Source organism: Phycodurus eques, chromosome 5, assembly GCF_024500275.1.
Source record: "Phycodurus eques isolate BA_2022a chromosome 5, UOR_Pequ_1.1, whole genome shotgun sequence".
NCBI classification, from domain to species: Eukaryota; Metazoa; Chordata; class Actinopteri; order Syngnathiformes; family Syngnathidae; genus Phycodurus; species Phycodurus eques.
The window spans coordinates 26,968,060-27,242,405 of NC_084529.1; the positions used below are offsets into that span (position 1 = coordinate 26,968,060).

Sequence of the window (274,346 nt, forward strand, 5' to 3'; positions counted from 1 at the left end):
ATTTACCATTGCAATGAATGTATTTACCATAAATCATTCCATTATAAAACCTTTATCAACTGAACAGGTCATGTGTTAGGTAAGGTTGAAATTGTTCACTGACCTATGGATGTAAACTGTCCGATATGGATGGATGGATGATTCATGGATGGATGGATGTAATGTGGGATGGCTGCATGGATGGATGAACGAATGAATCGATGATTGGCTTTCTGGATGGAGAACTGGTTCAATGATGGATGAATGCTTGTTGGATGAATGGATGGTTGGTAGCTGGATGGATGGATGAATGGATGGAGAGCATGTGGGCTGAAGGCATGAATGAATGGTTGGATGAATGAACAAATGAGTGGATGGTTGATGGATCGGCTGGCTAAATGGATGGATGATGGAATGACTGTTGGACGGAAAAATGGTTGTGTGGATAAATGAATGGATGGATGGATTGGTCCATGGATTATTACAATTTGTAGATGGATGGCTGAATGAATGTTTTGGTGTTGGATGCATGGTTTGATACATGGATGACGATGGATTAATAACTTGGCTGTGTCAATAAATGAATGAATAGGTCTGGTCTTGGTCAATTATCCAGCTTTGTAAACAGAAGCGGCCACATTAGAGATGAGTGCCGTAGTAAAAACAGGACTCATGACAATTTACACTCAGTGGGGTCTCCACCATCTGACATAACAAGCAACTTATCATGTGCCACATTCACTCTATTCACGTTAACGTTTTATGACCTGGCCTTATCGGAGGTCTGCTGGTGTCCCCTGTGCCTTACCTTTCTCTTCCTAATCTTGATCCACTCAATGCCCTTGCGCAGTGGTTCTTAAACCTTTTACACCAACTACCACCTAAGAAAAACACTTACTGTAGCTCTCCAATGACCAACATCAAAACACACTCGCTTTGTATGTGTTCATCTAACACGACACAGGTTTTATTCCGAAAGAGTATATTTCATATTATTGTAAGCCACTGTAACATTATGCATAGATTGAACATTCCCAGTGAGCTAAAATATACAACTATACACAAAAGATAAATTAAATATGTAATTAACAAATGTTTAAAAATTAATAGTTCTTACAGATTAATACAAATGTGTGAAATAACAAGCAAACAAAAAAGTTAAATACACCTGAACGTTTTTTCGCGTACCACTAGAAGAAGCCCATAATGCCACACGTTGGAAATCAGTCCTAACAAGTCAAGTGTGGAAAAAAGACCGCTCTTCTTTTTGCCCATCCAGGCATGATCAATGGCTTGATGACAAGGTGAGTCTCATGTCATGAGAGTCGACTTGGACAAAATACTCTTAATTAGAAGCAGCATAAAATAATAAAAATGGAAGTAATAAGTATAGAGGTCAATAAAACAAAGGAAGAAATGGACGATTAAATAAACATAAAAGAATAAAATTGGCACACATGCAATAGTTAAAATGTGATGGAGCTTAAGTGTCTCCTTCATTTTTTATTTATTTATTTAAATGACCAATTGTTTAATCTTTATATTTTTAAAATAATGATACATCTATATTAGCTGGGACTGGCTCCAGCATACCCGTGACCTTAGTGAGGTTAAGCGGTGTTGAAAATCGATGGATTGCTGGTTATATATATATCCATCCATCCATTTTCTGAGCCGCTTCTCCTCACTAGGGTCGCGGGCGTGCTGGAGCCTATCCCAGCTATCATCGTATATATATTATATGTATATATATTCAGGAAACCACATAAGCACAACTAGTGCTTATGGATTTAATGTAGTGTAGTCTAGTTTACCATCCAAGCGTCGAGCATGACTAAATTGTATGATAACGTCAGTAAAATCAATCGGGAGCCTTGTGACGGCGAGTCCATGCCTGCCGCACATGAGACCGCGTCAAATGTTGCCCCGCTAAAGCTTCGCCCCGAGTCAGCGCGTGTCATTGTGACAGGAAGTTAGCGTGACCTCAAGGGACGTCCAACTATAGTGGAATGACCTGCAGTCCTCACCCACGTTAACTCGGCTGGCTAACCGCACGAAATAGTCCTCATGTAGCATTACCGTTGGCAAAAGTGCTAAAAAGTGAATAGCATTATTTATTATTATTATTATTTATTTATTTATTTAACGGATATAACTTACAGTCTTCTAATCCACCTATGTTGGACTTTTATGCCTTTTGTCCCTTAATGGCCTTCGTACTTCCAAGTTGAGACGCCACGTCACATAGCACCTGAGGTCTGTAGGCCTACACAGTGGGTACGGAAACTATTCACACCACCTTAAATGTTTCACTCTTTGTTATAGTGCAGCCATTTGCTAAAATCATTTAAGTACATTCTTTTCTTCAATGTACACACAGCACTCCATATTGACAGAGAAAAACAGAATTGTTGAAATGTTTGCTGATTTGTTCAAAACGAAAAACTGAAATATCACACAGCCATAAGTATTCAGACCTTTTGCTCAGTATTTAGTAGAAGCACCCTTTTGAGCTAATACAGCCATGAGTCTTTTTGGGAATGATGCAACAAGTTTTTCACACCTGGTTTTGGGGATCCTCTGCCATTCCTAGCAGATCCTCTCCAGTTCTGTCACATTGAATAGTGAATGTTGGTGGACAGCCATTTTCAGGTCTCTCCAGACATTCTCAATTGGGTTTAAGTCAGGGCTCTGGCTGGGCCATTCAAGAACAGTCACAGAGTTGTTCTGAAACCACTCCTTCTGTATTTTAGCTGGGTGCTCTGTGTTGTACGGAGAGTACCCACTGTATAGGCCGACAGACCTCAGGTGCTAAAATAACATTTCACCTTTAATCTGTTTTGGGTTTCAAATTTTGAAATCCAATTTTAAAACAGTATTATGTTAGCATTTTGGCTAACAAACTAACTATAGCATAGCATAATTTAACAAATAAAACAATACGTGTTTGCATTGGAGCAAACTTATCATATGTTTTCCTTTGTCTATATGTGCCCTGACACTGACTGGCGATCAGTCCATTGTTTGTCTGTATGCCCGGCCCCTGACATTTGCGAACGACCAGCCAATTGTTTGTCGATTCAACTCGTCTCTCAAGGCACCACTGTACAGGTAAGGTGTAATATTTGTCAGTTCTTATCGTTAGCTAATTCAGCCTTTTTCGTTATGTTGTTTTATTTTGTTCATGCTGACCTGTTATTAGTTCAAGCCTGATTGTCCTGTCAGATTTTAGCTTGCAGCAAAGCTGCAGCCAGTGATTTGTTTTTCCAACCCAGTTTAAATAAAGTTTAAAATTAATTGATAAATGAGGGAAACTATTTTGCAGAGGTGGGACCAAGTCAGGACGACTGGTTAGAGCGTCTGCCACACAGTTATGAGGACCCGGGTTCAATCCCCGGCCCCGCCTGTGTGGAGTTTGCATGTTCTCCCCGTGCCTGCGTGGGTTTTCTCCGGGCACTCCGGTTTCCTCCCACATCCCCAAAACATGCGTGGTAGGTTAATTGACAACTCTAAATTGCCCGTAGGTGTAAATGTGAGTGCGAATGGTTTGTTTGTTTGTATGTGCCCTGCGATTGGCTGGCAACCAGTTCAGGGTGTACCCCGCCTCCTGCCCGATGATAGCTGGGATAGGCTCCCGCGTGCCCGCGACCCTAGTGAGGAGAAGCGGCTCAGAAAATGGATGGACGGGACCAAGTCATTGCTTTGCAAGTCACAAGTAAGTCAAGTCAGCTCAAGTCTTTGCCTCAAATCCCGAGTCATTTCCCGAGTCCAGACATGCAAGTCCCGAGCCAAGTCGCAAGTCCTACACTTGGAGTTTCAAGTCATTTTACCAACAAATTTAAAATATATTTTAATATACAGTATGTAATTATACTTATTTTTGCAATAATTAACGTCCTTATTGTTACGTTTAATGTCGTTGTCTTTTCCGTGTATGTTAACGGTGGTTCTTGGGATGAATACCTTAATTAGCTGTCACAATTTTTGTTGATTAATGTTGCGCTGTTTTTTTTGTTTTTATTTAAATGAAACCATTAATTTAAGGTAGTGCGTGATCGAATGATTTGTTGGTCAAATCCTCTACCACGGTGTTAACTATTAAAAGATGATAAGAATTAACTAGACCAGCAATAATGGTGTGGGGAAAGTTCACCCGAATATATGATCCTTTGGACCTTCAGCATTATGTTATCACTTATCATGTTTCCTGTAGTAAACCAAAACGTTGCACATATAGCAACAGAAAGAGACAGCTAGTGTTGGTTTCTCAGTGCTTTAGTAGCAAGTATTTACAAGTCAAGTCACCAGTCATTGCTTTTCAAGTCCAAATCAAGTTGCCAAGTCTTTTAACATATTGTCGAGTCTAAAGTCATCAAATTCATGACTCGAGTCTGACTTGAGTCCATGTCATGTGACTCAGTCCACACCTCTGCTCGTTTGTGTTCAGAGGCCGAGGGACTTAAAACAATCATTTATTTATTTTTATTTATTTTGTGTTTAAGTAAATGTACTTAAGTAAAGGAGTTAAACAAGGAGGCTACTACTGTACTTCTTCCTGGGAATAATGAGGAGTACTTACCATTGTCAATAATAGCCGTCAGGTGGCGCTGTAACATAAACCAGGAGGCAGTAGTCTTGTTATCAGTGAACGCATGCGTCAATCCTCGCTCAATGAGGAGAAGGGTAGATTAGATAGATAGATAGATAGATTAGATAGATAGATAGATAGATAGATAGATAGATAGATAGATAGATAGATAGATAGATAGATAGATAGATCTGTTAAACGTTACAGGCAAATTCTAAATCACATTGACACTTAATTGTCATAAAAAGAAGTTAGTCACTTTAATAGTTAAAAAAAAAAAGTTAAAATCATGTGTACCCATTTACAAATAATGTAAATAATCTGTTCCATGGTCATGCCTTTATTTAGTGTTTAGGCAATGCTTAGTCCTTCTTAACTGTCATACAAGTGTGAAATTCTCCTCTTTTTCTCTGAATGGAAAAAGGCAGTTGATCCCCCTTCCTCTCTCCCTTCTTCCTTTTACATCCTCATGAATGAGCCCAGAAAGCATGACATCATCGTTTTTACCCCCCACCACCACCACCACACATCCATGCTGCAGCGACATCATCCTGCAGGATTACAGTTTAATCTGAGGAAGATGAAGATGAGGGATGAAGCGCAAGGAGGGCGGAGGGACTCATTCATCATTTTAAGGCCCTCATTCAGTCATACATTCATTCATAGTCTCAGTCGCTATGTTACATAAGGAGGAAGGAGGAGGGAGGAGGGAAGGGGGGAGGTCAAGTGAATGATGTGCTGGAGGGGGGGGGGGGGGGGGGGGGTCGGAGGCAAATGTGACCTCCTACGGAGGATTCCTTCATCTTGAGGATGAGGATGGTGGTGATGGTGCACTGCACTTTAGCATTTAGCACAGGCGCAGGACTAGGATACGTTTTTCTGCTGTACCGCCAGCCAGCAGTAACTATATTCGATACTCATTACATGTAACGAGATTGTGGAAATTAATTGCAAGATGTATGTCACTGTGGCGACACGGTGGACGACTGGTTATCACATCTGCCTAACAGTTCTGAGGACCCGAGTTCAAGTCAAAGAAAATGTGTAATTAAATTACAGTTGCATTTGGACATTTGCATGATTGCAATTTTAGTTAAATTCGAATAATAGCTGTAAAAAATCTGATAATTTTTTTTCACATCACTTCCTTCTTCTAAAGCCGATGCTTGTGATTGGCTCTCTCTGGTCGTGTGCCATTCTGCTGTAGTCTCAAACATAACATATGTTTCCAAATATGACATTGAAGCGCCACCTTTTGGTGCGATCTGTTAGTTAGTCTTAGATTTTTAACAAGTTATACTCGTAATTACACTTGAACACAAAAGAACAGTGACTTTTGAAAAGCTTTATCTTTTTAATTTGGGATTTTTTTTATGGAACATTCACTCATCTGGGTTGTCATATGAAGCGCTATTATTGAAATGAAACTAAATTTAACTATAATTAAATTTATTACTTAAATTATATTGGGAAATGTGATGACTAAAGAGTTCTCGATAAATTAAATGCAATTATTTTGAAGAATTTGGCCATAGCGACATGGAAAGAAATCAAACTAAAGTTAAGTTATACTAATTCAAACATGTAGAATATTTTGACCAATACAGATGTGGCAATAAATGAAATGAAATTAAATATGGAATGTCACCAATGCAGAAGTGGTTGTGTGTGTGTGTGTGTGTGTGTGTGTGTACATGCGTGTATGTGTCACTTACTGCCAGTCGCTTGCAAAGCGATGACACAAGACATGCGGTGGGGATACGAGGGGAGTTTATAAATGGACCGCAAGGCATGAATCATAAAGTGATGATTAAACCCTTGCATAAGCTTGTCTGAAGACCTCTGTTCAAAAGAAAAACACACTTTTGTGCCTCTTTCTCATTCAGGGTATTCATTTGTTACCTCGGTCGGGGGATCAGAAACTTCTCAGCCAAAACATCAAAAATACGAGTCAAAGGAAGCCTATGCATTGAATCAATTCATGATACAGTACTGAACATCTGTTATAATTTATTTTCTTCTATTCAGATGTAGTCTACATAAATGGCTGGCTGGCTGGATGATGGACAGATGGATGGATGGAAGATGCATGGTGGGAGTTGAATGAATTCCTGGAAGGTAAGATGGATGAACAATTTGATGGAGAGATCCATGGTGGGTGGATGGATGGATGGATGGATGGATGATCGAGTGAATTTTGGATGGATAACAAATAGATGCCCCTCCTGGAAGCCGTCACCTTATCGTGGTGGAGGGGTAAGTGTGTCCCAATGATCCTAGGAGCTAAGTTGTCTGGGGCTTCACGGCCCTGGTCGGGTCACCCATGGCAAACAGGTCCTAGGTGAGGGACCAGACAAAGCACGGCTGAACGACCCCTATGATGAAAAATATGAATGGATCTAGGTTTCCCTTGCCCGGACGCGGGTCACCGGGGTCGGGTGCAGTGCGAGCTGGGCGGTGACCGAAGGCAGGGACCTTGGCAATCCGATCCCCGGCTACAGAAGCTGGCTCATGGTATGTGGAATGTCACCTGTCTGGCAGAGAAGGAGCTCGAGCTGGTGTGTGAGGTCGAGACGTTCCGACTAGATATAGTCGGAGTCGCCTCCACACACAGCTTGGGCTCTGGTAACAGTCCTCTCGAGAGGGGTTGGAGATAGGGGGGAGGTGGGGGGGGGGGGGGGGTTGGCTGTTAGGCAGTAGTGCCTGGCAGCCCTACCCCCACCCCCTCGGCTCACTGACCTCTCCAGATTTTAATGCACCACACCACTCGGGGGGGCACTGATACACTGGGTAGGAACAACGACTGCCAGTCGGGGACCTGTGGGGCGGTGGGTGTGGTGGGGTGGTTGGCTGGGGAGGTGGCATTGGGTCCCTGTGGCCCCCACCGTTGTCGGGGCGCCTCGGTGGGGCAGGCGGACCGCCCTGGGTCCCTCGGTGTGGGACATGTCCCGTCCGCCGAGCTGCTCTCGGGTGGACCCCTGGGCCTGATCCCGCCCCTCGATTGATTGGTCCACCATCTGGCGTCTCAGAAGGGAGAAGCAGTGCACCATCAACACTGTGTATAGTAGGGATGGGGTATCTCCTGACCTCGACTCGGGACGTTGTCAGCCGGTGTGGAGAATACTTCGAAGACCTCCTCCATTCCAACGACACGCCTTCCCATGAGGAAGCAGAGTCTGGGATTTCTGAGGCAGTCTCTCCTATCTCTGGGGTTGAGGTCACCGAGGTGGTTAAAAAGCTCCTCCGTGGCAAGGCCCCGGGGTGGATGAGATTCGCCCAGAGTTCCTAAAGGCTCTGGACGTTGTGGGGCTGTCCTGGTTGACACGCTTCTGCAACATCGCATGGACATCAGGGACAGTGCCTCTGGATTGGCAGACTGGGGTGATGGTCCCTGTGATGGTGATGAAGGGGGACCGGAGGGTGTGTTCCAACTACAGGGGGATCACACTCCTCAGCCTCCCTGGTAAGTTCCATTCAGGGGTGCTGGAGAGGAGGGTGAGTTGGGAAGTCGAAACTCGGCTTCAGGAGGAGCACTGTGGTTTTTGTCCTGGCCGTGGAACAGTGGACCAGCTCTACACCCTCGGCAGGATCCTCGAGGGTGCACAGGAGTTTGCCCAACCAGTCTACATGTGTTTTTTGGACTTGGAGAAGGCATTCGACCGTATCCTTCGGGGGGTCCTGATACGGACTGTTCGGTCCCTGTACGACTGGAGTCAGAGTTTGGTCCGCATATCCAGCAGTAAGTCGGACTTGTTTCCGGTGAAGGTTGGAATCCGCCAAGGCTGCCGTTTGTCACCGGTTCTGTTCATAACTTTTATGGACAGAATTTCAAGGCGCAACCGAGGCGTAGAGGGGGTCCGGTTTGGTGGCCTCAGTATTGCATCTCTGCTTTTTGCAGATGATGTGGTTCTTTTGGCTTCATCAGGCCGTGATCTCCAACTCTCAATGGAGCAGTTCGCAGCTGAGTGTAAAGCGGCTGGAATGAGAATCAGCACCTCCAAATCTGAGACCATGGTCCTCAGTCAGAAAAGGGTGGCGGGGATGAGATCATGCCCCAAGTGGAGGAGTTCAAATATCTTGGGGTCTTGTTCACGAGTGAGGGAAGAATGGAAAAGTAGATCGACAGGCGGATCGGTGCAGCGTCTGCAGTGATGCAGACTTTGTATCGGCCCGTTGTGGTGAAGAAGGAGCTAAGCCGAACGGCAACGCTCTCTATTTACCAGTTGATCTACGTTCCGACCCTCACCTATGGTCACGAGCTGTAGGTTGCGACGGAAAGAACAAGATCCCGGATACAAGCGGCCGAAATGAGTTTCCTACGCAGGGTGTCCGGCTCTCCCTTGGAGATAGGGTGAGAAGCTCGGTCATCCGGGAGCATCTCAGCGTAGAGCCGCTGCTCCTCCACATCGAGTGGAGCCAGATGAGGTGGCTGGGGCATCTGATGCGGCCTCCCTGGTGAGGTGTTACGGGCACGTCCCACCGGGAGGAGACTCCGAGGACAACTCAGGACACGCTGGAGAGACTACGTCTTTCGGTTGGCCTGGGAACGCCTCGGGATCCCCCCCGGAAGCGCTCGATGAAGTGACTGGAGAGAGGGAAGTCTGGGCGTCCCTGCTAAAGCTACTGCCCACATGACCCGACCTCGGGAAATCGGTAGAAAATGGATGGATAGATGGATAAGTGACAAGGTTATTGGGTGGATGGTGGATGGAAAGCAAGCCTCATTTATTGTCACATCTCAACGTTGATTTGAGAATCACGTATTCTTTATTTTTTTTTTACAGAACAGCAAACCCCAGCAAAATATCGCACTTCACTCTTCGTGGTCCCCCTATTTTGTGTTTGTTCATTATTGCGCAATAAAAATGATTTATGACTTAATACTTGGAAAAATATGGCTATTCTAAAAAAAAAAGATACTTTTTCATGAACAAAAAAAGTTCTCATTTTTTTTCTTGAAAAAAAACATCATTTCCGTGAAAAATTTACTTTATTCTTTTATAAGTGTCGTACCTTTTTGTGAAAAATGTATTTCCTTGAAAAAAGTGTTCCAAAATTTTCTTTTTTAAAAAAATACTTATTTAAACGTTTTTTTTTTTTTACTATCAAAAAAGTATTTTTCCCTTAAAAAACAGCCTTTTATTCTCAAAAATGAAAAAAAAATCATAGCAAAAATATGACGATAACTAATTTTTGCTTGAATACAAAACTGAATTTTAAATGTTTTTCAAGAAAAATACATGCTAAAATGTATTTGTTCTTAAACAAAAATATGACTTCAGAAAAAAAAAAAATCTCAAAAAAAAAAAACATTTTCTCCTAAAAAATATGACAAAAAACTTGCATGAATCCTACTTTTTTTCCCCTGGAAAAATAGTACTTTATTCAAAAACATTATATATGAAATAAAATTTCTGCTGCAAATGAATAAAAACACAATCCCCCAAAAAATACGACCTAAAGAAATTTGGCATAGGTCGAAGAAAAATATGAATACTGTATTCTTGAACAACAACAAAAAAACTTTTTCCCAAAATGTTTTTTTTCAATTCCCAAAGAAATCTGCCTTTTTTTTTACTTGACATGTACATTGTCTAAAAAGCTATTTTTGGTGTTTGTATTGGTGAGGCAGCAATCAGGAGATGTGCTACAGTCTATCTGTGCAGCTGTGTTGTCTTGGCCGAGTGGAAAAGGGTCAAAGTTGAGCTTGGCTGTAATCTGCTTGCTTATCAGGCGTGTGTGAAAAAGACCCCCGACCCCCACGGCCCACCGTCATCAATGGCGACCTTGTGTACTTCCTGCGTAGATGAGGTCAGTTCTATTTGGCAGGATGCTCAGGAATTTTTACGGCACCTAATGTCTGCCGGGAATTCCTCAAGTGGTTCCACTTGAAAGCGGGCTCTTAAAGCGGGGTCACGGGTCAGAGGTAGAGTCAATAAAGCCTGACCGCGGTGAACAATGGCAGCTTTCAAAACACTTTACACTTTTTTCTTTTGTTCACTTTGTTAGGGACAGGAAGTCAGACATGTTATTCTTTAATTGTCACTGAGGCCAAAATAACAGCGCAAGGGTGGGGGTTTGGGGGCTAACCCTTCAAATAAAATACTGTATATATACTGTAACCCACAACAAGCAGACACTCACTCACTCACTCACTCACTCACATGCCCCTCTCCCAGCTTTTTGGGAACATGTTGCAGGCATCAAATTCAGTAGTATTTCCAAAAATAAAAACAAAGCTGATCCGTTTAAACATTAAATATCTTGTTTGTGTGTGTGAATATAGGATTTGCAAATTGTTTTACTCAATTTTCATTTACGTTGTACACAACGTCTCGACTTCATTAGAATTGGGGGCTGTGAGTCATTAACTAACCAATAACTCACCCACTCATTCACTCATGAATGAACCCACTCCTTAATCAAGCGACTCACTCACTCTTAAACTTATTATTCGCGAATTCACTTATTCACTCGCTATTTAACGCGCTCACTAAATAAGCAACCAAGTCACAATAGGGGCGTCGACTTTACAGGTTTAGCCGCAACCTCAGTGAACTTTCGACTCAACAGCGAGCGCCCCCGCTGGCCCCTCCCCCCTCAAGTTTGGTAAGAATGCCTTTTCACTTCCTTGTTTCCATGTGCTGGCCCCGCCCCCTCGCCCATTAAAAAGCAACTGTCGCGTCGAGCGTCATTATAGGATTCCGGAGCGGGGGGGAAACGGAGCCGGAAGCAAAGGAGGAAACATTTTCACCTTTCTTGGAAGCCAAGTCGTAAATGACTTCAACAGAGCAGCGCAGTAGTCACGTAAGGTGAGCCCATCTCAGTGTTGGGCAAGCTACTCGGCAAATACAATACGATAAAACAAAAACGACATTTTCAAATGTTGCAATTGTACTATTGAGGTGTAAATGAACCTCTTCATTTGAAAATATGGCGCTAATTACACTACTTACAACCACTGGATTATAACATTTGAAAAGGGAAATGTTGGAATTTGAATATATAGATTTTATGGTTTTGAAAATCTTGGGGAAAAAAAGTTTTTTGTTTAGTTTTTTTGTAACAAAAAAAATGTTTAACCTTCTGAGAATAGTTTTTTTTTGGGGGGGGGGGGCTGGGTATAACAAAATAACTTCAATCTTATTTTTAAAAAAATAGGTGGCATTTATAAAAGAAAATCTAATTAAAATCAACATTTTTGTAAAAAAATAATTTTCAAGGAATATTTTAGAATTTTCTTATCTTATGAGAAGAACGTTAAGAGTTTTATGTAAAAAAATAGGATTTTTAAAAATGAAATTATTTTATTATTATTATCATAATATATTTATTATAAACTAAGGAAAGTCCTTAAATCGAAGTCCGATCTCTTCAAGAAATGTTGTTTTCTTTTTTCTGTATAAAAAATAGCATTCTTTTCCAAGAAAAAGTGATGTTTCATAAAAAGTCATGAAAGTTTTATTGTTGGGGTAAAGAAAAAATTAGCTTTTTGTCTTTTTTTTGAAAAGATGGAGTCTCACAAGAAAAAAGTCATACTTATTTCAAGAAAGAAAATATGGTTTTTTTTCTTCGAGGAAAAAAAAAAAATCCCAGTGACATCAATAATGCAGTTCAGGAAACGCATATAAAATAAAATCTAATGAAAATAAAATCTTGAATAAGATATTGAGTTGTACCCACTTCCATTCTATGAAGTATGGAAAAATTATAAAACAGCAGTTAATGAAACCAGGCAAAATTATTAGTAAGAAATAAACAAGTGAAAAATAAATATATTAATAAAATATTTTATTCTGCAATCACACAAAATAAAAATGCATAAAACTCAAATAAAATTAAATCTAATGACTATGAATGGATAAAATATAGAAATTTACCCAGGATGCAATCACAAAAACACATGAAGAAAATCTACATTTAAAACTGTAAGTATAAATATAACAAACTAAGTAACAAAATATTGTGGTCAGAAAAGAATAAAAAGGAATTAGAAAAAACAGAATTTTTGAAAAAAATATCTGATTTAAGTAGTATTTATCAGTCACCAATCACAAAAAATATATGTCGAATAAAATGTATATATTAATAATAATAATAATAATAAAATATAGATTACACCTCAGTGGTAATCCCAAAAATATAAAATAAAATGAAGTAAAATAAATAATAACTTAAAATAATATGTTTTATTTATAAAAATATAACAATAACAATATACGGGTAACAATGTAGCACCCAGAATATAGCCAGGATGCAATGCCACAGAAATAAAATAAAGTAAAATAAAGAAAGTAAAAAAAATATATATAGTTTTCATTCATTTGTTAATCACACAAAAAAATAATTCAAATAAAACATTCATTAACGTCAAATTTATTTAATTAAAAAAATCTAAATACGGCTATATATCCAACATGCAGCCACACATTTATTAAATTAAATTTAAGGAAAATCAAATAAAAAACAAAAAACTGTAAATTAAGTCATGTTTATTTAATGTATTTTATCCAGTTCAGGGTTGCGGAGCGCTGGAGCCTGCCCCAGCTGACTTTGGGCAAAATGCGGAGTACACACTAAACTGCTCGTCAGTCAGTCGCAGGTCACATATAGACACGGGCAACCATTCACACTCACACACCCTGTAAAAAATTCTCATAAGAACCAAATGAATAAACATGTTGCAGCGTGATGTTGGAGGAGCATGAGGCAGTAGATATACTGTACATAAGCATCCCTTCACTCACTTTATTCTACACGTTTACACGATCGTTATTGCAAAGCGAGGAAGCAAACGCGCTCGCTTACCTCCATGAGGAAGTTGCTCCCTTCCATCTCCAGCTCCATAAGGTCGCCTCGATTTCGGGGAAATATCCTCGGCTTGCTGATACACATACTTCTTTCCGCTGGTGTACTTTGCTCTTTAGAAGGTTGTTATTGTACGTTTTCCTCAGTGCATATTGGTAAATGTCTCACTGGCTTATTATGCAATAGTGAAGAAAAGGAGGTGATAACATATTCTCACTCAGTGACGGTCATAACATTACATAAACTTCCTTGTCTAATGTATGTACACTAAAACGTACAGTGAACCTTGAGTTACAAGTTAGTCATTTAGTATGTTGGCTACGTTTTGGCTTTAGCATTGGCGCTCACGGTTCTGACTTACAATTGAGTTTTTTTATCAAAACATCCATTCACCCATCTGTTCATCCATCTATCATCAATTCATTCATCTTCCGTAATTGAATCCCATTCATTTATCTGTGAGCATCCAGTGATCTTTTTATTCATCCGTCCATCCATCAATCAGCCGTGATTATCCAGCTGTCTTTTAATCCATCCATCCATTTATATATCCATCACCATTTATCCATCTGGTTGCTCATCCGTTCATTTTTTTGTCTATCAAGTCACCCGTTCACCCATACATAAACTCATACAACCATCCATACAACTCGTAATCCACCCATTTATCCGTCCATCTATTCAACCAATGATGCCGAAACCCATCCATCAATTCACCATGCGCCATGTTGGTGGGGGTCTCAGATTTGACTCAGTTTTTAGGTTGAGAGAAATTGGTGCGCGGTCACTGATGATGATTGGATGTATTTTGTAGGTAATGCCGAATTGTTTCAAAGAAAAAATATATATATTCTTGAGGAAGAGCGGTGAACCGACAAGAAATTTTTTTTATTTTCTTCTTGTAAGTTTTTTTTTTTTAGCCACCGTATGTCAACAAGTCCAAAGTCGTCCATATACCGTTCTAATATATTGGAACATTGTGGCTCACATTCATCTGTTCATCTATCCAACTAACCACGCCACCATCTATCCATCCACCATCTGCTCATCCCCATCCACCTACCTATTCCCCCATCCATCTGTTAAACCATTCATCCATCTACCTATTCATTCCAACCATTTATAAACCCATGCAACCATTCGTCCATCAACCAATCAACACTGTGAAATGTGTGTTTTGTGCAAAACCAATGAGTGACAATCACAGTAAATGAAATGATAGACGCGAAAGTGTAAAGTGACTGATTGCGTACACTCAATGAATCATTGAGCTGAGAGTAAGTTTCATCTGTGTCCTTTGCTCCATGTTTTTTTTCTCATTTTGAACTTGTTTTTGAATTTTTTTTTTTCTCCAAGGCTGTCGTCTTTGTGTGTCTATTTATATACAGTACTCTGTGGGCTGCATGAAAACAGCACACATGATTCAGGGCCTTCACACTTAACCTTTTTCAATGGACACATCTCTCTCTCCGTCCGTCCATCCATCCATCCATCCATCCATCCATGTATTCATGTATTCATGTAGTGTTGTGTGAGAGAGCCCTGTTGTGTTTCGGCGTGGGCGAGTGAGTTCGGATGACTCAAAGGCTGAAGAGGAGCCAAAGATAGTTTTTTTGTTTTTTTTTCTTTTTCGGCCGGAAAGCTTTCATAAGTCTGCATCGTGACTCGCCGGAGAGCCGACAGTTTACGGGTAGACCGCCAGCGCTGAATGGGAAAAATGGCCTTAATCGCAACACATCCCAACACAAACATCTAATATCCATGATGAAAGTGCTCGACCAATCATCCCCCAGCATATGTGCGACAGTGTACCTACGCTTTATCGGGTTCTTTAAGGCAGGGGTGTCAAACTCATTTTTGTCACGGGCCACAACGTAGTTATGACTTCCCTCGGAGGGCCGCTACAACTGTGAACCCATATCAATGAAAGATTACCTCATATACTGTAATTACATACAGTATACACAACACATTGATGAATAACAAGTTTTGAAATCAGAAGCCTATAAAAACATGTTTTATTTTCAAAGTGGGATTGGTAACAAAAAAATGCTTGCAAATATCTCAATGGTATTACACCAGAACACAATGAGCAATTTTGATTTGCTTTCGCGGGCCACATAAGATAATGTGGCGGGCCGGAGCTGGCCCCCGGGCCACCTGTTTGACACCTGTGCTATAAGGCATTATTTGTCAGTGTTTTTTTTACAGTCCGCAGTGGTGCTTTAAGATACAAGCGACTCCAGTGATTCGAGCCGTCGGCAGATTGTTTGCTTTGACTTAAGAGCGCAAACTTGGGATATGAGCGCTGTGTGGCAGCAGTGAAGTCAACTCACCTCACAATAAGCAGCAGTTGGGCAAATAGTGAACAATTCTTCTTCTTCCTCTTCTTCAAAAAAGGCTTCAAGCTGCTTATTGCCACTTCCAGTTGAGGTTTACTCTCTTGCTAAACAGAAAACGGAGAATTACACATGGTGTATTTCAAACTAGCATCTAGCTGAAGTCGGCTTAGCTTAATGCTAACACACGATGCAAAACGCTACTGACATGCTAACGGTTAGCATCGATGGTCACAGTTTTAGAAGCAATGGCAATTTGAACACAAACGGTGGAGCAACACATGTAGACAGATAATATAACAATTCTCACAGTCATATATTCTTTATCCTGTACAAAAAATGACTAATATTACAGCATCTTACCGAGTCACTTACAGTAGTAGTGGTAGTAGTAGTAGAAGAAGAAAAAGCACAATTTTTCATTTGTGCCTGCATGATTGTATAGTATTATACTGCCTCCTGGTGGACAAAGCAGGAACAACAAAAGGAGCAGCACAATGAATGGAATTGCAGCATTAAATCATGGTGCATAATTCTTTACTACTCTATTTAATGATGTATTTGGGTGTTTATTTGATTATGGGCCTTTTTGTGTCCTTGATGTAAAATTTAAAGAAACAATATATTTAAATAGATTTCTTTCAATAATGAGCAGTGGGCGTGCCTAATTATTAGTGTTGTCTAAAATTTCATGTTAATATTAGTATGTTTTGACATTTTTTGAGCGGTTTTATGGTGGTATTTTACAGTTTTCACCCTGTCCCGAGCACAGGGTTTGGATATATGAAGCTCTATATTTCTACTAAAAAAATGCTAAAATGGTGTAACTTTTACCATTAATTCCTTAAAATAGAATGAATGATTTGAACTGTGAGGCAAATGTGCTAACCGTTCAATCACCGTGCCGCCACAGTTGTTTTTTTTATAAAGTACAATATTATGAAGTGCTGTTTTTCCTTATTAAAACTAAAAAAAAATGTTTCTGTGTTGTGTTTTGAGTTCGAGCGTGGTGAAGGAACAAATTAAACGTGTATCTCAAGGCACCACTGTGGTAGAAATAGATCTACTTTCACACAAAGATGCCACGTGATTCGCAGATTTTTCGGGAACCATGCGGTTGACGATGGTTTGGGAGTCAAATGAAGCCACTATGTACACACTCTTGAATTCTTCTGCAAGAAGATTCGCCTTTGATCACCTTGCAGAAAAAAAATTCCTTACCGTTTAGCTTCCAACGTTTTCTGCAAAGACGATCTTACAGAAAAGGTCGGGAAGCATGCGGTCGGTTGACGACGGCTTGGGAGCCGAGCGAGCCCACTATGTACACACTCCTGTCCTCCCACTGCACACATTCCTTCCCCGAATTTCAAAGGTTTCAAAAGGTGGCGTGCAACTTTCACGACCTTTAACCAGCATGAAGCAGGAAAGAAATGAAGCAGAATGCAGGAACAATTGCCTGTTTGCTCCCACGCTCCCCTGACGAGTGTGAAAAAAGCTGAGAAAGACACAGTAAAATGCTGCTATGCTGCTGTTAGCGCAAAATGCTAACGTCACTCTGCTAGTGAGAGATTGTTACAGATAGTCAACAATTAATCAGAAAATAACTTTCAAGGCACTCATTGCCACTCCCAGTTAAAGTTTACTGTCGAATGAAACCTAAAACAAAGAGAGGGGCCACATTACCTTGAATAACCGCTCGCTGAATGCTAACAACCAATACAAAATGCTATATACGGGCTAAAAAAAAAAAATAACATCAATGGTCCTGTAGTTAGAATTCTCGACAATGGATATTTGAACACAAAATATGCAGCAACACATGTAGAGAGACAATTTACTAATACGCAGGCATATATTCTTTATCCTCTGTAAACAAAAACGACTCGTGCCGTTTACTGAGTCGCTTAGCTGTGAAACTCTTCCTGGTTTGTGTTGGTATGACTGTATTATACTGTTCCTGGAGCATTTTACGCGGTTACAAAAAAAAAAAAAACAAGCAAAAAACTTCGGAAGTCAAGGCACCACTGTTTTGTACAGTATTGTACTATTGTCTAGATTTAGTTCCAAGGTAGGATATCATGGCTAAAGGAAGACCCCGCTAAGAGGCCAGAAAGTTTATCCTGGAACTAGGAACTGTTGGCAGAGCATTAATTCCAGCAACGACAAGTACCAAGGACTAAATGTTCCTTGATTTTAAAATGAAAATTCATCTTTAATAAAGGTGGGATACACACACACACACACACACACACACACACACACACACAGTGTTTGCTGTTGTTTCGTGAGCCATCTGTTGCTTCCGATGAGATTTTGGGTCACAGCCTGTTCCCTGAGTGGGATTAATAATCTGTGTGTGTGTGTGTGTGTGAGAGAGAGAAGAGAGAGAAAGCAGCAGCAATGAGTTTACAAGGCTTGCGAGTGGAGATGATGCTAGCGTGGCTGGCATGCGACAGGGGGAATGTGCATTTCCATGAGCGTGTGTGGGCGTGCAGGTGTGTGTGTGTGTGTGGTTTTGGAACGTGTAACCGGATCTGCGAGGGCAACAGGAAATTGTTGGAGTGGATGAGGAGGGGGTGACTGTGACATGAGACAGGTGGGGGGGAGATAGAAGCCAGTTGTCAATGCAGGGCGTGATGGCCGACAGCATAAAACAAACGACATTTCAAATAAAATGATCATACGAATATAAAAGGTGAATTTAAAATGGATACATTTAAAGGATAAGCATACAGAAAATATAGTACAAAAACCAACCCCAAAAAATATGAAAATAAACAAGGATACAAAATAATTACTAAATTAAGAATATACCTAATAAAAATGTAAAAAAAAAATTACAATGTATGTAATAACAACATACAAATAAAATAAATACATACAAATAGATATAAGTAACTTAAAATATGTATATAGAAATGAATAAATACAAATATTAAATGCACGAAATACAAACAAAATGTAAAAAAAAATATATAGAATAACTTCATTTGAAATACTTCAATATATAACACAAATCTGAAATAAGAAAACATTTGTTTGAATTTGCATCAATAAAGTAATAGATTCATATTTATTAACATTTTTCCCTTCAGTTGAGCAAGCTCCTTTGGAATAAGCATGTCCAGTGCATCCGAAAACTATTCACAGCACTTCACTTTTTCCAGATTTTATTATGTTAGTCTTCTTGCAAAATGGATTTTAATCTTTTTTTATTTTTTTTCGTCATTCATAATTTAGAAAATCTTCAAAAGTCAAGCCGTGTGAAAACTGTCTAAATTTAGTCCTCGGGTTCCCTCTGCACCGAATCATTACAGCCATCCATTATTAACAAAACAGGCTAACATACAGACTTTCAATTTTCAGGCAACAGAAATGCCGCACGGCTCCGACAGGGTGAGGGGAAAAGGACTTTTACAACGCTTCTCAGACAGTTCAAGCATTTAAGAGACTTACCAACCAATACCAAAAAAAGTAAATAGATTTCGAAAAAATGTAAGGTTTTTTTCTTTTTTTAAATCCGCGAATAGGTGGATCCGCGGGCTGCCGAACCGCAAGTATGCGGAACAAGCTTTCCACCTGATAGCGACGATATCTGTCTTTTAGCTCTCTCACTGTAAGTTCCTGGAACTTCTGGAGGACCAGTATGTCTTTGGACCATTGGAACTATCGTCAAAATGTAGTCCCGGGTAATTTATGTGGGCCAAAAAACAAACAGTATTTTGGAGAGGTCCAGGAAGCTTTGGGGCATGGTCTGTGGCTCTGAACTTTTTTTTATTGAAGCCTTAAATGTACTCAGGTCCTCTAGAAGTTGCAGGAACTTCTACTGTCTGCTCGTGCCTTTTGTACATGGAACTAATAGTAGGGTCTTTATATAAATTACCCAAGGACTAAATGCAGACAATATTTCAGAGGTCCAAACACACAATGGTCCTTCAAAAGTTACTAGTTCTGGTGAAAATGTCCTGCCCTCCGAGAAAGGTCTTCTTTTTTTACATGACCCTGGAACTAAATTAGGACAATAGTCCTTGGTGCTCGTAGTGCTGGTACCAAAGGGTTCCAATCAGAGTTTGTTCAGCACGGCAGATGCTGCCCCAAAGGTTCGTGTTTCTAAAAACATAGAGAGCTGGAATGAAATTAAAAGTCAAAAATGAATTTCAATTAGATAATTCACAAATGTTTTAAGTACATTAAAAGTCTTTTAAAAAAAATACAAAATAATGATAAGTTATAATAATAATACACAATAAAGATAACATATACCTATATTTAACAAAAAGTAAAAATAATTTTACATTGAAACAAAAATAACATAAAATAAGTAAATTAAAAACTCCATAAAATAAATGTTAATATAATAATAATAATAATACATTTTAAATACATACAAATAAAAATAACTAAATTAAAAGTCAAAAGTACATTTAAAACAAAAACAAATAACATGTTAAGAACAAAAATAAGAAAATAAGTAAATGAAAAACTCCATAAAATAAATACATTTATAATAATAATACATTTTAAATACATAATATATATTGCAATAAATACATTAAAAGTCTATAGTACATTTAAAACTACAATAATGTTAAGTACATTAAAATGTCATAAAACTACAAAAATAAAATATATACAATAAAAAAAAAACATTTAGAGTGCAAAGACTATGTAAGAACTAAATAAAAAATAAATACAAACAAAAACAAATGAGAAATTAAGTACATTAAAAAGCCCGTTAGAATTACAAATATAAAGTGATAAATATATACACTAAAAATAAACATATACTGTACAATATAAAAAATATATGATACATTATTAAATAAAATAGAAACTAAATTTAGTTTAAAAAAAAAACACCCAAGCAAAAACACGTTAAGTACATTAAAAAGTCCATAACATTATAAAATATGTAAAATATAAATAAAATACATTTAAAATGCAATATATATATATATATATATATATATATATATATATAGTAAAAAATAAAACATAACATAAAAATGAACATAAATTTAGAGTGCAAAAACTATGTAAGAACTAAATAAAAAATAAATACAAACAGAAACAAGTGACAAAAAAGTTAATTAAAAAGTACATTAGAACTGTAAACTGTAAATTGATAAATATATACAATAAATAAATATATACTGCACACAAAGTATAATAAATATATAATACGTTATTAAATAAAAAAGACAAAATATAAAACTAAATTTAAAGTTTAAAAAAATGCAAACACTCAATATGTTAAGTACATTAAAAAGTCCATAACATTATAAAATATGTAAAATACAAATAAAATAAATTTAAAATTAAATATATATATATATATGTATATATATATATAGTGAGAGAGAGAGAGAGAGAGAGAGAAAGTAAAAAAAAATTTATTATGTTAAAAAGTCCATAAAAATACAAATATAAAACAAATATACCGTATACAATAAAATAGATATACCGCATAAAACACCTAAATATATAACTACTATTATGAATTTAAAAAAATTTAAGGCCAATACAAAAACTAGATTAAAACAAAAAATGAAGTCTAGAAGTGAATGAAAAATATAAAATAATAAAACATAAATAACATAAAGTAGGCAAAACAATCACTGCCCGAGTACAGTTCAGTTGTTTTTAACTTGTGTGCAATACGATTGCATTTAGTCTTGAAAAACTGTTTCTTAACATTTATGTATAACTGTGGCAAAGAAATCATGACAGGGAAAAGCTGAAAGTCACTTCTTTGTTTAGGTTAAATTTGTATTCACCTTTTATGTTGATTTTTATTTAACATTTATATGTGAAACATTTTAAGTGAATAATTATTTCAGTGCTTTTTAAAAAATTGCCTATATTTAAATGAATTGTTTGTGTTTTAACTGTGCATAATGTTACAGTAACTTACAATAATATTAAATATACTTTTAAGAATAAAACTTCTGTGCATTTTTTAAATGAAAACCTAGGTCTACTATGTTACATTATTTTTAATGCTGGTTATGATGTTGGTACTTGGAGAAGGCCAAGTTTTTTTATTCATTTTTTAATTAATTTGTTTTTTGTTTTTTTTAGGTGGCAGTCGGTGTAAAAGATTTGAGAACCACTGGAGCGGCGGGGGCCAAGGCTTTGAATGGACGTTTGGAGCATTCCAGCGCGCCGACCTAAAATTAGCGGCGCTCGTTTCCTGCGCCCTTTAAATCGCCGACGCCCGACACCGGGCCAAGGCTGCAGACAGGACGAGGCAGAGCGGGGGTCCGTGCCTGCCAGGCGTTCCCCGCGTGCTCACCCCTACCTGTCAATCAAGCAGACTCATTTAGCCGCTGGATACCGCCAACACGGACTGGACACTAATCACAAAAAGTTCAGGATATTGGGCCCTGGGTGAAACCTAAAATGCACTACAGCTAAGAATCACTGCCTAGTACCGTTTAGTTACATTTAACTTTCAAGGTTCAACCCGTTAGCATTCAATCTTTAAGATTTGTTTTCTTTTTTCTTTTTAAACATTTATTGAAAAAACTCAATATTTAGGCACATTTTTTTCTTTCTATATTTAAGCGTAGTATGACTCAAACTGTTCAAATGTTTGACAACCACTGCACTGCTATATTGCAGTTTAACATTTGCGGTTTTTCTTTTTAAATAGTAATAATAATGATAATAATGTCATACTGTTAAGGTAAATATGCAGTAGTATGAAGACACACAATGACAACCTGTTGAGTGTCCACAAGGCGTGGCCGTGGATACACACAAACACACACACACACGCACACAAAACAGTCAATCATTAACTGTCTAACACACACAATGAATCATAAATACACATCCACACAATGATTCATTCTTACTTTCCATTAGTGTTATTTTTTTTCCCCGTGTGGTGCATAATAATTTTCCAAAGGGGCCCAGCATGAGAACAAAGTGAAAAAAAACAGCATTCACACACACGTCGGAAACATTCCTAAACATCGTGGACTTTATTCAGAACTGACAACTTTCCTCACAGAAACAACGATGTGCCAGCAAATGACTTTATTGACATGTGTTCAGTCCAGTCATAAGCATTCACACTTTACCACCGTTTATCGTCAGACCCAACCGCAAAAGGTGCAAATACATGATAGACTGTACTTTTAAAAACAGTTTTAGCCCTCCCACACACCCTTAAAACTTACAAAAATATTTTTAAACACATTTTAAACATATTTGAACACACGCAAGTATAAAATGTATCAATATACTCTACACATAGTACGACTGTGGCTCTCCTTTCCACATGCGAGGGCATTCCAGCAAGTAGCTACAATGTGAAAACAATGGCTAATAAAAAAACAACAAAAAACACAAACTATCTGAATAGAAAACTCCAAGGCTTCATCTTGCCGTCACTCCGCTAACGTTGCCAAATCATAAGACGTCAATGTGTGAAAATAGTAACTTTGCTCATCACTTATTTGTTCATGAAGCGATGAGTAACTCACCTTCAACTCCTGTTCTTCACTTGGTCAACCCTACGAGGACCCTCTGTAGCTGTCCACAAAAGATGCCTGACCAAAACAAAAACAATGACACTGTGTGCATCTGTATAAAGGGACAGCATTGTTAACCCCAAAAGAAATTGGAATTTACAACAGCCATGAAAGTTAAATAATAATTTTAGATTTGATCAATAATAAGGGCTGTGTCTCAAAATTGTAATAAATTACAAATTATTAGAGCGTCGGCCTCACAGTTCTGAGGACCGGGGTTCAATCCCCGGCCCCGCCTGTGTGGAGTTTACATGTTCTCCCCGTGCCTGCGTGGGTTTTCTCCGGGCACTCCGGTTTCCTCCCACATCCCAAAAATATGCCTGGTAGGTTAATTGACAACTCTAAATTGCCCATAGGTGTGACTGTGAGTGCGAATGGTTGTTTGTTTGTATATGCCCTGCGATTGGCTGGCAACCAGTTCAGGGTGTACCCCGCCTCCTGCCCGATGATAGCTGGGATAGGCTCCAGCACGCCCGCGACTCTAGTGAGGAGAAACGGCTCAGAAAATGGATGGATGGATGGAAAATAAAAAATTATAAAATAATCTTTGAAAAACATTTTGGATTTTGTGCCATCAAGTTGTAATATTTTCAAAATATTGTAAATCAACAAACAAAAATATATTTGATATAATTGAGAATTAAATTATTTGTAAGTAAAAATAAACAAACTAATCTTTGAAATGTTTATGCCAGTCTTTGTGTTTGCTCGCATGCGAACACACTTACGTGCCGCGCCATATCTCTCACACACACACACGCTTTGATATCTCATGGGAAGTTCCCCCCAAAAAAAAAAAAAAAAAAAAAAAAAAAAAAAAAAAACTTGCACCTGGCCCAAAACCTTGAAGAACAGGTCTGGACTGTTTATGGAAGAAAGACATCAATGACACGCAGCACAGCATATTTTGTAGGCAAAATATCAATTTATTAATAAGTTATCTTTACATTCATAGGAGGGAGGAGGAGGAAGGAAGGGAGGCGTCCACAGTCTTTTTCCTCTCATCATCATCATATTTTTCCCCCTGAAGTAGAAAACAAAAACAAAACACCTGCACCCCAGAAAGTCACATGAGGAGGCTAGATAAATAAGGCAACCTCAGCCGGACTGATTTGTTAGGGGAGGGCTTGCAAACAAGGCCTGTTGTTGGCTCAGAGCAGTGATTCACAAACAACTGGGCTGTGGGTAATCATCATTATCATCATACATTTATGATTCACTCAGTTGGTCCTGGTAAGATCCGTGTGTGTGTGTGTGTGTGTGTGTGTCTTCAATTCCTGCAAGCTCTTTGCTCTTCTAAACAAACCCAGAAGTCACACTGTAGATGTGGGAGTAAATTGAGATGTAATTATTTCAGTATATGTACTTTTTTTTGGTTGACAGTTTTCCAATATGTGGTTGGGAAAGCACTGCAATAGATTACACGTAGATGGAAAAGCCTCCTTTTTGATTGACTGATTGATTATTTTTTTTGGCAAAATCAACAACTATATACACAAGAGCGTCCATTTTGTGTCTTCACAGAAGATGATCACAGAAGTCAGTTTGAGTCCACGACTGAAAACGGTGGTCCCGTTCAAACACTTTATCGTAGGGACCGCGGCCCACGGCCCACTTTGTCGCGACCGCCGCCCCCGTTGGACAGAAAACCCTTTCCAGGACTTTTTGGGCCCTCAAATGTGCGATTTTATGGGGGTTCTACTGCCACCCCGCCCTCACGTGGACTCCAGGGGGTCCAGCTGGAAGACGTTGTGGTTGGTAGGGGTGGTGAAGTAGAGAGCCTGGCTAATGGGCGGCATCATGACAGCGGCGGCGGTGGGCCGGTTGTCGCACGGGCTCTTGAGGCCCAGCGTGCGCTCAAAGTCCAGCAGCTGGCCCATGAAGTTGAAGTTGGGCGAGATGTTGGACTTCTTGGTTTTGACGATGTCGTAGGCGTCGTTCATGGACAGCTGCAGTTTCTGCATCAGGTAGGCCACCGTCACCGTCACCGAGCGGCTGATGCCGGCCAGGCAGTGCACCAGCACGCCGCGGTGTTGACCTCGAGCCTCGTCTGGAAGAGAACAGGAAATAGGGCGGAACGTTAACATGTTGAATTGCTATCCATCTATATGCTCGCAAACTTTTTTTTTCTCTAACTTTTTAGCAAACAAAACATAAGGCATCAAACTGTTTGTGCATCATGATTTAATGCTTCAATTCAATTAATTGTGCTGCTCCTTCTTGTGTGCCAGCCTTGGCCACCTTAGTACACCCTGAACCGGTCGCCAGCCAATTGCAGGGCACATAGAAACAAACAACCATTCGCACTCATATTCACACCTACGGGCAATTTAGAGTCTTCAATCAACCCACCACACATGTTTTTGGGATGTGGAGGGAAACCGGAGTGCCCGGAGAAAATCCACGCAGGCACGGGGAGAACATGCAAACTCCACCCAGGCGGGGCCGGGATTTGAACCCCAGTCCCCAGAACTGTGAGGCAGATGTGCTAACCAGTCGTACACCGTGCCGGCACCAAACATCCAATCACATTAATTCACAGGCAATGTGGGTTAAGCGTCTTGCCCAGGGACATGATGATGACATGCGCTCGAGCGGGGATACGAACTGGCGACCCTCCGATTGCCCACGAATATATGTATTATGTGAGTATGAAACAGCTTGAAGTCTCTTTTTGGAAGAATAGTTCACTACCTGCCAAACTGCTGGTTGTTGTGAAGTGAGTTGAGTTGCATTCACTGCCCCCATACGGCATTCGTGGCTCAAAGTTTTGCCCTCAATCATGTGTCGAAACCTTGTAAGTCAGTCACTCGTATCTCAAGGCACCACTGTACACCAATTTTTCTCAAAATAATACTGTAGATACGTCGGGATGTGGAGAAGCTTCTTTGGAAGTATTGTGATGGGCACGCAAAAATTTCAGAGAAATAAGTAATTATGTACAGTTAAGTGGAGAGGTATTCCAGAAATCTGTTTCATTGGATATACATCTGTCAGTCACTACAATAAACTATTTTAATTTTTAAGACAATGAAATAAACTTTTATTTGATATGCATTAGCTTTGATGTCATCAGGCAGGATGGTGAACAGCCAATCAAAATCTATTTTATTCAGTATGAATGCATTTTGACATCAGTTCCTACAATGGACAGCTATAAAAAAAAAAAAAACAGTTTTCTTTGATAAGCATTTGTCACGATGTCAACAGTCACTCCAATGGATAGTTTTTAAAAAAAAAATATATATATATATATATATATGTATATATATATATATATATATATATATATTTCGGAACATTGTGTCTTTGACGCACTGCTCTCTTATCAGCGCTGAGAGGAGGAGTTGAGATTATCGGCAGCTCCACAGCACTCCCGCGTTACAGTACCGCGACGCGCTCGGCTCGAAGAGCAGCAGCACTAAAAGGTCCAGGCTGAAACCCGAGAGCAAAAAGCCGGACGGTAATTCGAGCGCAACAGGAAGGAAGCGCCATTGAAAGTAATCTAGGACATGTCGTGTGTGTGTGTGTGTGTCCATTACATGAACAAAAGGAGCCATTTACAGGCCCTGTTGACATCCTGTGGCCCTTGACAGCGCCCTCATGACTCTGGCTGCCTCGAGCAGCCCAAATGCCATCATTGTCACGGAAAGGAAGGCGCTAAGAGGCTACGCTAACACAAAACAAACAGGAATGCCAACATACTTCTTCTCTCGAACGTCAGCGGTTTTATCACATGATCGCTAAAAAAGCTAAAGTACACATTGGGCTCAATTCATATGCTGACACATTCGAGACTTTCAGAAATACTTTTTGGGAAGATAGGCCTTTTTGTGAAATATTATGTTTGGGTATTTTGGGATACAATATGAAGATTTTCCTGTTGTTATAAGTTTTGTCCTTTCATCTACATTAAGTCTTTTGGAGGTTCACTTTTTTTTTTTCTCCCATGTCCAAAATCCAAAGACATTTTGTGTTTTTTTTTTTTTTTTTTTTTTGGACAAACATTTGGAGATACGAGCTTTTCATTCAGTGACCATGGAGTTCTCGCTGTCACAGTTGTGGTTTTTTTGGAGATATGTGCTTTATACAATTTTCTTGCATCCAAAAAAGAAGAAATGTCATGCTTGGTCTTTTTCTGAAGATTTCTCCTTGCATCCACGCATAAACATTCGGACAGACATGCTTTTAATTTTTTGTGCATCTAAATCGCAAAGAAAAGATCACTTTTTGAAATTGTGAGTTACACACTTTAATCGGACTGTGACGTATTTATGTACAAGTTCTGTCCTTTTATTCACACAAAAATGTTGAGGCACATGCTTTGTTGCATCGAAAATGCAAAACAATTTCACATTTGTTCTTTTTCGGACAGAAATTTGGAAATACATCTTTTTCATTGGCCACCGAGTAAGGGTTTTTCTTGTTTGTCCGTTCATTTACACCAAAAATGTATTTGTAAAATGTTTTGTTTGTTTGCATCAAAAACCAGAAGGAACATCATTTACGTTTTTCGTGATACAAATTTTTTCTTTTTATTTATTTTTTTAAACCCCAAATGTCCTAAAATGGTCTTTTGTGTAGGTCTGTTGCGCCACCTGCTGTTTTGGCACGCGCTTAACAGCCCGCGAATGCCGACAGATGCGATTGTCAACAATTTGTAGTTCAGCGACAAACTTACCGATGAAGTTTATGGCCTCGGGGAAGAACTGCGACAGGTTCTGGCTCCAGTGGTCTGAGATGGGGATCTGCTTATACTTGAATTCGCCAGCGTTCTCAAAAAGGTTGGGCAGGTTTGGCGTGACGTTGAGGATGTACTTGATTCCGTACTCCTCCAGCACGTCCAGGTTGGTGGAGTCCTTGGCGCAGCCCAGGTACAAATGGGGGAGGATCTCCACAGGGAAGGACGACTGCAGGTTGGACAGTGGACTGCCATCTGAGTCGGTGGCGCTGCTCGGGTCCACGTCTGACTCGATGTCTGACGAGTCCGAGCTGATGCGCAGACCGCCCAGGCCCAGGACCTGCGTGGAGGGAGGGCTGCTGTCGGAGGAGCCGTCCAGGTTGGTATCGCACAGGTTGGGGAACTCTGCCTGGAATTTGTTGAAGCCGCCTATAAACAGAACACTTGTTAATACATGTCCCGTACAGCGCTTCAAAGGGTTCGTATACAGCCCGGGGGCCCTAGGTTTGCCCATTTGCTGGTGTAAAACCAACCCCTTAACCGCATCCACATTTACCATTAAGTTATGCTGGTTTAAAATAAGATGACCTCGACAGTTGCTGCTGGCTTGTCTAATAATAAAACCTTTCCTTGGAATTTTTATTTTGCCAACACGTTTCAACCATAAAGATATGAAAAATATATATATATATATATTTTGCTTATTTTCAGGGGGGAAGATGTCAAACTTACTAGCCTTTTCTCAAATTATTCCACCAAACTTGCTTGTTTGTTTTCTTAACAAATGAAGTGTATATCTATATATACATACATACATACACACACACACATTTTTAAAAATCCAACTTGCTTGCCTGTGTGATATTTTAAGCATAAAAAAATATTCTATGAAACTAAACTAAACAAATATATAGAAATAACTAAATATTAAATTAATATACCTCTTTTAAAATAAAAATATATCTACTTTTTTAAATATTGTTGGGTCTGGCTTTGAGAGTTTTATGAGTATCACAAGTTGGTCAGCTAATATATTATCACATCATACGGCATTAAAAGTGTGATTTCAACCAATAAAATGTTTCTTAAAATATTTTAAAATACAAAATAAAAAACAGACAATCTAGAAAAGTAACATAAAACATGTAATATTTGTAATGATAAAAATTGGGAAATACACAAAATTCTATAAATGTAAAATAAAACGTTTGTCTGATTCTGGCTGTTTTATGTGGGTAAAAAGGCTTTAGACTTCTTAGTAAATTGTTTCCCCCAAACAAAACTCTAAAAATATTATGAAAAAAAAAAAAAATGTTGGACCTGGGTGTTTATGTGTGTGTATAAAAAAAAAAAAAAAAAAAGACAAAAAGATTGAGACTTTTGTGTGTGTGAGTCATTCATGGGTAACTAGCCAGAGCAAAGTACCAACAACAGCTGACGAACTGCGGTCGTCCCGTGGGAACGATTCACTCACCTTCCAGGTAGAAGGCCTTGTAGCCTTCGTCCTTCATGCGGCGCAGCAGCAGCCCGAGCACGGAGCCGCCGTCCACGTTCTCGTTCCACTCGCGGCTGTACTCGTCGTAGAGCACGATGGTGGCGCTCTTGCACCGCCGCGCGAACCGCTCCCGGTCGGGTCCGTCGGCGAGCAGCGCCCGCACGGGTAGGTTGCCCTTGCGGAGGCGGCGCAGCATGAGGCCGGGCAGTGCCACGCTGATGGCTCCCTGGACGTGCGACGACTCGTACGGCTCCTGGCCGCGGCAGTCCATAAGCAGCAGCAGGCAGTCGCGGCGCGGCGCGTCCAGCTGCTCGCGGAGCCACGCCGACGTCTTGCTCACCGCCATGACCACCGAGTCGAGCGGCTGCAGCTTCTGCGAGGGGACCACGGGCTTGAACTTGTCCAGCATTTAGACGGGTCTCGGGAGGAAAGCGCAATTATATCAATGGGCGGCTGGGCTCCGTGTATCTCGGGAGGTTCTGAATGAATCCCACGGCTGCTTCCTGCTCATTCGCTCCGCTTCTTTCTCAACGAGCTCACGTCAGATAAAGTCCGAGGAGCTTGAATTTCCAACAAGCGTCCCGGAACTTGCATGAGTCTTCGTCCTCCTTCTCGCGCACTGAAGCCCTGAGAGCGCCGCCGAGCTCCTGAATGGCGGCGGAGGAGGAAGGGGGCGTGGCATCGCATCGGCATTCCAATCGCCAGCCAATCACAAAAGGGCCGAGTGGCGGTCGCCCTAGCAACGGTGGCCGGAAGGCGCGAATACCCCCCCTCCCTTTTCTCTCTATGTTGCCCCCCTCTGTGTTGATGAATTGTTAATGAGTTTTGTCATTCACAAAAAAAAAAAAAAAAAAAAAAAGAGGGAGAGGAATTTCCGCTCCGGATCAAGTGAGTGCAAACACGACGAAGAACTGCGGAAGGAAGGAAAGAGGGAGGGAGGACAAGGGGAGGAAGGGGGGAGTCAGCTTTCACATGCTGCTACAACACGATCCTATCACTCAAAAGTGTGTTGTTACAACACAAGTAAAAGGCAACACATGCAGCAGTCAAATGGATAAATACATGAATGAAACTACAGAACAAACTTATAAATTTTAATGATTAATAAATGATTGAAAGACATATTAAAATATTGAGAACCACCCCACCCCAGAAAAACGAAATGTTTTTGAGTATTTTGACCATTTTTCATTCAAGTATCCATTCTCTGTACCTATGTACTCTATTTATTTATTTTTTAGAATAAAAGCAAAATGTCCACTCAAACGTACATTGAAAGAGCAAATTCGCCGATAGTTACATTTTCCCAGAGCTGTATTCCAACAGGGATGTTTGATATGTAGGAGATTTGATACATACAATTTCAGTTAACACAATGACATAATTGTGAACAAAGACCTTTCTTTCTGAGGATAAGCGGTGTAAAAAAAGGGATGGATGGATGGATGGACCTTTCTTTGTGACGCACATGATGATTCGCAGATACGTCAAACCACCGCAGTGTAGCGCCAAGTACTGGCGAGGAGGAGTTACTCAATGTCAGATTTCACGAGAACCAGATACTTTGAAATAAGGCCGGTATCGGCCCGATACTAAGACTAATACTGGTATCGGTCCTCGTTTAATAGATACGTTGTCACTGTTCAACCAATGGACAGTTAGATTTTTGGGGGAGAGGTTCATCATACTTTTGCATAAAAAAACAGAAGAAGTCTCATGTTTAGGTATTTTGGCGGCGGGGGATGAAAATATATACATTCATAGATTTTCCTACTATTCTACAAGTTTTGTCCTTTCATCCTCTCCCAAATATTTCGAGGTATGCAATTTTTTCCCCCAGACAGTAATTTGGAGATACAGTATGTGCTTTTCATTGACCAGTGACCATGATGGCCCAACTTCAGTGGAATTGGGGTTTGTATATTTGATGACATCAGAGTGGCACTTCCTGTTGGAAAGTGGCCGCCATGGCCTTCAAATGTACCCGCAGAGGTCCTGGTCTAGTTCTGGTGTAACAAGCATGCCCCCACTGAGGGGGTCCAACACGGGGCCAGGAACAAAGCATGTGTGTGTGTGTTAGCATATGAACTGAAGTGTGAAGCGGTTCCAGCTTCAACGCGGGGCCCTTGTGAACCCCCCTGGACACCCCACCCCCCTCGTTCTCCATGCAGTGAATGGAGTCAAGCTGTTTGGATTCGCCTTTAATTCCATTGTGCTCTTTCACTGCTACTCCGTGCTGTCTGATACACTTTGACCTGCACTTTTTTTTTTAGGAATATTAGGAGTATTTTGGATCATATTTTTTACAAGCCTTGCACACAGATGTTGACTTTGGTTCAGAACCGGATCAGACCACTTCTGAAGACTTTCAGTTGATGGTTTCAAAAATGACATACATCGAATACTGTGGCAGCTTGACTTTTGAGTTTAAGTCATTCCAGAACTCAATTTACTCCATCCATTGTTGGAAGTGTGCGTCTAATCCTTACCCTTATTGAACACCACAACTTCCGCTGCGTGTTCGTTGCTTTTCCAATGAAAGATAACCAAAGAATGAACTCACAGTCATTGCAATTTGGTCTGTATTTATGTCCCAGAGCTCAGCATGATAACAAGACACACACACACACACGGAATTCCGGGGCCTTTTTTCCCTGCCCGAAAGTTTTCCCCTGTCACTAATAGACAGGGTGAAAGCGCGCCTCTGCCTCTCGGACCTTACATTTATAGTTCATGCTTAGACACTTCTAGATGTTGCTGCTGTGCCCACGCCCCATCTGGCTGTTGGTGATGAGCGCGGCCCAAGAGTGGGTGACGCAGGTACTCTTGCTTGTGTTGTCAAGAGCCTGACTTGTTTTCAGTTCGTCAGCTGTCATCAGGGTCCACTTCTTGCAACATCTCAGACCTCCTGCGACTTCTGCCCTTCTGTGACAAACAAGATAAAAATACACTTGTCAGCATATTGCCAAAGCATATTGCCAAAACGTCTATGTTTATGGCCAAAATCATATGAGAGTACTTCCCCTTCTTGCACACAATGTTAGCTGTTATGGTTATTTGGTTAACTAGAATACTGTATAATTATTTCTTTAGCTAGAACATTTTCCTAATTCCTACACCATCCATCCATTTTCCATACCGCTTATCCTCACTCGGGTCGCGGGCGTGCTGGAGCCTATCCCAGCTATCATCGGGCAGGAGGCGGGGTACACCCTGAACTGGTCGGCAGCCAATCGCAGGGCACATATAAACAAACAACCATTCGCACTCACATTCACACTTACGGGCAATTTAGAGTCTTCATTCAACCTACCACGCATGTTTTTGGGATGTGGGAGGAAACCGGAGTACCTGGAGAAAACCCATGCAGGCACGGGGAGAACATGCAAACTCCACACAGGCGGGGCCGGGATTTGAACCCCGGTCCTCAGAACTGTTAGGCAGACGTGCCGCCCTCAATTGACTCATATATAAAAAAAAATTTAATTGTGTAATTACAAAAGAAAAAGTGTAATTACTGTACATACTATTGTGTTCATGTGTTGATGTGCTTTTACGGGGCGTGGCTTAATGAGTGACGTCAGGAGCTGGAGTCGGGTTGGCCGGTTAGTCTGGGTGTGAGCGTCTGGGTTTGAGTTGTGGCCTACAGAAGCTCCCTGTAAGTGTTCTCGTTTTGTATTTGTGCGTTTGACTGTTCCATTAAAAAAAACTCCTTGTCCACATGAGTGGGCATTACAGTATAGTACCTTTATTGTTGCATTTTTTGCACAGAGCCAAAAAAAGAAAATAAAATTTAAAAAATCATGCTTGTAAATTCATGCTTGTAAATTTGGCAAAAAAAAAAAACCAAAAAAAAATTTGGCAAATGGTAAGTCAAGTTACCACTAAAAAAGTTTGAGGTTGCTTGATAAGAATTGATGACAAAAAACATATAAGTGAACCCTGAACTTTTGCTGATATCTGAGACTTTCTAACGTTTGTTTACTTTTTACATTTTTGTTTAGTTTTTGTTTATATTTTAGCCTTAGTTAATCCTTGTTAATTTGTGTTCACAATTTAGTCTTTGTTCACAAATTAACGTTTGTTTATATCTTACTCTTTGTGAACTTTTGTTTACAACTTAGTCGTCATTCGTAAAAGCACAGTGTGTCATTGTACGTTTCCAAATGAATTTAGCCTCTAGGGTCAATGGGGACTTCCGAGGTAATAAAAGTAGGACAGAAATCAACAACATTCATGTGACTGGTTCAAACTCACATCACAAAGACACACGCGCGCACACACACGAACCTGATTAGCGTGTGTATGGTGTGTATCTTTCGTGTGAGGAGACAAAGGACTTCCCCGTCTGAGACGAGCAGGCGGTGGCAAAGAGACGCGAGGGAGGACATGATTAGCTGCCAACAGAGAAAAGAGGGCGTGGTTGAACACACACACACTCACTCTTGCCCTTCCACGCCGCGACGGTACAGATAACGCGCACTTGTACTCTGTGATAACGACTTTCAATGCAAACACGTATGGTGGGATGTAATCGGCATGTAGATAAAACGACAGTGGTAGGATTTTAATGGGAGGGCTGATCATCCTAGACGGCAGAAGTAGCTGGGATCAAACGTAAAATAAGAAGTTGCGAGAGAATTGAAAACATTTTGTCTCAGTGGTTTCTCTCACTAAAAGTGTCATCCTGCTACTTGAAAAATAGTTTTGTTGAAGGGGATCGCTGCATCCCTGATCTAAGGGATGTTTTGTCTTGAGGGGGATTTGACAGAGCTGCTTCGTTGAAAAGAAAGATGGCTGCTAGGGCGGGGGCGAGAGGGGGATAAGGCCCGCCATTCATGGGTGTACACCTGCCAGAGTTGTTAACATGCGCGTGGCGCCAGGGGAGAGGGCTGAAGAGAGTACACGCCACTCGCCATGGCAACCGTCTGGATGGATGCGATGGGATCAAAGCAACATGGATGGCTCTGTATTTCCAAGCACGAGGATGCAGACTGTACCAGTTTGCATAAGCGGTGCTCATTTCCATGGAAGTTATTTTTTTGCCTGACTTATTGTGGTATGTGCTTCTAGAAACACAAGTGGACTTTCTCACGGGCGGGAGCGTCGCAGGCGGCACGACAGCCCGATGATATTTCCTTTTGCTCAGAGGCGTTTGAAAGCAGCTGTTTTAATAGTGTGAAATTTGTCCCTGCTCTTGCTTGTGGCAAAGGTGATTTCATCCTCAGTCATTTCCAACCACTCGAGATCAACAAGTGTGCCACAGGAAATTCTGCAATCACACCACATGGTTGGGAAATCAGGATTTATTGACTACAAATAATGTATCGTAGCTGATCTATCTTTGCCAGTGACATATAGTGAGAGGCAGAACAATTAATGCTCTTGCACATGATGGCAGAAGGGACAACTGTCCTGACCTGTGTATCCACCTTATACAACAGAGTAATAGCTGTTAACTCAAGAGGCCCAGCTGTCACACCAAGTGTGAATAAAAAAAAAAAAAGACTAGATCGTCATAATTTCAGTATACTGTACTGCGTGGCCAGCAGAATCAACATTTAAAATCTGAGTGACCCAAATTAGCATTGAACATATCAACAACATCCTTCTGAATATTCATAATAACATTTTGAATAGTTGGAATTTTCACTCAAGATCTCTGCATCAGAATTGTGACTAGTCGTAATGACAAAGACATCTAATTCATTTTTGCTGAGTCAAAACTGAATTACAGATATCTGCAATGTCACTTTTGCCATTCATGTGTAATGGGAGTTTCTCATTACAGATATCGACTATTCAGCCGCCACTAGCCACGCGTCAATTACAGATATCTGCATTTGAACTGTAGATATCGCTAACTCCTTTTTGCGATACTGTAGCTACAATTAGATTCCAACTCGTCATCATTCCAGTCACAGATATCTACCACTTCATTTTGCCTGGTGAAATTTTGATGTAATATATATACGGAGAGAACATATATGGATATCTTGAACTGGGGTGAATTGAAGATGAAATTATGACCAGTCAGAATCAAACCGTAGCTATCTCAAACTGGAGTTAGAGATATTTACAATTCTGTTGCAGAGATACGCAATTCACAAAGCAGATATCTCCAAATCAATTGTGGATATCTGTAATGGCAACGCCCATACACATGAATGGCACGGTTGACATCATTTGTCCGAGGTCAAATGTCGTTGCAGGTATCTGAAATGCTAATTGGGGAAAGGAAGAATGTCGTTACGAATATCTCAAATGTTGTTTTTGATTAGGCGAAACTTAATTACAGATATCTGCAACACATATGCAGGCTCGCTCTTAAATGTTAAGGCTTCCCATACTGTAGATTCCTTTTGTGGTGGTGTAGAGTGACATTTTTCTAATATAACATCCACTACCCATAAAAAGATATTGTGCTTTCTGGTGAAATTTTAGGATGAACCAAATAAATCCACTTGGACCTTACCGTTGAACTTGATGTCCGACCGTTCAATGTTTGAGTACTTACGATCACCTGTAAAGGTTGTAGTGCATTTTAGGTTCATCTTGAAATTTTACCCGAAAGTCGAATATCCCGACCTTTTTTTTTGACTAGTGCATGCGCCTCAGCTCAATAAAGGTTGGGAAACTAAGTAGTACTGTTGTTCCCTCCTGGTTGGGTCGTTTGCATAAGCAGGAAACGAGGGTGTCTCCTCCTCTGCTCATGTCGTGATAAACCTCTCCTCTTGTTTTATCAGGACGTGCCTTCTCCCGTCTGAACATTGCAGATAGCTCCACCGGCACTTTGGACTTTGTTTAACCTCCGAGTTCCTTTAAAGCTGACAGCAAGGAAAGCATCGAGACAAGACTTGACGTCTTGACAGGACAGGTAGAGCCAGATGGGTGGCATGCTAACCTTCCTGACGCTTCTTGTGGGATATTTGCAAGCTCCAAATCATCCCCGGACCTCACTTATTCAATTCTAGTCCTTGGTACTTTATTGTCCCGACGTGCTTGTGTGAGGGATACACATTGCCGTCCCTTTGTGTCCATATTTATTTAAACAGCTGCTTTGAAACGTATCTTTATAACCCAATTCTGGGCGTTTGCCGCAATAAATGTCCACCTAGAGAGTGGCTGCTGCAGGAACAGGGGTAGTAGCTTTGAAAGCCGACATTTTTCTGCATCGCTGTTCTTTAAAAAAAAAAAAGACTGACACTCCAATTTCCCGAAAGTGGTATCAGAGCCATAACAGTTCGCTTCAGCTATTGTCGCTGTCAAACAAATATTTTACACCAGGCGCCGGCGCTGAAGTCTCACATTTAATTATCTGATTGTGGGATACAGAGGCGACATGTCAAAACGCACACGGTTGTGGCGAACACCCCTTTGTTGGGTTTCGTGTAAGAAGGCATAGACGAATAACTGTTACGGCTCTCGTTTTGCGCCATCTCTGTGTGAAAGAGGTTTTAAATTGTTTTTTGTTTTTTTTATGATTCTTATTAAGGAGGAAGTGAAGCTGAAATAAAAGAAAGAGTGCAATAGTGTGTTGAGTGTAAGGCTGATACATATGTATATACATGTCTATATATGCTATACATATATAGACATACTGTGTATGTGTGTGGACTGACTGTTTCTCTCCATTCGTTCAAGCTAACAAGGCCATCCCTGAGCAGGGCGAAAAATTCAACCAGCGGTTGAACTTTAAAGTGTTGAGTTTATTGTGCAGTTTGTGTGAAGTATTGTGGTATTAAGCGAAACTGTCTTCCATCCTGAGGTGTGTGTTTTTTGAGTGTGTGCGTGTGTGTACCCTTTCTCATGACCCGTTTTTTTTTTTTTTTTTTTTTTTTAAAGGAAAAAGAACAATGAAAGACAAACATTTTGATAAGACTCATCAGGGCATCTTTTGTCTTATAAGTTGTGTTTAGATGCTGCAAACAGACTAGTCACGATTAGAAGAAATATCGAGACTTATGGTCGACAATGTAAATATTGCCATCTGGGAAAGGCATTACCTTCTTATAGGATCACATGTCATTGCACTACAATAAGCAGTTCTGTACAGTATGGTACACCAGAGCAAGCGTAGGATTAGGAAAGACGGGAGTCGCCGCTGACAAGTGTGCAACAACACAAGTGTTATCATGACAAGTACACACGCCTCGACGCATTGGAGGCAGAAAGTGCGATGTTTACTTTAAGGCGAGTTGGCGGGGCTGAGAGCGGGACTGAGGGCGGGGCTGAGGGTGGGGCTGGAGGCGTCCGAGCGGCTGTAGTCGCTGAGGGAGCCGGGACGCACGGCGTGGCCGGCCCCGCCGCCGACCCCGCCGCCGTGGGGCCTCTTGAGCATGCCGGGCTGGAAATCCGAGTGGCGCCGGGCGTGCTTCATCAGGTGGTCGCTTCGCATGAAGCGTTTGTCGCAAAGTGGGCAGCCGAACTTCTTTTCTCCCGTGTGGGTGCGGTAGTGGCGGGCCAGCTCGTCGGAGCGGGCGAACTTCTTACTGCAGTCGGGCCAGGTACAAGGGAACGGACGCTCTCCTGGAGGAACCAGAAATAAGACATGATTAGTAGGTGATATTAGTAGGGATAGTGGCTAGCATGTCTGCCTCACACTTATGAGGTTCTGGTTACCGGTCAAGGATGTACCCTGGGTAGGCTCCAGCTCACCCACAACCCAAATGAGGAAAAATGCTATGGAAAATGCTGTATATACTTTAAATAGAGTGGAGTGCAACAAGTGCAAATTTAAATAACCCAAAAAATCTTTTGTCACCTTCCAATTTCTAAAACAAAAATGTCTGTGAGTGAGCCGTTTCTTACTTCCTAATAACTCATAACCGCCCCCACACAGAATTACCCCACCCATAAGACAGAGCCAGCTAGTTAAAATGTGCTCTTTTCAGTCAGACAAGAAATGGTGTGTAAAGTGTACAGATATGTTCTTCAAACATCTGAGAACTATTTTAAATTATGAAAAGAAATGTGTCTCCCAATGATCCTAGGAGCTAAGTTGTCTGGGGCTTTATGCCCCTGACAGGGTCACCCATGGCAAACAGGTCCTCGGTGAGGGACCAGACAAAGCACGGCTCAAAGACCCCTTATGATGACGACAAAAAAATGGAGTCAGGTTTCCCTTGCCCGGACGCGGGTCACCGGGGCCCCCCTCTGGAGGTGGGGCTCGAAGGCGAGCGCCTGGTGGCCGGGCCTGCACCCATGGGGCCCGGCCGGGCACGGCCCGAAAGGGTAACGTGGATCCCACTTCCCATGGGCTCACCACCTGTGGGAGGGGCCAGAGGGCTCGGGTGGAGTGCGAGTTGGGCGGTGGCCGAAGGCGAGGACCTTGGCGATCCGATCCCTGGCTACAGAAGCTCGAGCTGGTGTGTGAGGTTGAGAAGTTCAGACCAGATATAGTCGGGCTCGCCTCCACACACGGCTTGGGCTCTGTTAAAAGTCCTCTTGAGAGGGGTTGGACTCTGTGGGGGTGTACATATTGCCACCCCGGCTCGGCGCCTGTACATCGGGGTTCACCACGGTGGACGAGAGGGTAGCCTCCCTCCGCCTTCGGGTGGGGGGACGGGTCCTGACTGTTGTTTGAGCCTATGCACCAAACGGCAGTTCAGAGTACCCAACCTTTTTGTAGTCCTGAGTGGTGTTCTGTTATTGGACTTCTGTGCCCACCATGGACTGTCCATAACGAACACCATGTTCAAGCATAAGGGTGTCCACACGTGCACTTGACACCAGGACACCCTAGGTCGCAGTTCGATGATCAACTTTGTGGTCATTTCATCTGACTTGCGGCCGCATGTCTTGGACACTCAGGTGAAGAGACGGGCGGAGCTGTCAACTGATCACCACCTGGTGGTGAATTGGCTCCGATGGTGGGGGAAGATGCCGTTCCGACCTGGCAGGCCCAAACGTATTGTGAAGGTCTGCTGGGAACGTCTGGCAGAATCCCCTGTATGAAGGAGTTTCAACTCCCACCTCCGGCAGATCTTCACCCACGTCTCGGGGAAGGCGGGGGACATTGAGTCCGAGTGGACCATGTTCCACGCTTCCTTTGCTGATGCGGCCGACCGGAGCTGTGGCCGTAAATTGGTCGGTACCTGTCGTGGCGGCAATCCCCGAACCCGTTGGTGGACACCAACGGTGAGGGATGCCGTCAAGCTGAAGAAGGAGTCCTATCGGGCCTTTTTGGCCTGTGGGACTGCTGAAGCCATGGAACAGTGGACCAGCTCTAGATCCTCGGCAGGGTCCTAGAGGGTGCATGGGACTTCGCCCCACCAGTCTACATATGTTTTGTGGACTTTGAGAAAGAGTTCGACCGTGTCCCTCAGGGAGTCCTGTGGCGGGTGCTTCGGGAGTATGGGGTGCCGAACCCCCTGATATGGGCTGTTCGGTCCGTGTATCACCAGTGTCAGAGTTTGGTCCGCATTGCCGGCAGTAAGTCGGACTCGAGAGTTGGACTGTGCCAAGGCTGCCCTTTGTCACCGATTCTGTTCAACTTTTATGAATGTTTATTGGATGAAGTTGAAGATGGAGTCTAAAAATAGACGCGCACATGCAAGAATGGATAAGTAAAAGTAGCGAATGGCATGTCGATCATTGTAATGGATTAAAAGTATCAATCCTTCTTCACATAAATACTCAAGTAAAAGTACAGTGCCTTTAAAGTACAAAGTTCAGTTTATCGAAAATGTTACTTGAATGAATGTAACGGAGTTAATGTAGCGCGTTACTACCCACCTCTGCTTGTAAGTAGTCAATTTGACACACCACATAGAAGAGTGCTGTTAACAACCCTGCCAAATTTGACAAAATTGTAAATTTGCCAAATATACAAAATGAGGCTTGAAAATCTAAATTGTAAAAATCTATCCTATGTCTCCACTTTCAAACTTGTGGGAATGTTCACGAAATGTGCTGAAGCCACATCCTGCTCAAATGTCGACAGTCAATCAAATAACACTAAAATGTCCTAACAAGTGAATCTTACTGCATCTAGGAATTTTCTTATGCCTACACATGCCTACAAATTTGAGCTATAAGACACCGAGCCACTTGAGAGTCAACCTTGTTCCTCTCAGTCTACAGGAGAATGGTATTTTTCCCTTTCCCTTTTTAAGTTGGCAATATTTATTAGTCTAGCACAACCTAACATTAGCCACTTAAAAAGCTGGACTATTAATAAACATAGCAATATCCACTGATCCAATGGCACTCAAGTTCTTATATAGTGGGGGAGGGGGGATTCATGTCAGTCACCCAACTACGTCACTGGACAGCCGTTTTAGCCACACACACCCAAAAAAATAAATATCAGGAACACAGAAATGGTTAAAAAAATAAAAAAAATAAAAAAATAAATTTAATGCTATATCTCCACAATTGAGTACTACATTGGTTCTCAGTCTTTACACGTTTTTTAAGCAATTATCTTCCAACACGTATGATGTATTTAAAAGAAATATATGATTTTACTTTACGTGGTCTTTAAACTAATTTAAATGTTTCTTTAACCAATTTATTACAAATGCATCCTCAGAGGGCTACAATAACGTAAGCATTTTTCCGTACATTGATTGGTCAGAGCAAGCCGAGTTCGCCTAGCAAAACACGTGCAGTGACACTAATACATTTGATAGTTTATTGATTTCACCAGCATCTCTGGCGTGTATAATAATGTATTTTATTTGAATATTTTGTTTTTGTCACATTATTAGGTAAATATTGATTCTAAATTGCTTTGGATGTCATATGTACTACAGTTACGTGCTGTTATATTGGGATTTTGTATGGTTTTGATGTTTTTTTTTTTTTTATAATTGTAACATGATAGTGGTGGGATCATGAGGAGGATTAAGTCGTGTAAAGCCCAGGTAGCAGATGCACGGTCCGCCACTGACCTGTGCAGTTAATAAAGGTCTTATGATGACCACTGATTATGAACAGATTACTTCTAATGGGAGTTTCCACTGTTTTCAAGGGTTCAATATTTGAATCTAAGGCACTTTCGAGGAATATCTGAAATCTAAAAAGCTGTGGCGTGAGTTCAAAACTGTCATTATCTTGATGCTGTTAAATTCTCCAGATGCATTCCCAATGGGCGCCCCGCCCATTTTCCAGCATGTAACTATCTGTGGGTCGACGCACAGGAAAGTTATACCCTCCCCCCTTCATTGGGCAATAAAAAGTGGGCTTTGACACAAATCTACTCGGGGCCAGATGGTACCATATATCTTGTGGTTTCGTTCCATTCTAATGTGGAAACATTGTGTATGGAGCCCTTGCCATGTTTTTTGCTTGACAATAAAGAGTCATGTTCCTCTCAGTACTACAGAGTGCATTTTTTTTACATGACCTTTATTACCCAACTATGATGCGCGTGATGAAAAAGAAGTAAAGACACTTGGATGTTCAAAGGTGCCGTGACAAACGAGAGAGAGAGCGGGCCTGCCAAATGCTTTCTTTGTTCTGCGCTTTCCCTTAAGGCCACAATGGAAACAGTTTCTGCTCATCATCAAACACTCCTCGTTAGCTACATGATGGCAACGTGTCACAAGAAACAAGAAGTTGGTACGGGAGTAGGCTCGTATGCGATCGCCCCACCGCCCTCGCTCCCACAACACTGCACAGTAACAAAACGTGCAGACAGGCAGAGCAAGTCTAGACAGCCCGGTCTGTGTTCCTGCCTCTGACGCCTCACCTCAGCTGTAGGCAAACCCACTCAGTCCTTCCCACTTCTGCTCCCACGGGCTCAAATAGGTCTATGTTAATTTTACGACCATATTTCCAGATGTTTATGACAGCCAATGCAAAGTGCTGGCGCTTCTATTCTGGACATAATTTAAAGATGTAAATAATCTGAGCCTGCAGAAACGTACTGTAAAATCGGGAGTGGTACTTCTATGGCCCTAATCTCATTGATGAACATCACGATGGTCTGATTTCATACCTTATTAGAAAGAAGAACAACCGGCACGGCCAACTGGCACTACATATAAAAAAGAAAATTAATTTTCTTTTTTTTTTTTCTTTTTTTTTTATATAAACGTGTTAGTGGCTAAAAAGTGGAGCTAAGCTCTGCAGGATGCTTAAGGCTCTGTAACCATGTAACAGATCCAACAGTATTAATATTTAACCAGACACCAGAGAGCCAGGCTGAGATGTCCCCAAATCCTATACAATGATGAAGCAGCCACGGTGAAAGCATCAGGTATCCAACGGCAACCCGCTGTGACGCTTCAAATTATTTAGAGCTTCGTCACTACTGGGGATTGATGGGCACGTTGCCCCTTCTTCACCTCACACCATGTAGCTTCTGGATGAGTTTAACACCAGACTTGACCTCTAAAAAGAATGTGATGCCCCAATTCATCATTGTTTCTGCTCAATGGGGGATTTTCACGAGAGGAACTTCCAGGAATACTAGACAGATTAGGGGAACAGCTACTTTGATCCGTAGTGGAAATAAGGCAACGGTCGGATGCAAACACAGCCATAAGCCAGTACCTTGTCTGTAAGGAATGAGACCAGACTTCTTCACTCGTTCCTTTCCTCACACGCCATGTATGGACAAACACGTATTTTTTAGGGTGGTTTTGGGTATAATCCGTCGATAAGAAAGCTTGCACTTTAAAAATAAAAATAAAACACTTTTTGACATATTTGTTCAAAGTATCAGTATAAACCGACAGTAGTACGTTAGTAAAATATTTTCCCTCTCCGGCCCCATGTTGTACCTCTAATTTTATTTTTAAGAAACCACCGCTCCCAAGGAAGAACAACCAATTGCAGAGAGAAGGTGTGACTGCTGAGGTGTCAATCATTTGCCATGCACTTGCTGGCAACCCCTCAGCCTCGTGCAGACATGCTTCCTGAGCTTTGGTGAAACTATGATCGAATATACACCTCCGGTTAGCAACAAAAGTTAAAAAGAAGAAATTGGACAGATCCAGAGACAAACTAAGGGTGAACATAGAAGTTGCCTTTCAGAGGTGGAAGAGCCACAGGCGACTTGAGAGGGTTCAGAACGAACACGGAATTAGCAACATGGCTGCTTGACAGGTAAGTTTATCATCTCTTTTTTTATTTTTAATTGGTTGTCCATTCTAAAAAATAAAACTTGTGGGGATTGGTCAAGTGAGGCTACATTCCAACTGCAAAACCCCTTTAACCATGAACACAATTTCTACATTTTATTTTTGTTGTTGTCAAAGTACTATTTTATTTGTGTTTAGTTTTTCATTCACATATATATTTGTAAGTGTGGTCAACAGCAGTTAAGGAATTAGTTATACTTATTCCAGATAAAGTTTGGAAGTGCATGCTTTTCACTGAACAAAAAAGTTATGTTGCATTTTTCCACTCCTTCCAACTTCTTCTGATCTACGCATGTCTTGGTTGGTTGTTCGCCATTGTGTCACCTGTTGCTTGGATGCATTTTCACGTGGTCTAATGCAATTGGGGTAGACAGTGATCTTTGCGGTCCTTTTTTAGTCAAAATGGGTCTTTAGTAACATCCATACACATGGATTAGTGGTAGACAAAGAGGCCAGCTTCCCTTACCGACACACACCACACACACACACACACACACACACACGGATTGGTTGTCCCATCCCTGGCTGCTTGCCACAACCAGGGTGTGGTTGGGCTTTCTCAGAATGTGTCAGATCGAGAGGGTGGGGAGGTGATGGGGCGGGGTCAGCGTTGAGGGAAGATTTTCCCAACGAACACAGTGACCTAGTTACCCGTAAAGAGAGTCATGTGACGCCAACTGTACCTCTACGAAGAACTGCAGTGGGGAGGACACTAGCGCGCCAAGCGATGTGATTATGTCACAGGTACTGGTGTTATATAAGTGTTCCCTCTGAGGCCACTGGGTCAGTAAATAAACAGCTTATCTCTTACCCTCCCCCACATCTTTAGTTCATTCACGCCCAAGATACGGGGCTCATCGGTTTCTGCCGAAAGGGTTAAACCGGAGTCATAAAGGGTGGGCTCGAGATCTAATCACTTCTTTGACGTGAGCAACAGTGCGACAACTCGACACGGTCACCTGCTCCAACAAAACGCTCCGGCATATCAAATAGAAGCAGATAACATTCCTGGTGTGTCGTCAAGCATGAGCACCGCTGAAAGCAACATGTGACGCCACCATAGGAGAGCAAACGCATATTGGCGGGTGAGAAAGGGGAAAAAATGTATAAGATCATCGTGAAAATATCTCTTTATAAAAAAATCTCAGACAAAAACACAAGGTGCAGGCTAAACCTGTGTGGACCTTGTTTTCATCCTTCAGATGAAAACATCTGAAGGACAGGGAAGCTGCACTGGTTAGTTCAATACCCATTAGAGTAGCAGTCACTTCGCCACAACGCTTTAGTGGTCAGCCAGCATGGCAACAAATGAGAGACTAGGTCCAGTGGTCGGGCTTGGCACACTCCTAAAATATGGTTGCATGTTTACAGCAGACTACGACCTCTAAACAACCCGGAGTGCGCTTCTCTGCCAGCAGACAACCACCTATGGGACGCTCTTCTGGATAGTATTAAAACGACTAGCTCAGACTGGCATGACCCCTAGCTGCTCCATCTTCATGCCTTACTGAGATGATCCAATTTTCAGCGCTACTCATAAATGTTTTGTTACTGGTCATTAATCACACAGTGCCGGTGGCTGTATGCTTCAACGGAAAAAGCAGTAACTTTGACGTTACCAAAGTTACTGATTTTGCACCCTCCACTTTTATAGCTCGGGGCCGTATGACCAGTTTCCACAAAGCAGTCTAATCTGGTGCGGTGAGGTACGCATTTTTCAGTATTTCCATTATAAATGCTTCCAGACTATCCGACCCATACCGTAGCACTCTTAAGCAGCCTTTCACGGTGGTAGCTGTCACGACTAGCACGGTACGGTTTACTCGTGTAGGGTGGAACTAGACATAGACACTGCCGTACAGTGATGCTGTAGCTTCTGTGTTACAACAGAACACAAAGAGTAGATCGAATACACTAGAAGGAAAAGACTGTAAGCAGCATTTGCGCCATCATGTGTCAATCTGCTTGTTTTTAATTCAGTGGAAAGTTCTGTGCTGTCTCATTGGCAGTAAATCACACTTTTTACAAAGAAGGTGCCACCGTCACCATTTCGCCAACACATCCTGCAATGGAAAGGCACGGCAGACCACGGTTTAACAATCACCGGTTTAACAAGTACCACAGCAAACCAAACCTAAGTGTACCGATTAGAGCAGTGATTCTCAAAGTGTGGTACACGTACCACTTCTGGTATACAAAAGAATCACTAAATTAAATGTTCAAACCATGTTACAGTGGCTTAAGCTAGTTTTTTAAAATCCAGTATAGACTCACAGTACATTTAAGTACAGTTCAGTTGTGTTTAACTTTTAAGTACAATGCATTTGCATTCAATCTTCTAAAACTGCTTGTTTTCAAACAATTATTTCGGTAATATTTTCATTAAAATGTTAGCAATAGGTGAAAATCTGTGATGCAGAGAGGAATGTATAGTTTTACTCCTCACACACGCTTTAAAAACATTGAATCTTATTCAAACATACTTTTTAAACACACTGTAAGCGTATTTGAACACACTGAATGAAATTGCAAGCACAAAATGTTTCGAAAATACCGTACATATTGTTGTGTTTGTGCCTTGAAGAGGTGGGACCTGGTGGGGTGGGGTGGCGTGTGTGCGAGTCTGCTTGTGAGTGTCTAGGCGTGAGCTGTGGCTGACAGCAGCTCCTCCATGAGTGTGCTTATTGTGTTTATGAGTTATATAGTTTTCCTGGCGTTAAATAAATAGATGAAATGTGCTTCGGTGGCTGTGACTCTACTTTGCCATGCGATGGCATTACGCTATGTAAGTATCCTGCAAAAATCCACAATTAACCGCAATATAGCAGGGGGAACACTGGATATCAGTACCTTGAGATACAAAAATGTACTGTCTACTATATCCCACAACCCTTATCCTTTGTTGTCTTGTACCCCTATATGTAACAGCGTGTTAAACACCAGCGACAAAAGGCGGTGTAAGGTGCGTGTGATGGAAACTTGGCTCAAGCTTCTCAGGAGAGGACTCTAAAAACATGAAGATCTACAGTATATCTTTTGTCATTATTGAGAGGGACCATTAACTAGGCTGCCAGCCCATATGGGCCTTATCGCTGTCAGGTTGTGAACAATAGCGACAGCCTGGCTCCCAGCAGGAGGAGCGCTCCTGTAATGTCATTCCTACGGGCTGTGCGTACTAACCGTAACGCTCTTCCCTCAAGCCACATTGCATGGGGATATTGACATTCGGTCTGGAGACATGTAGCGAGGTTGAGTTTGACCGTCCGATTCCTGCATACACTTATCCATGCATGACTTCATCCCTTTAACTCTTAAGGGAGCATCAGGGATGGCTCGCCTGCATTGACCAGCTCATCAAATTGGCCTCAATTAGTTTGAGTGGGCACTCTCTCTCAGCCCTGAGTGCATGCTGAAACAACCTGGAGTCTCCTTATCTTTTCAATCCTGGTTAACTAAGGACATGCAAACAGTCACAACCATTATTATGTGTTTACAGTGCGTCCGCAGAGGCAGGTGCAGGCAGGGATGCCCCATTAACCGTTAACGATGGGCCCGCAGGACAAAGCGCACCTCGATCATTTCGCTGATGGAGCTGATGAGTGGACATTAGAGCTCATATGAGACATACAACCTTGGAGGAGCCCAGAAGAAAACAACAGTCCCGCCGAACCCTGAGAGGCCTCAGCACTGCTCGATAAGACGAGATACAGACAGGAGATACTGCTCGCATTCCGCCTGATGGCATTTAAGTGGAAGAAGTTTGTCAAACGCCATTTTAACAAACAGTGTAGATGTAGTTGTTTATTACATGACAACGCAAACCTTTGAAAACAGATCCCAGAGTACAAGTTTTTGAAAATGAAACCATTATTGTTTAAAAAGGAGGACATGCGTTTTAACGCTTCTCCAGCAAAGTGTAGCTTTACTGCACCACTGGGTATATAATAAATGATTTTGGATAAAACCTGGGAACTGGGCAAGCACCTACACGGCACCAACTCCTAGGCTGGCATCCATTTTACAGCATTGTTTCTGAACTTCCGTGTGAACAGCATGCGCCGGTTGCCGGTTTCAAGGTCTACCGCAGTTTTAAAAAGTCACGGTTTCAAAACCACTAAAACTTTCCACCAGCGTTATGAGCTGATTTTTGGGGGAGTCGTCGCTGTCTCGAAACGAACATTTGCAACTAGCTACGAGAGTTAGCGTAGCGACAATAGGCGAAATAAATACCATTGACCTGCTACTGAAGCAGATAACTAGCTAACAAGCATGGCTAACATCAGTTAGTTTCTGACCTTACTTACAACAACAAAATATAATATAGCAGAAAAGTAGCTCCTCATTTTCTGGTAAATAAGTACTTTTACCAATGTACCACAGTTCGATTGTATTTTGAAAAAATCTATTGTTTATTTTTACGTTTACTAATGTACCTGTGCAGTGTGTTCAATGGAAAAAAGTTATTTACCCAAACATTTCAAAATGACCCCCTCCTGGAAGCCGTCACCTTATCGTGGTGGAGGGGTTTACGTGTCCCAATGACCCTAGGAGCTAAGTTGTCTGGCGCTTCACGCCCCCGGTAAGGGGGCCCCCGCGACCCGACCGTCGGAGAAGCGGAAGAAAATGGATGGATGGATGGATAGATGGATTTCAAAATTATACATTTTAGAGCTGTAATTGCAATACCGTGAATGCTCAGTATTTTTGCTCAGAGTTATCACACCGTCAGAATCTGATGCTGGGTCATGCCTCGTGAACAGACATTTTTGTTCGACAAGACTGCCACCTATCCCTCCGTTTTCTATACAGTAAATCCTAACTCATGGTGCCGGAGGGGCCAAGTTCTGCCACAAATAGCGAAAACCCTCATACAACATTACCCTTAAAAATAAGTCTTACATGTTTTTTTGAATATGGACCGGAAGTGCACCTGTAAATGCACAAGCGGCGAAGACTCACATCCACTCACAACCCAGGTTAAACTTAATTCCTCTTCAACATAAAAATATATTTGTCTCTCAGTTGAGATGTACGTTTTCTACATACATGACACCAGTTACTATTTTCAGATTAGCCAGGGTTTTGGCGCCGTCATTTTAGAGCATTATAAAAAGAATGTAAATACACTGAAAAATGTTTTACTAAATTTGAACACATTTGTTTATTTCAAGGAAAAGGGGGGAAATTATATTAGTTTATTACATTTTAATAATGTGCAACTGGAAATTCAGTACTTTTCTTTACAGTGTATATAATATTCGTGAAATTCACTGTATCCCCTATCCAGATTGGTGTAACGGCAGATGAATTAATGCAAAAGATGCAGGACAAGTGTGAATGGGGCATTTAGTGGAAATTTGTTCCCACTGTAGCTGCACGAAAGTCAGATATGTGAACCATTATCCTACCAATGGCCACAATGTTGTCATCTCGACATAAAAAATATCCAACCATTCATCAATTTTCTATAGCTGATACCTCTCCCAAAGCCCAGAGGAAAGGTACACCCTGCACTGGTCACCAGTCAATTGTTACAAAACACTAAGGACTTCAACATTTTACCAGGTCGAATTCCTGTCCATCATACACAGCTCCATTGAATTCTCCTCACCTTGCGCAGACGGCCACACCCCAGTGTGACAGACAAACGCACATGCTGTAGTTTACCACAACAAGGGGACGCGCCTTACATACCATAGTGAGGATACGCGCAGCCCTGCAAGAGAATCATATAGATCCTAAGGTTTCTTCTTTAAGCAGATGAAACTCACAGATGGGACCCCGTGATTGCCTAACAGGGGTGCCCCCTGCCTCAGAGGTCTCATCGCTTCAAACAGTAATCAGATTAGCTACAGATGCAACTGAATAAATGACCTACATCAATGGAGGGAATTGACAGTGAATATATACTGTACCAGAACTCACCCTACCCCCACCCTGCTGCACTATACACTCCATCATTTGCAACAGCGCTGTCGTTCGCGTGCAAGAAGTGGTTTGTTGGTTTTTGAACAGTGTGCAGTGTTCCACAGGTCTGAATCCCTTTCTTCCTGCCACTGGTAATGGACACCACCTCGCAGGTCCTCACTGCCACAATACAACACACTCCAGCACCTATTTTCTTTTGCAGCCCAAAGGCTATAGGGAGGGGCCGCTGGGTGGGAAGAACAGACTGGCTTTTATTGGAATAATCCAGTGCTACAGTACCTAAAGAATACATGAGCCTGTGGCCAATTGAAAGCGGTATAGCCATTGACGTGAATGACAGGGGCCTTTCTGTGTTAGGAGTGGCCATGATGCGTGCTTGGCCGCTTAATCACAGTTAAATCCCATTTATGCTCCAACATTAGCAGACAAATATCCAGTTAGCTCTAAAGTGTGCATACTGTATGTAGGTTAGAATACGAATGTCACATGTGGCACACGCCTTGTGTATCCTTTACAGTGCAGTAATACAGCACCACATGATTAGAGCAGGCACGACAGTGGCTTCCACCTTGGTGTTATTTACATCCTGGGGATCAAGTGGATTAACAAATACCTTGTTTCCAATGGACACATAACATCGAGCTCCTTCTAGCAAACATCATATTCAATGTACAGTGTTTGAGTAGAAGGAATTATCACAAGTCTCAATGGAGCGTCTGGTTATTTTGAATCAGTGTAATTAACATCAAGTTTTGAAAAAAAAAAAAAAAGTCAGCAAAGTTTCGTTCCATTTTCTTACCCAGACATGCCGGGTTGTTCCTGGGAATGATATTGAACCTATAAATTCGTGTGCACTTTATACCTATTTTGAGGCCACAAATGAGTATATTGGGTCTATAAATGAGAATTTCTTTTTTTTATCATTTTTTTTATACTGTACCTACCAACCCTAATTTCAATTAAGTTGGGACATCGTGTAAAACGTCAATAAAAACAGAATAAAATGAATTACAAATCCTTTTCAACCTATATTCAATTGAATACATGACAAAGACAATATAGCTAATGTTCAAACTAATAAACTTCATTGTTTTTTTTTTCAAATATTCTCTCATTTTGAATTTGATGCCTGCAACACGTTCCAGAAAAGCTGGGACGGGGCAAATTTACCACATTGTTACATCAGCTTTCCCTTCAACAACACTCAATGAATTTTGGGAACTGAGGACACTAATTATAGAAACATCGTAGGTTGAATACTTTCCCATTTTTTCTTGATGTACAACTTCAGTTGCTCAACTGTCCGGGATCGCCATTATCATATTTTGCGCTTCATAACATTTTCATTGGGAGATAGAGCTGGACTGCTGGAAGGTCAGTCAAGTACTCATACTCTTTTACTTCAAAGCCACGCTGGTAACACGTGCAGAACGTGGCTCGGCATTGTCTTAATGAAATAAGCAGGGACATCTCTGAAAAAAAAAAGCTTGGATGGCAGCATATGTTGCTTCAAAACCTGTATGTACTTTTCAGCATTAATGGTGCCTTCACAGAAGTTACCCATGTCATGGGCACTAACACAGACCCTTAACATCACAGATGCTGTTCCTTTAACTTTGCGCTGATAACAATCCAGATGGTCCTTTTCCTCTTTGCCCCAGAGAACACAGCATCCATCCATCCATCCATTCATTTTCTGTACCACTTAGCCTCACTCGGGTCGCGGGCGTGCTGGAGCCTATCCCAGCTAACTTCGGGCGAGAGGCGGTGTACACCCTGAACTGGTCACCTGCCAATCGCAGGGCACATATAAACAAACAACCATTTGCACTCACATTCACACCTATGGGCAATTTAGAGTCTTCAATCAACCTACAACGCATGTTTTTGGGATGTGGGAGGGAACCGGGGTATCCGGAGAAAACCCACGCAGGCACAGGGAGAAGATGCAAACTCCACACAGGCGGGGCCGGGATTTGAACCCTGGTCCTCAGAACTGTGAGGCAGATGTGCTAACCAGCATCCGTGATTTCACGAAACAATGTGAAATGTGAACTCGTCAGACTACAGCACACTTTTCCACTTTGTGTCAGTCCAGCTCAGACGAGCACGGGCCCAGAGAAGCCGGCGGGGTTTCTGGGTGTTGTTGATACTCTATATGGCTTTCACTTTGCATGGTAGCGTTTTAACTTGCATTTGTAGATTTAGCGAAAAACTCTGTCAACTGAAATGGTTTTATGAAGTGTTCCTGAGACCACATGGCAATATCCTTTACACAATGATGCTGTTTTTTGTAAGCAGCCCCGCCTGAGGGAATCAAAGGTCTCGGGAATTCAATGTTGGTTTTCGACCTTGCCGCTCACATGCAGAGATTTCTCCAGATTCCTTTGATGGTATTATATTATAATATTATGAAATCCCTAAATTCCTTGCAATTGTACATTGAGAAACGTTCTTGAACTGTTTCCACTATTTGTTCACTCAGATGTTCACAAAGAGGTGAACCACGCCCCATCCTTGCTCGTGAACAGCTGAGCCTTTTGGGGATGCTTCTTTTATACCCAATCATGACACTCACCTGTTTCCAAATAATCTGTTCACCTGTGGGATGTTCCAAACAGGTGTTTTTGTGAGCATTCCTCAACTTTCCTAGTTGTAGTTCCTTTTTCTCCCCCTGTCGCAGCTTTTTTGGAACATGTTGCATGCATCACATTCAAAATGAGAGAATACTTGCAATAACAAAAAAAAACAATACCTTTCATCAGTTTGAACATGAACTATCTTGTATTTAAAGTGTATTCAATTTAATATAGGCTGAAAAGGATTTAATTGTATTCTGTTTTTATTTACGTTTTACAGCTATCATCGGGCAGGAGGCGGGCCACACCCTGAACTGGTCGCCAAGCCGATCGCAGGGCAAGTACAAACAAACAACCATTCGCACTCAAATTCACACCTACGGGCAATTTAGAGTCGTCAATTAACCTACCGTGCATGTTTTTGGGATGTGGGAGGAAACCGGAGTACCCGGAGAAAACCCACACAGGCACGAGAGAACATGCAAACTCCACACAGGTGGTGATTGAACCCCGGTCCTCAGAACTGTGAGGCAGACGCTCTAACCAGTCACCCGGTCAGATTTTGATAAATGAAAACAAATAAAAAATAAAATAATAATAAAGTATTCCTCCTTCCTTAAGCTATGCAGCTAGCATTCCAGAAAGCCTCATGTTTGCAGGAAACAGGAAACTGCTTAGTTTCTCCCAACAACATTGAGCAAAAATATCAGTCAGCTGGGAGGAGGTAGTGGAAATCCTGCCGTGTGGCAGGTAGAAACAGTGACCTCTTGTACCCGTGTAAAATTATGACTTAGGACGAGACCCAGACTCTGGCAAGTGCAGGAAAACCCCATCTCCACCCCGCTACCTCATCCTGGCCAAATCGGAACACTGTGCACTCTTTGTCGCAGCACAAGCCAAATGCTGAACCTCTGGAAGAGCTGCAGTACATATAATCTCTTTCTGCCACTCCTTTTTCCTGTGTGGAAATTGTGATAATTGAAAAAAAAGGGCCAGCACTAATCACAGTTTCACACATATACAGAAATAGAGGGCAAGCATGAATAAGTGCTTCTAAATGGCAGTGGATCTATGCTGCCAGGTGCCGACACTTATTTTTTTAGTGCGGACAAAAAAAAATAAAAGGCTATACAAGAGCCTGACTGTATCAGAGGTACCCCCGGCAAACCACAAAAGAGGGCCAGACAAAACCTCAAACCGGCTGTAAAATATGCCATTGGGCACTTTGTCTTTAAGAATTATTGACCGTGTTCCTCCTCAGTGATGCCAACCATTTTTGAAGAGCTCCTATATACTCACAAGATGGCCTTTTGTGAGGCCCACTTAGCAGGGGGGCACATCAGGCCCAGCCTGTTGTTTTACAAGAACATGACTTGTAATGAGCCTGTCAGGGTTCATGTCTCCTTTGGAATATCGCAAACTGCATAACATAATCGGAGCACAGTAATGAGGCATGCAAGGGAGTACACCGTGTACCCACTAACCACCAGATGACACCACAAGAGGCTTTCCCAAAAGCTCTTCATCATTAAGAATAGTTTATGCCTCAAGAGTCGCACAGGATGGTACGATCACAACAAAGATTGAAAGGTGAGATTGTTTTATAATCTTAATATAAACCTGAGATTATATTTCACTTCTGCTTTGTACAATTCAGGATGTGTTGCAGGGGAGCCCTGCCTCTGAAAACAGGAGGTCAGATCAATGCCGTCTGGTAACCTTGGACCCCCCCCAACATTTGCTGCCTTCAAACGAAATGCACTTGGATGAGTGATTCAATCATCATTGTGTATATCCTGCACACGCCATTGGAGGAAACATAAAACTTAGAAGTACAGTCAGCATAATTTTTTATTTATTTTTTTAAAACAGCACCCTAAGATGTAGTTTATGAACACCATCGGCAAAATTTTATAATATACTAATAATAATTTGTCCAGAACTTGAAAATATATACATTCAAGCCAAATGTAATTATACCCTGGCCAAATTTTGAGTTGAAGTGTTTCTTTTCATTTGTTGAATGGTATGGTTTTGCTGGAAATGACTGTTAATTTTCACTGTTTTTTACTCTTTGAATTTTATTGATATCCCTAACACGTTCGGGGTTGCCAGCAGCTTTTGCACCATCCTAAAAGTTCCTGGTCATTTTTAGGATAATTTTTTGGTTTCCCGTCAAATTTAAATTTACGTCTGTATTGAGGAAGGATATGACTATTTAAAACAAGCATTTTTCCTTTCACTTTATGTATCTTAACATGACGCCCTGGAGTCATTTCCAGCTACAGGGTATGCATTCAAAAAATTTAAATTCCTTTAAACATGGTGCAAATAGTGGTCAAACAATCCTACTATTAACTGCCACCAATCGCAGACATTCTTATCACTTATCTACACCTTTATTACAACCTACATGAACACACGCCCCAGCCATCACAACCCTTCGTGACAGTGAGTTAAGTAGTTTTTGTCTGATCCAGAAAACTAACAAACAGCCATAAAACCGACCAAGAATTAACCCAGAATGTAATTTGAGTCGCTGGGAAATGCCCAAATGCAGCTAAATGCTTTACATTGAGAAGAAGTCTCCTTTTAAGACACATGACCTTTTTAAAAAGTGTAACAAAAATATAATTATATATTTGTATTTATATTTTATTGCTACTTTGATCATTTTGAAAGAGTAATGATAGATTTTCAGCTCAGGTCAAATTCTAGATCGGGTTTGAGCTCCTCTTACATTGCCGACTCGCATAAACAAAGACCGCAATGACGGAATGACGCGTTACACAAGTAGGAACGTCTGGTACTTGGCTCTCTTTGTTGGGAGGCTATAAAAGTGTCCCCCCCACTCTGCAATTACAGGCTGGAACTGACTCCACTGCTGATCCGTGCGCTCTTTCCTCGACTAGTAGGGGCTGGATGGAAGCACAGCCAGAATCTGGCTGTGTGAAAATCACTGCAAGGTTGGCTGAGGAAGCTCTGCTGAACTCAGATGACCCATATTCTGGGCCCGTCCAATGGAATGAGCGGAAAGCCTCGTTATTCTCACAGATTATGAGACACGCGTCAACTGCAAATTGCGGGAGTGCCTCCTTTGCTTTAAGGAATAAATAGCCAAAGGATAGGGGCTGCAATATCAGTGTGGTCAAACAGTCTGTGGGGAAGGTAACATGTTTGACACTACTATAGCCTTTTTCCAACAAAGATCCTGCAAAATTGCAGCATCAGAGCCATAACATTTGTCAACCTTTCCCTTGTACACAGAATCCAGCCATGCGTGTTGTTGCCGCAACAGTGTGTGCTTTCACACAGCGACGGCATCCCGCAATCAGATTGTTGGATGCATGAAATCTGGTGTGATATGTAAAATGTTTGTCAGACAGCCACACTTTCTTTCAACACAACAAGGCGAGAAATGTGAGTCTCGCTTTTTTCCACATTTCGATGTTCTGTATGAATGGCACCAACACTAAATTGGGGTGGGGGTGGGGCAAAGCCGACCTGACATTTTTTTTTAACTCCAGCGGTAGTATCAGATCAGAAGTTTGACACCTGAGACTTACTACAGGGGGTGCTCTATTTTTGATGACATACATTATGATGTATTATACAGTCCTACAGATACAAACGAAGAAGAGTCACCTCTACTCCCAGTGACTCAATAAGCTGCAATAATATTCGTTGTTTTTGCAGAGGATAAAGAATATATTAAGCAAAGCAAAGCAAATTTATTTATATAGCGCATTTCATACACAAGGTAATGTGCGTTACATGATTAAAAGCATTTAAACAGAAAGAAAAAAACAGCTTATAAACATTTAAAACAAAGAGAGGGGGGAAATCAAAATACAATTAAAACAGTGCAAGAAATCGCATTTAAAAGTGAAAATGCTCTAAAAAGCATGGAGGGAAAAGAAGAGTTTTTAACCTGCACTTAAAAACATGCACACTTGGGGCAGACGTCACTTCTGTTACTATGAGTATTGGGATATTGTCAGTCTACATGTGTTGCTTCACTGTTTGTGTGCATATAGCCATTGTCTCAAGGCAACACCGCAACTGTCGATGCTAATTGTTAGGTGCTTATCTATGGCGTTTTCCATGATGTGTTAGCATTAGGCTAGCGTGCTCAATTTTTTTTCAAATATTTTTATTGAATTTCTACATTTATGGGATTGGTTCAGAAAGACAGGAACATACAGAAGTGGTCATGTTTCAGGTGGTAAATTTTGTCGCGGTTGAAAAACTAGCTCCACCAAAACAAAGGAGCATCAAAAGGCGAGTAGCCTATCCCCACTCAAACAACAATCACATACATTTACAACACAAATTACAAATTGAACAAGACAAGGCGATCAAATGGCTGAAAGTATTTACAAAAGGGAAAAATTGTTGGGGGAAGAAATGAGGCAAGGTTGTTTTGTTGTTTGAAATACACAACTTGTAAATCTTTTTGTTTCATGTTTAGTTTGACAATCAATTTCCTCTTTTTTTTGAAGAACTGTTCACTATCCGCCGAAAAACTCCTTAATGTGGCGTGAGTTGAGTTTGCTGGCACCATACAGCACTTGTATCTCGAGTTTATCTCAAGTTTGCGCTCGCGAGCCAAAGCAGAAAATCGGCCGAACGACGGCTCGTTTCAAGAAAAACTCGTAGGTCGGATCGCTCGTATCTCAATGCAGCACATACCACGTACGGTTGTGTTGAAAGCAATTGTCACTGCCCGTCGAATGTTTTATATGTCACATCAGTCCATGTCGCGTTTGTTGGGTTCTGAATGTTGAATATTATGTCAAGGCTCTATTGGTACAATTTGGCAGGATCTCTGTGAAAAATAGGCTTTATACTCGTAAGCTATTGGGTCAACTACATTACTAGCATGGAATACTAGTTTATAGGACATCTGCCTTGCAGTTCTAAGTTTGAATCTCTGTTCTGCCCTTCTTGTGTGGAGTTTGTATGTTTTCCCCGAGCCTGTGTTGGTTTTCTCCCGGCACTCTGGCTTCCTCCCACATTCCAAAAGCATGCACGTTACGTTAATTGAAGACTCTTAATTGCCCAGTGGGGTGTATGATAGGTGAGTGTGACTGGCGACCAGTCCAGGCTGTCAGCTAGGATAGGCTCCAGCTCACCCGTGACCCTAATGAAGACAATAACAATAGAAAATGCATGGATGGATGGATGGATGGACCCCCATGTCAGTGTCATACAGAACACAAAAAGGTGGATAAATGCTGGCTTTTACAGAGCAGACAATAGAGCCAAATAAGCAATGGCCAATTTGACAGTACAGAGGCATTCCATTCCTATAGGAAATAACTGGGTCATTACATACGTCTTTAGAATCGTTTATCGCATCCAAGCAGCATAAGTGAGCACCCATTATGTGCTTGCCAACAATGAGTAGGAGCATAATCTGATCACAAAGCAAGGCGGAGTTGTAAACCTGTTTCATCTTGGAAGTCGGTGATAAAATGAGGCTTTCCTTTCAACACTTTTTTGTTAGACCGGAGCGTATGTGGTGTTTACGTCGCGCGTGTGTGTCCTATAGGTGCCGTGTGCGTGTGCGTGTGTGCGTGTGTGTGTGTGTGTGTGTGTGTGTGTGTGTGTGTGTGCGCGCGTGTGTGTGCGTGCAAAGGGGAGGGAAGGGGTTGGAGTAGCTGCAGAAGGGAGGAGAGGCTCCTCGGTCTGGTCTGGGCTCAGCTAGTAGAGTCTGTTGCTGGCCAGATCAGCTGGCAGCCTGTCTAGCGGGGGTGTGGCACATCACAACAAAGGGCTTTGGGCAGACAGCTCTTATCAACCCCCTCAATTTGACTCAAATCTGCATCCTTGACCACCCCTCCTCCGTGTGGCTTATCCAGAGGAATGGCCAAGCAAACTTTGGAGCTCCTTTGAGAAGGTCATAGGGATGCATTGCACTTGCTGAACTTTTGGCATGCTCCTGCAATCATGTAGTCTCGCACTGCAATGGAGGTTTTTGCAATGAATGAGCGCATAACAGAACAAGAAGACGAAAACAAGGGCCGGAAGTGTGCATTGTGTGTGCACTGGGGCTTTGCGAGGGGAGGGCCGCGAGTGGCGGAGAGCTGCGAGACGCGAGTGGGAGTGGCGCTATTTACGGCTCCCACCCTCCTCCGCGCAAACGCAAAAGGAAAGTTCACCTAACAATGCGAGCAATTTGAAACACCCATAATGTCAACCACCTTCAATGTTCCTTTCAAGCACGCTTGGACACAACTAAAAAGAGCACATGTGCAACTGACCTGTGTGCGTCCTTAAGTGCGCCTTGAGGTGCGACGATTTGCCGTAAACTTTTTCGCAACCCGAATAGTGGCATTTGTGCTTTTTCTGCGGGGACTCCGGCTCGTTGCGACCTCTCGATCTTTTGCCCCTTTGTTTGAGCGACGGATCCGAGATGGTGATGGTAGGTGTGGCACAGTTCGCATCCTCCGTCAGGCCGGCCTGGCTCTCCTCCCTGCTCTTCGCCTGCTCGCCGAGCACGCCGCCGGGAGTCTGCTGGTTAAAATCCGCCAGGATCCTGGCCACCACGTACAGAGAGGAGTTGTCCTTCACCACAGGTTCTTTGGCGTCCTCCGGGTTCCTCGTGGGGGAAGGCGACCGGTTCTCCGGCTTCATCTCCCGGTTGTTGCCCCTCGGAGCGTGGACGACCGCGCGGCTGGACATAGAGACAAGGCACTCCGCTGCAAAGTGATCCATGATGTCTTTCAAAGAGCCCCCCCACTATGACATCAAAAAAAGAGAAAAAAGAAAAAATGGCGTGGGTGCGTGGGGGGGGGGGGAGAAAAGAACTTGTTCCGTGGTTCCCTTTGTGTGGCGGGTAGAAGGAGGTGGTTCTCATCAGAGAGACTTTCTGCTCTTCGTGCCGGGCTTTCCGAGTCTCGTCAGTAACAACATCCTGCTTGAGGATTGACGCGAACAAAAGTCCCCTGAGTAAAGGAGAGTCGAAACAATAAGAACAAGTCTACGTTCAGTGCAGCAACTCTTTAAAGTTGGAAGTGTGAACGACTCCCATGGTTGCTTCGGACGCTGTCGAGCATAGTGTCTCGGTCTCGGAGCGCCTGTCCCTGCAGCCTGTATCCATGCTGGGGGCGTGTCCTGCACCGGCACCGCGCTCAGCTCTCATTGGGTGCAACGTGGCCCCAAAAGACTCGCACGCGCATGCACACAAGCGCGCTCACGTCCGCCGACGCGCCTCGCTTTAAAAGTCTCGCCACAGGTTGCCATTGTTGCCTGCGGTCGCACAAAAGTCATGTTTTGTATCACCCGGGAGGTTTTCTTGCTCGCCAAATTGAGATAACAAAATGCAAATCGGACGAGATCGGCTCCAGCCTGTCCGCGACCCTAATGAGGACAAACACGATAGGAAACGAATGGATGGAAAATGAAATTGGAGAAAATCCTGCACATCCATCCCATCCTATTTTAGTAATCCCCAGACAACACACAAACATGCCACCCTAATATCTGTGAGAGGGACAGAGATGATGGCACGCTGGGATCACGAAACCACAAACCACTCACACACACCACGACAAGACGCTACCAGTCGAGCCAGTACGCATAATGTGAACTGGTCAATCTGTATTCCTCTGACATAAGGTGAATCTCGGGTCAAAATGTGGTCATGGAAGCACAACCGCTTTAACACCCACCCTCCCCATTTCCTGTATCCTTGTCGGGGTCGCGGGGAGCTGGAGCCCATCCCGGCTGACGTTGGTTGCAGGTCAATCCCACGGTGCAAATAAAGAAAGACAACCATTCAACTGTCACTGAGTGGGATTTTAACACATGCCGAGGGTTGGTGACTCACAGCATATCATAACCATTCAAATATGCCCACGGTACTGTATAATAGTACTGAAGGTTGCATCAAAGCAGTCTGACTAGATATTTATTAGATTCCACCATCTAACTTCCTTCTCTCCCTTCTGGTGCTGATTCAACTGTTAAGAGTTTGCCGTTTTTAGCCTCACGTCACAAATACCCTTGAGCCTGACAAAAGCTGTGACCCTCGTTCACGTCTACGACCGCAATTCTCCAACGCGGCCATACGTCATGGCATTATTATGGCAACATTATGTAAGTGCATAGTTGTGATAAATAGTCACAGAGAACGTTGTCCAGCTTCAACAAAACAGCAGCGCTAGTAATACAGAGCTAGCATTAGCAGCGTAAACAAGCCAATGTTAGCCACGGCTGCTACGTTGCAGCATGACTTACTCGTAATAGAGTATTACTGTAACAAAATGTATGGGTTTTGAAGTTTTATTTTTGGGGAATGTACATTCAATAAAAAAAATCAAAAAGAAGGGATACAGCAGAAATGTTGCTCATTCTGCGTCGCTTCTGAATACTCAGCTGCCTGACGTCCCTTCGATATGCTTCTGTTTGCTTGTCTTACCCAGTTGTTAGCGAACAGGGGATGAGAATGTTTTTTAAATTCTCCAGTGTGGGATATTTCAACATAGTCAGCAATGCTCCTGAAGCTCAAGCTAACAGATGTACCGGTGACTGGAGTGTTCCCGTGAGTGCATGGAAAATGACTGCCACATCGTCGGTCTGTGGTTTCTTTAAAAAAAAAAAAAAAAAAACACACACACACACACAAAAAAACCCTGCTAACTCCCAATTTAACTTTTTCCTCATATAAGTGAATGAATCTGTCCTTTTTGTCTAATAAACTGGAAGAATGAACAGTAGTATATCGAGTAAAGAATATCACAAGGGACATTTTGCACACATGTCAAGCGTAAATACAAATGCAGCCAAGAGGTTCCTTTAGCTTACCCTACATGAGAAAAAATACCTCTCCTTTCCAGCAGGTGGCAGTAGTTAAAAAGAGATACAGGAAGTCCAAAAACTGCCACTCCAGCGTGGCTCCCCACCCAAAATTGTTTTCTTCATTCCATGGGCTGTTTCGGATTCATTTTAAAAAATTTTTTGCTAGGGAACTTTCCATTCCTTTTCTTTCTTATCAGAGCGAGATGACCCTGAAGTACTTGGAGGAAGGGTTGTTCGAATTCTAAAGTTCTTGACCGGATGACGTTTTCCACAAAGGTTAAGTCAGGAAAGGTGGTATAAAGGTTAGGAGATTTGACTTTTTCGAAGAGGCCCCATGTGTAGTGGCAAAATATTGGTACATTACAATCAGACAATGACATTTATAACCGTTTATGTGTACCGTCTTGATTTAATTGCATTGCTAAATTCTATGGTTTCCATTGCTGATTTGGTGAAGTTCAGCAGCCTTTACACTAATTTGACAGAGGCTCTTGTATGCATCTATGTTATGTGGTATAGTAACAGGTGTCATATAATTTAAAATAATTAAATTAAAAACGTCCACCAAAAAGTTAAATACACAACTTTTGAACAGGTTATTCAGGAGTTGACGTCAGTACAAACCACAGTGAAATATTGTGCCCAATGTAACATTAATAGTATGCACCTTTTTTGGAAGATGGTTTCTTCTTCTTCGTTGCAGTGGACCTCCACAATCCTTTCTCTGAGAAACTCTTGGGTCTCTGCCAGTTGACATGCAGCCAGACAGCACAGGCAAAGTCTTCTTCAGATCATCCTCAGGGAGCACACAAGTGGCACACTGTGAGGGAAGTGAGTCAACAAACAGAGCTGTGAGATCTTTGTCATTATGTGACCTTTTTAATTTTAAAGTGTCCATTTTGTAGGCTTGAATCCATGCAAAGGTTGGTTTTGGTCAGGATTGTCCTCAAGCATTACATATCAGCGGTCCACCAGATGTGGAAATAGGGTGCCACGAGACAGGAAAGCAAATCAGTCATGCTAATGAATGACCGTCATGTACCATGTGCACCCACATCCCACCACTTATCAAACATGTTTTCACTCCAGGATGTCTCAAACAAGGGACCTTAGAAAACGTACAAAATGTTAATTCATGTTTATTTGGCCAGCGAGGATGAACAAAAAAGTAGAGAGTTGGGAAAAAGAGCAGAAATAAACCACCGAGTCAGTATTAGACCTGCTTCTCTGCTGCAGCGGATGCGCTCCTGTGAGAATGAATGCACACTTTCAGCACGGTGCACAAAAGCACCGCACTAGAATGTTCCCAGTGTTCAGCCGTAGCAAGGCGACGTGCCATTCAGAAGGCCATCTGGCTATATTATTTTACATATTCTTTGGCTGCAAAAAAACATGGCACTCTTGTCTACTACTTCTTCTTGAGGTGAGGGTCTATTTCCTCTTTCTCAGGGTGTTGCGTGAGCTGTGTCGAAATTTGTGAGTGTTAATCAACTCCCAAGTGCACAGCTACTAAAAGGGTAAGGAAATCCGCTGCAGCTTATACAAGCGCAGAGAATAAGTGTTTTTTTTATTTTATTATTTCAAATGCTGAAGTGGATGATTTATTGTTTTTTATTTTTATTTTTTTTTAAACTGCGGCAATGTGATTGCAACAGGGACCTTTTGTACTCTCAGATAGCCCAGTGTCTGGCATTGACATCCAGTTCTTCGGCAGATTGGCCATTTTGCATTGTTTGAAATAGGAGAGACTTCAAAAAGCACAGGACAACCTGACCACTTCGACAGTCTAGCCAGCTGTCACGCCAAGGTCAGGGTGTCAAGTGAAGAAGAAAGAAAAGACGCATGATAATTCACAAGGACATTCAGTTAGTTTTGGTATTGTGCAGTTCTGTTGCAGTGGTGGTTCAAGGGGGAGTGGGGGGGTCAGGGGGGGCAGTGCCCCCCAGCACTGAGCTTGGCCCACCCTATGCCACCCCTTCCAAAAATCGCCTAACACTTCCCTGCCTCCCCGGCGACAAAGTGAAATTGACTCAATAATTTTCGGACAGCAACCCCCTGTTGACGGATGGAGTCCGGCCCCCCTGAAAGTACCCTTGGACCCAGTATGGCCATCCCGCTAGAAATGGGCTAGAACCGCCACTGTAACTCTGCCAGGTGACTGGTACTGTAACCTCCGTCTTATATCCAATGATTGATCTCTAGGTCTGTACACAAAATTCTGAAAAACACTGGGAATATACAGGTAGAATCACATTGTGACAGTTGAATGGACTTAATATCTGTTGCCTGTTTGCTGGCTTGGAGCCTGTGAAGGATGACAAATAAAATCCATTTCCCCAGTTCATCAGGCACATACCACAAACAAACACAACTTTTACAGCCAGGCCAGGGGTCACCAAACAAATACATTGGAACTTCTGAAAAGTCAGGTCAATACACACAGTAAAAAGTGGTTATTTCCACTCAAACATCGACCCACACACCAAAAACCTGAACAAACACTGTCAACATGCCAAAGATGTAGGCAGAATGTGCTGCACCTCTGACGTAAAAGGCAAAGACCACCAATATTTTCGCTGTCTTTCTAAAACCTCCTCAATTCTTAAAAACAAATAACGTGGGAGGAAAAGGTATGTGAAACCTTTGGAATTTCTTATATTTTTGCATAAAATGGACATAAAAGGTAGTCTGATCATCGAAATCACAATAACAAACACGTAGTCTGCTTAAATTAAAACCACAGAAACAATTATACAGCGGCTGAAATAAGTATTTATCTTTACTTCCAAAGTTACCACTGACCTGAAAATGTCACCAGATGTTGGAAACAACCCAAGTAATCCATACATACAAAGAAATTAGAACAAATAAGGTCAGAAATTAAGTGTAAAAATGGGAAATGACACAGGGAAAAAGTATTGAACACATGAGGAAAGGGATGTGCAAAAAGGCATGGCAAGCCAAGACAACACCTAAGATCTATCAATAATCAAACAGCAATCCAGCCCCTTGTCAGTGCAAATGAATGTAAGCTGGTTCAGTCCTAATTGATGACCTACATAAAGGTCTCATTGTCAAATTTGCCTCGATCAGGAGCTCCTCGCAAGATTTCTGAGAGAAGGAATGCAAAAAATAATCAGAAGAGTTGTCGAAGAGCCTCGGACCACCTGTGGAGAGCTTCAAAAAGACCTGGAATGAGCAGCCACTGTTGTCACAAGGAAAACGGTGAGTAATATACTCCGCCGCCATGGCCTGTATGCACGCCCACCACACAATACCCCATTGCTAAAAATAATTTAAAAAAAAAAAGCATGTCAAAACTTTGTGTGAAGTTTGCTGAACAACATTTGGACATGCCAGTTAAATACTGGGAGAATATAGTCTGCTCAGATGAGAGCAAAATGTAACTGTTTGGATGCCATTTGCACACTGCGTTTGGAGGAGAAACGGCACGGCACATCACCCTAAAAACACCATACCAACAGTGAAGTTCCGAGGTGGGAACATGATGGTGTGGGGCTGAATTTCAGAAAATGGTACTGGTACATTTCACATTATTGAAGGAAGGATGAATGGGCAAATGTACCAAGACATTCTTGATAAAAATCTGCTGCCATCTACGAGGATGATGAAAATGAAACGAGGGTGGACATTTCAGCAGGATAATGATCCAAAACATACTGCCAAGGAAACTCTTAATTTGTTTCAAAGTCAAAAAAAAAAAAAAATCAAGCTGCTAGAATGGTCTTGCCAATCACCTGATTTGAATCCAATTGGAAATCTATGGAAAGAACTGAAACTCAAGGTCCATAAAAGAAGCCCACGGATTTGAAGACTGCTTGTGTGGAGGAATGGGCCAAAATCACACCACAGCAATGCATGCGACTAGTTTCTCCATACAGGAGGCGTCTAGAAGCTGTCATTGCAATCAAAGGCTTTTGTACAAAGTATTAAATAAATATCAGTTGTCGTGTTCAATACTTCTCCCCTGTCATTTCACATTATTACACACAATTTACCAAGACAATTTGTACTACTTTCTTTGTATGTATGGATGACTTGGTTTATTCCCAACATCTGGTGAAATCTTCATGTCAATAGCATCTTGGGAAATATATTTAATGAGAAAAATGGTGCCGGGTTAAATACTTATTTCAGCCGCTGTATAATTTCACATTTATATTAAAAATAACTAACATTCACAGCACGGTTTTAGCGGGGATTAAGTGAACCCTTGGATTTATTAACTGGTTGATCCTCCTTTGGCAGCAATAACGTCAACCAAACGTTTCCTGTCGTTGCAGATCAGATGTGTATAACCGGTGGTGTTGGGTATTCAAGGATTGACGACATGCACCAGGATTGCTTTCTGGGGTTGTACTTTATTTTGTGCCGCAGTACCTGATGAACTCAGCACAAAACAAAGTCCCTCCCTCAAATGTGGTCAAATAACATGCCCCTCACCCATGGACATCAACAGCCATTACACACACACACAAACATAAAGAGAGCGCACTTCAAATGACTTTTCCAAACATATCCCGAGTCTTGATTTAAAGGACCCGTATTTTGGCTATTTAGAACCGTATTTTGACTCTCTAACGTGGACTTAGTACAAAAGTGTCAATTTCATTTAAAAAAAACACATTGGTTTTATCGTAGGAGTGTCCAGAAAAGGCCCCTCTGACAACTACTTCTGTTTGACCCAGTTTTGTTTCCACTTTGTCCATATTTGTTCTCTGATTGGTTGCCTCCATGTAGAAGACCCACTTGTGAGAGCACGTTTTTGTTGACTCGAGAGCCGAAAGGGAAGGCGGAGATCTTCGCTCATGACATAGATAAGAAATTCGAATGACCTGATTTCAGGCCTGTTGGCAGAAAAAACTCAGGAATGCGTGGAAGATTTTAATTCATATTTCACATGTTTACTGAGGCAACATTATGTCCCAAATACTAGAAAAAAGTTGGTTTGGCAAAATATGGCACCTTTAAACAATGTACTGCTAGTTTCCTACAGTTTTAGCTAGGCTTCTTCCAACCCCTTCCATAAAACACCCAACTACACACTGCAAACAGTGCACAGTTGCCATCCATCCATTTTCTGAGCCGCTTCTCCTCACTAGGGTCGCGGGCGTGCTGGAGCCTATCCCAGCTGTCATTGGCCAGGAGGCGGGGTACACCCTGAACTGGTTGCCAGCCAATCGCAGGGCACATACAAACAAACAACCATTCGCACTCACAGTCATACCTACAAGCAATTTTAGAGTCTCCAATTAATGCATGTTTTTGGGATGTGGGAGGAAACCGGAGTGCCCGGAGAAAACCCACGCAAGCATGGGGAGAACATGCAAACTCCACACAAGCGGGGCCGGGGATTGAACCCGGGTCCTCAGAACTGTGAGGCTGACGCTCTAACCAGTCGTCCACAGTGCCGCCAGTGCACAGTTAGCTTATTTTAAAAAAGATTTTATGAATAGGAAACTATTCATAAACTAACTCTTTTTGCAGATCACTTAATCGTTTACTGACGCTCTGTTTGCTTTACATTTAATCTGAATTTACACTTATTACTCTCACAAATATCAGAATTAATATGCAGGTAACCAGGTGGAAACCCAAAACACCCAAAAAAAACAAGCACTAACAAAGTTACTGACTGAATGAAAGTATAAACTTGGTAATTATTTGTCCCATTGTCTCTCTTTTGTTGTTTTTCAGCAAAGCTTACTCATCCTGAGTGACACACCAACAACAGGTCCTATGACTAATAATGACAAAGCAGGCTGCTATTTCACCTGTAGAAAAGAAAAGAGGATTCGTCAGATGGTAAGGTTAAACAGAACATACAGTATGTAAGTTACAGCACAACAGATTTTAATATTTTACTGGGCCACAGGTGACCTATTGATGGTGCGAGACAAACTCTGGATGGAGGTGGGGAGGTTTTTGAGTGCAGCGATCATGTGAGGTTCAATGAGCAAGTCACGTGGAGCTGAGACAAGTTGAAACTACATGTTATTGCCACAAAGTCTGGTCTGTGCGCCGTCTAGCAAGATGTACTGGTTACAAAAACACCGTAAATATTGAGCACTTATCAGCAACTCTGCTCGCATAACACGACTGGCAAACAAATATGATTGACTGAGACAACACTGAAAGTCATGCTACCAGTACAGACAAGGTAAAGTGCATGTTGTCGAGAAACATCCTTTGCTTTTCAGTCATGATTAACAATTATTTTTCGTTATGAAACTATTTGGGTTCAACACTAAAGGACAAGGTGTTCTCTTTCACAGAAAAACATTGACACTTGAACAATCACATAGGGTTATTAAGAAAAAAGAAAACCAATTTAGCGTGAAGCCTGGGAACAAGTCACCTGGCTTTGTCCAAAGGCAACAAAACACTGACCACGCTAAAGCGCATGAATTAACGCATTATATTATCCTGGAACTATGTTGTCTTCTTGTGATGTTGTGAGACAACTCATCCAGACATACATACAGTTAAGTTTAATTTAATGTATTAATTTAATTATCCATTCATCCATTTTCTGTACCGCTTATCCTCATTAGGGTCGCGGGCGTGCTGGAGCCTATCCCAGCTATCTTCGGGCGAGAGGCGGGGTACACCCTGAACACGTCGCCAGCCAATCGCAGGGCACATAGAAACAAACAACCATTCGCACCCACATTCACACCTATGGGGAATTTAGAGTCTTCAATCAACCTACCATGCATGTTTTTGGGATGTGGGAGGAAACCGGAGTACCCGGAGAAAACCCACGCAGACACGGGGAGAACATGCAAACTCCACACAGGCGGGGCTGGGATGTGAACCCCAGTCCTCAGAACTGTGAGGCAGATGTGCTCACCAGTTGTCCACTGTGCCGCCAATTTAATTAATTATTATTATTTATTATCGTTACAATAAAAGATGAAAAAGTCCCAGTTTAAGTGATAACCCCCCAAAAGTCATCTATAAAGAAAATACTACAGGACACTTTGCATTAAGTACTTTAGTTGTTGTTTCTGTCTTTCCTTAGCAACATCTGGCAAGTTGGTACCAGCAAGCACATCATAGTAAGAATAAAGTCATATTTGCATCAAGCAGAAACGTTTCTTTCAGTTTGGTATGGTGTGCAATTTTTGGTATGGTTTCATTTTTATCTATTATTATTATTTTTTTGGCTCTTGAAAAGAAATGAAATTGTATCAAAATAGCCATCCATACCATACTATATTTGTCATCTTTTTTGTTGGTGTGGTGTGGTGTGTAGTGATATATAACTGGAAGACTGCTCACCATTTATTGGTCAACAGAGAATCGTCACTTCAGTGCTACAAAGAGAATGGAATACAAAAAACACACAGTTTGAGAGTGTGGTTTACAACAGTGAGATTGTATACTGTATAGGGCTAAAAATAGACTCCTGCAGTAAAGTGGAGACTGTGGCGTATAATACTGTACTGCAGCATCCAGAGTTTAGACATGACAACAAGGTGTGCTAACACTAACGTGGATTTGTTTTTGTGATTTCTAGCGACGTATCCTCAAATGTTACTGTTGAATCAGCTCGACCAGTGAGTTGCTAGTAGTGGTTTACGTCACCCTTCTGCCGTACAATCAGCTCAAACTGCTTAGCACCGTAGCAAACCAGGTACTAGAAATAGTATCTTGTCATACCTGGTTTTGCTAGTGGAAAAGAGTCAATAGTGAGTTGAGCCATAGTAGGTATCATGCAGTGGAAACGGGGAATAGAGTAACTGCACATTTGCAATTTACTCTTCACGAATGCAGACATTCACATTATTTTTCTGTGAAACGTACGCCCAGCTATTCGCTAAAAAACTCACCTTTTTGCATTTTATGTGCGCTTTCTCAAGATGGGGCCAAAGCCTTGTCTAAACATATAGTACATATTTGATGTTAAGGAAGCATGTTGAAATGATACACCTTGAGTGAGAGACAAGCTTTGTATGTGGAAATGAGCTAAGTTTAGCCTCGGTTGTTAGTGGACGTTATAGAGAGTCTTCACCGCATGTGCATGTACATGCAAACTTCCAGTGTGTTTTGCAAATATCAAATCATCTGTAAATCATTTATTTTCAAGGGTTATGTTAAAAGATGTCTCTGAAATTATATTAAACTGATGTGGGATCAGTGTTTGTGGTATGTGGTTTGTGCTAGATTTACTGTTTAAACTATTAATAGAGGCAATTCCAAACATTTAACGTTAATTACTTGTGGTTTTTCGCTATTGACAGTAGGGCTCAGTCCCTATTCTGGTATGATGTCACAGTAGGCCTACTTAATATAGACATCCCATCTACACACCCCACAGCAAAATAGAAATCTAGACCAGGGTTTACCACTCCAAACTTTATAGGCAGAATTGGCGTTCATGTGGCATAAGGGCACAAAGTGGCCTCAGAGATGTGTGGCATAGGCAAGGGGCGGAGGCTAAAAGAAGGTCACTGCATCAGTTCACACAATGGTAGAAGTCGTTGTTCTAAGAAGGAGTTCACTGTGGTCATCATCCTCCCTCTGCCGTACCTCCAGGCTGTCCATGTACAGCCACACAACAGAGGCAGCCTTTTTCAACCCTATGTTAATCCTGCCTGCCTCCCCCATCTCGATGCCGCCTCCCCGACACACCACCACAAAGAACAAAGTGCTGGCCCGCACTCATTGAGAGAATGTTGCATAAACGATAGCAAACCAGCCAGATGAGCGCTCTTTCTCTCTCGTATGCATGAAGTTATGTTCACAAACCCGAGCTGAGATCCACGTCACTCCCCTGACCCGAGGCTGACGCCGAGCCACGACTGTGTGCGGCCGTCATTGTTCCCTCTCATCGCAGCATGTTGGCTTTGTTCACGCAGCACAATACAGCTCAAAAGAGCAAAGTGAAGCGGACACATTTTTGGTTTTGCACCCACTTACTGGTCAGTGGTGACCCTATTCAGGTTGCATTGATCACTGCACTGGCCGCGGAGGGATGGGCCTCGCAGGCACTGGTGAGGGGGCCGCTATTCAGCTGGTTCCTGGGTCCGCAGGCGCTGCATTAACTCTTTGTGCTGATGCCATAGGCGTTGGGCGCATCCTTTCTGAGACCATTCAACAGGGGCACTTACATAGCTATCATCCATTTTTGAGTACCAGTGAGACTTGACAAAGCCCAGTGCCATTACATTCAGTTGGTGGAACCACTGTGCTTGACGCTATAGCCAATATTTTACAGATTAATCACTTCCTCAACATATAGTACATTCTTTGTGGTCATCACACAATTCATTCCCGTCATGGTACGGTAGAGTGTTTAATCAAACCAAATACAAGTCCAACAAAAAGCCTGCTGTCAAGTAAGAATTCCTCTTCTTCTCCGGCAAATCGCCAAATGAGCACTATCTGTTTGTGTCACAACAGTTCAAGCTTTGTTTGTCACAAATTCGTAATGAAGTCAAGTTGTTGAAAACACTGCAACTCAGTATCCCCAACTCCCTACCCAACCTCCCACTGCTGCTGGCAGAGGTCGGGTAGGGGTTCAGAGGTGGAGAGCAGCCGAACCAGCTTGGAGGACAGTGTTTGCTGTTAGTCTTGAGGGTTAAACCCTACCGGTTGGTTGCCCTCTTTAAATTGTTTTTATAAATAGCAACAAAAATAACAACAACAGCATATCAGAATCAGAATCACCTGTATTTCCCAAATATGTCAAAAACACACAAGGAATTTGTCCCCGGGAGTTGGAGCCGCTCTAGTGCGACAACAGACAGTCAATTGACAGAGAATACTTTTGAGACAGCCAAGTGCACCCCCCATAAGTGGGTGCACTTGTAAATCAAGGGACCACTGTATCTTTGTTCAGCAGTCTATGCCAGTGTTGTATAGTGACAGGAAGAACAATGGAATGCTCTTCCACTATATGGTAGAAGGTTCAATTAACCTATGCATGCACCACTTGCTAAAAACACAACAGAATAATAGCTTTGTGTTCAACTAAACAGTGGGCCTGTTTTGATATCACAGTACATTCGTGAGTAGATTGAGACAACATCATCATTATTTCAGTACACTGACACTTTTTGTGGCATTTTCCGCTAAATCTGATCGTTTTATGTAAATGTTCACGTTGCAAAAACTAATGTGGCTTCTAACGTGAACCGAATGAGTCTGTGAGGTGAAATGGGATACACGCACAAAACACGACGCCACGTTGCACGTGCACGAAACACAAGGTGCCTGTGTTTATACAAGTAAATATGGCCCCTCGTCGTGGCGCAGTTGTGGCAATTTCAAGGACTTTGTGTTTAACTGACCGGTCCCCCCCATCTATTTATCAGTTCTAAAGCATCTTCTTTTCGCTACTGACTGTTTTCGACAGGAAGCGGAGCGGCTGGAGCTGTGGTGCGGCCGACACAACCTGGAGCTGAACACGCTCAAGACTGCAGAGATGATCGTGGACTTCAGGAGGCATCCTTCGCCACAGCTGCCCCTCACGTTGTCCAGCTGCCTTGTGCCAACCGTCGAGACCTTCAAGTTCCTGGGAATTACAATCTCTCAGGACCTGAAGTGGGCGACCAACATCAACTCCGTCCTCAAAAAGGCCCAGCAGAGGATGTACTTCCTGCGGCTTCTGAGAAAGCACGGCCTGCCACCGGAGCTGCTGAGACAGTTCTACACAGCGGTCATCGAATCAGTCCTGTGTTCTTTCATCACAGTCTGGTTTGGTGCTGCTACAAAAAAGGACAAACTCCGACTGCAACAGACAATCAAAACTGCTGAAAGGATTGTCGGTACCCCCCTACCCACCATTGAGGACTTGCACGCTGCCAGAACTAAGACAAGGGCGTGCAAAATCCTCTCGGACCCTCCGCACCCCGGTCACCAGCTCTTCCGGCTCCTTCCCTCAGGTAGGCGCTACTGATCAATGCAAACTAGAAATAGTAGACATTCCAACAGCTTCTTCCCTCTTGCGATCAACTTCTTAAACACCTAACCTATAATTCCATTACAATAAGATGGCAATTTTTTGACTTGAGTTCGTTGTCACATTTCTGTGGGGCCAATTATGTATTACTCGTGCACTCATTGTAGTTGTCTCGCCATGCTGCACTATTTGCATATACTGGCCACTCATGGCAGAGTAGCATCTGCTCCATTTGCACACTGATTGAGGAGTATCTGTAACATTTGCACAACCAACATTGTCCCAGATGATCGCACTGCTCGTCACTTTAAACCGCATACTCTCCTTGAAGTCTCGGCGCCCTTTGCGCAATGGTCATTGCACCGGACTATTGCAATATTAGTCATTTGAACTGCTCTAAGTGCTCGAGGACTCTGCATCTTTTTGCACAAATGTTTTTTTCAATCTCTTTATGTCTCCAAAGTGTTCTGTAAATTGACTGTCTGTTGTACTAGAGCGGCTCCAACTACCGGAGACAAATTCCTTGTGTGTTTTGGACATACTTGGCAAATAAAGATGATTCTGATTCTGATTCTGATGAGTACGACCTTGAGCGTCCAGACTGCACGCATATTGGATACATATCCACTTATATATCCACATAAGAAAGAAGCCTGGATGGCTCGCATAGATTTAAAAAAAAAAAAAAAAGAATTGTACTGTTCACATTGACATGAAGAAAAGAATCTGATATATGTCACATAAAATTAAAAAAAATGGAATTGACCTGCAGTGTGAACATAACCAAAGTTTATCCAGTGGGGCGAGGGAATCAGGAATAAATAAATAAATAAATAAATAAATAAATATGCTCACCAAGGAACGACCTCGGGTTCTCCTTTGAGAACCAAACCAAAATTGTTATGTGCGCCCCTGTACATATTCCTGCAGCTGATTTCCTAGCTGATGAGACTGCTTACTAAGCAGTTATAGCCTAATTACAAACGTAGCCCGAAAGTCATTCCATTAGAAAAGGCTCCATGTTCACTAAATGGAGCATCATGTGTGTTTACACAGCCTTTGGGTCGCAGGGTGCTCCCAAAGTCAACCGGTTCACGTGTGGGCGTGCCTTCCCGCAGCCCTCGCGCAAACCAGCCGCTGGAGGCGGAAGTAGTTGCGGGACAAAGTAAACATTGGAAGCAGTGGCGTCTTCCTTTAAAAGACAAAAAAAAAAAAAAAAAAACGTCGGCATACGTCGCGTCGTAGTCGGGGGCGGGGGGCGTTAACTCGGATTTTATCCTCGAATGACCCCACAGTGCTGAGGCGAGAACATCCAGTTCGTGAGTTATTAATAGCTCGCTCTGCGTCACCCAACTGCCGCGCAGCTAGACACGCAACGGAGCATCGAACTGTGCCAGCCGCACATCCTCCACACACACAAACACGCTTATAAAACAGCTAGTCGACGTCCTCCAGCTGTCAAGAGTGTCTTTACACCTGACGTGATTACCACCTGTAAGTGTTCCACACACACGCACAGTGCTATTATTCGGGGGACTGCAACGCAAAGCAAATGAGTCAAGCACTTTGTGTCGCCCGGCAACAACACGACTGTTTTTGGAGTATATATGCTCAGGAGGTGAATTAAAGAGCAGCTAAGCCAAACGTTACAACCTCAGGTCCCTTCTTCCATAAATGCCACAAGGACTTGGGCCAGTGTCGTTCCAGAGGAGGAGGAGGGGAGGGAGGACAGGATCATGTGAAGCTATGACTCGACAATGTTGTATGGGGGCGGGATGCTGGAAATCAGCCAGGGAAAAAAAACACACACAAAAAAAAAAAAACCTAAACATTTCCCTGCAATAGATATGGTGTAAATATTTACAAATCATCTTGCTGCTGCTGCCGTGGCTGGCCTTCCTGAGCTGGCTGCCCCACCACGCCCACCCAGGCACAAAAAGAAGGGTGGTGCCTGTGTTGCCTCGCTGATTTAATAACCCCTTCCATACTGTGGCTGCATGTGCAGCTCCACCACACCTGCAGACACAAGTCCAAAGGCCGAGGCTTCCTCCTTGGATGACGCATTGGGGTGTGCTCGGGAGCCAAAGGAAACATCCAGTGGGATCGTTGACACACGAAGTTGATGTATGAAGTGGTTCAATGGCAAACCGTTCCATGAAATTACATAAAAGTAGACTTTTTAAATTGTATCACATGGTCCTCATCAACAGATGGATCAGGTCAAATGTTATGCTACGCAAGGCCATGCTATCCAGAAGACTTCAAAATATTTTAAAACTGCTGAAGGAGTGTTAACAGATGTTTTTTTTTTTGCATAGACATCAAATATATCATGCCTTAAGCGGGTTGTCTATGAAATCAGATTTGTGCCAAAAAGCATAGAACTAAACTTTTGGATTGCGATGACAGCTTTCGCGTTTGCGCTGTCTGACTTTTTGATTGCAATGACGGCTTTCACATTTGTGCTGCCTGACTTTTTGGCCTCGTCTCATTTCTATATTTGAAATTTCCTAGGTCCTCGAAATCGTACGGAGGAGCGAGGAGATTGACGGAGGAGCGAGGCGAGAGGAGGTCGGAATGTTTGGGGGAAATGAAACAATCGTTCCTCGATGATGTCATTTCACGGAGACGTCTGCTAAAGATGATGTCACATCATTGACGTGCGTTACAAATAAAGCGTCTGCGTGGCTGAATTACTGCGATCACCACACGTCTACTTTATGCTTTATTTTTCAAGTGGGATTACATTAAAATATAATCAACACTGCTACTCTTCACAACTTTGCCGATGCAAAGACAATCGTGATTGGTCTATTCCAAGTCGGTCTCCACCCCACCCAGCGCACAGCGGGTATTTGGAGTAAATGACCTTCGTTAGTGTAAGTATTTATCATATGTAACATATTGATATTGTAACATTATGCTAGTAACATTTTAGACACACAGCCACAGTCTAACAACAGTTTAGCAGCTAATAAACATTAGCTATATCGTAACTTTGTAACGTTACCTAGCTACTTTAAAAGTAGCTATTGGTCCACTTGACCCTCAAGCTCTTGCATTTTCTCCGCGTGCCTGCGTGGGTTTTCTCCGGGTGCTCCGGTTTCCTCCCACATCCCAAAAAACATGCATGGTAGGTTGATTGAATACTCTAAACTGCCCGTAGGTGTGAATGTGAGTGCGAATGGTTGTTTGACCTGACCTGACCTGACTTACAAGGCCGTCATTTAGCCGATTTTTCGCTTTGACTTTGCAGCCTAAACTTGAGATACGAGCGCTGTATGATGGCATTGAACTCAACTCACTTCACAATAGCAGCACTTGGGCAAATAGTGAACAATTCTTCAAAAAGAGGCTTCCAGCTCTTTAATGCCACTCCCAGTTGAAGTTATCTGTCATAGTAAAACTAAAAATAAAACAAAGAGAAATACACCTTGTGTATTTAAAACAAACACAGCTTCGCCTTTAGGTCTGCTAGCTTAATGCTAACGCTAATTAGCATCTATGTTGCATTGCTTTAATCCTTTAATCAATGGACTGAAAGCAAACAAGTATTGAAATGATTTATCTTGGTATATTTGTTTTATATCACAAACCTGGCATTTGAACATGGGTGGGCAGACTTTTTATAGCCACTGTATATGCAGAACTGAAATGTGCAAAAACAGTCGCGTCATTAGACTTGTCTTAAAAAGTAGCATAAACTTCACAACTATACATGTAACCCAAGAACAAAAACACCTTAGTATTTGAAACAGTTATTTTAAATAGGTACGTTCCATTCCCATCTCCAAAATTGGTAAAACAAAACTACGAAATCCACTAAAACCACTTTTATAAGTTGACAGAGGGGCAAATCATCACTAGAGTAGTACATGTTTTAGTTGGAGTCAGCCTGAGTCTTCAAAGATTTGTCTCATTCCACGGGCCCAACTGATACATTTCTGCATTTACCAAGTCTCCAAACGCCATCTGTGTTTGGGATCATCCTGGTCTGTTGTAATTACCATTGCAAGCAAGCACCCATAGATAATGACAATGCTGCTATACTCAGCAGGATTAGACAGGTGCTTGTCGACTTGCTTTGATTTGGACTTTATGGCCTGTAAAACGGCTGACAATAAGGAGATGACGGCGTACAGACTGTATAAACGATGGACCATGCTTCTGCTCTGTTAAGGTCTTTGACATAAACCTTCATTCTTTCCCAATTGGATTATGGGGTAATCAGAAGATTGCAGAGTTTCCCACTTGCTTGATCTATGGATAATTATCTCATCTGAATTACGAGTTTAAAGTTTTTTTTTAATCAAAGCCTCGTCTAAATTGAAATGGAAAAATGGAAAACTCAAGACTGTAAAACGGGTGCACTAAGCAATACATCACATGAGAACCTAATGAGCTAATGACTTTAATTCACCTTTTATTAGATTCTGTGTGTCGTCACAGCGTGTTGATGGTGTCAAATCTCATCAATCACTTTATTGGCTCCAGAAGTCATCTGTGGTCAGTTTCTTAGTGTAACACAATTGGCTCCTTTGATAACCAAACCGAAACTGTTAGAACTGGTTTCATGAGTAACAAAAAGTGTGATTACATTAATCGGGAGCTTTTCTTTTGTCTAATTAAAGAACCCTATGTACAATTTGGGTGTGGTGATGTTGATGAGCAAGATATTTTGAGACAACTGAGCGTCATGCTATGATATTTGCAGTTGATGTTAATGTTCCCTGAGGGTGATAACCAGTGACTCATGTCAGGGCGTTATCTCAAAGGTCATGTTCATTGAATTTGAAGGCAGTCTACCTCAATTCAAAAACAGTTAAATGTTACTCCTGGGGGATCAACCATCTTATCAGTTGTTGAATTTTTATTTTTATTTTGCTTGGATGAACACATATTGCCACACATTGGGTCTTTCTCAGGACATTTTAAAAATGAATGAGCATCGGTGTTATCTACTCACATACTGGCTAAAAAAGACATGGGGATAGGGAAAATCGTCCACCTACCACAACCATATGGAACCCTTAATGCCTGACCGTAAGTGTCTTTTTGCCAACCACTGAACCAGAACTGGTTTATGCCAATGCCTTGGCTGCTCCACCGTCTTTGGTGTGTGCTTGAATGCATTAATTTGGGGCAATAATTAAGTGTCGTCCAAGTCCTGATTGTATTGTAAGCAGGTAAGGTATACGGTACAATCAAAACAAAGGCCTCTGTTGCATTCCCCTGCTGTGGGGCTTTCGATCTTTACAGCATAATGTCATGATTGAATTAGGGATTTTTTACCCCCCAAATAATTTAGTGTATCGAGTTCAAAAGGTACATCTAGTTTGGATTTTGTCAGAGAGAAGAAGCATTTAAGCCTGTGGCCTTTGCATGCCAGATTATACTGATGACCCTTTCTTAGAAGCATCACTGGATTATTTTGAGCCACCATGGCAGCTGTGCATGGCAGCTGAAGTCTGGAAAATATTGGAAAAAAATGTTTTGGGCTCATGAACAATAATCTGGCGCAAAGCAGCTCTTAGGGGTAATCAAATGAACACTGCATTTGACTATTGATTGTGCTTGTTAACGTTCCTCTCATTTTCATCACTTAAACTGTGACATGGGCTTTTTGTTTCATTGTGAAGATGAGTGGGCATACATTACAAATTATACCCGTTTCTGCACAGATTCAGGGTCAATTGACTTATTTTGGAAATTTAAAGTCTTTGTCAGATGTGGTTTGTCATGTAGGCACTGCAGGAGTGATTGGCAGCTCTTGACCCGTCATAGGAGGACTGGTTCCATTTTGTGTTTTTCAGAAAAGTTAAAGCAGAGTTACGACTACACTCACTAAAACTACAAAAGGGGGAAAACAGTCTGCGCAAATCATGGCACTAAGAAAATTGATGTGCGTCCTTGAGCACATCGTGTGCAAGCCATCCATCCATTTTTTTTATAGCCCTTGTCTCATTAGGGTCACATGCGAGCTGGGGCATAGCCCAGCTGACTTTGTACAAGAAACGAGGTACATTATGAACTGATTGCTACCCAAATGCAATCATGGCATATACAGCGGCTGAAATAAGTATTAAACAAATCACCATTTTCTTATTAAATATATTTACAAAAGCGCTATTGGGAACAACACAAGTAATCCATACATACAAAGAAAGTAGAACAAATAAAATCAGAAATTAAGTTGTGTGTAATAATGTGAAATGACACTGTGAAAAAGTATCGAACATGCCAACTGATATTTATTTAATTCTTTGTACAAGTTTTCCTGTATGGAGAAACTAGTCGCACATATTGCTGTGGTGTGATTTTGGCCCATTCCTCCACACAAGCAGTCTTCAAATCTTGAAGGTTCCGTGGGCTTTTTTTATGGACCTTGGGTTTCAGTTCTATTTTCGATTGGATTCAAGTCAGGTGATTGGCAGAGCCATTCTAGCAGCTTCCCCCCCCCCCCCCACCCCCCCTTTGAGACCAATTGAGAGTTTCCTTGGCAGTATGTTTTGGAACATTATCCTGCTGAAATGTCCACCCTCATTTCATTTTCATCATCCTCGTAGATGGCAGCAGATTTTTGTCAAGAATGTCTCGGTACATTTGCCCATTCATCCTTCCTTCAATAATGTGAAGTTTACCAGTACCTTTTGCTGGAAAAACATCCCCACACCATCATGTTCCCACCTCCGAACTTCACTGTGGGTATGGTGTTTTTAGTGTAATGTGCAGTGCCATTTCTCCTCCAAACGTGGTGTGCATTATGGCATCCAAACAGTTCAATTTTGCTCTCATCAGACCAGACTATATTGTCCCAGTATTTAACTGGCTTGTCCAAATGTTGTTCAGCAAACTTTAAACGAGCTTTGACATGCTTTTTTTTTTTTCCAGCAAAGGGCTCTTGTGTGGTGAGCGCGGCATAGTACATTAGTCACTGTTTTCCTTGTGACAACAGTACCTGCTAATTCCAGGTCTTTTTGAAGCACTCCACAGGTGGTCCTTGGCTCTTGGACAAGTCTTCTGATTATTCTTTGCACTCCTCTGTCAGAAAGCTTGCGAGGAGCACCTGATCGAGGCATATTTACAGCGGTGTGATAGGCTTTCCACTTACGTATTATGGCCTCAACCGTGCTCACTGGGATGTTCAGAAGCTTAGATATGCGTGTTGTTATGTTTTGCAACAATTAGTTTGCGATGGACTCTAAATTGCCCGTAGGTGTGACTGTGAGTGCGAATGATTGTTTGTTTGTATGTGCCCTGCGATTGGCTGGCAACCAGTTCCTGCCCGATGATAGCTGGGATAGGCTCCAGCACGCCCGCGACCTTAGTGAGGAGAAGCTGTTCAGAAAATGGATGGATGAATGGATAGTTTGCGATGGTCTTGAGACAGCTCCCTGCTCTTACCCATCATGAGATGTGTCTTGACTCACACCTTGGCAATGAGACCTTTTTGTAGGCCATCAATTAGGACTGAACCAGTTGATATTCATTTGCACTGTCATGCTGTTTGATTATTGATAGATCTTAGGTGTTGTCTTGGCTTGCCATGCCTTTTTGCACATCCCTTTCTTCAAGTGTTCAATACTTTTTCCCTGTGTCATTTCCCATTTTTCCACAAACAAATTTAAATTTAATTTCTGAGCATATTTGTTCTACTGTCTTTGTATGTATGGATTACTTGGGTTGCTCCCAACATCTGGTGAAATTTTCAGGTCAATAGCACCTAAATATACTTCCATATTTGGAATATTTAAAAAATGGTGACGTGTTAAATACTAATTTCAGCCACTGTATTGTTGTTTCCTTGTTACTATCTGGGCAACAATACTGTTTTCAGAGAAGCATCTTTTTCATTAGTTTGATGTTTGACAATCACTTTCAAATGCGCATTGCTACCTGCAACAGGAGTTGAGGGGAAGAGTGCACGCCTGAAGGTAAAAATTGAGCAGTCGAATTTCAGCTCTCATCTGGGGCAATTTGCTTCAGCAGTGCTTAACTTGGAGTGGAGTTCAAGTCCTTCTTTGATCAAATCCCCATCCCTATAAATGTCCGTCTCTGGTGTGAGAGTCCCACATCTGGTTTTTGGCGATGTTGGATGATGAGCTGTAAGTGGAAATTTGTGCAGCTGAGTGCAGGGCCCCACCAGCCCCCTTTTCCCAGTGAGACAATCTCCCTTACTATTCCCTGGGAACGGCTTATGGGCTTTCCGCTTTGACAGAACGAGACACTTCGATCACAAACACAAGTTTTACGAAACTGCAGCAGCCACTGAGTAGCACATATGTTCAATGGAACCAGTGGTGCCAATGGCTTCCTGCAGATACTGTTTTACAGCCACATCTGCACAGCATATGGATTCCCTATTAACCTTTGTGTGGGCCCCAGGTCAACGTTGGAAGTGGCCTATGTCAGCATGTGCTCCCAGAATCTCAGAAGAGCAGAATAGAGATGTGCAATGAGAAGGAAATTTATGAAATGCATTTCTCCCATGGGATAGGTGTTCTAAGAACAGTTTTGATGGGTGATGTCCAATAAAAACTCATCCCCAGGGTGCGCACCAGCCAGTTCTGAGCTTCACTGAGGAAGTCGTTAGCCATGAGTCGTACTCTCGTCGGCCACGCCTCGTTTCTGTCTACTTCCCTAAAATGCATTTGTGCTGACAGCGAGGGACCACTCCTATGAGCGTGCAGACCTCTCTTTCGACAGCACTTCACTTTTTTCCTCCCTTCACCCTGACCATGTACTGGCCATCACTGAGCTCCAGACATCAAACTGTGGCTTCTTTCGACACGCATGCGAACAGCTCTTGACCTAGATTCCTCCTAAACTTCCACTTTATTAGGGACAGCGCAGCAATAGAACATGATCCTCTACATCACTGCTTTTACTAGATGCTTATGTTCAGTGTGAGAGCATTATTTTAATTATTGTTGGCACTGTAGTTTGAGTCTATTGGATTAAGATTTCCAGCTTCTGATATTTGTCTAAATAGTCACTGCATTCACAGTGACTGCATTTAAATGGTGAGACGTTTCTTATATTTTTTGGCTGACCGTTCGCAAACATAACGGTAAGGGTCAGAATATTTGGAACATATAGAGTTTAACCTCAAAGTTCAAAGTCACAGAATTTGGAAACTGACTTAAAGTTTCGGGTAAAGTTAAAACTTAGTGGTCAAACACCACACAATATGTCTGCATATCTTGGAAAACTTGTCCTCAATGAGCATCGAACTAATTAATTCCACATGTGCATGTTTGCTTCTCTGCTCTCTTGCTTTTCTATTTTTAAGGTACTCAAAGCGCTTTATCACAATCTCCTCATTCACCTACTGATGACGCAGCATGAGGAGCGACTGTGGGTTCATTGTCTTGCTCAAGTACATCAATCGACATGGTGGCAGGGGCTCAGGATCGAACCCACACCCTCCAAGATGGGAGACAACCATTCTACCACCTGAGCAATGACGCCAAAACCAAAAAGGAAAAACATGATTATCACAGAACTGGACATAGAGCTTAATTGTGACGTAGCGTAAACCGCCTGTCCTGGCTGCAGTATGGTTAAAAATGACAGTAAGTCGATATCAACAGCAGAAGAAGAACAGAATGAACACTGCTAAGGCAGCCATTTTTAAGTCACCTCGTAGACATAAACAGCAATCTCCCTCTGCACATTCTTCACCACATCATCATAGCTGATGGTAAGTACACTATTTATTGTTAAGTGATATAAAAAGGCAACTTCATTTTACCCTTGTGACAGTTAAAGTTGTTACAAAGCGCAAAGCATGAAGTCGAGTGTCTTCAACAAACCTCTCGCCATCTCCTTAAACAACAATGCCTGCTCCACGTCTTCAAAAGTTGAGTACTTTTTACACTTTTTATGATAGCCGTGACGAAATGTTACTTAATACATTGCCTGTACAGTTACGTAAAGATATACGATGGCAACAATTTGACCCTGATTGCTTCCTATTAGGAACATTAACCTTTAAGGTTCCATACAAGGGTGTGCTGTTTCCTACATTAACTTTCAAATAAAGGCACGGTTATAATAACTGCACGGCTCCCTATGAACATAAAGTAGAGGGAACATGTCCTAACATGACCTACTCTTAACAAAGCACTATTTCTCGGCCTCAACGTCCAGCCATGTGTTTAGTCTGTCATGAAAAATGTGATGTCAGCACTCTCACGCCATCAATTGTTTGTCTTTATCCCCTTTCATACTCGTAATAGTGTTCTTTAATCTATTTAGCCCGAGCGTATACATGCTTTGTACCTGCTGTTTGCATTCGCTTGCTGCACTAAAGGAACTGAACACACCTCAGGTGTGTGTATGAGTGTGTTTCCCCAGTAACTGAAGTAAAGTGTTATTATGATGAGCAGGGTCGAAAATACGCCCGTTGTATTGTGTTGTTCTTGCAGGTCAGTGCAGATCTCCTCCCACGAGCAGTAGCATTCGTCAACAAAGCAGCATCATGCCTTCGCTTGGTGTGTTTTTGTGGTTCTATCTTTAATTAGAGTGCAGCAGGTGAAAGACGCTTCCCAGTGCTACGTGTCCTTCTAAAAGTTCACATCCAAGTTGTTCCCCTAATCAGTTCTGTGACTGTGTGATTTATTCTCATGGTTTTGGCTGTGCTGATGGACAAAACACAACATGGGCTAAATTATACACATCAAAGAGGGGAAAAAAAGGATCATGAAAACATCCCCTGTAACCTTTTGCTCAGAACAGAGGGGCTGTATGAGTGTTGAGAGCACCATCGTGTGGTAAACGTTGGGTCTATTCTTTAGCAGTGTTTCCCAACCTTAATTAATTCTAAAACACAAGAATCAATACAAGATAAAAACTGTTAAAAGCAAATCAATTATAAAAAATAAGCCTGTTTGAAGAGATGTGTTTTGAAGGCTTGTGAGGAGAGAGTCGGAGTTCCTCATGTGAGGTGAGAGAGTGCTCCAAAGGTGAGGGGCTGAGCTGCTGAATCCTCTTGACCCCATGTGGTGATCAGACAGGCGGGAGTTGGAACAAGTTGAAGAGAGGAGGATGACCGAAGAGAATGGGGGGTGGGTCTGTTGATGTGTGATTAATAATTAATAATAATACACTAGTGTGCCACAGCACCCTGGTTAGGAATCATTGCTCTGTCTTGGAAAGTAATTGGTACACTTTTTCTTTTTTTTCCTTTTTTAAATTAGAGCAACAGTTCTGACATAGTTTGCTAATGCTAATGCTAGAAATTACTGGCTTCACGCTTGCACAACACTGCATACACTTTTTGTTTGATACATCCCATTACAGATACACACCCTGATCTACCTACCTTTCTTCTATTTTATTTATTTTTTACCTCTAACACGATAAAATAATAGCGAGAGGTGCCGTGTGTAATGGTTTGCCCTTCTAAGGGGTACAAAATAGAACGATACTACGAAATGAGGCAGTGCAAACAACAACCACAATTATAACGCTTTTGCTCATGACGTTGACGAGTGAGCTGGAGCCGATCCTAGTTGATATTTGGCGACACCAGAATGGTCGCCACCCTGTCACTGGGAACATAAACTTTCAATTTATGTGAGGGACCGGGGGCCACATGTCCCCTTCACTTTTCCAGAGGGCAGTTTAAATAAAAAATAAACGGGGAGTCGGCAAGCACTATGATGACCACCCCCTGCCAATAGAAGGGCAAACCATTACACAAGGGCAAACCATTACACACGCAGCAGTGCATTGTTCCACACTGTATTGGGTGGCCCAATCACGTCGCTTAGATGCTTTAACTGCTGACCTTAGATCAGGAGTGTCAAACTCATTTTTATTGTGGGCCACATTGTTGTTCTTGAGGGCCATTAAAACAAATCAATGTTTCGCCTCATCATATTATTACATAGACACAACAAATTGATGGATAACTGATTTTGAAATCAGAATTCAAGGATAATAGTTCGTTAAGCTATTGTTCAGGTTACTGTAAAGAGGGGTTTGGTAAGCAAAAAGCGCTTGAAATTTTGGTGAAGATTTTATTAAGAATTATAGAAGTTCACCTGATTTGCTTTCACGGCCCACATAAAATGATGTGGCGGGCCGGATTTGGCCCGCGGGCCTTGAGTTTTACACTTGTATCTTAGATTATCATATTTGCCCCGCCTGCCAATCAGTGCAATAGGCAAGAATCAGATCTGGCCCGCCACACCACTTTAGTAAAGCAATTAAAGTGTCTATTTCATGTTTCTTGCTAAATGGGTTTGTTCTTTTAATGCTTTTCCCCCACTTTTAACAGATATTACAATATATATATTTTTTCCCCCCCAACAACTTACTTCTTAACATAAAGTGTACAATTGTTCTACACTTTATACTTGTGTGCCACAATTGGATTTTCCATGACTTCTGATTTCAAATTCAATACATTGTTAATAGTATGTGCAACAATTCAATTTCCACGGCAGTTGTGTATATGAAATACGTTGTAGTATACATTTTATATGGTTTTCATAGTCATAAGGTCCCTTTGAGTAAAACCATAACTATGATGTGGCCGTCGACAAAAATGAGTTTGACACCTCTGATACTCGATAGAGCCCACCTTATGCCAAACTTTGAGAACCACTGCTCAAGGCTGTTAGACATGATTGATCTCCATGTGACACTCAAGTTCACCCGTTTGATGCATTTAAAATTGTGGGAAAAAAATTGCCGGGGGGTGGGTATTGGGCACAAAAATATATTTAACCCCCCCCCCCCCCACACACACACACACACACACACACACCTTTCACATCAAATTTACGCCACTCGTCACATTGACACGAAAAAATTAAGAGTCTTAAAAGACCCAAGCATGCAAGTTTTTGGAACGTGAGAGGAAGCCGGAATACTCAGAGAAAACCCACGCAAGCACGGGGAAAGCATGCAAACTCATCGCAGGACGGCCTGAGCTGGGATTTGAACGCCAAAGCTCAGAACTGTAAGGCAGACATGTTGACCACGAGGCTGAGATGCTAACCACCAGGTCGTTTCAATTACTTACTTTTCAGATCATTCAGATGTTTTTTTTTCTTCAAAAAAAACCCCTCCCAAAAACCTGGGATACAGTATTGCAATTTAATAATGCTAGAATAATTTGTTTTGACACATTTATAAAAGGGATGTTCTTTCTCTCTGAATTCATCATCTCCTCTAAAGTGTTACATAATCTCCTCCACTTACAAATTCAAAGCCACTAACTGACGACAAAGCTCTTTAGTGTTTGCTTACGCAGAGAAATGAGGTATTATCCATTCCAAGAGGCTCTCCGTACATAACACATTGCTGTGTTGGAGTACTTTTTGTGGGCCTTTCCTTTCCTCCGTTATCACCCTATCATTGGGATACAACCACTGGAGGAATGCATGCGACACACTTCTCTTTGCAAATCAGGTAACATTTGCTCGCGTGCTGCGTTTGAAATAATGTCGTTCGTTTGTACAGTAAGTGTCTTTTGACTCAACAAAGTCCTGTACGAGCTATGTTTGCATATTACCACTGACAGCATATTCAAGTTTATTTTTATAGCCCTGAATTACACAAATAGTCTCAAAGGGCTTCACAGGTCAACAGTTGACAAAGGATGGCGACGTCCCCTGATCTAAATCCCCCAATTGAGTAAGGGAAAACACAAAACCCCATTTGGGGAGAAAGGAAATGTTGAGAAGGGACCACATATGGAGGGACCCCCCTTTCGGGATGACCAGGCTGCAATGGATGCCGAGTGGGCAACATTTATCACATAGTATGGTGCTGTCAATGTTAGCTGAAGCAGCATGAAGATTCATTTAAAAAGATGAGATGTAGCACCACAGGAAGATGCCTTTGAAAAAGTGGTTCTGCCTCAGGACCTGCAGCGGTCGGAAAACGCAGAATCCTCCACAGCAACTCCTCCAGGGAAGTGGTCCACCTCAGATCTTGTCCTGGTCGGTCGGTGCAGAATCCAAAAGCTTGCCAAACAACTTGATCACTACAGTACACAAAACAATTGAGGGACATGGAATTGGACAAAGTCAGTTATAGTAGAGAAATCTCAACAGTTACATCTGGAATCCAATAGAGGGAGCTGTTGAATAAATTATGCTGTGTAATCTATTGCATGCAAATCCTACGGAATATCACATGACTGGGCAACAAACACGAAGAAGTCGCTGCCGTTTTCATTCATGTCTCACTCACACAAGTGACTTACTGATTATGGTTATGGTGATTATGGTTTATGTTTACCACGTGGTACGTTTTGTAGGTGGGCGGAGGGAACTAATAGGTGAGTGAATAAATTCATATATCATATCGTCGAAAGTCACGATTGCTTCTTCACTTAAGCAGATTTAAGAATACTTTATCTTAAGTGTTTGATTTAGTCTTTTTTGTTTAAATTTGAAGTTTGTGGCTCTGTTGAGCATCAAAAACCAACACAAACATACATTACCAACAAAATAAGTACATTGCCATTAGAATACACCAGCGTTGAGTACACTCATAGGAGAGATGTATTTTTATTGTGCCTTCACAAAATCAATACTCACGTTTGATTGACATTATCAGAGAAGTATCAATTGAAACATATTTTTATTGTTATGGTTGTGTTGATTATGTGGTGCACAACTGCAGAGCATCACACTTGAGAGCTGTTCTGATACATGATGCCTTTTGAGTTACGTGAAAGGAGCAAAATCCAGTGGTGCATCGACTTACAAGTTTAATGTGTTCCTTGGCCACGTTCGTAACTCAAACCCCTCGTATCTCAACTCTTCTTAACCCCATTCAAATGAATAGAAATGAAATGTCCTGCCCCACATTGTGCTGCTCCTTATTAGCTCGCATTGGACACCAGGGGGCAGTATAATACAGACACACACATGAAGAAGAGTTTTTCAACTGACTTAGTAAACTGCAGTAAAATTAGTCTTTTATCACATAGGATAAAGAAATGCAGTTGTGCTCCTAAGTTTGCATATCTCAGCAGAATTTGCAGGATGTGTTCTTTGAAGAAAATGAGTGCACATTTTACATTTAGTGGGTTTCAAATGAAACTGAGGCATATCATAAAAGCACAATCATTAAACAAAACATAGCAATAAACAAAATAAGGAGATGGTGGCTGTTCATTCATATTTTCCAAAAACGGCAATATTTCATACATTCTGCCAGGGTATGTAAACTTATGAGCACAGCTGTTTGCCTGTAAGTAAGTATTGTCTGTTTACATGTGATGCTGCACTGTTTGTGTTCAAATATTTGTTGCTTAACACATTCACTGCCATTGACGGCTTTGGAAGTCAAATATCCATGTTAACTGGGAAGGCTGGCAGTGAATGAGTTAAAGGGTTATAAACAGGGATACACATAACAATTTTGATCTGGTTCCCAAATGAGTACCTGAGGTTTTTGCTCATTTTTTCATGACCCACCAACCTCACTGGATGAACTTACGTCCATTTGTAGACGTCCTATTTTGCTATTTATTTATTTTCTGTACAAATAAAGGAATACAACATGTTTTTCAGTTTTGTTCAATGACATAAAATAGTTTTCCCCCCTTTTGGGTCTGATTACATATGCTTTGTGTTTTATTATTCTTAGTCTGAGCCAGTTCACAGTGGTTAAACAGCCTGTAGCAATTGACATTCATTCAGAAACATTTTATATTATTTCATACCTTACACTCTGTAATTCTAACCTGTAATTACAGTACTTAAAATAATATCATTTTCATGTTATTTAGTTCGAATTTATGGCCGAAGGGGGAGGGGTGTGGGGGAGGCGGTGTGGGCTTCAGTCAATCGCCTGTGAATGTCGGCGTTTGGGATTTTTGGGGGGGATTTTCTTGTGCGACACGGGGTCGCAGCTGAGCTCAACTAAACTGAGAAAGGAACGAATCAATTCATGAAGTGATTCCAGTACGTTCACTCAAAAGATCTGTTAGTTTGAACGAGTTGTTTGTGAACGACAACACTAGTACTCGAGCCCCGTCTACAGCTGCGCTCTCCTCCCGCACCAAAGAAAATGCTTAGTGGTACGCAATTCCGCACTGATACAGTCGAATCGGGTGCGCTTTTAACATTTTCAGTGGGCACGCGCACCTGCACACCACTTACGTATGTGCACCCCAGTGATAAAACTGCGACGTGGATGCTATTCATTAGCCTATCTTTGGCATTTTGTAACATTGTCAAATGAACACCTCTCTTGACAGTGTCAGAGAATGAGCATTATTTTTTAATAAAACATTTTCTAACTTTTTGATGAAGCTCTTGTGTTGGAGCTCCTTAGATAGGAAAGAACAATTCAGCCCAATGTTTTCCATTGAGTGTCTTGTCCTGCACCTAAAGAAAAGCAAGGTTTATTTATATGTTGAGGCAACCTTTGGCTCTCGGCCTGCTAACTTTAGCTTCACAGCTTGCATGGTCGCACTCAGCCCTTTTTTGGGCTTGTGTTGTGCCAAAGTAGATTTACCTTCAATAACCATTTAATAAAGCTCTATCCATTAGACTCGGAGGCTTCATAAGAGCCGGCTCCATTAATCCTGATTACGGGATGCGTGGCAGACGAAAAGGGTCTATGTGTTAAACATGCCATCGAGTGATTTATATCCCCGGTTGGGATGTGTGTCTTGTCAGTCGGGGCTGAGAGGAGTGAGGGGAGAAGCGCTCGGTGATGCTGACCTTTTGCCAAGTGTGACTATCGTTTGTGCTGCCTTGCTTCCACAGTGGCTCTCTCGTGCCGATGTCGGCCTTGACGTCTGGCGGCCGCTTCGAGCATTTTCAGCATGGACTCCAAGGGCCCCAGCGGCACCTTCAAGAGGTCCTCCCTCAAACGCAGCACGTCTGGCTCTCAGAAGGTAAGAAACTTTCAATAAGTGCCATTTAAGTTTGATCTGTGTTTCATTTGTTCCTTACTTTAGCATGTAATCAAATAAGATCCATGGTGTTGTTCACTTTGACATGTTGCAACTGAATCTTGACACATGCTGTTAGACGAATCCTCTTTTTGCATCACATGCCACGTGGCTCGTAATCAGTCCAAGTCCACACTCCGTCTCAACCAATCACATTACAGGGCCGCTGATCATATGCACCATGTACTGTATTAGTATGCACTTGGCGTGTGCTGCTTCCCCCTGCAAACATACTGCTAAGTGAAGCTGAGCAGGCTTCAAGTAAGAGCTGCTCGCTACTTTATAATCTTTCATAATGGCCCAGTATGGCAAGCATGGCAGATTAAAGTCCTGTGATATGTTTCTATAAAGTCTGCTTTCATGTGATTAACACGTCTGCTAATACGTCCTTGAAAGCAACCCACGCAGTTTGCAATTTTGTATACGCAATCATGTATCTGCATCCAGTTTAGATTGGGTAGGTTGGGTTCTGGGATTATAGTCTTACTTTCTAGTCTGGGAAATAATCATCTGTAAAGAAAGAAGACATTTGGGGGGTTATGTTACCGTCCCGGTCTGAATATCACAATAAGACGAACATAAATTGGTCATTAAACCTTCAAAAGTCCACAATTTTTCATATATTCGCCAAATCTTTAGTTTAAGCAATTATGTTAATTTATGGCAGGAGAATATACAAGAAAGTTGTGAGCTAGATAATAATACTTATATATTACAGTTTGGTTTCAGACACAGAATAGGCTGTGCAGGAGTTTGTTTTAAAGAAGTATATTTTAACTCGAAAATAATATTTTATTATTATTATTTCATAATGTATCATCTATATTGCGTACCTGCAGTACACGGTTGTTTTTGTCAAGCGCTCTAGAAATGAAGTTGCGCAATGAAAATAAGTTGTTTTTAGTGTTTAGAAAATGACGAGCTGAAAGTCACACACAATTCGTATGCCGGATCTTACTTGAGCAATTTTCTAAGCTAATGCTATCCTTTGCGCCATTCGAGGATCATAGACAGCATTATATTTAACTAGGAATTTAGAACCTTGTCTTGAGAAAGGATATGAATAATTTTTGACATGGAGCTTTCAAAATGTAAAATATAATGGAATTGCCCATTTCCTAAAAATCATTACATCACGTAACATAAGTCTTACAGTACATATTTTGCTACTATTGTCCCAAAAGATTAAAATTATGTATTTCACATTTGACTGTACGTTACTATTTGTATTACCATATGACACGAAGTTTGGTACTCGTGTCATCACCTTAAAACTACAATAACGTATTTAATGTAGAGAAAACAAATGGTCCAGATCCACAAGAGGAACAAATATCACTTTCATTTCATCTGTTGACGAAACGTTCGCCACGTCTTTTATTGTCCCTATTTGCATTCTAAAGACCTGTTGAAATGTCACTTTAGACATTTATACAGGTGATATTAATATTTCCATCGTCCACATCCTTTTTATAGGAGGTTTTGTTCGGTAAAGTAATCAGCAATGTCATGGCTTTTATCTAATTAATACGACACTTCTAATGAGATTAGATTTGCTAAATATAAACTCAATAAAAAATGTTCATGTACTTATTGAGACATGAATTTCCCATACGGTATGAAGAAAGTATATCTGTCATTCTCTATTTTTAATAATTGTTTCATCTGCTAATGTATATTTAAATGGCACACCCATACTTTTCATTTAGTCATCTATGGCCCTATGGGAAAAATATTATTAAAGTGTTCTTCGTAATGTAACCAAAATATTAGAAACACATCTCAGAGGAACTGCACGAATTTGGCTTAATTGTTAAATTAATACCCAAAACTGAATATTGTCTTTGTTACAATTTTTCTTGAAACACTTTTTCAACGCGGTGATCATGACTGAACAAATGTGGTCTGTTTCATAAGATCACATGTTAGTCAGCACATAAGCTGGCCCTGCTGATCTTTTTGCTCTTTCGCAAAGAAACACAAGCTTTAAGGTTCAACTGTTGCGAAACAAATCAACTGATATCATTCATAGCCTCAAGTTGGCACTCCAATCGGTTCATTTTCTTAGAAATTGGTTCAATTTCCCATTCCATATTTTACTGTAAGAATCCTCTCATTTTACAGGATCCACAAATTGCCCATTGTATTGATGAGCTCACATGATTGCATCAGGGCCAAGTCAGCAGAGAGCTGATGCTTTAGGCCAGAGGTCAGGTTTAGGGCTAATAAATGTCGGCTGCTGCAAAACTTCGTCAATTGTGAATAAATGTCTTAAATAATCAAAAAAAAAAGTTTCTAAAGTTTAACATTTGCCTCTTTGTACCTGAACTAAACATGAGTATTGTATTGACATTACTGGGCAAAACTAAGAGGATTTATTTGCTATGGCCTCGCTCTCTTTCCTATTTTACATAATTCTATATTATTACCATCTATGTTTCATGTTGCACCATCGGACCAAGAAACATTTCTAGTTGTGAATGAAAATCGATTCTGATTCTGGTAATATATTCTTCTTCTTCTTATTATTATTATTATTATATACACTATAAATATGTCTGCCAACCATACATCCATTTTCTGTATTACTTAATCACACCTACAGGCAATTTAGAGCTGGGGTGTCAAAGTTATTTTCATCGCAGGCCCCCTTGTCGTTCCCTTAGTGGGCCTGTCAGAATGCGTAATCTCTAGGGTTGTATCGATACACCAAAAATCACAGTACGGAACGTACCTTGGATTTAAGTTCATGGTCCAGTTCACATTGGACACAGTAAGGGAACAAAATACACAAGAAACAGGAACGGAAAAAAACCAGGAACACCTTTAATGGCATTTAAAATGAAACCACAACAGCTTCAATCCTTTCTTTTTAGGGAAGTACAGTGTACATAATTTCTTCTTTTTAGGAAATGGAGGATGTAGACAACTGCAACAGCAAAAAAATAGAGAGAATTTTTAAGCTGTAAAAACACTAACAATTGCATTTGTTAATGAGGTGGGTCAATTTCAGGAGCCTGGGGAGAGTCCGGTTTAATGCTGCTGGATGTTGCGTTTGTAGCGCCTATTTTGTGTCCAACACTGATATTTACATTGCTGTGATGCCGTTTCAGATGAATTATCATTAGAGTGACGTTCTACCAAAATCATGTCATAGGCAGAAGCTGAGCTGCACTGTATTTGTTTACAGACTAGCCATGTGGTTAGAGCACGAGGCAGTTTTTTGCTACTATTGTCCCAAAAGATTAAAATCAGGCTAAACCTTTCCTTTTATGTTCCATATTAAGACAGTGTGATTGTATGGTGTTTTAACTCAAGTATTTTGATACAAATAATAACTTCCCTAGTAATCCACTTTCACAATTACAGTATGCACAGTGTTACACAGGAACCAAAGAACACATTCACTCCCATTTACCCAGTGTCCCTAAACGCACTCCCGCAGCTGCGTGGTGACTGCCTAATATAAACATAAATGGCGGGCACCATAAATCGGTTGTAAAATACGGCGTATATCCCCCGACATCTGAAGGCTAGTATATAGTGTGTTCAGCGGGGGGTTTCTCATGGAAGTCCCTTACCAAACAAGGCACTCTTGAACCAAAATGAATTGCTGTTCAAAAACCGCTCACAGACACCAGAACAAGCGCATTCTCAATAACGTTCACCAGGCAGAAATAAACTACGTTCAGTTTACATTCACCCAAAATATGAACTTTCGTTTATTGAACTCGTTCAGGCACAACATGATTGTTCGGTCAGATGAACGTGGCACCTTCAGGCATCTGGAAATTGCACCCAAGGATGAACCAGACTTATGCAAGTCCACAAGTCTCTTCCTGATAGCTTGGTTGAGTTCTTTTGACTTTCCCATGATGTTACACAAATAATCTGTGTGTTTTAGGTGTGCTTTCAAATACATGCTCAGGTTTGACTCACATTAACTCAAATGTTGACAATAAACCAAACACTAAAATCAAAATCTTCAGAGGACATGACTTTATCTTGGTTTTCCCAAAGTGTTTAAAGGCATAGTAATCTTACAGTTTGTAAAATTCTGACTTTGAAGAAAGTAATGAAAAATTGTCCACAAAATAATCTTTCTCTCACTATTTTGGCATTTAGTAAATAGACATGATTTTGTTCATCCTAATTGACCTTAATCAGGAAGGGTTTATTGTGATTTCATGTTGGACAATGAGGAAGAAAAGTGTTTCTTTTAAAACTATGAAAGGAGGAGGCCACTCTCGTATTTCTTAACAAATCACTGTCATTTCATATAAAAAAGAAATCATGAATCAACCCTAAATAAGTGTCCCTTTATTGTAAAGTGGTATGCAGTAACAGGTTTTAGATTCTGCTGATGTATTTTTCCCCGTGGTTCGTCTTGGGTACAACATTCCTTGGGGGCAAAGAGGGCGCAGCCGCTTTAAAACATGTCTTATGACTGCGTCCACAGGCGAGGCTAATCGGTGACATGTTGCTCTCATGTGATGGCTAACTGGATTTTCAAACCCAAGATGACAATTGAGTGCCTTTACACTGAGTGAAAACAGCTAGTTTCACGGTTAATGCAAATTTGTCTGCCACGAGATCGAGCTCGTATCTCGTGGGTGTGATGTTCGTGTAGCAAATGCCCCCCTTAAGTCAAGTGCAAGCCGGTGAAAGACTGCTTTTTATTCGGCCCGTGGCTCTGAAATATTCCTTAAACAGTAAAGGATTCCACATGGGTTTCCTTCCCTTCACGCCGCATCAAACTCCAACCACGCCAACGCTGAGCGGCAAAGCCAAGCAATTAGTGTCTTTTATCTTCAACCATGGTGACATCACATTCCACACTGGACCCCCAAATCCTTTACAACCAATTTCGACTTGTGCCTGTTCTCCCTCAAAATAGTCTTTAGACACATGTGGATCCATCACTTCCATCAAATATGTTGCCATGAGCAGAAAGAAAGGAAACTCCTTTTTTTTGTACTATTATACTTGTGATTCTGGGTTTCCGTGATAAGTTACACGGAATTGTCGCTGCAGTGGAACACATTTGCTGTGATCTCCTTTTTCGCTAAGCTGCGGGTCAGGAGACCTGGCCCATGTGACTGCAGCACAAAAAGGTGAGTGTAAGTGGAATATTGAAAAGAGTCCACGAGGAGAGTGACATTATTTCAAAAGATATTTGCAGTTTTCATTTTTTTTAAATTCCAAGTCCAAAAATGTTCATATTCTTTCTCAATACATGCATATCCAATTTGCGACATTGATAGTTGATTACAACGCCCTAAATTGGTGATTCGCAACCACTGTGCTGAAATTATCCAATTTCACTATCTTTGGTCCAACAAAAGAAGACATATTTGCAACAGATAACGAATACTTGTTCATCTATCTATGCCAGCGACATATCGTGACAGGCAGAGCAATTCAATGGTCTTGCACATGATGTCGGAAGGTACAATTACCTTAATAATAGTATATACTGTAGATAAGTGTATCCACCCCTTTTGCCATTCATACAACAGAAATATAGCTTTTGTATTTAACTACACAGGTCCACATTTCACACAAAGTAAATCTGTTAGTAAATTGAGACGAGCGAGAGTAATCGTTATTTCAGTATCTTTTGTGACCGTTTTTTGTGGTGGTGTGCAATAAAATGTTTCTAATGTAGATTTTGGGTCTCGGTTCAATCAGTGCTAGGAAACATGGCCCTATATTATGTTATGTTCCCATAATCCTTTTAAAAGGTGCAAAAGGTTCCAGCCTTGTGTAACATTCTTGCGTTGGGTATGAGTACTTTTGGTTTTCGCTATCATTTCCCAATTGCACAAAAAAAGTGACATTTCATCCCACCCACAATGGTCCATTATTTTATTGTTGGCTGTTTCCTAACTGCCGCATGTTTGGAATGAATGTTGTTTATTGTGCCGAGGCTTGTCGTAATTCTTGTTAATTTTCCCCGTGTGACACAATGTGATCCGCCAGTATATCCAAATCTTCAAGGTTTTTCGTTAAGCGCTCGGAGGCACCTCGAGCGAGGCAGCTGCGTGGGGTTTTCATTGCTGTGCTTAATGAGTTTAAGTACGCTGAAACAACTGCGTCACGTCGGCCAAAACCCTCTGAAAATGTGTTTGTTTTCTTCTTCTATAATTAACAGCGTCCCCCAGAGCTACACCGAAAAGTGTCTAGTTAGGGACATTTGAATTTGTCTTCTCGAGTTCCCAGACTTCTTTTTTCCCCACTCTGACTCATAGTGCTCAACCATAAAAGGAGTGCTGGTGCGACCATTTCACATAAGGTTTTAAAACCTCTCTGACTTTGTGTTTGCTAACATCCAGCTCAGCTAATGCCTTCGCCTGCTTATTTAAGTAAGTGCCACAAAGCCCTTGAGAACGTGAAATAGTCTTAATTGCCAGTTCTTATGTGACAAGCAGGGTTCTTTTTCACACACATTTAGACTCGAATTTTGTCAACACCTTGTGCATATACAAACAAATAAGCTCTATCTTTTCCTCCACCAGAACATGGTGGAAATAGAGATTAACTGCAATTAGTATTGACTGACCTTGCTCCCAGCTGGAGAGCAGTCATGTCTTAACAAGGCGGCCTTCAAAAGAATGGCTGCGTCCAATTCTCTCAATTATGCAAATTTGGGTTGAAATCAAAGTAGCTGGAAATGATGGTTGGTGGGTTTCGGGGGTGCTTGTTTTCATATGAAAAGTCTGCAAGCATCAACTTGTTGCGGCGCACGAACTTCTTCTTCTTCAGCACTGCTGCAAGGGCAACGGCAAGAAAAAGAGTTTGAACAAATTGGGAGATTAGGGGCCGCTTATCAAAGTAGATTTATTGTGCCTTGTTCAAGCGGTGGGTGAAAATACCCTGTAGGCATGGAGAAGGGGGTCATGGGACTCCCAAAAGGATTACCTTGAACTGGAGTCATGAGACTGGGCCGAACAAAGAGCCCGCTCACATGCTCATCATATTAGCTGGCCCTCATAAAGTGAACAAGTGTCATGTCCTGTGGGATTCAGTGAGACTCCAGCAGCAACAGCAGCAGCAGCAGCAGCAGCAGCAGCTCTCCAACTTTTCACCTTAGCTTCTTAGAGAGGCGACTCTGCACGCTCGGACCAAAGGTTTTTATGTAAGTGGAGCTTCTGCAATGCTTTGAAACTTACATTTTATAGCAAAACTTCTTTAATGTAAATGCGACCTCGTGGCAAAGGTAAAAAAGGGGATTTATTTGTGGATGAGCAACAGGTTTATTTATCAAATCATCCACTATGACAGACAAAAAATATTAATATGTTGTTGCAAATGATTGCAATAATTTTTTTTTTTTTTTTTAATTTGGTTCAAAATGTCAACTTGAAGGGATTGTTTTTCAGCTACTAAACATTAATGACATTGTTGGGATTTAAAAAAAAAAAAAACTGTCAGAAAATAGTTAACCGATAACTAACTAACCAACCATCTATATACTGCACATACCTACACTGTTGTGATCTATTAATATAATTATTAACATTGCAATATTCATCAATCAATCAATCAATTCATCATAGATGATGGGGGGAAAAGTAGTAAACAACTATTATTATAACAGTCTACATTCATTGCCTAAGATATTTTGCAGGGATCAAAACAGAGAACAGTGGCAGCTCTCGTGATAGAAAATCACAAGGCATCCGTAAGAATCCATTAGTTGTGTCTTTTAGTCACACTCATATGATCTTAAATCGAAAGGCCAAAAAAATAACAATATAGTGCAGGAAAAGTGTTGGAGCTGGTGAAGCAATGAAAACAATGTTACTGTTTTTCAACTGTTTTCACTGCCGCTGCCAACGCTTTCCTGGAAAGCGGAGCTCCAATTGCTCTACTTTTAATTAGTCATTCACGCTTGACAATAGCACAGAAATTTTGCGCTCAACTCAGGTTATTTTTTGCTCCAAGTTGGAAGCGCATCAGAGGAGAAGCAGTTTTTGAACGCAGCGTGTGGCCGACTGCTTTTGTGTGATGATGTTCGGTGGCTGCTTCTACTGTGACAAAAAAAAAAAAGTGACCCAAACACTTTGTCTTTTTCTTTCTTTTATCTTCTCAGGCACAGCGGGTTTGGATTGAAAGGACGTTTCTGAAAAGAGAATGCATTCACATCTTTCCCACTAAGGACACCACCAGGTAATACTGGTCTTCTAAATATGTATGGTCAGTTTGTAATTAGAAAAAGATTTTGAAACACACAATAGACCTTCACCTTCACCACGGGAAAACTGAAAACTGGACTAGCCCTGTTTGTACGCTAATCTCGGGGTGTAGACCTAACTAGCCCAGAATACGATATACCTAAACTTCGGTGTATAACTGGACAAGCCCACAATACACCCTAACTGTATGGTAAACAGTGGAGTAGCCATGAATATGCTGTACCTTAATCATGGGCTAAAAAATAGGAATATAGTAACAATAACCCTAGGTTCTAAACTAAACGAGCCCAAAATATACCCCAACCTTCCCTGTGTTAAAACCTACTCTATCCCCAAAATACCCTAAAACTAACCATGGACAAACCCAGAATAAAGAATCTCCTAATCCAACTCCACTGTCTAAACTCGACTAGTCAAGAATATACCATAAGACCAACTAACTAACCCCTTTGCATCCCATTTGCCATATGACTGAGAATGAGTCTTGTCATGCATTCTTTTTAGATGTTCTTGCGGTCAGCTGACAACACAACACGTGGCCATCCCACCCGGCGCCAACTCCCTGGAGGAGGCCCACCAGCTCGTGCAGATCGACACCCCCAGAGACAAATGGAGCGTGATCAAGCACACCAGGACCTACCCGACGGATTCTTTCGGCGTGATTGAGTTCCAGGGTGGAGGTTTCATCAACAAGGCCATGGTGAGCAGAATTGACTCCTAAGTGAAACGTACCAATGCAATGAGTGTCGTGAATCTCATTTGCCTTCCCGTCTTCTCCACTCCAGTACATCCGAGTCTCCTATGACACCAAACCTGACAACCTGCTGCATCTGATGGTGAAGGACTGGCAGCTGGAGCTGCCCACGTTACTCATCTCCGTGCACGGAGGCCTCCAAAACTTCGACCTCCAGCCCAAACTCAAGCAGGTTTTCGGCAAAGGCCTGATTAAAGCGGCCGTCACCACGGGCGCTTGGATCTTCACAGGCGGAGTCAACACAGGTGAGGACGCCGACTACGACAGCCCGGGATAATTTGTTTACTGTTCACTTAACAAATAACTATTAGTGACATTAGAAGATTAGCCCTGCACTCAACTGTTATTACATAATGGTTCTTCTGAAATGTCCTGGCTGGGTGGGGGGGGGGGGGGGGGGCCTGACCCATTGTGACAGGTTTAAACATTATAATAAAGAGCTTTTTGGAGGGTAAGCTGGGTGAGGATGTGATGATGCAAATATTACTGTGTTTCCCATCCATCCATTTCTACACCACCTTTACAGAGGTGCCCCCTGGGAAATGATCCTTTTTCATTTAATTGGTCCAAAAATTCTCATTTATTAACTACAAATAATGTATCTTTGGTCATCTCTTTATGCCAATGATGTATAGTGACAGGCAGAACAAATAAATACTCTTCCACTAAATGTCAGATGGCTATTCGTACAACAGAACAATAGCTTTGTGTTCAATTAAACGGGCCCAGATTTCACACTAAATACATTTGTGAGTAAACTGAGACAAGATCATCATTATATCACTCTGTATACTTTTTGTTACATTTTTGTTTTTTTATTTGGGGCAACAATGTGTTTATCTTAGGTGTGATCCGTCATGTGGGAGATGCCTTAAAGGACCATTCCTCCAAGTCACGGGGGAAAGTGTGCGCAATAGGAATCGCCCCGTGGGGCATCCTGCAGAACAAAGAGGACCTCATTGGGAAAGATGTGAGCATCCAAAGCCAAAATTCATGAGGAAAGGAGGCCCTTCAATGGAAAAAGAAGCTGATGAGAACTTCTCCTTCCAGGTGACCAGACCCTACCAGACGATGGCCAACCCGCTAAGCAAGCTGGCTGTGCTCAACAACAGCCACTCGCATTTCATCCTGACCGACAACGGCACCTGCGGCAAGTACGGCTCTGAGGTCAAACTACGGCGGCTGCTGGAGAAGCACATCTCGCTGCAGAAGATCAACACCCGTAAGTGACGCCAGACACATTGTGGGGAGACTACCGGGGGCTTCAACTTTCATGACGCCTTTCAGGACGAGTTTCCTATGTGACCCATGGGCTTCCCTTTGTCATCCTATGCCTGGAGCTCAGATAAGGCAGGGACAGCAAAGGGATGCTCAGCTGTCACCACAGACTTCGCTCGCTCCCTCTTCTGGCATTTTATGCGCTCTCACATCCACATCCCACTCTCAGCCATGTGGTGTACTTAAAAGTTCAAGTTGAAAAAGAAATTCAAAATAAAAATATTGACGATTTCTGGTGTGTTTTACAGGTCTGGGCCAGGGTGTCCCACTGGTGTGTTTGATAGTGGAAGGAGGTCCGAACATTATCTCCATCGCACTGGAGAGTCTGCGAGATGAGCCTCCGATTCCGGTGGTGGTGTGCGATGGCAGCGGGCGCGCCTCTGACATCATTTCTTTTGCGCACAAGTTCTCAGAAGACGGAGGGTGAGCTTTTAGACCTGAGGGCATCACACTTGTTTTCATCCAAATGTACTTATGGTTGCTTGTAGGGTACAGTTACGTATAATGGTGAAATCACATAATGTATTTACAGTAACATGCTAAAATCAGCCCATCAGTGTAGGTAAAGATATGCTCAGCAATTATATATTATTTTATATCTACTATATATATATATATATATATATATATATTGATTTAAAAAAAAAACAGTTCGGTGATAAAGAGATAAAGAAAGATTTTTTTTTTAGGATTTTGGGGTGACCAGCGGCCCTGTATCCTACTAAACTAGATCTGCCCATGTACTGAACAGCAGCAGAATCCCATCTCAAATTTCAGAACCAAAACGAGCAATCTGAACTAAGATGACCTCGACGAGGAGAGGAAAGTGGAGCAAACAATCACAATTTGCACTATTTGCTGCTGTAATTGAATTATCTTCATTCTTTGGGGAATTATGAATATACATTTGATTCTTGTATTGTTGTAAAATGTACACATTTGTATAATGTATGTAATGTATTACTATTACTATCCCTACTAGTAGTACGAGTAATAATACTAGTATTTGTACTAGTGGTAGTACTAGTAGTAGAAGAAAGGGCATCACACCCAAGCAGGCAAACCGCTCGGCCCGTGTGAATTATTAATTTTAGTATATAGTGTGGCCCGCAACAACATGGATGTTGGGCCACAAGTGGCCCCCGGGCCATAGTCTGGACTCCACTGTAATACAGTTAGGAACAACATTCCAAAGAACTGCGTTTGTCTAAACAGGGACAGCTTTGATGACAATGAAATTGAAACAGCCCAAATCTTTTATTTTTAGAATAGTGCAGCATTTTAGTTTGTCTTCTATTTAGGAAATAGAGGAAGTACAAAAGTAACAGTTTGAACAGTTTGAATTATTGTGCAATAAAAATAACATTTGTCATTGCTTTGGCTCCATCTGAAGAGTCTGGGAGAGTCTGCAAGGTTTTTGGGTTGGTTCCCAACCAGTATGTTCTGTGTGGGAACCCTAATAATTGCCCCATCAGATTACATAATTGCCCTTCCATTTGATTATTAGCATTTTTATGGCTAGTTTTCGAAAGACATCAAGAGAAATTTGTGGCAAGCTTCTGCAAGCCACATAAAATGACCTGGAGGGCCAAATCTGGCCTGCAGGCCTTGAGATTGATGTGTGATTTACACATATCCCCTGAACTGTTATTAGATCGTCACGCGTACACCTCAAAACTTGAATAAACTCCTCCAGGCTTGTCAACGACGACGTGCGAGACCAACTCCTGGTGACCATTCAGAAGACGTTCAACTACACCAAAAGCCAGTCGCAGCAAATCCTCCTCATGGTGATGGAGTGCATGAAGAAGAGAGAACTGGTAAGTAAGGGAAATAACTGTTAAAAACCAACGGAATGTCTTTACTACACCATTTGAAAGTGATTTGTGCCTCAATAAACATGTATGTCAAGCATTTGGTCTCCATGCTCATTCATCCGCTCACGTTGTTTTTTTTTTTTTTTTTTTTCAATTAACATATTGAATCAATATAATCCTCGCCACCCACTTGTCATTTCCCCTCCCCAGTGTGTTCATGTGTGGAATGTGGAATAATCTGCAGTTTTATCATCATCCTCATGCATCAAGCCAAAGGTTGCAAAGTGGCGACCCTCAGTGTCACTGCACTGTGAAGATGTGCACAAAGTGCTAAAAGAGAGTGCTTTAATCGCAAAAGTGTTTCTCCAAAGTGTCCGCTTGTTGAATCAATGAAGGCGCATCATTTGGAATAAAGCGATGTGATTAGTTTAATCCGCACACTCCATACATTTGGACGGGAAAGATCCGAGCACACGACTTTGCACTGACTCTTGCCTCATCCAGTTACAGTAAGCATACACTACACGACACAGATGGAAGATCCATCGCTATAATCCTCCATCGGGTTCCTCTCAACCCAGAGTGCTGTCACACTCTATCACCAGAGAACCTGCAACCTCTAACCCTCGTGTATTAGACCGCCTAATGCCCTCACACACCCAGATAAGCAATTTAAACGGACTTTTTTTTTTTAACCCATACAGATCATGATCACCGCAACAAGCACTTTTTTTTCCCCCCCCATAACATTTAATTGCGAACCAGACAATGTGACACAATTTAAAAGTTGAGCTTTTTATGCTCTTAGTTTAAAAGTGTCATGACCCACACGTGAATCACTGTCTAGTTCTGTAGCATAATCTCTTCATCCTAACTTCATCCCTAGTGAGCAGCTGGCAAAAAAAAATAAAAAATATATATTTAAAAAAATAGACACTATCACAAAACACTATCACTCAGCAACATTCACGTCCCCCACCCCCAGAAGAAACTATTCACCACAAGACAATGGTTGCCTTACAACATTCGCCAACATTTTCCACCTCCATACCAACCTCGAGGATGTTGCTGTCATGCCAGCCTAATCCCATTAACCCCAAATGCACGTATGATCGACAGCGTCTGTCTAATTTCACGTGACACCGTCAAGTCCGTTCCGAGGCAAATAGTCTTTTGTCTAAATTGGCTGCTTGTGCTCCAAAGGTCAAGTGCAGGGCACTAAGTGGTGACAAACAATGCTCCCATCACACGTCCGAGGCCACGTGTGCTTGTTTGCACGCGTTCCATTTAGGGTGGCAAAATTCAATAAAAATGATCCACAGTTCTTTGCAAAAGTCTCAGTCAGACACAATTAGCTTGGTTGGTTGTTGTAATGACCCTATATAACTAGAATTCAACGCTCATAAGCTCAAGATCAGACTGCTTGAACAGTTAACAAGTGAAGTGAAAAACATTTGTTGAGTGTCACATTTGAGTTTGCTCATCTGTACATTTTAGCAGACTGCTTCCTGTTTCATTGAGGATGTTAAAACGACAGAGGGTGCCATTATAATTCTGGTTCATTTCCATGAATGCCTCAGTTACTCAAAAGGTAAAAATAAATGATTGTATCTGCACCTTTATCCAGATCCTCAAGAACTTGTAGCGAGCTCTTCCTTGGACCATGCACCACACCTCCAACAAGTTTTTCAGAAATTGTTTTTGTGTGTGTTTTTTTTTTTTTTTTTTTTACATACTCTTTTCAACTGTGTCTGTCCTGTTATTTGCTCTCTTAATATGACAAAATGTTTGCAGTGAAAATGGTCATGAAAACATTAAACTTGGTTTGATAAAAGCTTAATTTAGTCAGGTAGTTCAATTCAAAAAGTGAAACTCCTAGAGATGAAAGTACACACTCAGAGGGAAATATTTCATGATTTGTTTTAATATAGTGTATATTTATATTTTTGATGATTATAGATTACAGCAAATGAAAACCCCAAATCCACCACCTCTAGAAACTAGAATATTACGTAACAGTCAAGAAACAACGGAATGATCTTTAATGTTGAAATTTGGCAGGAATTTGCCCTCTGAAAAGTACGTATTTAATGAATCTATATAATCTTTGAGTACTGCAATGTACTTTACCATATTCCAATTTATTGAGATGTACCTGTATCCATTTTATATATATTCGATGGGGCAGCGCGTTGTTTTAATGGTTTGTACAGCTGCCTCACAATCAAGACGTTCTGGGGTCACGTCTCATCTCCGACCTTCTTGTGTGGAGTTTGCATCTTCACCACGTGCTTGCAAGGGTTTTCTCTGGCTACTTCAACTTCCTCCCACATCTCCAAAATATGCATATTAGGTTAACTGAAGACTCTAAAGTGCCACTTGGTAACCCCAATTCCATTCATTTTAATGTCATCGCATCCTGCATTCCTCACAACGTCCATCATTTTTTTTTTTTCAAATTGTCTTTGTTTCTTCCTCACAAATAGATCACCGTTTTTCGAATGGGTTCTGAGGGTCAGCAAGATATAGAAATGGCCATTCTTACGGCCTTGTTAAAAGGTACTATCACAACCAAAACATCAGTGCATGGAGTTCTGCGGCAGCACGCTACACACTGCCTTGACCTTTTCTTACATCTGTACCCCTTTTTGTTTGTGTCTCATCAGGCACGAATGCTTCAGCGGCCGACCAGCTCAGTTTGGCTCTGGCCTGGAACCGAGTGGACATTGCGCGCAATCACATCTTTGTCTACGGACATAATTTACCGGTGAGTGGTGCACGGCTCACAGTATGTGTCAAGTCATCATTCCACATCAATGCATTACAATGTTAAAAGTGTCAACTACAAATGTGGGAAAATATTTTTGGTGGAGAAAGAAAAGAAATAATTCTATACAATGAAAAATAGAAAACAAAAAATGTTTTATTATTATTATGATTGTTTTATAATGACTCTAAATTGTCTGTAGGTGTGAATGTGGGCCCGTAATGTTCTCTGCACTCACTGGTAACAGTGTTCGGGATCTGTCAACAAATTACAGAACAAACAATAAAAGCGTAATTGTCAATCTTCTCCAATCTCTTGCAATCAATCCCCCATATACACTGAGGTGTAACTTATCATTTTAAATAATTGCCATCAAAACGTTAGCCATAGTTTTCACCTGAACATTGTTACATTGACAACATGACTAAGTAATTTGACTGTCTTATCCGTACACAATGGCACACTTCTGATGGCACTGACATGTTCATCGAAGCAAATATTTAGTTTTGAGAGGTCAACAAAGGATTTACATCTTTTATCATCTATCTTTTCGCATGGTCAGCCTGCCGGTGCAATCGCGAGCACGACGACCGCGCTGATCCTGTCCCAGGAGAAGCAGAAGAGTCCTGCCAGTGCCCCTCGCAACAAAACCAGAGGCAAGAAGGGGAAGGGCAAAGGAAAAGCTAAGCCTGAACCTCCAGAGGAAACAGATCCACGGAAGTTGGAGCTTATTCGTTGGGTAAAACTGAACTTTAAAAAAAATTGTAATAAAAAAAAAGAAGCACGGACCTCAGATTGTATGATTTATAAATAATAATGAACCTATATTACTATTTGTTTTTATCAGGTAAATTCTCTGGAACAGGCCATGATGGATGCTCTTGTGCTGGACAGAGTGGACTTTGTCAAGCTGCTTCTGGAGAATGGTGTCAATATTCACCACTTCCTCACCATCCCAAGACTGGAGGAGTTGTACAATACGGTGGGAACCGTAATGTTCTCTGCACTCACTGGTAACAGTGTTCGGGGATCTGAGAAGCACTGTAGCAAACATTGTCTTTGCAACAATAATAATGAGTGTGTTCACTTAACCAAATGTTTCTAATTGTGGTCGTAGTTTGCAGAGGGATACAACTACTGGCTATTTTTGACTTGCTTTTTTTCTTCTATTAGAAACTTGGGCCTGCAAACACTCTACATGCTGTAGTTAGAGATGTCAAAAAGGTAAAATAATCTTTTTGCTGGATGTTGGTTATTTCTTTTGAGTAGTTTGTGTGTGTGTGTGTGTGTGTGTGTCTGTGTGTGCGTGTGTGTGTGTAAACTGTGTTATTTCACACGATCTTATTGATTTCTTTGCAGGGAAACCTTCCCCCAGATTACCAGATCACCTTGATTGACATTGGCTTGGTGCTGGAGTACCTCATGGGCGGAGCTTACAGGAGCAAATACACCAGGAAGGCTTTCCGCAACCTCTACAATACTTTGTATGGACTTAAAAGGGTGCGCATGGGCGTAGTGAATAAAGAAATCGTCTCGTTAGTCGTTCAGAGTAATTTGTCTGTTTGATACTGATGACCGTGTGTCCCGTTTTCTCAGCCCAAAGCTCTCAAGCTTCTCGGGATGGAGGTGAGGCATCTTTCTGCGGCCAAACAACATGGATGTTGTAATAAAATGCAAACATGATGGAAGAATATCTCTTATTTTTCACGTTTGTAGGATGATGAACCTCGACCAAAAGGCAAGAAAAAGGCTAAAAAGAAAAAGGAGGAAGAGGTGGACATTGATGTGGATGACCCGGAGGTGTGTCGCTTCAAGTATCCCTTTCACGAGCTGATGCTGTGGGCCGTGCTGATGAAGCGCCAGAAGATGTCGCTCTTCCTTTGGCAGCGTGGAGAAGAGGCCATGGCTAAGGCCCTGGTGGCCTGCAAACTGTTCAAGGCCATGGCCCATGAGTGCTCTGAGAGCGAGCTAGTGGATGACATCTCCCAAGACCTGGAGAACAACTCAAAGTTAGTGTCCTGGTTTGTTTTGAATCTTATAATTCTTCACATGGGCTTCACAGGGAAGTATAGTGAACACCAACTACGTGCTTGCCACAGTGACCCCAAGTATTTAAAGTCCCCCACGCTCGCTATCTCTTCTCCCTCCACCTCTCTCATTCATGCACATACAGTATATTCTGTTTTACTTTAGCTAATCTTCATTCTTCTCATTTCCAGTGCATGCCTCCACCTTTCTAACTCTTCCTCCACCTGCTCCCTGCTTTCACTGGAGATCACAATGTCATCTGCGAACATCATGGTCCACGGGGACTCCAGTCTAACCTCATCTGTCAACCTATCCATCACTGCTGCAAACAGGAAGGGGATCAGTGCTGATCCCTGATGCAGTCCCACCTCCACCTTAAACTCCTCTGTCACACCTACAGGACACCTCACCACTCCATCTCTATCCTTAAACATCCTAACCTGCTGCACATCCTTCCCATCTCTATCCCTCTGTCTGGCCAACCTGGATAGATCTTTTTCTCCTTCTTTAGTGTCCAACCTGCCATACATGTCATCCATCATATTCCTCGTTTGGCATTTGCCACTTGTACCTCCGCCCTACGTCACATCTCCATGTATTCCTTTGTCCACTCCTCAGTCCTCCCAGTGTCCCACTTCTTCTTAGCTAATCTATTTCCTTGTATGATTTCCTGTACTTTGAGGTTACACCACCAAGTCTCCTTATCTCCTTTCCTACCAGAAGATATACCAAGTACTCTCCTGCCTGTCTCCTATCACCTTGGCTGTCGTGGTCCAGTCTTCTGGAAGCTCCTCCTGTCCACCGAGAGCCTGTCTCACCTCTTCTTGAAAAGCCGCACAACACTTGTCCTTTCTCAGCTTCCACCCCATGGTTTATGCTCTGCCTTTGTCTTCTTAATCTTCCTTCCCACCACCAAAGTTGTTTTACACACCACCATCCTATGCTGTCTAGTCACACTCTCCCTTACCACTACCTTACAGTCACTAGCCTACTTGAGATTACATCATCTGCGGAAAATGTAATCCACCTGCGTGCTTCTACCGCTTCTCTTGTAGGTCACACAATGTTCCTGCCTTTTCTGGAAGAAAGTGTTCACTACAGCCATTTCCATCCTTTTTGCAAAGTCTACCACCATCTGTGCCTCGAGGTTCCTTTCCAGGATGCCGAACTTCTTCATCACCCCTGTTTTCTTCACCAACATGTCCATTACAATGTGCATTAATCACGACTGTCTCTTTCTGGAATGCTCAGAATTACTTGGTCTAGCTCCTTCCAGAATTTCTCTTTCACCTCGAGGTCACATCCTACCTGTGTGGCAAAGTATTCACATTATACATAACACCCTCAATTTCAAGTTTCAGTCTCATCACTCGATCTAATACTCTTTTCGACTCCAAGACATTCTTAGCCAACTCTTTTTAAAATAACTCCTACTCCATTTCTCTTTCCGTCTACACCATGGCAAAATATTTGAAACCTGCTCCTAAGCTTCTAACCTTACTGCCTTTCCACCTGCCCTCCTGTACACAAAATATATCAACCTTTCTGCTAATCATCATGTCAACCAACTCCCAAGCTTTCGCTGTCATCGTCCCAACATTCAAAGTCCCCACATTCAGTTCTAGGCTCTCTGCTTTCCTCTTCTCTTTCTGCCTAAGAACCCGGTTTCTACCTCTCCCTTGTCTTCGACCAGGCAGTAGCTGAATTTTCACCGTCGCCCTGTAGGTTAATGGCGACAGAACCCTTTGCATTTATCCAGGCTTGGGACCGGCCTACAGTTTGCTCTGGGTTATGCAAACTGGGCTGCATTTAAATTATTTTTTTTAAAAAACAAGTATGGAATTTTGAAATCACAAATGCGTAGGAACCCTGACATGTCCTTCGATTGGCTGATGGCCAGTTCAGAGTTCATGCCACTTCTAGCCCAAAGTCAGCTAGCATAGGCTGCAGTTCGGCGGCCATCCTCTTGATGACAAACCCTATAGGAAATGGATAGATTGATTTCATCATTTATGATGTCGTTCTTTCGTGTAGAGAGTTTGGCCAGCTGGCCTATGAGCTGCTGGACCAGTCGTACAAGCGCGACGAGCAAGTGGCCATGAAGCTGCTGACCTATGAGCTGGTGAACTGGAGCAACTCCACCTGTCTGAAGCTGGCCGTGGCCGCCAAGCAACGAGACTTCATCGCCCACACGTGCAGCCAGATGTTGCTCACAGACATGTGGATGGGCTGCTTAAGGATCGGCAAGAACCCAGGCCTCAAGGTCCTTGTGTGCGATATCTTACCTAATAAAACATGCAGATATAAACACTAATCTCACGCCACTTTTTTTTTCTTTTTTAACAATAGGTTATTTTGGGAATCATCTTTCCTCCACTGATTCTTCTGCTGGACTTCCGTCTCGGGGATGACATGTCCTACATTGCGCCTGGAGGCAAAGAAGAGGGAAAAGACAAAGATGACGACACAAAATCCAGCAAGGTCTTGCTCAAGGCAAACCGTTATGTGTTCAAATTCTTCCTGCTGTCTGATATACTGTATTTCAGAATTAGAATCCTCTTTATCTGCCAAGTATGTCAAAAATACACGAGGAATTGTTCTCCCGTCGTTGGAGCCGCTCTAGCACGGCAATAGACAGCCATTTTGACAATAAAACTTTTGAGACTACGGAGAGTCACTTAGCCTCGAGCAATTTAATGGCAAGAGGGAAGAAGCTGTTGGAATGTCTGCTGGTTTTAGTTTACATTGATCGATAGCGCCTACCTGAGGGAAGGAGATGGAAGAGGTGGTGGTTCCAAGAGGATTTTGCATGCTCTTGTCTTAGTTCTGGCAGCGTGCAAGTCCTCGAGGGCGGGTAGGGGAGTGCCGACAATTTTTCCGGCAGTCCTAATTGTCCATTGCATTTGGAGTTTGTCCTTTTTCGTGGCAGCGCCAAACCAGACTGTGATGGATGAACACAGGATTGATTTGATGACTGCTGTGTAGAACGGCCTCAGCAGCTCCTGTGGCAGGCCTTGCTTCCTCGGAAGCCGCAGGAAGTACATCCTCCGCTGGGCCTTTTTGAGGACGGAGTTGATGTGGGTCTCCCACTTCAGGTCTGGACTGTAATTCCAAGGAACTTGAAGGTCTTGACGGTTGGCACAGGGGAGTTGGACAGCGTAAGGGGCAGCTGTGGCGAAGGATGCTTCCTGATCCTTTCAAAAAGTCTTTATCCTTATCTTTAACCGCTTAATTATCCTTAGAATGACAACCATTGAATCACCTTGTACACACAGCCGATACAAAAATGACACACTATTGAGGTTTTTGTGATATAAAAAAAAATGATCAAAAGAACACCATACCCGCAGTGATTCACTAATATCAGTCAATGATTTGGCTAGAAAGCAAAATAATGTCCGGAAAAGCCAATGAGAACAACTGAACTCTATTTGGGGTTAGTAAGAGGCACATTGAACAGTGGGGTGTGTATACTTTTGATATCTACTGTACATATACAGGACTATCCAAGTGGTAGACCACCACGTTAGTTGTTTTAGTGACCTTTTTTTACAGCAGGCATTTTGACTTCGTAAAACAGTACATAGTACAACAACATTGCACATACACACAAGAAAATATGAAATAGGGCCCTTTTGGGAGGATCTGAATAAAGGTATGAATATTGATTTTATTTTCACAGTTTGAGTAGTCAATATAGCATCAATGGAGCAGACCACCCCCAGAATCATAGTGGCACAGCCTCTGTCTTTGTTTTATTTTAATTTCTTTGAGTGCAGTACTTCCCCACAACTTCTGTGCTGTATCTTTGGTCTGAAGTGACTGTCTACACTATAACAAAAAAGGACATCATTTTAGCTTTTAGGGTATAATGGTTTGCCACTGGGGTTGTACCCTCAAGGGTGTCACTTTTACAGTCACAATTTAATTATCCTGAATCGGCTACTTTAGCTTGTATTATACCTTAAAGGACAGAAATAGCCTCTTCCTCTGAGAATGTTACCCCCTCCGCCAGTAAAATTTTCTTTTTCTGTATGTTCTAGGACCCCAACGATGCCACTTCCCGGAGGGGGGATGAAGAGGAAGGCAGTGCAAATGTACGCAAAATCCCCATCGGCAAAAGATTATTTGAATTTTATGATGCCCCATTTACCAAATTCTGGTTCAACACAGTAAGTATTCACCTGAAACATTTGTCAACGTTCTTTTAAGCTTAAATGTATCGCTTGTGTACTGTTGGCGCTTGACTTGTTGGTGGTGGGGAAAATGCAAAAAGTAACCTTGGAGTCCAAACCCAATGGCAGCAGTGGGCAAACTTTTGTACTCAAGTGCTACCTCTGATTTTTAAAATGTATGGATGGGCTAGGTCATTTATTGATGAGGGTAAAAAAATATATATCTTATAATTTTCTATGTGTGTTATTCCTCTTCCAGATATGCTATCTGGGCTACCTTATGTTATACAACTACATCATCCTGGTGAAGATGGAGCGATGGCCGTCCTTACAAGAGTGGACCGTCATTGCTTACATCCTTACCCTCGGCAGTGAAAAAGTCAGACAGGTAAACGCGATTCAGTCTTACTATCCCGGGTGACGTTTTTTTATCAATCTCTCAATTAAGAATTGAGAACTGAGAACTACAATAGAGTGAGGCAACTTGTGTTTTTGTCGTTTTGCAAGACAGTGATTTGAAGTTTTTATGGCTGCAATAAAATCTGGGGGATTTATATCTTGGTGATTTATGAGGAAATGATTGCTTCTGAATACTTGCAGTTACAAAATTTGAATCAGATTATGGGCATTTTTGCCAAATCTAATCATTTTGGATTTGGATCATTTTATATGTTCATATTGAATCATAGCGATTCCACTTTTATCCATAAACTAAGGTAATATCAACTTCAAGTTTATAGGGTGGATCCTGGTTGGTATCATCTAGGTTGCCTGAAGGAAAAGAAACAAACAAACAAAAAAAAAGGCTTAGTGGTCTAAATCCAAACATCTGTCAAATCTTATCAATATTTCATCAAAAATAAGAAATAACTTTCTTTTATCGTAACATGCAGATGCTCTGGCACCCAAGCTCTAGTACCACTTCCTTTGTGAGTCTTCTATCAATCTCTGAACCTCACTTTCTCCGATGTTTTTGCGGGAGGTGAACACTGGTTTCATGGGCGGGGCCATCTTGGAAATGGAAGCTGGCACAGTGTTTCACTGATGAAACGGGAAAAGTGCTGAGTGCAATAAAGGACTGCCCCCTGTATGTCAAAATTGGAACTAGACCTTGATTTAGACCAGTTTTCCTTATGAAATACAGGCATATTTGTCTGCTCATTTGTAGTCTGCACTTAATCTAAAAATGAGAAAAAAAATGGAATCAGCCCACTGTAGTTCTCAGTGGCTATATTTGTTTCCCATCTGGAGATCCTGATGTCAGAGCCTGGCAAGCTAAAACAGAAGATAAGCGTGTGGCTGGAGGAGTACTGGAACATCACCGACCTGGTGGCCATCTCCACCTTCCTCCTGGGCCTCATGCTCAGGCTGCAGCGTGAGCCCTACATGGGCTACGGTAGAGTCATCTACTGCATAGACATCATCTTCTGGTACATCCGCGTACTGGACATCTTCGGAGTTAACAAATACCTGGGGCCCTACGTGATGATGATCGGAAAGATGGTAGGTCTCAAGAACACAATAAAGTCGCAGCCAGTCAGTTTGCGACAGTCATCTGCATGTCTTTCAGATGATCGATATGATGTACTTTGTGGTCATCATGCTGGTGGTGCTCATGAGCTTCGGGGTGGCCCGCCAAGCCATCCTGCACCCCGACGAGGAGCCCACGTGGCGCCTGGCCAGGAACATTTTCTATATGCCCTACTGGATGATCTATGGAGAGGTTTTTGCTGACTCGATAGACCGTAAGACTAGAATTCATAGTAAGATTCTGTTTCCTGATTCTAGGCAGATGATCACATATTCACGTGTTTGCTATGATGCTTCGTTTCCCTTTATTGGAATATGGATACGCATTGGCCACAGTACAACTGCACGATCTAATGGCGATCTAGTCAAGAGAATTTGACCTTGACAGAGAGCATACCGGTAATTCCCAGTTTTGATCGACACTGTCAAAGAGCAATTCATTTGACCTTTTAGAATATTTTGAGCCTGCAAGAAAATGCTCAGTGAGGTTCTTGGATACAGATGTAATATAATTTTATTATTGTTATTATTCTTTATTAATTTTAGAATACTGTTTTGCTAACTGCCATTATAATGAGATGTGTGCTATTGTTGCTAATCCAAAAGCAGTATATAATAAGGAAAACAATGATCGTTCCATAAACATTAGAAAGTGGATGGTTGAATATTTATAAAGGCAGATATTGTATTTTGATTTTTGATTTTTTAATGCAGCTCTTGTATTGGATCTCATTAAATTGAACAGTTGTGGCCAGTGAGTACAGTGTATGCATTCATGCCTTCTGCTAACAAGTTGTTGTTTTTATGCATATTTACATCATAACAGCAACAATTGATCCAAATTGCAAATTTCCAAATTTCAATTTTGAATTCTGTGTGTCTACTCGTGACGGGCAGGACAACCAATGAATCAATTAGAAAGTCTGATTTTTGTGTGGAAGGGATTATTGATTTATTCACATCGTGAAGCAACTGAGGCAAAATGGAGTCCACAACTTGTTTGCAAGCAGCAGAGGCACTAATGATTTCCGTTAGCGACTTGCAGTCTCAAGAACAACAACATGATGCCAGCTATGGGAAGTTGAGCTACATCCATATTATGGCACAACTCCTTTGGCCAGCGTTATTCGGCACAACACAACACTGGCATTGAAATAGGAGTTTAGAACATTTAGACCTTTCAAAATAATTTACAGTAGTTCAAAAAGAAGTGTCATCAGCTCTTCTTATGCTTATTATCATAGTATCGTTCGAATGATGTGAGCGTATAATTTATAAATAATACAAGTGCAATTTATAAATAATACACGTGCATCTAAAGAAATGTGAATTTCATAGAAAAGTACATTTATTTCATTACTTCAATTCAAAAAGTGAAGCTCATACATTATATAAATTAATTAATACATGAAAATGCTTTTCAGGGGGCCAATACCCACCTAATTTCTCCATGAAGCATCATTTTTGATTGTTTCCTTTTATATTCCAATTTCTTCAGGAGGTGGATTTATGATATTCATTAGCTGGAAGCTATAATCATCAAAATTACAGCAAATATAACCATGACCTATTTCACTCTGTGTCTAGTGAATCTATATAATTTCACTTTTTGAAATGAACTAAAATATGGTTTTCTACAATAGAATAATTTTTTTTATTAGATGCACCTGTATTTTTAAAAAAACTAGATAATTAAACTAGGTGTCATCTCACAAACATGATCATCTGCCTCAAGTTTTTTTTTTTCTTCATGCCTCTTCTGTCAGGGTGAAGACAGTCAATGTTGAGATTGCATTTTAAAACATCTTTTTATTTTCTTACGCTTGTGGTGTACTGCAAAATTTGAGACCAGTCCACTCTTACTTGGACACCCTCCTGCTTGATCATGACAGAAGGATGATGTGCAAATCCTATTGATTGATTGATTATAACGCCTTCTCTGTGTGCTTTCCTCTTAAGTCTATGCAATGGAAATCAACCGTGAGTAGTCCTCCAAACAAATTCAAATCAATCCTAATAAGAACACTAGTAATAACTCTTTTGTCCTCACAGCTCCATGTGGTGAACATTTGTATGACGAAGATGGGAAGAAGTTGCCTCCGTGCATCCCTGGCGCCTGGCTCACGCCTGCTATTATGGCCTGTTACCTCCTCGTGGCAAATATTCTCCTGGTCAACCTGCTCATTGCTGTCTTCAAGTAAATGCAGACTTCTGTATTAGCAATAGTGAACCCCCATTTATTGCGGGGAATACATTCTAATCGAGACCCATACAAAAAAAAAATGGAAGCATAAAATCTATAGAAAAGAATGTACAGTAGTGATGAGTATTATTGGCTGTGAATACCCTCGATGGCAGTAAGTACTTTTTTTTTTGCTTTGTAAGGAGAGGGATGCATCTATAATGTTAAGAATAGAAGGTCCCAAGATCAGAACCCAAAATGTGAATCACGAGAGAGCTTCAGATACGTCACCAATTAATTGAAGTGAAAAAAACTGGAGCAGTACTGTAATGCCCTCGCATTTGGGCAAGGAGAGCCACAGTTCCAGATGCACTTTCAGACAATTATTGAATGGGACAGTCAAACACACGCATGCAAAATGACAACACTCGCTAGCAGCTACAGAAGTCCAAAACTCACGTCCGGACGCTCCCAAGTCGACTAACCGACAATGTGATGTCACTCACTTGACCACGCCCCTTTAAGGCATACATACAACATTACAGATTTTGTGATGGGCCTTCAAAAAATGGTGCTGATTTTTGGGGGGCTGGAATGGATTGATGACATTTCCATTAATTTCAGTGAGGAATATTAATTTGAGGTGACAAAATTGGCCGGCTGGTTAGCACATCTGCCTAATAGTTCTGTCAGTGGTACAAATCCAGGCTCTGGTCTTCCTACGTGTTCACCGGTGATGTCCAAACTTTCCTCTGAGGGTTCTTCAACTTGAATTTAACGAGCAGAAATAAAAAAGCATCAAGCAATTGTATAGTGTTTATACTGTATATTATATATATATATATATTTTTAAAGCTGCTACGTCACACTTTCTGTTGAAGTTGATCAGGCAAATTTTGAGGTAGCCCTGTATTTCACGAGAATACTGTAGCGCCGCTGCTGCGCTGTGTGATAAGTGAGCCGCGATGTAGCGGGGGGAACACAATATTATCATCCAACAAGCTGTAATCGTACTCGTGTGTACATTCCACAGCAACACCTTCTTCGAGGTCAAGTCCATCTCCAACCAGGTGTGGAAGTTTCAGCGCTATCAGCTGATCATGACGTTCCACGACCGGCCTATCCTGCCACCGCCGCTCATCATCTTCAGCCACCTCTACATCCTCTTCAGCAGGGTTTTCCGACACTGCTTCAGGAAGAAGCAAGACGGAGAACTTGACGAGAAGGACCGCGGGCTCAGTTAAGACACACATTAAATCTTGTCTGTCGCATTCTACACTGGCTCGGAATAAGGAGAGTGACCGTTGTATTAAGTTAGTGTAAGACAAAACGATTGACTTGTGTGTGTTTACCGACCATGATACAATTGTGGATTGTGAAACAGGTTGAAATGGAGAAAAATAATGAGCACCGCTTCAGTCACATTTGTTTTAGTTACTCAAAATGAACGGAAATTGCAATTTGTTAGATTAAGTTATATTGTTAAGTGTAACTAAACTAATTTCTATATTTGATTATTTGTTTAATATTCAAAATCTTGAAATGGTGAATTTTGGCTTTTTGTTAGCGTAAGATATAATCATCCAAATTATATATAAAAAAATTAATTATGAAGTATTTTACTCCCTTTAATTAATCTATTAGTTTCACTTTTTGAATTGAACAGCTAAATAAAGTTTCCCATGATACTTTAGTTTATAAAGATGCATCTGTGTATCAGAAGAACCAAATTGTTGCAATATCAGGTCGAAACAATTACAATAGCAATAATAGGAATACTGCTAATAATAGGACCACTAATAGATTTTATTCATAACAGCCTTTTAAAACGCTCAAGAATCCTTTCCAAAAGTTTCGTTTGAAAAATTACCAGGAAAAAAATGTACAGTAGCCTACTAAATCTACCTTTGGTTTGATTGTAGAACACAATTAAAAGGTGTACCATTAACAATTCAGTGGTAGCGTTCCACAAATTCTGCTGTACAAATGGGTATGAATTTAGCAATATCTGTACAGTGGTAGAACTGCATGCTGAGAGCGGTTCCTAATATTTTGCCCCGTGCATGATGCGACGCAAAGTAACCAGAATATCAGCATCCCTCAGTCTAAAAAAGTGCCATTAACATTTGCAAAGGCATTACAGTGTATTTTTCGTACGGTTCTTGTACTGGATCTCGTTTTATTGTTTAGGTGTATCAACATATGCTTTGACATGACTTCACTGATTCACTAACCTACCTCTTCTTGTTATTTGTTTTCTCAAAGAGCTAAGACTGAATCCGGAGGAGCTGAAGAATCTGTACGAGTTTGAAGAACAGTGCGTGGAGGAATATTTTCGAGAAAAGGAAGACGAGCAGCAGTCCTCGAGCGACGAACGCATCAAGGTGACCTCAGAAAGGTGAGCCCTGTTTCACAAGTACGGTGGTACCTTGACTTAGAAGTACACGTGGCTCATAATCACGCTGGTGCTCTTCAAAGAGTTGAGAACATGTCCATGCGTCTGGAGGAGGTCAACGAGAGGGAGAACACCATGAAGGCCTCCCTGCAAACGGTGGATCTCCGTTTGGCCCAACTGGAGGAGATCCACGGTCGAATGGCGCACGCTTTGGAAAAGCTGGCGGGGGTGGACAGACTGGAGCTGACCAGGACTCATTCGCGCAATTCGCCAGCGTGCGATCACTCTTCTCTGGTTCGCCAGGGCAGCATCAACAGCGCTGACGGTTACAGCCTCTACCGCTTCCACATGGACATGGAGGAGTTTGCAACAAAGCAGAGGGACGCAGAGGAACCGGTGAAAAGTGGCCTGGAAAGACAGAAAAGTCAAGCTTCCAGCACATGCGCTCTGAACGTGAAGGAGAGCGCTCAAAACTTAGAAGTCGGCAGCCTGAGCAGAACGAGGCCCAGCTCTTGTGTGGACATCCTCATATCTCCGTGTGAATCCAAGCAGGTGTCTGCAGGATCGAGCCACGACACCTTAACCGACAAGGAGATACTCGGAAGCTCGCAGCTGCTGGATCGAATCGCAGACAAGAACAAACTCAAACCATCCTCCTCGCCGAAACGAACTAAATCACTGAGACACTATCCGGCCGAAGAGCCGGCCACCTCTCCTTTGACTAAGAGGAGGAGCATGAGCACCATCATCATCAGCCCTCCCGATGAACCCGAGGAGCCCGCCGAAGACACCAAAAAAGTCCGAGTGCCTCCCGCAAACTTCTCCTCCCCAAAAAGGACCAAATCGTTGCGCTACGTCCCCACCGAGAGCCTAAGCCAAACATCCCCCATTACAAAGAGGAGAGCGATGAGCAGCATTATTTACAGTCCGGCCGAGGCGCTTGATGACGAGCTCAACGCCCAAGACTACACGTCATTCGTGGAGCAGGCGGCCAAAACTCCCAAACAATGGCCTGCGGACCTTGAGTATACAGTGCACCCTAGCACTGTTGGTCACATGCCGAAAGTGTCAACTGTCAGAAGGACCATCCAGCAGTTTCAGACCACCACGGCGGGGGTAGAGTTTAAAGCCAATGATGGGATCGATCCAGTTCCTGGAAAAAGCAAAGGAACTCCGCCAGAGCTCACAGAAGAACAGATAAAGACGAGGGTGAAGAGAAACATGTCGGACGGCGCTCAGTATCTGACCGTCTCTGAGGATAAGTACCTGCCCTCGCACAGGTCTCGCAGTTGGAACGCGAATGATCGCAAAGCAAGAGGCACGGTGGTTAGCAAGAGAGCATCCAGCAGTGAGAGGCACGTCGTGGACGCTTGCGGAGGACCGGCACAGGAGACAGAGGATGACAGTCGTGAAAAGAAATGACATCCAAAAATCCGTGGTCGTAAACCTCCATGTATCCCACCCAAGCATCCTCTCTGGAGTTTCCTTCAGCGAGGAAAGAAGTCAGGTTACGAAAATAATGTCATAATATTATGGCTGTCCAAAAAAGTTGTAATTGTAACGTTCCGAAAAAGAAGTTTGGACATTATGAGGGGCAAAAGGGGTTAAAAAGACGAGAAAAGGCAAAAGTTAAAACATGATGAGAAAAGGCGTAATGTTATGAAAATAGTCCTATTAAAGGTCCCATGTTTTGGCTATTTAGACCTCCATAGAGTAACTCTCTAATATGGACTTAGTATGAAAGTGTCAATTTCATTTTAAAAAAAAGGAAAAAAACACCTTGGTTTTGTCATACAAGGGTCCAGAAAAGGCCCCTCTGACCGCTACTTCTGTTTGACCCAGTTTTGTATCTGCTTTGTCCATATGTGGCTAAGACTGCAGCCCTTTTCTCTGATTGTTTGCCTCTGTGTAGAAGACGCACTTGTGAGCGCACACTTGTTTGTTATGTTGACGCCGCTGGCTCAGGAGCGGAGAGATAGGCGGAGATCTTTGCTAGTGACATAGATAAACCCGAGAAATTCAAAATAGCTGATTTCAGGCTTCTCGGCAGAAAAACATCTGGAACTCAGGAATGGGTGGATGATTTTAATTCATATTTCACGTTTACTGAGGCACCATAGAGCCAATATTACATTCCAAATACTAGAAAAAGGTGGTTTGGTGAAATATGGCACCTTTTAAAAAAAAAAAAAAAAAGTCAAATTAATAAGAAAAAAAACATGTTACAAAATATGAGGGAAAAGTCATAATGTATAAGATTTTAATGTAAAAAGGAACAAAGTCCAAATTTTCAAAGAGAAAAGTGGTAATCTTGCAAAAAAAAGTTGTTATATTTCAAGAATTAAATCTTATAAAGCTAAAGTTAAATTAATGAGAACAGTCCTAATGTTAAAAATGAAGGGTAAATATTACAAGTCAAAATATTACCAAAAAAAGTTGTAGTGTTACAAAATAATGTAATACTGAGAAAAAAACATGTTAATAAAGTTGCAAAAGAGAGGCATAAAGTAAAATACTTTGGGAAAATGTTATGAAAATAGGGGTAATATTATGACTAAAAAAAACTTTAATGTTACGAGACTAGTTAAAAAATTACAAAGATTGAAATTGTAACTTAAGTGAAAACAGTTGTAACACTGCAAGAATAGAAAAAGTACAATTTCATAAACGCAATCCTAAAACCAGGAGCCGCTTTTTCCCACAGCTGTGCACCTGACCACACTCACACATTGCGGTCAGGTCAGGATGTTGCTAGGGCAACCACGCCGATTAGTCTTTTTGTTCGCTGACAGGGAGACCAGATATTCATGCGGCACACTCAAGTCCAACAATTCGGTCTCAAGCATGCCAAACCTTGCATGGTGAAGACTCTAAATTGTCCGTAGGCGTGAATGCGTGTCAATGGGCGTCCACGTATATGTTCCCTGCAAGTTGACTGTCGACCAGTCTGCAAGACATTTCTGAAACCGTCTAAACAATTCACTCATTGGCATAACACCTTTCCTCAGTTGTTTTGTCTTTTAATGTGAAGGAAACCCTGCGAATGTCAACACATATTGCACTGTGACATGAACTTTCGACACGTACTGAACAATCACTCTGCTATGCAGACTGTGAACCGGTAGTGTACAATGTGTGTACAATGTGCTTAATATTCCAACAGTGTTCATGCAAATACTGACAACGGCTATTACAACATGGATTCACTGCTCCCATCAGAGGAACTCTTCTATTTTGTCAGTAATTAATAAGTTAATTTTTTTTTTTTTTTTTTTTTCAACTGAATACAACACGTTAACTTTATACATTTATACATCTATTCTAATGCCTTCGAGTCATGAACTTACATACACAGATACAATCATTGCTGGGACTTGATATGCATGTCGCACAGCATCCTCGTGGTCAATATGGCACAAGGTATAAACGTAGTGCTACAACGTGAATAAATGCGAGGCATTTGTTATTGTAAATGTATAAGAACACTATGGTTTGAATAAGTGAGGTAATGTCGAAACAGAAAACAAGACTCCTCGGAGGCGTCAGCTACAAACGAGTCGTAACTGACCATCACAGTTGACCATCACAGTTTCAGACCTCAGTTCCTCGTCGAGGGTCTTCAAGTCAGACGAGCCCTTGTGTGTGGGAACCCGTGGGCTCGAGCTGGGGCTGAGGTCCCCCTCCCGCCTCCCCCACCCCGGCTAAACTGAGGAGCCCCCTCCAAAGTTACACTGAAGAGCAAAGAGCGCCCACGAAAAGAGCAAAGTCACACAAGCGTGTGCACCGGGCGGTCTAGATGAGCGTACACTTGAGGAATTTGATCCTCTTGGACTTCTTCTCAGTGATCTTGACTGCTTTTCCAGATCCTCCAGCACTGTTTTCAGTCTTATAAGCAAAAGAGAAATCACATTACTGGCGACTAAAAGTCAAATGTAATGTGTGATCCGTAAGCACTTACTGTCTTTGAGCTCAGATTGTGCAGGATGTCTCTTCCCATGGTATAAAACGCCTAATTCAAATCAAAACCAGATGTTACATACGTAATACAGTAGTGTTTCTCAACCTTGATTGAGCCATGGCACATATTTCACATTAGAAAACATCTCTTGGCACATCACCAAACAAAAAGTGGATAAGCAGGTTAATACCTTCTGCCATCTAGTAGAGGAGTATTTAAGTGTTTTGCCTGTCACTATAGGTCACTGGCACAGATAGATGAACAAAGACACATTATTTGTAATCAATCATTTTCAAACCAATTCATTGAAATTGCACAATTTCCCGCAGCGCAACTAATGATCCACCACGGCACACTGGTTAGGAATCACTGCGGATTTAACAGTGTTTTCCCCACTAAATCGTGGTTCACCGACTACCTGCTACATCGCCGATTTTTGGGGTGGAGCGTATCCACTTGGCTAATGTGGAAATCTGCCTTTTACACAACTTTTTTTTTTAAGTTGACTTACAGCATGCTCACTGCAATACCTTTGCATGTGGGAAAGTAAAGCTGCAGCCCTTTATTGAACGCAGAGGAAACAATCAAACGCAATGAGCACACTCACGTCACGCTGGAGCTGATATCAGCCACGGGTCACGCCCAGAAACTTGCTCGCGGACGTTACATGCCACCCCACCAGGCCCCGCCTCTTAAAGGCCTATATCTAACACACGTGCAGGATTTTCTATACATTTTATACTATCACCTACTGCTGCTACTGGTATCTTTCCAGAACAACCTTCAATAAGTGAAAATTCATGATAAGAGGAGAGCATATTTTTAAAATTCTCACACGCTTTCAACACATTTCAACTTCTTCAAACACACTTTAAAGGTCCCGTATTTTGGCATTTGGTATTTAGACCTCCTTAGAGTGACTCTCTAACATGGACAGTAGAAAAGTGCCAATATTATTTCAAAAAACACCTCGGTTTGGTCATTTCATTGTCTCCTTCAAAGTATTCCCGAGCACCTACTATGACTCTTGTTTGCACAGTTCTCCAAGTAAGAGGCAAAACGTGCTTGCATCAAGCTGTAAAACTCGCACATATAAAGCAAGAGAATTAAACACTGTATTTTTAAACACCAAAACGTTCAACCAAGCCATATAATTGTGTCTAATGAAAGTCCCCTAGCTGAATGCTAACATATAATGTGAACCATCATAGAGCGAGCAAGAGGAAATTAGCATAGAGGTTGAAGTCATTATGAAGCTTCAAAAAACGGCTACATGGAGCAGCAGCACATACAAACGGAGCAAACAGTACATCTACAATCACAGGCATATCTTCTCTCTGCCCTGTGGGAACAACAAATATTAAAACAGAAAATCTAAATTTGGATTTGCCTGTATACCCATAAAACCCCACAATATAGCAGGGGAAATACTGTAATCCCACGAGAAATGTCAAGATGAAAACTGTCGACGTACCTCTTCTACGTTCAGACTTGTCTTTGCACTGGTTTCCAGGAACTTGACGCCGTAATCAATAGCCAGCTAAAGGCAGAGGACAAACAACATGGTGGTGATTTATTAGCATGAATATTTAACGTGTTTTAGTTCCCCTTAATGAGATGTTTTAATGAGTTGCTGTTGGTGGACAGGGACTCACTTTTTCACCTCTGTCTTTGGACACTTGGCGCCTATCAGTCATGTCACATTTGTTACCCAGGACCATCTTCTCCACGTCCGATGAGGCGTGCTGAGAGTTTAAAAGTCAGCTTGGTCATGTTCATGTACATTTTACAACAAGGGACACGTCATTTGAACAAATGTTTTTTTATGCTACAGCGGTGTTCGAGCTAAATAGGACCTACATATTGAAAAAGTATGCAAAGAACATCAACTGCATTACAATGTGAGCAATCCCCGTGCCAATCCCCAGTAAGTAAGAACAATGTGAGGTTTCGAATGCATCCAAAGCTCACCTCTTCAATATTCCTGATCCAGTTTTTAATGTTTTCAAATGACTTCTCGTTGGAGATGTCATAGACGAGCATGATTCCCTGAGAAGAGGACGAAGACGAATCCTTGTTTCTTCATGCAGCTCCTCAGCATTCCAGCGCAGTTGAGCGAGGACTTACCATGGCTCCTCTGTAGTAAGCTGTCGTGATGGTGCGAAAGCGCTCCTGGCCTGCAGTGTCCCTGTGTTCAGCCAATGAATACAAATTCTCAAAGATCTGTGTCCGCTTTTTAAAAATAAACATCTAATTCCACTCACCAAATTTGAAGTTTGACTCTCTTTCCGTCCAACTCTATTGTTCTGATTTTGAAGTCTATGCCTGTGTTAAAGTGAACAGAGACTGCAGTTGGAGAACTTCCTTCTGGCTTTCATTATTGTCTCACGGAACCATATTGTTTCGAATGTATGAAAACATGACACAAGCATAAAAATGTATGTCAAACAAAGCAATTCTGTAATAACTGGTATTACCATATTTATAAAGGAAGCCTTGTGGTTCATAGACTATGGAATACGTTTTCTAATGTTTATTGAGCCAAGTTGCATATTTGAAACTGTGAAAATCTCACGGCATGTTTACCAAGCAAAAATTAAAGACCAACTGCAAAACTTAAATCGACAAAGCTATATATATGCAACTGTTAAATCTCGTGTCCACCATATTGAGAGTATTACCGAGTTCCTTATTTTTCCTTATGTTCCGCTTCTTTGCCTTGAATCACATTCTGCGTATTATAAGAATTTGTGTCCATGTACAGTATATCCTGTGTGTATCAATGTTCTCATTTCATACATGGACCAATAGATCAGTTAGTGATATATTGGCCGATATGTCTGATTTTGGCTGGTTTTTAGCCTACAATATTGGTATTGGCATCGATTGTAGTAATTAAAGCGATAGATTTGATAGATAGATAGATAGATAGATAGATAGATAGATAGATAGATAGATAGATAGATAGATAGATAGATATCTAACGAGCTTATTCGAATGTATTTCACACCCATTTTTCCTTCCCAAACAATCCATTTCCGTCCTTGTCAATACAAATACTTCGGGTATTACACTCATGCAGATACAGAGCGGCCTATGTTGTTATTACGCATGTGCCGCTGCATTATTACTGACAGGCTACTGCGGTGTACTCACCTATGGTGGATATGAAGGTGGTATTGAAAGAGTCTTCGCTGAATCGAAACAGCAGACACGTCTTGCCCACGCCGCTGTCACCGATAAGCAACAGTTTAAAGAGGTAATCGTACGTCTTTGCCATTGCGCGCAGCAAACAGGCCGAGATTTGGGTCAATAAATGGGCGTGCTGGGCCGGGATCCCCCGTCTTTCCGTCTTTCCGGTCCTCAGCTGTCTGGCTCAGGCGGTCTGGCAGCCGGCCAGTGCGGACAGGAGTGACGTAATGCAGCGCGTTGCATTCCGGTCCATGTAGTTTTGTCTACCAAACCGCTACAATTTAAACTTCTCTGCTAAACACATGCGTCGTTTGTTATGCATTTTATCATTTTTATTCAGACTATAAAATATATATTGAAACATAACTGTGTGGTTGGCTTTCATGCCACTTTAAGTCATTTCTAGATATTAAATAAACCTAATCGTGCGATTACGTGTAAAATCAATTATTAAACGATTTTAAATATTCATTTACTTTTAGTATGTATTTCCTGGTATGATTGTAAGCACTTTAGATATCGTGATAACAAACTCGACGATAATCCCAGTTCCTCCCAGTTGGTGTCCACCACCACCACCACCAAGAAGAAAAGAAGAAGAAGAAGAAGCCCACGGAAACAACGCCAACACGGCGAGATGCCTGTAAGTTAACAACTTTAAACGTGTCCTAGCTTTTGCTTTATTTAGTTTTCTTACATGCAACGCTTCACGTACACGTTACAAAGCAATTGTCACACAGGGTGCAAATCGTGTGAGTCGTTTTAATAACATCGAGATGTGCGTAGTCAGAGCGAGCACATGGTGTATTGTGTACAAGTGTTTAGAGCTAGTCTTGCTTTAGCTTGGCAACGTGCGGGGTCGTCTACTTGCTGGAACGTCCACAGCAGTGCAAGGGAGCAATTGTATGGTTCCAGAAATTATTCCTCGCCGTTTTCTTCACTGGGGCCATTGCTTAACTGCACCGATAGCTAAATGAACGTTCTGCGCGTTAAGTTAATTGTTAACTATTTGTGTTTATATCGATGGTATTATCGTTCCCATCTCGTTTGAAGGTCCAAGGGTACTTACCATGTTTACAACAGGTTTGCATAGAGCTCTTAGGTATATTTGGATTCTCGTTGCGTTACTCTGTTTACAGAAACCGGCCTAAGGCACAAACTAAGCACCTGTACTGGCCCTGTTAAATAGGGAACATTTAGATGTTTGGATTAAGGTAGTTAAGTTTTGATTATTTTGGGGAAAATGTCATGAATCCATTCCACCACCACCCCCCCCCCCCAATAAAAAAATGTAAGACGATCTTGGTAATTTTTCAGAGAGAATAAAAATGTGCCTGTGAGTATTTTGTCTACATGTTTTGCTCCACTGTTTATGTTCAAATAGCTGTTGCTTAAAGGGTTCTAAAACTGCTATCAGTTGTAATCATTTCACAAGCACCTCAATGGCCTTTTTCCCTATTTACCAAACAGCTGCATAGATTTTCAGTTCTTAAAAAAATAACTTAATAATAATAACTAAATAACTTAATGCCGTTTTGCCAAAGTGAGATTATCAGCAATAAACGACACCGCTCTCCTTTTCTGTCCGCATCTTCATAAATGCCTCTTATTCCATGTTTTGGTTAAACCTGAAAGCAATGCATCCTGGCCCCAAGAAAGCAAAGACCCCCAAGCCACATTGCCCCCTCCAATGTAATTCCAGTTGCGCTAAGGTTTTAATGGCGGTGTACGTTTTTGCTCTCTCCACACACAGCATTGTGTATTCCATTTACATACCGGTACTTTTTCTTGCAGCTGTAAAATGGTTGCCAATTACAAAAAGACTTTTCGCTTTCATGTTTGAATATCTTAACACTAAATACTGCTTTAACATATTTCGACACTGTGGTGACGTCAGGTATGTTTTCACTTCCTGGTCTGCATTTTAGTTGGCTAAAGACCTCCTTCATCCTGCGATTGAACATGAGCGTAGACAACACAAAAAGAAAAGACTTGTTCAGAGTCCAAACTCCTATTTCATGGATGTGAAGTGTCCAGGTAAGCATAGTAGAAGTGACCTATAACTAGGAGTGAAAGAAATGTATTGTTTTATTTTGCAGGTTGCTACAAGATCACAACTGTGTTCAGTCATGCACAGACAGTGGTTCTGTGTGTGGGATGCTCCACAGTTTTGTGTCAGCCTAAAGGAGGAAAGGCCAGACTCACAGAAGGTACAACTTCAGCTTGTAATTGATTAGTACAATATCATAAAATAACATCTGTAACTGAGGCTTAACCTATATTTTTCTTCTGCCTTTACAGGTTGTTCTTTCAGGAGGAAGCAACACTAAAAAGGAATCTCATTCATAAGAGGTGTATTGTCAAATCCCTGGTTGAGATGTCACTATGCAGAGGATAAAAATCATGTTTGTGGTTTTATAAACTTGGTATCAAATATGCCTTTTAATACAATGAAGTCAATAAAAAGGTGGGAACAATTGAAGCACACTGGGACTTTTATTGATAAAACCATTTTTTTTTCTATGACTGAAACGACCTTCACAGAAAGCATTCAAGTAGTCCTCTAAACAATGCATCGGTCCGGGGAATTGTTACATATAGAAAAGACCAGAAACAAATTCATATTGTTATTATAACAGAAACACAAACCTTGCATAACCATATCTGAAAAATGTTAAATAAAAGCAGTATTTTCACCAAGCAGTACAGTTCAGTACATTTTAATTTCTCTGTCCAAGAGCCACCTTTAGGAACCATTTGTCTACAAACTGTGGTTGTATAGTAGTAGTGGGTGCAATGCAACAGGATTAAAGCTTGTGTGCAACATGGTGATGGAAATAACACACACTTTATGTCCACCGCACACCAAGTGATGTGACCAAATGCAACTGAACTGAACAATTGCAAACAAATTAGTCTGCGAAGCTCCCTCGAACACAAAGTTGCAACAGGAAAAACTGCGACCCTTTGTTTTGAGGCACTGTATATATTTTACTACAAACATGGCACACTTGTCAAGGAAAAAGTGTGTCGCTCTATCCGCTGTAACTATATTATAATACAAAGAAAGGAAATGAACAAAAATGAAAGCAAGTGTGTGGACATTTCACAGGCTGTTAGCAATTATTGTCCTATACATTGACTGCACTCGTGCATTTCGGCAATTCTCCAGGCTTCGCTTTTTCGCCACAAGTACATACGAAATCATGAACGAAGCACTGTTAAACATTCCGTTTCCTTTGATTGTACTCAATTTTTGTTGTGAAAGAATGAAGTTTTGGATTGGCTGTTAAATTATGACGCCATTCACCTGCAATACAGCTTTTGAATCACAACAAAACTGTTTGCCGATGGTCGGCCACCCATGAAAACTAATTACAGAACCCCACAGACATTGCACAACAAGGTCAGTGGCATTTGGCTGCTTTGCTCAGTGTGCGGCGGGCCTTGGGTGCTTATGACTGAGATGGGATTCAATGTCATTTATGTGAGCACCCCTTGTGGAATGAACTGGTGAAACAAAAAAAGCCAGATCAGCCTTTTCTGAACTGAACTGTACCACTTTGCCGTCAAGTGATCTGTTTCCATTTCAATGGTTCCTTGAACAATCTTTAAACTAGGGCTGGGTGCTCAATCACCAGTCGAAACATGGTGACAAAAGCACCGCAGCCCAGGTTATGCAATTTGTCTGCAGTGTGGCAGACTACTGTGTCTGGCACTGCACCCCACCTCTGGGACCCTCCTCATCTTCATCGTAAGCCTCTCTGCCGTAGTTCCGCTGCCGTGTCCGCTCATCTACCTCGCAGAGCTCCACCTCCTCCATGTCGTCAGCGATCAACACGTCCTCCCTGGGGGGAAGCAGCCTTTCTAGCTGGAACATGAGATGCTCTGGGAGCCAGTGTTTTTCTGGAAACTCCACCTGAACAGTCAAATATCAGTAGTACTCAAGGTTACAACTGGATGTTTAGCCTTTCAAGTGCCAACTTATAAGTTTGATATATGAGCCAAAATTTGAGTTAAAAGCAACCACCGCCCTGTCCCCCCTCCCCCATTTGGCTTAGGAGCCAAAATTTGAGTTACAAGCAAGCTTGAGAGAGGCCGTTGCTCAAGTGATAAAATTAATTAAATGCCACCAGGGGGGCAGTATAATACAGTCATGAAGACAAATGAAGACTCACAACTACTGTAAATGGCTCAGTAAACTGCAATAAAAGTCGTTTTTGTAGAGAATAAAGAATACATACCAGCGAGTATTTTATTTGGTTCAAATATCCGTTACTTTAAGGGTTATAACACCATGACTACCACACCCCTTAAAGGGGACACATCAAAACGAATACTAGGGTGAGACTTTCGCCTCGATTAAACTTCATAAAACAATTTTTTTATTTTTTATGTTCTACCTACACAGTGCTATTTTTCTTAACTACGTTGTGCTGTTTTTTTTGGGGGGGAGGGGGGGGTGGAGAGGATTCAAGGCATTTCTATTCCTTTCAACGGGGAAAATGTATTTTAATTTAGTTTGGTCACCGACCCAAATTAAACTCGTAAGTCATGCTACCCGTATAATTAAATTCTTACCTGGAACTGTATGAAGAGTTGTCCCTTTTCGTAAGGGCTCCGGTAAATAGGCATGCCTTCGTTCTGTATCACTTTTGTGTCATTGTTCTTTATAACTTCACCTGGAATCAGGCAGACAAAAGATTTTAATGGCAGCGAAAGAAGGCGACTGTCACTCTTGCAGTGTGGGTATGTAGCGCTCACCTGGTTGTGAGCTGATGAGGAGTGTTCTGTCGTCCAGAGTGTTGATGGACTTCTTGAAGCCGCACAAGGCCTCCACGAGTTTGATGCTCATGGTCATAGTGAGGTTATCGTCACTTCGTTTGAAAAGGCTGTGATCCTTCTGGTCTAAGACGATGATGACGTCACCAGGCTCCAGGTCAGGCTCCTGGTCACCTTCCCCGTGAAATGTAATTTTCTGACCGTCCCTCATACCTAGAGTCAAAAATCATCTACTTAGTTTGTGCCCTAGTGTATACATACAACCAGTTTTCTTTGATAATCATAAAAGAACAACTACAGGTGAAAAGTTAGGGTTATTGGGCTTTGAGGTGAAATTTCAAGATGAACCTGAAATGCACTAGTGTATATCACCTTTTTCAACGTGGACCTCAAGAATTTTCTTCTGGCGTTCCACTTTGTGCCCGTTGCAGTTCTTGCAGCGGTCCTTTGAGCCGAACGACTCGCCCTGCCCGTGACAATCTCCACACATGCTCTGAATCTGCTGAATCATCCCTGGCCCTATCTGCTGCACCTTTATCTGCACTCCTCTTCCTTTACAGCTAGAGCATTTCTCCAATGCACCTTTCTTACCACCGTAACCTGAGCACAAACAAAATACAGATACACATCTATTTAAGATAGACAAAAACAGAATTGCATATGCCAAACAAAATGCATACCTTCACACTTTTCACATATAACATTCTTCTGAAGTGCCAGCTTCCTTGTGGAGCCATTGTAAATGTCCTCCAGCGTAACACTCAACTGGTGGACAATGTTCTTCCCTAGAAAAGCATCAGTTTTAGTTTACATTTGGAGGTAATTTTCTTATTAATTTATCTGTGTGTCCTTGTAGAAGCTCGTACCTCTCCTCTCTCTTTGCATCCTTCCTCCGCCTCCAAAAAACATATTGAAGATGTCCATGGGGGATGACCCTCCAGACATGCCGCCTTCTTTAATTGCTTTCTCCCCGCCTTGGTCGTACAGATCCCTCTTTTTTGGATCCGAAAGCACATCATATGCTTGGGATATAAGCTTGAACTGTGGATGGAGATTAAAAAAAAAAGAAAAGAAAAAAGCTTCACTTGAAAATGTTTAGAGGGAAACAGTCAATTTCATCACTACCCAGATCCTCTCTAGAACATCTAAATGTTATTACTAAGCATTTTATGGAGGGTTGGGCATCAAGAATCGATTGGAACTGGGACTAACTTTCCGGTTCTCCCGGAATCGGACCAATTTAAAAATGTAGGCTCCCAGTTTTGATGCCTGCAGTCCACCAACCAGGAAAAAGAAGCAGCGATAAGAACACGCATGAAGACATGCTTGTGCCCAACGGCGGTGACGGCGAACAAAAGTGTCTTAACTTTGTTAAAATGAATGACCATTCGCCCCAGTGCAACACTTGGAATAAGATTATATTGTGCAAAGGAGGCTTTCACAATGTGTAGCGTCTGACGCCCTACGAGCCTCAGCCTACAACATGTGGAGCTTCAGTTAAGTCAACTCTGAGTCAATTGGGTGAGTGAAACAATAAAATACATCTATGCCAACATTGAGACGGCTAAAAAGGTAAACGGTTGGTTGCACTTTTGCACTGATGGTTTTTAGCGTTTATTTTAGTCTTCATACCAACATAAGCCTCTATGGAAAAAAAAGGCTTAACATTTCATTCAAAATTAAGAAAAGTAATATAAATGTTATCAAATGTAATTTGTTATATTACTTTGAGAAACTAATGGAAATACTTATACTGCTATTACATTTTCAACAGGGTAACTTGTCATTTTAACCAACTACATTTCCAAAGTAATCTTCCCAACACTCAAGTTTTTTTTCCATACAAATATTTTCTGTAATAGAACTAATGCTTTAGCATATTAACCAGTGAATTTCAGTGTGATATGAGTACCAGTAGTGGCTCCCTCTAGTGGTACATGATAGAATCACTAAATTAAATGTTCAAACTGCTTAAAGATCCCATGTTTTGTCTATTTAGACCTCCATAGAGTGACTCTCTAACATGATCTTAGTATAAAAGTCTCAATTTCATAAAAAAAACAAAAACAAAAAAAACGTTGGTTTTGTCATATGAATGTCCAGAAAAGGCCCCTCTGACAGCTACTTCTATTTGACCCAGTTTTGTACCAGCTTTGTCCATATTTGGCTAAGACCGCCCCCTTTCCTCTGACCGGTTGCCTCAGTGTAGAAGACCCACTTGTGAGAGCACACGTGTTATGTTGACAGCATTGACTCGGGAGGGGAGAGATAGGCGGCGATCTTCGCTAGTGATGTAGATAAGCTTGAGAAATTCAAATGACCTAATTCAGGAATGCCAGGATGATTTTAATTGATATTTTAGGTTTACTGAGGTACCATAGAGCCAATATAACTCCCACATACAAGAAACAAAGTTGGTTTGGTAAAATATGGGACCTTTAATTACAGTTGCTCAAACTTGTTTTTTTAATCCACTACAGTACATGTAAGTACATTTCAGTTGTTTTGAATTAAGTACAATATTTTTGCATTTAATAATTTAGAAATGTTTTCAAACATTTTAATATTTTCTTGAACTTTGTGTGCAATATATTGTAATTTAATTAATCAAGGTTGAATTTAAAGTTAAAAAAAACTGTCATGTTAAAACTGTCTGTATGACCTGACAATTAAATATTAAAATGATGTTTTGAAAAATCCTCCCTCTGTAGCCCCATTTAATGCCTCTACTTTCATTCATTCAATAATTTTCCGTACTGCTTATCCTCACTAGGGTCGCAGGCGTGCTGGAGCCTATCCCAGCTACCTTCGTTCGAGAGGCAGGGTACACCCTGAACTAGTCGCCAGCCAATCGCAGGGCACATATAGACGAACAACCATTCCTCCTCACATTCACACCAACAGGCAATTTTAGAGTTGTTTTTTTCCCCCCAATTAACCTACCATGCATGTTTTTGGAATGTGGGAGGAAACCGGAGTACCCGGAGAAAACCCACGCAGGCACGCGGAGAACATGTAAATTCCACACAGGTGGGGCCGGATTTGAATCTGGGTCCTCAGAACTGTGAGGCAGATGTGTTAACCAGTCATCCATCGTGCCGCCTAATTTAGTCATCCATCGTGCCGCCTAATTTAATTTTATAATTATTTTCTGACTCCACTCCACTCCTCCAGTGGAGGAGTTCAAGTATCTTGGGCTCCTGTTCACGAGTGAGGGAAGAATGGAACACGAGATCGACAGGCGGATCGGTGCAGCGTCTGCAGTGATGCAGACTTTGTATCGATCAGTTGTGGTAAAGAAGGAGCTAAGCCGAAAGGCAAAGCTCTGGATTTACCGGTTGATCTACGTTCCTACCCTCAGCTATGGTCACGAGCTGTGGGTCGTGACCGAAATAACAAGATCCCGGATACAAGCGGCCGAAATGAGTTTCCTCCGCAGGGTGTCCAGGCTCTCCCTTAGAGCTAGGGTGAGAAGCTCGGTCATCCGGGAGGATCTCAGAGTAGAGCCACTGCTCCTCCACATCGAGAGGAGCCAGATGAGGTGGCTGGGGCATCTGATTCGGATGCCTCCCTGGTGACGTGTTCCGGGCATGTCCCACCGGGATGAGACCCCGGGGACGACCCAGGACACGTTGGAGAGACTACATCCTTCCGCTGGCTCGGGATCCCCCCGGAAGAGATGGATGTAGTAGCTTGGGAAAGGGAAGTCTGGGCGTCCCTACTAAAGCTACTGCCCCCGCGACCCGACCTCAAATAAGCAGTAGAAAATGGATGGATGGATTTTCCGACTTAGCACAGTGTGACAGGAAGAAACAATCAGAGACTGTAGGCGTGACAGAATAGATGTTAATCATTTACATGCACACTCGCTGTCTGCACACCCAGCGCACTCTCGCAGACTATTTGGCCGGACTGTTGTGGAGTGAGGGTACATTGAAATCTGGATAGATACTCTTAAATTTTACAGTGGCTTAGAAAAATATGAACTATACTTTTAAGGAAGAGAACCGCTGCCTCGTTTTTTTTTTATTTTTTTTAATGAACACTTTGGCCTATTACACTGTTGTATTTTAATGTTGGTCATGATGGTGGTACTTGGAGAGCAAAGTATTTTTGGGGGGTGTTATTTTGTGGAAAAAGTTTGAGAACCACTGGTTAAAACTTCTCATATAGGCTATGAAACATTTTTAAGGGGTTGTTTTATCTGCAATTTTTTTACTATTGGCGTCAGGCCTTGGTTGCTCACCCCCCGCGGAGTTTACTGTACAGGCTGAAAGGACTTTCTTGAATTGCATAACGTCTTGTCATCACATCATGTGGCATTCCAGACTGTATCATAAAGCTAACAAGTTAGTCTATACTGTACCTACAAAGAGGAGCTACCAGATCATTCCATAGGGTGTAAAATTAGAAGGGGGCATTCTCAACTGCCCGTAGACGGATACAGAGAAAGCCAAAAATTCTATATTTAGCCGCTAAGCTCACCTTCTCTCCCTCATTGGGGTTCTTGTCCGGGTGATATTTCAATGCCAATTTTCTGTACGCTTTCTTTATTTCGTCCGCAGACGCTTTGGGTCCGACACCAAGAAGATCGTAGTAACCAGTTTCGCGAACCATGATGACAGCCTAAAAAAAAAGAAAAAAGAAAGAAAGAAAGAAAGAAAGAAAGAAAGAAAGTGGGGTGGGGGGGGGGTTCAGTAACAATATAAGCTCTCTTGAGAACAGTACTGGTTGTGATGGTCGCCATGCTAACGTGAGTCAACACCGAATACGCTAGCAACCGACACAATGCGATTTAAAAAAAAAAAAAAAAAAAAAAGGAAAAACAATGGAAAAAAATACATATCCCACATTAATTAGAAAACGCATAACTTTAAAAATATGGGGGGGGGGGTTGAATTAGTCGCACTCAGATAACCTTTAAAAGAATGTGGTCGTTTATCACGTGCTCTGTTAGCCCTACTCGCGTATAACACTGTGCTAACCCCAGAAATGCGATTTCATAATTAAACGAAATAGCTATTAAGAGGTTCATTTCGCTCAGTCCACTTACTTGTGGTCTAATTGCCCTGTCACGTCAGTGTGAAGTGGAGCCGGTCTGTAGGAAGATGGCTGGTCCTTATAGCAGCTCTTCAGCGTGGAACTTTCTGGAGAGATCAAGCAGGATGGGCCGGGTGTTTTCGGCTACGGAAGCCTCAGTGGGACTAAGCGATTATACAATATGGACAAATAACGGTGCGGACAGCGTGGGTTCAGTTCCCACTCAATGACAGTGTGAAGACCTTTACCTCCCACACTTGTAAACAGATATGTGTACAGTACTCGCTACTTCTAACTTTGTCAAAATGGGCAAAACCAAGTAAAATTGACGCAAATAGAAAGAGACAAAGTAAACCGAAGTTTGAGATCTTGAATAAAGGATTGATAATGGGTTGATTGATTGATAGCTTTGGGATTGAACAGGCCATGAAAAAAAAAGTACAGGAGTTGAGTACTACTACTACGGAAGCGTATTGCATTCACTTGGATAAAAAAAGGGCTTTTTTTTGAGGGCTTTGTTTTTCTGACTATTTTTTTCTGTTTTTCGGACAATTTTTTCTCACACCTGTTTTTCTGACTATTTTTTTTTCTGTTTTTCGGACACATTTTTTCCCACCTGTTTTTCTGACTATTTTTGGGGGGGAGTTATCGGGACACATCGAACTCACGCGAGAACCTGCAAACTGCAAGTGACTCTTTGCGGAATCCGTAGTAAGCAACATGACCAGCTTATTCAATTTGATCAAGTTTTATTTTGAAATGGGTTTAAGACACTGGGAGATACTCCTGTCTTTGAGTCACATAGATGGTATTGTTATTAGTTTGTCGACATTACGCAGGCACCTGCGGACTATGCGTTTGTTCAGAAGGAAAGCCTATTCAGAAAAACAGGTGGAAAAAAATTTGTCCGAAAAACAGAAAAAAAGTCAGAAAAACAGGTGGAAAAAAATTAGTCAGAAAAACAAAAAAAAATAGTCAAGAAAAACAAAGCCCTCAAAAAACTGACTTAAAAACATCAGCTCACAATGTTGAATGGGATGTTATGCTGGAAATGTACAAATGTTGTACAAATGTAATTTCTGACAGCCAAAAGTGAAATGACTGACAACGTATAGCAACCTTAGTTTCGCCATCAAAATCACAATCATTATATTGAAATTTCAAATTTGGTCCAATATTGCATAATTGAAAGCAACAGAAAGAGTACAGGTATGTTAGCTAATTTCCAATCACTCTTTGACATTGCTGACCTAAAATACCATCTGGACTCACACTAGAGTAGCGGTATGTTGCTTTTTTAGGAGAGAGTACATGGAAAAATCTTTGTGATGTCCTAATGACACCCCGGTCGCCACGGGTAAGCTGCTGCTCCCAGCTGATGTCCCTATTTTAATCATTGAGTCATCCACATCATCAGTACCTATGAAGTCATGACAATGACTGTTTATTCTGGTGGATACAGAATTTATTTCCGATCTAGACAAACAACCAGTGACAAGTCACGCTAGTTAAGCAGGTGAAGAGGCATAACACACAAACACATTCGATTGACCCACACAATAAAATGTCAGACAATTCTGATGTCATGTTAGCATTATGATGTAATATAGTACATTCATATCTGACACAAAGCTGCGTGAAAGCCCCTCTCGATATTATATAGATATTTACTGCCTAAATAGATTTCAATTTTATAATCTAAATGTATTTTCACAATAACAGTAATAATTTAGGACTTTAATTCAAGTATAGTTCCATAGTAGAACATAACTACAGTATATCAGTTATCGACACACACCAATATCATAATAATAATAATGATAATTACCGTAATAGTCCCCTTGATACTCTCCTTAAGCAGAATAAAATGCATATTGAATACAAAGTAACTGTAGCTTTGAAGATAATTCTTGGACAGATGCAAATAAAAAAAAAAAAGACATTCAGGATCACAAATCCTGCGACAGTTTTATTATGTATTATATATAATATTTTTTAATGTGTTTTGGTTTGAAACATGGAGATGCAAACGCAAAACAATTACTATTAAAGATCTCGCACTCGTTGACATATTGCTTCCGTGAATTCGGAGCACTTTGACTTTCCTCCGAGGTCTCCGGTGAGCACCTAGAACAAAGACAATAAAGGTGCGTTACATGTGGACATGATGTCAAACGTGCGCAAGAAAACGACAGTTACCTTTTTGTCTCGAATGGTGTCGAAACAGGCACTCTCGATCCTCTTTGCGTGGTCATGCAGGCCCATGTGGCGCAGCATCATGACTGCACTGAGCAGCAAGGCTGTGGGGTTGGCCATGTCCTTTCCTGCTATATCGGGGGCAGTTCCATGAACCTGAAAAAAATGTATCAAAAACTTCTTACCATCTTTGAAACCGCCTTTTAAAAAAAAAAAAAAAAAGATTTTGTACAGAGAACGTGAGAGGGAACATACAGACTCAAAAATGGCAACACCATTGGTGCCGATGTTTCCACTGGGGGTCACTCCAAGTCCACCAATAAGTCCAGCACAAAGGTCACTGAGGATAAACAGTGACACACAAGTACATACTTTTTCAGAGTGTGCACAAAGTCTCTTTAATTACAAAAAATTAAAGAATACCAAAGCAATTCATGAGATGTATTAATTAGATTTGTATGTCAAAGTTTTTAATCACATTGCATTTGTGCACTTCAGGTTTCCTGTTTATGAAATAGGTCTTATATATAAAGCCTTAAAAATGGCTATGCCTCAAGAAAAGGCACAATGTGTATCGTGGTTTATTGAAACAAAGTCTGGTTTGCAGACTCAGCGAAACTACAGAATTACGTATGAAAGACATCAACCATCAAGTCCTGCAATGCGCTATATGCGGAACATCTTGACCAACGCAGAACACAGAATAGCTGACTTCCCTTGTGTGCTTCGCTAACGAACATAACTAGGATTGATGACATGATTGTTTGAAGCCAAATATAGATTGCAAATATTTCTTGAAACTTAAAAATGTCTTAAAACGTAAAGGTTTTTTTTATGGCTGGTATCTTTGGACAAAGTTAAATACATGCATATCATTTATGTACACCAATATATCATGCATGTAAACATGAACAACGTCCAAACACACTTCTATTGTCATCTTTACGTTTAATAACAGACATTGTAGATGTTTAAAAGTGCCTACGGGTGCTTTGAAACGGTTGCCTTCCTCATTTTCCCCAAACGAGGCGGAAATGCTTTCATCTGTTTATTGGGACGGAGGGAAGAGTGAACGACCAAATTAAAAAAAGATCAAATAGAAAAACTCCAGTATCTAAAATCTAATTTTTTAATAATTTCCACAGAATTGTATTCTCATTTGCTTTGGGTTAAGATGGAGTTTATCCCACTTGACTTTGGCTGAGAGGCGGGGTACACCGTGGACTGGTCCCCAGTCAATCACAGTGCTTTTGCAATAAATGTGTTAAATTGGTATTAGACTTTGTGGACAACATGGCTGTGCACATACCACAGCAATACAAACACATGGTTATTATCCTATTTTATCAAGAGGCACAAAGGCAAAAATGTAGCAATTATGTCATGGCATTGTTTTAAAGGACTTATGAGCGTCCTATCAGATTGCTCTGATATTGTCCGAACTATACTGCTTATAGCCACCAGAGGGCACATTTGCATGGTATCAAGCCTTTCCTGATGAGCTGTGACGACTAACCACATTAGTTTCATTTTATTTATCACAATATGTATTTTACAGCGACACAACTGTAAATCGTGCATCTTCTTACCTCAGGATGTCTCCATACAAATTTGGCATCACCAGAATATCAAACTGTGTAGGATCCTGAACCATCTGAAAATTGGGAAAAGGTAAACAATAGAATTGGTTGTTTATAATAAATAAATAAATAAATAAATAAGACAACAATTCAAAAAAAGGAGGACTTGCATTGAGGCACACAGTATCCAGGTACATCTCAGTAAACTTAATATCTTTATTCCTTTCAGCAGCCTCTCTGCATTTTCGGAGGAAGAGCCCATCTGACATGCGCCTGATATAAAAATAAAGGACAACCAGCTGATCAGAACATATAGCAAGGTGTGTAAGTTACATATGCAGTCATTTGTATCGTCTGCAACTTACATTATGTTAGCCTTATGAACAGCAGTAACACTGGTCCTCTTATTGTTTCTTGCATATTCAAATGCATATTCTGCAATGCGTTGGCTGGCTTGCTCTGTAATGAGTTTTATACTCTGAACGACTCCATCAACAATCTGCAAATAAACACTCTCACCAATTACCACAATAAGATCAAATTGGAATTTAACAAGCTGACTAACAATTACTGGTTCATGTTTTCTTAACATAAACGTCTTTTGAATTCAATGTAGGTAGGCCTCTCACAAATTATTTTTTTAAGAAGATTATCTTCCCAAAAAACTAGCAAGATAAACGAAACTGTTTTTCTAATGCCTATGAAATCATGAAAAATAAGGCCCGCCCTTATTATTTATTTATTTGCTTTGAGATCAGTATTGTTGTTATCATTATTATTGTTGCTATGAATATAATTGTTCCTTGTTTATCTATCAGGTGATATGGATCCCCCTGGGTCTGAAATAAAGAATACAAAGCCTTCTATCCATCTGTCCATTTTCTGTACCGCTCTGTTGTGTGAATCTACGCCTTGCATATGTAACAAGGCTGTGGAGTGTGGAGTATTGGACGGAGCCAACACCGGCAAGAGTGTACCGATCCGTCGGCGTTCCATGAGCCCACTAGCGGATAATGACACAGCCGTCCAACTCTTGTCTGCTCACTGTGTGAGCCGCGCGCCTCTCTCACCACAACAACGACAATTTATCGTGTCCATTTTATTCGGTGAACAATAAGTCAATATAGTAATTATCGTGACAGGCCTAGATGTAGGAATAAATAAAATGCCAAAAGAACAAAATCCAATTCTTCAAGGTACTTACCACATGTTCAATCCCACTGTATTCCCCCTCTGTGTTCTCTCTGATGGTGACTAGGTTCACGTCTGTGTAGGGCGTCTTGTAGCCGTCGATGGAAACACAAGGGCGCACATTGGAGTAGAGGTCAAAGGTTTTCCTCAGGAGAAGGTTCATGGAGGGATGACCTGCAGCAATTGGCGTCTTCAAAGGACCTGTAGACGAAGAAGTCATTCAACGTTATTTGACCCTTGATCTTGCACTTTTGGAGGTAGGATCATAGCTGGTGTTTCAAATTTTAATGTGCCGTAGCTTAAGGAAATGATACAATTTGTATGACTGGCCACGTTCTGGTTTCTTTGTGACTAATTGATAACTCTAACTGGACAGAAAGCTGGATAACAATCTAACAGAACAATATGAAATACAAATAAAAAATAATAATAATGCCTTCACAATAATCTGATCTAATACTTGTACAGAATTATTGTGCATTATTGTGGAAGTATGAAGGACCTTTCTCCCTACTGGTTTATATGACAGTAACCTAGTCCACATTACTCCACTGATCCCCATCTGCAATTATTATTATTTTTGCTTCTATAATGATCAACATACAGTGGATCGTTGATAAAACGGCCCCCTATATAATGGATATCGGATCAAACAGACCGTCGGGACTGAACAATGTGTCCAAAAATAGTTTTCAATTGTCACTTACACTGCTGTTGACAAAGTCTGTTAGATCCAGAATTGGCCGCTGTTGTTTACTCACGCTGCGGCGCAATGCAGGCGGAGAATGGGACTGATGTATTTCCGGGTCGCAGATACACCAAAAAAAATAGATCCAATTTCAAAAGACATGCCTCCTCCTTACATTAATTCCTCACAGCTCAAGAAAGCGACTCGCCTATGTTGAGTACTGTACGTCAACAATGTCACCATGACCAACCACACTGGCATAGTAAATTTGGATAAAATGTGAAACTTTCAAACATTTAAGCTTTTGTAAAATTGACTTACAATAACTTAATATTGTTGTTATATTACTGGGTGTTTTAGGCCAAATAAAACCCCAACAACTAAAAAACTGATTTTTACTGTACAGTAACATGGTTAGATATGGCCTCAAAAAAAAAAAAAAAAAGTGCTTCAATGTAACGGACAATCGACTATATCGGACGACCCCCTGCCCCTATTAGTCTGTTCTATGGCGGTTCCACTGTACTTGTAATGTAGCATATGTAGACCATATTTCTATCCATATTTCCATCTTTTATACTTTCCCTGTGATTTAAATTTACAGCATGTGCCTTTTTTGTGTGTTTGTTTGTGTCGTTTGAGCAGATGCAAGTCCATACACAGTATGTCAATAATCAGTGTATTTTGATGACATCAAGATCACATTGATAGAATATATATGTGTGGGTTTATACTGCAATCGCAGTGGCACATATATGTATAAGACATTACATTTTTATCCATATTTGGAATAGGCCAGATTCCAATCTGAAGTTATCTGATTCCATGCATTTTTTTTCTATTTACACTATTCTGACATGTCTTAATTGTGCCAACTGAGAACAAAAAAATGTTACTTGAACCATGCAGTGTAAATTCAGCCTAATTGGATTTCATCAGCTTATACTGGTGACCCAAATGCTGTGGTCAGCGAGTGTAAAGTAATCACAATGTCATCTTACCTTTCAGACCCATTTTGTTCCTGTCCACTGATTCTTTGGCATCGGGAGGAATCACCCACTTCCCCCCGGGACCTTTAATGGCGGTAACATTTCTCTCCTCCCACTGAATGGGTACCTATAACAAAGCACATAATATATAGGCATAATTGTAGGAGTAATAAAAGTGTTCAATGTAGTGCTTCTTCAGTACTAACTTGAGCTGCTTCAAATATCTTCATGACAGCAGTGGAGATCTCTGGTCCAATTCCATCACCGGGTATCAAAGTAACAGTATGCATCTGAAAGGCAGGGTAAAAAGAAAGTGTCATATAATGATGCTTCTATAAATTCCAACATACAAATACTGTCATCCTACAGGGGCGTGACGTACCCCACGAGACAATGCCCTGGTCTGTTTTCTCAAGACTCCTGCCACTTGCTGCACCTGTAAAGCAAAAGATAGATGTTTGGTAAAGTATGTAAATACTCAAATGCCACTGCGTCTCAAACACAATACATAAAATAACAGGTAGTAAGTATACTGTGAGTATTATGAAAAAAATGGAGACAATGACAAGCATCATTGCTATAGATGTATTGCACACAAAACAAATGGAGATTCCTGCCCAACAAATTAGTTAGGACCACAACTGTGACAATAACGTATGTCAAAAGCCCCGAAAACGACTTAACACAAACTAGCGTCGGTATCTTTGAATCAGTAGAACATGGCCCAACAAACTACACAACCAGTAGTAGACATTACTAACAAAATGGGAAATTATTAGCTCGATTTCTCCTTCAAACAAGTAATACACTGCTTTAATACATAACTAAGATTAACTTACTTCCTTTGCCTTGATTTTATCCTGGCCACTGATCGATAAACTCCATTTTCTGAGTAGGTTAACAATCTGTAGGTGAGGAACATTACATGGACAGTTGGAGCCTCGATGCGGAAGTAGATCGGACAATTAGCTGTCACGTTCATCTTCGGCTGTGTGGCATTCAAAAGTGAATACATTAAGATTACGCCAGTGTAAATTGTTATTTTAAAATGTGAACACGATTCAGGTTGCTATAGCAACCTACTGCAAGGGCGTGCCTGACAAAGTGGCCAGATAGTTATTGTCTTTCCCGAAGAATTTGAGGGAGTGACTACAAAATACCCGACAGTGATGTATGATTGGGGATTAAAGACTGCGCATATTATGAACAATTATTATACAAGTGGGGATTTCCCGTACATACCGCTGACCTCCATGTATTGCCCGCCATTCTTAGCTTGTAGCTAGCCACCAAGGTCGATGAAGCAGTACAGCAGCGGCAAATAGTCAAGCTCAAGGTAAACACTGAGAGGATATCCGTTGAGATGGAGTTTTCAAAATAAACCCAAATAATAAATTCACAGAGTCGCAATAATTCATTAGTTTGTTGGAGCACACGTACCCACATGTATTGATATCAAAATGTAATGTTATTGTTGCCATTCGTAGGTACATTTGCTGAAAACAACTTGCGCGTATATTTTGTAAGCTTTTCCGGTTTACTCTGGCACAACACGGAAGTGAAACTGGGTGACTTTTCGGGCATGACCATAAAACATCAATAAAAGCGCCTCACTTTCGTTCTAACAAACATTATAAGTCGTATTCAGTTATCACAACCATTCTCCCTTATATTAAAAACCCGTAAAATGGCCCTTATTACTCGTACACGTTGTTTGTCATTGGTTTTATCTTTAAAAATATACAGTAATTTACTATGCATAGATTACTAATACTGTTTAATACAGTGCGCCGGTACTGTAAAGCAATTGAAATGTAATGGATTACAAACTGATGGCCATCAAAATACAACATGATGGAAATGTTGCTCATGATGCTAACTTTATAAAGGTTGAATTTCCATTGAATTTCTTTTATTTTTTGGGTTTTGGGATGGGGGTTGTTTTGATGTTGACCTGTTAAAAAAGGTTTTCCATTTAAAAAGAACTAGAACGGCTGCAGAGCGAGAGGGACGAAATAATTATTTTTTATTTAATTAAACAAAAAGCACTATGTCTTTTATTTAAAATGTGATTTCTCATGCTTACAATATTAAGTCAGTGTTTAAGCAAATCTTGAGTTTGTTTTCTTTTGTAAAGGTTTAACCTTTATATATCTCGACAGAAGAGAAACATGCAAAATTGCAGTCAGATTTTCAGTAAATATTGAGTTCGGCCAGCAACTTTGTCCCAGTTTTTAAATTAGGCTCACTGTGAATTTGAGTTAGACACCCCTGCTTTATGGCACCTTGCATGTGTAAGCATACGTTACCGTATTTCTATAAGGATTACCACCAGCAGGTGGGTCAAAACGCTAGACGATAAACTATTAACTCAAATGGTTGAGCTGTTTTAGCCAGAACACTCAAAGAAAAAAAAAAATGACCATCACGGCCTGGTCTTTTGTAACAGTATAAAGCATTTCACACTTTTGCACAAGTCGTTTTTATAGTCAATATTTTTTATGGTATAAAACAAGTATAAACAGATGAACATTCAATCACAATTTGCTACCTGTCAAAAAGCATTACAGCAACGGGAAGCTCCCAGAATGATCCGGCAAAATGGAAAAGTTTTTAATCACTTGGAATATTTAGACATTTTAGCAGCATATGTCTCTGCATGAATGCAGACTACGAAAATGGCACAGAATGCACAGTGTGCAAGTAAAGACAGTTCAAACTGAGTCAGCATATAATACAATGTATCCTCCAAAAGCCAATACATAGGGTGCATTAAAATATTAACAAACACCACAAATCAGCATGTATGTCTGGCAAAGTCTGTATTGCGCTGAACTTAGTCATACTACTGCACATACGTCACTGTCATTTTTAAATAAATACAGACAACACACAAATAGGCCCGGTTCAGATGGCATACTGCTTTGGCTGTTTCTTCAGGCTCATTGATCTTTCAGTCTGGGAAATTGCATGGGTTGCTCTGTTGTTTAGGAGTCTGCATTCATGAAGAATGTCTGTAGGAGGACCGATAAAGCACTTAAAATGTCACACTCTAAAAACAATCCTTTTGAGTGAACACCTAGTCAGACCACATGCGATGTCATTTGTAAGTACAGTACCTGTTAATGCAGGAATATGTTAATTACCAGTATTTGAAGGGGACATAAGGGTAGGCCAAAAGTAGACTTACAGTTGTTTTATGTTTTTGATCTGTGCATTTTATTTAAACTATAGATCCCAAATATGAAGTGTAACTGGGAGGGTTGGCAGTGACTGAGTTTAAGTGCGTGAATTATTATTATTATTTTTTTAATCTAATTATGATCAACTGTTGGGAGGTCTAGGTAATTATCTGAACCATAATTCTAAACTGGTTTTACTAAGCCTACTTTTCACCCACCCTGTATTATGGAAAGTTGACTTTTTGTTTACGAGTTTTCAAGACACGAGCCATCATACTACACTCATACTTGAGATATGAGCATTGTACGGTGGCAGCGAACTCAAATCAACTTGACAATAACAAGCAGTTTCTTAACAAAAAGAGGCTCCAAGCTGCTGAATGCCAGTCAATGTTGAAGTTTACTGCAAAACTAAACATAAACAAAGAGAATTGCACATTGTGTATTTAAAACAACCAACCAAACAACACCATCCATCCATCCATTTTCTACCGCTTATCCGAGGTCGGGTCGTGGGGGCAGGAGCTTGAGCAGGGACGCCCAGACATACTTCTCCCCAGCCACTTCATCCAGCTCTTCCGGGGGGATCCCAGGGTGTTCCCAGGCCAGTCGAAAGATGTAGTCTCTCCAGCGTGTCCTGGGACGTCCCTGGGGTCTCCTCCCGGTGGGACGTGCCCGGAACACCTCACCAGGGAGGCGTCCGGGAGGCATCCGAATCAGATGCCCCAGCCACCTCATCTGGCACCTCTCGATGTGGAGGAGCAGCGGCTCTACTCTGAGATCCTCCCGGATGACTGAGCTTCTCACCCTATCTCTAAGGGAGAGCCCGGACACCCTGCAGAGGAAAGTAATTTCGGCCGCTTGTATCCGGGATCTTGTTCTTTCGGTCACGACCCATAGCTCGGGACCATAGGTGAGGGTAGAAATGTAGATCGACCGGTAAATCGAGAGCTTCGCCTTTCGGCTTAGCTCCTTCTTCACCACAACGGACCGATACAAAGTCCGCATCACTGCAGACGCTGCACCGATCTGCCTGTCGATCTCCCGTTACATTCTTGCCTCACTCGTGAACAAGAGCCCAAGATACTTGAACTCCTCCACTTGAGGCAGGATCTCATCCCCGACCTGGAGCGGGCACGCCACCCTTGTCCGACTGAGGACCATGGTCTCACCTGCTAGCTTAATGCTAATGCCATTGTCGTGCCATTGATAAGCATCGATAGTTGCAATGTTATAAACACTACGCAATGGCTATTTGAACGGCTGAATCCTTGAGAGAAGTGATGATTACTCATTTGGGTCTGTATTACTGTATTATACTGCCCCCCGGCCCCCGTGGCCAAAACAGGTACACCAGTTGGAGCAGCACAAATTAATTGAAGCATTAAATCATGATGCATAAACTGTTTAATTCTATGTTTCTTAAAAGTACAATATTATATATGATTGGTATTTTCCCTTAAAAACACGTTAGAATAATAATTATTATTATTTTTGGGGGGGAGAAGGGAGGCTGGAATGGATTCATTGCTTTTCAATTTATTTCAAAGGGGAAAGATGATTTGAGATACAATATTTAAGTTACTAGCATGGTCGTGGAACGAATTAAACTCATATCTCAAGGTACCACTGTATAATACTGTATGTCTCCTTTAAGTATACTCAGTTATCCATGTAATTCTTTTCTTTCAGACACTCTTACCGTTAAACTGCTTGTAGGCTTCTTCAACAATGGCATTGTTGGATTGTTTTATGTCCCAGTAAGTATCCTCGACCCATGGCTTGCAATCCTGATGTTCAACAAGTTGTCCATTCTTGTATAGACCGGCTTAACATTCCAAATAGAAACAAAAACATGACATTGAAATTTAATAAATCTTCTCTGAGCAAGAGCCATGAATAATATTTGAAGTGAAATAAAAATCCTTTATTCAACAACTTTATCAGTTGAATGAGTATACTTACAAATGCAACTTTCTACTGGATGACAGTCATACCTTTAATGGTGTCATCAATGTCTTTGCATAGCTGGTACAAGTCGCTCCCACGTCCGACGACTCTCTCCCCTACAATTTAAAATGAACAAACATTTAAGACTTGTACTGCTAATGTGATACGAAGATATAGGAATACGATAGAGAAAGATCTTACCATCTAGCACCTTGACATTGGGGAACATCTCAAGAACTACGGTTTTATATGACACGTTTCTGCACACTAGGATAAGAGATCGTATGAGTTTACTCAGTTTTTTTTAAATATCCTCTCTTATTTGATCGTTATTTAAATTCACCTGGATTTGAATAATTGTAGGTGTTGTCATTGAGACGAATACTTTCTATCTTTCTCAAAGACTGAAGGCAGATAAGGTTATCGATACTGTTGAAGAACAAAACAAAGAAGTGATTTTACATGAGCTTGGCAAAACAAAGCCGTACAGCAGAGCCGGTTTGACAATTAGACAATATAGGTAATTGCTACGGGCGCCACAAAATCCGGGAAAAAAACTCCCCTTCAATAAAATTTTATTAAAACTAGGTACCATCAACTTTTAAAAAAGAAACGCTAACATAGATTCAAATGTAAAGCAATGCCAAATAAATATTACTTCAAATGATAACAAATAAATAACCAAATGCAGTTTTTTTCAAAACAGCTAATGATTGATTACATTGTCATACCTGGAGATGATATTACCAGCGAGGTTTAAATTTTGTAGATTGTCACAAGTGTGCAGGGGTTCTGGGAACATAAAGACATAAACAGATGAATACAGTGGAACCGCTGAGGTGAAACATAGTTCATAATTATACAATTTTCCCATGAGAAATAATAGTAACCCAATTGGTCTGTTCTTGGGTCAAACTACCACCATAATAAAACCTTTATTAAATGTATTGACAATGTTTCCAATCATCTGTTAATATTTTAACATATTCAAAAACGTGTAACTTTGATGACAAATACTGTAAAGGTATTACAGATCTCATTTTCGAACACTCTTAATTGCCACACAATAAAATAATAAGATGACCACTTGAAACTGATAATTAATGAAAGTCTACCTTTATTAACAAGTAATGGCAAGAAAATAAGCAGTGTCACGGTATTGCCAGTCACATAAACCTTTTCCCTGCTCCTGCTACCAGCCACAAAAAAAAAAAAAAAATGCAAAGAGTTGGCTGAACCGAGTTCTAGTGAAATACACTGAGGAGATTTGCTGGAATCTTGTGCGATAAATTGACTTCCCACTTGATGTCTGCACGTCTTTGTACAACGTTTAAGTCATATTTTTCCAACAACCTTTGGGGCACTGGAATTTTGAGGTGCCTAGTTGGCTAATTCGTTGATCCATCCATCCATCCATCCATAAATCCATCCATTTTCTACCGCTTATCCGAGGTCGGGTCGTGGGGGCAGTAGCTTTAGCAGGGACGCCCAGACTTCCCTCTCCCAGCCACTCCATCTAGCTCTTCCGGGGGGATCCCGAGGCGTTCACAGGCCAGCCGAGAGACGTTGTCTCTCTAGCGTGTCCTGGGTCGTCCCCGTGGTCTCCTCCTGGTGGGACGTGCCCGGAACACCTCACCAGGGAGGCGTATGGTAGGCATCCGAATCAGATGCCCCAGCCACCTCCTCTGGCTCCTCTCAATGTGGAGGAGCAGCAGCTCCACTCGGAGCTCCTCCCGGATGACCGAGCTTCTCACTCTATCTCTAAGGGAGAGCCCGGACACCCTACGGAGGAAACTCATCTCGGCCACTTGTATCCGGGATCTTGTTCTTTCAGTCATGACCCACAGGGTGATGGTAGGAACGTAGATCGACCGGTAAATTGAGAGCTTCGCCTTTCGGCTTAGCTCCTTCTTTACCACAAAGTCAGCAAAGTCCACAAGATCCCAAGATACTTGAACTCCTCCACTTGGGGCAGGATCTCATCTCTGACCTGAGGACCATGGTCTCAGATTTGGAGGTGCTGATTCTCATCCCAGCCGCTTCACACTCGGCTGCGAACCGCTCCAGTGAGAGTTGGAAATCACGGCTTGATGAAGCCAACATAACCATATCATCTGCAAAAAGCAGAGATGCAATACTGAGGCCACCAAACCGGACCCCCTCTACACCTCGGCTGCACCTTGAAATTCTGTCCATAAAAGTTATGAACAGAATCGGTAACAAAGGGCAGCCTTGGCAGAGTCCAAACCTCACCGGAAACAAGTCCGACTTACTGCCGGCAATGCGGACCAAACTCTGACACCGGTCGTACAGGGATCGAACAGCCCGTATCACGGGGTTCGGTACGCCATACTCCCGAAGCACCCCTCACAGGACTGCCCGAGGGACACGGTCGAATCCCTTCTCCAAATACACAAAACACATGTAGACTGGTTGGGTGAACTCCCATGCACCCTCGAGGACCCTGCCGACGGTGTAGAGCTGGTCCACTGTTCCACGGCCAGGGCGACAACCGTTGATTCGTTGATATGTTGGAAATGTAAACAATAAGAATTACTCCTGAATACTTACCTAAATTGGAAATCCTATTAGCAGACAAATTGAGAACAGAAAGCAGCCGAAGAGACGACAGTGGAACTAAATTGACAATATTATTGCCAGATAGGTCCAGTCTCTCCAAATTCATACACGCCCCTATACACCCAAGATCGTGTATTCCTGTCAAGACATTCAACAACTCGTCAACTAAAAGTAAATATGTGATTACATGGATGCAAATATTATAATCTGGCCTTACCGAGACACCTAAATTTGAGAAACAGTATGGACTCCAAATCAAACTCTCCCGAGTGCGACTTGAGCAGTACAGCGGTTATCTTCTCGACCTCTCCCTCTGAGAGAAACAAATATGAGACTGCAGCATAGCACAGCACTTCATGCAACACATCCACATGCACATCATTTGTGAGTCAGCACTGTAGGAAGAGAACGCCTCAAGCATTGCGTGTCCACTCAATTTAAGGAGAGGATGAGTAGATAACGCATGCCATCGTCTCTAAATAGCATATTTCTACCAATTTAGCCTGTGTATGAATATATCATTTGGGAGCACTTTGTTGATTTTATACTTTGTACTGAAAATGTAGTTACTGTAGGTTCACAGTGGTGGATGAATGAAGATTATGTCTGGATTAATCTCCTTTTAGGCAGAATTCTCATTCCTATTTTATGATCCCTCACTTAAAACTCACTCTATTCCTAAAAGGATCAGCAGGTTAACTGATCATAGTAGCGCGTGTGACATTTTACATTTTCAATTCCTTCACCAATTATAGGTTGAATACTGCAATTATTGCGTCGAATAAATGAGACAAAAGATGACAAATTTGTCTTTAAACCCATACCTAAAACATGTCTAGGTATCGTTGGGTTTTTATTTCTTCATCGTTCTTGCCCGGATATAAGGATGTTCAGCATTTCGCCTCATAATGACTAGCTGTCATTAAGTGCGAGCATATTTAAGCAGGAAACAGCTGCCTGCCTCGGTGAGTCCGAAGTGGGAGGGTTATTAAATCAAAAATGGTAATTGCTGCTCTGACGAGAACACGCACACAAATGTTATGTAACCGGACGGGACGGTAGCTTCTACTAGCCACAAATACGCTAGCGGCTAGCATGGTGGCATAGCAACAAGCTACGTTACGACAACTTACCTTGCTCTTTATTATCACGCTTTGAGTCCATCCCGGCTAACTTAACCGCCTAAAAATCTACTTGTGCTGATGGAAAACGAGGCAGAGCGTAGACAAGACTGGTATTTTGGAGGGGGGGGGGGGGCGTGAAGAAATTGGCATGTGTCCTGTTGTGTAGTTGGGATTAGTGTTGGGCTGCAGTGGACGCAGGTGAACGTGAGGAACCTTGGGTCCTGTTGCTGACCGGCTGGCCGGTGTGAGAGCAGCTCACTCGGGTCACGCGTCACTGCTGGGGGTCGCTGTTGCACGTGGACGTGTGTCCTCCACAAATGTTGCTTGTGTGCAACAGGCTCTATCATAAATACACAAACTGGGTCAGATAAGACCACTGGGAACCTCGGTTTACGACGGATTTACGCGCCTAACATATACGTAGGTCGGAACGCGACGTAGTCTATGAACCGACTCCAGCGGTTTCCCAACCAGGATGCCTTGTGGCGTTATTACAATTCCACGTAGTTTCTAGGCAGGACACGCCCTGCTCCAATATTACTGGCTCCATGACATGCGTCGATGCACTATGATTGGCTGTTGTATCCCTGTAGAACACGCCCTACTGCTCATGAGAAAAAAGATGATTTAAGTGTGGCGGCGTTAATATGTTTCCCATTTACCCTAAACCAACCTAATCCTAACCTTAACCCATCCGAAACCGTATTAAGCCCCAACCCTAGCCCTGAACCTGACCTTAACAAGCATTTTTGTTTGAATTTTGTACAAATGTGATACATGTTTGGAATGGTCATCTGTTCCAACTGCGTGGCATGCCACTTCCCGCGACGCAGAAGCCAATCAGGTTGCAGCGGGGCGTGTCCTGTCTGGAAATTATGTGGGAATCCTTATAACGGTGTCCTGAAAGATCATCAGGGATGCATGGGAAATTATCCAATTTTACTTAATTTGTCCAAAAATGATTATTTATTCATTATAAATATGTTGTTGCTCATCTATCTGTGACAGTGACGAATAGTCTCAGGCAGAACTTCCATTACTTGACAGAAGGTGCAATAACCCTCTGCATCCCCCTGTTGCCATTCATAAAACATAATTACTGTATTTATGGTCAATTAAAGATAACAGGTTTCACTCTTAGCCCATTTATGAGTAAACTGAGACGAGATCCTCAGCCGTCATACTTTTTGTGACATTTTTCGTTTGGTAGTGTGCAGTGAGATTTTTCTAATGTAAAATGGATGCCTTTACACAACTGCCTCAGCCCACAGAGACCCACTAATGACAAATAAACCACCATCATATGACCTTTATTAACTGTAGTTAAAAAAAAATTACGTAAACGTGTCCCTTTCTTGTGTTTGTTCAATGTTTCTATTTCAAGTTGACTTATAGTCATATTGTACTGAGCAGCCTGGACAGAGATGTACAGTATGTATCTGACATTCAACTACGTGGCTCATTTGCATAAAAGACTAAGCCAACTCAGTGCTGCTTCCTCTTTGAATGCAGAAAATGTCCACTATTGTGAAATAATGAATTATGATTATTATAAAATGTTCTTCATGGAATCATTTTTTGACTGTTTGACTTAGTCAGCATTCACACAATTAATGAGCGTAAATAAACACAGATTCATACATCAAGCAAATACAAAATAACCCCCCCCCCCAGCAGTGAGTAATTGCTTGGGGAAAACCAGCAGTATAAGGGCACCCATAAATCCACAATGTAGACCAGTAATTAAGGCAGCTCTCACCGGCAAGTCATAAGTCACGTGATTATTGATTTATCTGCCATCGTATTGGCTCGATTGGGTTCTGGTGGGCAGCAGAACCGACGCAGAAGCAGCCTGCAGACCTTGTAATCCACACTGTGTTGCCACACTATTGCACAATCATTTTTGGCTCTTTATTTCTTACTCCCTTTTTTGTGTATTATTTTCAATGCTGCCTCTCCATTTTTCAGCCATGGCTCACATCGTCGCCACGGACACTGATGACACTTCATGGGAGCAAGAGAGCGAGAGCGAGAGCGAGAGAGAGAGAGAGAGAGAGAGAGGACTGACATTGCAGTAGCATCGGGGACTCACCCTTCGACGGAGACGGTCACTCCACGGCCCCTAAATGTATTTGACTGTGCAAAGGCTGTGGACCCTCTGTCTTGTGATTGCATACAAACAACAAATGACTTGATAAACATGGGAAACAAGCAGACTATTTTTACAGACGAACAACTTGATGCCTATCAGGTGAGTGAGCATGAAGTACACGGTTCCTTCATTAGCATACAGTTAAAAGTAAGGATATAATAAGAGTAGAATTATATATTGTATTGCGCTGATGTTGTAATGCCTTGATAATGATAATGTACAGTACAATGCACTGTCCTATAGCCTCATTTCTTATGGACCTATCCAGGAATCTTTGGATTCCTTGAAGTAAATGGAAAAAAACCGTTCAAAAACAGTCAGTATTTTTTAGTCTTATTATTCATTAAAAACGTGTATCATGCTCACGATTTACTGTATGAATGATTTGAACGTCACCTCAATCGAAGGTTTTGATTGCATTGCTCCACTATGTGTGAAGGTGTTGCCCATTAAAGACCACATTAGGCCAACAGACTGAGAAACATCCTCAATAATCTAAGACGTGTCGCTTAATAATTGATACCAAGACAGCGCGATATGCTGTGAAACTCTACTCTCTGGAGACAGTTTGGTCCTCGAGAGCTTCTCTGGTTACTCCTGCTACATTTTAAATGCCCTCCAAGCATACAGTCAAGTGGAATTCTTCTATATGATCCAATTTAATCATAAAAACATTAGTGTAGGTTAATGAGGGAGTCCCAAGCTAATGGGCCAAAGGACAGAATTTATTGTTATTTTTTATATTCATGGATTAAAACACGTTACATTGTACTAAATATATGCTTATTACATTTAACATTGAGCATATTGTTTCTTAGATTTTTATTTTTATTTTTTGGAATACATTGCCCACAGAACTGTCTGCAGCCCCTGCCGCTCGCACTCACAGGTTAGACAGACAGAACCCATTCAAGGGAAATGTAAACGGAGGTACCCGCCAGTATGGCTGTTACACAATACTACACGATGGGTGGACCGTCACACGCACTGTGTAGACTGCTCCAGAAAACATCGTGATCGTGATCCTCCATCCTCATGGTTACAGGTGTGACAACATAAACCGCAAAGTCATTTTTGAGAAATGTGACGTTTTGATTTGAACTTCATGGATTGGCGTGCGTTCACAGGAGCCAAGTGTTACTTGCGTCTGTCTTTTCTTGCTATTTTTTGAGTGGTTATTGCATTAGGCACCATGTCTGTATAACATTTTGTTGCTATGTTTCATTTGCATTGCAGGATTGTACCTTTTTCACTCGCAAAGAAATCTTGCGGTAAGTAGAGTTATTTCTTTTTTTTCCCCTCAACGCTCTACAGGTATATATTAGCTCAGATATGAACTGCAGAATATGACAATGACGATCTAGAATGTTCTGTCACTATGCATAACAGGGATTCCACTCACTGTTTGACTGCAGTGACATTTCCACTTGTGTATGATTCATTGGTTAGCATAATTGTCCCTACCTGTTGACGACAGCCATAAATGAGAAAAATGTACTGAGTAATATATCTACGGAAATTGACTGACAATACTCATGCGTCAGCATGTGACACCAGTGGTTGTTGGTGTTCATTTGTAAAGCCAATACATCAAAATGTTCTAAATGGGAGTCATACTAGTATGATGAAACAACAGGGAGATTTTCTGTAGTCATATCTTTTAATAAGAGCCGTACGGTAACATAGTGATTAGCACCACTGCTGCACAGTCAGGAGGTTCTGGGTTTGAATCTCTCCCTACGGCCTTCATGCGTGGAGTTTGCATGTTTCGCCCATGCTTGCGTCAGTTTTCTCCAGGTATACTGGCATCCCTCCACTTTACAGAAACATGCGTGTTAGGTTCACAGAAGACTCTAAATTGTCCGTCGGTGTGAATCTGAGTCTGAATGGTTGTTTTTCTATATGTGCCCTGCAACTGACTGGCAACCCAGAGACCAGAATGGACTCAACCTGAATGGATGGATGGCTGGACATCTTTCAATAAAGAGGAATTACATGATGGAAAGAGGAATTGTAGGGATTTCTATCCATCTGCCTTCTATGCAGCTTATCTTCACAAGGGTCACGAGTGAACTTGAACCTATCCCAGCTGACGTTGGACGAGAGGCGGGTTACACCCTGGACTGGGTGCCCGTCAATCTCAGGGCATATATCAACAAACAACCATTCACACTTACACCTATGGACAATTTCAAGTTTTCAATTAATCTATAATAGTCCACTATTATAGTGGACTATTATAGATTAGACTAGTCCACCGTGCTGGCTGAATTGCGGGCATTTATGTTTTAAAAGGACCTTAATTAGTGGAATGACATCATCTTCGTCTGTGATATTAAATTGACACGACATCTTCATCCTCGATGTTATTGAATTGACTTTCAGTCTTAGGCCAGCACTGGGCTGGGGACAATCAGCCGAGGGCGTAACGGGGTCCCGCACTTTATGACCTTCCTAAAACACACCTCGTTTCTGTCCGCAGTTGCATTGGTTACAGTGCAGCCATATTAAACTGACGAAACAGGGTATCACCGATCGTTACAAGGTCGCCCCATTCAGCCCTTTGGCCGTATGCTATAACCTCTCCAAGGCATAGTTCATGGACATGTTTCATTTTCATCAAACACTGGTTAAATTGAGAAACTGAAGTGCAGGTTTATTGGTGGTCAATCCAGTGTTGGTAATACAGTGGAAGTTCTAAGGTTGACCGCAATCAGTTCTGGGTCACTGGTCAATCTCCTATTTGTTCTTCTTTTGTCCCATGGGAAAGAATGGAAAGAGAAATGATCACCTGCAGGGTAAAATTATCCATCATAAAACCTGTAGCAGTTGTACAGGTGGCGTTTTAAGTAACACTTTAACATTATGACCTGACATACAAATGTGAAAAGTTCCCCGTTATTAATGAAAATACAATTTAAAAACAAAATGTGTACGCAATGGATTTGCCAAGTATGTCCAAAAAACACACAAGGAATTTGTCTCCGGTAGTTGGAGCCGCTCTAGTACGACAACAGACATCCATTTTCTGAGCCGCTTCTCCTCACTAGGGTCACGGGCGTGCTGGAGCCTATCCCAGCTATCATCGGGCAGGAGGCGGGGTACACCCTGAACTGGTTGCCAGCCAATCGCAGAGCACATACAAACAAACAACCAATCGCACTCACATTCACACCTACGGGCAATTTCGAGTCGTCAATTAACCTACCATGCATGTTTTTGGGATGTGGGAGGTAACCGGAGTGCCCGGGGAAAACCCATGCAGGCACGGGGAGAACATGCAAACTCCACACAGGCGGGGCCTGGGATTGAACCCCGTTCCTCAGAACTGTGAGGCAGACGCTCTAACCAGTCGTCCACCGTGCCGCATTTTTTTGTGGCAATCATGCAAAAAGATAGAGTCCTCTAGCACTAAGAGCAGTTTGAATGACTAATATAGCAATAGTCTGGTGCAATGACCATTTTGCAAAGGGCGCTGAGACTTCAAGGAATGTATGCAGTTTAAAGTGACTAGTAGTGCGATAATCTGGGACAATGTTGATTGTGCAAATGTTGAAGTTACTCCTCAATCAGTGTGCAAATGTTGCAGATGCTACTCTGGCATGAGTGGCCAGTATTGGTCAACAACAGATATGCAAATAGTGCAGTGTGGCGAGACAGTGAGTGCACGAGTAATGTATAATTGGCCTGACAGAAATGTTACAGACAAACAAAAATTGGCAGCATGTTGCAATGGAATTGTAGGTTAGCTGTTTAAGAAGTTGATTGCAAGAGGGAAGAAGCTGTTGGAACGTCTGTTAGTTCTAGTTTGCATTGATCGGTAGCGCCGACCTGAGGGAAGGAGCTGGAAGACTTGCTGCCGTTGCCATTGTACTAAGCGGTCTGAAGAGAGAGACGTGCCACTTTCGTCGCTATGCTACTGCTGTATTGCAATTTCCATTCAAATAAATGTTTAGTCCTAATTAAATGTTTTGTTTTTCCTCTAGGTTGCATGGTAGATACCATGAATTGGCTCCTCATCTTGTACCAATGGACTACACGAAAGACCCTGATTGTAAATTACCTTTAGCCTTGATAGTCAACATGCCAGAGTTAAAGGTAAAATGTATTCTTTTAAAAATAATAGTACAGCTGTCTTAGTCCTGTGTTGTAAGTGGACAAATCTCACCGATCTGTGAATGTGTATTTTAATAATATTATTCAAAATGGATAAGAACACTCTTGGCCAAATGTGTCACCGGCTGCTCACGTACCACGACGACTGATCGATACTTATGCTTTTCCGAGAGCAGAATTGATTTTTAATCATCACCCTCACACATCTGAGTGTATGGATAACCACATTGTGTGAGCTCATGGAAGTTAATGTGCCATGAAATGCTCCATTCCAGCAGCAATTCCTCCTTTTTTTTCAATGTGCCGGCCATTTGGAAAGAACACTAATGCCATTATTACATAACATCACAGTCATACAGACATGAGGCCCAAATACTGATATATCCGCAAAGGGTATTCCATAGATGTGTTGTTCCTCTGGCTATGATTGTTCTAAATGAGCTGAACTTCAGGCATCTATTTGCTTGTCATTGCATTAATTCTTATAAATGTTGTTATTACCTTCCTCTGAAGGAAAATCCATTCCGTAACAGGATTGTTGAGTCTTTCTCAGAGGATGGGATGGGGAATCTCAGCTTCAATGAATTTGTGGATATGTTCTCAGTCCTCAGTGAAATGGCTCCGCGGGAACTGAAGGCCATATATGCCTTCAAAATATACGGTAAAGACTAATTTCTCGAATGTTTGTTGAAGCAGTCTAATGGAATGAATGAAAATGTCACCTTGTCTGTTGCTTGCAGATTTCAATGTGGATAATTACCTTTGCAAAGAGGATCTGGAAAAAACTCTGAACAAGCTGACAAAGGAGGAGTTGACGGCGGAGGAGGTGCAGCTCGTGTGTGAGAAGGCCATCGAAGAGGCTGATTTGGATGGAGACAATAAACTCTCATTTGCTGATTTTGAAAATATGATCTCAAGGGCTCCTGATTTCTTAAGGTAATCAACTTTAGAATGCCTAATATTACACTTTGTGTTCATAAATTCTGAGAAGTGTTGGTGAAGGCCTAATTCAGCTAGTTTACATAAACTGCCTCTCACACAGACTTACGTATTTGTTTTCGCCGATTTGTCCACTGCATGTTCCATGTACACGGCTCCGCACTATAACTGACAAGTGAAATTCAGTGACTTGGTTATAAAATGCTGACGACACGAGTGATGTTTTTGTGGGGTCTTGCATGTGCTTTGCAGTTTGCACTTTTTTTTAGATTCGGGGTTCAGCAAGGAGCCACACCCTGGCTCTGTCATGGTAGCGAAAGCTGCAGTCAACATTATATATGGAGCAGGTTAAGCAGTGGCTCATTAGCAGGTGTAGCGTAGATTAAGATCAGAAAGTCAGCACTCTACGTCTGAATTGATAAACAAAAGTATAACTTTCAATAAAATTATTTCAATTTAACATTATGCTAATTTAAATCTGCCTCCTGACACCACCCAATTTAATAAACCTAGTTCTGTCTCATTTTTTTTAAGGCGCAACCTAAAATATGACAGTTTGTTTCTTGGTGTACAGAGGCCATAATAGTTCACACAAAAACACATGATCGAGTACTGTGCAATGCAACGAACGGAAATTGTGTTAATCCGAGGATTCTTTTTCATCAAATTATTGGACAGCCTCTCACTTAAGGCTGCAGTTCCTGTGTTGATCATAGATAATGATTTTACTAATTTATGAAGGACTAATCATGTTTGTCCTCCCACAAATGACAAGCATGTACGTTTTCAGTGACGGTCTGCCATGTTGTGTCTTTCACAGTACTTTCCACATACGAATCTGAGAGGGCTCCACGGGGAAACTGAGCACAGTGCCTGTCTGCTACTCTAAATCATCCCGTCTGTCCTCTCCAGCTTCTGCTGCCCTCGCCTCTGCGACGTGCCCAGATAGAGTGCAAAACACTGGATGGAGTGGAATTCTCAGGATGTTGGATGTTTCACGAGATGAACCCATTTGAACACACAATGTTAAATCACCACCAATGAAAGGGCTTGGCCTGGGTTGCTCTGTTGAATGAATGGACTCCTTGCAGAGAAAATGAAACAAGACTGGCAAGAGCCTGACAATGGATTTTGGGCTTTATGGCACATCTAATAATGCATAAAAAGTTAATCTACCTATATTGCACATGTCATAAACCCATTCCCAGTCTTCCTTGATATTCTGGATCTATTGAATGACTTTATAGCATATCATTGAGGGCATAAATGAGTTATATGCACTATTTGTAAATGCATGGTAAACTTCTGGCTCTTATGCACTGTATTGCTGTTTTGATGTTATGGTTATGCTTGTGGAACTGTAACATAATGACAATCATATTTTAATTTTCTCCAGCTGATTGAAGGGCTAGCTTCCATATTCTGCCTTGGCGATTACCATGAGGTGTTCCTTACAGCTTTTTTTTGAAAAGACATTTTCAAGTTTTACATGGATTGCATTATTTTGAACAAATGTCTTCTCTGTGGGTTTTGACTGCATTGTTTTTGTGTCAATGTCTTTTGGAGCATTGTACACATAATATGGCTAATATCTCCAGTATCCATGACCACGGTAATGTTTTCTGTTATAATCCTGTCTCTATAATCAGTGCTCCAACTGTGATGAAGGAGGAGTGTGCACAATAAAGACCAGGAGGTTGTGGAACCTGTGCATTCTTTATCATACCAACTGTAAGCTCAATACGGTGATAAAAAAAAAAGCAGCCGCCTCAGCATTCACATGCATGAGTACATCCTGTGCACATCTTAGCAGGAACACTTCCCCTACTAGAGTAAATGGCGCTGCTTCTATGCACAGATTTGCATTGAGCACATTTGAGCATGGTACTGGATGTTGTTATGCGTAGAATGTTCTTGCCCTGTATTGGCTACTAAAATATGTCTCACCCTTGGAGGGAGTGCAGAGATAGCAAAATAAAAGCTGACCTGGATAATTGGTGCTGAGTCTGTCGGATAAAGGTCAGTTACAGCGTGGAAACTGGGACACTCATGGTAGTGTAAAATATATATTGTACAAAAGATACAGATAAACATGGGTTTAGATACCGTCAGTTTTAGAAGGCCCAAACATCTGAGTGAGACTGCTATTTTTCCTGCACACAACATTAAACAGCCTCGCAATCTAGTAAGATCCACTGTATCAAAAATGCAGTTTCTAACTAAAATAGTAGAAACAGCTGTGATGTAGTGCACTACAATGAAAACTACAACTGGTAAATGAATACGTCCTGCAGTGTTAATCAAAACGCTGCATTATTATCTTTGTAAAGGCAGGATGTTTGACAGCTATTGGATCACATTACGTTGTCAGTGTACCTAATTTTTGGGTTGCTGTATAATTTTCCCTTTAACCCATAGACATACTGTTGGTAAAAGGTTTTCCGTTTTATTTCATGCTTCAGCATATTAGACAATACAATTTTCATCCACAAAAAAAGTCAAACAAAGCAAAGATCTGATAATAAAACCGCAACAGTGTGTGTTGTGGCCATTAATGCCGTTATCTGAAAATGTTCATGATCATCATGATGATCACTTGATGACCACTTGTTTTTTTGTCCTGTTCGCCTGTTAGGTCAAGCAGAATGGAAAATCAGTATCCCTTTTATGCCAAAACAGTTTTACTGTGTCACAGTGGAGTTTTTAAGCTTCCGCTGTGGTATTATTGTTGAGAATCAGACTTGATCAGTCGAACAGAACAAAGTTTCTAGAAGGGAGAAAGAAACACGTCCCACACCGAGGGACCCAGGGCGGTCCGCCGGCCCCACCGAGGCGCCCGACAACCGGTCACCCAGTGGGGGCTGCAGGGACCCAGTGCCATCCCCCGAGCCAGCCACCCAACCCCATCCCACCCCCCGCCCCCCCTCTCCCTCTTGTGTTAACCATTTGATTAATAATTGAACAGTGCGGATGTTACCATTTACACTAGTTCATATTCTACCGTATAAAAGCCTTAACCCGAAAGCGCGCGATTAATATCCTCCACTGACTCATAAGTGTGGAAATAGATTTCAGGTTTGCTCATGTGCTCGATGCCAGGGATGATCTCGTAGATGTCATCATGAGGAACGCAGTCTCTGAATGCTTCAGTGTGTATCTCAGCATACACTGGGTTACTATGATGATGGGATGCGTGTGATGTAGTGTCTACACATGCAGTGTGAGGGCTACCAGGCTTACCAGCCATGAAATTGATGGCCCCATCACTCAGGTGGTCGGTGCTATGTCTGTTTTGGGGTCTTCTGCATGGGACTATCTTGTCTGGTTTTGGTTCCCTGGTGGTTCTTGGAGAAAAGCTTGGTCCAGAAGTGAGAGCCACCAAGCTGAGCAGAGAGTACTCCGGTGCAGACAGAGGATGCCACTTTGTGGAGGTCTGATCCGGTGTAGCGCACCCTACAACTTTTCTTGTGGTAGCTCTGGGTGAACAGTCCTTACGTATGTGTTGTTGGCTTGCATGAAGGTCCCTGGACGGTTTCTTTCTAAGCTGAGCATACAGCATCCTGATTGGGTCACTAGGTAGACGTGTTTCATGGTTCCTGCCGCTCCTTGGCACCGGTGGCACCTCCTGTTTTGGACAATATTTTATTCAAATTTGTTTTGGAATCTGAATTCCATCCACCCAGCTTCTATTTTTGGTTAAACTGGAGTCTAGCTCAGCTGACTTTAGGCAAGAGGCACTGTGCAACCTGGATTTGTCGCCAGTCAGTCATAGGTCACACTTAGACAAACAACTACTGGCACAGGTTTATAAACCACACCTACTAAATAGAAAAAAAAAAGTTTTGGTTACTATGCACAACTAACTAAATAATGTGAATGCTACAGCCTATGCGTCTTGTTACGTTTGTTGAGCAGAGCAGTACATATCTGAATATCAGTCTGATTCAATATGTCCAGACTGGATTTTAAAACGTGAACAGTTAGCATTTCTACGTGGAGATCCCTGAAAAACTTATGAATATGATTTTGGGTGACTTATAGAGAACCTAAGAATAGACAAGACATTGACACTGCTGTATGATATGAGATGTGTATAGGCCAAATATAACAGTTACCGCTCGGACACAACAACAAAACCATTACACTCACCAAAAAACCTCTCACACACAACAGCAACAAAAAAACTCTCACAGCCACCCAACATAGCATTTACCGCTCACCCAAACAAAAAAATCTCACATTCACCGAAAAATTATCACACACAACAAAAACATCTTTCACACTCACCCAAAAAACTCTCAAATATAGTTATGGCAGCTCAAACACTCGAGACAATCCAGGAAACCACTGTTTGACCTGCAGGAGTTAAAGCTAGGGGAAACGTTGCCGCTCATAGTACAAACTTTAACGTATACAAACTCATATTCAACCCCTATGTACAATTTAGTGTTCAGTTCAGTTCACCTAACATGCATGTTTTGGGGTTTTTGAGTACCCGGAGAAAACTTTGAAAAGCACGTGGAGAACATGCTAACTCCAAACAGAAAGGTCCCTTGACTATGTGCCACCATCCGAATTTCCTTACAGTACATTTTTTTTGTGATGATGACCACATTTACCTCAAGTGTTGTTTTGCGCTTTATGAGTAAAGGTAGCTGTTCAGAGTTTCTTTCCACTTTCTTCTTGGCTTCGGCAGGCGACATATGCTGGATCACATCATATGTCCTGTCCTTAGGTGCCTGCAGATTCCAGATCAAATTAGACTTTAGTCCTCTGCTAATCCAACTGAAGTGAAGTTAAATTGCATCTCACCTCGAAGCATGAGGATGTGAGATACTCCCCATATGGCTCGATGGGACTAGTTTTGTAGTGCTGGATTAGTTCAGAGACTGTGTCATGTCCCTTGGCAGCTCCACAGACGACAAAGTGTCCTGTGTCACTTTGGTGTATCACAAAGTGTCGACAGCGACCGCGGCCTCTGTGACAATGCACATGGTAACATGTTGACTGAAAACTCAACACAGCATGAGCATGTTCATGTTACACGTGTAAAGTCATCCAGAGATAAATTTGCTTTAAACATTCACATTAAGTATACACTGACACATTTTGATGTCAGTTTCTCCCTGCCAACAAAGAGATTAGATACCATCTGGAAAATATCTCCTGCAGACTTCATGTGGACATTAAATCTTGAGCTGATTAATTTTGGGGGAATTTAAGTCACTTGATTGAGAAATCATCAAAAAAAAACAAAAAACAGTACATGCCAAAACATTTAGAAAGAAACAGCACTAACTGACAAAATTGTGTGAGTGTGGCTTCATTTCATATACCACAATCAAACATGGTAACCGCTAGATGTCAAAATGTCTGTGTTTCCAACATCCTCACCTATAAGAGAGCACATATCCGATGGCTTTATCACTGAGACGAATGAGGAAACAACCCAATTCCTTTTCTTTGAGGACTTCTTCCGTATCCCTGAAGGCGGACCACATAAAAATTGAAACTACAGTACAGTAATTAAATGCAATTCTCATCATGGTTCTGAAGCCATGTCTGATGTAACTTTCATATCACTCTTTTTATGCATAAATGATGCCAAAACGTATGACTTTTTTTTACAAAACCAGGAGAGGTTTTACAAAAGTTGCAGTTTGTGATAGAAATAGGAATAAGACACCCAGTTATCATAATCTCTTATCTGTGGACTCACTCTCTGGGGAGAAAACCCACGAACCAAGTGGGGAAGCTGCCATCTTGACCAATGTGCGACACTTGAGTCTCGAAGAACCATTTTGAGGACAGTTCAATGAGTTTCCGATGGCAAAGCGATTGTGATGCAGGTTCAGTGTTCTGTGAAGTCACACAGACAAGCAACATAGAAGTGATGCTATATTTTCTCTGTATTCTCTGTATTATTCTTCAAAGACTTTAAAGTTATGACTCCAAAGTACCTTAATAAACATCCCTCCATCCACATTACCGTAATATATTTCATCCATTGTTGTGGTAATAATCGTTATTTAACAACTGCTAAAAGCATATAAACTGAAATGAAGATTAGGGATTTTGAGATGGTTCGAACCTTGAAACCAAACCTCCAGCAGGTTGTCAGGGACTTCAACCATGAAAAATGGCAGCACCTGTCTGTACTGGATCTCTTTCCTCCATTTCCTAGAACACACAATAAAAAAAAACATCTACAATTAGGGTTTAATCACAAAACAGTTGGAGGCCCCATTGTAACACATACCATTCCCTGATATCAGCAGTGAGTGTTTTGAATCTGATGTCATCGCAGCAAGTCTCTTGTGTTTAGTGCAATACAGCCTGTAAACCTTCAAATCAAAAGGAGTGCGATGTGACACTGGCACCTATGAACGGGTCACATTTACACAAACACATTTTTCCACCCGTGCGCAAAAGCTGCTGCGGAACGCCCCTCATTTGCATCACAGACAGACAGAGTCAAAGTGTCAAACCTGGTGAGAAACGGAAAGTAAGTAAAATAGAGTGCTTGTGGTTTTTGCGCACAGGCGGGTTGGTTTGTGAGGGGAGAGGTTTTACTTCAAGGCAGCCTGGTTACTATGGCAATGGCAGACAACGTGCGTCATGACTTGAACTTTCGCATGTGAAACAATGGAAATAATTACAGTGAAAACAAAGGAATTTCTTCTCCTGTAGATGAAGAACATACACATTGTTTGAGAGATGTCATCAATACTGACTGTCTGTCTGTTGATCTATTTGGGGAAAAAAGGTCTGACTCACCTTGAGAAGAATCATGATGATCTGCTCCTTCTTCAATCTTGTCAACTTAATAAGTGATCACAATCTTGGAAAATATGATCAATGTTCCTTTATTTGTAAGGTATGAAGTCATCATTTATGGTAGATATACAATATTACAGTATATTCAGTGCATGACTAACTTGATCTTAGCATCTTTTGACTGTCATGTGTTCTCGATGTGACTCACTGCTTCTCGATGTTTAGTGATTTGTTTATTGTATATTCATGAATTCAGCATAATTAATATAAAACTACAATTGAATGAGATCCAGTTCAAAACTAGCTTTGTTTTTATAATGAACCTTTTCACAGCATTGACATTGAGCCCTTCTTAAATATATACCTTTCCAGACATTTGTTTGCAATTTAAAAAATACATAAATCAGTTAATCACCTGCTACTCAGTAACTGAGTTTTTTTTCTCTCCCATGGAATACTTACATACTCTTACTCAAGTAATTATGTTTTTTTTTAAAATTCTAAAGTAAAAGTACTCGATCACAATTTTTGGCAACCCATCTCGGGTCATTAGAAGACATTTAAATGTCATGAAGCCCATGTCACGTTGTCAACAGGCTACATTGCCCTCTTCCATAATGTTTTAGGAGCGCAGCATATCCATATTTTCAATTTAAGCGATTTACCTTCATTAATAATATCCAAATAGTTGAGTATAGTGATACGTTTGAGTTTTTAAGACAAGCTAATCGTGGCAAACAGCACCACTCAACGGCGAGCTACTCCCTTCCGCATTCTCAAAATAGACTACAACTCCCATGATGCTCTGTCCCGGAGGCGGCCAGTCATGCGGGTGGCACGGGAGTGGGTATCCGCTACGCTGCACGAAGAAGAAAGTTTGAGGAAAGATGCACGAAGAGGAGGATGGCGGCGAGTCGAGCTCCGGCCCAGCTCCTCGGCTTGAAGCATCCACCAAAGCGGCCGGCGACGGAGTCCACGGGGAGGCGCCGAAGGAGCAGACGTCCAAGCTGTGTGGCTTCTTGAGCAAACTGTCCGGCAAGGGGCCCCTGAGAGGGTACAAGCCACGGTGGTTCGTGTACGATCCCAGGAAATGTTATCTGTATTACTTCAAGAGTCCCCAGGACGCTTTGCCTCTGGGGCACATCGAGATTGGCGATTCGTGCTTCAGCTACGACGTGGAGGCCGAAGAGGGACACTTTGAGATCAGCACGGCCGGGAAGGAGTTTCTGCTCAAGGTATACGATCATCTTTTCAAGCAACTCTGCCCCCGCCCAGCCGAGGTGCTGCTGTCATGTGCACCCAGCTCTTTCACTTTCTTTCATATTTGCACCGCTGACACACCCATTCACGCTCTGCATTTGTGTCACACGGAAGTTTTAATGGATTTATGAGAAAATGCATTCTATTTAAACACACACACACAGATAGAGATGACATAAGTACTCTCCCTCTGGACTTGCAGTAGAAGTACAAATACTTATGTAAGGAAAGACGGGTAAAAATTGAAGTACTGATTTAAATCCTTTAAGGAAAAGTGTATCATGAATTTTCAGAAACTATCGCGATAAACAATAGTATTGTGTCATTGATGCTTTTTAATGCTAGTGATAAAATGATATGAGAGCATAATATTGCAATACGATTGACTCGACTTGCGAGTTATTCGGATATGAGCCGTTGTTTTGATTTTCTTTTGCTTTGAATAGGATCTATGTTACGGTCCTATTAAAAGGAAGCAACACGTAGACAGGCAATAAAACAGTACTCAGTCGTATATTCTTTATCCTCTGCCAAGAACGACACATTTTAGTGCCGTACTGATGATCTGAGAGAGGAGTTGTGTTCACTGGTTCACATTCTTCCATGTTGATGAGGTCCCTGTTTTTTCCACCCTATAACCCCCCCAAGATCTCAATCCATCAAGATCTTAACTTCCACTGACTTGACATATCTCTATTTGTTATTTTTAGATTGTATCGTCAGCCGCAAAAAAAGTGAAAACCTTATTTTAACCAAGTAGCAGAAAATACAGATATCTGTTTTCAAATGTATAGAGTAAAAGGAGAAGTTCATCAGAAAAATAGATACTTGAGTAAAGTACAGATACCTGGAAAAAAAATGTGCTTAAGTACAGTAACATAATATTTGTACTTAGTTCTTGCAAATCATCGTCAACCTATATTTAATTGAATACACTACAAAGACTACAAAGACAAGATATTTAAGTATTATAGATATATAAGATATTTATATTTGGATGGTCTTTCAGGATATTTTGGCATTGTGGTTAAGTAAGGCAACTGTTAGTAGCAACTGTCAGTCTGATGCAGTCAAGGAAATGGTGCAGGTGAGCATCCATCTTGAGGATGTGTGTGCGTGTTGTGTGTGTGTGTGTGTTGTGCATGGTTACACCCCCAGGCCTCCAGCAAGCAGGTGATGCACTTCTGGCTGCAGCAGCTCCAACAGAAGCGCTGGGAGTTCAGCAACTCACGAGGACAGAGGAACAGCTGGAGCTCGCCCACGTTGGCCAACCCTATCGGTGGGCTTGTTGCCAAAGACAACGGTATGGCGGTACACACACACATGTATGGTATCCGTACAGAACTGAAAGCAAACACACAAGTCTGATGGGTTGATATTTCAATGCCATTATTTCTTCATTTATCATTACTTTGTTGGCGGTCTACCAAGGCCATCCAGAAACTGCATAAAACGACATTATACTGTAAATTCAAAAGCCTTATGGGTGAAAACAGCTTTACAATGGAACAAATTGTAAAAGAAAAAAAAAACAAGTGATTCATTGACTACTTCAAGAGAGTCCTAAAAAGAAGCTACAAAACATGACTTAAAGGAAAAATGAATACAGTGGCTGAAGTAAGTATTTAACGCGTCACTAATTTTCTCAAATATATTTCCAAAGGTGCCATTGACATGAAAATTTCACCAGCTGTTGGGAATAACCCAAGTAATCCATACATACAAAGAAAGTAGACCAAATGAACTCAGAAATTAAGTTGTGTGTAATGATGTACAATGACACAGGGTAAAAAGTATTGAACACGCCAACTGGTATTTATTTAATACTTTGTACAAAAGCCTTTGTTTGCAATGACAATGACCTTCAAATCTTGAAGGCTCGGTGATCTTTTTTTAAAATGTTTTTTATGGGTTTTTTTGTGGTCCTGTTTGGCTGTTAGGTCAAGCAGAATGGAAGATCTGTATCCCTTCACAGTGGAGTTTGGGCTTTTTATTCTTTTAGTTTTGATTGGATTCAAGTCAGGTGATTGGCTGGGCCATTCTAGCAGTTTTATTTTTTTTCTTTGAAACCAATGCAGAGTTTCCTTCGCAGTATGTTTTGGATCATTATCCTGCTGAAATGTCCATCCTCGTTTCATTTTCATCACCCTTGTAGATGGCAGCAGGTTTTTATCAAGAAGGTCTTGGTACATTTGCTCGTTCCTCTTTCCTTCAATAATGTGAAGTTTACCAGTACCATTCGCTGAAAAGCAGCCCCACACCATCATGTTCCAACCTCCGAACTTCACTGTTGGTATGGTGTTTTTAGTGTGATGTGGAGTGCCATTTCTCCTCTAAACATGATGTGCATTATGGCATTCAAACAGTTCAATTTTGCTCTCATCCGACCAGACTATACTCTTCCAGTATTTAACTTCCAAATGTTGTGCAGCAAACTTTCCATGAGCTTGGACATCCTTTTTTTTTTTTTTCCAGCAATGGGGTCTTGCGTGGTGAGCGTGCATACAGGCCATGGCGGCGGAGTACATTACTTCCTGTTTTCCTTTTGACAACTACCTGCTAATTCCAGGTTGTTTTGAAGCTCTTCACAGGTGGTCCTTGGCTCTTGGACAACTCTTCTGATTATTCTTTGCACTCCTCTGTCAGAAATCTTGCAAGGAGCACCTGATTGAGCAAATTTATAGTGGTATGATTGGCTTTCCACTTACGAATTTTGACCCCAACCGTGCTCACTGGAATGTTCAGTAGCTTATATATGCGCCTGTAACCAATCCCATCGTTATGTTTTGCAACAATTAGTTTACGATGGCCTTGGCAGTGAGACCTTTTTGTAGTCCATCAATTAGGACTGAACCAGCTCATATTCATTTGCACTGACAAGGGGCTGGATTGCTGTTTGATTATTGATAGATTTTAGGTGTTGTCTTTTCCTGTCTTAGGTGTTGTCTTGTCCTGTCTTGTCTTTCCATGACTTTTTGCACCTCCCTTTCGTCATGTGTTCAATACTTTTTCCCTGTGTCATTTTGCAGTTTTACACACAAGTTAATTTCTGAGTTTATTTGTTCCACTTTCTTTGTATGTATGGGTTACTCCCAACATTCGGTGTAATTTTCAGGTCATTAGCACCTTTGGAAGTATATTTAGTGACAAAAATGGTGACGTGTTAAATACTTATTTCAGCCGCTGTATATGATTACTAATATGTACATAGTACCATAGTACATAGGTTTTACTTCAGTATTTAAAATTTATTGTTATATGTGTTACATTGCTGATTTGATGTTTCACTTTTATGTCTGTTTTATGTTGTATGGTGTTTTATGTCCTGAGGACCACAATGGAAATAAACCCTCAGACTTTGTGTTTTTATCCTCTGTGATGATACCTGACTGTCGAGAAGTGCTAATGTGTTCTTTTCTGTGCTACTACCAAATCAAATGAAATCAATATTTCTTATAAAAAAGCCATACTTTTTTAAAAAAAAAAAAGGTGTATATTCCTTTTTAGATAAAAAGTCATATTTGTTTAGTTTAACGTCATGAAATTACAAGAATACATTTCCAGATTAAAGATGTACTAGAAGAATTAAGTCAGATATTTTAGACAAAAAGTTAAATTTGTTTTAGAAATAAAAAGCAGCAGTAATCGTGTTTTGAGTATGTTTAGTCATTTCACAGAAGAGTAGAAGAGGCTTATTTCACTTTTTTCTTTTCAAACTCAACAAAAAAATACACATTCTAGACTGGCAATACACTGAAGACAACATTAAATACACTGTGCAATAACAATACAGATTATAATTCCAAATTGTCAAGTATACCTGCACAATTTAATTACATCAATATACAAGAGATTTGTACTGCCCTGCATCATCACTGAGTCATTAATATTTTGATGTTGTACAGTCATAAGCAGCAGATCTTCACGGCCAACGTCGTTATGGTTGCCCTCAGGGGGCCGGTTGTAACGGTGAAACTACAAAATTTATAATAGCTAAGGGTGTCACGGTACCCCATTAATCACTGTTTGCTAGATACCTTGGTTTTAAGGTCATGGTTTGGCTCACGTTGGGTGTAAACAGAAAAAGATTTAATGAAATTTAAAATGAAATATCAAAAGCTTAAATATTTCATCTCAGGCAAGTGCAACATCAAGAGCTTGTCTTACTTTTTGGAAATGCAGGATGCAAACTGCGACAGAGCATTTTGAACAATCAATTATTATGCTGATAAAACAAAAATATTGGCATTTTGTTATTGCTTTTGTGTTATCTGAAGACCCTGGAAGAGGCGATTTAAATGCCACTCGGTTACTTTTGTACGTCGTTAGTTATTCCTCGCGCTACACCAATATTCACCTTTGTGTGATGCCATTTCAAATGAGAGTGACACTCTGTCTAACACATGGCGCTTGCCGTGATGTTCACGAGCCAGAAGCTTAGCTGCACTATGTTGGTATATAGAGTAGCAGTTACATTTCTTGCCCCTTTCCTATAAAGTTCTGGGTGGGAACCCTAATCCTCTCCCTACTGATTCCATAAAATGACGTGGAGGGCCGGATCTGGCGTACGGGCTCCGAGTTTGACGTCTGTGTTTTAAAGGCTTTAATGTAATGTTTTCAACCTTAGGAAGCCCTTGATGTTTTTATTTTTCCTCCAGTGTACTGTGATGATATGCGGGGGTGCAGATAAGACCCACGAGGTCAGTCAGCCATTCAATGAAGCCTGCCCTCTCCTGCTGTAAAACGTTTAACATTGAAGATTGTTGGGAGGTTGGCAAGACTAACTAAGCTTTCTATGCAATTCTAAATACTTCATATTTATGACACAACTAATCAAAGCACGTAAATAATTTGGCATTTTAGGCAGGTTTCCCCCCCCCCAACTGTTTTAATTAATAATGTGGTGTCTGCTTGCACCACACTGAAGTTGCTCCACAATAGTTTGATTAGATTGGACAGATTAGCATCACACATTTTTGTTGCATTTTGACTTTTTAGATATGCAGTTGCTGTGTCCCCCTTGTTGTTGTTTATTGATAGTGTCACGAGTTTGATGAGAAAATATTGTTTGTTTTGTTGTGTGTGTGAGTGTTCCACACTAAAAAGTAGAGGTGAAATAACAGTGCGTTTCTTTGGAATCTACCCAAGGTTATCGCAATCTAATCTGTTTGTAAGCATTGCACAATAAAATTGGTGCACATGCTCCATTTAATGTTCTCTTGCTATGTCAAAAATCCAGCATTTACAAAAAAATATTTGGTTACAATGGACAGTTGAGAGCGGTTTTGCAATATTGTAATATATTATTATGGCTATAATATATTAAACAGCTCTCAAAATGATGCACTGCAAAGTGTCAATCAAAACTACCATTATTATTTTTTCTTTATTTCTTGTATTGCAGCTTTATTTATTTTAGTTTCTGGTGAGTGTAGTTTTGGGGCTGAGGGGTGGTGGTGTTCATTGAGTAATACTGCATTTTTGTTATTACTATGATTTCCAGATGCATTCCTTTTTGAGAAGCTCAGTGACAGCATGGAGAAGGTCCGCAGTGACTTTGCCATGGAGTCTGAGAAGGAAGGCGGTGGAACGGTTGGAATCCAGTCAGCCAGAGGGATTGCTACTTCCACAAATACCCTTAATTTTTCACTCAAGAACTTTGGTGCAGAGCTCAGGTCGGTCTCTTTTGTACAGTGTTCCCCTGCAATATTCTGTTTCACCTAATGCGACACTACTACATCATTTTTCTATGGAAAGAAATCATCGCTTTATTGCAGGGAGTTATGGTTTATATTAATCGTTTTATAGGTATTGATTTTTCCCGGATTTTGTTTTATTTTCCCAATGCAATTATAATGGACGTCAAATATCCGCGGCTATTCGCGGTCCAGACCTGTCCCGCACGAACAGAAAGACTACACTGGCCGCTGGTAAATCACAGGTCACGTATAGAGAGACACCCATTCACACTCATATTCAAACTGTCACTGAGTGCGAATTTAACCCACGCTGCCTGCATCGAAATCTGGCGAAAGTACCTTACGCCATCAGTGTCTCTACATTTTATGGTTGCAATCTTTTTGTTGCTTAAATATGTGGTAGAAGTGTAAAAATATGTGGTAGAAGTAAAATTATATATAACAAGTTTTTTATAAGGTCTTTGTACTGTATATCATATATAGAATATATCCCTTGCAATGAACGGGCCTTCACTGTATTCTTGTATTGCCTGTATTATTATAAATCCACTCACCTAAAGATGCTTAATCTGTTAAAGCCATGCTAAACAAGCAAAACAAGTTTGGTGTGATGAGGAAGGGTAATGTCCCCTCACTTCTTCCTAAGGTGGATTGCAGTAGAGGAAATCGTTACACTCCTTTGCTGCTATCGGATACAGACGTGTATAGTTCCCCTTCTGTGGGAAGCAAAATGATTCAACACTAAAATGACAGCAATGTGCAAATTTGTGCCGTCACCTAACCGATGTATTTTGACATAAAAATAGCACGGTACCAGGTTTTTGATAGTACCGGAATTTTATATATATATATATATATATATATATATATATATATATATATATATACATATCTACACACACACACACATGTCTGTGTGTATGATTGCAGGCACTGATCTAATATTTTTTTAGAAAATGTTAAGAATAGCTAATTCTTTAATTACATTATTTTTCAACATTATTCTAATATTTTGATTTAATAAAAACATAAAAGTATTAGAATTTGTTTTGTCAGTTTTCATTCCACTGCTTTTATTGATATTTTCGATTTTTGCCGTGGTATCGTTTCAGTACCGGTATCGAGGTATTTTAGGCAAGTATACAGTTGTATCGGAGTCAGAATTTTGGTATCGTGACAACACTAGTCACAGCGATTTAAAAAAAGAAACAAACAAACTAGAATTTACACCGATGTGATCGGGTTGATCGGTATCGGCCGATAATTAACATTTTAAGATGATGTCATAATTCACCAATCCGATCAATGATGTAATTTATCGGCTCCGCAAAAGACATTTACTCCGCGTCGCTATTGTGTCCAGTATATTTGAATCCAAAAGCTAGTTTATTTTTAGCCTTGTCACGTGTCTTTTGACGTACTACTGTAAATATCTGACAGCCAATAAAGTTATTTAAAAAAAAAAAAAAACTTTGGGCGTTGTGGGACAGACAACATGCAATGCATGGATCAGACTACAGGACAAATTTGGTCGTTCACGATTGCACCATGTCAGACTACTGCAATAAAATCTTCGCATCCCGTCTTTTATGATCACTGGGCTTTAGCTTGTCAACTCAAACGCGACCGGATACACTCGTTATCATGGCGACGACATTGCGATGCGTGTATTTTAAGAACAAAATGGAGAAAAACGTGTGGTGGTGGTCACCGGCGCTTGGGAGATTACGTTCATTTAAGGCTTGCTTGAGGTATGCTCACGTACTTTTAATACGATACGGCTCGCAAGTAGGCAACAAAACGTTATGTAGCCTAGCCAGCTAGTGCTAGCACTAACGGTTGTACGTAAACATGCCGGGGTTATGTCGACTCATGCTCTAAAGTTCCGGTGTGTGTGAAGTAATTTAGTTACAATAAAGTAATTCAATTACAGTAAGTTAGCACCCATTATTTCTGTCATGTTGTAATGTTGACTGATTAGAATACATGACCTGACTAGAGCAGTGATTTCCAACCTTTATGGAGCGAAGGCACATATTTTACAATTGGAAAATCTTACAGCACACCAACAAATAAAAATGTCACAAAAAGTAGATACACCGTAATTATTGTATGCACTTCCTGCCATCTAATAGAAGAGCATTTATTTGTTCTGTCTGTCACTATGCCTCCCTGGCATAAATAGAGGAACAAAGATACATTATTTGTTGTAAATGAAAAATAAGATTGTGATTATATTTTATATATTATTTATATATATTATTTCTTGTAAATGAATAATTTCTTTAGCAGTTAAATCAAATTTGATCATTTACAAAGACACACCTGAAGATCACTCATGGCTCACCAATGTGCCACGGGACACTGGTTGAGAATCAGTGGACTAGAGAAGGCTTTTGAAGATACTCAGTATACAGTACACAAGTATATACAGCAAATGAACAAGTCATTTAAATAGACACATTACTGCATCTTGTGATTGGAGCGGTGATTGGTTATCGTCTTTTTAAAACTCGCTGATCGGTGATGAGCCCCAAAAACCCTGATCGTGTAAAGCCTAAAAAAACATTCTTCAAGTTCTAGCTTGTGGTGGTTTTCCAAAACAAGGGTCTCAGAATGTCAAACCTTTATTAAATCAGATGACCTCACAGTGATTTCTTTGTCAAGAGTGATTTGAGCAAAGCTCTCTGCTGACTAGTTTGTGTCCCTTAAGGAACTCCATGTACTATCTGCGACCGGGTAAGGGAGGTGAGAGCAGACGCAGTGTGTTTTACACTGGCAGCAACAGTAGTGCAGACGAGTGGGAGCTGGTGGACGCTCCACCCAAAGACTTCCCCGAACACAAACATCATCCAGACGCTCACAGACGTACGTCCACTGCCTCATATCTTACTAAGCAACTTCTCTTTGCCTACGTTGCTCATTTTCATGAAGCATTTTAATGAAAATGAGTCATGAAATCTTGTCTTTTAGATTCCTTTGGATCAGCTTTTGATTTTGTTCGCAACTCGTCGAAGCCCAAGAGGCCTCTGCTCCGAGACATGATGGGCTCTGGGAAGTTTGGCCGCAATGCCGAAACCCGCAGCGCCGAGAGCTCCCCTGTAGAGTTGAATGGCAAATCTTTGGAAATGCAACTTCACCTCCAAAGCCAGCAGGAGGACGTGTGTCGCATGCAACAGGAACAAGCCAAACTCAAGGAGGAGCTGGCCAGTCAGAAGGTACAAAGTTATTTTCATAACCTTGATTCACTGACACAGAGCTCCTCGATAGGTGGACAAACACTTTTTGGAGGGATTTATCTATTCATCCATTTTCTATAATACTTAGCCTTTTCAGGGTTGTGGTGAGCCGAAGCCTATCCCAGCTGACTTTGGGCAAAAGGCAGACTGCACCCTGGACTGGTCACCAGACTGTCAAACAGCAGATATAGTGACAAGACAACTATTCACTCTTTTATTCAGTTCATTAAATGGGAACTGAACCTACGCTTCCATGCACATAAGTCTGGCGAATGTACCACTACACCATCAGTGACTTCCTTTTGGGGATCTACGCTAGTCTTATTTTAGCCTGGGCAGCTTTTATTTGCAGTGAAGTGTATGTATCATAACCTTTATACGTCTATGACAGTAAAGCTGCTTACACACTAAACTCGGTTTTCCGTGGCGCCAACCCCTGGGTTGGGCACAGGGACAATGACGGCAAGGCGTAAGCCGCTTTTGAAGCGACCGAACAGGAAGTAGCCTGGTGTCTTTTCCCACGGGTCTGGACGTAAAGTAGGCCACAGCGCAGCAATATATATTTGTCACCGTTTCATTGGAAAGCCCTGGATTTGCTCATATCAATCAATCAATTAATTAAACTTTTTAAAGCTGGAAGTGCGTTTCACATAAAAAATGCAACACAAAGCGCTCAACATAAAATAAAATACAAAAATAAATCATACTGGGCCCGTAAGCCACAAGCCACCAAGATGGAGTCCGCGGTACAGCCGTGAGGCGAGAGCTTGCACCTACGACGACTGGGGACCCCAAGAGGCAGGACCACGACTATGACCCATCACAGCTCCGGGTGGAAAGGGCTCCCTCTGAGGAAACACTGGAAACAGTAAAATATTACTAAAAGATATTAATCAAACCTAACAATGTATACTGTAGACTGAAATGCTAAAAACATAAATGACAAACATAAAAATATAAAAGCAGGGTAAGTTAAAGTACAATAAATATTGATGAAAGATTTGAGATAAAATAACTAAAATAAATGCGAAGATAGGAAGTAAGTAAAACAAATTAATATTAATTAAATTAAAAAGTTGGGTCTTGAGCCTGTTCATAAAAACACTGTGGCCCTGAGGTTCTCCGGCAGGCTGTACCACAGAAGGTGGCCACAGAACTGAAATGCTGCCTCACTGTGAGTGCCTGTCCTTACTCGAGGGATAACTAAAAGGCCAGAGCCAGAGGACCTACCGTAATTTCTCGTGTATAATGCGCACTCATGTATAATACGCACCCCCAAAGTTGACCTCAAAATTCTGGAAATCCCTTGTATGTATAATGCATTTTTACAATGTATGATTTTGCTTCTACCCTTATGATCAAAACATGAAGTATCTGTATTTTGTTAGTTTAAAAAATAATAATATTTTGAAGTTTAGCACTTCATTCGAACACATAATCCTTTTTTTTTTTTTTTTTTTATTTACTTGCTCTTATTTTGAAATTAACAGCCCTACTTTTATTTAGAAAAAAAACAGTATACGAAATATAAATTGCCAAAACATATCCAATATAAATTAATAAAGGGAGGCACTATAACACATTGTACACATTTTCACATACTGCAGGTATTTTTTTCCACAATTCAGTTTGCTAGAATGACGAGCCACATAATTTGTTAAACATCTTTTCTTGGATGTTGTGTTAATTAAATTAAAATGTATTTACTCAATCAGGAGCTGGTGAGACTTTTGCAGCAGACCTTGAGAACATCCCAGTGTGATCGCCAGCCACCACATCATCTAGTCCCACCTCCAGATCAATCATCCACAGAGTTCAATCAGACTCACCATGCAGCGGTAAGCCCGGAGGAGGTTGCGCGTTTAGAGGCCCAGGTTCAGGAAAGAGATGGACAGATCCAGTCCCTGTGTGGCCACATGGAGCGTCTGGCCTTGGAGAAGGAAAGCCTCCAGCAAGAGCTAAGGGGTCTGAAAATCAAGGTTGGGGAGATAAACGACCAGTTGGGCATGCTGATGGAGACCATCCAGGCCAAAGATGAAGCTATCATCAAGCTGTCACAGCAGAGCTCCGAGCTGAGCGGGACTCAAAATGATGGTTCACCGCCTCCCGGGAAAGAGCAGCAGGAACTGGACATCCTCAAGGTACCACAGACTACACACTATAGCTCAGCTGTCCCCAAACCTTTTTTGCACCAAGGACCACATTCACAAAAAGCAATGTTTTTCTAATGTAAGGCACCCAGCCTTGTCACAATAAAGGTTGGGAAACACTGATCCAAACACATGGAATGTGCTATAAATATTACATATACATATTACTTCATATTAAATGCATATTACATATGTAATTTTAGTGTCTCTACTCTTTTGTGTATTTTAGTATTACTCTATTAATACATTTCTGAATATATTATGTGTTTGACTTTCAGGACAGTCTTCAAGGCTATAAAAGCCAAAACAAGTTCCTAAACAAAGAGATCCTGGAGCTGACAGTGTTGCGCAGAAATGCTGAAAGTCGTGAGAAAGGATTAGAAGCAAAGGTACAGTACTGTGGGTGTGTTGGAATTGGAAAAAAACAGGAAGTCTGAATCATTCTTAGGGGAAGTCCAGTATGACTTTTTCTCTATTTTTCTTTAATGTGCAGTACACAGCGTTGGAGGCCAAGCTGTGTCAGGTGGAGAGTAAGTATCTGGTGCTGCTTCAGGAGGTGAAGAACCCGGTGTGCTCGTCTTCGGAGCAGAGTCCTGCCCGGGAAGTCATCTCCAGATTGTTGGAGGATGCTCTACAGTTGGAGAGCCCCGAACAGGAGGAGCACACCGTCTTTAGACCAAACACTGTCAGGTATCAACTACACAAAATTTGAAAGAATCCCACGCAGATGAAAATACTTAGGACACAGTATTTGTAATATACAGGTGCATCGCAACAATTTTAAATATTGTGCAAAACAATTTATTTCGGTAGTTCAATTCAAGAAGTGAGACTCATATGGATTCACTGCACACAGCAAAATATTTCATGACTTTATTTGAAGCTTTCATGAATTTAATTACAGCTTACAGATCACCAATCTCAAGAAATTAGAATATTACACAAGACATATTGAAAATATTATTTAGTCTCGAAATAGGTAGGAATTGGCCTCCTGTAAAGTGTTTGATGAATCTGCTTAATGCGCTTCAGTTTTTAAACTTTTTGAAAGACTGAGATAAATGAATTTTTTAAATGATATTGTAATTTATTGATATACATCTGTAAACTTTGAGAATAAATTTTCTGCATTTTGAAAAAAAATGACAGCGAAAGAAACTAGTTTGTGTCTTATTGTGACTAATCATCTACACCAGTGTTTCCCAACCTTTATCTGTATTTGTCTCTTGTACCTGTATTGTTGTAGCCAAACAGCGCAAAGTAATTCACAATTTTTTGGTGTGTGCTAAACATGAAATTAGCACGGGAACAAAACAATGCGCAGAAGTGCGTGATGTCACGGGAAAACGATTTATTGTAAAGTAAATATAGATGACATGTTTTTGTGGAATTATAATCCTGGAATCCAATTGTAATAATTTCTCTCTGCATCATAGCATAATGGTAGGTTGCCAGGTTTGCGTACATGACACAAAAATAACTTATTTCAAAAACAAAACAAATGGCACACACTTTTGTACATAATGTTAAATGTAAAAAAACAGGCAAGACTTGTCAAGTCATGTAGTTCAAGTCTTAAGTGAAGTCATGTCTCATGAATACCAAGTCAAAGTCGAGTCTTTCATACAGTAAGTTTTAAGTCCCAAGTCCTTAAGTCTGCTACGAGTCCAATCCCCAACCTCTAGTTAATACCACCTCCCCTCTTTGATGTCATTGGCAGCGAGTACGATGTGTACGGCTTCAAGACGTTGCCCGAGGAGGAGGAAGAAGAGGAGCGCCTGGTCGCCAAAGTGAGAGCCTTGGAGCTCAAGTCCCTCTCCATGACGGCGCAGGAGGTGTCCGTCGGCGTCAAGTGGGAGAACTATCTGGCCGGCACCATGAACCGGAGCTTGGTGCGTTCCCCCGAGCTCAAGGCGCTGATCCGCTGCGGTATTCCCCACGAGCATCGCTCCCGGTTGTGGCGCTGGTGCGTCTCCGTCCACGTCAAGAAGTTCCGGGATCATCTGGCGGCCGACTACTATGAGACTTTACTCAACGTGGCCCGTGACAAGCCCAACCCTGCGTTGAAGCAGATTGAGCTGGATTTACTGCGTACTTTGCCCAACAACAAGCACTACTCTTCTCCCAGTGCGATCGGCATCCAGAAGCTCAGGAATGTTCTGGTGGCGTTCTCCTGGAGGAATCCTGACATCGGATACTGCCAGGGACTAAACAGGTACTGAGAAGTCTTCTGTCACTGCCCAGATATTTTGCTATACTTTTCTAACTATTAGTCTGGCATTGAATTTCAGCCATATAGGACGAATACAGAATATTCAGGGTGTTCCAAAAATTTGACATCTTTTAAAATATGAATATCTGAGTAACTACATGTGCTAGGCCAGTGATTCACAACCATGAGCTGTGAAAATGATCCAATTTCACTTAATCAGTCATAAATTATTTATTTACTACAAATAATGTCTTGTTTCATCTATCTATGCCATCGATATATAATGACAGGCGGAACAATAACATGTTTTTCCACTAGATGGCAGAAGGGACAATTAACCTCTGTATCCACCTGTTGCCATTCATACATACATCATTCATGCAATAATAGCTTTGTGTTTCGATCATTTTCTTGCAATCGGCCAATATATACATTTTGGTGGTGTACTGTGAGATTTTTCAAATGTAAAACACAGTAAGTGCCTTGGCTCAGTAAAGGTTGGGAAACACTGTCCTCAGCAAATGGAATTAAATAGACTTCATGTTGAAAACTATGATTATTTATTTATCACAATTCCAATAACATATTCAAACTGATGGATTTTATAACTGACTTAACAAAGCTTTATCAATGTTCAATATGTCACGGAAATCTTATTAACTTCTGCCAACTGGGAACTGTTTTAAATTGTGACAATGTCTCCTTTCAATTTAGTTAGTACATATTTTTGGAACAGCATCCATCCATTTTCTGGACCGCTTATCCTCACTCGGGTCGCGGGCGTGCGGGAGCCTATCCCAGCTATCTTCAGGCGAGAGGTGGGGTACACCCTGAACTGGTCACCAGCCAATCGCATGGCACATATAAACAAACAACCATTCGCACTCAAGTTCACACCTACGGGCAATTTAGAGTCTTCAATCAACCTTCCATGCATGTTTTTGGGATGTGGGAGGAAACCGGAGTACCCGGAGAAAACCCACGCAGGCCCTAGGAGAACATGCAAACTCCACATAGGCGGGATTTGAACCCCGGTCCTCTGAACTCTGAGGCAGATATGCTAACCAGTCGCTCACCGTGCTGCCTCACTTCAGACGCCTGTGAATCAATCAGAGTGTGACTCCCCGCCACCACCTGTATTTAAAATAGATACAATAAAATAGCAAACATTAAACCACTTCTTCTTTGTGTTAGTTGCCTGCATTTGACATCCTTTTTCAACCAGTAACCTAAAACTATGGTTAATAAGAATTGATGTATCCGCCTTCCCTTTTTCCATGACCTCTTCTTAACGTGGGTTTGCAACATTTGGAAATTCCCACAGGAAATAACAAGCATACATGTATATGGGAATTTTTGAGAACTATCCATCCATCCATATTCTATAGCGCTTGTCCTCTGGTCAGTTTCCATCCCTTTGAAACCCTCTCTCCATGAATCCCCATGAAAAGTGTCCAAATTTGAATATTATGGAAAGCTTCCCGAAAGTCTCTGCTCCTTTCCAACCATAAAATTACAGCCTATCGGTACTAGTAGGCATCCTTGTAGATGCCTAAAGAGGCAAAGGGGCAGTCTCTGACTATGACATGTCACACAGTATTTACTGTATGTATGTTTCAAGATGATAAATAAATGTTGCCCTTCTAACTACACGTTGAAAGAACATCACGTCATGTAGATGTAACCCGTAATGTGTTGTGTTTCTTCAGGCTGGCAGCTATTGCCTTGCTCTATCTGGACCAGGAAGATGCCTTTTGGAGCCTCATAGCCATTGTGGAGGTGTTCATGCCAAGAGATTATTACACCAAGACTCTGCTTGGCTCGCAGGTAAGCAAACAGGACGCATAGATGTGATGTTACTGTAAATCGTCATAAGGAACGTCGATGGTGGCGTCCGTGCAGGTGGACCAGCGCGTGTTCAAGGACCTGATGAGCGAGAAGCTGCCACGACTCCATGCCCACTTTGAGCAGCACAAGGTAGACTTCTCCCTCATCACCTTCAACTGGTTCCTGGTGGTGTTTGTGGACAGCGTGGTCAGCGACATCCTCTTCAAGATCTGGGACGCCTTCCTCTACGAAGGGCCTAAGGTCAGCTAAGTCCACCAAATTATCGACAAGCCATTTGTTGAGAATCTGGATTTTGACTTTGCCAAGCTAATAATGCTCTCTTTTGACACTGTTGGAGAAGTATTTATTTAAATACATTTTTAGGTATAAGAATGATTACTACCAGCTGTCTTGTTTGATTTGCCAATTTCCCTCCTCAGATCATGTTTCGCTTCGCTCTTGCACTCTTCAAATGCAAAGAGGAGGAGTTCTTAAAGTTGCAGGATTCCACCACTATCTTCAAATATCTCAGATATTTCACTCGCACAATCCTTGATTCTCGGTAAGGGAATACTGTACTTTGCTGTGTCTGCACTTGAAACGTGTCATTCTGGTATTTGCCTTTTTTTTTGTTCCTTTCAGGAAACTAATGAACATCGCTTTTGTGGACATGAACCCATTCCCGATGAGGCAAATCCAGAACCGGCGCGCCTTCCACCTGGAGAAGGTCCGCCTGGAGCTGACTGAGCTGGAGGCCATCAGGCAGACCTTCCTCCGGGAGAGGGAGACGTCTCAGGACAGACGCAGCTTCGTCAGCGACGACGACGAGGAGAACTAAACTCCAGCTGGTCAGACTTGGCACGCAACAAGAATGTTCTTTGATACAGAGTTTGCTTTGTATTGCAGCTGGACCAATCAACTTGTGGACCAAAATATCACAGACTTTCAGTATTCCTGCCCTTTTTTTCTTTTTCTTTTCTTTTCTTGTTTTGTGTTGCTTGTGTGTTTATACAATACAACTTGTCTGAAGCTTGCTGTCCAAATCAGTATTTCCTCAATTGTGGCTGTGACATTTTATATGTACAGGTGAACCTCAATTAATAAAAATATTTTGGAAAGTTTTTATTTTAGTAGTCCAATTTAACAAGTGAAACTAGCGTATTATACAGATGAACTGCACACAGTGAAATACTTTATATTTATAATCCTGATAATCAAAGCTTTCAGCTATCAAAAACCCAAATTTCACCATCTCAAGAAACTAGAAATATAAAAATGGTACTACCTAAAATCATTTTAATATAGAAATGATCCAACTTAATTCTCATATTAAAAATAATTGTTTGTTTCTTATGTAGTTTTTTAAAATTACCTTTTGGGGCCATCTACGATTTTCCCATTTTTAAGTTAACTACTGAAATAAATGAACCTTTCTATGATATAAGATTTTTTTTAGATGCATCTGTATACAGCAAGTGTTTTTATGTATTTGTATTTAAACCTAAATACCACTTAATTGCTCATTTTGTTGAATACAAACAAGTGTTTCAAAATTATTCGGGGTTTTTTTTTTTGTATTTTTTTTGTATTTTTTTAAATAAACTTGAAAAATTTGCTAAGTTACACAAAATTTCTTAATTTCACAAAACAAACACAGTTCCTCTTATTTCCATTTCTAGCTGGACAGTAGTTGTCGCTGCTGGGCTTGTTGAGCTGCTGCTGCGTATATATTTTGATTCCATGTCCTCAAGGTGGCAGTGCAGCGTGTATTCAGTCTTCCTGTGTTGTTCTAAGTTGTTAACTTTCCTACAGCTTCAGATGAAAATGTTGTTGTGTTATGGAAGTCTTTGAGTGGCACTTTCTTTCTTTTAAGATTATTCCATCCCACTCTTGGGACCATGTTAAAGTCATATTTCATCCCTCGCTATTATCTTTGAAAGAAACAAATGTGGGTTTGGTCTCCTATGATGTACAAACACATTTTTCCTCACTTGGCTGCTTCTGTTTGTGCTGATGAATTGTTGAAATAGAAAAACCTTGTTTTTGTTTTTTTGTTTGGAAAATGCTGTTCGATTTCCTTGCTATCTCTTATTTCTCTGCAGTACAATCCAAGCAGCCACCTTAATGTGACATCGTTGTTCTGGTTAGGATTTTATTATTTTTTTTAGTGTATGAGAGCCGGTCTCCCTTAACAGTTTGCAAGGAAGATGTCACATTGTGAGATTTACTCAAAATTTGATACCCAACTTGACTTGTCTGCATGTTCTTTTTTCCCCCCAAACATCGGCCACTTTATTCTTCAAATACAATAAGCTACATTCAAACATGATGTAATTGTTTCATTATGTTGCTTTTTTATGTTTTTTGTTTTTTTTTTTTTGCCAGTGTTGCACACATCACATTATAGGGCACTTCAGTGTTACGTTTTCTATCGTTACTGTGTGAAAGGTACGTCATAGTTTGTCATTCTGTTTGAAAGACAAGTTCATCAATAAAATAAATACAAATATGACTGATTTGAAGTGTTGTAAAGAAAGAGTGGCCCTGTTGTGGTTATTGATAGCATGCCTCCTCTCATGGGCCTTTTCATGAGAGGAAGGATGAGTGGGAGGGATTTGAGGTCATACTAAAGTGTGATGTTGCTGTCATGCCGTGACACAAGACAACACAAGAGGCTGAGTGAGGACACTTTTTATTCCATACAGGACACCGGAGCAACCTCTGCATCTCACTCGAGGTACTTCAATAACTTGCACTCTTATACTAACGGTACGCTTATGCCCAATATTTACAATGTAAAAATTGTCCCAACAGGAGTAGAACTCTTTGCCTAACCTGCCCTAATTATCCCCAAAGCTCCTTTTATTCTTCATAATCCTGCTACATTCGCAGCCCCTAAACACTGTTACACTGACCATGCTTGGCACCGTGTGAACACGAGTTGCATGCACATTCGGCCTTAATGAGGGAGACGTTTCATTTGAGGAGTATTTCTTCCCTAGATGTAAGCAAAGTGGGTCCGGCTCTGAGATGGAATGCTTCTTGCAGCAAGCTGGGACATGCACTTTGAGAGACCAACTCTGTGAATGTGTGTGTGTGTGCAGGAAAGTGGATTTAGTGGTGTACACAAAGTGTGCTGGAGATCATCCATATCAATGAGGACACCTGGCATGGCGCTTTTCAAGCAGCAGGCTATGGAGGACTTCTATGACATAGGGGAGGAATTGGGAAGGTGAGTGCAGTGAAGCCGTTCGATTCCAGTTATTCAGCCTTTGAAACACTGGTGCTTCTTTGTGTGTGTGTGTGTGAGAGAGAGTGATGGGTGGTATTTTACTGAAATTTTCAAAATACCTTTCTATCAAAATAGATTTTGCATACAGGAGTGTTGCATGAAAGAAAATGAGCCCTAGTTTATAAGAATCAGATAAGGATTCATTAATTTTATGCCACTTTTTAAGTTGAAAATGTTGCCAAATTTTTCAAACTAGAAATCAGTGTAGATCATTTGGATATTTGGGATTGAAATCGTGACTCTTTGGTAGAAATTTGCCGAATGTTTATCTTATTAGTTGAAAATGTAGTTAAACAGGGCGGCACGGTGGCCGACAGCCTCACAGTTCTGAGGTGCGGAGTTCAATCCCCGTCCCCGCCTGTGTGGAGTTTGCATGTTCTCCCCGTGCCTGCTTGGGTTTTCTCCGGGCACTCCGGTTTCCTCCCACATCCCAAAAACATGCATTCATTGGAGACTCTAAATTGACCGTAGGTGTGACTCTGAGTGTAAATGGTTGTTTGTTTGTATGTGCCCTGCGATTGGCTGGCAACCAGTTCAGGGTGTACCCCGCCTCCTGCCCGATGACAGCTGGGATAGGCTCCAGCACGCCCGCGACCCTAGTGAGGAGAAGCGGCTCAGAAAATGGATGGTTGGATGGATGGATGTAGTTAAACAGGCCATTTTCAGATTTTTCCATGGAATTCGCTCAAGCCACCTCATTTTTAGGGTCAAACTGAGAGCAATTGCATCGCCGGAGTTGCGTCAAACTTCACAGGAAACAAGAATAATAACAGTGAAAATCAAGGATCATTTTCATCTTTGTCACAACCACAGAAAATCTCGAGCGAAATAAAAAATAAAAAAACAAGGTGGTAAACGAGGTAATCTGAAAAAGAACAAGTATCACCTTGTGCGAAATGACGAGAAAACACAAATTTGGTGGCCTTCCTCTAAATTCACGTACCCTATTTCCGCTACAGCTAAATGGAAAGAAAATGGTGGCTGTTTTTCTGGATTTAGTAACACACCTATGTGAGAGCAAATGTGCGAGAGTAGAAATGTGAAAGGAGGGCTACATGTCTGTAAATCGAAGCGTGTCTGTGTGATCGTGTAACTGCGTGTTTCAAAGTGTAAGTGCGTGTGTGTGAGAATGGGTACAGTATGTATGAGCGTAACTGAGTTCTGTGCAACTGTGTGTGTATGTGAGAGAGAGAGAGAGAGAGTGTGAGGCTGCGGTGTGAGAGATAGTGAGAATGTGTCATAGAGAGAGAGTGTGTGTGTGTGTGTGTGTGTGTGTGTGATGTGTAAGCAGCCGGTCTGTTAAAATAGGGAGTGTTGCCCGTGTCTAGGTGACGGCAGGTCTTAAGGGCAAAAGTGAAACAAGTCAAGATTTGATGAGCTGTCTGTGTGAATGAGCTCCACCTCAGGGTGGAGGATCCTCGTGCTGAATGAGACTCTGGCATACCCACTCGACGAGAGTAGTTGCACTTGAGGAAGTTGGCAGCGTGCAATCCCATGTGAGGAACCTGCAAGACCATTTAACACTGACAGTAATCTTCTCTGCTGACAGACCGACTGGGAGGGACAGGAAAACCCTTTGGGTGTTTCACTGTTATCCTAATATTCATTTTGACCCAATGTTTGCCATCTATTGCCACACTTTAACACACTGGACTAACTGGAGAGAAACTGAAGAGTTGTGTTTGGATATACTAATAGAGCAGTCCTCAAATTGGGCACCATTGTCTGTATGTGTGTACCTGACCCCTTTATCCTTGTTTTCTTGCTTTTGATGGAATTCTGGAGCCTGTTTGAGTGTGGAACTGTTCCAAGTTTCGAGGTTCCACTTCATTGTCGCAGCAGTATTTCTTTGTATATTTGGAGATTAGGCGGTGGTCTACAGATTTGTATTTATTTATTGATTTGTCCAGTTATATATATATATATATATATATATATATATATATATATATATATATATATATATATATATATATATATATATATATATATATATATATATAGAGTTGACATTCTGGAGCTGGGTCAACTCAAAACACTTGTATCTCAAATCATCTTTTCCAATTGAAATTAATGGAAATGCCATTAATTTGTCCCCCCCCAAAGAAAAGACAACAATTATTGTAATGTCATTTTAAATGAGGAAAATAGCACTCTAATATTTTATTTTATAAAAACATACTGTAGGAATGACTCTTAAATAGAAGGTAAAGAAAGGATGAAACAATTTTTGCATTATGATTAATTCTCTAATTCTGCCCACCGAGGGGCCATCCAGTCATGCAGAAACACAAGAGAGCAAGAGTTTCGTAACTATTGTAAATGACTCAGTAAACTCCAGTTGTCGTTTTTTTCGCACAGGATGAAGAATAAATGCCTGTGAGTAATTGTTACATTGTCCCTCGACATGTGTTGCTGCGCTGTTTGTCTTCAAATATCCGTTGCTTAAAGCGTTACAACACTGTTACATACAGCGTTGTAACGTATTTGTCCCCTTCTCAAATTCTTATTTTTATGCATAGCTTCCCCATGTTAATGTTTAAGATCATCAAACAATAAATAAATAACGGGCAAAGATAACCCAATAGTTTAGCGCATCTGCCTCACATTTCTGAGGACCCGGTTTGCATGTTCTCCCCGTGCCTGCGTGGGTTTTCTCCGGGTACTCCGGTTTCCTCCCACATCCCAAAAACATGCAAGGCAGGATAATTGAAAACTAAATTTCCCGTAGGTGTAAATGTGAGTGCGATTGGTTGGTTGTTTATATCTGCCTGCGATTGCCTGGCGAACAGTTCAGGGTGCACCCCGCCTCTCGCCCGCAGTTAGCTGGGATAGGCTCTGTCATACCCGCGGCCCAAGTGAGGATAAGCGGTACGGGAAATCAATGAATGAATGGTAACCCAATACACATAAAATGCAGTTTTTAAATGGTTTGATTATTCAGGGGAAAACAATTTAAAGCTACCTGGCCATTTGTCAAAAAGAATGAGCCCCGAGGAACCTAATAACTGGTTGGGCCACCCTCAGCAGCAACAGCTAAAATCAAGCATTTTTTATTATAAATGGCAATGACTGTGTCACATCTCTTGTGGCGATATTTTGGTCCACTGGTCCTGGAATTGTTTGAATTCGGCAAAAATGGAGGGTTTTCGAGCATGAGCAGCCTTTTTAAGGTCATGCCATCACATTTCAATTGGATTCTAGCCTTGATTCAAGTCGAGTCTTGACTAGGGCACTCCAAAACCATTTTCTTTTTGAAAATATATATATTTTTAAACCATTCAGAAGTTGACTTGCTGGTGTGTTTTGGATCATTGTCCTTCTGCAGAACCCATGTGCGCTTCAGCTTGAGGTCACAAACTGATGCCCAGGAGTCAGGGTTTTCTGGTAAAGAGCAGAATTCATGGCTTCATCAATCATTGCAAGCGGTTTAGGTCCAGAAGGATAAAAGCAGCCCCAGACCATCACACTACCATCACCATGTTTTACTGTTGGTATGATGTTCTTTATCTGAAATGCTGTGTTCCATTTACGCCATATGTAACTTGACACACACCTACCAAAAGGTTCAACTTTTGTCTTGTCAGTGCATAGAATATTCTCCCAAAAGTCTTGGGAACGATGCCATTTTTGCTCAATCTCTTCCTTATTGTTGAGTCATGAACACTGACCTTAACTGAAGCAAGGGAGGCCTTCAGTTCTTTATCTGTTGGCCCGGGTTCCTTTGTGACCTCCTAGATGAGTCGGCGCGGTGCTCTTTGGTTACCTTTTGTAGGCTGGCCACTCCTAGGAAGGTTCACCACTGTTCCATGTTTTCTCTAACTGTGGATAATGGCTCTCACCGTGGTTTGCTGGAGTCCTAAAGCCTTAGAAATGCCTTTGTAACCCTTTCCAGACTGATAGATGCCAATAACTTAATTTCTCATCTGTACTTGAATTTGTTTGGATCGTGGCATTTTGTTGCTGCTTTTTGAGATCTTTTGGCCGACTTCATTTGGTCAGACAGGTTCTCGTGATTTCTTAATTAAATAGGTCTGGAGGTAATCAGGCTTGGGTTTAGTCACTGAAAAGGAACTCAGTGTTCCAAAAAATGTGATCAGCCACAGTTAATTCATGATTTAACAAGGGAGAGGGGGCAATTACTTTTTCACACAGAGCCAGCTAGCTTTTAGTAGTTATTTTCCTTTACAAATAGAACCACCATTTAAAAACTGCATTTTATGTTTACTTTGGTTATCTTTGTCTGATATTTACATTTGTTTGATGATCTTTAACATTAAAGTGGGGAAACTATGCAAAAAAACAAAACAAAAAACCAATTTGAGAAGAGGGCAAATCTTTTTTATGGCACTGAAGATGATCGCTCTATTGCCCGCCAATGGTGTTTCCCATGATGTGTTAGCATTAAGCGAGCAGACATTAAGGCAAAGTTATGTGTTTGTTTTAAATAGTCCATCCATTCATCCATTCTCTACACCGCTAATCCTACTCAGGGTCGCCGGGCGCTGGAGCCTATCCCAGCTGACTTCGGGCGAAAGGCAGACTGCACCCTGAACTTGTCGCCAGTCAGTTGCAGGGCACATACAGAGACAGACAACCATTCAGACTCACATTCACACTGTCACTGAGTGGGAACTGAACCCATGCTGCCTGCACCGAAGTCAGGCGATTGTACCACTATACCATCAGTGACTTTGTTTTAAATACTCAACATGTTATTCTCTTTGTTTTGTTTAGTTTGACAGTAAAGTTTAACTGGGAGTGGAATTAAATAGCTTGATGCTTCTTTTTTTAATCTGCCAAATTGCTGCTTGTTGCAAAGTGAGTTGAGTTCACTGCCCCCATACAGTGCTCTTATCTCAAAAGTCAAAGCAAAAACAATCAATAAATAAATCAACGGAACGACAATTCATATCTCAAAAACCCATAAGTCGGGTCACTCGTGTCTCAAGGCATTGCTCTATATAACTATGCATTTTCTATCGAAACAGCATTACTATCATTTTAATGTTGAACTTGTTCATCCATTTCTTGGATTGGATCTCGTTGTTTTCCGCGGGAGTTTCTAATGCTGTGACTGCTGGCTGTAAATTCAATACAAAACACTGGTTTTACTGACAGTTCATGGACACATTGTAAAAACAAATGTGTCAGTGTATTTTATGACTTGTAGCTGACTGCATAGTTCCTGACCAAAGCAAACAAGGCCGATACTTCTAAATTGCAGCCAAGGCAAATGTTTTTCAGTCTTCAAGAAGTCTTTCCATAGGTTGCAGGCCGTGAGGCCACACTGGATATGTTGAAGTAGAGACGTGACAAACAAATGGTAAATATAAAAGGGGATTTACACAATGTAGGAGGGGGTCATCCAGAACACATGTACGTGTAGTCAGTTTAGGAGCTGTTCCTGCTGCATGAGGAATGTGTTTACTAAATACAGCCTGATTGAGGGAACTCCGTGTTGACCTTTTGCTCATTCCTGAGCTCCAGCTTGACGGAGGTCCTCCCTTAACTGTCAGCAGATTCTCACATGGCCATGATTCCCGGAAGACGCTTTAATGACCTCTTACTCAAGCAGAACAAAACCAAGGTGGTTGACCCCCCCCTTTTTTGTTTTTTTAAAAGTGCATCCTGAACAAAAAAAAAAAAAGATATTTGATAAAGAGTCTGAAATGACATTCAGTAGAGTGCGGACCCTTTTCAAAGCCAGGCATATCACATAAAGTTTGTTATCATGGGGTATTTAATGAAAATTAAGGAAGATTATTATTTTTTTGCATAGGAAAATAAAAGAGATTGTAAATAAATACTATTCCCAGATATGAGCAAATTTAAATGAAAATGCATTTTTCAAAAATATTTGGAAAATGTTGTTTTTACAACATAAAAAAAATAATGTAATAACAATAAATAATAAATAATGAATAATAAATAATAAATTAATACAATTTCCAGATCTGGACCAACATTAAATGAGGGGGAAAAAATAATAATATTTGGATAATCTTCTTTTTACAAAATTAAAAACAAAATGTAATAACAATAAATAATAAATTGTATATGACTTTAAATATATTTAAAAATATATATAAACTTCGACGATACAACTAAATACATAAAAAAAATGAAACGCATATTTGGTAAATTTAAAATAGATTTGACTGTTGAAAAAAAATCCAGTAATAAAATTTACATAACATCGATTATAATAATGTTAACAACATTCATAAGAACAATATCAACATCATAAGCCTTCCTTAGTCTACTAACTGTCCATCCAATAACTGAAAACTTAAAAACTTCCATGACGGAGTCACACAGTAGGAATATGGGACCCTCTTATATTATCTACCCATATTTGACTCATGCAGTTAGTGACTAGTCAATTATGAATATGTGTGTGTCGTATGACCCCTGAGGTTGCTCAGCTCAGAAATGTGTTTAACGATTGGGCCGTCGCCACTTGTCCAACCATTCTTCCGACCTTGGCTTCGGATAATGACCTTCAGCTGTTGGCTGTGGAAAACTTGCAGAGAGGTGCCACTTTCTGTCCCAGTGGCCCGGCTTAGGGCTAAGACGGCCGGCACGCCAGGCCTGTTGTGGAATACCGCTCGCGGCGTCACGGCGTTCTCGTTCCCCTCCTCTGTTACTGTACACTTTACTGTAACAATAATGTGACTCCCATTCAGGCCACCATTGTGATAAGAGAGCTTCCTCTTTTATTTGCTGTTCTAACAAATATGCCATGTGACAATACCTGCCCTGGCACTTTTTTCAAGAATAATTCAGCAAGTGACTTACTCGTCGCCTAGAACTGGGTCAACTTTTCAGTCGGTTTCAGGGGCGGAAAGGTCCTGTGAACAGAACAACCAGCGGGAGTATTCTGGAATTCACATTCTTTCATTTATCCCATTCTGCACTTAGAAGAAGAGGAGTTGCTATCGTCTACTGGATTCTACACCATGCTTTTCCCCATGTCCTTCATCCAATAACGAAATGTTATCCGCATGGAATCTAATCATGGCTTTGTCTTTGCTGGCTTGACACTGAGCAAATGATATGTAGAAATCAAATCAAGTTCTTATTTGCAGAGATCCCTTTACAAGGGCGCTATTTTTCAAAGTACCAATCATAATTGTAAACTAAAATGTACCCCCATAAATTCCGTAGAATTTAAAAATAAAATTCAACGTTTCAATTTAGCTATGTGCTCTTAAATAGAAAGGAACTGGACCCCAGTTCATTGAGAAATGACCTGGAACCCCAATTTTCCCCTATTGGACAACCTGGTGAACAGAGAGGTTTGATCGTATGCTTCACTACTCTGAAGTTTTGGGATCGAATGTCAGCTCTGCTTGCTTGGGTTTTCTCCAGGTACATTGGCTTCCGCCCACAATCTGAAAACATGCCTGTTAGGTTCAGTGAAGACTCTAAATAGTCCATAGGTTTGAATATCAGTGTGACTGCTTGTTTGTCTATATGCCATGCGATTGGCTGGTGACCAGTCCATGGTATGCCCTGCCTCTCGCCCATCACCAGCGGCCATAATGAGGATGGATGGATTGTTCTGGCTTTAACAATTCCTTTTTGAAAGCTTGTTTAAATCAATAAAAAATAAAATGTATTTATGGTGGCTGTAGTTTGCAGTGTAGCAGAACTGTACAGCAACATGTTCAGCAAGGTGATTTGGTAACTCAAAATAAAAACACGATCTTAATATGATGTAATACATTTGTACACCACTGTGAAGTACAGTACGACCACAATAATAAACGTGATGTATTGAAGTATTTGACAGTATCTGATGGTATCGGTCCAACTGACCGTTATAGTATTATAGATTTTCTTTTATTGCATGTCATTACACTGTACATGTGAACTTGAATGACTGGTGATTTACAAGGGCCTCAAGATGGCTTCTTTTGTTGTTTTCTTGAAGAATTCTTGAAAAAAAGGCTATAGTGTATGTATGTTGTCATAGTAATGGCTCATATTATTTTGTTATTCAGTTGGTTGACTTGTTCTGTGGGCTGTTGTTGCATGTTTACCCAAATTCAGCCGTAAAAAAAAGTACACTTCAATGTGCCTCCTGTCATGAGGTTATTGGAAAACTGGGTTAAAAGTTAGCATTTTTCCTGTCAGCTGTCAAAGAATGAAAGGCTCCATGAACTGCTCAGTGTGAATTTTCTCACCTGCTCACACATTTGATTAAAGAGCAAACAGTGATAGACAAGGGTGTGCCAAATACAGTCCCCACATCCCAAAGCAATGAAGAAGAGTTTATGAGGTTGATGTGGGCACCTGCAATTAAGACATTTGCTTTTAATCTATCATTTGCACATTGGTTGATGTACCTTTTCCTCTTTCGTAGTCATTCTCCCAGCTCTGACGACATTCTTCTTCTATGCTGCAGTGAAGAGACGACAGGTGCAGAGGATGTTATTCTTAGCTCTGGAGATAACCACAATAACAGTGGACACAGAGATGATAACCTCTCCTAGACACACTGGTATCATGGACAGCCTAAACATCTAGAAAGCCAGGCCTTGTTATTTCATATATTCACCATGCTATTAAGTTGTTATTATTATTATTATGGGAAGTTGGAAATGGCTGACTTCTAACTAGGAAAAATATAACGTCAATCAAGTTGGACCTCCTACTTACTCAAATGGATATACCCCGACTTCGCCTCCTACTTATCAAGGGAGGACCATCCTGTCAGTTCTGCCTACAGGAAATGTATCACAAAGGAGTGGTAGCACGTTTAGTCAAGTTTATGATCACAAACGTTGCACCATATAATAAAGACAGGGAGAATTGCCACATGCTGTACACTTAAATAGTGATGGAATGCGAAACATAACCCACTGAAAGACCAACCCTGCTCTGTTGTGTAATCTTTACGATGAGGATTGTTTGACTTGGCAGGAAGTTTTCTCAAGTGGGAGGACAGCAGCTTGGCCCTCACATGCGGCTTGTAGTGATTGTTCTAAAACAGGAAGTGATGGGTCATACTGCAATATTTCACACATGACTTCCTCCCAGAAGTTTGCCGTCACCCTCGGCTATGTCCTGTTGACACCGCATTGCATTATCGGGTTCCTCAGGTGAAAATGTCTTTAGTTAATTAGTAGCGGGCCATTCATTTCTTACCTGGACCTTCAGTCTGTGAGCAAACACGACTTAAAGTGAGCTCCGATTGAAATGACAAAAACATTTAATTTGAAAACTACTGACCTCTGCTACTGAAATACAGTGGTATATATTTATACTTTACTCCCATAGGTTAAAAAAAGTATATATTTTTTTTAGACCATAATTTGATACACTATCGCCGCCACGTTTTAGCGTGCGCAAAGCATTCCGGGAATTATGACGTAGAATGGCTGTTGTAAAATTGTTACGTTGCTGCTCTCTGCAGAGCTAAGCTAGCCACTTGTGAACAACTTTTATCGTCAGCGAAAAGAGTTAAAAATGCCATACTGCGCCCCTTTTGGATGCAATTTCCAATCAGGACGGAATGCAAAAAAGGAGTTAAGCATTCATAGCTTTCCCAAAGAGAGAAAGTTGAGGAAACGGTGGGAGGATGCGGTCGGAAGAGTTGAGCTGTTTAATGGAACAAATGTGACAATTTAGGTTGTAAATGTACCGTACGTTAATGCTTCTGATAGTGTTGAGCTCAACAGAGAAGGCCGCCACTTTAATTATTTTGTGTCTGCAGCGGTCAGTTTGCCGTGGTAAAGCGTTGCAAGGAGAAGAGCACGGGCCTCGAGTACGCCGCCAAGTTCGTCAAGAAGCGCCAGAGTCGGGCCAGCAGACGCGGCGTGAGGCGTGAGGAGATCGAGAGGGAGGTGGACATCCTGCAGCAGCTCCAGCACCCCAACGTCGTGGCCCTTCACGACGTCTACGAGAACCGCACGGACGTGGTGCTTGTCCTTGAGCTGTGAGTCCACAACACACAACAGTACAGCTCCAAAAGCTTGTTTTTCTTGGCCTATTTTCAGCCTGGCAGTACAGTACTGCGAGACAAGCATTTACACGACATGCATGAAAGTCTTTTGAAATAGTTCTGTTGCTATTTTTCTCAATCCGTACCCTCAATTCTAAACTGTTGCATTTGTTCTTTGACAGGATCAAAGGAAAGATTATTGATATGGAAAACTGATGATACCAGAATAAATTGCCAATTATGTCGAATGGTGGTGCCGCTGGCTTGATGGCGTCAGAAAAAAAAGTATCCCATCATGTGCTGTGATCCACAGTATGGGCTTTAGTCCTTTTTGGGCAATTGAGGTTTGCTGATAGCATCTCTCGGCAATCACATGCAATTTGTTAGCAAACTGCTACTATTTTTATTTCTTAATATATATATATATATATATATATATATATATATATATATATATATGAAACCTCTAAATTTCAACGCCCCTAAGGTCCTACTATTGAAATTCCGTCACATGGGATATTGGACTGTTGCTTAGCTAAAGGTTCGTCATCATTAGATTAATTCTAGTTGTGTTTTGCTTTTTGTGTCAAAAATAAATGTTGCCATGCTTTACAGCACATTAGATGTCATATTGGGCAAACCCTCAGCATACCTCACAAGAGCTCAGCTCTGCGGCAATGTTTTTTTGCGACACCAGGTCCAAAGGACTGTCACTGATGATGTCGTGATTCACTCGCCAGACTTGCGTGCAGGCAGCGTCGGTTCACTTCCCACTAATTGACAGCGTAAACGTGAGTGTGGATGAACATTTGCCCATGTGGACTAGGCTGTGATAGATGGGCGACCAGTCCAGGCTGTAGTCTGACTTTTATTTATAGATAGATAATTTTCTATTAAATAATCTTTTTTTTTTTTTAATCTATATATATAATGTTCAAATTGGTGTTTTCATTAGCTGTAAGCTGTAATCAAAATATTTTGTGCAATGAATTGGTATAATGTTTTTTTTGTGTTAATTACGTTTTCCTACTTTTTTTCAAATGTATTTGTTGTTCATTGAACCTAACATCCATGTTTTGGAATTTGGGATCTCGCCGAAGTACTGGTATCGGTGGGTTTCTACAACTCACTTGTTAAAGCCAACTCAAACCGGACTCTGACATTTTCAGGACAAGTTGTGTGGTCAGTGAGTTTCTGTGTCCTTGTTTGTTGTTTGCGCTCATTCCTGTGCCCAAATGGCTCTCAAAGAATCAATAATGCAGATTTTGAATAGAGCCCTCAGTGAAGAGGGGCCCTGCCTGGCTCCCGTCGCTTCCCCGGAACGCGGAAGACCCGATTAGAAACGAACTGTGAATGCTCAGTTTAGCATCTGAGAGCTTTTGTCAGTCGTCACGTTACAGAGTGCGTCACGAACTCCATCGTATTTTCAATGTGCCTTTGCTGGCACCTTGCCAGCTGGTGAAAGAACACTTTGTATGTGGAGTTTTTCATCAATTCTTTTCGATAAAATGTTAAATCCCACTGTAAAAAGGCCAATGGTCTTGCCAGAACTATCCCAGGCATTCTAATTGAGCGCGTCCCAACCCCGAGAACACACTCAGATAAAGTTTGAGGGCCTGCTACATGATTCACTCACTGTGTGTGTTTGTGTGTGTGTGTGTGTGTGTGTGTGTGTGTGTGTCACAGCGTTTCTGGCGGAGAGCTGTTCGATTTCCTGGCTCGCAAGGAGTCGCTTTGTGAAGAGGAGGCCACTCAGTTTATCAAACAGATCCTGGATGGAGTCCAGTACCTCCACTCCAAGAGGATTGCACATTTTGACCTAAAGGTGTACTACATGTTCACATACAGTATCTCATATGTGGAGGGGGAAAAAACCTGTTGTCGTATCTACACTAAAGCAGGACTTAATGTGAAATAGGGCTGATGTAAGGACTGTCAGGCTATTGTAAACCACACTTCCTTCCTGTTTTCGGAGGCAGAGGTCCAGACTCTCAGATATAAACATCACAAGGTTATCTCATCTGTTTCGCAGTGCAGTGTCGCCCACGCTACACTCTGACAGTCTGTTATTCTGCAGCCACAGCTCCTCACACCACACGCTTTTATTTGGGTAGTTATTAGGCAAACAGGTCTAATCATTTGGGGGCCCAAGGCACTGAGTCATGCGACCTCCACGGTTTGAAAATTGTTTATCATCAACTAAAAAAATGTGAATTTAAGAAAATTCTATTTCCTGAGCTAGACAAAGTCCTTCAAATCCTTCTTGAGGATTACTATCTAACAACAACAACAAAACAATTACACTGTTTACTGTAAATGATAAAAAGATGAATCAACATTGAATATAGTTGACAATTTTGACCGCTTTAAAGGGGAATTTTCAGTTTGAAAACCGCTAGCAAGATTAAAGCAACACATGGAACCTTCAAATGAATCTTCTATGCACAATGAAAGAGTGATGCTTTTGTATTTCTTGCAAAACCAGCAGTTTAATCCTTATTAGGCAAGGAGCTATATTTGGTAGCTTACAGTATGGTAAAAATGCTCCATGCAAACCTCACAATGAGGCGATGGAACAACAGCATGTGATCCTCCTCAACCAGTCAGCCAATACAAATGATGCCAATAGTGTATAAAGTGTATTAAAATGTACATATGTGTATATTTTATAATGGACATGAAAATGTTCATGAGAGTGTTGGAAAAAAACAACGGGCATCTCAATAAATTTGAAGATTGTGGAAAACCTCATTTATTTCAGTTGTTCAAATCAAGAAGGGAAGCTCGTAAATGATATGGATTACACTCAGAATGAAATATTTCATGATTGATTGATTGATTTTAAAAATCTTTTTGATTATAGTTTACAGCAAAGAAAACCCTAAATTCATCATCTTGAGAAATCAGATTATTATGCAAGAAACCATCAAAAAGGATTTTTAATCTCAAAATTAGTTTAATATTTCTTCTGACAAATAGTTTCTCATTTGTTTAATGTTGTTAAATAATATGAATTTCACCTTTTTCATTGAACTACTGAAAGGAATTCATTGTTCGACGATATTCAAATTTGTTATATTCGGTTTCATTTTAGACTGACACATTATTCATTGTTTTTTTGAAATTAGATTACTTCTTATATGATATTAAGTTTCTATTTTAATCTGTAGTTTTCAACACTTGCGGTGAAGTGTCCGTCCTTAGGTGTTCTGGAAGCTAAAATTCAATAAAATAGTCGTATAGGGTTGAAATTTAGAATGTTCTATTGTTTCACTGAGAGGCCTATGAAGGACTATTAAACTGTGCTCAATATGAAAGTAACCACTGCATTGTTTTTCTTAATGCTTTCACTAAAGGTCCCTTCGGGAAGGTATTTTGTGTTGTTATCATTATGTGTGTGATATTGCCAAAACTAGAAAGTAGGGTGTTGACAAATATTTCTATTGGTTTCGTTGTTCGCAGCCTGAAAACATCATGCTACTGGAGAGGAATGTTCCTCTTCCCCGCATCAAAGTCATTGACTTTGGATTAGCACACAAGATAGAAGCCGGAGCAGATTTTAAAAACATTTTTGGAACCCCCGAGTTTGTTGGTGGGTATTTTTATTTAGCAATGCCTGCTATAAAAAGAAATAGTTGCGATGTTTGTGACGTGGTGGTGTTATTTGTTTTCCAGCTCCAGAGATAGTCAACTATGAGCCCCTGGGGTTGGAGGCAGACATGTGGTGAGTTTTTAATTATACATCATGATTTGGCAAATTGGCATCAAGTCGAAATTGTGGTTAGCACACTGTGACCTTTCCTTGTACTATCTTCTCACAGGAGCGTTGGAGTCATCACGTATATACTGTAAGTGGAATAACAAACTTAAATGTACCAAAAAGAGATGATCAAGGAGGCTCTCAGTTGGTGTGTTTTCTTTTCAGTTTGAGCGGCGCATCGCCTTTCCTCGGCGAAACAAAGCAGGAAACGTTAGGGAACATCTCAGCCATGAGCTACGAGTTTGACGAGGAGTTCTTTAGCAACACAAGCGAGCTGGCCAAGTGCTTCATCAAAGAGCTGCTGGTGAAAGACACGAGGTAGAACAATCGTCCCTCTCACAAATGTCAGAGTAAAATCGTTTCACAATCAGGCATCTTGTTCTTATTGCTTCGCATGTGTTTCCCATCATATTGCACCTTCAGGGATTGTAACCGAAGTTGTGTGCGTTAAGCTGAGCCAGACCCTGAGGGGGCTTGCATCACTTGTGCTTGAGGGTATTTACTCAGCCGAACTTTTTATCCCGTTTTAGGAAACGGATGAACATACAGGACGCCCTCAATCATCCTTGGATTAAGGTACTATGCGTGTGTGTGCTTGTTTTATGGTGTGCACGTGTCTGTAAAGCAGCATGCAATTTGGGTTTATCCATCCAAAGTGCATCAATGATGTGCATGAACGTAATGAGACCCTTGCGCCACTTTATTAGGTATACTTGCACAATCTAATGTGATCCAATGCAAGAGGTATGTTATAAATTCTGTCTGCCGATTAAGTTGATCAAAATACATCAACATCATATTGATAGATGTTGTGATATGTTATGTTTATTATTATTATTTTAATAATCCTTCAATCTGTCTTTTTTTCCCACTCAATCGATGAATCTGATTTTTTTTTTTTTATGTAGTTTTTAAATTTCCATCCCTTTATTAAAAACATGACATTATTTCAAATTGACTGCAGAAAATTCACAAACGTAAATTGATTATGATTCAGTTACCGGTTTGGTCCGGCAAAAATGTTGGTAATTGTTTTCCCAAAGTAAAAGAAAATGTCTTATTTTGGTGAAACACAAAGATAATCGGTCTGTTTTATTAATTAATTTATTAAGTTATTCATATTCAATGTCGAGACTGCCACTGGGTCAGCCTGAAATTAAATGTTACTAATTGTTTTGTAGATGGCGTCAACATGCAATACAATTAACACCTGCTTATCGCAGGGGATACGTTCAAGAAATAGGTGGAAATCCGTGGCATAGAGACCATATTAAAAAACTTCTCAAAAAGAGTTTGGCCCCTCCCATACGCTTTAAACATTTAAACACCCCTTTTTAAATACATTGTAAATGTATTTGAACACACACCCAAAAAATTGCAAGCCTGAAATGCAATGACAATCCTGTACAGGATTGAAAAGTGCTGTGTGATATGAATATCTCTAAATGGCAGTCATGCTTAAAGTATGGATTTCCATAGTCAGGTGTTATGTTGAGAGGGAGAGTGAATAAAGCTCAATAAAACGACCGCCTAACTCCGTCCGAGGAGTTTTATCTTGGGCTTAAAACGAAATAAAGCGACCGCAACACGCACAAACCGAGCATACAACTCCGCGGGGGAAAACTATGGCCGGAGTTAATTGGGTTGGGGACCTTCTCTGCCTCCTCTTCTGGCTCTCAATTACTGTATGCCGCAGCTCTTCCAGTAGACTTCGGTGTTGCCCAGCATGTTGTAGAACAACTTCATACAACACTGAAGGCGCGCAACTCTAAATCTGGACTTGCTTATTTATTGTAAAAAGCCACTAAAAACAGAAAAAAAAAAAATGGCGATATAGCAAGGCCACGGTAGGTGAACTGTGATATACCGTAGCGGAGCAACGCTTTACAGAAGGTGCTTAATGTGTTCCAACACTGTTTGCCGAAGTGCATGCTATTGCTGTTTTTTGGTTGTTGTGCAAATGTGTGTAACACAGCGGGAAAGCTCGGTGGACGCTCTTCCCTGCCATGGCTTCTGCTGTAGGGTCACACACTAATCCTACAGAGCCACGTCTGCTGGGAATCGCCACTTCGTGTGTTGTTGAGCTCCAACGGTGAGCCAACTTATGACTCAGTGTTCCTCCATCCTTGTGTCCGAAGTCCTGCGGGCGCACGCCGGAGAGCGCCGCCCCGGAGGCTGAGCAGAAAGCCGAGCAGCTGAAGAGCAAGCGTCTCAAGGAATACACCATCCAGTCGCATTCCAACATAACCCAGAACAACACCTATGCCAGCTTCGAACGTTTCGCCCGCGTGGTGGACGACATCGGTTTGATGGAGGCAGAGGTGGCTGAGGTGACGGGGGCCCACCCCACCTTGCAAGGTGACCTCGAGGCATTACTCGCCGTTTACAACGACAAGGAAGCCTGGTACAAAGAGGAAAACGAAAGTACCAGGAAGCAACTCTCCCAAGTCCACTACGAGTATCGCAAAGCGGTGGCCACCAGGAGGCTGCTGAGGGAGGACCTGACGGTCGTGGGCACCACCCTGGAGAGCATCAGCGGAAAGGTCCAGCACAGGCAGAGCCAGCTGGATGTGCTGAGGCAGGAGCTGAACTCGGAGCTGCAGTGGCTGCAGGAGGTGATGAGCTCTCTGGAGCCACAGGGCGCACATGGCAGCAGTCTGGACGCAGCGCTCAAGGATCTGCTGCGTCAGGGGGAGCTCCAACAACCCCCCACCAAGTCCAATTAATATGAGGAGAGACTTTTTATCATTTTTATGTGATGACTTTTAACGTGCTTTTGGAAGGTAACATATTGCTCATGTCAGCAAGTGTAAGCCTTTCCCAACTTTCATTGAGCCAGAAAAAAATCTCACGGCACACCACCGGACAAAAAATGTTCACAAAGTTATACAGTTGGACCTCCACATATTCGTATTTAGGCATTTGCGGATTTACCCATTTGCAGATTTGTTTTGGGTGGTACCTATCCGCTGTTATAAACCCCCGCTTATCTGCAGTTTTTTGACACAATCCCCCATTGAATTTTCTTTGTGGAAAAACAAAGATTTTTATTCCTCGCAATTGTAATGAGCATTAATTATTCGCGGATCTTTGCTACTCACGATCGGGCCCGATCTCTATCCCACGCAGATAGTGGGGCCCCACTGTAGTTAAATACTTCTGCTTGAAGTAACTAATATTCTGATTGTATTACTTTTCCCCTTCTTTTTATACCCTTTGCAGTGTATATACTGGAGTAATGATGGTCTTCCCTCATTTTACTCACAAAATCCGGTCCTGGGTTCGGTCACAGACTCAGGCCCACCTGTGCGGAGTTTGCATGTTCTAGTGTGGGTTTCATTCCAAAAACATGCATGTTAGGTTTATTGAAGACTGTAAATTGTCCATAGGTGTGAATGTTTGTCTATTTGTGCCCTGTGATTGACTGGTGGCCAGTCCAGGGAGTACCCCGCCTTTGACCCAAGTCAGTTAGTAAATGGATGGATGATGATGGACAAACGTATTAGGACAACTGATCAACTACAGGATGCGAAAATTGAACAGAATATGAATTTGGTTTCCCTTTTGCAGCTGTAACATCTTTGATGACCTATCCTAGCTCCTCCCCGGTGTTTGACGTGGTTGAGGTCAGGGCTTCAATCAGGTCTTCCACACCAAGCCCATCCAAGCTTGTCTTGATGGAACTTGTTTTTTTCCCCTGGTATTCTCACATAAACTTGTCCAACATTTAGGGGAAAACATTGCTTTCGTGAGCCATAATTTCTTTTTCTTTAGATCTAGAGGTAAGGTCTCATTTTTTTGGAGCTCGGGGATATATAACGCAAGGACGATAGACGATAGGTTGACTTCGATAGCTTTTTAATTTCGGCAAGACGGTTGTGTTACCAATTATTTATGACTTCACTGTGTTCTGAATTCAAGATAGTAAAGCCAGTCTTTGCAATGGAATGCCTGAAAATTACACGTTTGATTTATTTTCCATTCCATTTTATGATTTAGTACTGCATGTTTTTACTGTGGCAAGCAATTTTAACTGCCCATTCACATGACATTCGTTTATTTTTCCTCATTTCGAAAGAGCACTTTTTTATTGAAGATATTATTTATTTGCTTGATTTAATGATATTATTTATTTCTTGGCTATATTTTGGACAACTCTAAAAATACAAAAATGTATGTATCTGCCCTTATGTGCAATACTTGAATGACGCTACAGATTTAAACAATGTGCACTTTTTGACTCTGTGTTAAAATATTGACTGTTATTAAATACCTGAATTAAATATTTTCAAAAAGCAGTATGTGTTCATTGCATTGCATATTGTTTGTCCCAATTATCTAAGGTTCCATTTTAGGTCAGTCTATTTATCAGATTTGAAAATAAGTGCATACAATATGAGATTTTTTCGTTCTTGTCTTTTCTTTCCGCTGTAGCCTCACAATACTCGACAAGCTATGGTCAAGAGGTTGTCAGTGGTGAACTTAGAGAACTTCAAGAGGCAGTATGCCAGGCGCAGGTGGAAGGTAAAGCTTGGACGCACACTTGAATGTTCAAATGGCAATAAATCATTAATTGTGCCATTTAATTATTCTTTTTTTACAGCTCTCTTTCAGGATTGTGGCTCTGTGCAACCACTTAACACGGATCATGAAAAAGGGCCACAAACTGCCAGTGCAGGATGGGGTAAGAATCACTTTTTATTTTTAGTTTTTATTTTTTTTTAAGATGACATCACACCTCAACTGATCACCAGTGAGGAAAATATCCACTTTGTCCCCAGCTGTCTCACTTATTTTGACTAAGTATCCCTTACCTCCGGATATCATATATGATTTAAAATCAGTTGGTATCTTGCATTGTCACAGGATCACAACCTGTCAAAGTTGAAAGAATATCTCTCTGTTTCTCTATCGCTGCTGTCCTGATCTGACCTTTGACCTATTTAATGTTACACTTTTAGGGCATTGTGTCGTTAAAATTCATGGGCTGACATCATAATACAGTGGAACCCCGATATAACGGATATCGGATAAAACAGACCATCGGGACTGAACAACGCGTCCTTGACAGACCTTCAAAATGCCGTTGACAAAGTCTGTCAGTTCCAGAATTGGCTGCTGTTGTTTACTGGCGCGGTGGCACAATGCAGGCAGAGAATGTGACCAACGTATTTCCGGGTCACAGATATACAATATGACTAGATGTGCCTATGTGGCAGCCATGTTGAATGTGGTGCATTGACATGGCGGTCATGTGATGATGGTTCTATCTATTGTCTATTGTGCGTAGAGCGAGCTCGAGATGCATGGCTCTAAGAAATACAAAACACAAGTCTTTGGGGTCTGGAACATGCTATTTTTGGTACAGTACATTTTTTTTGTCAAGCTGTTTGCCTTTGGCAACGGAGTTGGAACTAGGAAGCACACCAATTCCTCGCGGCTCATGAAAGCGACTCGCCTATGATCAGTACTGTATGTCAAAATATCACCATGACCAAGCACACCGATGTGGTAAATTGGGATGAAATGTGAAACTTTCAAACATTTTCAAGCTTATTTACAATAACTTTGTACTGTACTGGGGGTTTTAGGCCACGAAAAAAATACAAAACAATAATTTTGTACTGTAAAGTAATATGACAGCATGTGGCCTAAAAAAAACAAAACGCTTCAATGTAACGGACTGTCAGCTATATCAGACGACCCCCGCCCTTATGAGTCTATTCTATCGAGGTTCCTCTGTAATCCCTTAAAAGTTTGGAGAAGAGCAGTTGAAAATCGTGACTACTACAGAAGCGAGAAGGGACATGCATTGATTTGACCTCAAATTTACCTAAAATTTCACATGCTAATTGGAGTTAAATAATGGGTCCAAGAAACTACAATAGTCTCCTTTTTCGCGAGGCTGCTGTGTCTCGCTGCAAGGCTCGTGCGCATGAGGTCCACGTAAGCAAATGAGTGACATCTCTTCGGTAACTCCTCCTATCTCTACACTCGCTAAATGGCTAGTTCTCCTCGCACCGAGTCGCTTTTAAAATCATAATTAAAATTGAATTAGAGCCGTTAGAGGAAGCCTGAGAGGGATGCTTTTCAAAAGATCATTTTAATAATATTCTCCTGTGCGGTCATAGAGACAGTTTTAACATGTATGAGAATTTATTTTTGTTGTTTTGTTTTTAAACTGCGAACTTCAGCTTTAAATAATTAATTGTTGTGAGAAATAATTAACATGATCAGTATCGTCACCTAGATGAATATCATTAATTAATGATAGCATTTAACTAAAGGTAGTTCAAGCAAATTTGTTATTTGAGAAATGTGGATCAAATGATAGCTCTTTTATCAGTGGCCATGAAATAGCTCTCAGTTTAAAAGAAGGTTGGTGACCCCTGTTTTAGAGACTGCTGACAATTGGCACGATGCTTACTTTGATCAGAAGGCTTAAATTTGGCCTGATTTTTAATTTGTGGGTCCCGCTTTTCGGTCAAATCATTGTGTATATATCTTTCAAAATCAAAAGGGATCTTGAAACAGGCCGAGGGGACAATCACACCTGCAGATTGCCTACAATGAACATGTATGTTGTAGTCTTTAAAAATATCCTGAATCTGACCTTGGCTACCACTGTCATCTGATGTTGGACTATTCAAAATCCATAGGATTCTTGCATTAAAATAATGTATTAGTGTAAGTGTGTTAACTGAGGCCTGTGTTTATGTCAGAGGGACTGTGAAAGTGACCAGGAAGAAGAAATGGAAATCCTGAAGAGGCGGCCCAGGACCAGAAAGAGAAGCAGCACTTCCTGAACGAAGCATTTTAAAACATGTCCGTCCCCAACGTTCCTGTTGCGAGACACCCACTCTGCACGAATGCACGCAGGCACAGGCACACGCACACGCACACGCACACATGCAATGCAGCTGTTACTCCTCCTCAAGAACCAGTCTATCTAGTTGAACGACTGCACTGGGATGCTTCTTTCGTCTCTGCGACCGAACTTCGCCACATAATCTGCTGGCATGTTACGTCGCATTTTCAAATTAGAAGCTTTTCTTTTTTCTTCTTGACAGTAGGAGTATTGTTGACAGGAACTGAAGAGACCGTGTTACTTCACATCGTCATCATCATCACTGATGTGGACAGGTTGCGCTAAGAACACGCAGTCTTAAAAATCCTTCAGCTGCCGAGTGCCGACAGAGGGATTCTCTTCTTTTTATTGGACGAGCTGCACAGAGATTGCTGCAAAATGTGGTTCCATTAACCCTTTATTGGGGATTGAGGCATATTTGCACATTTAAATATGGGTTCAAAATGGACCTTGAACGCCTCATTATTAGGCATTAAAATCCTGAGTTTCTTCCCATGAAGGAAGAAAATAATGTCAAAAAAGGATGAAATATGTCCAGTTAGAATTATGTAATAACGATGCGCCATTATAATTAGACAGAATATTCTGTCTTGTTTGTAAAGTTTTAGTGTTTAAATGTTGACTATTCAAGTATTTCAGTAAGCAGTGGTGACGATTATGATTATTGATCACTTAATTTGCTCATGGCAATCATACAATATAGCATTGTATAAATAAAGTGTATAGATAGGTAAAATACTTTTCACAGTGCAAACTCATAATGCAAGTGTTTTGATGTTTTTATAGTGTAAATGTGAATATCAGCCGAACGTCTTACCTGTTTTAAACAAACGTATCTGTTTGCTTTGTTTATTTCTATGTACTGTTCATTGAAATCTTGTTTAGTAAACTCCTCGACATTACTGTGAGTGCATGTGATTTCATTTTCTCAGGAATTAAATCATATCACATTTGTGGCAGACTTGCTTCATTGAGCCAAGCAGTCACTTGCTCTCACAAAAGCCACGTTGTTTGGGAGCAGTCACTCTAAAAGAGATTGCAGCGATCATTCCATCTGATCTGAATGAATGCCTGGTAGAGGCATAAAGTAGGCCACTAACACAAAACGATGCCAAGAAGTCAGGGTTCGGCATCAACAACAAGATGCTCGGGCCCAAAATCCTGACTGCGTTGGTACAAGAAATGATGTCATGTTCTGACATGCAGCATTTCTTCTGAAAATGGAAGTAATCACCCTGGTTGGCATTAAATGGGATATACGGAAAATGTACTTTCTAATGATTTGTATAAAAACAGTAGGGTTTCTTGAGTGTCTGTCCATCTATTAAGTGTGGAACTGAACAACCAAGTAACACTTGTTATTTGCGTATTTCTGAAAGTGTCTGTGAGTGAGACGCGCTGCACTTCCCCACTGCGATGTAACAGTGGGGCAGTTTTTTTTTTTTTGTGTGTGTGACTTGGCCGGGTGAAGATCCGGAGCCACTATCAAGCGGCAACCGGACTGCAAAGTCTGAAACGGTATCATGCAGAGCCACTTGCCCCACAGATGCGACGCCTTTGCTATCCTGTCAATAGCCACAAGGTAAGCAGAGCCGCTTCTGGTTTTGTTGGATGTACAGATTAGCATTAGCTAGCAACATTAGCTTCGAATAAGTGCTACATACTTGATACTCATCTATGACAACAACAAAAAGCAACAGGGTGCTCACGCCAAATTCATGCCCGTTAAAGCGTGGGTTTTGGGTAAGAATAAGAAGCCATTGTCAGATGCGGAAATAGGAGACTACATGGCTGTCTGTGATGGACACAATGTTTGAAGGTAAACCTAAAAGAGGATATGACTGCTAAATTCAATATCACAGTAATTGATAGCTAAATTCAATATGACTACTCTCAGCTACATTCAGCAATTTAGTTTAATTTTGTCAAAATGAAAATACATTTTGTTTTAGTTCATTTTTGTTGCTGTTTTGAATGAAAATGATTTTTTTTTGGTGCGAATATTACAGTATTATCCCGTTTAACCGACCTCAATAAATGGACATTAACTCATTGTCAAAATTCTTTGCGGCCCTTTAAGATTTGTATTTGAGTATCCCTGCTTTCGAGTTTCAAGACTGGTCAGAAAGGCCAAAAAGTTTTGTGGAGAAAAAATAGCAAACAATGCACGGACCAGGAAGTGGGGGAAATGATCAAGGAGACACATGACACACATTAGGAAGCATGTGGTTGAGATGTAGCGACCAAAATAAATGAACTCAAATATGTAATTAGGCATACAGAAACATTTGTCACATGAAAAGGCTTTATTTTTTTGAACCAAGTACAAAAATGCCGTGTGAACTTAACCTGCTTGGTAGACTGCCTGGGTGGAACTCTTTCAGCATAATGTAAGTACAGCAGTTTAGCTTGCTATTGTTTTACTTAATTCGCTTTCCCCATCAGTTTAACACTAACAACGTTGTTTTAAGAAAAAGTGTTTGGCTGTGGGGAGAGCTCGCTCGCGTGTATCAGTTTACTGTTGTATACTGCACAAACTTAACTCTGCCTATATTTCTAATAATGGCTAAAAATGTTTTCCCCCCTGTTTGTTCCTCATCCACATTTGGGATCTCCTTTAAAGCCTCAAGTTACGTATTTAAGGCTGACCCGGTTACTTTGCAAGGACAACAACACAGCTATGATGACCTTTCTATTCTTGTTGCCTAATTTATTAGATTTTTTGCCAAATCTTTAATGGGAACTCATGGAATGAAGAACTTGAAGACTCTTAACTCTTGTGAGTCTTCCCCCCCAAAATGTTTTGTATCATTATCTTGAATTATTGCCCCCCCTCCCCTTTCTTCTGTTCCACTTAAGGCGGTTGCTAGTGGTTTGCGGGTCTGCTTCACAGCCGACAGGTTCCCATCTCAGGATCTCCTGTGTGCCGTTTGCCTGACAAAATTGTCAAAATTGTCCGTAGATGTGAATATGTGTGTTTGTCTTTATGTTGCTTGCAAAGACTTGTAACCAGTCCCCTATACCCCACTTCCCTCACCAAAAATCATCTTAGGTTAGCTGAAGACTAAATTGTCCATAAGTGTGGATGTCGGTGTAAACAATTGTTTGTCCACGTGCCCTGAGATTGACTGGCGACCGGTCCAGGGTGCACCTCATTTCTTGCCCAGTCAACTGGAATAGGCTCCAGCTCATCTGCGACCCCAATTCGTACAATTGCTATAGAAAAAGGAGGTCCGTTTTGAACACTAGTGTACACAGTGTAGAGTAGGTATGTTTATTATCCTGGCTGTACTGTAGTTACTAGAGTAGAACTTTGTAGAACTTTTTTTTTTTTTTTTTTAGTTATACAGTGGTTAGAACTACTAGCAATATTTTGGTAAACATATTTGGCTCTGAAAAATGGGCAAAACATTAGAAACCTTGCATTGCGATGCAATACAGCGCAAACTTACTTCTTTTTCACTCAAAAGTCATCACGGCTGTAATTCACAAGCTCACACTGTCGACTTGAAACCCCTCAACGCCTTGTTAGCAAAGTGCACTATGCAGTGACGGCCGGGCACTTACTGCCATGAGCTGAGAGATAAGAGAAAGCATTTGGCTCACCTAGCAGGTGTGCATTCAGTTTATGCATTCAGTATCTCTTGATTGGTGTCGGTAAATATTGAAGCCCTGCCTTACTGCTACACGAGACGGCCGCTTTGTAAATGTGCTCATCGCTCGAGAGTGAAGCGACGGGCCTTCCAGGATGTGGCTCATGTAACAGCCTCGCAGCTGGCATGCTGGGTCAATTCTATGGTTTACCCCCAATAGCTTTTCGGGATGAGGGGATTCCAGAGGCTCAGGATCATGCCGCCATAAAGGGATGATCCAACGGGTGGTTCGCACAGACAAAAAAAGGCCATATATGCTGTGTATTGCTTTGTGTAATAGACTTGAGCCTATTGTTGTGTGCATATTGTCAATTAAGTCTGTATTTGAGCTACACTGTTTTTTTTTTTTTAAATGTTTGTTTTTAGGCAAAAAAAAAGGTACACAAAGAAAGGGTTTAATTCTCCATTCACTCTATATTACCACTTCACTCTACTACAATGGCATTGTTGTTTATATACTGAGCAAATACGACTGTCCAATGTATGCGCCCTTATTGATTGTGTTGAATTTATTGCGTTCAGTGGTCGCTCAGAAAACAACAGTCACTTGAGGATGCACCGTTTTTGCCATTTGACAATAACGCCATCTGGTGGTGTTTATGCAGTACAGCAGTGGCAAAATACAACATTTTAGATGAATATATTTTTGAATAAATCAAATGTTTTACTATTATAACATTTTATTTTATCATGCACATGCCCAGAATGTTTACCCTTTGATCAAACCACAATACCCAAAATGAGAATTGAAATATTTGCAACAAAAGTATTGGGAGAGACTTTTTAATTACTTAATCAGTTAATCAATCAGGGATAGGGTGCACCAACATATTATATTTGAATAAGAAATGTTGAACAAGTCAAACTTTGTGGGACCCGTTTGACAGGGTTGCCCCAAACCAGGGTTGCTTTCTACAGCAGACTGTAGCGAATACAGTGGAAAATTCCAAACATTCAGTTGAGTATAACAAAAATACAAATGTTTAAAAACATTTTTTTAAAACAACCATATTTTCCTTTTTTTCTGTTTCACCTTCCACTTTGCATCGCTCAGTCCCTTGCACGCAGCTCATTGGCAATTTGCGTATTCTATTAAAAACATTATTTGTTCACTAAAATAACTTGACCCAAGAGCTATACACACATTTCAAATCCATTCTAAACAAGAAAAAAAAAATGAAGATTAAGATGTTGCATGTTGGTGTATGTTAAATAATAAGAAAATAGCCTATTTATGCTACAGTAGTATTTATACATTACCTGTGAATTAAGAAGTATATTATTGACAGTGATTACATATAATCATATAAAGCCAATCAAATATGTATGAGCATCTCTTGATATGTGTAATATGTGTGTTATTAATTCACAGTGCAAAGTTTGCAACGTACAAAATTACTAACCTGAACCTTCCCATGGAAACATTTCTGGAAATGTTCTTAAACTACTGGATGTTATCTGTCCCATTGCAGCCCTACGTCAAGACCCCTTCCTACCTGTAGGAATATACATTCTATTCCTTTCCTGGAGGGAGTAATAGCCAGGTGTCCCAATAGCGCATAGTCCTAAACCACATACCGTCGATTATCCATAAAGTAGTATAAACTGGTATATCTCTTTCATCGTGTAGTCTCTCCAAAATAGAGTCATGTGTCACGTGACATGAATGCGCCCCCTCTGCATCTTATTGTGTCTGAGTGGCTCATCAGATGATGTGACAGCATAAGGCCACGCGCCGCTCTTCAGACGTGTGGCGCCATTAATCATGTATAGCGGTCTCTCACTTTATCCGTATGATCATCAGACATACTTAAGGATGATCATCACTCTGTGGAAATGAGATCCCGGAGGTTGCTTCCATTATTCATATCTGCACGCTAGCAGGCTGCTGCCCTATTTTTGGTAATGAGCTTTAATGAAATCAGGCCATATTTAGGTGCCGTGCGCTTAATATGTGTCTGTGGTCTCATCGACCCTCCGTTTTTTTTTTTAAATGCCCTCCAGTTATCTGATTAATACTACCTGTGTGATTCGAATTGTGTGTTGGCGGCGGCAGGCGCGATTGATGAGGATGGACAAAAGGTAATATTCTCTCTGAGGCCATTTGATTGATTGACCTTTGCATTCACGTTGTGTTCTGCGGCTGTTAGAACGACATTGGGCCCGACGAGGCTTCAAAAGGGCCAATAACTAATCTTGTCGACGGCTTTTGCCCCAGGCGTGTATTTCTAATATCCTACCTTGATTAATATGGAAGGTGCGTACTCGCATGTTCCATTTTCAGGCACCGATTTACATATATCATTTTTTTAAAAAGGCCTGCTCAAGCTCCCAACAAGACCAATTTTGACATAACATAAAAAGCTTTTTCAGACCTTCCGTGTATATCCAGTCAGTCTGTGGGCCAGCAACTGTAAATCTTTGAGCCATGCCTCACCGACCCGGTTCCTTTGTAGCGTTGTGAAATGACATGCCTTCCAGTGAAGCATGACACTGTGGTATGATGCAGCTCATGTAACCGGAGCTATGCTGTACTAGCCGCCAGGGTCATTACATCACAGACCCACTCAAGCTGCTCACTCGTTGTTTGCTGGTGAGGTCGTGGTAAACGTCTACAAAGGCCTTATTTCACTCGCATATAATCATACAGTATGTTTTGTTGCAGTACATTGAAACAGTCCGAAATGAAGTGGACTCAAATGTTTGGTGCTGGTTCATTTAATGCTCTCCTGTTGATTTCCTCGCTTAATTAATTGGTCTCTCAAGTATGGCAGTCCTCAATTTAAAACAACTTAGCAAATTAGCAAAAGAAAGTTTGGATATTGAGTATGATATGGAAAAAACTGCGCTCGCTCACCTTCAGTTAAGTCATCTACACAAAACATTTACTGTTCCTGTTCAATAGCCTCATGCTGACAATCTTGTATTTAAAGCTACCTCCCCCTTGTGAAGTGACATTTGCACTAAACGCATTGTTTGACAAGTTGAGTCAACGTGCAGTGTGTTAAAAAAATTACGATAATCACAACTATATGAAGAAAATGGGACGAAAAAAGGATCAATCCATCTCTCTTTCCATCTTTCTTTGTCTGTCCATCCATCCATTTGTCCCTCCATCCCAGTTTTTCTATCTATCTATCTATCTATCTATCTATCTATCTATCTATCTATCTATCTATCTATCTGTCTGTCTGTCTGTCCGTCCGTCCGTCCGTCCATCCATCTGTCTATCAACACTGATTTACCTCCATCAATATACGGTGCAACAAACTTCTAAATAACAGGATTTGCTATTGACCATCTCCTGTGCAACCAGAGCTCCTCAGATTAACCTATATTGAAGGAAAGATTTACAAACTCCCCATAGCTGTTTAACACACCACTGAGAAAGCGTGTATAGATTTCAGTAGACAGCATTCATATTAACCTAGAATAGGATATTTAGGATTTGCAAAGCTCGTAATTAAAGGTTTACAGAACACGAAGGAAGTCCTTTCTTCAAAATAATACAAAAATAATACATCATACAATGCTCTGAAACCATAGCACTCCACTTACTGGTTAAAGCATAAATCTCAAAAAGCTACTATTGCACGTAGAAGAAAATCTTCACTTTTGATTGAGGTATTTATTTGATAATTAAATTCATACACAATGGTTGCATGTAGGCGGCACGGTGGACGACTGGTTAGAGCGTCAGCCTCACAGTTCTGAGGACCCGGGTTCAATCCCCGGCCCCGCCTGTGTGGAGTTTGCATGTTCTCCCCGTGCCTGCGTGGGTTTTCTCCGGGCACTCCGGTTTCCTCCCACATCCCCAAAAAACATGCATGAATTGGAGACTCTAAATTGCCCGTAGGTGTGACTGTGAGTGCGAATGGTTGTCTGTTTGTATGTGCCCTGCGATTGGCTGGCAACCAGTTCAGGGTGTACCCCGCCTCCTGCCCGATGACAGCTGGGATTGGCTCCAGCACGCCCGCGACCCTACTGAGGAGCAGCGGCTCAGAAAATGGATGGATGGATGGATGGTTGCATGTACACCTTAATTCTCAGGTTCTGGGTTTAAAACTTGTATGGGGTTTGCATGTTCACCCCATGTAAACATGTTTTGGGGTTTTGTTTTTTCCCTCTGGGTCTTCTGACAATCTCCCAAAGACTAGAAGACACTGATATCTACAGTATGTGACCTGGGATTGGCGGGTGACAAGTCATGGGTGTATCCCACCTCTCGCCCAACAGAGTCAGTGGGGACAGATTCCAGAAGACGGCAAGGGCTGTAGAAAATTGATGGACAGTTTGCAGTGATGTTTATAAGACAAGATATGTTTTCTCACACTTTGGTAACTTTATTTAGCTACATAAGTATAGGCCAAAATATTAGGAACACATCCTAGTATGATTAAGTGCAGTTCGCAACCAGGGATGGAAATAATAATCAATTTAGAGAAATTAATTGATTGGTGATTGTCTCTGAGCAAATTGAAGCAAAATGGAGTCCATTACAGGGCTGCAACCAGCAGAGAAGCTGTTGTCTCAACTAGTTTGCCATTAGCGTTGATCAAAAAAATGTAGTCAAGTCGCTTTTTGTGGGACGTCTCGTGACCAAGACGGAAAACAGGTTACTGGACTTCCTATGTATGTATGTGTATGCCGCGATAGCTAGGACAACAATGGGTTGATGACACGATGGTTTGACCCTCAACTTGCTAAAATGTTGTTTTCTTTATATGGTTAATGTCTTTGAACAAAAGTTCAATACATACAAAGAAGCTAAATACATTTTAGCTTCTTTGTGTGCGGCGGCACTTGATAATGTAAATAGGTAGCTACAATACATACTGTACTGTATGAACAAATGGTAGCATGCTGCCTCCTCCAATCTTGACTCGACACCATGCCGCGTCGTCATTTCACACTCAGCTTGAGATCAAACCAAGGCCATCTTTTTCGCAACCGGAATCACCGACCCGTCCTCTTTTGCCGCTTGTATTTCTCGGCCTAGGTAATTTGATATGCCTTTAATAAAAGGGCAATGACTCGGCAGCCCCACTAACGAGCTGCCTTTTGTGCCTTTCAACACTGAGTTCTTTTAAAAAGCCAAGACCTTTCATATCAAAAGCAGTATGATTTATATTGCATGGTCTGGATCCTAAGCCTATCGTGATTCACTTCATGCATGTGCACACTGTGGCTTTTGGGGCTTTCTTCCAGTAAATTATTTATCTTTCTCAATAAATGACTCCGTGAACTCCAGAACAACATTCTTCTCCAATGTGTCTGTTTGTTTTAAATTTAGGAGTGAACCTCAATAAATTGTCTTTATATGCAACTGAAGTCCTTTTAAAGTGACCCGTTTCTTGCCCTTTTGTTCTCAGCAGTTTATTTTTGATTTGGATTTTCTTTGCACGTCATTGTTCACTAGTGCAGCAGTATCACAACGTGCACAATGTGTGATGTGTTCCATCGTGCCGCCAGACAGGTGCCTTTTTTTTGTTGATGCAGCTCTTCCTGTCATTCATGACCACTTCCTGTCTGCGAGGCGGATGTGTGCCAGGTGTCCTTGGATTGATGCATGTGCACCCAGACTGTTAGCCTCACCCTCAGACACTATCAGGGGCGGCAATGCTGATGCAGTGTCGTGTGGGTAACAGACCTTTCTGCATCCTGTCAATCGCCTCTTTTAATCTGGAAAAAAAAAAAAAGTCACTATGTAGTTTAGAAAGGCAAAGGCTTAATGCTTAAGCCAATATGGTGTGAAATACAGTACTTAAATCCAAACATTTCACATATGTTCACTGGATGTGTAGTAATATTTGTGATATGTATAGAATGATATTAAGCCTTGCAGAGCATCCAAATCCTTCTGCCTATAGGTGGCAGTATTCAGTTCGACATGCGGTAACGGCATAGATTGTGTTCGCTAAAAGGTCTATTGTTGTATGTATAAATATCCCAAATACGAAAAAACAAAACAATCAAACATACCTGTACCAATATAATCACGTAGATTAATATTTGGGTGTTGTACGCATAAATCTAGAAACCTTTCCTCATGCATTTCCCAATCACATTAGTGTAAATTAATAAACTATCAAACGAGATACAATAGTTGTATTAACTCCTCTTTTTTTTTTTTTTACAGACACAATGGAATAAAAATGTTTGTTATTGTAGGTGCAGTTTGTAGTGGTGTCGCACCGTGTTGTCATACTGATCCTGGTTTCTAGCATTTTCTGTTATCTTCTTGTTTGGGGCAAAAGATCAACAATAACTCATATTAACAATTAATTAGTACATACAGTTAATAAATCATCCTAGAAGAGTGAAAGCTATTTTAGCTGCAAATGAGTGTTTGACTATTTTTTATCCATTTTCATTTACTATAGATGTAATTGCCAAGGGATTCAATACATTTGACCAATTAGGTAACGTAAATGTATCATTCCATGAGCACTTTACGGTTTAATTATTTTATATATACTTGATACTTTATCATGGTGACTTTGTCTTTCCAGTCTGCTGTAGTAACAATTGTATATGTAAAATCCATTTTAAATTGAATTTCTTAATATTGAAATCAAATTGTGACAGCCTCTTCTTATGAAATCCCCAATAAAACAGTCAGTTTGCATTGAACAAATATGCACACATTTATTTTGAAAGTATAAAATTTCACACTATAAAGGCCACTTTTCAGAGTAAATCGACAAGCTGTCTTGTCAGGCTTACAAAGAGAAAAACCTTGTCCTCTTCTGCAGTTCGAACATACTGTCTGAGTTCTGTGGCAAAACAAGAATTGTTCTACTCTACCACAGAAACGGGTTGGCAAAAACTGAATAATTTACGCTTTCTAAGAGAATGAATGGCAGGAGAGTGCCAATTCCTGACTTGTACAATCCAGCCTTGCTGCAGGAAATCCCGACACTTCTCTTGCTTTAATAAACCGGCGTGCAGGCACAGCTTGACGTTACAGGCACTCTTTGCCTTCTACTGGGAGACTCAAAGTGGACATTCTTTACAATGGCACCACGAGAGGATCCCTGTGCTGGGAGCATCCCTGAGCAGGGCAGCTCGTGCTGCGGAGCTCACTGTTTGTTACCGTCGGGTTCACTGCAGATCCACTGAGGTGTCCAGAGAGGGCGAGCCATGCTTTTACATTCCTACGCTCGCCCATCAACTGTGATGTGGCGCCCTCTGAGGTAGAACAGTTGTACCAAAAAGACTTGAGTATTTTCAAAGTATGAAAATTAGTAACAGTCCCAAAAATAAACTTAACAGAGCGGAGTCATGAAAAGGAGAAGAATATAATGTCACATTTCAGCACAACAATACGTAGACCGCTGTTGACTTCCTTCACACCTCTCAGGCAAGATGGCACTTTCACAAACACTCAAACGGAACCATCGGATCTACAGTGGGATGCTGCTCCAGTTAGGGTGCAATTGCTCTCCTCCCTACCCTCAAAAACACTACCCAAGAGTGCAAACCACAAAACAAAAGAAGTCAACAAAAAAGGAAATATAGCAGACACTTGTCATGTCAGAGAGGGCACATTCCCACACAGAGAGTACAACATGTTTGTCTTTCACACTAAAAAGTAAACCTGTCGCATCCCTTTTGAAGGCTCTGGTCTCCCCTGAAGGCTGGAATGGGCGAAACGAGCTAAACTGGCCTCCCTGGTCGAGTAGTCAAGGCTCGGCTGCATGATAATCAGCCCCCCCACTCTTCACCCCCCATGTTGATTAGGACCAGCTGCTGTCCATCAAACCTGACGTCTTCCTGCGGTTGATGATGCTTTCCGTTGACTTGAGGAGGCGCTCTAGACATGGCGCATTGATTTTACCCTGCGGAGGCCCTTTGGGCACAGAGTCTGTGTTAGCGGGGCTGTCTGTGCTGGATGACACGGCACTGTCCTGTGTTAGGTCTCTAGGGGATGCCACGTGCCGGGGGGCGGCCGGGGCCTCCTCCGCTGTTGGGGAGCAGATGGGGGACGTGTGAAGCCATTTCAGGTTGCTTGCCGAGTAAGCTCCGGGAGGTGTGAGGTCAGTGACTCGGAGGAGTTTGGCGGCCACCGGCGTATCGCTGATGGTGACGGGGCTCACTGCTGCAGTTGGGGTCACAGGGGAAAGCTGTTGAGGAAATAAGAATCACAATTGAAACAACCCACACACATTTCCTTGCCTTATCACAATTAAACAGTAATCTGTCGGTCAATTAATCAGACATTAGATTCGCATTCCTGCTTGCAAATTAATTCTGATTATTATTCGACTCAATGCTGGCTTTGTTAAGCTATACAGGTAGTTTCCAACTTTGTCTGTTTTCATGTTGTGACTCATGACACCTACACAAAAGTGCTGAAGTCAAGCTAACTCAACAGGTTATCTGGAGCCAATAAAACCAAAATTATCTGGTGAAAGATGTAAACACTATTTGCACATATGAGGGTGCCTACCATCACCTTTCACAAAGTATTGGTTATACTGTATTAGTGTAATAGTTATCCAAGAGAGGTGAGGCAAAGTATAGAAACATGAGGGTGTGTTACACATCTGAGCAATTGAATGTCACAGAATGTTCTGACCTTTCTTATTCCTTTAGGGACACTCCTTCAAAATTACCTTTTCTCCTCTGTGATTGTTCACATGGAACGCGAGACTGTAAAACTGTACGTCAGTAAAAATAGCTTCCAATCCTCCCTTAACGGTCTTAGACTCATGATTGAGTAATAATAGAATTGTAATCCCCATTTCCCTGTGTTGTCACCACCATGTTCTTGACAGTAAGGATTTTTGAAATAACCCTTTTTGCTTTGGTAATACGCAACTTTACCTTTAGTTTCTTGGCAGGAACGACTTCCTCTGTGTGGGTGACAGCCAGTTGGTGGAGGGGTTTTATGTTGGGGAACCAACTCTTCAGCATTTCCTCCATTTTAAGAATGATACTAATGTAGTTCTCTCTGAAAAATGCAAAGAAACAAAGAGAGTGAGAAAATCATGATAATTTAAGAGCTACGGTTGCATGCATCGGAGTAATCAACCTCTGCGGTGAAATCTTATCGCTGTATTAAGATCGCACAAGAAATATGCACTCTCAAAGAGCCAAGTGAACAATTACGCTCTTAAAAAAAAAAGCCTGCGCTCCATGTGTGGGGAGGAAAATTCTCCTCGGTCCATTTCTCACGTTTGGTGCACACACGTGGCCCCGTCTATAACAGTTCCGCTGGCCTCTAAATTTAAAGCACCAAAGCCGCGATGCTTTCCAACAGCGTCACCATGAAAATAAACTAGTCGCCGTGACGCATTTCTCATCAGAGGCGGGTAGAACGTGGCGGCCCTTTAATTTCAAACCCATCAAAACCAGATGGTGGTTAGGGATTAGCCAGTGTCTTATGATCAGGACCGTCTTTCCTTACTCATTTCACAGCATGTTAAATTAATGTGAAAGATTATCTGTAACAGTGACTGCTAAAAAAGTCACTTTGATCCTATCTGCCATTGTGTGGCTGTTGCAGCTGCCAGCTGCCAGCACCGAGCGGGCACTTGGGGGAGGAGAGGGTGAGAGGGGGATTTAGATCCACCTTCGGGCCTCGCCCCAGACTGTCTACAGGGAGGCTGCCACACCCACTCTTTGTCTCCCTGATGACGGCAGCAGCTGGCGGCTGAAGACACCAATTAGTGTGTGCCCACTTTGGCTGATGTCAGTGTACCAGCGCTGGCAGCACGTTGCATGCAGTATGCAAATTAAGACGCAGTTTCATTCTTATACGGTCAGAGTAATCACATGTATTGTTACGGAAGTCCTGCTTCTGAGTTTTCAAGCGTAGTAGTTTATTAGGATATGATTGCATACAGCACTCATGGAGAAGGGGAAAGGTTTTTTGCTTGAACGATTATACAGATTTGGTCTCGGGTGCAATGCAAAACATTTTTGGGGTTATTATTGAATTTTTAAAAGAGATATGTATATATGATTATAAAAGGTTAAGCAAAACACATTTACACATTATGTAGACCTGCACATTCTAATAGAGATTGAATAAAGCTGTATCAAAATTCTACCTTGACAATATATTTTTGTTGACACTTTCAGAGAGGTAATCATTTAACAATATTTATTATGCTATTAAACACACCTTATCGTCTACTGTATTTACATATATTTTTCTCATTGAGCTATATTTTGTCACAATTGGCCACTGACCAACCCAAAGCATATGTCCATTTTTTTCCTATTACTGTCTATTGTGTGTCTTGTACTTTGCTGCACTGAGTCACAACATACCGAATTTCCCAGGGGAACCAATGGAGTACTATAGTTACTGTATTGCTCAGGAAACTAATAGGTACCAAAACAATAGAAAGGCCTGTTTTTGATGTCAAAACTGAACACTGCAAATGCATTTGTAAAGGCAGATTTTTGATAGGCTCTTGTATTGGATCTTATCAGATTGTGCAAGTGCACCTCATGTTGCGTAAATGAAAACTATCAGAATATGCAAAAACATTTACAGCTATATAGTACAAATTTACAGTAGAATTAGTGTTCAGAATGTTGTCCTTTAAGGAACGGTGATCTTACACGCCATTATAGTATCCAATCAAGCAAACACTAGAGTGCCGCTTCCACATGGAGCCTTATTCATTTTTAACGAGATGCCCGACTGCAGTGAGACCCTGCAACTGCTGCAGTAAATTTATCCTGAAAATGTGTGCGGAGGGGATTTTTTTTTTTTTGGGGGGGGGGTTGCATCCAGCTGTGTGCCATGTGTTGCAGACATGTTGGATTTGAGGATGGCAATCGCAATATCGAGTAGTTTCCAGAAGTCGTATACGAATGCTAAAAAGTGCTTATGATTTAGCTTTCAAAACAACAACCATTTCTTTTGATTCTTTTAAAAATAAACCTTAGGGTCACAGCGACTGGAACAGCGGTGTATATACACGGCATAGAGAAAACTACTGATCCAATAGGTCACCCTTACTCTTTATTCTTCAAGACATTTTGGATAATTCTATGCTTCCAAATTTGTAGGCACAGTTTAGAGAAGGCCCACCATGTCCATAAGATGAAGTTTGGATGAGTGTGTGCGTGTGACGTCAGGGTCCAAGTGACCTCTGACTTCAAAAATTCATAATTCATCTCACCGGTGCACTCCAAATTCTTATTGAGAGTCTTCCCAAAATGTGTAATGTCCCCAATATTTTCCTCCTTATAGTGAATATAAACAGACACATGCATTGGTGGGAGTATTTAGGTTTCGATGAGGACACATACCCCATGTAGGGCTTCTGTAGAACGCCCAGGATCCTTTGGATTCTGTCCATGGCAACACTCTCTTGGAAACTGCTGAGTCCTGGAGAAGGAAAATGTTGTAACATGTGAGCCGGGTTGACGGCAGGACAGCAGAGTGTGCAGTACAGATGGCTCGCATAAAACGTGCGTTTGTGTGACTTTGGTGTGTTTACGTGATCAAAAACAAACTCCTCCTCTCTCTGTGGCCGGGTAGTACTGGTTCACACAAGGTTTTGGGATCATAAAGTGAACAGGTTATCTGAACATGATGCCATCCTTCCTTGCAGAGGCCTTTTCTGTTCCTATCAGCCCAATAATTAAGGGCAGCTCTCACCCTGTACAAATGTGGTACACTATGTTCTCACTCCACTGTGCCAGACATCTCATTTATAATGACGGTTGAAGTGTGATGTTGCCTGTTGTCAAGTTGCTAAAAATACATTCAAATGTTTTGTTTTGAGCGGCATGGTGGACGACTGGTTAGAGGGTCTGCCTCACAGTTCTGAGGACCGGGGTTAAAATCCCGGCCCCGCCTGTGTGGAGTTTGCATGTTCTCCCTGTGCCTGCGTGGGTTTTCTCCGGGCACTCCGGTTTCCTCCCACATCCCAAAAACATGCATGGTAGGTTGATTGAAGACTCTAAATTGCCCGTAGGTGTGAATGTGAGTGCAAATGGTTTCTTGTTTATGTGTGCCCTGCGATTGGCTGTCAACCAGTTCAGGGTGTGCACCGCCTCCTGCCCGAAGATAGCTGGGATAGGCTCCAGCACTCTCGCGACCCTTGTGAGGATAAGCGGCTCAGAAAATGGATTGATGGATGTTTTGTTTTTACTCCACATGAGGCCATTTTGAATGAGTTTCATTCTATCATGTGTTATGTATGCATCTGTTAAAACCTTTAGTCAAAATGACAAAACTGTCTATTGTTATGCACTTACACACACACACACACACACAGTAAATAAAACTGGGAGACTTACTTTCTCTGTATCTCCCTGAACGAAGGCCATTCAAGATCGATGACAGTGGTTGAATGTAGCATTGCAGCTCCATGCACTAAAAATAATAACACATTGATTTGTTATTGATGTCTTTATAAAGTTTCATTTTGGTGTAAATGCAGTTTGTTGCAAATTGATATATGCACAAACTGTTTGTGTTTCAATTGTAAAATGTTTCCAAAATAACTTTACCAGCGACAGTTCTGCTTTTTGGAACCCTTACATTGGGGTTAGGAATAGGCATGACAATTAACTGATTGTGAAGAATTTATTGGATTGTGTGGAATCGATGCACTTGAAAGTCTCACGATAGTTTTTGGTCTAAAGAAGAACAACGTGACATCACCAATGGGAAGTTGAGGTTTACCCATGCTTACCACATCTATGACCTTAGTCTGCTCAATAGAACATTTTCATCGAAACTGGAATTCAGAACATACAGAGAAATATTAAAACTATTGAGGGGAAAAAAATAATTGATCACTTGACTGATTTTGATTGGAGGTTTTCCCATAGATTATCATGGACAATTAATCAAATGCCCACTCATAGTTAAGGATACAAACTGCAGTGATATGGTACCAAAGTGGAGCTAGACCCACTGCAGTCTGTCGATAGTTCAACAGAGAATTAACACATTCGTGCAACAATGAGAATGCAATGTTAAGAACACCAAACGCATCTAACAGCCTAAATGACCATACGCCAAGAAGAAAGAAGCCACAATGCTTAGTGTTTCCCTTTGCTGTCCTTTGTATACCGTGTCGAGTTCTTCTTTGTTATTTCATTGGGAATACTGTGTGAAATGATGTCATTCTATTTATGAAGAGCAGACACAGCTATAACCATTGAGCCTTCACAAATTAGGATGGAAACTCAAACAATATCAGAGTTAACTGCTCCAATCTGTACTTTGGCAAGCTCTACTGGTTTGGACAACTTGGTCGAAACGTGGAATAAATTAATTAAAGAGAAGCTTTTTAATGGCAGTATTCAGTGTAAACACTGAACAGTTGCTAGACATGACTCAGCCCCCACCCAACTCCCCCGTTCCATGGATAGGATTTATAGCAGAAAAGATGACTAATTCTGCTGACACTGGTGAGTTGAGGTGGATCTTTACAGTGCATCATGTCATTCATGAGGCACTTTGAAAAAACGTCAGGCAGTTGATACTGGTGAGAGGGGCACAGCCCAGTTTTGCTGGCACCATCAACAACCTCCTTTGGGAGTCCGACGTGATTCACGGAGGAGCTCACCTTTCGGGTGAAAAGTCGTCCCTTCTCGGACTGACTGGAAAGTATCCGTCCTCCCTCCTCCTCTGTGAAGCTGCGGCGTCGCTTCATCTTCTCGCCTTGTTGTGTTTTACACAGTTCAATGGTATTCCTGCCCCATGTTTCCGTGGAGCTGGAGGGAGGCCCCCTTGTGGACGCCTCATGGCTCCGGCGGCTGTCAGTTGCAGGAGTATCCGACTGGTTGTGGGTCCTCTCTGACTCCTGTTCGCTGGTGCTGTCCTCAGTGTCGCTAGCGAGCCAGTCAATGGAGTTGTCCGAATCAGTAGCAGACATCCTTGGCTGCAGGTTTTAACTACCATTGACCATCACTGACCTGAAACAGAGATTTGCCATTAATATCATCAAACAATAGTGGTCCTCCACTATCGTGGTTCTTCGTTCACGCCCTCGCTATATCATGGATTTTTAAGCGACTGTTTTTATGGGTTGTTACAGTATACAGGCAAGTCAGAATTTACAGTTGCGTGCCTTCAGTGTAGTACCACGTTGTGCTGCAACGAGCTGGGAAGCATTGAGCTCTACGAGAAGAGATGCGGTGTAACTAAGAGCAAGAAGAAGAAGACAAGGTTCACAACTAAGCTCCAGTAATAGTCGCTTCCACAGAGCAAAGAGAAGATATGCCTGTCAGTATTGCTGTATGCTCTGTTTGTATGTGCTGCTACTCAGTGTGTGTTAAAGTGGCAGGTGTTGGAAAGTTTATAATTACTGTAACGTCAATGCTAATTTCTAATAGCCCATCTATGGCATTTTGGCATTGTTAGCATTTGGCATTGTTAGCATTACGCTAGCAGACTTTCGTTTGATTAAATTATATGATTTTGTTGAACATTTTACTGTTTAAATATACAATGTTGAATTCTCCTTTATTTTGTGGCAGTTTTGAGAGAGGGTAAACTTAACTTGGAGAGAGAAACAGCTAGATGAATGTTGTCTTATTTCAAGAACTGTGCCAACGAGGGTGAGTACAGGCGCTTATGTTTAAGTGTATTTAAAGTGTGTGGGACAGGTATTTAAAAAAAAAAAAAAAAAAAAAAAGGTTTTATGGTCTCTATATCATGGGTTTTTACCTATTGCAGGTGGTTCTGGGGCGTATCCCTTGCGCTAAACGGTGGTTCACTGTACAAAATGAAACCAAAAAGTGTCCGACATGAAGTCCAAAATTATAAATAAGTGCAAAATACCATAAGGCCTCCAATGACCCAACATCTCCAACTAACATCATTATAAAGGCAGCCTGACCAGATGGCGATGACCACAATCACCCGTTTGTTTTGCAGACTATATCACCTGAGCTAGTAAACACACAGACAAGTCGGGCAAACACCCAAAAACCCGCAGAGCAGTTCTGCACATCCCACAAATATTCCAAATCATTGTCATGGTGACATCTCAGCATCACAACTGGACAAACTGGAGAGTTCTTTCCCATTGGGCCTCAGTCAGCAGCCCTACCAGCTGCTTGCTTGCTCTCCTCTCCACTCATTCATAAACATCACTTGTTTTTTCAAGGAGGGGGGGGGGGGGGGGGCAGGGGTGACCATGGTGACCAATGGCTGAGGCGGCTGACCACCACCCCAGCCCATCAACACAAATGACCCTCAGATGTGGTGGCAAAAAAAAAAAAGAAAAGAGAGCTCACAAAAAAAAAGGAGTGTGAGACTGAGAATATCACTTTTTGGTGGATCTGTTCATATCCAATAGTGATTAGCAGATCTCTCGCCAAGTGCAGGAAGTGACAGAAGCATTTTCAGCACACAGGATTATTTTGGTAGAGGTTAGAATGCTTTTGCGCCTGCCATGTCTCTCACTTCCTGTGATTTTGTTGGGAAAGAGAGTTAATTGCTCCCTGGTTCTTTGTCTCCTCTGATCTTATCTCACAAGTGGTGGGGTGGAGCAAATGTCTGCAGATTCTACAAGCTCAACAAAACCAAAAAAGACAAGAAGAGAAAAACCGAAAAACAAATAAAATGACCTGAAAAGGTGTTTGGGCAGTGGCCAGGTTGCTGCGCAAGAGGGTGAGCAGCTGCGATGGACGAGTGAGACAGAAGTCAATTAATATTGCATTTTAGACAGAATAAAACGAGAGCATATTCACTTCTAAGGCCCAAGAGGCATTATCAACTCCGGAATAACAGAGGACAAAAACTTAATCATGCCCTTGTGTCAAAGTGTTCACCACCACCTACATTGTTTAATCTCATTTAATCCAATAATACTACACTATAATCCTCAATGTCTGTACAGTACTATAATTTTGAAAAAACGAGAATGGGGAAAGATAACACTCTCTAAATGCCTTTGAGACATTAAATTAGATTTCTATGACATGACTGAACATTTATTTAATTTTGGAGGGTTCTATTTGATACAAAACACACACCTGACACACTTGTTAAATACCATGTTTTAGTCTTATATAAAATGTAATATAAAACCAGTGAGTTTAAACATTCAAACATTTTGAGACCATTGAATATGGTCTCAAAATGCATTCGCATTTACCTGTGTAGGTGGGGTGCTCCTATTGAGATGACCACTACCACATAAAACCACATAAAATGTAAAAACAATTGCTATGTTTAAAAAACAAACAGCCCCCAAATAAAAACCAAGTACAATCTTGTTTTCCAACCAAAAACAAAAAGCAAGGTAATGAGGTCCTATCGGCAGATGTTCAGACACCATGGACTTCCTCATCAATGGGTGAGATTATACAATAAAATTAAAAAATAAAATAAAAAATAAGCACACAAAGACACACAATGAAAGTAACCATTATATTCAAACTACCACACAAAGCTTCCTGTTAATAATCCTACTACACCCGGCATTTGCAGGGAATTCCTCCGGAGGATTTTGAGTAAATAATTACGAACAAATGTAAAACCTATCCTGACAGAGAGTGACGTTTTAATGAGTGTAGACTATGAAGTAGACGCATACCTTCCTTTCCACCGTGGAGCGGACCGGTCCTGTTCCTTTGTTTAGCGGGAGGACTGTAGCTCGTCTTCGGACCGGGAGCTGAGCAGACGTGCCGTAAGTGCTCGGAGCGAATGCGGAGGTCTCGCGACTCAACGAGTAGCCCGTGTTGCTTCTCCCGAGACAACGTGTCTGCGGGGGCGTGGCCACGGGCGGCCGACTCGCCCATTTGCTCCGGTGGAGTGCCCGGCTGACAAATGGGCTTGTTCCCTGTGAGCAGGCAACGCGCAATAGGCTAAAATGGGTTACATATGTAAATGAGATGCAGATTAGGCCAACACGTGAACACGCGGATCGGTTTCGCTTCAGTTGGGCGAAAAGTCAACCTTCTTTTTGGGAGGGGGCGGGGGGGCATTCCAGAAGCGCTCTCCTCGTTATGTCATCTGGACACCATGATGGCTGACTTTGTGGCGCAGCCTTTAAATGCACAGTCAGCAAGTTAAACAACGACCAGTACTAGTAAGTGTTAGCAAATTTGAATTAGCTGGTTGTTGTTGTTTTTTTTAATCAGCGAATCAACCGCATATTTAATTTATGTCACTTAATTAAGCGGTCAACAAATGTAGTTTTTAATTTTAAAAAAATACAGTAATGTTAATCACTTCAGAGGTGGCAAAAGTACTCACACACTCAACTGAAGTAAAAGTACATGCAGGCACTTGTGCATAAAAGTACTCTGGTAAAATTAAAAGCATTAATTCAACTCCTTTGTTTTAGAAAAAGTACAGGAATGTACTGTAATGCAAAAGTAAAAAAAAACTTTTTTTCCTGTCGATTTTATATGCAATACCAATTTTGACAACTTGGCACAATAACAAAGGTTCTCGGCACAAAAAAATGTGTTTCCCTCATACGTTAACTTGCATAGTGCACATTCTGAGAAGAGGGGAAAGAAATCGCTGAACACACTATCAAGAGAACCAGTTCCACTGCGTTGCTAACTTTGTGAATTGACTAACCCAAAATGGTTACTTAGTTAATCATTATTGCTGCCACAGTTACCTTGAAAAGGTAACAGTTATTTTACTGATTACTTGATTTCAAAAGTAACAAAGTTAGATTACAAGTAACTTTTTAGTTACTTTCAGAAGCTGCCAAGTGGCAGGAATATCACTTATCCACAATACAAAAAAAGAGCATTAGCCAAACGGTACCCATTACTTGGTAACATAGGCCACACAGTTTACAGAATGATGTCATCGACATGAACCAATAACTTAAATATTAGTGTAGTTGAAGCCACATTAAATGAGGTACTTAGTGTCGACTTGACATGCATAATACAGTAAGTACCTAAACATTTAAACAAGCACACCATTCTCATGTGCACTTCTCTAAAGACAGCTAGACTGTAGCAACCCTGCATATTGTTGGAGTTCTGTGGTTTCTGATTGTGTGGGGTCCGTGAAGGCAACTGTGTGTGTGCATGCGTGTGTGTACGTAAACGTGAGAGAGTGGCTTTTAGATATTGGGCTTGGGGGAAACAGACAGGACTGCACTTAATATTATTTTCAAAGCATGATTGCGGCCAACAGTACTAATTTTATTTGCCTTATAAAGTTGTTGGTAGCTTTTACTGACAACAAACACGAACGCACGTGCACACACACACACACACACACACACACACACACACACTTGCTCCCACCATTGTAATTTTGATGCGAAGAGCAAGAAAACCTTTTTGTTCCCGTTGACAAGTTTACGCAGCTGTTTAACTAGCAAAGCTATGGGTGATTGACGGGGGGAGAAGCACTTACTTACGTGAACGTCAACGTTGCAGCGCGTTAGTAGTCCAGGCTCCAGACGACATTGAAAGCTCTCACTTTTCATTGTAATTATTATTTAAGCTAAGTACCGTAAGTCCTTCAGTGAGTCAGTCCTTACCTCCACGACGATTTCTGACCGTGCATTTCGTTTCGAATAATTAACCTCCAATGCATTGCGCGCCTAACATCGTGGCCATTTTGGAGTCATTGCTAATAATGACCGAAGAATTACACCTTACCTGTATGTTTTTTTTCTTTTCTTTTCTTTTCTTCCAGATTAGCTGGAGAATTTTCAAACACCAGAAGGAGGTGGTTTTTAGGCTGGCAAAAGATACAACATATTCATCAGAAATCATTCTTGTAGCCAACAACACTAGGGTTGGGGAAAAAAAGTCGCTAGGCCGACTACAAAATCTGGCCGATGCAAAATTTCTGCTTCGACGCTCCGCCGGAAATATGTGAACCCCGGTCCTCAGAACTGTGAGGCAGTCGTCCACCGTGCCGGCACCTGTGAATCAACGTCGCAAAATAAGTCATAGCACGATTTGTCTTTAACTAAACTGGCCCAGATTCCGCTCTGAGTAAATAGAAAATTGAGACAAGATATCTACTATCAAACAGATGGACAAACAGTATTCAACATTTTATTTATTTCTTTACTTTTGTCAGTTCGGCCTTGGTGGAAGGTTTGCGCTCTACTTTGCTCCAGTTTTTATGATGTGTTTACACACTGCACCTTAATATAGCTGCCTGCCTCTGGATAAGAAGCCCCCTCAGTTGGGCCAGACGAGCATGCCGAGCCTGGAGGCACAAGTGACTCACGAAGGCCCTCTCTGCAAACGTGATCACGTGCGCCTGAGATAACACCAAGTCAAACACCAGCCTCATGTCCTCGGCTCCCATGTTTGGCGTAACTAAGCTAGTTGAAGAATGTGTCTCCCTTCACACTGCATGCGATTTGGGTTACTAGTGAAAATTAGTCTTCAGCAAGAACATGCAGAACGACACCTGGTAATATGACTATGGACGGCGTTTTGTGGTGCGGTTGTTTATTTGATGGAGATCTTTAAAACCATGTTTGCAAGTTGAACAATTCAGGGTTGACCAGCACAGTATGTTCTGGAATGATGAACTCTGGATGTGGCTTGTGTTTCCACCGCAGGCTATGCAGGTGGGTGTAGGGATGGTGACAGCTGCGTAAAGTAGTGACATCATAGCAGTGTGATGTAGTAAAACTCAAATGGAGTCAACAAAAATGAGGAATGCGACATAGTAGAGTGCTGCATGCTGACATTCTTTTTACATTTATATATATATATATATATATATATATATATATATATATATGTATTTTTTTGCCTTAATCGATTGCTTGCAAATGACTGCAGTGTGTCTGGTACCACCCAAGGAAGCCAAAAACAGTGATGGGCTATTATACTGTTGCCATTCAACCTCTAATGATTTATTTACGACTGCCCTGAATTGAACTGTACTACACTACCATTCGGTCTAAAAACCACACACCCATGGATGCCATTTTAAAGCCCCGCACCTCATGGCACACCCAGTCGCTCGTAAATTTGTAATTGCGCTATAAGGTGTTTCCAAATGGTTTCCCGTCGTTGTGCCGTCCATGCCCCGTGCCTCCAGTGACCCCAGACTTTGTGACGACAGAGAGCTTCCGAGCAAACTCTCATTTCCCCTTTTTGTCTCCAAGCCCCTCAAGCAACAGTGAATGCATCAAAGCACAGGAAACAAGACATTTATTTTGGATCAAAGCATTAATTCAGGCACATGTACGACACGCTTGGAGGAGAGGGTAAAAAAAAAACAAAGTCTGTCTGACTCCCTATTTTACAGTTTACAATGGAAAGTGCATTTGTTGACCAGCTGGCTGAAGACATACTGTATGTTGGACAGCAAGTGGCTGGTAAACAGCTCAGGAAAAAGACTCTTGGTGATCTTTTTAGAAATGAAGTTCTAGCATGTGATAAGACTCTATAGCTACACTGAGAAAACACAATTTAAGGGCCTAGCTCACTGCCACGACTGATCAATCGCGTGACTCAGGAGACCAAAATATTGCTTGCACTATCACCAGGGCGTCGTCTCGTGTGGACCTATTTGCCAGAAGTAGCGAAGATGTCTTCATGATGGTTCCTTGGTCTCGAGCAGATCTTGGAGACTTCGCGGAGACGTCACCCCCAGGCACGGACAGAATTAGCTTCCGCAAGGTCTTGGAGACCTGCTGGAAACTTGATAAAGTCGCCAAAGGGTCGCCGAAAAACATCGAACCTATTTGAATTCACCTAGACTCCCCGGTGACCCGGCTAGTCTCCAGGAGACTCTGCAACCATCCATCCATCCATTCTCAACACCGCTTATCCTGTTCAGGGCCGCGGGGCGCTGGAGCCTATCCCAGCTGACTTTGCGCAAAAAGGCAGACTACACCTCTGAACTGGTCGCCAGTCAGTCGCAGGGCACATGACATGAACAACCATTCGCACTCACATTCACACGGTCACTGAGTGGGAGCTGAACCCATGCTGCCCGCACCAAAGTCGCCACAGAATTCAGTGCTATGTGAAACATGAAGACCACGCAATCCACTTTTTTCTTAAACAAAGATGATGCAAATGCTGGTCCACAAATTAAGTAGGTCTTATCTTGGGTTGCCACTCTTATAACAGAATTATTTTCCTTATTATTTAATGAAATGTAATTGTAAAATGTTCTTCCTTAATTTCAGCTTTCTTCCTCTGATCGGCCGGGAGACATTCTGGATTAAATTATTAAACTGCCTTGCTTTATAGTGAGGCCTGTGGCATCCATTTTAACTTCGGTGTTAATCAGGAAATATCGTTCGTTGCCCTTTAATGCCACAGCTGCAGAAAAAAAAAGGCTGAAGACTAAATTTTCACAACGGCTCAATTACCTTTTGGAGAACAAGGCACGTGGAACTCGTTCACGGCAGTGTGTCACTCACATAAAGGTAGTTTATTCATTACCCCCGCTCTGAAGGGACATTTTTTTTTATCGGTGTGTTCTGCTGTCAGGGTTTGAGATGAGTCATGTGACACAAGCTACCACTGTGATTGTCATTTAGTCACAGAGGATGACTTGTTGTTTTGGTTCCCACAGTTGGCTGCGTGCGTCTGCTTTTATTTATATCATAACATTTTCTGAATCAAACGCAAAGGCGGACTCTCACGCCGGTTTTATGACTTTGCATGCGTAAAACATCTGCCTTGTCTTTTCAGGCACATGTTCTGTCTTCGCCACACCTAATACTGTTCTGAACGAGGGGTTTTATGCACTGTGGCCTTTTTGTGGTGGACAGATAAATGAATGAGCAAAGATAGTCCAAGCAAAGCCTTTATATATATATATATATATATATATATATATTGTTTTTAAATAAGTAGAAAGGTTGCAGGCAGCTTTTCCCTGACTTGAGCCCTCCACCACACACACACCCTCAGTGTCAGAGTGTGCTGCTACCTGTCAGTGTGCTGCAAGATGATTTGGGTGCATGTGTGTGAGTATTTGGGTGCTGCTGGCAGGGGTAATGTATTTAGTGTGTGTGTGTGTGTACGTGGGTGTGTGTGTGTGTGGGTGGGCTGGTGGGTGGGTGTGTGTGTGTGTGTGTTGTTACCGGCAGCTGTCCCCATGATGATGATGTGTGACTCAGCTCTGTGCACCCTGGCTTAAGTTCGTACTCTCCGCTTGTCCTCAAGTGTCATTTTGGCACAATTCAAGTTCACGTTTGGGCTCTGAGTAAAGACAAAAGGTCATCTCTCTGTCTGTGGACCAGCGCAGGAAGCTAGAATGTAAGCGTAAACGTGCGCAACGACAGTGAGGATCCAAGCCTCAGACACATGCTGCACGTACATGAGTCCATGCAGCCTGTCAGGTCCATTATAGCATGATTACATAATGGTTTCACTATTAAGTTTGCCAGAGAGTAAAGAGCCCTCGCCATCTGTTTCAAGTCGCATTACTATCTTATGCAGTAAGTCATGCACGTCTGCCTCTGCGTCGGTGGAGCAGAAACGTTTGGCACTTGAGTCTCATATGTGAAACACAGTGCTGAGCAGAAGAAATGTGACTGCATGAATGCAGTGGGATGGGTTGAGGGAGTTGGAACACAGCACCCATAACAGCGGTGGGGGGCATGTGTGGCTCAGGCAATAGCGTTTTGGCATGCTTGTTGAAAAGGTTATGGAGTCAGAAGAGATGTGACATGAGGTGCATTATTTGACTTTTAAAGGGTTAAATTCGGGGATGCTATCACGTTTTCTTTCTCTCTCTCTCTCTATCTTAGCTGCCTCACTCTCTTTCTCTCGCGGCTTCCTCACGACCCAGCTAAGTCACATGTGCATCACCCGAAAAGGGAAACTCCTGACCATTTTCCACACAGACACTTCACCTACAGCCAGTTAAGATGGCCTGGCAAGTGAATCACTAACCAAGATTTTATGGCCCTGTGTGTGTGTGTGTGTGTGTGTGCGTGTGTGCGTGTTTATGCACACTCCCTTTATGTCTGAATAGGTGCCAGAGGCACGTGAGGAACAGTGGATATCTGCTGTATCTGCAGGGCTGATCATTACATGTGACTCGGGTGTATTTTAACTGGGTTATGTAAGAGCTCCAGCCTGCACTCTCTCCACGCACAGATGAGGAGGGTTAGAGATGCAGCGAGACTGTGAGCTCACCGCAAGCCTCGTCTCCACGGCACATTGAATAATCCCACGCTCAGGCTGCAACTTTAACGAATTTGCCTTTTGAACATTCTATTAAAAGAAAACAGCCTTCTTGACTGACTTAGGATCTCGAATGATGTAACATTTGGCGCAAGTGACCTATGTAGAAATATTTTAAGTGTGAGGGATTATGTAACAGGATATGTGATGGTTTTCTTTTAAATGTTAACTTCAAAAGCCCTCGTTTGATAGGCCCGCGGTTGTCATTTTGTGGCAGCAAAACAAACAACAAAAAGCCAATAATTCTGTTGCAATTAGATGCTTGTTGAGATTGGTTTCTGCGATTGACTGGAGTTGAGGCTCCCTCATGGGGAAGGGATGAGATGGCTGATGACCAAATTTATGTCCCCTGTAAAACTACCCACGCTCCCTCTGCTAGCACTTTAATGGGATCACCAGGTGGGCGTGTGAGTGTGAGGTCCCCTCTTGAAGTGATGTGGCTATTTCATCGCAATTCATTTCGTATCCTGCCATGTGTGTGTGGCCATTAATCGGCATAAGAAATTGTATTTGTTGCCATGTTCAATGTTGTTGTTGTGATCTTGACAAAAATATTTGGTCCTTTTCTGCAATATCTCTCTCTGCAATGTGCTACTCAAAGTTACCTCCCAGTCTTCTTTAAAATGACAGAGATGATTTGTATTTATCAGCACAATAACTGTCACGTACGTGGTTAAGGCGAGGCCGAGTAACGCAAGGTGAGAACATGGTGGACCCAATTGCAGGGAAGCAGGGAGGCAAGGCAGGAGTGCGGGAGTCTCAAAATAATATTTAATCTTAGAAAAGGGAAAACTGAACAAAGGCCCACAACAGATACCACTCAAATCAAAGTAACAAAGAAACACTCGAATATCTAAAACTGGAAACAAACTATGACCTGTGAGTAAGACGTGGAATAGAAACGGAAAATTACACCTGACAATGACATACCACAATGATAAAGACAACTGACGACTATGACATGGCAGAGACATGTGACAACGACAATGAACCGACAAGAACTGAAAGAAACCAGGGAACTAAATACAAACAGATAGACGAGACAACGAGGAACACCTGGACAAGACATGAGTGGCTGGAGAGAGCTGATTGGTTGACACAAAGCAGACGAGAACAGGTGGACACAACAACTTAATGAGCACACGACAAACATGGAACACAGGAAAACATGGAACAAAACTAAACACAACCCAAACCAAAACACAGACCATGACAATAACCTGATTTATTTTCCTATAACTAGAATATCTCACCCAGTGGTAGTTAATGTCAAATTAATGGGTGTTAATGATCAGTGCTCTCCTGGTCCCAAATTTTAACTGATCTTCCTCAAACTTTCTGAGGCTGTTTCTGCTATTGGAGCCGTGACCATATTTATTTTGAATGATATACAATACAACATAGCTGAACTACCTCTGTTCAAAATTAAAATCAGTTACTTCCTTGTCAACGCTCTACCAGTCAATGGTTTCGGTCGGTATTCTTTCGATTTTCAAACAAGAGCAAGAATATTATTCTTTGGCAATGCAAGAATCGATTTCAAATCCCCAATATTCCTATCACCTTGCCTTTTTGTGCTGAGTTGTGTCTTGTGCCTGATGCCATTAATCGTTGAGGACATTGAAATATTCGTGGGAGGACTGGTTTGTGTCTTTGCTATGCCTAAATTGTTAAGTGAAGGTGTGGACAGCTGGCTGTTAGTCAAACACCTTGCTGGCTTGTTGCCACACCTTCCAGCTGTCGTCCTCATGAATATAGTTTGAGTTGAGTAAATGGCGTCCATTTAAAACAGGTTAGATAATATGAACACTTTTTATACAGGGGTGTGGTCTTAACTACTACTCAACAACACGATTTAAGAGGCACATGTTTGGATCACAGCAGCACGACGATCAAGTGGTTAGCATATCTCCCTCTCAATTCTGACTTTTGTGTGTTTTCCCTTTCCTTGCGTGGGTTTTCTCCTGGTACCTCCTTCCACTCCATAGATGTGAATGTCCATGTGAAATTTGAAAGGATTGTTTGTACAGTATGTATGTACAGCCCTGCAATTGGCTGGTGACCAATCCAGGGTGTACTTTATACGTCTCGCCCAAAGTCAGCTGGGATAGACTCCATCACACCCGTTACCAAAATGAAGATAAGCGCTGTGGATGAATTATATTCTTTATTTTAAAACAAAACAATGAGTCAGATGCGAATGTACATTAATTATATTTCTATGTTATTACTAAATATGTAACTCATCTTCTTTTCCTTTCGGCTTGTCCCGTTAGGGGTCGCCACAGCGCGTCATCCTTTTCCATGTAAGCCTATCTCCTGCATCCTCCTCTCGAACACCAACTGCCATCATGTCTTCCCTCACGACATCCATCAACCTTCTCTTTGGTCTTCCTCGAGCTCTCTTGCCTGGCAGCTCCATCCTCATCATCCTTCTTCCAATATACTCACTATTTCTCCTCTGGACGTGTCCAAACCATTGAAGTCTGCGCTCTCTAACTTTGTCTCCAAAACATCGAACCTTGGCTGTCCCTCTGATGAGCTCATTTCTAATTTTATCCAACCTGGTCACTCCAAGAGCGAACCTCAACATCTTAATTTCCGCCACCTCCAGCTCTGCTTCCTGTTGTCTCTTCAGTGCCACTGTCTCTAATCCGTACATCATGGCTGGCCTCACTACTGTTTTATAAACTTTGCCCTTCATCCTAGCAGAGACTCTTCTGTCACATAACACACCTGACACCTTCCTCCACCCGTTCCAACCTGCTTTGACCCGTTTCTTCACTTCCTGACCACACTCACCATTGCTCTGGACGGTTGACCCCAAGTATTTAAAGTCCTCCACCCTTGCTATCGCTTCTCCCTGTAGCCTCATTCTTCCCCCACCAGCCCTCTCATTCATGCACATATATTCTGTTTTACTTCGGCTAATCTTCATTCCTCTTCTTTCCAGTGCATGCCTCCATCTCTCTAACTGTTCCTCCAGCTGCTCCCTGCTTTCACTGCAGATCACAATGTCATCTGCAAACATCATGGTCCACGGGGATTCCAGTCTAACCTCATCTGTCAGCCTATCCATCACCACTGCAAAAAGGAAGGGGCTCAGGGCTGATCCCTGATGCAGTCCCACGTCCACCTTAAATTCTTCTGTCACACCTACAGCACACCTCACCGCTGTTCTGCTGCCCTCGTACATGTCCTGTATTATTCTAACATACTTCTCTGCCACTCCAGACTTCCGCATGCAGTACCACAGTTCTTCTCTGGGTACTCTGTCATAGGCTTTCTCTAGATCTACAAAGACACAATGTAGTTCCTTCTGACCTTCTCTGTACTTTTCCATCAACATCCTCAAGGCAAATAATGCATCTGTGGTACTCTTTCTAGGCATGAAACCATACTGTTGCTCGCAAATACTCACTTCTGTCCTGAGTCTATCCTCCACTACTCTTTCCCATAACTTCATTGTGTGGCTCATCAACTTTATTCCTCTATAGTTGCCACAGCTCTGCACATCACCTTTGTTCTTAAAAATGGGCACCAGTACACTTTTCCTCCATTCCTCAGGCATCTTCTCACGCACTAGAATTCTATTGAACAAGCTGGTCAAAAACTTCACAGCCACCTCTCCTAGATGCTTCCATACCTCCACAGGAATGTCATCAGGACCAACTGCCTTTCCATTTTTCATCCTCTTTAATGCCTTTCTAACTTCCCCCTTACTAATCATTGCCACTTCCTGGTCCACCACACTTACCTCTTCTACTCTCCCTTCTCTATCATTTTCCTCATTCATCAACTCCTCGAAGTATTCTTTCCATCTAGCAAGCACACTGCTGGCACCAGTCAACATATTTCCATCTCTATCCTTAATCACCCTAACCTGCTGCACATCCTTCCCATCTCTATCCCTCTGTCTGGCCAGCCTGTATAGATCCTTTTCTCCTTCTTTAGTGTCCAACCTGCCATACATGTCATCATATGCCTCTTGTTTTGCCTTTGCCACCTCTACCTTTGCCCTGTGTCGCATCTCAATGTATTCCTTTCGCCTCTCCTCGGTCCTCTCAGTGTCCCACTTCTTCTTAGCTAACCTCTTTCCTTGTATGATTTCCTGTACTGTGAGGTTCCACCACCAAGTCTCCTTCTCTCCTTTCCTGCCAGAAGATACACCAAGTACTCTCCTGCCTGCTTCTCTGATCACCTTGGCTGCAGTGGTCCAGTCTTCTGGAAGCTCCTGCCGTCCACCGAGAGCCTGTATCACCTCTTCCCGAAAAGCTGCACAACACCCGTCCTGTCTCAGCTTCCACCACATGGTTCTCTTCTCTGCCTTTGTCTTCCTAATTTTCCTCCCCACCACCAGAGTCATCTTACACACCACCATCCTATGCTGTGTAGCCACACTCTCCCCTACCACTACCTTGCAGTTGGTAACCTCCTTCAGATTACATCGTCTGCACAAGATGTAATCCACCTGTGTGCTTCTACCTCCGCTCTTGTAGGTCACCCTATGTTCGTGCCTCTTCTGGAAAAAAGTGTTCACTACAGCCATTTGCATCCTTGTTGCAAAGTCTACCACCATCTGTCCCTCCAAGTTCCTTTCCTGGATGCCGTATTTACCCATCACTTCTTCATCACCCCTATTACCTTCACCAACATGTCCATTACAATCTGCACCAATTACGACTCTCTCTCTGTCTGGGATGCTAAGAACTACATCATCTAGCTCCTTCCAGAATTTCTCTTTCACCTCTAGGTCACATCCTACCTGTGGGGCATAGCCACTAATCACATTACACATAACACCCTCAATTTCAAATTTCAGCCTCATCACTCGATCTGATACTCTTTTCACCTTCAAGACATTCTTAGCCAACTCTTCTTTTAAAATAACCCCGACTCCATTTCTCTTCCCATCGACACCATGGTAAAATAATTTAAACCCTGCCCCTAAACTTCTAGCCTTACTGCCTTTCCACCTGGTCTCCTGGACACACAATATATCAACCTTTCTCCTCATCATCATGTCAACCAACTCCCGAGATTTTCCTGTCATAGTCCCAACATTCAAAGTCCCCACATTCAGTTCTAGGCTCTGTGTTTTCCTCTTCTCTTTCTGCCGAAGAACCCGCTTTCCACCTCCTCTTCTTCTTTGACTTCGACCCACAGTAGCTGAATTTCCAACGGCGCCCCGCAGGTTGACGGCGCCGGTGGCGGACGTTGTTAACCCGGGCCACGACCGATCCGGTATGGAATTCTTTGGATGAACGCTCATATTTGTTTGGCGAGGTTTTAAGCCGGATGCCCTTCCTGACGCAACCCTCTGCATTTATCCGGGCTTGGGACCGGGCTACAGTTTGCACTGACTTGTGCCACCCATAGGGCTGCATTACTAAATATGTAACTCATGCTGTATGTTAAAGTTTATATGCTGGGCTTTGTTTTGGTCTCATTTTGGCCAAGACATTAAAGGTCCCATGACATCAAAGTCTTTTTTCCCCCTGTTTTATGCAAAGCATAGGTTAAAATTAGTCTGTGACACGGTTCAATGTGTCACTGATGGTGTAGTGGTACACTCAACTGACTTTGGTGCGGGCAGCGTGGGTTCAGTTCCCATTCAGTGACGTTGTGAATGTGAGTGCGAATGGTTGCCTCTGTCTATATGTGCCCTGCAACTGACTGGCGACCAGTTCGGGGTGTAGTCCGCCTTTTGCCCGAAGTCAGCTGGAATAGGTTCCTGCGACCCTAACCACGATAAGCGGTGTTGACAATGGATGGATGGATGGATGGATGGCTCAATGTAACTGTGGAGGAACTAGTGAAGCTTGCATTCATTGTCGCCAGCATTGAATTGCACGTGCAGGTTCAGTTCAAGCGGATGGCAAGCCAAACCTCTAAATATGCCCCTCTCTTTTTATTTTCACCCATGTCCCCTTTCAGGTCACATTCCCTAATTAGTGGGCTAACATGAATTGTGTTTCATAAAAATAAATTACTATTATAGAAGGCTCCAAACACAACATCGTTATGAACGCTTGGCTGCCACAAAACGCTGTGATATCACCAAGGACCAATCAGAGCAAAGCTGTTTTCCATATTTGATTTAAGGATAACAGCGATCCAATCAGAGTAAAGTTTATTTACAACCCCAATTCGAATGAAGTCGGGACGTTGTGTTAAACATAAATAAAAGCAGAATACAATGATTTTGCAAATCATGTTCAACCTATATTTAATTGAATACACTACAAAGACAATATATTTTAATGTTCAAACTGATAAACTTGATTGTTTTTAGCAAATAATCATTAATTTAGAATTTTATGGCTGCATATCGAATATTCATGAGAAATACGTCCGTCTCAATTGCCAGGCATAAAAGACCTACTGAATAGCTTGAAAAAGGGCATTATGAGCATTTCCAACCCAAATTATCTTGCAAACATGATGAAAGGACAAGATTATGAAAATACATTTTAAATAATTGATAGCTTAAGCATTAAACATGAGTCATCTTTATTTTTCATGGGGCATCTTAAAGTCATAAGACGTATTCATATTTGAAGTCTTGGAATTAAAAACAAATGATATAAGATGAGGCTAATTCTTTTGCAAAGTTGCATAATGCACGCATGTCTCACAAAGTCACATTAGTATGATGCGCCTTCTATTTCTGAACATGAATTTTTAACACCTGCAGTTTGAAAGCCATGCTGAGTGACTCTAATAGTCTTTTGTGTTAGCTGTCGTCCAATGTTGACCTTACACTCATCTCATTTCTGCAGTGGCGTAGCAGACCCGCTTTACTCAACCTTCTACGTACTAGTTTAGGAACCAGTCAGAGCTCAGAAAATTCCAGGAAAAAAAAATAGTAGGATTTTTTTTCTTGTGCTAACATGTGGCTTTGGCCATGCCCCAAATGGGAACGTTCTGCCTCCCCAACCAATAGCAGCCTCACAGTGGTATTTATGTTTTTTTTTCTTCTTTTCTTTCTTGCATGACGCTGCTTCTGTCAAACACTTGCATAACATTTGAAGGCCGGCATTCAAACAGCTCTTTTGTTAGGTTCTCATTCCATTCTTATTAAAAAAAAAAAAAATCAAAAATACACCTGCCATCTTCCCTGATCTAGTGAGTTCTAGAAGTATCTCATCACTGCCTTTGCAACAAACATCCAAAAGTCACTCAGTTGCATACAGTACAATTTAACGTTTTCAGTCAAATGCCCTTGAGGTTCCATGATTCAGAATTGGGAAAGGGCATTTTACACATTTCCTCAATCGTCAATGTGATTAATTGTTATTTTGTAAATACTACATTTAATCTGATGGGAAATTTTCTCTCTGAATGTTCTGAGCTCCTTCTGGTTGCAGGCAAGCACTGCTCTTCATTTTGCTTCAGTTGCTTAAGACTTGATTCAATCAGCAATCCATTTTACATAATCCACTAAACTCGCAACCATCAGTTCATCTAAATTTGACCAAAATTTGGGAGGAAGGTGTCTCTGATGTTACACAAGGCTGTTGTCATTCTTGTGAGCATCAAAGATCTTTGCGTGTGTTTTGCTCGTTCTTTGGCTTTTTGTGCCGTTTTGCAACACTTATTCCAGAACAAGGACAAGTCTCAACAACGGATGTTGAGAGAAGAAGAAAGTGGGAAGAGAAAAATATACATTGGAAGTTATTTAAAGCATCGTCACTTGTTCTCAAAATTCAAGCAGGGTGAGTTATTGTTTTTACAGTTTACAGTGGTTGTTCAAATGTCAATGTTACAAATGACATGAGGCACATCTGCGACACATGTGCGACAGCATTCAAAAGTCTACATCATGCGTTTACGCGTACCGTCGAGCTTATGAACCAAGTGTGCTGAGATGAACTCGTTCCATCTGTTGACATCCTGGGAAATCCATCCAGGAGCCAAGTGGGAATACAATTGAATTATTGCAGCAACCGGTTAAATGTATTTATTTTTGCATCTATTTTTTCTTAACAGCGCCAGGGTGAGTGCCTGCGGGGTGAGATAAGGTGACTGTGGGTGGCAATTGTTTGGAGGGAGTGTGACAGGCAGGTGGCTGATATGACTGCTGCAAAACTCACAGGCGGGTCCGACTGACCGCAGTTCTGACTTCCTGTCGCTGCTGCTCTGGCCACAGATCACCCTTTGCAACTCTCTGCTTATTCTGGCATCCACATGACACCCCCACCAGCCCCCAAGCCCCCCCCCCCCCACCCCTTACATACCTTCCATCACTGCATACAGTACACTAATCCTCTTTAAAAAAAAAAAAAAAAAAAAAAAAAAATCTCTTCTGCTTCTTATACAGCTTCCTCATGTGTCTTGTTATGTCTTAGATACATGCAAACACCCATCTTCTTCCTCCCTGTGATACTTAGCATGGGGAATAGTAATAAAAAGTATTTTCTTGGTATATGCACCAAAGAAAGACTGTACAGTTTGTTGCTGGCGGAGGTTATACAGTTTAAGTCATTTATGTCTGTCATGTTGTCTTGATTATTATTGGACTGGGCAAGCATTCATAGCAGTTGAAGGAGTTAAAAGTGTGCCGAGGAAGATAAACAGTATTCACACTGATTTGCTATTTCAGTTGTAGCTATAGTAAAAGGGAGGAATGTCTATATTTTGCCCAAGCACCAGGCAAAGCACATAAACAGCCTCTCAGATGAATAAAGAGTGTGGAGCCTCACCCACTGTCACTTGCATGTCATAAACAATGTCGTTGTTACTAAAGTCGAAGTCTTTGCTGGTTTCCAGTCTCCTCTGTGCTTTCCTGCATTGTATCCATTTTTATCCTCGGGGAACTCCTACAAATTAGTTCGAGTGGTCTCCCTATGTCCAGCCTTTCCGTTTTCTCTCTATTTTCTGTATTGAATAAATGCCCTGACCACTGTATGAGGGAATACAGTATACAATCCACAACGGTGCCTTACACATAAGACAGGGAGCCAAGAAAAAGACAGTTTAAGCAGACTGTGTGAAAGGGGCTAATGACATTAACAGTTGTGGTTTGCCGTGAGTTTCTACATTCATATTGTACCCCATTCTATTGGAATAGCATAGTGAACCAAGCAATGGAATTATTTTTGTGTCTGCCTATTTCACAAAAATATTGACCTTTGACTGTAATGTGTTGCATCAGATTAGGCCCGCAGCACACCTACCTATGTAGCTGAACGCGACTGAACTGGACAATCGTGGAAAAAAATAGTTGGGTACTCGCACACCTGACGACTGACCCTTGCACACATAACCAATTGCTGCAATGGAAAAACCGAGTTATCAGGAAACAAAGTACTGTAATTTTTATTGAGTTACAAACAACACGGTGTGATTGTCAAGGAAGAAGTGGATTGTCCTGGCCACTGTAGCAAAGAGAGGAAAAAGAAGCGAGTGTGGATATTTGAGAGGGTCTTGGCAATGATCATCCAATTCAGTAACTGCACTGGTGTATTTCAGTGACAGAGACTCTCCACGCTTGGTTTTTAGCCACAGGTACTCAGGAAATTGTAAATAACCCAGTATTATTGTAAAATACCATGCTGTTCTTCCTGTATTGGTAAAGCTTGGCTGCGCCGGGAAAGGTTTGTTTTTGTTGTGAAAGCTCTTGTGATAGGACATGACATTTTTGACTGAACATTACATCTACATTCACCTGCAAGTCAAACTTTGAACCGCAGTAAAACTAGTGGCTGACAGTTGCCTCCTCATGAAAAACTAGTGGCAGAACCTTGCATACTGTGCGACAGTTCATTGGAATTCGGCCATGTCGCTTGATGTGTTGCGGGCCATGTTGCCCATCGCTATTAATAAACCAATCTAAATAACATTAATCCGAATAATTGGAAACAAAGATTTGAAACGAAAGAGTGATATTGTGATATTGGGACTTGGCACTCTAGCCCACAGTCCACGTTTTGAGATGACATTGTGATTATTAAATAATAAAGTAAAATCCGGTTGTACGCAAACTCCATTTAACTGTGTCAGTTGAATTCCTGCTATTTTTGTGTTAAGGCACTCATGACAATTATCAAGTTAGAACAGAGACATTGTTCATGTTAATAGTTGTACCAATGCTTATCTGCCTTGACAAATTCTTAAGAAATGTCGTCTAATGTGCATCTCAAGGAGAATAGATGTTTGATAGTTTTAATTGATGGGATGAGAAAAGCTTGCGATTTCAAGAAATGGCGCTCATAGATTATGTATTACCGTGAAACCTTGTTTTGACAAACACAACAGTTGACGAACAATTCGGTTCACAAACTAGATTTTTGAAGAGAAATAACCTCTGCTCATGAAAAGTCTTGGCGTGGTGGCGGGAATCTCAGTTGTGCTTTCTCGTGCCACGTAAATTATCGTTGGCTCCGTGCGTCACACATTGCGGGTGTCTTTGTTTTACACTAAATTAGTATAATATGGGTCCAAAGAAATTTGATACTGCTATCGAGTGTTATTGGGAAGCCTAAACCTATTACTGTTGGAAATAAAGAAGGAAATAATAGCTAAAAATGAGAATGGTGTTCGTGATCTTGCTGTGTAGTTTACTTTGGCAAAAGCTACCATCAGTACTAATGCGATAATAATAATCATTCATAAAAATAATTAATAATAATAATACATAAAATCTGCGTAGCGCGTTTATCGACACCCAAAGACGCTTAACGTGGGCGCAGGAACGAAGAAACACGTTTTTATGAAAAAAAACTTAAGCCTCAATGAACACAGCCATGGCGACAAAGAATTCTCTCTGGAGAAGGACGAGTCGCTGACAAGAAGAAAGCACCAGTCCCAGCCAGTGAGAGTGAACCGCAATTACAGAGGTACAAGTGTGCCTGGGTTCCACCTTCCGCCAAAGTACGAGAGCTCGCTGCTGAGAGTGTTTGCGAGACTTCCATGTCTAATGTTTCCCTGTAAATTCTCTGCGCTTTCTTGCATGTGAACATGCCGTCTTTCACTCGCATGACTACACAGTCTTGTTTATGTTTACCATTGGCACCGCTAGCCCAAAATGGCGGCCACATCCCACAATGAACCAGGGTTCCAAAAGCACACAGTACTGTATGCGAAAAGGCTAAGGCCTGCTGCACACTTAGTGACGCAGCCAGAAAAAATAACATTTGCCGCCTCTTCGGCGCACACTAAGCGATTGAGCACCACACATCTACTGAGGCGCTACATGTTCGACCCTGTATCAGGTTTTATGGCTCCACTTACAGTAACTTGGACTGTATTGTTTCTTATTGAGCCACAAAAACATGGTGCAATTGTCAAGGAAGAAGCGGATGGCCATGTTGCAACGACTTTCACCTGTGATTGTGAATATTCTCATTCATTATTCGTTCTGGGCCTGTAACAGATGAATTACAGTACATTTCCCTTCATTTCAATGGGGGCACATTACCTTGATTCGCAAATGTTTCAGTTCGTAAACGTCACGGAACAAATTAAATCAGTAAACCGAAGTTCCACTGTGATTACATTTTCAACATACAGTGTGAACCATGTCTGGATTTTATCTTTGGTGAGGTTTGAATGGCTTCGAATTGCTTCTTTTTTGTGTTCCTACCTCTCACATTATCAATGAAGGGAAAACATGCTTCCTTACTGATTTGAAGATGCAAAAAATCTTGAAGGCATGTCTTATCATTTGGTTCCTCTTGTTGGTCTAACAGTCAAGTCTAGTGCCTCATCTCAATCAAAATATTTTGACCTTCACTTAATATTAATTGCAAAACTACTGATTTTCGGCAAGGGTACAGTGTGTTTGTGTGTGCGTGTGTTTGTGTTTGTGTGTGTGTTTACCCTCACCGCTCAAGAGACATTAACTAGGTCAAGCACAAACATATCTGCCAGCAATTTAAAGAGTAGCGATGACATGGTGTGGGAGGTGGGGGGATCAGTGGACTTTGAGCCCAAATCTCCTACTCAGGATAAAAAAAAAAGTGTCACCTAATTGTAGCTCAAGCCTCCCTGATGGCTCATTAACTTGCCTTGGAGGTCTGAATCCACTAGCCTGTGGGGACCTGGTTTAACAGTTTAATGGTCACACAGCTAATTATGTTTCACCACAGACTAAGCCATCCACTCAAGGACACTCAGCTGTTTATCCAGCACTAAATCTCTGTTCACTGCAAGCTCCAGGACTGTTCAAAATGATATGTTTTTTGTTCCCATAAAGTGCCAAGTTTGAATGTTTTTGCATGTGACCCTACACGCGATTTAGTGCTGTGTAGGTTGGAACACACCACACCGAGTGAGGCCCATCCTCTCTGCTGTGTTTTCTTTTAGTCTGAATGACGCAGCTGGTATTGAGATTGTGGGTGATTTCCACAGATAAAGCTTCTTTGTTCCCCTCTGAAATAAATACCTGCAAGTGTGATGTTGTAGTGAGCCCATTCAACCTCAATAAACAACATCTTTTGTTTTCTTATCTGCAGTACAGATTGTAAACCTGGCTACAAACATACCGATTTATTTTTCAATATCTTTACCGATTTTTTTAAATGTGAAAGATCCCACACGTAACTCGGAAACAAGCATGTTCTTACTGCTCTTATAGGGAGTAGTGTAATCAAGATGACCAAAGCAGCCCAGACACTTAACGATATCCCCACCGACATTTATTGAGTCTTCGCCGACATTTAGGAGTCTTCTCCTGCAAACCAAATTTCTGGCCTAGCATCGAAACTGACCTGTGAGAAGCAGCACGGTGGCATAGGAAATTTAGATAGCCGGAAAATTCTGAGACAAAAAAAGCGTAGTCGTTGATGAAGAACTAGAAGAAACGTTTCATGTTCGTGGCTTGGTCATACTCTGTGTTGACCAGTGTTGATTTGCGATAGCAAATACTGAACATGTTTAACATTTATGATTTTCATAAATGCTGTACTTAAATTCACGTAACAGCATCATAACTTTAACTTTATATGAGCATACATGGGGGTTTGGATTAAGGCAAAAAAAACAACATCAATGAGTGTGATTTGAAAATAAAATGTTTATTTGTTAACGAACAAGCAGAACTTGATTTTTGGTAACAATGTAGTTTTTTTCCAAACTACATAAAATTACAACAAAATAATTTTGTTGGAACTTTTTCAAAATGATTTTTATGAAGAACTTCCCGTGGCCGGATGAAGTGAAGTGGGACGCTGACGCGGTTTGATATTTTAATGGGACTGCCGCTGATACCAGCAGATCGATTCTTAAAATGAGATATCTATACCTTTGATACTTCAGTCATGTGAAGGACTATATTTTAATTATCGTATCAGAGAGTAAATCGGTGGTGGGAATCATTACCGGACACTCAAAAGGAGCACCTCGTGGCACATTTTCTGCAACCGCAAAAGCCAAAATCTATTTGCGGTTTCCAAGATTTAATAGTGGCCGCCTGCCACAAATAAATCTATATGTTGGAAACCCTGAAATCTGTCAATGGTATACGGATGATATCATTTTTCACGCTTCTTTTGAGTACTTAACAATGAGATTGTGAGGTTGTAGTTGTGATAATACAAATGTATTAATTGCAAGAAGGTTTTTGGTTTTTTTTCTAGATTCAACAGCATTTATTCATAGGAGAAGTTATTTTTGACAAACAATGGCATTTGTGTGAATGCGGCCCTTCCCATTTAGATACTAATAGTAAAGGAATCTACATTGGTAGAGGCAGGAAGTAAAATGAATGAATGTTTGGATTTTCACCCAATCAATGGGCACGTCTCACACATTCACACATGGGTGTTGGTGGTAATGGGGTGCGAGGAGAACAGGTTTCAGCCAAATGTTTCAGGCTAATTTACAGGTCTGCTTTTCCACAAGGTCAGTCAGTTCAGAGTGTCGCAGATGGCTGAGCAATGGCGTAGAGGGACTGGTACTTTTTGTAGTGGGGGGATGGGAACCAAGCAGGTCAATGGGTTTGTATACATTTTTGTGTGTAGCGTGCTCGTAAATGTAGTCTTTCCTGCCCCCGGGATCTGCCCTTAGTTCTTTCATTTCTTAAGAGACATTTTCATTCAAAACCTCCTGTTGAACATTTGAGTGGAGCCAAATGAACTTTTAATATAATAATGAGATCTTTAAAGGGAATTGAAATTGCAGGGGGGGAAGACGGCCACAGACGGAATTGTGTGTTGCACCTGATAAGAGCGCGCACACTGGTGATCGGTTATGGCATAATTTCAAATTATCTTGGACTTTTCTGCTCAATGTTGATTCGATTGAACAAAGCCATCAGCACACACAAAAATGAAGGTGATTTGTGCCTCAAGTATTGCACATGTGGTTTCCACGGGATTCTATTTGTCCTCTTCAGAGTTTAAATATCTGGATAACATCATGAATGGAGCGAAGATTCCGAAAGTAACACAGGTTTCCATTTTGGCTGTATTTGAAACGATCACATTGAAGGGAAAATGCAAGGTCGATCAGGGTTCACCATCCCAAACCGCACCTAAAGGTTGTTGCGTTTTTTGGGTTTTTTTTTTGTAAGTGAAAAAGTAGTATGGACATACAGTACTTATCGCTAGCCCTTGTCCATGAGATAAACTTATGCTGATTCCTAATCCTTTTGTTTTCAACTTGGCCACCTGAATGAAATCAACGGTGTCTTGTTTGCTCAGTGACAACAAGCGTGGACATGCTTGGAAATCCTGCATGTGCAAGAAAATTGATTATTGCAGGGGACACGACCAGTGAGGTTGGTAAGAGGTACCCCGGGCTTCCACTCGTGTGTCTCCAGCCATACACAAGAAAGCAAACTTTTGTTCTCTGGTGGTTTGTGGTCCTTTTACCGAAACATCGTTGCATCCACTTCTGGCTGAGTGTCAAACTGATTAGCTGAGACAGGGACTATTTACAGGAGCACGAGTATTTTCAGTTTAAAACAGTGTCATTTTCTCTTCAGAAATAGGAAACAGGTCTCAAAGTGAATGTTTTTGACAACGATGGCGTTATTGTTCCCATCTCCACCCTGGCAAATGTGACGAGCATTCACAAGTATGTCACGTTCGTCAACAAAGGTGTGTTGTGTGTGCACCGCTCAAAATAATGAGCTTGATCAAGTTTCTCCAGCCAAATATTTTTTTGTATTTACTGTAGCCAGCTGAGACACATTACTCCCATTCGGTGAACCCAAATACACTTTTGGAGACCTGCAGAATAAGCAGTTGGTGTGTGCGTATATGTTACGGGCATGGTAATCAAATTACAGAATATGAATTTTCACAAAGAAAACAAAGAATCGATATGGAACTATGAAGCTTGTGTTTTGTTTCATTTGTCCGTTAAATGTCCCTTATCAATCGTTTATTAGCATGAACATGAACTTTAAGTCACATAACATTTGAGGGTGCAAACGTGGTTCTTCGGACTGATGTAATTTTTCATGGTTGCTTACCTGTCTAAAATAATCCTAAATGAAGATCCCCAAAGTTGCTGATGTTGATATATTCATCTTCCCTGTCAATATTTTATGTATTGTATTTAGTATTTGAAGGGAAAAAAATGTTAGCGGTACTTTATTTCAGTTTTCCACAGAGCACCATGTTCACCAAGTTTGGCTGAATATTTTCAGTTAACTTGAATAGGAAGTCAAAACACTTTTAACCATTTGACCTACAGTGACGTGAAAAAGTATTTGCCTCCTTCTCAAATTAATATTTTTTTGCACAGTTGGTCATCAAACAAATATGTATATCAGACAAAGATAACCCAAGTAAACGTAAAATGCAGTTTTTAACCCTTTTAAAACAATGCGGATCACCGGTGACACCGCGGCGCATGTCTATTTCAAATTACCGTAACTCCTCGCTACTTCTTGCAATTTTAATCATTCAAACTGCCCCTGAGAGCTGTGGAACTCATAAATGTATCTATCTTCAAGGTGCTAAAAGGGTTAAATGATTTTATTTATTGAGTGGGAAAAAAGGCCATTCAAAGCTACCTAACCCGGTGTGAAAAAGTCATTGCCCCCCTTGTTAAATCATGAATTAACTGTGGCTGAACACATTATTCGGATAACTGAGTTAATTTTCACCGAACACGCACACGCTTGATTACCTTCAGACATTATTAGTCAATAAATCACTTAAACAGAACCTGTTTGACTAAATGAAGTTGACCTAAAGATCTTTAAAGTTGACCTAAAGATCTCAAAAATGCCTTTTCATTACTCACGAATTTTTCTGAATGTCGTTCTTCACCCTAAAAAAGGAAAACATTAACTTCAAACTTAAACTTAAGTTTAACTTTCAACTTAGTTTCTACCCATCTTGTTCAAAATTTGAGATCATTTCAGCGAGAATTTGCTATTTTGTTAGACTCCATTTTTTAAACACCCTGTATTTTTCTCAATACACCTTAAATATACTCATTCACCAAATAAAATAATGCTCAAAACTCAATATTTTCTAATATATTAATTAAAAAACAGATTGTGATTACAGGAATGAATAATTAGCAAAATAAACAAATGTGAGTCAGGTTAATGAAATATATCAACACACTAGCAATTCTATGTCTTGTTCCTACACATTTACAAACAATAAGTTCATCACATTTTGTATGATTTTCTTGTTAGCCTTTGTGAATATGGCAAGTCTTAACGTTAATGTTAGCCAGCCCCACATGGCTATTTAACAATAGATAAAAGACAAATGGCCTCAAGAGAGGAGAAAATGCATTTGCAGGCTGGGAAGAGGTGCAGGTAATTGACCTTTGTCTTTCAATAGCCTGCACACATGTTCTGCTTTGACTGCTTATGGAAATCAGAGAATGTGAGCTTGAGTGGCAAATCGGTTTTGTGCTGCTGTTGCTTAATGATTTGGTCTTGTTCATCAAGGTGAGGTCTAATGTGTTCGCTGACAACACAAGGAAATCATTGTGAAATCAAGTTGAAAGGCTGACATTAGAAGTACAGAATGAGCTCGTTCTTGTACCCATGCTGTGACTCTTACAGCCGCCCACTCCCATTGCCGCATCATCTTCAGCCCCCCCAGCCCTGAACCCCTGAACCGTGCCTACATCACACGAGGCTGCCTTGTCTTCCTAGAGGCAAGAGATAATGACGTGTGCAGCACCTTCTCAAGAGATCGTGATTCATAACCTCTGACTGCCAGTCTTTTTATTTGATATTGTTGTTCCAAACGAAAGACGATCTCAGAAACAGCTGTGATAAATAATGGTGTTCCTAATGCTACGGCTACTGAGTGCGAACCTAAAAAAAAATGTTGAATTGTCCTTTTGAATATATTTTCACATTCAGTTCAGTGTTAACAGGATTATCACACCAAATTGCAGGTTATTACAATCTTCGTCTTTTCCTTTTGTTGCCACAGCGTGTCATCCTTTTCCATGTAAGCCTATCTCCTGCATCTTCTTCTCTAACACCAACAGCGCTCATGTCTTCCCTCACGACATCCATCAACCTTCTCTTTGGTCTTCCTCTAGCTCTCTTGCCTGGCAGCTCCATCCTCATCATCCTTCTACCAATACACTCACTCTCTCTCCTCTGGACGTGTCCAAACCATCAAAGCCTATCTAACTTTGTCTCCAAAACATCTAACCTTGGCTGTCCCTCTGATGAGTTCATTTCTAATTTTATCCAACCTGGTCACTCTTAGAGCGAACCTCAACATCTTCATTTCCGCCACCTCCAGCTCTGCTTCCTGTTGTCTCAGTGCCTCTGTCTCTAATCCGTACATCATGGCTGGCCTCACCACTGTTTTATAAACTTTGCCCTTCATCCTAGCAGAGACTTTTCTGTCACATAACACACCTGACACCTTCCTCCACCCGTTCTAACTTGCTTGGACCCGTTTCTTCACTTCCTGACCACACTCACCTTTGCTCTGGACGGTTGACCCCAAGTATTTAAAGTCATCCACCCTTGCTATCTCTTCTCCCTGTAGCCTCACTCTTCCCCCACCACCCCTCTCATTAATGCACATATATTCAGTTTTACTTCGGCTAATCTTCATTCCTCTCCTTTCCAGTGCATAGCTCCATCTTTCGAACTATTCCTCCACCTGCTCCCTGCTTTCACTGCAGATCACAATGTCATCTGCAAACATTATGGTCCATGGGGATTCCAGTCTAATCTTATCTGTCAGCTTATCCATCACCACTGCAAACAGGAAGGGGCTCAGGGCTGATCCCTGATCCAGTCCCACCTCCACCTTAAACTCCTCTGTCACACCTACAGCACACCTCACAACTGTTCTACTGCCCTCATACATGTCCTGCATTATTCTAACATACTTCTCTGCCACTCCAGACGTCCGCATGCAGTACCACAGTTCCTCTCTGGGTACTCTGTCATAGGCTTTCTCTAGACCTACAAAGACACAATTGTAGCTCCTTCTGACCTTCTCTTACTTTTCCATCAACATCCTCAAGGCAAATAATGCATCTGTGGTACTCTTTCTAGGAATAAAACCTCGGTTATTAGAATTTAAAAAAAAAAAAAAAGGGGCACACTTAATTGTTGTTTGTCCCCAAGGTTCATTCTTCAGATAATATCCTCAATGTTTAATGAATTTGATTGCAGATTCGTTCTGGAGCATGAGACTGTTGAAATACACGGAACCAGCAGGCTATATTATTAAATGTCTGCTTTATTTTTGCTTCATCCTTGCAGGCATTCAAAATGGTATAAACAACATACAGTACAACCCAATACAAGAGCTGAATAAATTATGTCTTTAAAACAATAATCCTTAGTTTTGATCGAAACTGGTAGAGAGGAGTATTGTTCTTCGTTCAAACTGCACTGCATCCTACTTAGAGATTACATTTTGATTAGCTCATTCGGGTACATTGAAGTGCTAAAATATTAGAACGACCTCAGTAAAGTAGATCTCATATTAAATGTTATTAATTGATCAAAGGTTTCCCATAACATCCTGCTAAAACACTTTAAAAGGCTTTTTTAAAAAAAAAAAAAAAAAAAAAAACATATTCTGCGAAGCGATTACAGGTAGTTTCTGCGTTTGGTGCTCCACTTAACCCCTCGCACGTGCTCCGACCAAAGCTCGGCAGCCTTTGTGGATGCCTCACTAGACGGAGGCTGAGAGAGTGCCACAAATAGACCCATCCTCTGGCTCACAGGGGAGCAGTAGCCCCACTTCTGTACGCTCTTGCCTCCTATTTCGTGTGTGCCTTAGGCCAAAACAAGTTAGCTAAGAACCACAGGGAAATCAAATTTGGGATTATTAGATCATCATGAAATGATCCAGGGAGAAAGAGATTTATGAGTGCATAAATACATATTGTTAGGAAAATAGGTTGATTTATGGAGCCTTGTTCCTTGTCAGACAATACGGGAACATATTTTTTATGTAGTACAGTTTTAATGGACGAGGCAGGATTCTTTGGATGGTTAAATCCAACTTGTATCAGAAGGATGGAAAGAAGAAGGGCGCAAGAAAGAAAGGAACAGCTTGTGATCCAAAGCATACCGCATCATTTGTCAAATGTTAAGTGTTACAAAGTTGGGCTTTTGTGGCTACTAATGGTAGAGGCTCACTGGTGTATATTGATGATGTGACTGCAAACAGAAGCAACAAGATGAATTATGAGGTGTGTGAGGCTAAGCTCTCTGTTCAAATTCAACCGAATGCTACAAACCTGATGGGACAGCACTTCACAGTGATGATTTATGATGCGTCTAAACCATGACTGACAATACACGTGAAAGAAAATTAATATTCTTCAATGACAAAGCCACTGACAACCCAATAAAGCATCAGTGGGAAGAGCATGGCCTGTGGGTCACATATGGCCTGCCTACTGAGGATTTACATTATCAAGAGTCCTGTATAACAGTCAAGTGGTGCCTTGAGATATGAGTTTAATTCATTCCATTCCCATGTTCTTAATTCAAAATACTCTTCTCTTAAATCATCTGTCCCCATTGAAATGAATGGAAATACCATTAATCCGTTCCAGCCTCTCTTATCTCCCCCCCAATAATTTTATTTTTATTTTTTAAGAAGGAAAAATAGCACTCTATATTATTGTACTTTATAAAAACACAGGGTGATAAAATAATAAATTAGAATGGAAAGGAATAAAGAGTTTGCGTCTCATGATCTAATGGTTAGTATCAAAAAAAAAAAAAAACCTCCTAATTCGGGTCACTCGTATCTCAAGGTACCACTTTATTTGTTTATTCATTTATCTCGTTCAATACCGTATTTTCACGGCCATAAGGAGCACCGTATTAAAAGGCGCAGTCTCAGTTACGGGATCTATTTCTGTATTTAACACATACATAAGGCGCACCGTATTATTGGGCACTGGCATGGTAAAACATACGCTAGATTAAAACATACGGTAGCATGCATGCACGCTAAAACAATGTTTTTAAAAAGGCAGCAGGAGCAAAACTGGGTTTGGTTGTACTTTATTGAAGTATTTAACAATGTACACAGGTTACTTTTTGATCAATCCTCATCCACAAATCCATCAAAGTCCTCATCTTCTGTATCCGAAATGAACAGCTGGGTAAGTTCTCCATCAAACACGCCAGGTTCCCTCTCGTCGTTGTCAGAGTCAGTCTCGTTGCCGTGCGGCTCCTCATAAATGATGCCGGCTTTTACGAAAGCTCGAACAACAGTGCAAGCAGACACTTTAGCCCAAGTATCCGCAATCCATTCACAAATTGTGGCGTCACTCGCCCGGGGCTGCCTCCTCGTCTTAGTAAAGCTGTGTTCGCCATCTGTCATCCATCGCTCCCACGCCGCTCGCAACTTCACTTTGAATGCCCTGTTTACAGCGATGTCCAGCGGTTGGAGTTCCTTCGTAAAGCCTCCCGGAATAATGGCAAGCTCCGAGTTATTGCACTCAGTCGAATGGTGACTGTGGAGACGCTTCTCCCGGCTGTTCTTTGCTCATTAATCCATTGCTCGAGTTGGTCTTCATTTCACTTTTAACCGAAATGCTTCAACACCAGGATACACAGGCGGCCGATTAATGTCAGCATGTCTGAAACTGGGAGGAAACCTTGGTTTCACAGCACACAAAAGTGGGTGGTGACAGACTGCCAACAACTGAGTCAAACCTCCATCTGTGTTGCTGCTTTCGTGAGTTTTGTTTTTCTCTTTCTTTTTTTCCTTTAAATGCGTGTATATTTAATTTCCATGCTATCATGCTATAGCACAAACAATCTATTCTCATGACTCTTCTTGACCTTGAGTTGGGTGAAAGTACGCATCTGTGCGTGTCAGCCCTCTTTATCTCCCTCAGTGCTCCGTTATCAGTCTCATTCACAGTCTGCATTATCATGCAAGGAAAGCAAATGGTGATATTTATCTTCATCACTACATGACTTACTCGTCAATTTATATCCTCACACTTATGTATACCTTGGATGGCTAATGTTTTTGTTTGGCTTGGATTCACACAAAAAACTCTAAATATTTCATAGCCCGCGATGCAGGCTTCAGTCTCCAGAGAGTTACAGTACCTACCCAAAGACTGAGGCCTCGGGCAAGGAGCCTTTGAGTGACTCTCGCAGGATCGAAGAATCCAAGGACACAAGAGAGGGCTTCAAAGCTTTGCAACATTATTAAAGTAGTCTCTCCATCTGCAGACACTGTGCCTCGAGGACGCACCTAGCACCAGTACTAAAACACACGGATGCAACGAACACACGTGGAAAATGAAAACATTTGCAAGGTATAATGTACAGTATCTTCCTCTCCATCTAGAAGGCCAACTGAACTCTGTGTGGTGGACTATGGTTGTACATCACTGTAGAGTACAACCCCAATACTAAGCGTATTCCATTATCTTCATAGGTAGAATAAAAATAAAAGCAAGTGTGTGGATATTTTAAAAGTCTCCCTTGCTCCAATTCCTTCGAATGTACCCAGCCCGGAAAGTACCATGCACATATATCTTGGCCACGTTTCCTGTTTTCATCCACAGTCATATTAGAAATGATAGATATAGTGACTATAGTTGGTGAAGTCGAAAAGAACACCATGTGGAAATTGAAAGATATGATCTGGCCCAACCAATCAACAAATACAGGTGATAATCCCAAACAAAAAGTTATGCTTGAATGTAATTAATTCATACATAGTGGTGTATCATTATTATGAATATAATGATAAAAAAAATTGATTTCGAAGATGTTACTAATAAAAAAAAAGGAACTATAGCCTCACTATAAAGCAGTAGAACTATGTGTGAGTCCTCCCAAACAATAATTTAAAGACGTAATACACTAAAAATATATAAATAAGATACAAATAAATGCTTACCAAACTACTTAGTCTTAATGTACTAAAAAATGTCCTGAGGTTAAAATGTTAATTCAATGAGTCCTATAAAGTTTATACGTAATGGTGCAATTATGTGACGCGCCATAAAAAAGAAATAAAACATGTTTACTCTGTGGAGCGTGCTGGTCAGGTGTTTTGAGTTATAGCCGACTACAGATTCGTATGACACAAAAGCTGAAGTGGAAAAGAAGTGGTAAGTGAATGTCCACAGAAGCTAAATTGTTCTGCATCTGGTTTTACTTGGAGCACCTCTCATGTCTTCAGTGTTGAATGACATGGAGGTCAGTAAGTCCAAGTGATGGTAGGTCAAGGCCAGCAAGGGCTTTTCTACTGGCCTAAACACCACCAGAAGCACTGAGCTAGATTTACAACTGAAATCTGATTATTTGTTCCATGAACTTATACGAATTAATTCCCAACATGTATCCTCTTCATTTAATTGAGTTTCCCTCGGCTGCACTTCTTCCAGTAGATACAGTCCCCTCCGAAGGTATTGGAACGGCACGGTCGATTCCATTGTTTTTGTTGTATACTGAAGCCATTTGGGTTTCAGATCCAAAAATGAATATGAGACAAAAGTTCAGAATTCCAGCTTTCATTTCGTGGTATTTACATCGACATGTGTGAAACAGCTCAGGACAGAACACCATTAGTTTGAAGACACCCACTTTTCAAGTGAGCATAAGTATTGGAACAGACGCGATTAAATTAATTGAAAAGTGAAGAAAATTTGATATTATACCATTTTGTCTGGCAATTTAAAGAAAAATGCCCCCAAACTAATCGGGAGAAGCTTCATGATGCAACAAGACTTTGACTGGCCAGGTCAATCACTGGACCTTAACCCAATAGAGCACTGGTGTCAAACTCAAGGCCTGGGGGCCAGATCCGGCCCGCCACATGATTTTATGTGGCCCGCATAACCAAAATCATGTGTGTCAACTCCCATGATTCTTGTTAAAATCTGTACCAAAATTTCAAATTGTCATATATCATAAGATGATAAGCATTTTTGTGTTACCAAACATTAATCATAGTTGAAAAACCCATTGCCCTTGATTTCTGATTCCAAAACTAGTTCATACATTTCGTGTGTAAATATGATGAGGCGATAAAAGACTTTTATGGTTTCACAGTCATGACTGCCCTCCGAGGGAAACCGTAACTACAGTGTGGCCCGTGACAAAAATTAGTTTGACACCCCTGCAATAGAGCATGCATCTTACCTGCTGAAGAAGAGACTGAAAGGAGAAACCCCAGAAACAAACAAGAATTGAAATATGCTGCAGTAAAGGCCTGGAAAAGCATTTCAAATGAAGAATGCAACAGTCTGGTGAAGTCAATTGGTCGCAGGCTTGATGCAGTTATTGCAAGTAAAGGTTATGCCACTAAAAATCAAATGTTATTCACTTTAAGTTTAGTTAATCATGTCTGTTCCAATACTTATGATCACTTGAAAAGTGGGAGGTTTCAAACAAAAGGTGCTTTCTGCCTCTATGTGCTGCCATATCAATGTAATCTGCGAGCTGGCCCTCACTGATGTCAGGATTTTGTGTCCTCTGACTGGTTGGTCAGTGTCATATTTGTCATAATCTTTCATCATAATCTCTGGTGAGTATGATTTATTTTATTTACATTTTGACTGTTATTGTCATGTTATTAGATAGATATCGATTCTGAACTGTTCCAGATGATGTACAGTATGTGGTACAGTTGCATGCTGCTATATTGTGTCTTTGTATAGTATTCATGGTTTCTATAATTGTGGTGTGATATTCAAATGTGGATTAAGTCTGGTAAATCCGCATTGCAAATCCAGGTACACGCATGCACTCGCGCGCACGCGCACACACGCGGTACTCTAAAACCAGAAATACACAAGTTAGCAAACCCTCCCCCTTTTTCCTTCCCTCCATATATTGACCTTCCCCCACCACGCCCCTCCTCTAACCCCCCCCCCCCCCCCATCCCCCCATCCTCCCCTGTTGTCCCCACCAAGGGTGAGTAATCAGTGATACTGGAAATACTTCCCATGGCTGACCTTATAAGGCCATCAGGAAACTGCTGATTTTAGGCTTCGGGGCTGCAACCGCAATCCTCCCCCTTCTCCGATTTCTTCGTGCACCACCCACCCCTCACGAGCTTCCTGTCTTTTTATCAGCTCACGTTTCACAGGCCTTGTGCCAGCGGCGTCACAAGGCCCTCAAGACCTTGTGAATCATCGGCGGCATAATGTTTTGGCTACAAGTGCCCCGTGCATCGGTTCTCCACCTAAATGTTTTTGCCCAGTGTGTATAAGTCATGACAGCATGTATTCTCCACTTTATGAAGGGTCTGGTTCACTTTTTCCGTAATTAAAATTGCCCTATGTGCTATTAATGCAACCAACCAAACAAATGCACAACAGTTTCAACAGGCTTTTAAACAAACGTTTGGGTCACTAATATGGAATTCTTTGGATGAACGCTCATATTTGTTTGGCAAAGTTTTAAGCCGAATGCCCGTCCTGACGCAATCCTCTGCATTTATCCGGGCTTGGGGCTGGCCTACAGTTTGCACTGGCTTGTATCCCCCATAGGTTATTACAGTTTTAACTCACTGTACATGAAAAAAAAGTGTTATTGTTTTTTTGCTTTTTTTTTTTTAAAGTACAAACTCTCCTTTTAAGTACAATACTAAAGTATTTGTACCGAAAAAAGTAAACAAAGTGTTTGTACTTGGTTACTTAGCACCATTGAGTTTCACACTGTATTATTGCCCTTCTCAGTTACTTTTCAAGTGTTTCTAAGCAACTGCATACAGTTCTCCACAATTAGCATCCTCATCCCCGTATGCTGGTGCCCAGCAGAGGCAGAGGAGCTAATTAAAATGATTTGCTGTATCGCTCAGCTGATTTTTAATGAAATTAGGCTAATAGAGCATGAGTAACGGATTCAATCAACTCCCTCAGAATTTGCCTTTTTGCGTGACTGTACTGATTTGAAGCGTGTTGTTCATTTAAATGAGCTACTTGCCATGAAGGGCTTAGAATATCATTTAAGAGTTCCTGGTCAATGTGAATATTATTGGATAGTAAACCTGCCAAACCTGAAACTTTGCTTCACCACAGTTCTCCTCTTTACCTCCCGCAATGAATCTGTGGGTTGTTTAGATAAGGCACTGTGGAAACTATGTTGGAAGACAGTTATTGCTTAATCCTCTGTGCTTTTAGTAAAAGAACACCACCACTAAGTTAAATGTGAAGTCAAGACCAAGACCTTTATTAATGTCAGCTGCATTTAACGTGAACCAGGATAAGGATCAGGGACCTTTGCCAAGGCCAAACTGCTAACAAAAGTGCAAAATAAATAAAATAATAAGAAGGTGGGGCATTTTATTTGTCTGCATTTGTCAATCATTTGGAAGTGAGCAGGCTACTTCCTGTTTGATGGAGGATGACACAAGACATTATAGATGGATGAATAGGCTATAGGTCGATTCTTAGGTGGAATTTCCCATTAACGCAATCGAAACCCAATCAATGAATAATTCATGAATAGTGAAAATAAATTCCTAATTCCACACCTTTACCTGCATTTTATGGAACTAATGGCCTCTCTTTGCATCAGCCCTCCACAAAGTTTTATGGATATGAGTTAGAGTATGTCATTTTTGCGTGGCTGTGGAGGGGGGCAGAGCTGCTGACTGTTCGGCCTGCGGTTTACCATAGCTGTCACTACATTCCCTCCCGGCCTGTCATGTTCTGTTGAGGTCCCTCACATTTCTCATGTTCTGTCAAGGCTTTCTACAGATGGAATGTGAACGCCGGGCAGCTTGTAGCAAGTTTGTTGCCCGGCAGAGTCAAATTAGCTCTGCCTTGGCCCCGCCCCAGAGTCTTCTTCAGCGCGGGGGGCACATTTAGGCTATACTGCCACTCAGTAAATGTTTGGTATTAGTTTTTCTTATTCTGTCAACAACTAATTTACTAATCCATTTGGTGGACCAAAACATGCGAAAGAGCCTGTTATTGACATCGCAGGTGTGTGTGTGTCTCTCTCTCTCTCTCTCTCTCTCTCTCTCTCTCTCTCTCTCTCTCTCTTTCACACGTTCAACATAAATTGTGATATACAGGCATGTCATGGCGGGCATTATTAGTAGATGAGTTGCAGACTGCGAGGGCGAGATTATGCAGAATGAAATGCTTCTCGTCATACTAGGGAGACGTCCCAAGTTATGTTACGCCCTATTACTTTATGTACTGTCAGGTTAGTGGCGTGCACCCCATTTTACTATGGCCGGACAATTTTGTTTATTCCCACCGTGACTGCCGTGGTAAATGTGTTGACAATTCAAAGATCTTGCTGGGCATCCACAGCAATCACAATGTTTTACATTTGCCCATCCAGTTCATCTGCGTTGACTCACGATCATTAAGTTTTGTCCATGGTTGCCTGAAACTGGGCTGCCTTGGCCGCCGGGAACATAATGTAAATGCAACTTTAACGCCAAGCTGCACTAATGATGGTATATAGGTGTAATATGAATACCCCCTGTTGCCATACAGTACCAGTGGCGTCGCCATCATGTACGGTATATTGTAATCCGAAAGCTAGTTTATTTTTAGCTTTGTCGCATGTCTTTTGACGTAATACTGTAAATATCTGACCGCCAATACATTTTTTTTTTTTTTTTTTTAAACGTCGGTGGTGTGGGACATTGACAATTGAAAAATGTCACGGCACACCAACAAACAAAAATGTCACAAAAAGTGGATACATTAATTACTGTATGTACTTCCTGCCATCTAATAGAAGAGCATTTATGTGTTTTGTCTGTCACTATGCCTCACTGGCATAAATAGAAGAACAAAGATATATTTATTGTAAATATAATTTTTTGAGCAATTAAGTAAATGAACAAGTCATTTAAATAGACACATTGCTCCATCTTGTGATCGGATCGGTGATCGGTTATCGTTTTTTTCAACTCGCTGATCGGCCCCAAAAATCCTGATCGTGTAAAGCCTCGTGTTAAGTACAGTATTTTTCCCATTTTTTAAGAAAAAGGGGATCTATAGTTCAAAAACTTGACACAATAGAGAAAAACTAAGATCGGTTTTGGATTCCGCGCCCAAAAATTAGTTAAAAACAGCTGTCAGACCTGACGCAACAAAAATTATGTTCCCCAGTTATGTAATGAAGCTTATTGTGACTGTGTAATTATTGTTTAGATAGGCCTTCCACAGGACACAAATGTCCACAGCAAAATTGTCTTGTGGCATTGGCAGACACGTTTTCACAATCAACAGACGACTGCACATGTCACACCCTCTCAGAGGTGAATCCATAATGGGGAGCTAGGGCACAAGTTAGGACGTCCTCCTACTCTCGTTGCCGTGCAGCTGTGTATTGTACGTATCATGTGAGATTTTTTTTACGTCTGTTTCACTTGGGAATGTTGCTTTTAGGAATAAGTAGCTGTGAAAAAGTGCTCAAAAGGCCTGCTGATGGAATATAATTAAGAGCGCAAGTGTACTTAAGACTTCCTTTCAAGAATTTGTGGAATTCATAATGAAATTAGAAGTGTCTTTGACAAAAATGCAACATATTGTTGAAATCAAATGATCTGTAAACCATTTATTTGTAAGGGTAATGTTGTAAGATACATCTAAAATTACAGTATGCTTTTTGGAATCATAGTTTGTGATATATTTTAAGGAATAACTATTAAGACACACAATTCTAAAAAGTAAACATTTGCGGGGGGTATCAAGTTACTTATGGTTTTTCGCTATTTGCGGCAGGGCTCGGTCGAATAGTGGGTGGGGGATTACAGTATAAACTATAAAGTCAGGAAAGTAAGTTAGAAAAACACAAAGTGAAGACAAACCCAATAAAAAAAGACAATCTCTCTGTCAATAAATAATAAATAGTCTTTGAAAAACACTGGTTCTGCTATCAGGAGAACTCCAGGAGTTTCTGCAAATTTCTCGTGAGCGGCACCTTCTCCTCAGGTTTACTATCTGGAATCATGCTTGCGCTCCTCTCTGCGCTCAGCCTCAGCTCGGGCCTCTTCTCTCGCACAGCCTTGAGCCCCTCTTGTGTGATGTTCCTACAGAAGTCCACCTTGACCTCCTCCAGGCTGGAGCCGTCAGCCACCGCCCCGTCCAGTATGCGGTCTGTGACGCCGACGCAGTTCTCCAGGTGGAGGCGGTGCAGCTTCCTGCAGTTCCGCAGCAGGATGATCATGTCCTGATCGGTGATGTGTCCGCAGCCGGACAGCTTCAAGGATAGCAGGTTCGGGCACCTGCAACACACACAATCAAATGCTCAATAACTGTACAAGCTACCCCCTCCACTTGTGAATTATTTTGAATACTTCAGGTTGCGCTCCTTCGGGGTAGTACCACATTTTGCCGCAACTTGCCGGGTAGCACAAAGGTATGTTGGTAGAGATGCAGCGTAATTAAGAGCAAAAGGAAGAGACAGGTAAGGTCCTCAACTAACCTCCAGTAGTAGTTGTTGTTCCTTTAGAGCAGAAAAAATATATTCCTGTGAGTACTGTTGTATGCTTTGTATGTGTTGCTGCCGTTAAAGTAGCAGTGGTTTAAAGGTTCATAATAACTAACATCGATGCTACTTTCTGTTAGCCTGTCTTTGGCATTTCACATTGTGTGTTAGCATTAAGCTGGCGGTCTTTCGTTTGATTGAATTATATGGTTTGGTTGAACATTTTGGAGTTTCAATATAAAATGTTTAATTGTTTAATAAAATATGTGTTGTACTGCGAGGTGTGGGCAGGAAAGGATGGTAGCCTCAACATTGAGATCTACAGAAAACCTAGCCACACGGACCAGTACCTTCTACTTGAGTTTCATCACCCACTGGAACACAAGCTAGAACTTATCAGAACCCGCGAGGACAGAGCAGAGAAAATCCCCACCACCGTTAATGGAAGACAGAAGGAGCAGACTCACATCAGGAAGGTTCTAACTAACTGTGGGTATCCAAAATGGGCCTTTGTCAAATCTGCCAAGAGGAGCCTCTACACCTGAGTCTGAAGACAGAAACAGGAGGCGAAATGTGGTGGCACCCTACATGACGGGTTCGTCAGAGAAATTTTGAAGGATTCTCTCCAAACACTGTATACCAATGCATTTCAAACCCACCAACACCCTTAGATAAAAGCCGGTTCACCCCAAGAATACAATCCAGCAGTTTTGTTTATGGCGTGCAATGCAGTGAGGAGTCCAACGGCCTCTACAACAGAAGCAACTGCTTCACAGACGCATCGACGGCCGGCTCCTTCGGGTCCAGAATCAGCGCTTCATTTGCATCTCAAAAACAACAGACTTTTCTTCGACGACAACAACGTCCAAATTCTGAGGTGCAAGAGAAGCCATCTACTGTATGTCAAACTAGAAAAGCCATCTCAAAAAAGAGGTGTGAGACATCACCCATCGTCTGCATATAACAACGTCCTGACATCCAACGTCCAAAGGTCACCTCGTCAAGGGGAAGAGTGGCCCTAACAAGCTGTTCTGTAACAACCACACGGCTGTTTCGCCAACCACACCAGGCAACCAAAACAACCTACTGTTGACGACCCCCGTAAGGCATAAATAGGGGGACTCCACCCCTAAAACTTTAGAACTGAAGAGGCCTTTTGGATTAAAGGTGAAACATCTTCAGCAAAGAAGAACCTTGATTCAAACTTTGCAGATTACCAAGACCTGGATGACTGAGAATCTACACAGACGTGTTATATGTAAATTTTACAGTAAACTTCCGCTGGTAGTAACAGTGTGTTTTATTATGTTTTAGTGTTATAACAAGTTTAAATGTGTTTAGGGTGTGTGGGACAGGTAAAACTAGATATCAAAAAGTTTTTTAATATGGTCTCTCTATATTGCGGATTTTCACCTATTGCGGGTTGATCTGGAATGAATTCCCCGCGATAAACGGGGGGTTCACTGTACTGCAAACCTGTCAGTCATTGTTACACACCACAAGTGCTTTAGCAGGCAGGGATTAGTTTTTTTTTTTTTTGTTTTAAAGAGGGATTGTCACTCGTCCTAAGTAAACAATGCTGCTTGGCGTCTGTGCTTATTTGCCAATGAAAAAAAAAAAGTGTGATAATAAAGAAGGAGATGACACACGTGATAAAAAGCAAAGCGCAACATGATCTGTTTGGCAATAAAGCACAATGATATTTTGCAGCCTGCCTTCGCTTTGCACTGTGTCCCTCTGGGGCAATGTGTTTCATCCAAGAAGGCTTTCATAAATAAAGGGCGTGCGGTTTTAGTGGACAGGACAATAACAGGATGTTTGATGACTTGCAGCTCGGCAAGTGGTCGTTTTAGTTTGAAACAATTAAAAAGGCATATTTGACACTCGTCAGGCTGGCAGGGGCGAGCACGCTGGCGGTGGGGGGGATGTCATTCACGTTCGCTAATGCAGCTTACATAAACACTTACATAATCTTACCGTTTTGCCACATGTGAGCCAAACATATTCCAGTGGACTGGCAGTGTGACGGGTGCTGGCCCAGTAACCTCTGAGCATGTGATAGCGGCGTATCCACGTGCGGCACCGTACCACCACGCAAGCTTCGGCATGGCAATAACATTTAAAAAATAAAAAGGCGATCAAAGGGGAGTATCTGTTGGCTGTTACAAGAGTTACATAATCCACCCACTCGTGTCAACTCCCTTTTAATTTGAGTATATGTACTGTACTCCTTTTTAATTACAGCCCTCGAAGCATTAAAAGAAAATTGTCCCCAAGCTGATTTTTTTGGGGGGTGGCAGTGCTCCAAAAGTAACCACACCTCCACAAGCTCTAAATTTTAAACGATCTTCAGTACATTAAGCCTCTCAAGAATCATGGTTCAAACAAGCATTAGATTGACTTTTGCATATGTGTCAATCCACTGTTGATAGTTAGTATTGATGGTGTTTATTTCAATCGCCATTGTTAAGGTATTGACTAGTTTCTTGAAACGTGCATGTATAGTTTTACTGCTACCTACAATGATGATGAGTATTCTTGCTGCAGTTCATGTCTGTATACACTATACTGTATATACAGATGCATCTCAAGCTCCTTTTCTACCCAATCATGGCACCCACATCTTCCCAATTAGCACGTTCACCTGTGGGATGTTCCAAACAGGTGTTGGATGAGCATTCCTCACCTTTCTCCGTCTTTTTTTGCCACCTGTCCCAGCTTGTTTGGAACGTGTTGCAGCCATAAAATTCAAAGTTCATGACTATTTGCTATAAACAATCAAGTTTATCAACTACTGGAATTCGACTTGCCAACGAGAGCTGTTTACATTCGATGACCCTCACACCTTGGATTCCGACGTCACATCCGGTTGTCGCTGTTTGACGAGTCGGCCAGCTCAGGGCGCTGGAATGTAGCGCCTCACCTTGTGTCCTAACCTTTGCAGGGCGAATAGCTATAACTTTTAACGAGAGTCAATGGGGAAAGATTTGCATGCCCCAGACTGGAAATACACCACAAAATTAAACACCAGAGAGGAACAAAACAACTTTACTCATCATTAACTACTGTATATACTATTTATCCTGCTCATTTAAAAATACATATATATATATTTTGAAATATTTTTATTTGAATATTTCATTTTCATTGTTACATTTTTGCCTTTTTCAAGGTGACTCAACTGAGTGGTGGGAGGTTGCCCGAGAACCCTCTATTGACCTGTCCACTGCTGTTTAAATTGTCCATAGGTGTGAATGTGCGTCTGAATGGTGATCCGTCAAGATGCTCCGTGCGACTGGCTAGCGCACAGTTGAAGGTGTACTCCGCCTCTCGCTTAAAGTCAGTCAGGAGAGGCTCCAGCTCATCGGTGACCCCAAAGAGGACAAGCGCTATAGAAAATGGATGGATGATATTATTACACTTATGTGTTGACACTATCCACTTTGCTGCCGTAAACCTGGAATTTTATCATTCTGGGCCTAAAAGAAATGTATTGAATACGCCTTTATTGTTTGTTTGGTTTTTTTTTTTTTTTAGCTTTTTGTCCTTTTTAAAATGTTTTGTTATTCCTCTCTGCCAATCATCATCCCACTTAGTTTTCTAGTTTTCCGTTAATTGTTTGACAACTAAGGGAGATTCTCACTGTCCGAGGAGCCACAAAATGCTTCCTGCAGTATTTCCTTCTTTCTGCAAAAGACGTCATGAAACGCCCATGAAAAGAACAAAAAAAATCCAAACAATAATTGCACAGGGGCAGTCTGGCCTTGAGACATGTCTCTGAAGAGGCCACAGCTGCGCATGCTACTTCAAACTGGCAATTATCTCTCTAATGACCTGCTTTGGTTACGCTTGGTCGACTTATGCAGACAAACTCCAAAAGGTTCTTGTCATTCAGGGGTGGAAGGGTTTGTTTTCAGCATGTCAGGAAAACATTTTTGGAAGTCTTAACTGCTTTTATGTGGGCATGTGTCTGCTGAAACTGAACTCACTTTGTGAGTTTACTTGACAAGGCGTGCTTGTGTTAGTGCCGGCTCTCAAAGCCTCCATTTATTCGGATGCCACATATCTCACTGCAGTGCTGGGAAGTAACAAAGTGAAAAAATACAACAAACATTTTTTGGGTAGACTTTTCAGGTATCTGTACTTCTTTTTCTGTATTTATTTTTCGGACAACTTTCTTATTGCTACATACATTTGAAAACAGATATCTGTACTTTCTACTTCTTACTTTGTCAAAATAGGCTTATTTTTTTTCAGGTTGAGATATTGGGGTCTTATAAGGTGGGAAAAAAACAGAGACAGCAGTGACCTGGGAGAATGCCAGATTAACAGATACTGTACAAAGAAGCAAGATACTAGACAAGCCGGCTCCTTGTCCATTTTGAGAACTCTTAAAAACCATTTTTATTTCTTGGGTTTCAACTCAGTAGAGATGCTGCCACTCTTTCGTTGTTTTATTTTTAACTTTGTTATTGTTTTTAATTGTTCTGTTTAATTTAGTAAGTTCAGTTATTATTTATGTACTGCACTTTCATGCAGTGGTTGGTTTTTAAAGTCCTCAATCAATAACGATGAGTTATCAGTAGCTAATTTAGCTTTTTTTTAAACTCAGTTCGCAAAGTTAGCAAAACAATGGTAGCATGCTGCATAAAGGTCAAGCCGACACTGGAGTTTTTTTATTGTTTTTTTTAATTTTTTCATTATGAAGTCATAAAAAGAAACAGTTTGCGTTGACAGAGAAGTTTTCTTTCCTTTGTTGCGCCAAGCTATTGAAACTGAGAATTAAAATTAAGTTTGACATTTTACTTTTGTGCTTAAATACATTTCAGAGGAAATACAGGAATTGAATCAGTACTTTTACCAGGCTTCATTTACACAAGTATCTGTACTTCTACGTAAATACAGAGTGTGAGTACTTTGCCACCTCTGTCTCACCGTGTAACTAAAGTACTCGTAGCAGGAACCACCCACCTTACATCAAATGACGTGTGTTGATACTTTGAGTGCTGTGGCCTCCAGTTAATCAAATCCAAACTAGAAATTTAGCCGTCAACATGCCTGAAAGTGCACTAAAGAGAGGCCAGTCGACATGTTTTACAGCTTTTTCCATAAAAAGGCATGAGACAGCTTTAGTGAGGTCTTATCTGGGAAAGAGGGCAGGCAGGAACAGATGCACATGTTCATTCCTCTGACAAGAAAGAGTCATTTGTAGGCTCCACCTGCATGCACAGAGTAGGCGGGGCCAAGCCCACATCACTCCTGACAGCCCCTCCCAGACTCGTACTCTGACTTTTGTCGTGTGCACAAGCTTTCCTCACAATTTTGGGGAGAGTTGATCAGTATGCCATGAGTGAAGCTCCGAGGCGTCAAAATAAACGAGGCAGACAAAGAAGGCAGTTCCAGTTCAGACTGGTTTCGCATCTCATGTGGCCACGTCTCAAATTTCACCAAACAGGCTCCTTCATCCAAGCCAACCCCACCCCCCCCCCAATCCCCTCTGCCCTGTCCTCCACTTGTCTTGCAGCTGCGTCACTTGTCTGGCAAGCGTGATGTACATTCACAGAGACATCATTACGCCTCTGCAAGGCCTGACAGGTCGTGCTTTCTCACATGACAGGATGTGCTTTCTTTTCAAAGTGACCTATCAAATGCAACCACTGCCACATTGGTCAATGAAAGGTAATGACATCAGCACTGTAATTTTCACAGAATCACGTGTCGGCTTTTTTTTTCATGGTTATGCATGAGCTGGCGCTAATTATTTTGCTCCCTGTCACCAACATCTTTTATTTTTTATTTTTTTTGTACTGTTCGACTGTTAGTTTAAACAGAAAAGAGGATCTGTATCCCTTTTATGCCGGAACAGTTTTACTTTCGTTTTGACTTTTCTTTTTCAAATTCAGTAAGTTTTAATGAGAGCAGGTTTGTAACTTTTTATTCGTTTCTATTTATTTTCTCAAAAAGCCTTCATTTTAGTTGAGTTTTTATTAGTGTCAGTATTAGTTTAGTTATTTTTTTAATTTGGGGTATTTGTCAAGGGTAAGATTAAAACAAGGTCACAATAAATATTGTGTATTAAAAATGCAACATTTTTCTTTTCTTTTTTTTTTTTTTACAGAACAGGTGAAAAAACCATCCACAAATCAAATAAGCTGTATAACAGTCCACAGAATTTGAAGTGCAATAAGTGCAGTGCTGACTTACTTTTTTGAGGTTTACTGCATCACAACGTACAGTAAAACCATTCATGAGACACATGCTGTAGTATGGCCCTTTTTAAAAATGTGTTTATTTGTTTAACTTTTATTTAACGTTTTTATTTGCATGTTTTCCTTGCCTTGTTGATAAATTGCACTTTTCTCAGGTGGACTTTCAGATTTGTGACTGTTAGAGAGACAGACTGAGTCACTCAGTCACCAGCCGTGTCAGCGAGACAAACTCCTTGTCTGCTTTCACGTCTGCCTTTCGTGGCGGGAAACGGCGGCATTCCGAGACTCTCCGCAGTTGTCCGTTTCTCTGAGTTTTCCCAAAAAGACGACTAAACGACATGCAGGTTCGGCAGAGGCCCTAGCTAGTCAGTAGCCAGCTTAGCCGTTTCCGTTAGCAATACGTAGCAACAAAAACAGCTTGGACGCAAAAGTTAGCTTGACGGCAAAACTTGCGCTCGGTCTGGCGAGCCGTCATCACAATGGCGTTGCCAGATGTTGTCGCTTCTAGGGGACACGCAGTAAGTGGACGACAATTCCCGAGGAATACTTACGGCCATACAACCCTGAAAATGACCGATCTCGTCCTGTCACCAACAGCTAAACGCATCACATTCCTTCCTTGAAAATGACCTTATTGACCAGAGTGATTCCCAACCAGCGAAGACTAGCGTGCCATGAGAAATCATCCAATCACACTTAAACTTATTTGTTAATTACAAATGTAGATTTGTGCATCTATCTATGCCAGCGATGTGTAATGACAAGCAAAAGAAATAAAATGCTATTGCATTAGATGACGGCAGTTACAATAAACCTGTATATCCACCTGTTGGCATTCATACAGCCGACTAAGTCATGACTTCCTACGAGGATATCAGCATTGTGTTCGATTAAACAGGCCCAGATTTCATACGGAGTAAGTCAGTTTGTGAGTCAATTGTGACGAGATTATCATTATTTCAATATTAATACTTCATACGTTTAGTAGTGAGCCGTGACATTTTTGCAAAATGGGTGTCTTGGCTCAGTAAATCTCCGGAATCACTGGTTTATTGCACTTGTCCTCATTAGGGTCACGGGTGAGCTGGAGTCCATGTCAATCCAATCCGGCCAGGGGCCCCAGAATCAGTAGCACTCGGCAATGTAACTTAAACTCTGTTAAGTGCGCTGGCCCTCGATGATATCAGCATTTTTCCGTCGTCTAATTGGATGGTCAGACCGAAACTTGTTACAGCCCAGGCAGACGAGCAAAACACCATCTACATAATACTTTAACAATCGGCATTACTGGTGAGTATGATGTATTTAAAATTGGCAAGATCATCATTATTTCAGCATATATACAATGTGTTTTTTGACATTTTTATTTGGTGGCGTACCGTAAAGATTTTTCTGCGTGCTTTGGCTCAATAAAGGTTGGGAAACACTGGTAGAGTCTGAAAAGCGTATCACACACAAGAACTCACAAGCGGCAGACACGAGCCAGGAAGGTGCTGACCAGTCTGTCGTGTTTGCTGCAGATGTCCCTCTGAAAGGAGCTCTTCAACCAGCCCTCGATGTTGCACACCTGTAGCACCCTGCTAGAGTACCAGCAGATGGACAGGTGACGCAAGGAGCGTCCCAGCACAAAGTTGTCGCTCCTCAGCTGAGAGAGCGAGCTGAAGTGGAGCACATTCCACAGCCGGGGGTCCAGGAAGACTTCACGCAGCGGTGCGCACGTAAGAGACAAACTCCTGCGGCTGTCCTTATCCAGGAAGGAGAAAAGGTGCAGGAGACACTCGCGGTTGAGCTGGATGAGATCCATGGTGTGCAGAGAAGCCTTTTCCCCGGGGCGGGGAGAAGCCTGATGGTCGCCAGCAACAATGAGCCTTGCAACTTGTATTGTGTGGCCTAGATACACGATACCTCCTCGGGCGCATGCTGCAGGGCTTGCACATATAAGGCTGTGGAATGAAGGCTATTTTAGGAAGACAACTGCCAGCGCAGTCAAAGAGGGCAGTGTTTGAGCCACGCGCTCCCTTTCCATCTGTCGTGGCTCTCAACAGGCGGTCAACAGCCCACTGGGGTGAAGCAGATGTTGACACTATGCCAACCAAGATATCTGTATATATATGTATATATATATATACAAATGCACCCTGAGTGACATGGATGAGAAACAGAGAGAGAAACATTGCCACACAATGTGACACTGTACAATAGCGCTTCATTTGTACATCCGCTTTAAACATATTTTTATGCTAATTACCTAATTCAGTGATTCTCAAAGTGTGGTACAAGTACCACTAGTTGTATACAGTCTTACTCTAGTGGTATGTGAAAGAATCACTGAATTAATTGTTTCAACTGTGCATGTTGTTGTGTGTCTGTGCATGATTTAAACATTTTTTCAATCCAGTACAGTACACTTATTGAATACAGTTCCGTTTTGTGTAACTTTTAGGTACAACACAGTTGCATTTGCACAATGTTAACGTTCAACCTGTGCAGTGTTACAGTGGCTTCTAATTATATTGCATACACTTTTTTTTTTTTTTTTTTAGGAATAAAGTCTCTGTTTTTTCACCTAATTAATTTTAGGTGGTACGTAGTATAAAAACTTTGAGAACCAATTACCCATTTCATTTGAGATCTTTCATTCCATTCTACCAGGGGTGGGCTACATTTTAATTTTTAAAATGGACAGATTGTCAAAGTCATGAGTAGATAAGATTAAAAAGAAAAGAAAGTTTAAAGGTGCATGTAAATCATATTATGTTAAGAACAGAAAAATAATTTTGTGTTTTATTTACAATGATTTAATACGAATTAATAGATGTCTAACATATGCTAAAAATGTGTTGGTTTTTTTTCTTCATGTCCATGAAGATTGTCATCAGGGTCATGGTAATCCAAAAAAGATAAATTAAGGCAACTGGACTTTGTTGAATTTTGTTTTCTTATTATTTTCCAAACATGTTCGAAAATGACTTCATCTATGCTATTAGTCAGACTTTAATGATACAGGGGTCTTGAGAATGTAAGTGCTCAGAGGGCTGGCTTAAAGAATAGACCGGACTGCCTGTGGCCCAAGAGCCATATTATGCCCATCCCTGCACCAGACCCCAGTTAATTTTAAACAGGAGATGTACATACGGTATTCTCCTCACATTCTTCTCTTCCATGCATACATTTTTCCTATAATGTACATTTGACATCTAGCCAAAATGTATGCAGTTATGTATTTGAAAGTCAGAATCTATGGTAGTTGAGAGAAAGAATATGCAAGTAGATGTGAAAAGAAATAATGTATGTGTATGAAGTATGTAAACATCAGACTATGTAAAACTAGGACTAATATACTGTATGCAAATGTGAGACTACAGGTACCGGTACTGTATGTAAGTACAGTATTGTAAATGTGAGACTGCAAAAAGGGAGTATAGTAAAACCTGACCCATTTTAGTTACCCAACTTCCCTGTATTGTATTCCAGATAATTACATAGTGTTAAAAAAAAAAAAAAAAGGAGTCCTGAGTGAATGTCAAATGCTGTTACTCAATGGCAGTGCAGAGAACATGCCATTATGGCAGCGTCATCATCCTAGACTACAGTGCCATGTCCTGTTCTACTGTATCAGTTTAAAACACTCACACACAACAATGCTCTAAGAGGACATTGTGAAACATCTTTGCCGGGAATACATTCTGGATAGTGACTCACTGTGCCACAGTGTTCTTTTACCAGTGAGGGGAAAAAAACACTCTCCAATGTGAGCTCATTAGTGCTGAGCATATAGCATCACACACTGCGTCAGAGGGAGAGAGAGAGAGAGAGAGAGAGAGAGAAAAAAAATGTTTAAAGGGGGTGAGTCGTGAGCCACGTGCAAGCAGCAGCCTGTTCTTTTGTCAAGCAAAAAGATACTCTGAATCATTTCCAGTGCACTCACGTGTGTGTGTGTGTGCAGGACAAACAACAAACGGTCACGGTTCCACGTTGCGCTTGAACATTAAAGGCTGTTTACTATTCCAAGTAGCCAATTCAAAGAACGCCTGACACCTTATAGAAACAGAATGAGCTGATTTAATTCGAATATATCTAAAAAATGAGTCCAACTGGATCGCATTCGTATGCAAATGGCACATGTATGATATTGGGAGTTATGTTGCACGTTTATTTTCAGGGTGCACCAATGATTATTTTCACTATCAGACATTTAACATTTTAATTTCTTTGAACCATCCATCCATTTTCTTCACCGCTTCTCCTCACGCAGGTCGCGCGCTGCTGGAGCCTATCCCAGCTATCTTTGGGCGGGGTACACCCTGAACCGGTCGCCAGCCAATCGCAGGGCACATAGAAACAATCAATCATTCACACTCACATTCATACCTATGGGCAATTTAAGAGTTTCCAATTAACCCTCAATGCATGTTTTTGGGATGTGGGAGGAAACCGGAGTGCCCGGAGAAAACCCACCCAGGCACAGGGGGAACATGCGAACTCCACACAGTCGGGGCCGGGATTTGAACCCCGGTCCTCAGAACTGTGAGGCAGATGTGCTAACCAGTCGCCCACCATGAACCAATAATTGAAAATTTTAAAAACTGAATGCTATCTACAAGTCAGTTACCTGGTTCTATGCGGAAACGTGGTAATTAATTCCACTCAATGGTTAGAAATGATAGCATGTATATATATATATATATATATATATATATATATATATATACATATGTATATGTGTGTGTATATAATAGTTTTCCCACAAAGCACTTTCCCTCATCAACCACACACAAAAAAAAAAACATTTCAATGTTTTTCTCATCAGGTTTGACTTGTTTTAAAAATGTTCCAAATACAAGGAGAATTATAGCTTTCACATCATGGTCACGATCAATAAGAGCTTTTGTCAGTCATAGATCTTTGAATGGTAAAGGTTACAATGTCCCACATGACTAATGCGGGGTACTCACATACCGATAATGGGGAATTTCTTTGAGCATCTTTACCACCTACAGGTCAGAGTTAAGAAATACCTGATTGTCAGATGTCTCTAAAAGATTATCCTGAGTGGCGTGGGCTGTATTGCTTATGATTTTTTTCCCTCTGATCTGCTTGGAAATTGTAAATGCTTAACCAGTTCAGTCTTCATGAACACAAAGTATGTGGTCAACAAAGAGTTTAGCCAATCCACGGACTCTGTGATTGCGGCATAAAACAGAACGAGAGCCAATTAGGAAACGACCTGAGGCTGGCGCTGCTGCTGGACATAGAAAAACAACTGGTGCTGTTGTTTGTATGATATGTCTCACAGGTCAGTTTTGCTACTACGACAGAGGGGGAAAGCGCAATTGTCAGTGGAGATATGGTTCTGTCTTGACTCTGGAGTACACCACACCCTATAAAAACAGTAAGCACACAATTGCCACTTTTTTCTTTCTCATGTGTGGGTTCCGTCACATTTTGAAACGTGTGTTCTCCGCTAGAGAGGTTCTGAGTGGGTGGAGAACATGATTTGCACCAAAATAAGGGAGACTTCAACTGACAGTGTCTGAGTAAATGTTATTGGTCAGTTTGGGACCAAGTTTGGACCAACACATTTTCTAAGGCTTAACGCCATTCATTAAGTGAAACGATGATATTTGGATTAAAAATCCACCGAGCAACAAAACACTAAGGAGATGAATGTAAAATGACAACAACTGTTATTTGGCTCCAAAATAACTGCCTTGAGGGTTGCAAGGTGTGACTGGGGTGAAGAACGGAATTGGTCTGATTCACTGTGTCGCAGTTTGAACATCACCCTCAAACACAGAGGCCTCGGCTGATCGCGTTCTCTCTGCGTTCGATTTCTCTGGTGCGGCCGTGTCTGTGTTTTGTAATGGCAAGGTATCTGGTGCCGAGTGGTTTTCTAAAATCCCGTGTGCGTCCGCCTCTCCAAAACACGTGTCCAACGCTGCTGTCGTCCGCTCAGCCCTCTCCGTGTAGAAAAGGATATACGCCTTGGCCTTCCTCAGCGTTTCCTCAGTGGCAAGCGTGACTGTGCTGTCGTTGAAGTGGTACCAGCGCCCCTCGTGGCTGCCATACGCCGTGTAGTGTCCCGATCCCGCCCTGCCAACACACGCACGAGCGATAGGTCACATTCTGCAGGCCAACAGGATGAGGCGATGTGGTCAGCCACATCTAGCACAACACTGCCCCTCAGAGGTCCATGATAGAACAGCAGCACTATCAGTTCAAGAGGCTTTTAAATAGTAAATTGGAGCTTCTCACTCATCTCACTCACTCACTCACTCATTCACAAATAAATTATTCACTGTGCACAAGTTGATGTTCGTAGATGCCAAATCTCCATCAGATTCATGACACGTGCCGACTGGACAATTTTCTTCGCACCACCGTGTGTATGTTAGTGAATCAAAATTCATTCTAAATGACGGGCTTCTGCCCGAGACCTGCAATCTGCGCCCCTATTTCCATATAAAAGGACGTTCATCTGACGTATCTCAGCCAATGCGCAGAGGTTTTTTTTTTTTTTTTTTTCCCCCACAAGAGACGGCTGATTGAAAACTTACTTAATCTTTATTCCACTGGATCTCAAATTTTCTATACTAAGCGCCGCCTCAAAAATTACTTAGCTCTTCAAGTACCACCATAAACATACAGTCACGTAGTGGGCCCAGTTTGGACATTAACACAAAGTGTATTGCACATAAGTTAAATACATTTTACTTGAATGTTTAAAAAGAAGCAGTTCTTAAAGATTAAATGCAAATGTACTGTACTGTATTAAAAGGTTAAGCACAACTTAACTGTGCTTAAAAATGTACTGTCCTTGAAGGGTAAAACGTACTGTACTGAGTACATAACATGAATGTTGAATTGAATGCAAATGTAAAAGTTAAATACAACTGTATTTAGAAAATATACCTCAGGTAAATGTACTGTGCTGAATTAAAAAAATACATTTAAACAGGCTGCATGCATAGATTTTATTGCACATTTTAAATGTTGTAAATTTGATTTGTATTTTATTAAGTGATTCTTTTGTGCTGTACAAGCACTTGACCGGAACGAGGGTAAAAGTGATGACAAGTGTCCTTTTCAATTGTTATTGTTTTTACAAATGACTGTTCCAATATGTTGTGCATCTTGGGTAAAACGTGTTTGATGTATTTTCAAAAGCTGATCCGGCATTATTTGTGCATATGCATGGTCTGAGGAGGTTCAAAATTGGTTCGCAGAGTACAAACAACAACAAGTACGAACATATTGATGAATCAAAGATTTGTGCGGCAAACGCACGTACGTAAATCTGTGCGTGCGCACGGTTAGTGAATGAGGCCCATTGTAAGGAAGTAAAGGCAGCTACTTGTTCAAACAGCAAACGAGAAGAACACGGATACTGTTGCAATCTTAACATGACTAAATGTTGTTTGTGACATATGTGAAAATGATCCATTCTAAAGCCTGGAAATTCTACTCACCCAGATCCATGATGCACTACAATGGCTGCCAGGTCATACCGACAGCTCTCCGCTAACAAACTCTCTGGCTGAAAAGACAAAAGCAAGGTGAGTGTTTGGTTTTTTTCTGCTTCCTGTTTTCATGCCTTCAGCTGTCACTCCAATAGAACTCCAATAGCAGCTAGAATTTCCAGCTATCTATTTTTTAACCTGTCCAGTATAGTGGATGTGTATGTTTTTGTTTTTTTGTTGATAGAACAGTTTTTCTCTCTATAGTTATTTGTATTGTATCGTGAGGAATTATTACTTGGAAATGCAGTCAGACGGAACACATTTTTGAGGGGTGAGATATAGAGAAAAGAGGACAGAGCAAAAAAACAATAGAGAATAATTAAATTATGACAATAACATTGCATAAGAGTTGGATTTTACCAAAATGGACAGTGAAGGCAGCGCTACATCCTGTGACGAAGGGTTGCAGTGCGTAGTGTATAGGACAAGACTGGGGTAGTGTCTACCGGTTTGAGGTGGGAGGAGCTATACGGTGCCAAACACCCTTGTAAAGAATTTGAGTACAAATGAGAGGACAGGAAGGAAACAAAATCATAAGGGCTGCCTCTTCTGACACCTGCAGGTTTCCAAATAGCATATTTATTGTACAGTGGCGCCCTCTGCTGCCAGTCAGCCACTGCTGACGAAAAAAAGAAAGGAGATTAATGACGCTCTGAAGTAAAACAAGTTCTGTGACTCCAAAAAGAGTCAGTGTACCAATACAAATATTAATTAGAATGTTTTTCTATGCGGAAAAAAAACATCACTATGAACAAGGGGGGTCACCAACCTTTTTGACACTGAGAGCTACTTCTTGGGTACAGATTAATGTAAAGGGCTACCAGTCTGATACATACTTTTAAAATAACAAATTTGATGAACTTTTAATTAATTCCGCGACCCTAGTGAGGATTAACAGTACAGAAAATGGATGGATGGATATTAAGCTATGTGAAGACACTGAACATGGTAATGATTTATTCAGCTGTAATAGAAATATTTATCCATGTCTCTTCATTATTACAATGCATTCATGACCATATCGTGTTCTGACTTAAGTTCATGTGATTGGAAATTGGGGCCAATCACGTAATTATGAAATAATCATACCGGGTAAAAAAGATCACATTTTTATATTTTCAAAATGGAAAAACAATAGCTTAGTTTTAGGCAACGTTTCAGGTTTTTTAGTACTGGCATATTAAGGGTGACAGTAACAAAACTGGCTACAATTCAGTACTCCGGTCCCTCTGGAAGATCTTACTGACTCCTTTATACCAACCTGCTTATTATGTCTTTTTTGTCATCCTGGCGCTCACATTCCTGTATGATTGAAGTACTCGACTTGGGCCATTTCTTTTGAGGCCCTTTGAGCAAATGTGTTGCTCTCTCTGCATGCCGCTGACTACTACGTGAGCCCGATGTAGTTTGGGCTGAAGCACAAAGAAAGCCTACATGGTGTACAAACTTACCTCAAGCAAATAGCCCTTCATGTCCAAGTCTTTTAGTGGAAATTCCACATAAGTGTCCACTTTGTTTCTCAAAAAGGCAGTCCAGTGGAACCTTTTTAAGTGCAGGCACAAAACCTGCATTTGGAAACAAAACTTTAAATTAAACCGAACAACAGTACATTTTCCCCACACTAGTTGACCTAGCCTAGAATAACATATTTCAATTTATTAAGTGGCTGCTTCATAATAACAGCTCTTCTTTTACCTTTGGAAGTTTCTGGATCCAGAACTTCTTAGTGGATTTCTGTCGTTTTTTACACTTGTGACAATAGTACAGCTCAGTTTCATCCAGCTCTTCCAGGTCAGTGAAGCTTCGTAAGCACTCTAAAACAGTAATTTAACTTTACATTCCCAAATAATACGACCACATCTGATACAGCAGACCAATATCTTACCACGCAAGGTGCACGTTGGACCTGGCTCTTGATCCTTACTCCTCTTTTGTCTAAACCGACTGGGAATGTCCAGCGACAAATCTAATTGAGAGAAGGTGGTATTAATGTAAATGTGGAATATAAATAATGCATCGCTAATGACAGTACAGTAGTACCTTAACTTACAGGTGCCCTGACTTAATAATTTACTAATACAAGCCATCGCTTGGACAATTGTTTATTTTTGGGCCATGACTTGCGAACAATGACTTGAGTGTTATGAGTAAGCTTTAGACTCGCCACAGTTTCACTGAAGTGGGAAAAAAAATGGAGCAATTAACACATTCCCTGCTAATGCCGTCATTCAGAATCCATCTACTCCCTGTCAATGCCCTCTAAAGACGTCAATGACGTTTTTTAATGGGGATGGGTGGGGGAGGGTCTTGTAAAGTTTATGTGTGATCGTCGAGCCTCTGGACAACTGCAATGAGGCTTGGCACTCTGTACAGGGCAACAATGCCTTGAGGTAAACTCTTCCCTCAGAGGAAGGAGGAGGCAGGTGCAAGAGAAAATGAGAGAAGGCAAGCATAATGGCGGAAAAGAGAAGACAAAATGAAAAAAAATATAACAAAAAAGCTTTTGGAACTAGAAATGTATTGCACCAAGGCAAGAAAAATACTGACA

General features: G+C 41.3%; 14 protein-coding genes and 1 long non-coding RNA gene across 22 annotated transcripts in view; 5 read left to right on the top strand and 10 right to left on the bottom strand.

Moving 5' to 3' along the window:
• Nucleotides 1-24,160: 24,160 nt before the first annotated feature.
• On the bottom strand, nt 24,161-30,198 carry dusp6 (dual specificity phosphatase 6). Its single transcript, XM_061675890.1, has 3 exons — nt 29,411-30,198; nt 27,937-28,365; nt 24,161-25,305 (listed from the first exon to the last, which is right to left on the bottom strand). Exons 1-3 carry the CDS (start codon nt 29,838-29,840, stop codon nt 24,971-24,973), a joined length of 1,194 nt encoding a protein of 397 aa, XP_061531874.1. The 5' UTR covers nt 29,841-30,198; the 3' UTR covers nt 24,161-24,970.
• Nucleotides 30,199-30,285: 87 nt separating this feature from the next.
• Nucleotides 30,286-59,131, bottom strand: klf13 (Kruppel like factor 13). 3 transcript variants are annotated; one of them, XR_009768506.1, is made up of 4 exons: nt 58,298-59,131; nt 33,722-37,960; nt 32,154-32,356; nt 30,286-30,342 (listed from the first exon to the last, which is right to left on the bottom strand). XR_009768506.1 is itself a non-coding variant. In XM_061675891.1 (2 exons), the coding sequence occupies exons 1-2, from the start codon at nt 58,749-58,751 to the stop codon at nt 37,620-37,622; spliced, it is 795 nt and encodes a 264-aa protein (XP_061531875.1). In that variant the 5' UTR covers nt 58,752-59,131; the 3' UTR covers nt 33,336-37,619. The 3 variants fall into 3 exon arrangements, 1 of the variants encoding a protein (XP_061531875.1); XR_009768505.1 differs by lacking the exon at nt 30,286-30,342 and having other exon boundaries at nt 30,553-32,356; XM_061675891.1 differs by lacking the exons at nt 30,286-30,342; nt 32,154-32,356 and having other exon boundaries at nt 33,336-37,960.
• A 25,873-nt stretch (nt 59,132-85,004) lies between these two features.
• On the top strand, nt 85,005-122,040 carry LOC133402328 (transient receptor potential cation channel subfamily M member 1). Of its 2 annotated transcripts, none has more exons than XM_061675892.1 (28): nt 85,005-85,191; nt 88,512-88,642; nt 96,795-96,871; nt 97,402-97,597; nt 97,683-97,896; nt 98,497-98,621; nt 98,702-98,873; nt 99,178-99,352; nt 100,626-100,749; nt 103,233-103,305; nt 103,413-103,513; nt 104,076-104,252; nt 104,361-104,495; nt 104,687-104,737; nt 104,873-105,013; nt 105,110-105,139; nt 105,230-105,522; nt 107,576-107,804; nt 107,891-108,022; nt 109,585-109,713; nt 109,976-110,104; nt 110,968-111,219; nt 111,287-111,479; nt 113,206-113,226; nt 113,299-113,443; nt 114,462-114,667; nt 115,694-115,826; nt 115,907-122,040. In XM_061675892.1, the coding sequence occupies exons 2-28, from the start codon at nt 88,571-88,573 to the stop codon at nt 117,243-117,245; spliced, it is 5,064 nt and encodes a 1,687-aa protein (XP_061531876.1). In that variant the 5' UTR covers nt 85,005-85,191; nt 88,512-88,570; the 3' UTR covers nt 117,246-122,040. The 2 variants fall into 2 exon arrangements, with proteins under 2 accessions (XP_061531876.1, XP_061531877.1); XM_061675893.1 differs by having other exon boundaries at nt 111,287-111,461.
• Nucleotides 118,051-123,143, bottom strand: LOC133402330 (ras-related protein Rab-8B-like). The gene is made up of 8 exons (XM_061675896.1): nt 122,938-123,143; nt 122,046-122,106; nt 121,909-121,969; nt 121,753-121,830; nt 121,437-121,526; nt 121,256-121,321; nt 119,782-119,832; nt 118,051-119,708 (listed from the first exon to the last, which is right to left on the bottom strand). Exons 1-8 carry the CDS (start codon nt 123,059-123,061, stop codon nt 119,616-119,618), a joined length of 624 nt encoding a protein of 207 aa, XP_061531880.1. The 5' UTR covers nt 123,062-123,143; the 3' UTR covers nt 118,051-119,615.
• A 2,307-nt stretch (nt 123,144-125,450) lies between these two features.
• dnaja (DnaJ heat shock protein family (Hsp40) member A) lies at nt 125,451-132,940 on the bottom strand. The gene is made up of 8 exons (XM_061675894.1): nt 132,809-132,940; nt 132,241-132,381; nt 128,622-128,796; nt 128,436-128,540; nt 128,128-128,355; nt 127,738-127,968; nt 127,555-127,655; nt 125,451-126,892 (listed from the first exon to the last, which is right to left on the bottom strand). Exons 2-8 carry the CDS (start codon nt 132,370-132,372, stop codon nt 126,677-126,679), a joined length of 1,188 nt encoding a protein of 395 aa, XP_061531878.1. The 5' UTR covers nt 132,373-132,381; nt 132,809-132,940; the 3' UTR covers nt 125,451-126,676.
• A 1,811-nt stretch (nt 132,941-134,751) lies between these two features.
• Nucleotides 134,752-140,789, bottom strand: idh3a (isocitrate dehydrogenase (NAD(+)) 3 catalytic subunit alpha). Of its 3 annotated transcripts, XM_061675897.1 has the most exons (12): nt 140,682-140,783; nt 140,279-140,344; nt 139,822-139,875; nt 139,646-139,729; nt 139,452-139,566; nt 137,776-137,963; nt 136,937-137,070; nt 136,742-136,844; nt 136,581-136,645; nt 135,247-135,331; nt 134,995-135,147; nt 134,752-134,922 (listed from the first exon to the last, which is right to left on the bottom strand). In XM_061675897.1, the coding sequence occupies exons 1-12, from the start codon at nt 140,706-140,708 to the stop codon at nt 134,842-134,844; spliced, it is 1,155 nt and encodes a 384-aa protein (XP_061531881.1). In that variant the 5' UTR covers nt 140,709-140,783; the 3' UTR covers nt 134,752-134,841. The 3 variants fall into 3 exon arrangements, with proteins under 3 accessions (XP_061531881.1, XP_061531882.1, XP_061531883.1); XM_061675898.1 differs by lacking the exon at nt 140,279-140,344 and having other exon boundaries at nt 140,682-140,789; XM_061675899.1 differs by lacking the exon at nt 140,279-140,344 and having other exon boundaries at nt 140,689-140,769.
• A 1,143-nt stretch (nt 140,790-141,932) lies between these two features.
• Nucleotides 141,933-148,737, bottom strand: lrrc61 (leucine rich repeat containing 61). Of its 2 annotated transcripts, XM_061675900.1 has the most exons (9): nt 148,285-148,737; nt 147,369-147,464; nt 147,143-147,289; nt 145,303-145,363; nt 144,915-145,000; nt 144,773-144,838; nt 144,619-144,687; nt 144,324-144,449; nt 141,933-142,453 (listed from the first exon to the last, which is right to left on the bottom strand). In XM_061675900.1, exons 1-9 carry the CDS (start codon nt 148,313-148,315, stop codon nt 142,347-142,349), a joined length of 789 nt encoding a protein of 262 aa, XP_061531884.1. In that variant the 5' UTR covers nt 148,316-148,737; the 3' UTR covers nt 141,933-142,346. The 2 variants fall into 2 exon arrangements, with proteins under 2 accessions (XP_061531884.1, XP_061531885.1); XM_061675901.1 differs by lacking the exon at nt 147,143-147,289.
• Nucleotides 148,738-150,255: 1,518 nt separating this feature from the next.
• On the top strand, nt 150,256-157,160 carry cib2 (calcium and integrin binding family member 2). Its single transcript, XM_061676873.1, has 6 exons — nt 150,256-150,526; nt 151,664-151,698; nt 154,414-154,525; nt 155,057-155,204; nt 155,284-155,479; nt 156,303-157,160. Exons 1-6 carry the CDS (start codon nt 150,284-150,286, stop codon nt 156,322-156,324), a joined length of 756 nt encoding a protein of 251 aa, XP_061532857.1. The 5' UTR covers nt 150,256-150,283; the 3' UTR covers nt 156,325-157,160.
• A 214-nt stretch (nt 157,161-157,374) lies between these two features.
• On the bottom strand, nt 157,375-162,994 carry LOC133402766 (uncharacterized). Its single transcript, XM_061676874.1, has 7 exons — nt 161,742-162,994; nt 161,574-161,662; nt 161,202-161,341; nt 160,877-160,966; nt 160,295-160,460; nt 160,102-160,221; nt 157,375-159,107 (listed from the first exon to the last, which is right to left on the bottom strand). The coding sequence occupies exons 1-7, from the start codon at nt 161,782-161,784 to the stop codon at nt 158,496-158,498; spliced, it is 1,260 nt and encodes a 419-aa protein (XP_061532858.1). The 5' UTR covers nt 161,785-162,994; the 3' UTR covers nt 157,375-158,495.
• A 99-nt stretch (nt 162,995-163,093) lies between these two features.
• Nucleotides 163,094-179,767, top strand: tbc1d2b (TBC1 domain family, member 2B). The gene is made up of 13 exons (XM_061675902.1): nt 163,094-163,494; nt 164,678-164,822; nt 169,023-169,194; nt 171,932-172,086; nt 172,192-172,436; nt 174,173-174,598; nt 174,886-174,996; nt 175,101-175,297; nt 176,328-176,822; nt 178,529-178,646; nt 178,722-178,907; nt 179,087-179,208; nt 179,289-179,767. Exons 1-13 carry the CDS (start codon nt 163,147-163,149, stop codon nt 179,482-179,484), a joined length of 2,916 nt encoding a protein of 971 aa, XP_061531886.1. The 5' UTR covers nt 163,094-163,146; the 3' UTR covers nt 179,485-179,767.
• A 1,535-nt stretch (nt 179,768-181,302) lies between these two features.
• Nucleotides 181,303-203,442, top strand: dapk2b (death-associated protein kinase 2b). Of its 2 annotated transcripts, XM_061675905.1 has the most exons (12): nt 181,303-181,383; nt 181,751-181,878; nt 191,663-191,884; nt 193,577-193,715; nt 195,353-195,482; nt 195,566-195,614; nt 195,712-195,738; nt 195,816-195,968; nt 196,181-196,226; nt 200,085-200,174; nt 200,254-200,334; nt 202,373-203,442. In XM_061675905.1, the coding sequence occupies exons 2-12, from the start codon at nt 181,802-181,804 to the stop codon at nt 202,454-202,456; spliced, it is 1,098 nt and encodes a 365-aa protein (XP_061531889.1). In that variant the 5' UTR covers nt 181,303-181,383; nt 181,751-181,801; the 3' UTR covers nt 202,457-203,442. The 2 variants fall into 2 exon arrangements, with proteins under 2 accessions (XP_061531889.1, XP_061531887.1); XM_061675903.1 differs by lacking the exons at nt 200,085-200,174; nt 200,254-200,334; nt 202,373-203,442 and adding an exon at nt 197,789-200,076.
• Nucleotides 203,443-212,793: 9,351 nt separating this feature from the next.
• Nucleotides 212,794-222,838, bottom strand: LOC133402335 (circadian-associated transcriptional repressor). Its single transcript, XM_061675906.1, has 6 exons — nt 222,701-222,838; nt 219,722-220,070; nt 218,442-218,517; nt 217,446-217,524; nt 215,001-215,127; nt 212,794-214,297 (listed from the first exon to the last, which is right to left on the bottom strand). The coding sequence occupies exons 2-6, from the start codon at nt 220,028-220,030 to the stop codon at nt 213,911-213,913; spliced, it is 978 nt and encodes a 325-aa protein (XP_061531890.1). The 5' UTR covers nt 220,031-220,070; nt 222,701-222,838; the 3' UTR covers nt 212,794-213,910.
• A 34,217-nt stretch (nt 222,839-257,055) lies between these two features.
• On the bottom strand, nt 257,056-266,659 carry fbxl22 (F-box and leucine-rich repeat protein 22). Its single transcript, XM_061675908.1, has 2 exons — nt 265,745-266,659; nt 257,056-257,866 (listed from the first exon to the last, which is right to left on the bottom strand). Exons 1-2 carry the CDS (start codon nt 266,080-266,082, stop codon nt 257,518-257,520), a joined length of 687 nt encoding a protein of 228 aa, XP_061531892.1. The 5' UTR covers nt 266,083-266,659; the 3' UTR covers nt 257,056-257,517.
• A 102-nt stretch (nt 266,660-266,761) lies between these two features.
• Nucleotides 266,762-274,346, bottom strand: part of usp3 (ubiquitin specific peptidase 3) — a 19,468-nt gene continuing 11,883 nt past the window's right edge. Inside the window, exons 11-15 of the mRNA XM_061675907.1 lie at nt 273,684-273,764; nt 273,494-273,612; nt 273,250-273,363; nt 271,748-271,815; nt 266,762-270,371 (exon numbers count right to left, since the gene is read on the bottom strand). Of these exons, the coding sequence (XP_061531891.1) occupies nt 270,038-270,371; nt 271,748-271,815; nt 273,250-273,363; nt 273,494-273,612; nt 273,684-273,764 (716 nt within the window). The 3' untranslated portion in view covers nt 266,762-270,037. The remainder of the gene's footprint in view (nt 270,372-271,747; nt 271,816-273,249; nt 273,364-273,493; nt 273,613-273,683; nt 273,765-274,346) is intronic.
• The window catches only part of LOC133402338 (uncharacterized), a 3,690-nt gene continuing 884 nt past the window's right edge, over nt 271,541-274,346 (top strand). Inside the window, exon 1 of the long non-coding RNA XR_009768507.1 lies at nt 271,541-271,834. This is a non-coding gene — a long non-coding RNA (uncharacterized LOC133402338). The remainder of the gene's footprint in view (nt 271,835-274,346) is intronic.

What these genes read in the sequence shown, in the direction of transcription:
- dusp6 (XM_061675890.1), bottom strand. Translation starts at nt 29,840, where the DNA reads ATGCTGGACAAGTTCAAGCCCGTGGTCCCCTCGCAGAAGCTGCAGCCG. An exon ending in CAAGGCCTTCTACCTGGAAG is followed by an intron (nt 28,366 to 29,410) that starts GTGAGTGAATCG and finishes TTCTGTTTATAG; the next exon opens with GCGGCTTCAACAAATTCCAG. An exon ending in CGAGGCCATAAACTTCATCG is followed by an intron (nt 25,306 to 27,936) that starts GTAAGTTTGTCG and finishes GTTCTCTTCCAG; the next exon opens with ACGAGGCTCGAGGTCAACAC.
- klf13 (XM_061675891.1), bottom strand. Translation starts at nt 58,751, where the DNA reads ATGGATCACTTTGCAGCGGAGTGCCTTGTCTCTATGTCCAGCCGCGCG. An exon ending in GCACTTAAGGACGCACACAG is followed by an intron (nt 37,961 to 58,297) that starts GTCAGTTGCACA and finishes TGGTTCCTCCAG; the next exon opens with GAGAGCGTCCGTTCCCTTGT.
- LOC133402328 (XM_061675892.1), top strand. Translation starts at nt 88,571, where the DNA reads ATGGACTCCAAGGGCCCCAGCGGCACCTTCAAGAGGTCCTCCCTCAAA. An exon ending in CTATGCAATGGAAATCAACC is followed by an intron (nt 113,227 to 113,298) that starts GTGAGTAGTCCT and finishes TTGTCCTCACAG; the next exon opens with CTCCATGTGGTGAACATTTG. An exon ending in CTGCTCATTGCTGTCTTCAA is followed by an intron (nt 113,444 to 114,461) that starts GTAAATGCAGAC and finishes TACATTCCACAG; the next exon opens with CAACACCTTCTTCGAGGTCA.
- LOC133402330 (XM_061675896.1), bottom strand. Translation starts at nt 123,061, where the DNA reads ATGGCAAAGACGTACGATTACCTCTTTAAACTGTTGCTTATCGGTGAC. An exon ending in CACCTTCATATCCACCATAG is followed by an intron (nt 122,107 to 122,937) that starts GTGAGTACACCG and finishes ACTTTAACACAG; the next exon opens with GCATAGACTTCAAAATCAGA. An exon ending in CAAGTCTGAACGTAGAAGAG is followed by an intron (nt 119,833 to 121,255) that starts GTACGTCGACAG and finishes GATTTGAATTAG; the next exon opens with GCGTTTTATACCATGGGAAG.
- dnaja (XM_061675894.1), bottom strand. Translation starts at nt 132,372, where the DNA reads ATGGTTCGCGAAACTGGTTACTACGATCTTCTTGGTGTCGGACCCAAA. An exon ending in TGAGGTCCACGTTGAAAAAG is followed by an intron (nt 127,969 to 128,127) that starts GTGATATACACT and finishes TTTTGACTCTAG; the next exon opens with GTATGAGGGACGGTCAGAAA. An exon ending in AACTCTTCATACAGTTCCAG is followed by an intron (nt 126,893 to 127,554) that starts GTAAGAATTTAA and finishes TTGACTGTTCAG; the next exon opens with GTGGAGTTTCCAGAAAAACA.
- idh3a (XM_061675897.1), bottom strand. Translation starts at nt 140,708, where the DNA reads ATGGCGGGCAATACATGGAGGTCAGCG. An exon ending in CCAGGGCATTGTCTCGTGGG is followed by an intron (nt 139,730 to 139,821) that starts GTACGTCACGCC and finishes CCTGCCTTTCAG; the next exon opens with ATGCATACTGTTACTTTGAT. An exon ending in GTGTTGCCATTTTTGAGTCT is followed by an intron (nt 135,148 to 135,246) that starts GTATGTTCCCTC and finishes CATTTTTTTCAG; the next exon opens with GTTCATGGAACTGCCCCCGA.
- lrrc61 (XM_061675900.1), bottom strand. Translation starts at nt 148,315, where the DNA reads ATGGACTCAAAGCGTGATAATAAAGAGCAAG. An exon ending in GCGTGATAATAAAGAGCAAG is followed by an intron (nt 147,465 to 148,284) that starts GTAAGTTGTCGT and finishes TGTTTCTCTCAG; the next exon opens with AGGGAGAGGTCGAGAAGATA. An exon ending in CAATGTCAAGGTGCTAGATG is followed by an intron (nt 144,688 to 144,772) that starts GTAAGATCTTTC and finishes TTTAAATTGTAG; the next exon opens with GGGAGAGAGTCGTCGGACGT.
- cib2 (XM_061676873.1), top strand. Translation starts at nt 150,284, where the DNA reads ATGGGAGCAAGAGAGCGAGAGCGAGAGCGAGAGAGAGAGAGAGAGAGA. An exon ending in ATATGCCTTCAAAATATACG is followed by an intron (nt 155,205 to 155,283) that starts GTAAAGACTAAT and finishes TGTTGCTTGCAG; the next exon opens with ATTTCAATGTGGATAATTAC. An exon ending in AGGGCTCCTGATTTCTTAAG is followed by an intron (nt 155,480 to 156,302) that starts GTAATCAACTTT and finishes TGTCTTTCACAG; the next exon opens with TACTTTCCACATACGAATCT.
- LOC133402766 (XM_061676874.1), bottom strand. Translation starts at nt 161,784, where the DNA reads ATGACATCAGATTCAAAACACTCACTGCTGATATCAGGGAATG. An exon ending in ACTGCTGATATCAGGGAATG is followed by an intron (nt 161,663 to 161,741) that starts GTATGTGTTACA and finishes TGTGTGTTCTAG; the next exon opens with GAAATGGAGGAAAGAGATCC. An exon ending in AGCGCAAAACAACACTTGAG is followed by an intron (nt 159,108 to 160,101) that starts GTAAATGTGGTC and finishes TGTCCAAAACAG; the next exon opens with GAGGTGCCACCGGTGCCAAG.
- tbc1d2b (XM_061675902.1), top strand. Translation starts at nt 163,147, where the DNA reads ATGCACGAAGAGGAGGATGGCGGCGAGTCGAGCTCCGGCCCAGCTCCT. An exon ending in GGAAGGAGTTTCTGCTCAAG is followed by an intron (nt 163,495 to 164,677) that starts GTATACGATCAT and finishes TTACACCCCCAG; the next exon opens with GCCTCCAGCAAGCAGGTGAT. An exon ending in CGCACAATCCTTGATTCTCG is followed by an intron (nt 179,209 to 179,288) that starts GTAAGGGAATAC and finishes TGTTCCTTTCAG; the next exon opens with GAAACTAATGAACATCGCTT.
- dapk2b (XM_061675903.1), top strand. Translation starts at nt 181,802, where the DNA reads ATGAGGACACCTGGCATGGCGCTTTTCAAGCAGCAGGCTATGGAGGAC. An exon ending in TGGAACCCCCGAGTTTGTTG is followed by an intron (nt 195,483 to 195,565) that starts GTGGGTATTTTT and finishes TTTGTTTTCCAG; the next exon opens with CTCCAGAGATAGTCAACTAT. An exon ending in CTGCTGGTGAAAGACACGAG is followed by an intron (nt 195,969 to 196,180) that starts GTAGAACAATCG and finishes ATCCCGTTTTAG; the next exon opens with GAAACGGATGAACATACAGG.
- LOC133402335 (XM_061675906.1), bottom strand. Translation starts at nt 220,030, where the DNA reads ATGTCTGCTACTGATTCGGACAACTCCATTGACTGGCTCGCTAGCGAC. An exon ending in GACGACTTTTCACCCGAAAG is followed by an intron (nt 218,518 to 219,721) that starts GTGAGCTCCTCC and finishes TATTATTTTTAG; the next exon opens with TGCATGGAGCTGCAATGCTA. An exon ending in TTCCTGCCAAGAAACTAAAG is followed by an intron (nt 214,298 to 215,000) that starts GTAAAGTTGCGT and finishes TTTCCTCAACAG; the next exon opens with CTTTCCCCTGTGACCCCAAC.
- fbxl22 (XM_061675908.1), bottom strand. Translation starts at nt 266,082, where the DNA reads ATGGATCTCATCCAGCTCAACCGCGAGTGTCTCCTGCACCTTTTCTCC. An exon ending in CTGGCTCGTGTCTGCCGCTT is followed by an intron (nt 257,867 to 265,744) that starts GTGAGTTCTTGT and finishes TGTGTGTTGCAG; the next exon opens with GTGCCCGAACCTGCTATCCT.